This window comes from Ursus americanus, chromosome 3 (assembly GCF_024610735.1).
Source record: "Ursus americanus isolate L20-20 chromosome 3, mUrsAme1.1.p, whole genome shotgun sequence".
Classification (NCBI taxonomy): Eukaryota; Metazoa; Chordata; class Mammalia; order Carnivora; family Ursidae; genus Ursus; species Ursus americanus.
Genome location: NC_142129.1, coordinates 86244665 through 86470399, shown reverse-complemented (window position 1 = coordinate 86470399; position 225735 = coordinate 86244665). Strand labels below are relative to the sequence as shown.

The 225735-nt window shown below is 42.2% G+C and overlaps 2 protein-coding genes, 1 long non-coding RNA gene and 1 pseudogene across 11 annotated transcripts; 2 read left to right on the top strand and 2 right to left on the bottom strand.

Moving 5' to 3' along the window:
• Positions 1–268: 268 nt before the first annotated feature.
• PRKAR2B (protein kinase cAMP-dependent type II regulatory subunit beta) lies at positions 269–89496 on the bottom strand. 2 transcript variants are annotated; one of them, XM_045793455.2, is made up of 11 exons: positions 89010–89487; positions 65527–65562; positions 29835–29887; positions 22407–22490; positions 16190–16296; positions 13327–13480; positions 8865–8966; positions 7131–7205; positions 4769–4834; positions 4515–4653; positions 269–2266 (listed from the first exon to the last, which is right to left on the bottom strand). In XM_045793455.2, exons 1-11 carry the CDS (start codon positions 89311–89313, stop codon positions 2133–2135), a joined length of 1254 nt encoding a protein of 417 aa, XP_045649411.1. In that variant the 5' UTR covers positions 89314–89487; the 3' UTR covers positions 269–2132. The 2 variants fall into 2 exon arrangements, with proteins under 2 accessions (XP_045649411.1, XP_045649412.1); XM_045793456.2 differs by lacking the exon at positions 8865–8966 and having other exon boundaries at positions 89010–89496.
• Positions 89497–89690: 194 nt separating this feature from the next.
• On the top strand, positions 89691–220230 carry LOC148110422 (uncharacterized). 4 transcript variants are annotated; one of them, XR_015724057.1, is made up of 8 exons: positions 89691–89970; positions 100349–100483; positions 115791–116066; positions 198640–199026; positions 209614–209756; positions 210847–210994; positions 211920–212128; positions 217625–220230. It is a non-coding gene; the product is annotated as an uncharacterized LOC148110422 (long non-coding RNA). The 4 variants fall into 4 exon arrangements; XR_015724058.1 differs by lacking the exon at positions 198640–199026 and having other exon boundaries at positions 115794–116066; XR_015724056.1 differs by lacking the exon at positions 198640–199026 and having other exon boundaries at positions 211920–212006.
• LOC123788718 (actin, cytoplasmic 2-like) lies at positions 125577–127485 on the top strand (annotated as a pseudogene).
• PIK3CG (phosphatidylinositol-4,5-bisphosphate 3-kinase catalytic subunit gamma) lies at positions 191701–225342 on the bottom strand. Of its 5 annotated transcripts, none has more exons than XM_045793452.2 (11): positions 225210–225342; positions 221076–223082; positions 218059–218124; positions 217727–217952; positions 216202–216305; positions 212987–213133; positions 211340–211430; positions 210426–210556; positions 209318–209429; positions 207950–208107; positions 191701–195454 (listed from the first exon to the last, which is right to left on the bottom strand). In XM_045793452.2, the coding sequence occupies exons 2-11, from the start codon at positions 223068–223070 to the stop codon at positions 195176–195178; spliced, it is 3309 nt and encodes a 1102-aa protein (XP_045649408.1). In that variant the 5' UTR covers positions 223071–223082; positions 225210–225342; the 3' UTR covers positions 191701–195175. The 5 variants fall into 5 exon arrangements, with proteins under 5 accessions (XP_045649408.1, XP_045649410.1, XP_087717310.1 ...); XM_045793454.2 differs by lacking the exon at positions 225210–225342 and adding an exon at positions 225021–225167; XM_087861184.1 differs by lacking the exon at positions 225210–225342 and adding an exon at positions 225013–225156 and having other exon boundaries at positions 221076–223073.
• Positions 225343–225735: the final 393 nt, after the last annotated feature.

The window sequence follows — 225735 nt, the reverse complement described above, 5'->3', positions numbered from 1 at the left end:
CTACACAGCCAAGTTAGTCTGCGGCCTACTGCAATTGTTTAGACCACATATGACTAACAGTTAAAATCTGTAAATCCTATTGCCATAAAGAACTATACTCTCTTCTTGCATTAGGTCTGGGGGTGCGTGTGACTTTAACGTGAACCCCCTGTCTGTCCTGCTTCTCGCATAGTAAAATAAGCACCGTCCAAGTCCCAGGACAGAAACAAGAGAAACAAAACACAACACAAAACAAAATAAAAAACAAAACAACAAAAAAAACCCAAACTTCATTAAAAACATTTTATTATAAAAGTGTGCTTTATTATAAGGTAAATTTAAATATAACCAACAATACTGAAAATAATGTAACTGGCATTTACAGCCTTGGTCAGAGTTCTTTATTAAACAGGCATTTGTTTGCTATTCCATGAATAGTTAACAATCAGCTTATGCAACAAGGTATCTTCAAAAAGAGGATAAAGAATACAGAATGATGAACCAGGAATCTGGGGGTTCTTTGTGGTTTTTCTCTTGTTTAACAGACCTGGCATTTAAAATAAAATCTGAAATAGAAAACAAATCATCTTCATGTCGTAAGCTCTCTTCCTACAAGAAAGTTTGCAAAATTGTTTAACAGTGTTCTAAAATGTGGCTAAGTTATACTTTACATACTTTTTATATGTACATTATTTGATGAACACATTTTTAACCATATTTTCATTATATATGTAAGACCATAAACATTCCCTAATAACATCACACTTTAAGAGCCACGGAATATTTTTACCCGGGTATGTATTTCTTTAAAACCTGCTTCCCACAATGCAATTGCTCATTTAAAAGTGAACAACTGGTTAGAACTAACCTCTCCAGACACTGGGGTCACATGGGCCTAGAGATCATGTTAAGAATAATACTGCTTTGGTTGAATGTAATTCATCTTATGGGCAGAAAAATAAGCACATCATCAATGAAAATCTATTCAGTTATGTTTACCCTGCACTTTTGAGTCCACATTAATGCAAATGGTAAGGCCTAAGGTACATTTGGATGGGGCAGAAATTCCTTTTATCTTTATATGTGGTTTTGCTTATAAAAATTTCTACCACCTTAAAGGAAACCCATGGGAGCAGATGTCTGCAAAGGATCATATTATGTACCCCTAGTGAAGAACAGAGAAACATCCTGTGGGCCTAAGGACCCCAAAATATTTTTGGTATAGGAGAGGTCTTTTTTTTTCTTTTCTTTCTTTTTTCTTTTTCTTTCTTTCTCTCTCTTTCTTTTAAAGCATATATAAGATCTCTGGCTTCTAGAAAACAGGTTTAAATAGCATTTAAAAAAAACATTTGTGACATTAAATGTCAAACTCAAACTTTTAAAGAGTACAGAGGACTACAAAATGGAAAAAGGAAGCAGATATATGCTTTATGAGGAAACTGTGTTAATGATCTCTCATCTTAAAGAGACTCTTCCCTATTATCATAACGACTACATTGCCCGTCCTTCGAACCACTGGAGTACGGAGGTTACTGACATTATGCCAAAGAAGTCAAAATGTACTTTATTGCAAAAATATAAAAGGTTTGAAAATTGCATATGATGTGTTCTACCCTTTCACCGTAGTCCAAGGCCAGCACATAACTTATCAAGCCAGAAAAACTTGAGAAAACAAAAATGTTTAAAACTGTACTTACTATATATAGTGAGTTGTAAAAAGAATGATGCCATGCTGTCCAGCATGAGTCACTGCCAAGGTCCCTTTTCATGGGCACAGTCACTAACACAGCGATCCGGGGAAGTCCACACGAACACGTATCACCCACGGCAGCGTCTTTTAATTATCTTCTTACCCACAGATACTTTCAGTATATTACAATCATCTGAATAAACCTTTCACTCAAATCATAATTTTGTGGAGTACAAAGTCATTTCATCAGTATGTCAGTATTTTTTTGACCTACTCTTTAGAAAGTGATGGTAAAGCCTATTGAGTATTAAATCACTACTCTGTTTACGGATACATTGTAAATGTAAAAAAAGGAAAAAACTTGAAATCACAGAAAATGCTTGGCATCTACACAAACACATTCTCAGTGGACTAACCACTACTGTGTAATTTTGTCACTACGGGTCTTGTCCGTACTTTTGCTTCATGCAGTGGGTTCAACAATATCCATGTTAGTTCCGAACAGGGCGACTAATTGCTCTTCATAGGTGGCAATGTTCCTTTTCATAATTTCCATGCAAGGTCCCAAAAGCCTTTCAAATGCCTGCACATCCATGGCTAAGAAAAGGAGAGAACAAAAGAAAAATAAATTTAACGTTCTTTTTGCAAATCTGAAAAATTCGAAGTCATTTATGATGTGTATTCTGCAGGTGTCAATAATGCAGTGGTATTTCTAGATATAATTCAAATGCAAGAAAAGGACATAAGGGTAAAAAGGTTCCACTTCAGAAAGTAAACAGCCAGTGCTCCCTTGATAACCTGATTGTGCAATGCTAGGTCGGGTGGGAGGTTCCTGGTCTATGGTAAGAAAAAAATAAGTGGCTGTTACAGCAAGGCCTTGGAATTTAAAAAAATAAATTAGTTTTGATGTCACCACCTCAGTAATATGAACTCCTTCAAGGTGGTAAGGGATTTTTTTTTCCTCTACTGTTTTCCCCTCTCAGGGTTTAAATGTTATGCTGTAAAGACCCAGTGTTACCTTTTGTTAATGTCTACTCTTCCATCCTATTGTCTAATCAATTCAAAATGGTGGCCAAAATGCTTTTGTCCACTTCTAAGGATGTGTTCTATGTCACTTTGCCTGCCTCTCTCCTGCATTTTTTTTTTAAGATTTTATTTATTTATTTGACAGAGATAGAGACAGCCAGCGAGAGAGGGAACACAAGCAGGGGGAGTGGGAGAGTCTGAAGAAGCAGGCTCATAGCGGAGGAGCCTGATGTGGGGCTCGATCCCATAACGCTGGGATCACGCCCTGAGCCGAAGGCAGACGCTTAACTGCTGTGCCACCCAGGCGCCCCTCTCCTGCATTTTTAAAAACTCAATTTGTAATATACACATGGAAAATATGATCACACTCTCTACCATAGAAATACAAATTAAAAAAAAAACATTTTTTTTGTTTTTGCCTCTCAAATTTGCAAAGGTACAAAAGACAACGTTTGCAAGAATAGAGGAAGTGGACGTTCTTGTATTGCTGGTAGCATGTAAATTAGTACAGACCAAGAGAGCCGGCAGTATACCTCGAATGCCATAAAAAGAAAGCGTACTCTTAAGAACATTTCTAAGGAAAAATTCTATATATGGGAAAGTAGTCTGTGCACAACGACACAAAAACTCTCTCGCATGCCCAAAATATGGAGCCCAAACCCCCAAAATATTTGCCAGTGGGAAATGACTGAATAACTTAAAATGTGTATGCTTACCTCATACAACACTACAATTTGATCGAATGAGAAATAAAATGATCAAGTGCCTACTAAGCTACAGTGAAGGAAAACAAAGCAGTTGACAAAACCTGAAAACCAGGAAACCCATGCAAATAAAAAAAGAGGAGAAGAAATTATCACAGGATCACGGGGTGGTGGTGGTGGTATAGGTGACTCTCATTTTTCCCAGCCTTTTCTGTATTTCTCAGATTCTCTTTAACGTGAATAAATTTGTTAGAGAAAAAAATTAACAGGGTTTCACTCACGTCACCTTTACTCTTCCCTCCTGCCTGTACTCAGGAAAATTACCGGTCAGTTTCTACCTACCTTCTCTCTCATACAAGTGTTAACACTTGATTAATATTATACTTACTGAGAGCCTTTTAAAAAGTGTCTTTTCTAAGAAGTTAATTCTGAAGATGCCTGCAGAGCTGGGGAAGCTGAGTTTATTCTACTGAGCTGTGCGTGAGAACAGAGTGGCTGATTACTGTGCAATCAATTTTCTTACAGTGTCCTCGACATGGACCCCTCCTGCCTTCCGTTTCTCACTATTAAAGTAAGTTCTTTCTCCCAGGTCAGATCTCAGATGCAGATAGAGGTCTTCCAGCTGAAGGTGACATTTGTGATGCCGCGTCATTACGGCTGGACAACAAAGAAAACCATCCTGCCTTTGACAAACCCAAGCCTTCGTTTCCTAGGACTAGGATGAGCAGGTGTTCCCACAGACCTCCCAGCTTGGCCTGCAGACCTTGATGGACGCTGTAAGAATACTAGCTGGCTTTTTTTTTTTTTTTTGAGGAACACAAACTTTATTGGAAAGATGAGACCTAAAACTCCATACTCCCAATTCTTCACTAAAACAAGATGTTCTTTCACGCCTGTACGGAAGAACAAAATAGTATGGGACGATTTGTAAAGAAAAAACGAAGGGCTCCCACAAATGGGATTCCATAATGCGATGAATCTTGACCTTGTTCTCTCTTGTGGGGACCATAAAACTTGGGGACCCAGTGAGCTCATCGGTACAGTCACATGAGCCCATGGAATGCAGGTATCACAACCGCAGGCAGGAGAGGCACGCCCACCGCTGGGACTCCTACCTAAACATTTGACGGTCCCGATGGCGTGCGCGGAAGCTGCCCGAGGTTTGTTAGTGACCAGAGCCAGTTCTCCAAAGTACTGGCCCCGAGAACACCGCGCGATCTCCACGGCGCCGTTCTCTTCCACTTCTGATTTACCCTGACAAGGTAAGGAAGAGCGTGAAAACTCCGTTACTGACCCTCGGGCGAGCATCAGAAAGGAAACCTGTTGCTCTATCGCTAACATGCATTTCTTAGGACTTGCCAACACCCACCTTTCTTTTCATAGTGATTTTCACTTCGCCCGATTCTACGATGAAAAAAGAATCCGCCAAATCTCCCTGTAAGAAGGAAACAGAAACAGAGGGTGTAAGTGCAGCTTTTGTTGACAGCAATGCTGTTGCTTCTCGCAGCCCTGCGATCAGCCCAGCTCTGCTGTACAGATGATTGGCCCGGAGAGCGAAGGCCCGGGGGAACAAACTATCTCACTGTCTACACTGAGAGGCCGTGATCAACAATTCTAGACTAATGAGCTCATTTGTAAAATTATTTGAAATAACAAAGTCTCTCCCATGGCACTTCTTGCTAAAACTAGCCAAGAAAATATGGCAAGTACTGAGGTACGAATTTGGCCCCAACTCCAGTCTGGTGACAATGTCCACGGTCAGAGACAGCAGGACTGTGTCCCAGCAGCACCTGGTGCCCCACTGGCCAATCCCGTGCTCCCCAAGAAGCGCTCACATGCGCACCCTGTGTCATCCTCTGATAACGAGCATCGGCAAGGTGGCCCAAAGAGGAGAAACTCTCAAGGAGGAGAAAACAAGCAGACTTATCAGGAAGCAGTCCACGTGGGCCCTGACGTTTGTACTGATGCTCCACTCTACCTCGGGGCCTCAAAAAGGCTTCTGAAAGTTGCCATTTCTAACTACATCTCTGCTTTCCCTTCTTTTTGTTTTTGGGTGAACTCTGCCTTGATTTCCAATGATGCCTCCCGAGCTAAAGAGTATAGTACAGATGAGAGCAGAACCTGACTTTTCTGAGCCTCTCAAAGTGATTATAGAGACACTTGGGAATTTCAAAACTGTTTGGTACATACAATTCAAGAAACACAGTATCAGATTACATCACAAAAATGTGGAGTCTAGACTTATGTAACATAGATATTTATGTTTACAAATGCTTAAAAAACAACTAATACCTAAAAATATCTTTAATAAATCCTAGGCATAATATATACATACATAAAATCTCCAATCTCTTATCTTTATACCCTAAGAGCTTCCTGTTAAATTTTAACAGTGTTTAAAATCATAATAGGTCTGTTGACTGCTGTGTAATTGTTTTTCAGATTTTATTTTTAAATAATCTTTACAGCCAATGTGGGGCTCGAACTCACAACCCCGAGATCAAGAGTTACGTGTTCTACTGACCAAGTGAGCCAGGCACCCGATACTTCTGTTTTCAAAACGTACTCTAAATGCACGTAAGAGTGGCAACATAGGGCCCGTGGGCTGTGCCAGTGTCGGATCATAGGTGTGATGGTGTGAACCGCAGTGAAGCCAGAGGCACTGGGAGAAAGTAGGGGGGAGGGCATGGGACCTCTGTATAATCACTGCGACTTACCATGAATCTGCAATTATTTCAAAATAAAAGGCTAAAAAAAATCATGTCAAAAGTGCTTGTGTACTTGGTTGTTTTTCAACTTCCATAAGTAGAACTTCGGTCTTGTTCTCTAATTTGACTCCACCTCCTTCCAACCCGACTATAATCTGTGTGTGCACACATGTGTACAGGAGAGAGAGACCCATTTACTTGTGTATCTGCCTTCTAAAACAATGACTCACAGACCTTGAGTCTCGTTCCACATATATCAAAAGAAAAAATAATACTTTAGATAAAAATTATAACACAGCATAAATGTTGTGCTACAAAAATTAGAGAACCTTAAAATCTGCTTACATCATTCAGCCGGTGCTGAGAACTGTAACTAAGAAATGCTATCTATCATCTGCCTGCTTTATCTGCGAACTCCGAGGTCGTCATGAATCCTACTTCTTGTCAGCTCTGCCCTAACCAAGGCGTGTTTTCCTACCCGTTCCAACTGGGATCTCGGAGAAGCATTAGGGGTTAAATGGCATGTCAGCCCCCATTTCGTGCCAGGAAGCTGATACAGTACATGGTACAGTGTGTTCCCTTCTTGATTAATTTTATCAGGGAGCAGCCCCAGGAGGCTTCATCCTGAACCAATCATGCAAAACTCTGCAGGAGCTCCCGGTGTACCTTCTGGGTCCCTGTTATCTCAAGGAACGTGCTCGCCTGTGTTTTCTGATTGTCAACGACATCTTATTGTTGAAACATTTGAATTTCATGTCATGTACAAACAGAAAATTATCCAGAAATCCACTGGATGATTTAATACACATTCAGCAGGAGTTACTTATATAAATTAAAGTATTCCAATAGCTTAATGGCTGTAAATTAAACCACTTTCAAGAGGTCATTTGGTGGAAGTAATATTCCTTTAAGCCACCACTACATACTAATTATAGACACATATGAAAAATTTATCAAGATCGGCCTCGTGGAAGAAACTTTTGGAATATAACCCTAAGCTGAATGACCTAAGAAGTATTATACCTGAGCAATGATTTGTTCTCCATCGTTGTATACTTTGGTGCCTATTACATCCACCACCTTCAGGCGTTCAGAAACCTTCAAAGAAACAAAGATACGATTAAACAAACTAAATGGGTAATCTTCTCTATTTCAGAAGGTAAAACGTGGTAGCCTAGAGGCCAAATAAACAGCAGCGTGTGGGTTTGTGCGTTGTATTAACTGCCGGCACTTTAAAAGATTTCTCAGGAAAATCTGAATTCCCAGCTTCTCTTGAAAAATCAGGAGACTCAGCACCACCCAGCCCACGTTAACGGCGAACGGCAGCAATGGGTTGTGGGTTCGGCAACTGTTCTGGAGCTGGAGCCCGGGTCTGGCTGGTGTCCCGCCCTGGCTTCCTCTGCTCCTTTATGTTCCCTAACTCCGAAGGCATGTGGATTTCCAGCCCCTGATCGCCTTTCATTTTAAAAGAGATGCCGTTAGACACGATCGGCCGCCTCATACACATTCTGTAACGTTGCCACAACCTCCACCAGGCGTGTACCGACAACCCAACAGAGGGAAACTGCGGGAGATGAGTCAGTACTAATCCCAAGGCTTGTGGCCAAGACGCAGGACGGTGGGGAAGGCAGGGGAGGAGGAGATCTGGGATGCGCTAAGTTCAAGATGCCCATTGGACATGTGAGCGCAAATGTCAACTATGTGGTTGGACAAGTGCATCTGCCGATCGACGGAGGATCCGTGCCTGGTGATGGCCATTTTAGGAGACACCGATAGCTAAGCAGTGTTTAAAGCCAGGGCATTTGACAAGGTCACCAAGTGAATAAGCGTAGCCTGAAAACAGAGGAGACCCTGGAATGCCAATCTGAAGAGGAAAGGAGAAGAGGGGTAAACAGCAAAGTTGACTGGGAAGGAGAAGACACACCGTGTTTCCACAAGCTCTCCCTGTAAAGGTGTAACTAGGGCTGCTGCCCACATTTCTATCATTACGTCAAGTCTGCTTTTACTTCTGTTTTTATTTAAATCCCAGTCAGCTAACATATAGTATAATCGCAGTGTTCAGGTGTATGACATAGTGATTCAACACCTCCATACAACACCCAGTGCTCATCACAAGTGTGCTCCTTGATCCCCATCCCCTATTTCCCCGTCTCCCCATCTGACAACCCTCAGTCTGTTCTCTAGAGTTAAGAGTCTGTTTCCTGTTTCTAGTTTCCCTCTGCTCATCTGTTTTGTTTCTTCAATGACACATGAGTGAAATCAGATGGTATTTGTCTTTTCTGACTTATTTCGCTTAGCATTATACTCTCCAGCCCCGTCCATGTCGTAAATGGCAAGATTTCATTTTTTTTTTTGGTTGAGTAATATTCCATTGTATATATACGCCACCTCTTCTTCATCCATTCATCAGTCGATGGACTACGTGGGCTGTTTCCATAATTTGGTTGTTGGGGATAATGCTGCTATAAATATCGGGATGTGTGTATCCCTTTGAATTAGTATTTTTATATTCTCTGGGTAAATACCTATGAAGTCTGCTTTTAGATAAAGACCACATGTAAATCCTATTACTTGTAAAACAAAGCAAAACAAGACATCTGCAGCTACAGGTAGTAAAAGAAATACCGTGTTACACAAACACCATCATTTAATCTTTTCAAATAAAAATATTCAAAGAAACTTTCCTACAGAACTAAATGTTCGAAACAAAACAAACTTTTAAAGCAAAATAAAACATAAGCATAAACATATACTTACTTCCAACGATTTAAGGAATGGCAGTGACTCGATAAAGCTTTCATACATTTTTCTCTTTTTGGCATTATTTTTTACAATTATTCTCCTGAAGGTTACCCTGTCCTAAAGGCAGAATAGCAGATACAGAGACAGGTAAGAGGTAGATTTTATTAGGAAAAAAATTTGAAGAGATAGTTTCATTTTAGTCCCAATAACGAACAAACAATAACTGAAGATTTTGAAATAAAAGGTTAATGTTATTATACATTTTTCAGATTTTTTTATTTCTGCAGGCATAAAACATAAACCCATATAAAATATTACTTTCTCTTTTTTTTAAAAAAAGGAAACAGTTTACTTTTATTTAGAACAGTTCTGGCCAACATGTAATTGGGATAAAGCCACAAGGTGGTGCTATTGCACCATTAAAAGGTGGTGCTATTGCACCATTCAAAAAAAGGCCACTAGCCCTGTCTTCCTCTAGCTTTATTGACATATAACTGATCGATAACATTGCGTCAGTTTAAGGTATATAACGTGTTGCTTTGATACACTTATATATTGCAAAATGATTACCACAATAGGGTTAGTTAATACTGGTATCACCCCACAAAATTACCCTTTTTTGTCATGAGAACATCTAAGACTTACTCCCTTTGCAACATTAAAGTATACAATACAATGTTAAGGATAATTACCTTATGTTCATTCAATCCCCAGAACTCATTCACCTTGTACCTGGAAGTTTCCACCCTCTGACCACCATGTCCCCCATCTCCCTGACCCTCAGCCCCTGGAAGCCACCTCTGCACTCAGTGTCTCTGAGTTCGGACTAACACAAGTTCTTTTACTGTAGGTGACAGCCCTAGGATGTCCAAAATCATGTCAGGGGAACGTGACCAGGATTTTTTTAAACGGAAGTTTAAAAAACGAAGTTAAAAAATTTAACTTACAGTTATAATGGACCTATAATATTATATTAGTTTTGGGTGTACAGTATAATGATTTGGTATTCATATATATTGAGAAATGATCCCCACAGTAAGTCTGGTTAACATTCATCACCATATATAGTTACAGATTCTTTTTTTCTAGGGGTGAGAACTTTTAAGATCTACACTCTAAGCAACTTTCAAACATAGTATGCTGTAACCAGAGAGGCCGTGGTGGAGATGACATCTGCAGGTCTTATTTTATAACTGGAAGTTTATACCTTCTGACTCCTTTCACCCATGACCAGCATTTTTATAAAAAATAAAGACTAGAAAATCTCAGCATGCACACCTTTTAGTAAAGTGATGTTTAGTTATTTATTTCAGTTATACACAAAGACGCACATACATAAGTTAATATAGTAATATATTGGTGAATATACTGGTTGTGATATTTCCAAATGGAAATCTTAATGTGGGTTGCAGGAAAAAAAATGCACGAAAAACACTATTAGAATTTTTTAAATCATAAATTAATTATAATGAGATCTTGAAAAAATTATGTACACTAGGTTGTCACATCCGCATTGTCAGAGTTTTTCTTTTTTAAAAAATGTGTACAGAAGAACTACAACTTTCTTGAATATCAGTCAAATGCCAGTGTTTATCATTCTCAGGGTTCTCAAACGTTCCTCTGTTTATACTACTTAACCTCAAAGATACAAAACTCAATTAAGGAACTAGGGAAAATTTTAAAGATAACAAACAGCTCAAAAAATGGTTTTCTTACAAACTTTATTTTGAAACAATCCCTACAAAACTTTGTAATGGTTCTCAGTTAAGAACCCCTAAAATTATGTTGGTTTGTCATACACGGATAAACAATTACACCGTTTGAATATCCAATAAAACTGAAATATTTTCATGAATTATTAAATTACTGTGCCGACACAGTGAGGCTGAATTTAACGGAACTGGCGGGATGGGGGAAAATGCCAGCGTGGATGTAAGCCTCCAGGAAAGCAAACATCCTGTTCCCCAATTTAGTTTATTACAATTTGACAAGGGCTGTAATGTGGAGTTGTAATCCTATATAACTTTTTTAAAAGAGAAAAATGTGCAAGATAATTAGTAAAATTATTGAAATAATTTCCAAGCTTGGGTCTGCATCAGGGTCAGCTGTAGTATTAAAAAAAGGTTCTGAGACCCCTGACTTGAATGACTCGAACAACGTCCGTGTGTAGGGCTCACTAACCTACAGGTCATAAGAGTTCCCCAGGTGATTCTGATATATAATCAGGTTTGGGAAGCAGCTGCAACACCATTTTATGGAAAAAGTTTATTGCAGAACAGAGAAGACAAGAAATAGTTTAGTGATTAAAAATTAACCACAATGAGGTATTTGTCTCGGGGAATACTTCTGTTAGTGGTCCACCTCTTCACACCCACTCTGACATATAATTAAAATCCACAAAGTCCCATTTCAAATGTTTTCAGCCTAGTCATTTCAGTAATTGCCTTTCTGAATCATCGGCAGGGTCAACAAAGGGCTTTTCTCTTGGGATCTGCTTATCTTTCTACCTGCACTTACATGGCGGAGCTCCAATCTGCTGGCCTTAAAAGAAAAACATCTTTTCTACTTGACTTTCCCTGAAAAGGGGGATAGATAGTTCGGTAAGTGGCTCTTGAAAAACATATTTAAAGGATTAAGTGATAGGTTAATTCTAATTTTTAAAAAGTTCCTGCACTAGGCACATACCCCACGGTGATCATCACAAACTGTCCACTTGAATACCTTGCAGAGGGAAGTAAAAATCTCTGAGAAAGCTTAATCCTTCTTGATGGTTTAAGTATCACACACACTGGGAAATGCTGGGCCGTGGTACCCGGTGTAAGGTGTCTACCAGGGCTGCAGATTATGAGTACTCAAGGGGTCAACCTGCTGCACGTGTGGTCTTGTTCCAAGGACGTGCGGCAGGAGGCTTATGGACCGTGCACCCCTGGGGCTGGCAATCTCATCCGAATGATGGCACTTAAAGCAGATGCCTTCCTTACTGGGACAGGTCACGGCGGACTCTAGATGGAGCCAACCACTCTGCTAACCAGTAATCACGTCCAATGGACCTAGCCTGGTCTGGTTTGGGGTTTCTACTTGCTGGCTTTGGGTGTTCAAATCTTTAACAGTCCTTAAAACACACCAGACCACGAGATTCTTCTTGTGTGAAACAATTCCAAATTTCCTTGTACAGCTTAAAATGTGACTCACCACCATTTTTACTACGGCAACAGTAACTGCCTGATTTTAATAAGAAGAAACGTACAATATGTATGGTTTCTCTAAGAGATTTTTATCAGAATTAAATGGCTGAGTCGACACGGAGCAACACGTTACCTGTGTGAAGCTACATATGGTCCTTGGGACCCAGACTGCAAACAGACTTCCTATTCCCTCCACCTCTTCTCCTTCCACAAAAGGATTTTTGAGAGAACATGTTGAAACTAGAGAGTGGGCCGTTTTTAACAATTTAAGAAGGAAATACAAGTATTGCAAATATGCCCTAAAATCATAGTTGCTTAAAGTGTGCTCTGGGCACAGCAGCACTGGGGTCTCCTGGGAGCTTAAGGGAAATGCAAAATCACAGGCCTCATTCCAGATCCAGGGAACCAGGATCTTTAGTTTAACTATATTCCCAGGTGATCCATAAGCACATCGGAGTCTGAGAAGCACCAGCTTAAACACAGCCTTCCAGAACTGGCCACTCTGCACCCCGATACCATGTATGAAAACAATCTCCCTTCCCACCTCACCCAAGGATCTTTAAGTCTTGTAGAAATAGCACCATTAAATTCATTTTAAAAGCCCCAGGTCCCACTCCCGCAGAGTCTGATTAAATGAGTCTGTGATTGGGCCTTGGCAAGAGGATTTCTTTTTTAACGCCCTCCCCCCAACCTTCAAGTAATTCTGATGTGCGTCCAGGTGAGACACACAGGCATCCAGCTGTGTTTCCAGGCAAAGTTGTTAGCATCTTAGAGCACATCTTAGAAGCGGGGAGGCTTCCCAAATTCTAGCGCGCGCCCGAGTCGTGCGGTGGGTTTGCTCCAGCACAGGCCTCCGCGCCCCATCTCCAGAGCTACTGACTCGGTGGGCCCCAATCAGTAAGGGAGGCGGGAAGAATCTGCGTTTCTAGCAAGTGCCCAGGTCATACGGATGCTCCTGGTCAGGGGACCACACTTAGGGAAGCACAGATCATATCACAGAAAATAGCATGGGAGTCTTTGTTCATTGGTCTGAGTGGCTGGTTTTTAAGGGTGGGTAAAAGAGGAGCATTTCGGATCTGAGTCTTTTTCTCAGGACCAGTAGGTTAAGCTCCTGACTTCACTGGGAAAAAAACATGAAGATTTAACCCAGCGCCCAAAATTTCTGCATCCAGTAGTTGCTTAATCAGATTGCAAAGAAATCCACCTATTAGAACTAAAAGACTCTACCTGCCTGGCTTTGGTCATAACCGTTTTTACAAATAACACTCAGGTCAAATGAATCTTTCACTCACCAAACCCCACAGAGCACCGGGAGACGTAGCAGTGATTGTAGCCGCTCTGGGCGTGTTGTACATTAAGGCCAGTTCACCAAAACTCCCGCGGTTGTCGTAATTCCCCACACACCTTCCGACGCCATCGCACTTCACATAGATATCAAATGTTCCTCTGTCGGACAGATGAAGAAGAGGTCAAAGTAACTCCAGTCAAGTCTCATGACAAAAAGACATCATTTCAGAGAAGAGCCGTGTTCGACAAAATCTCCTTTCCACCTTCCCTTTCTCCTCCGATGACAAGTAATAAAAGGGCATCGATATGTGCCAGAGACAACATCTGTGCTAGACAAGCAGGTAGAGACCATCAGCTAGACTACGGTAAGGACCGGACATGTGCCTGCCAGGGGAAAATGGGACCAAGCAATAAAAGTTGAATGATAAAAAAGTTAGACCCCAACCAGACAGAATACCGCACAGACATCCTTCTGAAGCAGCGGACCGTGGTTATCTCTGAGCGCAAGAAGAGCGAAGGATGTTTTAGGAGTTTTTGTGTCTAAAGAGAACATGTATTACTTTTGAAATCAGAGGAAAATAACTTTTTAAAAAAGAATACAGCTCTGACAATGTGGTCAGCCCTACTCTGCAGCCCTACTCTGCAGGCTCTTGTACCATCTACGGGAGCGGCCAGCAAAGCAGGGCCCACGGACTGGCTGCCTGCTTTCCTGTGTTACCAAAACACAACACACGGGTCCGCCTGCGCCTTCTCGATGGCTGACTGTATGTAACCACAACAGCAGAGCTCAGTAGCTGTGACAGACACACAGCCTCGACGCCTAAAGACTCACTCAGGCTCCTGACCGCTTCTCGGGCTTTACTGCAGACTGACCCCCCCAAGCTAAAGCAAAAAGTGGTGGAAATTCAGACTAAATATCTGATTCTGGTCTTTCTGTGGGTCTTTTTATCCTGTGCTTATCTTTTATTTGGGCTCATGTTCTAGGCAAGCGTCTGTCTGGCACTGTCCTACGTATCTCACAGACCCCCTGTCTACAGAACTACACTCTTCCTCTGGACGACTGTCTTCCCATACACTGTGTTTTATCCGAGACCATGGCTTCAAGGCTTGCTGAAACACCTGAGAGGACAGAGCAGAAATTCTTTGGCTTTATTCTGTTGTCTAAATCCCTGACAAAGACAAAAAAAGGGAGAGCTTTTAAGATTAGGAAAGGACTGTGAATGGTAAAGATACAACAAAAGCCAAAAACACAAGATACGGCGCAAAGAGATTAATGAGTAAGAGAGTGACTGGCTGCATGTGCATGGGGAGAAGGGCTTTTCAAGGATCCTTCCAGAATCGGTTTCATGACTATTTTTCAAGCACAGACTAATTCTTCTATTAACACTATTTACACTTTGGCACCAAAACTGTTTTATACATTTTCTACTTTGAACAGAAGAAAGTACATGACAAATGTGCTGAGGAGATGTAAAACGAGCCCCCAGTCTAGCTGCCGGCACACAGTCTAAAGGCTGTACCACCTTCTCATACACATTTCTTCCCTGATAACATGAGGCGTCGGGCAGAGCGGAGCCACAGAAAAACCACAAACAGTGGTCAAGAGACCCGGATGCCACGCTGGCTGACCTTCGCCGACTCCCGTCGCTTCTGTGTGCCTGGGAGTTTTCACCTACCAAACGGGTGATTAGGCTCTAACTGACCAGGGAAACGTAAGGGAGCTTTTATCGTATTTGGGTTTGCCTTATCCCCCCACAGTTAAACAGTTTAACAGCTGAGTGAATTTCTGACGTGTTTCACTGATGAAAGCTGTTAAGGATCCTAAAATCAAGACTTTAATTTACATATGGAATAACTGGGTCTGTTCTAAAGTCAGAGAGCTCACCCCAGCCCTTGCCAGTGGCTCTACAGGTCGCCACGGCATTAGGATGAGGCAATGGAGGAACTGGTGAGAACCCTCCCCTCGGAGAGCGTGCAGGACTGCTGATGTAGGAGAGATGCCAACCCCAGAGCCAAGGCAAGAAACGACGCTGCGCAGACAGATGGGGTGTGATTTTCCGCAAGGCTCTGAGCTGAGCACAACTCTACCCAGAAAAGCAAATGCAACCCAATGAATCCGGCCGGGCTGGGAGATGACTGTGCGGCCCCCAAAACAGGAGGGGCCGGGGATGCCAACTGTCTCATGGGCACTTTAGCATCACTTTACCAAAGTGAAGAAATAAAGCCTCCGTTCAGACCGCTTCCCCAGTACAGTCCAGGGCTTTTACCTAATTATCGCTTAAAGCACGCTGTTCTCTGATGAAGTAAAGCACAACTGAACGTTTTCCGAAATTACATTTTCAGTCTGAATGCCCGCCTTCCTATTTAAATAAAAGAATCTCTCTACAGTGTTTTAAAATAACTTCTCTATAAGGTTTTTAATGCACAAGAATGCATAAACAGTTTCTGGAAAGCACATAAACTGCCCTCTCCGCCATGCGCGCGTTTCACTTTATCGTTAATAAAGACAGAACAGATTGAGTTATATGATTCAACACCCCAGATGCCGTGCTCTGCCTCCCTTCTAAGTGTAACAGGCGTCCTCTCAAGCCAAAGTTAATAAACGAGGCAGCTCACAGTGAATGACTGAGATTTAGGGCTCTCACTAATGAAAATCATCCGTTTTTCTATAAACGAGGCCTCTTTTCATGATCTGATGTGGCTGTACCACACGTATTCACAGCAGGCTTCCAGGGCCTATTATGGAGTAACAGGAATAAAGAGGTAACAGCAACTATTGAATATTAACTTGCCGGTCATTACAAGAACCGCGGAGACTTTATACGGAAGGTTCATTACATTCCCGCAGTGAGGTTACGCGGAACTTACCTATCAATCACATAGAAGTTGTCGCCATCATCGCCTTGATCAATTACATGCTCCCCTTCTTTGACCAGTTTTTCAAACATGGCATCTAACACTTGAGACATCTGCTCCTATTTTTTAAAAAGAAAAGACACAATCCTTATGTTTGTCTACAATATGTTCTCTTAACTAACCATCAACGGCTTTAGATTACTGTGAAGCAGCTCGAAGGAACAGAAATATCATCACTGTCGTTAAATCTTGCAAAAAAAAAAAAAATACACAGCACAGTTGTTCTTACCACCTAACAAATGAGATGATTATACATTTCCTTTCGTATTCAGTACCTGAAAGTAATAATAATTAGTTATTTTGGAGTATTTCAGCACAACGATCCCCACTTCCATATACTGAAAAATCAACCACCAGATACGTTATGCATGAAATAGAAGCAAGTAAAACGACCAGGATCGTAAAGTACGGCTGCAGATTATGTAGAGATTACCTAAATACTGAAGTGAATCCAAACTCTGGTTTCAGTCCTTTTAGGTTTTAGCACCAAAAACAAAACAACAGAACAGAAAAACAACATAAGCAAACCCCAAAATGACTGTGGCAAATTTGTTATCACTGTTCTTTATCACCATGGTTCTCTCCGAGAAGCAACCATGTACCTCCGTAGGACAGATTTATTAACACGGAAGCCAGAAATGCCAAACCTAACAACTACTTAAACTATAGAAAATTTTTATTCTGCTAAAGTGTGGTTGACAAGCTCATGGACAAACTTCAGCTAGTGAGAATAATCTAGAAGGTGAAGAAATCTTTCCTCAGAACAAATACAGGAACAACTCAAAGACCCTTGAACAGACAAAAGGGCTCTGTGTTTCCCAAACTGGGTTTCGTGGAACCCATTAATTTTGTGGAGGTGCCACAGTGATTGATTCTGTAAACTGCTGATTTAACAGCCTCTATAAAGTGTATCTGAGCCATTAAATATTAAAACTAATAGAAATCAAAACGCTGAGATGAATTATATATACACAATTGTTTCATGAGGTTAAATTTCTCATAAAATTAACCATGGTTAAGTGAACAAGTCAGTGGCCACAAAGTTGGGCAACTACCACTTCTTAGCTTCCATTGTCATCGCCCCAAAAAGAAGCCCTGTGCCCACTAAGCAGTCACTTCTCTCTTCTCCCCTAACTGGCCCCTGACAACACCTACCTGTTTTCTGTCTGTAGGATTCCCCTAATCTGGATGTTTCCTACAGTGCAATCATACAACGTGACCTCGTGCATCTGCCTTATTTCACGCAGCGTACGGTTTTCGAGGTTCATCCTTATTCTGGATAAATCCTACTTTATTCCTTTTTACAGATGAATAATATTCCACTGTAAATACACCATGATTTGTATATCCATTCATCCATCAATGGACACCTGGATTGTTTCCACCTTTTGGCTACTGTGAATAGTGGGGCCACAGAACATTCACATTCAAATACTGAATATGTCAATTCTTCTGAGTTATACTGAGGAGTGGAACTACCGAGTCATGGTAATTCTAGAACTTTTTGAGCAAATGCCAAGCTGTTTTCCACAGTGCCTAAACCATTTTCTTTCCCACAAGCAAAGTACTAGGGTTCCAACTTCTCCACATCCTCGCCAACACTTGTTATTTCCCCTTCTTAAAAAAAAAATTATACCCACCCTAGTGGTGCTGGGCTGGTATTTCATTGTGGTTTCGGGACTGGCATTTCCCTAGTGACTAGCCATGTTGAGAATCTTTTCATATGCTTATGGGTCATTTGAGTATCTTTTTTGGAGAAATGTCTATTCAAGTATATTGCCTAATTTTAAGTTGGGTTTTTATTTTGTTGTTGAGTTGTAAGAATTCTTTATATATTTTGAATACTAGGCCCTTATATATATGATTTGCAAATATTTTCTCTTGGTGGAATGTCTTTCACTTTTTTCAATAATGTCCTTTGATGCACAAATTTTTTTTTATTTTTTATGAAGTCCAATTTCTTTCTTTTCTTTTCATATTCCTGTTTTTGGAGTCCACCTAAGAATCCACTGCTAAATCCAAGGTCATGAAGACTTACCCTCGTGTCTTCGTCTAAGAGTTTTTATAGTTTGGGAGCTTACATTTAGGTCTTGGATCCATTTTGAGTTAAGTTTTGCGTACAGTGTAAAGGAGGGGTCCAACTTGGTTCCTTTGCGTGTGGACATCCAGTTGTCCCAGCACCATTTCTTGAAGGGACTATTCTTTCCCCATTGAATGGTCCTGGCATGCTCATCAAAAATCAAATGGACATCAAATCAAATGTATAAATCAAATGTATAGGTTTGTTTCTAGACTCTCAGTTCTATTCCACCATTCTATGTGTCTACCCAGGCCAGTAACACGTTGTTTTTATTCCTGGAGTTCTGTAGTACAGGGTTTGGTTTGTTTGGGTTTTTTTTCCTTAAAGGTTTATTTATTTATTTTAGAGAGAAAGGGGAGGAGAGGCAGAGGGAGAGAGAGAACCTCAAGCACACTCCCTGCTGAGTGTGGAGCCTGACACGGGGCTCGATCTCACAACCCCGAGATCGTGAGCTGACCTAAAACCAAGAGTCAGATGCTTAACCGACTGAGCCACCCACGTGCCCCTGTAGTAAAAGTTTTGAAATTGGCAAGTGTGAGTCCTCCAACTTTGCTCTTCTTTTGCAATATTATTTTGAAGACGTGGGCCCTGCTTGGCTATCTGTACAAATTGAATAAATGAGACAAGAGCAAAATGTTAATGCATTTTCCTGGTTTAGCTTTATAATACATAAATGCTATCAATTTAAACTTTCATAAAATCATACTGATACACTGTGGTGAGTTTGCTGCCACCAAAATATAAAAAAACAACATACTCCTCCGTGCAAAGCATAACCCTGTTGAAATACCCATGAGAATGCTCAAAGCATGTGGCTCCTGAGAAGCTGGGTTGTGAGGGAGATTTCCTGTCCCTGACTACTCTTCTGTTTTTTTGGATTTTTTTAAATTGCCTAGGCACACAGACTTAGAGCTTTTAATTAAAAACCCGAGCTCTCTATTTGAACAGAGAACATACTATTGCCTCTTCACGTGGGCTAAGCAAAGCCTTTGGAGGAACGGTGGGGTGGGTCCTGCAGGAAGGGGTTTTCATCCCCTCCCTGGCTCCCTGCGTGAGTTCTGACACCTCCTTGTGAAACAGGAGCCCCCGCAGAAGATGAAGCCAATGTGGCGAGAGGCAGTGCTGTCTGGATGTGCTGCTAATTGGCCCCACAGGGACCGTTTTATCCAAATGAGTTCATCAACCAGGCAGCATATGGTCACCTATCAAAATTATGAAGTTTGATTAAATGGTTTACTAATATTTTGTTTCGCTTACTATTTATATCCCAACTCCTTTAGGCCAAATGGAGAGAGAATATCAGCTTTATTGATTAGCTCTTTCCCTAAATGTCAAATGGGAGAAAAAAAATGAAATACATTGCTCTAGTAAATTTTTTTGTTGTCTTGGTATTTAGCTGCATTTTAAAACTTTATAAAGCTTAGGAATTTCACACATGGATATACAAAAAAGTAATTCCTGGTAAAATACAGAACAATCATTTCTTCTAGAACTTCTCACTGTGACAGGTGTCTGTTCTAATCAATCAAAATGCAATTTCCCCATAATTATGCACAGAGTGAAAAGAACTTAGGAAATATTTAATATGCAGAGGCTTATCCCAATGACTGACAACTACAGTAGGAAATCCACATCTTATTCTACAGAATGCAAATTCGAGACTGAGCTCGATGAAAGGTCTCTAACTTCAAAAATAACAATTTACTCTCCATTAATGAAGGAACCTATCATGGAGTATAGGGAAATTATTTCAGTTTGCCTCAAATTAGAAATATTTCAGAAGAAAAATGGCCTACTGAGTCGAGCATTAAAATATTCATGAAAAGGATATCTTCAAAGAGATTAATAATTATAAATGCTGTGCTCAACATATGAATATACAGCCCTCCCAGGAAAAATGTTCAGAGGCCTAAGAGGTGCCAGATTTCCAAGCTAAACAAGGACTTCAGGGAATTCAGATGAGATAGTAGGTAAAAGGTTAAGATCATTCTTCTTTTTAGTTAGTAATTACTGCTTCCCGTTCTGCCTCCAAATTTTCCCAATTCAGGAAAAAGGTACCAGCTCATGTTCATTCCAGAGAGACAGTGGGAGTCATCCTAGACCCTTTCCATCAGGTTACAAATCATTTGATCCCTAAAAAGTGCCAACTTCTGCTAATTCTGAATATTTTATGAAACCGTCCCCTTGTTCCCTTCCCTAAGCCCATTTCCCTCCTTTCTACCCTCTATCCTGCCACCGAAGTGACCTCAGACACATTTGATTGTTACTTTCTCTGCTTAAAATGTTTCAATGGTGACTTCCCACTGCGTACAGTATGTGGCCAACACTACAGGGTGGCACTCAAGAAGGGTCCTTGATGACACGGCACGTGCGTCTCTGAGCTCTCAGCGCCCGTGTCTGCTGACACAGGCTCCCGTGAGAACATGCCCGGCACTTTCCTTCCATGGGCAATCTCCTTCCTGCTCATTCTCTGAGGCTCAGCTCAGGGGGCTTCCCCAGCTTCCTGAATCCAGGTGGGGTTGAGAGACCCTCATTCTCACACAGCGTCCGGACTCCATCACAGCATTGATCAGAGGAGGGGCAGTCGGAGAGAGAGAGAAAGAATCTTAAGCAGGCTGCATGCCCAGTGTGGGTTCCAACGCAGGGCTCGATCTCACAACCCTGAGATCATGACCTGAGCTGAAATCAGGAGTGAGATACTTAACCGACTGAACCACCCAGGTGCCCCTTAATTTCATTTCTTAATCTTCCATTATTAGAGCAAACAAACAACAGCCCCATTCTTTATAGAGCTCACAGTTTTGCAAACTCATTAAGAATTCTAGAGGACCTGAGGCAAACTGGACAAAACTTATAACATGTGTTCCTAAAACAACATCTCCAAAGTCACAAAAGGTAATCCGTGTTCCTGAAGGACATGGTAGAAACATATGTGGTATTAGAAACAAAAGATCTTTAAAAAATGTTTCAGGGCACCCTGTGACCCAGTGTAGCGCACTCAGTATAATAATGTACCCACCTCATAAAAATGGCTTTAAGAAGACCTCATCTTAAAAAGAGGAGGTCTTAATTTAATGTCCTAGGGCATCTATCTGAAAACTACAAAATGCTGTGTTTGACCAAAAAAAAAGTTGAGGTAAAGGGTGCCTGGGTGGCTCAGTCGGTTAAGCGTCTGCCTTCAGCTCAGGTCATGATCCCAGGGTCCTGGGATGGAGTCCCACATGGGGCTCCCTGCTCAGTGTGGAGTCTGCTTCTCCCTCTCCCTCTGCCCCTCCCCCTGCTTGTGTGCTCGCTCACTCCTTCTAATACATACATAAAGTCTAAAAAAACCCAAAACATTATAAAAATAAAGGTGAGGTAAGCTACAAGAGTTGACTCAGTTTCCACATTTGGGTCATGGCAGCAGGATCCTGGCAACCCAAACAATCACAGAGCAATCAAGATGCACGATGTGAGATGAAGGAAGAGAACATTTAGGTCCGAGTACAGAGCAAAATGTGAACCACTTGCTCACTCATCCCAAGAGAGGGGTTTCTAAAAAAACAGCCAGAGCCAAAGACCAGAGATTTCAAACTCCTTACAAAGAAAAAAATCGCTCTATGTTTAAAGGAAAGTAAAATGTTACTTTTAAAATAAGTATAATACAAAAGTTGTACATAACCTATCATTAGGATCATTAGCTGGTGAGAGAGGCAATCCACTGTGGGCCCTGAGCCCCCTGCACGTTCCTGCTGGATGTACAAAGAAGGTGAGGTCCAACCCTCTCTCCATCGAGGCTGTTTCTCAGGGCTATGCTTGTAGCACATAACCTGGAGGGATGAGATAATGTCTTCCACGGACAAGGGGCAGGCAGGCCTGTGTGCTCCTGGCTTCAAGGACATTGCACCTCCCAAGCTTAGCATTGCTCTCCTAGAACACAAATCACCACACGGGCAGCCATGGGGCCGGGGGCGGGGGGGTGTACGTCATCCCGGGTGACCTTAGCTTGTCGAAAGGGTAAAACTCCAAGACCCTGCACCGTTCTTCCCTCTGATGGTGCTGGAAAAAAAAAAAAAAAAACACACTTCTGGTCACTGAGATGTAGCTTACCGGATCCAGGTTCTTAAACAGCAGGATGTCTTTGCAAGCCTCTTGCAACCGATTTCTTTGATCATCAGTTTTGGGATGTATAATCTAAAAGGACACCAAATTAACAAATTAGTCTACTCATCTTATGATAAGGGATAAATTAACCTCCCAGCAGGATGTTGGAGGGAAGAACTGTCAGTGCTGAGGTTCACTTTAGGTGACCGCACACGAGCTATGCCCCTAAGTAAGGGAAAGTAACACAGCTTGGTCTCGGGGAGGAAGTGCACACTCATCAACAGAGCCTTGAATGTTTTTCCAACGAGGGTTTCCCCAGGTTGGCAAGTTCATTTTGTAAAGGTCTGTGATTGGCTATTCACTAAAGACCCCAGAGCTCCCAGCCAGTGGGAACACGCAGAAGGACAGCAGGTATGACGGCTACGTTAAAGGTCTGGAGGCTGCCTTCATTCCGTCTAATACTCTCTCGGTTTCTCTAATACTGTTTCATACTCTACCACCGAGTGTGATAGTCTTTGAGGATGTAGATCTTTCCTTTGAAACGTGACAGTCTCTCGAAGCCACTAAATGCTTACACGCATGTTGTATTAGATGTTAAACCCATTTTTACACACCATGTATGTCCCTACCCCCACGGAGACCGGTTTTCCGGAGGGAGGGAGAAAACACGGTGAGGTACCAAGAGAGCGGATTTGTGGAAGGATGAAGCCAGGGTCCTGGTGAGCTCAATTTAGAATGAGCTCAAAGAAAACCAGGTAGCCTAGTCTTCCTAAAGTGCCATTCCAGGAGGGCGAAGACCAACAGAATGCCCTCTGTAAGTGTGCGTGTCAACACTCCAGAGTCCCCTCTGACTAGCGCAAGGCTCAACCACTCGCACCGAAAGGCCCGTTCTGTTGTGAACGTTGATAGTTTCTAACTATAAAATGAGTTGAGGCAAGAGACAGTCCTAAAAGCAGCAGGCATGGGGTCACCTCCCGGACCGCCTGTGCACTGATGTTCAGAGAGCAGCTGACGGGAGCTACCCCGTCACTGGCCCCACCGTCGGAGCAGCCGGAATCGGGCAGCGGGGAGGTCCGTGCCCAAGAATACACCAACACTCCCGATGGGAAATTAGAAGCAGCATTTCAAACCCATCTCCGGTGGCTAAAAATTACTGAAAATCATAGGCCCGAGACGAATAAAGGAAATTTACAGTATGTGCCTTGTTTTACTGACGTCACCTTACTGAGCCTCACAGATAAGATGCGTTTACAAACTGAAGGCACGTGGCAACGCTGCGCTGAGCGCCATTTTCCCAGCAGCATTTGCTCACTTCATCTCTCTGTGTTACATTTTGGTAATTCTTGCAATATTTCAAACCTTTCGACTGTATCGGTTCTGGTGATCTGTGATCAGTCATTAGGACTCGCTGAAAGCTCAGGTGCTGGTTAGCATTTTTTAGCAATAAAGTATATTTTTAATTAAGGTACGTACAATTTTTTTTTAGACATAATGCTACTGTACATTTAATAGGCTAAAACAGGACACACATAACTTTTATATGCGCGGGGAAAACAAAACAATCATTTGACCGGCTTTACTGCAGTATTTGCCTTATTTCGGTGGTCCATCTGCAAGGTATGCATGTATGTGTTCATTTATATACTACACAAAAGAGTATTAGCCCGTGGGAGAGGAAGTCATTGCATTTTTCCCCCTATATAGGTAAGATATATGCAAACTTTATTTACTATCTAATGAATATGCTCCTCAATCTAGATTTAAGGTGACATATGGATACAGAGAAAGCAGACCCTGGTGCCTACTAACTCACTGCTTACTATACAAGAAACTTTTTCAATCAGGGCACTGAAAAAATCATGCCAACCAAAATTCTAGTAGTATCTCCCTACTTCGAATAAGGAAGGCTAACACAACAAAACAAAACACAAAGTCACTTCTCACTCCCAACTACAACTTCAAATTGAAGCGATCATAAAATGTTTGCCGGCTGAGGGGTGCCCGGTGGTGCAGCTGGTTGAGCGGCCGAGTCTTGGTTTCGGCTCAGGTGGTGATCTCAGGGTCGTGGGGTCGAGCCGGGAGTCAGGCTCTGGGCTGAGTGCAGTCTGCATAGGACTCCTTCTCCCCTCGTTCTGCCCCTCCCCCCTCTTTCTCTCTCTCTGAAAAAAATAAATAAAATCTTTTAAAAAAAAGTTTGCCTGCTGAGAAGCCCTGTCCTCAGAGAGAAAAAGTTGGGGTATCACAGCACCCTTGTGGAAAAAATGTTCTAGGCCCAAGCTGGAGGTGCTCCAGCCCAGGGAGCAACGTCAGCCCACCACAATTTTTTTTTAATTTTTTTTTTTAAGATTTTATTTATTTATTTGACAGAGGGAAAGGCAGCGAGAGAGGGAACACCAGAGGGAGTGCGAGAGGAAGAAGCAGGCTCCCAGCAGAGCATGGAGCCCAAAGCGGGGCTCAATCCCAGGACCCTGGGATCACACCCTGAGCCGAAGGCAGACGCTTAATGACTGAGCCACCCAGGTGCCCCAGCCCACCAATTTAGATAGCCTTCGTGCCCACGTAAATGCTCTGGAAACGTGGCATAGCCCATTAGCCAAGCCCCAAAGCCAAGCCAGCTGTGGGCTCTATGCTTATTTGTCGTCCCTTACTCCTTATCCCACGAACGCTTCCTGTCTTCCACGGCGTCTCACAGTTCTCTGGACCCTTGGGAACCCGCTTCGGGAAGTGCTAGGGTTTGTCTGGATCACCCAAATTGTCTTCCTTAATCATTCTTGGTACCATCTTGCACCTGCTTTACTCCTGTGATCGATTTAAGTCTTTCTCCGCGACCATTCACTCTGTAGGAGCCCCTCACACAGCAGCTTTTTCCTCGTCTCTCTCCTACTACTTGCCTTCTTATGCATTAACTCTTTTCACTTCTGGTTCTCAATCCCGCCACCACTGCTGTGGTCTACAGCTCTCCCTGCTTTCCGTTCTCCCTCCGTCCCCTCTCCCCACCCTCACTCTCAGTACCCAGAGCCTGTTACAGACCTCGCATTAAAATCCTGCTCTGTGTTGTAGAAAGCAAACAGTGAGAAATCAGGTACTTCTTGGAGGCTTTGGAGCCCCTGCCCAGTAACCAACTGCTCAAAAGCTGCTCTTCCACTTCTAAAGACTCTCGTGCTTTTGTGTTTGGTTTGGTGGGATCCTACAGAGGAGATCTGCATCGGGATAACTAAGGGTGTAACTAAACAATACACCCAAATGTGATTTTCATTACACTAGAAGTCCCTTGGCTTTTTTACTGAATTTTATTTCTGATTTCAGGGTAAAAATCTCATTTGTTAAACAAATAATTATGTAGCATTTATTATGTGCCAGGCACTGGTTTAAGGGCTTTAAAAATATGAACTCATTTTATCCTAGTAACTGACCCCATGAAGCAGGTAATAATTTATGCTAAGTAAAATAAGTCAGACAGAAAGAAAAATACCGCATGAGCTCATATATTAAAATGAACTTGCCCGTGTCATTTCTTCATGTCAGCAAGTTCAGAGCTGCAGAGCTAGGATTCATCCCAGCCGGGCTGCTACAGAATTTATGCTCTAAACCATGGTCAGCAAACTGGCCCTTCTGAAGGCCAAATTTCTTTTTGCATGGCCCCTAGGCTAAGAATGACTGGGAGAAAAAAACAAAAGAATTAATACTTCTTGACATGTGAAAATTATATAAATTCAAATGCAAGTGTCCATAATAAAGTTGTGTTTTTTTTTTAAGTAAGTTCTACATGCATCATGGGGCTTGAACTCAGGACCCCAAGATCAAGAGTTGCACATGCCACCGACTGAGCCAGGCAGGCACCCCCAGAAATAAAGTTTGAACGGAACACAGCCACATTCATCCATTTACATATTATCCATGGCTGTTTTCAAGCTACAGCAGCAGAGCAAGTAGCTGTGACAGAAACGGTATGGCCCTCCAAGCCTGAAATATTTATTACCTGCAAAGAGTAAATTTTTCAGTTAAAAAAAAGGTTTACCAAAAAAGTTTGCCAGTTCCTGCTCTAAACCTCTGGTGTCTTTCATTTTAAAAAATTAGAACACCAATTAATAAATAAAATTTACAGAGACATTTTCTGTAAAGAAAACACTGCAAATCTATTCTGCTAAGCAATGGATATCTGTACAAGATCGTTTCCTATTTGCCTAGTCCATTGTCCACACAGAGCTGAAGGTAACCTTTAAAAAATTCAAATCAGAACACCTGGATGGATTCCATCGCATTTACCGAGCATTAAACGCCCGCCCTTCCTTGGCCGCCCTCACCTCTGCCACCAGCCCATAGCCACACCTGCCTGCTCTCAGGACCGCCAACTGCTCCCACGCGGAGACGCTGAGGTCAAGCCAAAACGGGCTCCTGGGCTTTGTGGCAAGACTCCCCTTCTTCACTCTCTGGTCCCACCTCAAGGAGACCTTCTGCAACCACTACATTTAACTAGGGACCCTGTTGATGTGGGGTTTGGTTTTGTTTCACCATATTTTGTAACTGTTCATTAATTTACTGGCTTGTTCTCTAATTCCACTATTAGCCGCTGAGCCCCAAGATGGCAGGGACTTACCTGCAGTGCTCACCACGGAACATCCTAGCACCCAGCCAGATATACAGAAGGCCCCTCCCCAAAATTTTGAAGAGTAACACAACAAAGGAATGACCCATTCTTAAAATTACCAGCTCTTCTCTACCAGAAGAGTTACATGTTAGATGTATATATAACTCTTCTATTTTCATTTATTTTTAAGATTTCTTTTTTTGAGTGATCTCTACACCCAACACAAGGCTGGAACTCACAACCCCGAGATGGAGCGTGGCATGCTCCACCGATTGACACAGCCAGGTGCCCTTATATTTTCATTTATTCAGGGTAAAATCTAATTTGTGATTTTTCCAAAATCCACCTTAAGTATTTAAGTTTTCTTCGAATTCATATCAAAGAATACTTATTTATACTAATCTGAGACTTAAGGATTTGATACATAGTCTGTGAAATACAAAACGTCCAAATGAAATGGCACTTTATCAAAATATATGTTTTCCTTACAGACATTTTCCAATATCTGCTTAGAGCCAATTAATTCTGAAATCTGTAGTAATCATTTCCAAGGGCTATGGTGCAACTTGCCTCGTAGTATCTACGACCAAAAAACAGTGCAGTTTTTAGTAACATGTTTAGAGAACAGTCAAACTAATGGAGAACCTGAAGCACTTTATAATTATAATTAATTACAAAAAAACTATTAAAAATAACATGGAGGGTGTTACAGGGGACAACTCCAGCAGTGAATGCCCAACTCACAAAGATTCTTCCTTCTCTAGGAATTGCCTTCATTTGAAAGTGGTGTCTGGTAGCCAAGGCTGCACGTCTTGTCCCTGGCCCCCTAGCCAAAGCTGGGTCCATGAGAAACCCTGTCGTGGAAACTGGGACTTGAAGCTGAGAGTCACAGCACTAAGAGCAACTGGCAGCCAAGTCTCTTTCTAAGACAATACTCTGTAAGTCCTGCACCACTGCTGTGGGAGGAGGACCCCAGACTGGGGGTCCTGCTCCTGCCTGTTTGGGGGTGTTTTACCCCCCATTCTTTCTGGAATTCTGTAAGATTTCCAAGCCTACATCCAATAATATTTTTCAATATTTTCTTTTTAAAATTTTTTCTAAAGAATTTTAAAAATAATTCTTTAAAATTCTTTTAAAATTTTTATCTCAATGTGATTGGATTCTTTGACATAGCCAAATGAATCTTGACTGGTTCCACCGCCCAAACACGACTGTTAAGAATTAATTGGAGTGACCCAGCCAATCACTTTACCTATCACTCGGATCAAATGGTAGCTAATAGTCTGAGTCTATGAGATACTGTGTATTGTTTTTAAACTGTACTTTTGAAAAGCCCTTCAATTTAGATTCTTACTAAATTAAACCAGCTCATCAAACATCTCAATTACTAAGTTTTATCCTGAATACCTTTATACGCAAATATAAAGAATGTGTGTACTCATCAAAGTCACTCATTATTGTTTCTGCTAGATACATAAATCAAGGACATGTTGGGGAAGGCCTGGTTTTTACCACTACATGAAGTACTAACAGCAAGTTACACATTAGTAACAATATCTTAATCCTAAGGAAACATAATTTCAGGCCAGAATTTACAGACATTATCAAATTAATTTATGTTCTGGTAGCAAATAGTGAGCTCCCCCCCCCCCCCCCCCCCGCTGCTGCTGGGAATCCCCATGGGTATGGGAATGAAATGAGATTTCCTTCAAGACCTTCAAGATAAGACTCCTGAACTTTCTACCACTGGATTTTACATATATTTCAGGAAGCTTAATGATGTAATGACTTAGGGACACAGTATTTGCTTTTCCATATTAAAACTGAATCCAGGGGCGCCTGGGTGGTGCAGTCGTTAAGCATTTGCCTTCGGCTCAGGGCATGATCCCGGAATCCCGGGATCGAGCCCCACCAGGCTCCTCTCCTGGGAGCCTCCTTCTTCCTCTCCCACTCCCCCTGCTTGTGTTCCCTCTCTCGCTGGCTGTCTCTCTCTGTCAAATAAATAAATAAAAAATCTTAAAAAAAAAAAAAAACCAACAAAACAAAACAAAAAAACAAAAAACTCAATCTTATTCAAGTATTTGTCAGAGCTACAGAAATAAATTTTTGTTTATTTTTTGAAGCCAAACAGAGAAGAGCTTTGCCAAGTCAGTACTCGGAAAAAAAAAAAAAAAAAGGCAACTTATTACTTTCCATTTCCAGACACAGTAATCTCTTATTTAGTTTACTTTTTACTAAATAAATAATAGGTGAAGGGAGGACATAGCTTAACTTAAAAACTGCTTCAAACAAAACTGGACAAATTCTTACAAAAACATTATGACCTTCAAGAAATCAGTTTCTGAGCAAACAGATTCATAGATATTAAAGAGTAAGAACTTTTATTCTGGCAATTTAGATGTAATTCTACTGTGATTTTTCTATTTGTTTCAGCATAAGCTTCTGTTGTTATAAATTGGTAGGAAAGAAGGCTTTCCCTAGTATTTTTCTTTACTTGATATACCTTCAGAAAAAATAGCATTAATGCTATGAGAACGATAGCTAAGAACGTTTTCCATCACCGGGCTGTATTTTTGCAAAAGAAATAAAACCACACTGCAGTGAGTTTTTATGCTCATCTTCCTTTTTATCCAAAGAATAAGACTCTTTCTCTTTGGAGCAAAGTAATTCTATAGAACTTGAAGTAGAAGTAAGCTATCAGAGAGAAGACTAGGAAAAGAAACAGTCAAAATAATTCCATTATGCTTCCTGTCAATCTACATGCCTGTTAACCTCTTTCTATTATTATATTTCTGATCCAAAACTGTAGTATAATTTAAAACTGATTTATTAAGTAAATTACATACCCTGGACTCTGCATCATCTTCTTCTTCATCAGGATTATAAGCTTCTGCACATACTATAAAAATAAAAATGGACATTTGAAAGATTCTTCCATCAAGAAATAAAATAAATATACCTTAAAAATTAATTAAAAAAAAACCATGGTATAAAACAACATTAACTGATTTCATCCAGGGCAAGCAGTCTACACTCAAAAGACAATTCCTTATTGAAATTTATGACAAATTTATTAAAATATAAAGCTGTACTTTAAGACAATGACAATTGCTTTCTGTTATTCAGAGAAACACAGCTTCACCTCTTCCACCTTTGTTTCTAAGCTACAGAAATGCATGAGATCTAAAAATTACTTAAAGAACAGACCCCCCCCCAAAAGCCTAAGTCTGCTATGAAATGATCAATTTAATCAGTTAGGAGTACCTTTCATAAATTATCCATAACCCAATCTTCCAAGAGCAAATATGATTAACGTGTTCATAGTCCTTTCTAGTCTTTATTCTGAGTGGAGTTCATGCTGCATATGCAATGTTAAAACTTGCTTTTTTCATTTAACCCTGTAAGAATTTCACATGCCATTAGAAACATTTTGCAAAAACTGTTTGAAGGACTGCTGATTGTTTCCTCCCCTAATGCTAGACACTTCGCTGGCTTCTATTAAAATAAGCTTGCAATAAAAATCTTCATGCATAAATATGTGTCTACATTTCAGATTGTGCTATAGGAATTATTCCCAAATGTTATTTTTGGGGGCTAACCGGTACGACAATTTTTAAGGCGCACTTCTTACCAAGCTTCCTTCTAGACGGAATATACCCAGCCACTGTGCTACAAAGAATGTCTAAGAAGATTCCTCTAAACTGTACAACAGAAATGGATGTTACTGCTTAAATCTTTGCCAATTTACATGAAAAAATTACTGACATTTTAAAAAATTATTTTGAATTTGAACTATATTAAGATGTTTATAAGCTGACTATATTTCTGCCTTTATGAGGAATCTCTATGCATTTGATTTTCTTTTTGGTTTACACCAGTTTCTTAACACCACTTTGTTAGATTTCTCATAATCATTTTATCCAGTTTGCCTTTTCACTATAATTACAAATTTGTCACAGGTTATGCATGTTTATTTTTAATGCAATGAGCTCAAGGAAGAAAAATCCTCCAAAACGATTTAAACTCAATAGTAAATAAACATCACAAAAACACCACTGGTTTAGAGCTAGGAAACTCCTTCTTCATTTGCAAATCTAAAGATTACTTCTCTTTCGGTTTTTTAAAAGTAGATTTTTTTTTTTACATTTACCCTTTAATTCATACGGATTTTACTCTGCCAGAGATGTAGAAATTTAAAGAACAGAGGCGACAAGCTGACAAATATCTTTGCAGAGGCCCCAGGGTGGCCTGAAGAGTCCTATCATCATTAGTACTGCTACTGCCATTATTATTATAAAACCTGACCTTAGCTTTCTTTCCTCCAGGCATTGCTCTATAGACACATTGGCCAGTGAGTGAGGGATTCTTAACCAGGGCCAATTTTGGCCCCCCAGAGGACAACTGGCAATGTCTGGGGACATTTTGACTGTCACAACTGTGGGGACTGACGGGGAAGCCACTGGTTACTGACGGAGGCCAAAGACACTGACAGACACCCTACGATGCCCAGGGCAGCTCCCCTTCCCCCCAAACTACAACTGCCTCGCTCAAAATGTCGACAGTGCTGAGAGTGAGAAACCCTGACCTAGTGTGTATTTTCTCATTCAGTCTTACAGCAACCCTAAGACAGGTTAAGTTTCCTATCACTACCTGACAGATGAAAGACTAGGGCAGAGAGAGGTTATGTATGTTGGCCCAGATCACACATTCTAGGACAACAGGACCAATACCTGATCCCAGCTTTGGCTGACCCCAAAGCCCTTGCTCTTAACTACTGTTCTGCACTTGACTCTGGTGAATTCACCAGCATCAAGCCTGGACTTCAGCCTTCTGTCTCAGAAACCAAACAGAAGGGGACCTGTCTCTCAGGGGCAGCCTCCCACTAAAGAACCTCACTGATGAATATCACCAGAATGCCAATTTAGTAACTAACTCCCTGAGTCAAGGATGGAGTCAGCATGACTAGCTCTCTCCCTGCAGGAAGACCATGGGAGCAGCCAAATCACAATCAAAGGGTTGTTTGCTGAGAAAGAACTAGGAGGAAGAGAGTTTGTCTAATATAATGAATGTTAGGTGGCATCAGTCTGGGATAGCTTGAGTCTTCCACACACACCGTACAGATGGTCCTGCTCATGGGGCCCAGACACTTCCATCGTGTTGGCTGCAACTTTCCAGAAAGCATGAGGACATCGACTTCTTTAAAGCTTGGCTCTGCGACTTTGCTTCCGTAGATGACCAACCTCACAGGCTGGACTGCTACGTAACTAGCAGGGCTCAGTGCAACATGAAAACACAGCCCCATTCTCAAAAATTCAGAATTTCAAGAGCGCACGGAGAGAACATTAGACCCAACTTGGGGCCCTTGTGAAGAGGGGGCCCAGGCCGTCAGCCCTGCTAACGGGATCAATATATTCAATGAGGTGGTACAGTAGGTGAGACACTTTAGTGTTGACCTTAAATTTTAATTCACAGAGGGAGACCTTCATGCTCTGGTTTCTAAGTTCCGAGCTCCTATACTCTGACTAAAAATCATAAGGAGTAAGACTCCATTGCTTTTCTAAATAACTTACCAATTGTCCCAGTATTATTTGTTACTTAAGACCCTTCTGATTTGTGGTGTCTACTTTATCACCTACTTGTTTCTTGGTTGCCCATCTCATTGAACTCTTTGCTGTGCCAATATTACCAGGACTTAGTTCGTGGCATGTGGATGCAATGTTTCACTACTTTCCAGCCCATCTCCCACCACCTCCGACAGCCACAGCAAAACACGGCCTGTGCAGGCGTGGACACTGCTATCTTCACTTACACCACTGCCTCGGGTTGGAACTCCCACCACATCCTCCTTTCCAAGCCATCCCTTCTTTTCAGACAAGAGCCCCACCTCCTAGGAAAACCCACTTCTGGGCTCCCCTTGCCCCGTCCCAGTACCGTGGGCAGAGCTCATTCTTGTCTCTTACCACACCGTGTTCTACCGGAGTGGTGACCCTGTGTTCACCCTGCAGGCTGCCACTCACGGTCCTTTGGGGACATGCGCTCCTGGTCCTCTCTCTCTTTCCCTAGCGCTGCCCTGGCTCGACGCACACTTTCCGAATGAATGACTGGTTAAGGAACAAACAGGCCTGCAAGGTCCTTGAGGACAGAGATGATATCTTGTTTAAATCGCTCCTGATACGCTACCTGCATGACAGACTCTCAATCACAAGCTGAATTAATAAAAAGTTGTCTAACACCATTTGTCCAAGAAACAGGAACGGAGCAAAATGAGAATCTTTTGTCTTGTTCACGGAGGAGCCTGGCACAGAGCCTGGAAGCTCGGTAACTGTCTGTCCGAGGAGCAAACAGATGAGAGGTTCTATGCCCGGAAGGACCCTCAAACCAAAGCCTCTAGAGAATATGAGCTGCTTTGTATTCTTCCTAAAATGTATTGACCCTATCCCTCCTGGGTAATATGAAATTGAGCCGGAAACTATACACTCCTTCTTGGTTTGGCAATTACACAGTAGTGAAGGGCAGAGCCTCATTCTCTGAGCGAACCCTGTATTGAGGTTTCCCTGTTATGTTTGCATATATCTATTTGACAATACATCAGTCATCTAGAATGGTCCAAAAATTTAAGTCGATTCCCACACCGTACTGCGATATGCATGCACTGTGCGGCCAGACACCTGTCACAGCTGGCAGGACAGAAGAGGGAAGTGAGAACTGTATTGACTCTGCATCTTCTGGGGCTTGGCCCTCGATCTTTTCGTACAATACACACGTGCGCGCGTGCACACACACACATACACACACACGGAGCTGCACACAACTGACCCCTGTACCCTTGTACAGTGTAGGAGCCGGGGTGCCAACCCCCTATGCAGTTGAAAATCCGCATATAACTTTTGACCCTCTGAAAACAACTACGAAGAGCCTACTGTTGATCGGAAGCCTTACTGATAAACAGTTGATTAATACATATTTTGTATGTTATGTGTGTTATATATTGTATTCCTGTAATAAAGGCTAGAGAAAAAAATGTTATTAAGAAAATCTTAAGGAAGAGAAAATACGTTTACAGTACAGTACGGTACTGTGCCTACTGGGAAAAAAAATCCACCTGTAAGTGGACCCATGCAGTTCAAACAGTGTAGCTCGAGGGTCAACTGCAGTGACCGACAAAGGGTAAGGGATTTTTTTCCCATCATGACACCAAATACATGTTGTTTTTTTCCAACAGCACTCCTCCGACCCTCTGACACCAAACGGGCTGTCTCACAGTTCGATGTAACTGACACTATCTACCTGAAGTTAGTGTCAGATCCCACAAGTCAAAGGGCTCAGTCTGGCAAGACTGCCTCCACTTCAGATGCTAATCTCGATTCCCAGGCCACCCACACGTCTGAACAACCAGCTATAAATTGAGGGTTCTCATGACCTCTTCCCTGGTTCCATAATTCACTAGAATGACTCACAGAACTCAGGAAAGTACCTTCCTTAATCTTACAGGTTTACTATAAAGGAAACGACTCAAGAAGAGCCAATGGAAGAGATGCACAGGGCAAGGCATGGGGGAGGGGCACAGAGCCTCCAAGTCCTCTCTGGGTGTGCCGCCCTCCCAGTACCCCCATGTGATCAGCAGTCTGGAAGCTCTCTTAATCCTGCCATCTAGAGTTTCATTACAGAGGCACAACTGATTAAATCATTGTCCAGTGGTGATTAGCCCAATCTCCAGCCTCCTTCCCCTTCCTGGGGTTGGGACCAGCAGGGGTAGGGGGGCAGATAGGGTTGAAAAGTTCCAAGCTTCTAATCAAAGTTTGGTCTTTCTGGCAAGCAGCCCCCATTCTGAAACTATCTAGAAGCCCCTCAGCCAAGAGTCACTGGGCACCAAAGAAATTCTCACTCAGGAGATTCTAAGGGTTTCAGGGGCTCCAGGGACCCAGGACAAAGGCCAAGTACCCTTGTTATTATACCACACAGGGGTTACAGCAACTCCCAGGGGCACTGTACTTGGCTGATAATGTATAAAAATGAGCTCAAACAGCTCTGCACTGGACCAGTTTACATAACCCGTGCTAGCTCTCTGCCTAACAAAGCCTAAAGGAACCAGCTTCAACTCCATGAGCCACTCCACTGGGCCTCAGCACCTGGCACAGAGCCTTGTGCACAGTACGCCTTCAATAAATATTTGTTGAAGGAGCAAAAAGCAAATGTGGCCTGTACAGAAAAACTGTGTGGTTTACAGGCTTTTAACCTAGGGGGGAAGAAAAACTGACTTCTGGAAAATATATAAAATTTACTTTTCCAATTTCTCAATACACTAAGATTTTAGCATACTTATTTAAATGATAATTAGCTTTAAAAGAAAGCTATGATAAAAGCACAGGTGTATTAGACAACAGAGCTCTGCTTCAATATGGTTAAACTTAGCTTATTGAAGTGGAAATGCCCTCCTACAAAGGGAAAAAAAATTTACCTTTACAAATACTAGTTTAAAGCATGCCTTCTCAAGCAAGATTAGTTGGGGGAGGAGGCAAAAAAACTTAGTCTTTTTTTTTTTTTTTGATAAAGCACATATATACACAGTATAGAAAGATACACAGTATATATGCGGCATTAAAATCTCATTGTGGGGGTGAGAAGGATGAGGGGAAACCACCTAAAAAGACTTGGGGGAAAGCCAATAACAAAAAGACTGAGAAGTGCTGGGATAAGATACAGTAGTTCCAGCGAAGTAAAGGGAAGAGACGACATAGTGACAGTCCAGAGGCTGTCCCCTCCCCCACCTCATCCACACGTCTGTCCAGGAAGTGTGCTGTACGTCTGCTCTGACACATGGGTGATGGTCCTAACTTCCAATTCACAGTGCAAAAGCATTTGGACCCGACCACAATAGAGAAGTTCACATTTTGATCCCAAATCACATTCAAGCAAAAGGACCCGTCGGAATTCTTATTTACCATTAAAAAAAAAAGTTTGTGGAGTTTGGGACATGATGCAGAGTGAAAGAATGCTGGAGAAGCACGGAGGAGAAAGCAGTGAGCAGCTGCTAAGGGGACAGAGAAGGCTTCGCAGAGACAGAAAACCGCAGGCCGCTAAGGAGCAATGGGAACAAGTCTGAGAAAAGAGGAGACTTTTGTCTGGTGCGTTATTGCTAGCGCTTGGAACTGTGACCGGCACACAGTAAATAGGGTAACAAAAATGGTTGAGAAAAGGAATAGTCATTGTAGTGGTGAGAAAAGTATGATTCCCTTTGATCTTAAGACCTAGGGAAACTGCATCTGTCTGGGTGGCCGGCTTATACTACAGTAACAAGCATCCCCAAATCTGAGGGTCTTCAAACAGAAGTGTGCTTCTTGCTCACGGGTATGTCCATCACGGGACAGTGGGTATCTTGCTCCACGTCGTCTTTGCAAAGGCTACAGGCCAACAGAGCCACCACCGTTTGGAACGTCACCAGTCCCCAAGGCAGAAGCAAACTGCTCACTGGCCCCTGATGGGTTCAAGATACAGCACCCCAAAACGCAGCACCTCATGTTGACCACTGACAAAACAGTAGAGGGAAGGTCACTCTGACCTCCCCCACCCCGCACTTTGCCCCAGCAATCTCCCATGTGAAAGGTACTGACCCCGTACCAGGAGGAAGGGGGACATCTTTATCACCACAGACAAGGAAGTTAGGGCCGAGAAGGCTGTATAAACAATACTTACCCATTTACTACCAGGAGCCCAAACCCCTTTGTCTTATCAATCCTTCACAGATTTATTGTTGCCCAAAAGATATAAAAGCTCCCTGCTCTAGTCACTTGTTTGGGTCTTCATTTTCTTGTGAAGGATACCATAAAAAACAGGTAACAATTCAATAAAATGTGTGTAAGTTTTTTGTTATTCTTATGTCAGTTTCTTAGGCCAAGCCAGAGACCCAAAGAGAGTGCAGGAGAATTTTTCCTCCCCTGCATCTCTAAAGCTTCTGCCTTCAAGTGATTCTTGTCCCCTCTGCCAAGAAGGAATATATAATCACAGTTCACAGGACAAGTGACGTGGCCATTCCTAACTTCAACGACACAACAGGGACGTGCATCTCTGCAGGTGCTCAGAGAGAAATCCAGAATATTGTGAAGAGTCCTAATGACCAACACAACCACCTGATGGCCCTAAGCTCAAGGATTCCTCTCTCGTCCTCTCCACCAGGGGCTTAGAAGGGGAATGGAGAGTATTGAAATCAACCATATGGTTTACTTAAAAATAGGGGGAAATGTTCTTAGCTTTAAAATCTACAGACTAAGGCTCATAAACTCTGAACAGAATCATTACAATTTCCTTAAAACTGCCTTCCAAATATTCATTGAATATTTAGTCACTGAACATGTCACTTAATATTTTACGATTTCCTGCATCAAAATATTAAAAGTTATTATAATCTACCATTACTGCCTACATTTCAGCTACAAAAAGAGCAATATAAACCTTTATTCAGGTAGGTTCTTGAATCATTCCCAACATATAACTACCAATCCTAAAAAATGGCTATAAATTTTTTCCTGTTACTTCTACTATAAAACAGCCTACTGTCACAAAAGCTTTTTAACTAAACCACACATTTTACTCAACTACCCTGATTCATTACAAACTCATTGTTTTTGTTGCCCTTTAACAAGAGAGATATTTAGGGGCACCTGGGTGGCTCAGTTGCTTAAGCCTTTGACTCTTGATTTCAGCTCAGGTCATGATCTCAGGGTCATGATCTCAAGGTTGTGAGATCGAGCCCCACATTAGGCTCTGTGCTCAGTGGGAAGTCTGGTTGAGATTCTCTCTTCCTCTCCCTCTGCCCCCCTCTCCCCAGTGCACGAGCACGCGCTCTCTCTCTCAAATAGAAAATAAATAAATCTTAAAAAAAAAAAAAAACCAAGAGAGATATTTAGAGTAAGACTTCATAACTTACCAATTCATTTCTATGTTTTTGTTTCTAAAAATGATTTCCCCCCATCTTTATACCACTCCTCTTTAAGTGACTGTAAACCAAGAACAATGAACACCTCACAAACCATCATGCACTGGACACCAGGGGAGCAGTGTCTCTGAGATACATAAATGAGCCACGAATAGAGAGCTTCAAACAAATGAGAATTTGTCCATCTTTTGTTATTTCCCTATTATTAAAGCTATGGAAACCAAAACATTCTTTTATCTGTTCCAAAAAATGTATGAATTTTTCTTCAAAAAATGCCTCCAAAGGAAAAACAAAGTCCCAACCATATCAGAACCCATATACATAGGGTAGGTGAATTTTTATTCTCGACTTGGGCGCCAAAGTATTTTAAAATTTTAGCTATAAAGTATGTGGATTCAATTGTGGATCCCACCCCAATCCATTGTCTTTCCACAACATGCTCTACACATATGTATTCAGTCCCTGAAACCATGACCTCTTTTATTATAAAATCAACTCATTTATAAGTATGGCACAATTAAGGGACAAAGCATTCAACAGGTTTATAAAAAGAAACATGTCAACATGGTATGTTTCTGAATATTCTACATAATACCACCGTTCATACCCTATGCATAGCCTGTGGGACTAGAGAATGGAGGAGAACCACGTGAGCCCCTACTCCCTCTCACGGGGAACAGTGGTCCCCCTGTAGCTACTAATGCTCCTTTCATTAGTTAAGGATGTAAGGACATTTAACAATGTGCAAGAGCAAGGAAATGGTGAATGCATGCAATCTAAGGACCCAAGATACGGGTATTTTCCAAATAATGGATTCCAAGTGAATTTTAAGAGAAAGAATAAAAACTTACAAATGACCAAGAGTAAGATAAAGATATACCATAAAAAGGGCCAGAAGAATAATTCTGAGGAAAATATATTCTGACAACCATTAATATTTTAAAGCCTGTGTATGTGTTTAATATTAATCAGTATAATTCCTCAATGATATTCTCCAGAACTATTGGGTAGCAGACGGTAAATAGATCCATTTGTTTTAGAGGACAGCACTATAATAGAAATTATATTTGTGCTTTGCTGGAACAGTCTAATGAGGATTTCTGAGCATTATATTTGATGGCTATTGTGAGTTTTCAGAAATTAATAGCCAAGGAGATATCAAAAAAGAATTCTCACGCTTTAATTAAAAGTCAACAAACGGCTTCCCAAGAGTCTGCACAAATGCCCAACTCTTGTATTTTATTTTGGTCCGGGACCTTGCATCACATTAAAGTAATGTGAATATAAATACTAGTTGATAGTGAATGATATGTCCACATATATCAAAACACAATTTTGCCTTTCAAATGCAGAGGAGCTGGGGCTACTTAAAGCTTCTGAATAATTTTATCTGTTTACTGTTTTTGAGACTAATGCTGCCTAACATGTACCTATGAAAACATGATAGGAACAGAAACACTAGGGATTCTTCTCATTATTAATAAATTTTCAGAACCAGTACCATTTGACCAGATGGTTCTAGGATATGAAGTTGGGACTAAATATAGCCAGAATTACGGAAAAACAGTTTGGTCAATTCCCAGCTTCCAGGTTTACTAGTAAAACTACCAATTGTGAGCATTACGGGAACATCCTTCCATCAAGCCTCTCCATGTTATCACCAGAAGTCTAATAAGAATTTCAATGCTATTTTAGAAAAACAGGACCAAATTGCAGCAAAACAATACATATCAATACCCAAAGACTTAAAATAGGTGATATACATTTACGAGTAAAAGCAATTGAGTCTAGCTTATTCATTATTTAAAGTCAAAAGTAAATCCTTATAAATAGCCTAATGGGACTTTCCTCTTGAAGAAAAGAAAAATTCCATTTCTATTTTTTTAAAGGAAACTTGAGGGCGCCTGGATGGCTCAGCAGTGAAGTATCTGCCTTCGCTCTGGTCATGATCCCGGGGACCTGGGATCGAGTCCCACATCAGCCTCCCTGCTCAGCAGGGAGTCTGCTTCTCCCTCTCCCGCTCTTCCTGCTCGTGTTCTTTCTCTCTCTGTGAAATTAATAAATACAATCTTTTTTCTTTTTTTTCTTTTTTTTTTTTTAAAGATTTTATTTATTTATTTGACAGAGACAGCCAGCGAGAGAGGGAACACAAGCAGGGAGAGTGGGAGAGGAAGAAGCAGGCTCATAGCGAGGAGCCTGATGTGGGGCTCGATCCCATAACGCCGGGATCACGCCCTGAGCCGAAGGCAGACGCTTAACCGCTGTGCCACCCAGGCGCCCCAATAAAATCTTTTTTAAAAAAATAAATAAATAAAGGAAACTTGAAAAACAATGTCAAGATTTGCGAGATGACAAATGACAATGAATTTAAATGAATTTTTAATTAAAAAGAAAAACAATGTAAAGGCAATAAGATGGGAAATATACAAATAAGGTAAAATAGCAATTAAACATTTAAAATCTACAATTTGCAAAATTACTCATTTTTAAAATAAAATCCAGTTTTAGAGAGGGTGCCTATTTTAGAATGAGCTCTGTCATATACCGCTGGTGAAACTCTAAACTGGGGGTGGGGTTGAAGATGGAAGAGGAAGAGTCAGTCTGAAAATGTTAAAAGCCTTGAAAATGCTCATGCCCAACATAGGGGAAGGCAAGGAAAAATAAAATAAGATAAAACCAGAGAGGGAGGTCTTAACTCTAGGAAACAAAGTGAGGGTTGCTGGAAAGGAGGTAGGTGGGGAGATGGGGTAACTGGGTGATGGGCATTAAGGAGGGCATGTGATGTAATGGGCACAGTGTTATATAAAACTGATGAATCACTAAATTCTACCCCTGTGACTAATACACTGTATGTTAACTAAAAATAAATAAATAAATTTCAAAACCATATTTCAGTATTGAAAAAAAATGCTCATGCCCAGTTCAGCAAGTGCCCTGCAAGTAATCTGAAGAGATGATGGTTCAAAATAGAAGAAATCTGAATTCCAACAATAAGCAATAGATTTATGATAGATATCCATATATACTATAGGTATACTACACAGCCATTTAAGAATTACATTTAAAAAACAAAATAAAAATTATTTTTTACAGGAATATCTAATGACTTAGAAAATGATCACTAAATCTTATTAGTTTGTTTTTGTTTTTTAGAGCAAGTTTTAAGACAGGTGCATGGTTTGAGCCCATAAAAAGTGTGCATCAATCTGGCAAGGCAGACATCGAAGTTTGTTGTTTCTTGGTGGTATGGTTGTGATGATTCTTATGTCCCTATTTGTGCTTTCCTGGGTTCTCTTCATTTTCAACACATAAAACACTGTATTTATAATCAGAAATAAAGGATTTTTTTTAAAGAGATGATCATAAAACAACCATTCACATCTCAAACATAAAAAGGGCTTAAAAACCTAGGAAAATCTATCCTGCTAATAATCAGTCTGTCTTTTAAATGCATCTGATCCCCTGTCAAAATTACTTTTATAATTTAATACCTCCTAAAAACATAAGCTTCTACAACTGGCAGAATCAACGGACTAAAACTTATTTGAAAGTAGTTATGAAAAATAATCTCATCAACACGACTGTTCTATCACTGAAAGCTTTCTTTCTAATAAATCTTTTCACATACAGTGAGAACACTGGCTTAATGTCTACCTCAGTCTTACAATGATATGACTTCCTCTAACCCCTGAATACTTAAAAAACCACCTCAGAAGTACAGCATGGGAGAGGGAAGAGTATGCAAATCCTCACCTCAAAAGCAATGATGAAACACGACAAAACTTCCACAAAAAACCCAGAATCATTTCAGGACTCTGGAGATCGGTTAAAGGCACACAACATATGGAGAGGCATTTATTCATACAAAACTACTGAACCTCAAGTTACAAGAGTGGAAGCACACAGGAAAAACACAGGCGTGTTCTTCATTTACTTACACTACCACCACACTCCAAACACATCTGACACCAAAAATGCGGGTTTATTTCCACAATGACTAATTCTCCAACACCAGCTGGGTGTCGTACAATTCAATTCAGTTCTGACACCATCTACCATCAGATTGCACAGGGCAAAGGTTCAGTCCCGCAAGACTGACCCCCACTGCAGACGCCAAGTGCAAGTAGTATGTATAAAGTTGACCCACTTGTCTGACTTGCCTACAGATTGCAGGTTGCCATGACTCCCTCCTTAGATTTCATCACAGAACTCAGGAAAACATGTTTACCAGTTTATTACATGATAAAGAATATAATAAGGAATACAGTTTAACAGCCAGGTGAGGAGGTGCATACGGCAAGGTCTGGAAGGGTCCTGAGCACACGAGCTTCTGTCCCCATTGAGGCAGAGTGTGCCACCCTTCCAGCATGTAGATGTGTTCACCAAACCCTGTACTTTAGCGATTTTTATTCATCAAATAGTCATGATTGTTCATGACTCAATCTCCAGCCCCTCTCCTCTTCCCAGAGGATGGAGGATGGAGTCAAAAGTCCTAAGCTTCTGATCATGGCTTGGTCATTCTGGTAACAAGCCCCCATCTTCAAACCACCCAGAAGCCCACCAAGAGTCACCTCACTAGAACAAAAGACACTCCTATCACCCAGGAAATTCCAAAGGATTTAGGAGTTCTGTGTCAGGAGCCAGAATCAAAGACCAAATATTAGCACAAAAGATGTTCCCAGTGCTCTTAACACTTAGGAAATTACAAGCGGCGTTAGGAGCTCTGTGTCAGGAACCAGGGACAGAGAGCTACATATAATTTCTATCCTTTCACAGGGGGTCCATAGCATTCTTGCTTGGAGCTGCTATCCCAGATCTCTTCCATCCCCAGCTCAGTCACCAGAGCAGCTCTACCAGCTCTGCTGCTGCAGGAGGCTAACCCGATCGAGGGCAGAGCACAAAAGAACCAATGTCCGGGAGCAAGGTTGGTAATGGTGGTCTTGGTGGTAGACAAACAGGAAGACTAGTAGCTTGCCTAGCCTAGGTCGTGGTTCTGGCTGCGGCAAGCAACAGATCAACAGACTAACCAGAAATTGAACCCAAAAAATGAAACGGCAATTCATAAGCTCTTCAAATGTCCTGCCTGACTGGAAGGCTGTGTGGGCACATAAGAGAAACTAGACAGGACCCAGGCCATCCACATATCCCTGGCTGTTTTAAAGATGCAGCACATGTAGAGAAGACCAAAATGGTAGTTAGAAGTCAGGGCACCCTTTAAAACTATCTGAAATTTGAATATGCTTTCCAACTCAAACACAGATTCATCAGCTCAAGGCATTTGAGTATAAACTCTGACCAATCACTGACAGAGCACTAAGCCATGCACACACAGGGGCTAAACCTGGAAAGCCAGAGTTAATTTTTTTAATTAAAAAAAAAGTAGGGACATTAAAAGCCACATACTCAGTGGCAACAGAGTTCATGCATTTATCGTAGGAAAGTTACTGAGCAAAGAACAGCAACAAACCTGAGACAGAAGAAATCAAAATTCAGAATTTCTACAAAATAGGATCTAAAATGCCAGTTCTTAGCAAACTTTTAAGAGTGGGAAAGAATAGCAAAGAAATAAGAAAGTGTGATCCATATTCAGGAAAAAATCAGTATCTCTTGACTAATGGATACTGTCTCTGAGTGGACCCAGCTGTTGGGCTTAGCAGACAAAGACCCCAAAGCAGCTACTATTCAAAGAACTAAAAGAAAGCAGGTTTAGGGGCGCCTAGGTGGCTCAGTCGTTAAGTGTCTGCCTTTGGCTCAGGGCGTGATCCCAGGGTCCTGGGATGGAGCCCCGCATCAGGCTCCCTGCTCCTCTGGGAGCCTGCTTCTTCCTCTCCCACTCCCCCTGCTTGTGTTCTCTCTCTCACTGGCTGTCTCTCTGTCAAATAAATAAATAAGTAAAATTAAAAAAAAATTTTTTTTAAATAAATAAAAGAAACCAGGTTTAAAGAATTAAATTATGATGACAATGACTCAACAAATACCTTTACCTCAATAAAGAGGGATACATTATGAAAAAGAACCAAATGGAATTCTGGAGTCGAACAGCCAACTAACTGAGACAGAAAATTCACTAGATCGGCTCACCAGGTTTGATCTGACAAGAGAAAGAATCAAGGAACTTGAAGGCAGCAACAGAAACTACTCAATCTGTGGAACAGACCAAAAAATGAATAAATAAAAATGAAGAGAGCCTCAGAGACCCATGGGATAACATCAAGCATGCTAACCTACAAAAAAATGGCAGTTCCAAAAAATAAAAGAGGAGGGTCAGAAAAAAAGAGGAAGAAATAATGGCCCCCCAACTCCCAAATTTTATGAAAAACATTAACAGTCCAAGAATCTCAATGAAACTTAGTCTAGAACAAACACACACACAAAAATCCACACCTAGACACATTTTAGTAAACTGTTTAAACATCAAAAACAAAGAAAATCTTCAAAACTACCAAAAAAATTATATACAAGGAAACAATAAAATATTTAATAGTTAATTTCTCACCAGAAACAATAAAGTTCAGAAGGCAGTGGTGCCATATTCAAACCGAGGAAAGAAATTGTTTCACAAAGAATTCTATACCCATCCAAACTATCCTTTAAAAAGGAAGATGACATGAATTCATTCTCAGTTAAGCAAAGACTGAGAAAATGTGTTGCTAGCAGATGTGCCCTACAAGAAATACTAAAGGAAGTCCTTCGGGTTAAAAGGACATGACATCAGATGCTAACTCAAATTGGCAGGAAGAAATGAAGAGCATTGGAAAAGGCAAACGTGAGTAAATATGCACGACTGTATAAACGTACTTTTGCTGTTTTTTTTTTATTTTTTACTTTAAAAGACAAGATTTCATAAAGTAATATTTACGACACGGCACTGCTGGGTTTATAACGTATACAACGCATATGTCGGTAACAGCACTATGGGCTGATGGTCTACCTCCCTCCCTCAGTTCCTCCTAGTTCATGCACCTTGGTAAGGCAGTCTGATGATTACATGTGGCTATCCCCAGGAAGACACCACCTCTTCTCAGTTTGTTCCTGAGTAATGATCAAGGTGAAAGAGGTGAGGAGGGGGGCACCTGGGTGGCACAGCAGTTAAGCGTCTGCCTTCGGCTCAGGGCGTGATCCCGGCGTTATGGGATTGAGCCCCACATCAGGCTCCTCCGCTAGGAGTCTGCTTCTTCCTCTCCCACTCCCCCTGCTTGTGTTCCCTCTCTCACTGGCTGTCTCTAACTCTGTCAAATAAATAAATAAAATCTGAAAAGAAAAGAAAAGAAAAGAAAAGAAAAGAAACAAAGAAAGAAAGAAAGAAAGAAAGAAAGAAAGAAAGAAAGAAAGAAAGAAAGAAAGAAAGAAAGAAAGGTGAGGAGGATAATATGGACCCATTCTGAAACTTCCAGATCCCAACCTGACCACTCCTCAGCATGATGTATCTCGGGCCCAAAATGTATAATGCTTCCCACAACATACAGAATAAAGCCCAAACTCTTATCAAAACCCATAAATTGCTAACCTTATTAGAATATTCACTATTACTTTTTTCACATGGTTTGCTCAACTAAAAATTCATTTCTTCCATTCCCACCTATCAAAAGCCTACTTTCCCCTCAAAACTCCACACAAATGCCACCTCTTCCCTGTCACTTTCCCTAAGCATACAAGTTAGGACTAAATACTCCCTTCTACGTAGGAAAATGGAATGCACCTTATTTGTGTCCTTTTTTCAGCAGAATCACACATTATGTGGGGGCTAAATTCTAAATATAAGAGGGAAACATCTCCGAAAGTCAATGTCATTGCTGAAAATCCCACAGGCAGCCATTGCTGAAGATGATCATATGGTCCCACAGTAAATCCACAACAGTGGGTTTTCCCTCCAGCATTAAAACTGACAGCTTTTTCTTCTGCTGAGCACTAGAAGTTATTGCTGGCTTACATTTAGAAGCTACACTGTATGAAAAATTGATACCTTTATACCCCAGAAATGCTCATACTCCAAGAGGCATGCAGGAACTGAGCAAGCCAGTGGGAGGGCAGATTTACGTCTCCCCCTCACCTGCTGAGGCCACGAACTCCCAGTGGAATGTCTAGCTGTTGCTTTGAGCTCATGCTCTCTGCAGAATGTGTAGAGTGAAATCAGAGTGGAATTCACCATGACCCGACTCTGCTGTGCTTGTCCTCCAACTAGCTCATACTGATGAAGGGCAGATGCAGAAAAATGTTCACCGTTAGCCCGGAAGGCTGACCTATAGTCTGCACAGTTCTGATAAGGATCAAATACGTACGGGTTGCTACATTCTTTATGGGTCTTTATGACTGCCTGTACAGCTCACCGATAGTTAACATGGAGCTGAATGGTAAGCACCAGAGAAATCGTGCCAAAGTAGTTTTACGAGTAGAAATTGAAAGAAACATTTATAATCTAATACTCCCTGTATGTCCCCCCTCTCCGATGTGAGCACCAAGCATATAAGCCCCAGCTTCACGCAGCAAAAGGGCAGCTCTTTCTGCCCATGGGAACCTGTTTCCATGGTATAAAAAAAGCACCTGTTTGCATGGAAAAGGTCTCAAGCATTCTTTCTTAAGTGTCTGGCTCCCAACCCCACATCAATGGGCTCAAGTTCATGGCTACCTGGTCAGCTCCTCCAGGGGGCTTGGACACAAAGCTAAATTTTACCTCTAGCAATCTCAGAGTGTGCAGAGAACACGGTCTTGCAAATAGTGAATGCTAAATGCTTCTTAATTTAAGCGAAGAGACAGCATAACCAACCAGCTATGAAGCCAATCTCTTCTGTAGTTACCAGAGTGTAAACATTTCAAAAACAAACATTTACGTACCAAAAAAAGCTGTGCCCTCACAAATTACAAGCCCTTGCAAGTCTAGGGGAAAAAACCCAATCTGATTTTAAAATGCAGTAATTTTGCATAATAAGAGGGAACCAGGTGGTTGGCTGTTCTACTGTTCTGAAGAAAAGAACATCAAAAAACAGTTTGTAAGAAGAAAATTACAGTGACCTTTAGCCTCCCACTTTATCTCTTTGAAAAATTGGTGGTATAAATGTAAAGTATGGTTTCTTCTTTGGGGCTTTTTTCCTTTAGTAGCTAGATGAACTGATATGCAAGATAATAGTTTCATTCTTTTAAAAAGAAGTGACATTTGTCTGGGTTGTTATTTACTGCCATGCTAGGTGTAAAGTATTATGCTCTCATACAACGGTAATGTTTCTCAACAGAAAAAAAGACATATCCAAATGGGTCACCTGCAGCCTTATAAGCAGGTGGTGAAACAAGTAACTTGAGCTTCCCTCACAGAGAGCTCAAGGCGTCGACTCTGACTTGTAAATGGGGGGAGTCCGCTGCAGATGTCCCCTGAGGCTGGAGAGGAAGCTCAGTGGGCCAATGGAGAACCTTCCCTGGACACAGAAAGATAGAAGGCTTCCTCAGGGCAGCCAATCCAACCTAATAATCTGCTAGCAGACATGATTCTGATAATCCAAAATGGGTCAGCTGAAATCTGTCCCTGGTGAGGTCAGGGTTTCCGAGCCCTCTGTCCTAGCGGACCCCGGAGGGGCAAATGAGACAGCTTCCAGATCAATCCGAGATGGGTGGGCTAATTAATCAGAACCCTTTCCTGGGATTTTGGGGGGCTTGAATCACAGAGAATACCAGGTCAGCCTCTGTCTGGTGGCCATTACTGTAAAGTGTGGAGCTGTGGTGTCCTATCCCTACCACATGGAGAAAGCAGCCTACAGCAAGAGAAAGTCAGAGGACAGAGATGGAGAGATTCTTCAGTGTTGGAAAGCCAGGTTCCAGTTCCTCCCGACGCCCAGCTACAGGCCTGCCCTCCCCGCAGCTTGATGATTTTTGGAGCACCCCACCCCCACCACTATTTCAATAAACTTCCCATTTTCACTTGATTGATTTCAATGTGTGTTTCAGTTACTGACAACCAAGGAAACATCAGAAATGAACCCTGGTTTAAAAAGATCGGGACAAGGAAAACAAGATAACAAAGGTGCAACCAACTGCCAAAAGTAAGAATAAAACCACAGGGCAGTTGTTGATAAGAAAGTGGTATTTACAAGATAACAAGTTCAAACTGAACGAAATTCTACCAAAAGTAGGTGACACCTAGGTCAGGGCCCATGTGTGGCTCTGACAGGAGTATCCATCCTCGCTGATCTGGGATATTACCCAGAGATTATAAATGATGAAGGTATTCTGCAAAACTGAAATCATTCTCTCCCACCAAATTTTGCTGTCGTGGCAGAACAAAGCTGGCCCTGGGTCTTCAACGTCGTTTTATGCTCCATGGATTTCAGAACCCCTGGCTGGTATTTTTTTTAAAACCGTTTTAGCGTTTTTATAAAAGTGATACATGCACCCTGCAAAAAACTCACTTCTGAACCATTAAACTTTTGTTTTGGGCGCCTGGGTGGCTCAGTTGGTTAAGCGTCTGCCTTCAGCTCAGGTCGTGACCCCGGGCTCCTGGGATCGAGTCCTGCACTGGGCTCTCTGCTCAGCAGGGAGTCTGCTTTTCCCTCTGCCCTCTCTCCCTACTCACAATCTCTCTCTCTCTCTCTCTCTCTCTCTCTCAAATAAATAAATAAAATCTTTTAAAAAACTAAAAATAAACTTTTGTTTTACCATATACAAAATGCCTCTAGCTTTAACAAAACACAGAAAACCACTCTTATTTACTGACTCTTCATTTGTAAACTGTGCCTGGTATTTATGATGATGGAAGCGCTAAATAGGGGCCCTGCCCTCTACCAGCTGGTTAGGGAGATTAATTCATCTGTTAAGGCAGGAATATAAATTATTATCTGTGATTAGACAGAAGTACTGATTTACAGTGTGGAGAAAGAGCACATGATTCAGACAGATCAAAGCACATCCCAGCTCTGCCGTTTTTTCCCTGCCACTTATTAACTGTGTGACCCCTATACATTACTAAGCATTATTAAATGCAATTTTCGTCATCTTTAAAATGTGTCTATTAAGACCTCCCTCACAGAATTGCTGTGATTAAATAAATAAATGCCACCTGTATAGCAATTCCATGAGAAGTAAACCTTGAAAAGTAGATGGATATATTTGGTTTTAAGCTATCAAAAAACATCAGGATGAAGCACAATAAACATTCAAACTGGCCAATGAAGGAGAATAAATTCCAGGCCTCTGTGTACAAATCCCTGCCAAAAGCTCCCCTCCAAACTCCCCACCCTGTTCTTCCTCGGTCTGTAACCCTATTTTCAACTAGCCCTCTCACAAACCTTCCCAGCCAAGGAAGGTGTGGCTGCCTACTGTCTTCTTAACATTCTCTGATTTGAAATATGTCCTGTAATCCTCCCATCAACTGTTTGTGTAAGGCACCGCTGTTATCCCCATTTTATAGACAAGGAAACTGAGGCCCAGAGAAGTTAAACAAGTGCTCCAAAGTCCCTAGCCCATCTGGAGTGCAAAGTTTGAGCCCAGCAAGTTTCCCTCTGACTCTGCACTTCTCAGCACACACTCTCTCAGGGGCTGACGCTCTGCTAGTGGGGTATCAACCTGATGGGGAATCTAGCAGGTGACTGGGTTCTTAAGTGAGTAGACACGTGACACCTGGTTACATAGGGGAGAATGCCTCTCCCAGGAGGTGACATGTCAGCCAAGACCTGGAAAGTACATCTAAGTCAGGATAAACACCTCTTGTTGGGATCAGCAGGTGCTCCAACCAATGATTCCTAAATAGATCACTCCTAGCTCTGATCCCTAATTATTCACCTAAATCAGAAAAGCACATTCAACAATGTTCTCTGAAATATACCTAGAATTCAGAGCTTGATTCTGTTACAAAATGTGTTTTGATTTGCACTAAAATAATAGTTGGTATGTTAATGACATTTCAAGAACAAGACTAATCATTAATGTTATGACCAAGCAGAGTTCATCCTAGGAATGTAAGAATAGCTCAATATTAGAAAATCTATTAACACAATACCATATCATTATGTTAAAAGACAAAAACCAAATGATTATATGAATGCTATGAAGGCATTTGGCAAATACCATTCTTAATTTTTAAAAGATCTCAGTAGTATTAGTAATGCTGCTTGCGAACATATATTCTTACTATACTTTTAGGAAATGTGTTAAGCATTTTACACTGATTAGCTCATTAATCACTTAACAATACCCTATGAGTTAAGTACACTTACCACCAATTTTACAGATAATGAACTTAAGTTCAAAGGAATGAAATCACCCTTTCAAGGTTAAACAACTAGTGAGTGCCAAAGACCAAATCTGAACACAAAGCCATCTGACCTCCGAGCTCAAACACTTACACATCATAAAGGTAAAATTGAACAGGCACTTCACTAAAAAAAAAAAATACCCATGGTCAACAGTAATGAAAAAATGCTAAGCCTCACTCATAAATTCTAAAAAATGCCAACTAAAGACATAATTGACTTATTAAATTGGTAAACATTTAAAAATTCGGTAATACTGAGTGTTTCACACTATGTTAAACATACGATGAGAGTATAAATTAGTATGCCATGTTAGGGGGCAATTCAACAATACCTGTACAAATTTCACATGCTCATACTGTTGACTAAGCAATCCCACTTACAGACTTACTGGCATGATTACACAAAACTACAGGTACCTGAAATTTTTAAACACCCTTGTTACATAAATTTTAATACATCCATATAATGGAATACCATTCAGTCATTAAAATAAGAATGAGACATCGCTAGACGCAAGGACATGAAAAGTAATCCAGGATATACCGTCGGGTGAAAAAGACAATGTGGAAAGTTGGATATCATTTAAATTCCAACTAAATATGCACGTGCATAAAAATATCCAGGAAAGTACTCCAGGAGCTGTTAACTGTGGTGATCTCCAGGGCTGGAATTGGGAACAGCGGGAGAAACAAGCCCTTTGAGTTTTCATTTGTACTATTTGACTTTTACCATGAGCATGTACCCATTTATCATTAAAAAAATCTTTAAATGAGGGGCACTGGGTTGCTCAGTCAGTTGAGCATCTGACTCTTGATTTCAGCTCAGGTCCTGATCTCAGGGTCCTGGGACTGAGCCCCTACCATGGGCTCCAAGCTCAGCAGGGAGTCTGCTTGAGGATTTCTCTCCCTCTCTCTCTGCCCCTCCCCCACCACTCGTGCGTGTTGAGTGTGCACACATGAGTGTTCTCTCTCTAAAAGAAATAAGTCTTTAAAAAAAAATCTTTAAATGATATAAAAGGTATGTGTACACACTGATCGCAGCTATAAAAAACATGGATACTGATTCACAAAGAGTCTGTTTTAGAAAAATTTTAGTAGTTGAACTTAATATATAGTGGGAAACATAACTTTATCGTTAAAAAAGCAAAAAGAAGATCCTGACTTCTTGTTGCTATAGTTACAGGAGAGCTGGAAATGATTTCCAGTTAAAATGGAGATAATGAGCAAAAACCAGCACCTCTTGCCCCAGCCCCTCTGTCCTCGCCCACCCTCTCCCTTCCAAATCACCACATCTCACCAATCGCGGGTCACACACTGCTTGGAGTGCTGGTCTCACTGGTTTCCAACGTACACAGATACACTAGATCAGAAATAACTAGATATATCTAGATCTTTTTACTGTTTATAGGATCCATAATCGCAAAGCAGAGTATTTAATAATACAATTCTGCACACCAATCACACATCACTCATTCATTCCTAACATCCTCCTTAGGGAAACCTGCATCATTCACCTTCTGTTAGATCTGCAGTCCTCTGAAAAGTATATAGATGGCAGTCACTACAGTATAAACTAAATGATTTTTCCCAATAGTAAAGGCTTTTCCCCCCCTCTCTCCAGGGAGAAACAAAGCAAAATAACAAACATGACTAAAATCACTTCTAGGAATGTAGTTAATTCCATATATAAACAAACAGTATTACGGCATACAATATTTCTGGGTACTTATCCATTAATCTGGGTGGCAACTTAGTATTTTCAGATTTCCCCTTGAAAAGGGAAGGGGAAAATACTTACATTTAGATCAGAATTAATCTGAATCAGGATGTCAAGGGGCAGAGGCAGAGCACAAGTCACACCAGAAACTGCTTATTGTACATTTTTGCACAAGGATCACTTTGAAAACAGTATATTTCCTGCAGTTGGTTTTAATAAATGGTAGGTAGTACCACATTACATGCCACCACCAGTTCAGGGTGAGAATTTTCTTTCTTTTTTAAAAAATTTATTTATTTTAGAGAGGGAGTGATTGCATGGGGGGAGGGCAGAGAGAGAGAGAGAATCCCAAGTAGACTCCCCGCTTCGTGTGGAGCCTGACCTGGGGGCTCACTCTCACAACCCTGCAATCCTGACCTGAGCCAAAACCCAGAGTCGGACACTCAACTGACGGAACCACCCAGGCACCCCAGGGTGAGAATTTTCTTTTTTTTTTAAATTTTATTTATTTATTTGACAGAGATAGAGACAGCCAGCGAGAGAGGGAACACAAGCAGGGGGAGTGGGAGAGGAAGAAGCAGGCTCACAGCAGAGGAGCCTGATGTGGGGCTCGATCCCATAACGCCGGGGTCACGCCCTGAGCCAAAGGCAGACGCTTAACCGCTGTGCCACCCAGGCGCCCCCGAGAATTTTCTAATAAGCCATTTCTGAGAAAGAAAGAAAGAAAGAAAGAAAGAAAGAAAGAAAGAAAGAAAGAAAGAAAGAAAGAAAGAAAGAAAGAAAGAGAGGGAGAGAAAACAATCTGAATCACTCAGGTTGACTGCTAAAAGCATTAGAATGCAAACCATTTTGCAATTTTGGGCACAGAAAATCTGAATGATGAACTGATTAAAATATAGGAATACTTAGGTTGTTATTAAACAACAATAATAATGTATATGTTTCATCTGTAAGAGTATGTGTAGAAAAACAAAGCTAGCACTAGAAATTACTCTAAACAATTGCTTTTTCTCTACTTTGTTGGAATTTAGTATATAAAATATTTAATGCAGTATCAAGATTCAGGATGAAAATCATACCAGGGAAACATAGCTAGAACTCCCATTTAGTAAATCAGTTAAAAACTAGTTGATTCCAGGGGCACCTAAGTGACTCAGTCAGTTAAGCATCTGCCTTCAGCTCAGGTCATGATCCGAGAGTCCCGGGATTGAGCCCCCCGCATCAGGCTTCTGGCTCAGCAGGAAGCCTGTTTCTCCCTCTGTCTCTCCCCTGCTTGTTCTCTCCCTCTCTCTCTCTTTCAAATAAATAAAATCTTAAACAACAACAACAACAACTAGTTGATTGCATTTTTCTTTTTTAAGTAGGCTCCATGCCCAGCATGGAGCCCAACGCAGGCCAGAATTTATGACCCTGAGATCAAGACCCAAGCAGAGAGACCAGAGTCAGACGCTTAAACGACTGAGCCACCCAGGTACCCCTAATTGATTCCATTTTAAACAATAAATTAGTAACATTAAAAAACTGAAAGAACATGAGCCTGGGCCTATGAAACTCTCTGTGGCTCAGTTTCCACACCTGTAAAATGGAGACAATAAGAAAACATCCCTTCAAAAACAGTAGTAGTGATTCTGATAGATTATCCCAGAGAAAGCAAAGGTGAGCAACAGCGCCAGGCACACAGCTGACTCTGTGTACGTTTTAACACCACCATCATCATTTACTTTTACAAATGAGACTCCTAAGGTTCATAACCAAAGTAACTGATCCTTATTCACACTTTTGAGCTACTTCCCTTGTTAGAGAAATTTATTCTTTGACAAAAGTGAGGGAAAAAAGCTCTGGGAATTACAACTTCATGAAAAACATTTGGGACTGTGAAAAACAAGACAAAAGGCCCAAAATGGAGTCACTTATGCTAAGCCCCATGTCACCAAACCGAGACTTTATGACCGTTCCAGCTGTCCCAGAGATGGAATCTTACGCCAGGCAACCAGGCACCCCCTAGTCAGCACCAGGAGGCAAACCCCTGCCATCCCCCCAAAGAAAGAAAGTGACCCTGTAGTAACCAACCCACTTTTGTAGGTTGTTTCTACTCCCTTCTGCCTACAAGTCTCTATTTTTTGTACAGCTCCTTGGAGCTCCTTTCTATCTGCTAGACTGAATGCTGCCCAATTTGAATAGATTTTTGCTCAAATAAACTCTCCAAATTTTTAATATGCCTCAGTTTAGCTTTAAATAGGTCTCATAGGCTGCCCTGAAAACATATAAGGACCTCTGCCTCAGAATTTCTGTCCAGGGTGGGACACGCAGTGTGACTCCATCCAGGGGTGGGACAGGCAGTGTGACTCCGTCCAGGGGTGGGACACGCAATGTGACTCTGTCCAGGGTGGGACACGCAGTGTGACTCCGTCCAGGGGCGGGACAGGCAGTGTGACTCCGTCCAGGGGTGGGACACGCAATGTGACTCTGTCCAGGGTGGGACACGCAGTGTGACTCCGTCCAGGGGCGGGACAGGCAGTGTGACTCCATCCAGGATTGGGACACACTGTGTGACTCCATCCAGGGGCGGGACAGGCAGTGTGACTCCGTCCAGGGGCGGGACACGCAGTGTGACTCCGTCCAGGGGCGGGACAGGCAGTGTGACTCCGTCCAGGGGCGGGACAGGCAGTGTGACTCCGTCCAGGGGTGGGACACGCAGTGTGACTCCGTCTAGGGGCGGGACACGCAGCGTGACTCCTTCCAGGGTTGGGACATGCAGCGTAACTCCGTCCAGGGTTGGGACATGCAGTGTGACTCCCCTACAGCTTGGACAACCATCTAGGAGACTTTGGTCCCACCAGCTCTCTAGTTTAACATCAAGAATCCCTTCTAAAAAGATGATTTTAGTAAAGAAAAATTATACTTTCATTTAACTTCAAATTTCATTGTCAATATGATATAACATAAATGTTTATTTTTTAATCTGTAAAAATATAATTCTGGTTTATAAGCATTCTCATTATTCTAATTCCAAGAACAGCTCTCAATCTAAAAAATATACTTAAATAAACTGTCCCCCTCATGTAAATGCACTGAAGAAAGAAAAGCAACACTAACAGGGCCAAAAGATCTGAAGGAAGTGAAAAGGCCAAATAAAAACGTAACGTAAAAGTAGCAGTTTATTTTTAATTTTTTTTTAATTTGTTTTTCTTAGTAATCTCTACACCCAATGTGAGGCTCGAACTCACCACCCTGAGATCAACAGTTGCATGCTCCTCCAAGTGAGACAGCCAGGAGCCCCAAAAGTAGCAGTTTATTTTTAGAAAGCCATCGGAGTACCTATGGTAAGTTTAAATCTTCAGTTTCTACTGCAAATACCACCCAGCCACCTGTGGAAACTCAGCTCTGAAAATGACCTCACAGTAGAAAGCCATGTACCTTTTCTGAAATACCATGTGTCTGCTACCCTGTTACTTTATGTTATGCAATGAGCATATTAAATTATCTACATCTGTTTTTAAATGGGAGCTACAACTTATAATTTTTTTTAAATACTTAAGGAGAGGGTGAGGTCTACCTTTTCTGATGGAGGTCAATAAAGATAATATTCATAATTCCTTGAAACAGGTCTAACAACACAATTATTTAAAGTATTTGGTCTTTCAAATGAAAGGCTCCTTTTTTCTACCATTCTGAAAACAATATACCATTAATCTATATTTAAATTTTTTAGCAGCTTAATTATATTGCCTTAGTAAAACTACAAAATCAACGTTCTCCAATTTTAGTAACCCAAGGCTGAAGACAGTAAAAGAAAGAGAAGATCCAGATTTACTTTTTGGTTTTCAGTTGTGTCATTAATTTTTTAAGTATCAGAAAACATGACCAAATGATTAGCTAGTATAAAATACACTGTTGGCTCTCAGAGACTAAGAACCCAGTAACAGGAACACTTCTAGCAATCAGCATCTAGAAGCAGCTGGTCCAATCTGATGGGGGGTGGGGAGCCTGCATTTATACACACACCTGATTAAAATTAAAGGTTAAATTTTAAAAGGCAGATCAATCTATTTTCAAAATAATACTCTAAGAATACAGCTTATAATCTAGGGGAGACGAAAGTTGTTCTGATTTTTATCTAAAAAGCTAAAGGATGTTACATCTGAGAGAACTCTTTCCCATCTCCCATAAATGCTGATACAATGTTATGTCAATCCAAGTTTGGGGTAGAAGAATTAGCTGTAGGAGAGACACAGAATTGTGTACTCCGTCCAATTAAAATAAAGTGGGGTAAACTATAGGAGAAAATTGGGGCGCCTGGGTGGCTCAGTCGTTAAGTGCTGCCTTCGGCTCAGGGCGTGATCCCGGTGTTCTGGGATCGAGCCCCACATCAGGCTCCTCTGCTGGGAGCCTGCTTCTTCCTCTCCCACTCCCCCTGCTTGTGTTCCCTCTCTCTCTGGCTGTCTCTCTCTCTGTCAAATAAGTAAATAAAATCTTAAAAAAAAAATTATAGGAGAAAATAGCAGAGATACTAATATTATGGTATTTTTGCTAGTGTAAAATTTAACAAATTGAGCCTAAGGATATATAAAAGTTTATTTAGCACTCGCTCTGTGCCAGCCATTGCGCTTAAAAAAAAAAAAAAAAAAAAAAGAGCTTTGCCTGCATTCACTCATGAATTACAACAACCCAATTCTAGAGAAGACAGTGAGCTAAGTTGCCCGAGGTCACACAGCTCCTAAGTGGTACAGTCCAAGGTCCTAAACAATGTCTGTCTGCCTCCACGCCAAACCCATCATAGGGCCTCGTTGAGTATTTGATCAAGAAATGACAGAACGACCTCAAAACCAAGCTCTTCACTTCTACACCACACTGTCCATTGTACTCCAGGTAATATCAGATAAAGTGCTCTCATTGGAAATCTAACAGAATTAGCTTTAAAGAAAGTTTAAGCAAGCATCCCTAGGGAATACATTATAACGTGGAGACCCTTGATCCAACCACGCCCGCTTTGCTCTGTCACCTCGGTCATCCACAAGATGCAAGACTCCGGACAACCACCTTCTCCCCAAGTTCATGTCCACATTCCTTCAGGCTTCCCCACTGGACTGCAGTATCTCAAGGTCAGGGAGCATCTGCTGCTGCCATTCCCAATGCAATGGTCCCTGTACGGTGCCTGGCAACGGTAACTGCTCAATTGAACTTCTGACCTACGGGTTCCTCCCATCCCTTCCCACCTTCCTTCCCAACACTTCGCCCACACCCTCAAGTGTTTTTACAAAGCACTCCCAACATATCCTCATCTTAGCTGAAACCTGGTTCTTCTCTGGGAACACCACCTCTCTTAGAAGGCCCCACTCCCTGCACCCAGCAGGACCCAAAAGACAGTGAGGGATTCTCCTGGCTCCCCACACGGGCATCCACACCCCTACCTGGTACCCCCGTGCCAATGCAGGGGTGTCTCTGAGATTCACAGGTTCAGGTGCCCCTCCTGACAGGTGTCTGTCTCTGTGCTCTTCACATTCCAGTTCTGCCATCATCACAGACAACTTCGGGGTCCAAGCCCATCCTCAAGTCTTCTTAGCCTCAGCCTCACCCATAACCACACACCTGCTGGTCCTTCCCTCAGGAATCTTAAACCCCACTGTGCACGTCTGGCCAAATCTCCCCATTCCGCTAGGACTCCCACTTTCTTACTTTGCGTCCTGCTTTTTCTTTCCCCTCAATTCATTAATTACAATGCTCACAGCTTAGGAGAGGGAACGAGATGTAGGAACAAACAGCCACCGTATTAAATGATCTGCAAACAGTACCAGCAGCCTGAGTACCTGCTCTACAGACAGGTGGCATCCAGAGGGAAAGAAAGGATGCTGAGGGCAGGGGACACGGTTGGGGGGGCGAACTGCAGGAAGGCCAGAGAAGCGAAGCCTCTGGAGTGCTCCCAATGTGAACGGGCAGGTGCCGGGCACAGGCAACATGTATCTCCCACCACTGTCCAGGGGGCACCGTTCACACTGCCATCCGTTCTAATAAAATGCCAAAGTAGTAAAATAAGGTTTTTGGTTTTGGTTTAATAATCGGTTATTTGGGGATGAATGTGTAATTTTCCTTTGGGAGATCATTTCGATCTCCTACAGAGCACACCGAAGTCATGGCCCCTTAATGCACAGCAGTCCCCAGTGAGAGAAGCAGAGAGTGAGGGTGATTAGGGGCTATGGCAGCAAGCTGGTACTGCAGCGGCCATATTATCCTATTGCATGAAAGTACTGGTCTGCAGTGGATTTCGGGGCAGGGAGGCTGATCCTTCACACAGAGAATTTGTGGAACAGAGACGTGAACTCTGATCATAATCAGAGAATGGGTGCGCCTTCTATCCTCTCATATCCACTCTACAGGGCAGTGTCCAGTAACCAGGACACACAAGGGCCCCAGTGGGCTACAGGGGCTTCCCAAGCCCTCAGCCAAGTCCCTCCACCACTGCAGGCGTGAAGGTCTGAGGACACCACCCTGGGAGCAGGAGACAGCCTGCCCTGCGCCCCACCCTGCCCTGAACTACTGATCATGTTTTTACTACCGCCTTCCTTTCCCCTTCCCTGGAGGGCTCAAAGACAACTTGAAGAAAATGCAATTAAGTTCAAGAGATAATTGAATTTCTCACTGGCCTTTCAAGAGCCTGTCAGCATTCCTGGGCCTAACAAAGAAGAACCAGAGACTCAAGACTGCCCACGGGCTGCACTGGGCTCTCTTTCCCACAGCGTGCTAAGGCGTGCAAGAACACGCCACGCTTGACAAATGCCAGGAAATCAGTACTGCCCAGTATGAAGGAGGGGAGGGAAGAGGGCTGGACGAGACAGGAGCAGCACTCCTTCTGCTCACTCGGGTTTATTTGCAGAGAACCACAGCGGAGGATTAGTCTGGGCACAGAGAGGTAACAGGTGCATCAAGGGGCCTGGAACCGCTTCCAGCCCACCGGAGGAAGAAGTTGCGGGCTGCACTCTGGCATCTCAGACAAGCTCTCCAGGTCCACTCTCCACACTCTCTTCCTGCTCCCCTTGCCCAGTGTCAGCCCCTCTGGGCTCATCCTGCTGCCTCAGCTAAACCGTCTCTACCTCCTGATTTCGGCCTCCCCCTGGCTGTCATCTTTCTAATGAATTCCCCACGTCAAGCTCTGCAGCTACTTCTGACCCACCTCTCCATCCAGTCCAGGCTCCTGGCGACCCTGTGTATGCAGGAGACAAACTGGACGACAGGCTCACACCGTGAAACCAAACTGGAGAGAATACTCTTTTGCCTTTTTCATGGATTATCTGCTGTCTGATCACTACAACAATCTTGTGAGATATGTATTATCCCCATTGTATACCTGGAGAAATTCGAGCCTTAGCAAGGTGACTAAGCTCCCTGGCCCCTCCCACACTTGTGAGTAGCAGGGCTGGTATTCCAACCTAGGTCTCTCTGAACCCAGAGCCTATTCTGCTTCCTCCGATAAGAAAGATGTTAAAGTTTTGAAGGAATGGTAAGTAAAGGGCAGAAGTAAATCCTGGCTTTAAGCCCCTGCTGTCCATGGCCATGGGCACCCATGTCACAGGTACTCCGGGCTGAGGCAAGGTGCAAGCAGCACCCGGGGAGCAAGGACTTCATGATAAATACAGCTAGCTTAGTGATAAGGCACAAATTACTTGCCTTGTTTTCCTGTCGAAACCCACATTATAAGCCGTAATGACCGGCACCCTTTCTGTGAGCCATGCCCTGCAAGAACTGTAAGTTTTCTCCTTTTCCCTTTGTGGGTATTACAGTATCCACCACACGGAGTCAGTCACAGCCAGCTTTCCTGCTACACTGAACTTCCTAAAGGCCCTATCTTACCCTCCGTGCATCCCTTGCACTGTATCTGGCGCATAGTAGGGGTGCACTAAATGTCTGCAGAATGAATTAGGAAGTTAATTAAAGGAATATTTTCCCCATATGCATTATCTAGTGTTGGTAATTACCAAGCTTGAAGCGAGCTTTCAAAATGAAGTTCATTTCAAAAATAAAATATAAATGTAAATATATTCACTCCAGCAAATTAGTCTGACAACGTGAGAATGACCTCTTGAAAAAAAAATAGGAGGGTTAAAAGCTCTCATCAAATCACTTTAAAGAAAAAACAATGAACACCAAGGCTACAAAATATTTCCACGACAAAACAAAAGGAAGCATATGTTCCCTGAATCAAGGAAGCATATGTTCCCTGAATTGGAGTCAATAAAAGATCTGAACTTCTGTTATTTCACTACTATCTTGGGGACTAATCATTTTCTGTTTTTGGTGATTTTACTGAGTTTTTTATATATCATTTTACATAGTGGGTGTGTGAAATTTAAAGACTTAATTTCACCTCTGAATTACTCCAAATGCCAGTGTAGGGAAAATTATCAAAATTTTAGCTCTGTTAAAAATATACTATAAAATTCAATGCTCACATTATGGCTAAAAACTGAAGTGTGGCTAATTATCTACATGAGAAAAGAAAATTACCAAATTCATAATTTGGAGTTCCATTTTCACTTCTATTATAAGAAATAATTACGCATTAGAGCAAGTAACACTCAACAGCAGTCCGGGAAAGCAGTACTAAATAAAGCAATGCTCGATGCAAAGGCTTTGCCGACACCAGTGGGGCACGGTGACCAGACAGTGGATGTGCCCATGCAACTGGTGATACAGGGAACTGTAGCATTGGGAGGGAGAACCTTCAGAACTTCAAGAAAAGCAGACTTCGAAAATTTTCGGGAGTCAGTTTATGAAAGATCAGAAAAATGGAGCCATGAAAATTAAATGCAATATAAAATCCTTGAGTCAGCTCAGATAAAGAGAGGAACAGCGGCTATACCAAGACAATGAAGGACACTGGACTCTATAGATAACAGCACTGTATCAAGGTTAAATTCCTTGAGTGTAATATTATGCAGAAGAATGACCTTGTTCTTAGGAGACACACACGAAGTATTCAGAATTCCTGAAAGATTCCGTAAAAAGAATACAAAAACATAGTGTGGGTATGAGTGTACGTACGGAAGGAAGGAGAAGGGCCTACGAACGGGGCAAAAGAAGAACACCTGGGAAATCCAGAGAAAAGTGATCATTGAACAATTCTTCAAACTGTTCTATAAGCTTGACTTTTTTCAAAATAAAATCCTGGGGTTAAAACAAAATCAGAGAGCAGTCTGACCTCATACTGCAAGGCACTGTCTCAAGAGTGACAAGAAATTTCTTTTTCTTTCTTTTTTTTTCCCCTCCAATTCAGAGACAAAACCACAGAGGAAAACCATTATAATCTTTCTAAAAACCATAACGTGCAAACAGTAAAAGGAGATGCCCCATATTAAAGGATGATATCAAAGAGTGTTACGACTCTCTAAGGCTTATTTATGACAGGCTAAGGCACAGCACTGAGGGTTTTATTGTTTTGTTTTGTTTTAAACTATGTTCAGAAGATGGTTGACCACTAACATTTCTGAGAGCCTAGCCACTGCGCTTTATAAAAACCATCTAGCTTAACCGTTACAACAAGCGTGACTACAGTTCTTATGATCCCAAACTGAAAGAAAGTGAAAATAAGAAAGTAAGACTCAATGTGGTAAATAACTTACGTGCAAACTCGCACAGTAAACGGGTAGATTGAACTCAAGTCTGTGAAACCCCACACTCTAGAGTCTTTCCCATATAATACACTAGACGAACAAAGAACAGGGCTGTTGTCCGCATAAAGTTTTACTCTTCAACGATTTATCGAACGACTATGTCTACCACTACCATTGTTTTTTAATAATAATTATAAGAATAAATGGTATATTTCCATTGTTCCACCAAGAAGAATAACCTTCTAAAATACTCCAAACTGTCAGTGTTAATTCTAATTCCATCAAAATTCTAAGAGATTATGTGGATTTTGTGTTAATTTTATGTATGTTATTTATAACCACATACTAGTTTATGTGATTAGAAAATAGATTATGTGTGACTTCTGTGTATTTAATAAAGACATACTGATAAGTGATTACTAAGAATAGAAATGGGTTTAAAAAAGAACAAAAGTAGTATTTCTTTGGGCACCTGGGTGGCGCAGTCGTTAAGTGTCTGCCTTTAGCTTAGGGCGTGATCCCGGCGTTCTGGGACCGAGCCCCACATCAGGCTCCTCCGCTGGGAGCCTGCTTCTTCCTCTCCCACTCCCCCTGCTTGTGTTCCCTCTCTCGCTGGCTGTCTCTCTCTCTGTCGAATGAATAAATAATCTTAAAAAAAAATAGTATTACTTTTATTCAAAAAAGGATTACGGGGTACTGTGTAAAAATAAGGCTGTGGGTAATCGTACTGTATTATATAAATATATGACATCAACACACTGTACACCTGAAACACACACAACGTGATATGTCAACTACAGCTCAATAAACAATAAAAATAAATAAATGATAAAATTAAGATTATGGGGTGCTGTCAGAAGGATACCAAAGATATATGTCATCTACATTTCAGAAGACACCTGACAGTTTCAATCATATTTTGTAGAACTTAACCAATCTAACGCCCACCTGTATTTGTTGCCATTAATCATCCCCTACTGTATGCTTTTCATTACCACACCTAGTGGAAAATGAGCTTAGGAAGCCCTGAAACCTCTATAGACTCTTAAGATTCTGGGAAATTTGTTTGAAAATGCTAAGTGACACTTCTACTTATAGAAAAAAAAAAAAACCTGACAGGTTTGTGGTCAGGCACTGAAAACACATGAAAAGAGCTTAGCCGAAACAGTGTGGTAGAGGTGCAAAAATGATCCTAAATAATGTCTTTGTTAAACACTTTCTTAATGTAAACATCCCCTCATCCTCCTGAACTATAATAAGAGAAAAAGGCATAAAAGGGAGAAAAGTTTTGTTTTAATTACTCCAGTTGAATTATTTATTTTTGCAAGATGCAGTCGGAATAGCAAAAGCCAAAACCTCGAAGATTTAGAAAACTCAGGCAGAAGTTTAGAAATATATTGTAACATATTCTTTTCCAGTTTCATTCTATCAACAGTGACTAAATACCCAGCATTACACATAGTATATTATTGTATATTATACAGCATTTATTGTTATAATTATTATTTAAAAAATAAATGAATAAGAAAGGAACTCTTGCATCACATAAACTTCTGGTTGATTTTACCTGGCTTATTTTTTTCCCCCTAAGTTATAGGTCTTACGTAAGTTTTACAGTTCATTTCTGAAAAGAAAAAATTATTTCTGAAATAAAATTCCATCAGAAAAAGATATGCTAAGAAATATTGTTAACTATCAAATATGAATTTCTACATTATAAGTAGACATAATTTATTAGTTTCAGGAAATGATACTTTAAAATAAATTGATATATATCTCTACTACTAAATTAAATTACTTTTAGCCACTAAGTTAACAAAGAAAACTACAGGATTTCCTCCTCAAGATGGTTTAAGACTGTTTCTATATTCTTCTTTGCCAGAAAAGTTTTAGATAAAATTTTACAAAAAATAAGAAAGTCAAGGGCCGCTTGCATGGCTCAGTCATTAAGCGTCTGCCTTTGGCTCAGGGCGTGATCCCGGCGTTCTGGGATCAAGCCCCATATCAGACTCCTCGGCTGGGAGCCTGCTTCTTCCTCTCCCACTCCCCCTGCTTGTGTTCCCTCTCTCACTGGCTGTCTCTCTGTCAAATAAATAAATAAAATCTTTAAAAAAAAAAAGTCAAATAAATTATAGACAGGCAGATGATTAATAGGGTCTCATTGCTTTTTTTCCTTCCTATACCACTGTTCTTTTTATCTAAGGTAGTAAATGTAAGTAAATATAAGATAGTAAAAATAAGTTTCTTTCCGTTGCCCCAAAGACCAAAGATGCACATAAAATAATCAATGTCAAGATTCATTCTCATAATGAATTCCAGTGTGTTATATTCCTAGGGTAACAATTCTACTCCTTTCAAGGCTTATTGCTAGGTGTAACTCAACTCCTGAACTTGATATCACCTTGTTTATTTTTCTTTAAATCAAATTGTTTCCTGTTGTTTTCACTGACATTTCCTATGCCTGTCATTCTAGAAATAAACACAACATCTGACTTACTGTGGGTTTCTTCGCTGGCATTCCATCTTCTCTACATTTCCAGCCAAGTCTTACTGAGATACACTGGACACACATTCAGTGGTGATGGAGATACTAAAATAATGATGCTTCAGAGCTAACCTACACGATAGAGCCCCTGACCCATCGACTAATGATAAGTTTACTGTACAACACACACTAATGCAACTTGCCCAGATATAAATGTCTGATGTCATACAGTTTGAGGCAGAAAGGGAGATGATCTATTCTAAGACTCCTACCTACATGTCTGCGGAAAGAATTTTAACCATGAAGACAAGATATCACACTATGGATTCTCTCTTATTGCTCCTCTCTTACTTCCGCCACTGCTCACAGAACCCCTACACTACAACACCGTCACGCTCGATGGCTCTACTTTGGGTATCATCTGATGCCTTGCTGACATAAACATGATTCCTCATGCCACAAAAGTCATTACAATCCACTCTTTGTTTGCAACATTTAAAATAATTGTCTTCAGATTACAAAAAGTTCAGGAGGATAAAGGAGACGCTATCCCAATAGAGCACATTTTCTTAATCCCGGTCTTTTTCCTCTTACGCCTGGTCACTATATAATGAGAATAAGTTGTACCAGTAACTGATGACAAGTTAAAAATAAAACTTAACCTTTAAACACCTTTAATAATACATCACAGATGGAAATGAGGTAATTTTATTAAATAAGTTACTCAATTGTATTACATAAACATCAGAAATGATCTGCTGGAAACGTTTATCTTGTGCTTTTCAACACAAAAAAATTCCAGTGTATTTAAAAGAAAGAGTAATTTTCTCACATCAAACATAGTAACACTTCATTTGTCCTCTGTCTTCAGAGAAGAAGGCATTCCACAAAAGTAAATCTTCCAAATAGTTTATCCACTTCAATGCCCAAACTCACTTTACTTAAACCATTTTGGACAGAAATGCTTTCAACTGTGGCCGGTATTCTCCACCAGTGCAGACAGTACAAAGTATTTGTGAATCTAATGCAAGCACCTGTTAGTAGCTAAGGTCTATCCCGGGGAATATGCATTAGGTTATGGTGGTATCTTTAAGAGAGCAAGAGCCTCAGGGCCATTAACAAAGGTAGAGCAATTCACGCCTCCTCCTCCAAAGCGCCCCACTGAGGACAAGTTCCTGTATCTCCATTTGCAGAGCTTTCCTGTCCCTTATCCTTGGTCCCTGTTCCTTGTCCCTTTTCCTATCGCTCATCCACCCACCATTTCTAGGATGTCCTTCACCCATCTTCTAAATCAAGAGCAGGAATAGACAAATTGGGGTGAGAGGCTCCATTTAAAAAGGTGCATCAGCCTCAGTGCACAGTGTGGGTTTATCCTCGCAGAGGTTATTTCCAATCATGTCCTTGTTCATTATTCTATCAGATGGTTGGTTTTCAGGGATAACCACCAACAAATAAATCATTACTCCACAGCAATTTTTCTCATCACACCTTCTGGTCCAATACCACTATCATTTATGAAATGTCACCATTAATAAGCAAAACCCATAATACGGTCTGACTTACCCGAGGCACGCCTTGTGAATCGGTTTATTACCGGAGCTAAAAGAAAAAAAGCAGAATAATATGATTACACATCGTTATACATATTACGTAAGTTAAATAGAGGAAAAATATGAATGAATAAGCAATGCAAGAGGAAATATCACCAAAAAAAGATTAAAAGCTTAAATTCACTAGTAGCCAAGAAGTAGAAATTAAAATCAATATTTCGCCTGGTAAATTAGTCACCCACAAAACATTTGAAATTAAAAAAAAAAAATCCCAACTTCTGTATGGTTGAAACTACTTAACTGGGGATCGATATGTAAATCTATATAATGTCTTTGGAAACAATGTGGCAATCACATCGAGGGCCATACAAGGTTCTTATGTCCTCTAATTAACTCTACTTTTAGAGATTTATCCTACAGAAATACTACTAGAGAAGGAAAAATCAATGTCTTGTAAAAGGGGATTTCAAAATGCAGCAAGCAACCCTAGCTAACAGAGTTTCTTAACATGGGATCGGGAGGCCATGAAGGAAGTGGAATTTATTCACATCCTCATTGGAAAAACCACAAACTTTTTTTTAAAAAACCCTTCAGCTAGCTGCCCACTCTCAGCTGGGACTTGACCTCCTTCTCCTCAAGATACCTGAATCAGCCTCACTCTTCACTTCAAAAGGCCCCAAAGCAGATTAACAAGCTTCAACCCCTCATTTGCATATTAACCCAACCAATCCCAGCTAACTTCTTTTCACTCCCTGGTTTGCACGGAAGACCTGAATGAGAACTACACCTTCAGCCCTTTGACTCTAAAACCCTGCCCTCTCTTTGGCTTCCTCGGATCCAAGAACCACCTCAGATTCAGGTTTCTACCCGAACTGCAATTCTAATTTAAAAAACAGGCCCGTCTGCTTAAATTTTCAGTGCATTCTTTCTTGGTCAACAATATACTTCTATCTGGCCGTGTCATTTTTACAATGAAAAAAATAGGGAACAAAGTGAAAAATGCTCATGTATACCGAAATCATTGTTAAGTGAGTATATCCTTGCTATTCTCAGATTTAACAGTTATAGTTTTGATCATTTCTATGCAACCTGGAGGTCAAGGCCTCCAAATCTGCATGCTGAAGCCTGCAGTTTCAAGGTGGGGTGGGGAAGTGCATCATCACTCGCCTGGGAAGCCTCCCATGGCCCCAGTGCCCGGACTCAACCAGGTCTGTTGTTTCCTCCTGGTTCTGCTCACAGTTATGTCAAGAAGGGAGGTTTTTAAAGACTTTATTTCTTGAGGTAAGCAGGTAAATTTAAGGTTCATATTATACACAGAAAGGACACCGTGTCCACAGTATATTTGGTGGCAGAATGTCATTATATATTATAATACTTTTTAATACTTTGATACTTTTAAAACAGTAATTATATAAATTGTTTACACTATGGAAACAGATTGAGTTCAAAAGGAAGACAAAGATTTTATCTGCACTGTGGTTATACTACATGAAAAATGTGGATGCAGAGGAACAAGTACTAGAAGAAAACTGTTAAATGTTTTACATTAATCCTTGCAACCACTGTATTAAATATCGGCATCACCATATTACTGATGAGGACATTTTTAACGGTAAAGCTCAGAGATCCTGATTTGCTCTAGATCGCGAAGCCACTCTGTGGCAGGGCTGGAGAATTTGAACCTGCACACATCTAGCACCAAAATGCTGCCTCACAGAGAACAGAAGGCAAAAAGACTGACTCCTGAAATCACACAATAATAGGTAAATATTTCCTTCCATATTGATTCCCACTGTTACTGAGGATTTGGTGAAATTATCACCAAATTATTAAATCCCCATTAAAAATCCCCAACTATTAAAATGCTATGGTTTATAGAAAATTATAGCTTTCAAGTTGATCAAGAGAGATAAAATTGTTATTATCTATATATCAGAATAATTGAGCCATATATTTGCAAAGTGACAAATTACTTACATAAAACCCTGAATCAGGTAAACTGTATGTTATGTATATTCACCACATAAAAGAAAAAAAAAAACAACTCCCATCAGTTTTCCTGAACACTTTCAAACTCTTTTTTTCACAACTCCTTCAGAACCTCGTCTGCAGAAAGCCTCCCCAGCAAGCTCCAAGGACAGGGAATGGAGAGGGTGCCAAACACTTCACCACAAGAATGCAGAGGAGATAGTGCCGGCTGACAAAGGCAGAGAAGACAGAAAACCTATCAGCCTTGGAGAAAAATTAGAGCAGACATTCTCCTCCTGCCCTCTCCAGCCTCTCCAGACAATGAAATCACAGTACAAGGAGCTTCTGATCTGAAATGTTGGGAAGTCTTTGTTCTCTTGGGATCCCTTAGGTTTCCAAGTCTTTCTGATGCGTGAAAGGCGGAGATTTTCAACCCAAGTCCCATCACCATCTCGAAAGCATATTCTGATTTTGTCGGGGGTGGGGGCAATCTTTTCGATTGTCACAATAATTCTGAGGACGTCCGTGACATCTGGGACGTCCTGAATCCCACTACTGTATCCTGCACTACTTTCAAATATCCCAATGGGCATCTGGACATTCAAGTTGGCAAAAAAGTTGGTTTATAACCATCAGATCCTAGATCCTAAGTGTGTTTATATATCAACACAGTTATTTTACACAGTTTTACATTAAATTTTCCACAGCACAGCTACAACATAAATTAAAGGAATTTTGTGGGGCTTTTTGTATTTTGTTTTGTTTTGGAATTTTACCAATAGATATTCATCATTTCAAAAAATCAGGTCATTGCTGCAAAGCCACTTAAGGTGTTTGAATCGCTAGTACAATACACTTGATCGGATGGCATTTGCAGCTTTTATATTCTTAGTGATTCCACATGTAAGTGGGAGAATCATAACTACATTATGCCTTCCGTGAACACACTGAAGTACACACCTGCTGGTATACTGATGTAAAGCAAATCAGGATCTCTGAGCCTTACTGTAAAAATGTCCTCACTTTACTGACTATAAATTACCTTCCTTTATGTCTCTTTTATATTTTTGCTAGAAATTGTCTCAATTTTTAAATTGTGAGTAGACCTGTCACATGACTATCGTTTCCACCTCCCAATAGTGAATGGGGTGTGGGATGGGGCAGTGAAAGAGCCGGGTGCACCAAGCAAGTGGTTTGCAGTAGTCAAGGTAAACACTGGGTTTTGCTTTGGTTTTTTTTTTTTTTTTTTAAGATGTTATTTATTTATTTGACAGAGAGGGACAGAGCACAAGCAGGGGGAGTGGCAGGCAGAGGGAGAAGCAGAATCCCCGCTGAGCAAGGAGCCCAATGCGGGACTCGATCCCAGGACCCTGAGACCATGACCTGAGCCAAAGGCAGACCCTTCACCGACTGAGCCACGCACGCGTCCCGGTGAACACCGGGTTTAGACAGCAACTACCAAGAACTCCATCCCTTACATCCACATCCCTCCGTACCCACTTGCACGGATGGAGCACAAGTGTTCCCTGCATAAACTTTTGGCAAGCTAACGGTAACCTCCACAATTTCTCTAGATTGTTTTAGTCTAGCTACCGAACACTGCGATTCAGGGGGGAAGCCTTGTTGCGAAGAAAGCCATGTATATCTGGCTCCGGTCCGCCTGCTACTCTGTCTCTCAGGAACCAACTACAGAGACGGGGAGCAGGAGCAAGGTGAGGAAGGACGGGCCGACATCTGTAGCCCTGACAGGCTGCCACACAGGCAGGGCCACCCACTGGAGTCAGTGGGCCTGGGAGGGATGGTGTCACAGTGACTTAAATTCTCAACTTTTAAAATATGAGGAGTAAGACCTGTCTGCCTCCTTTCAGGGGGGTTTAGGAAAGAATTTTAAAAGAACTTCAGAAAAGAAAAAAAAAAACCCATAAAAACCAAAAAAAAGAAAAAAATCTTTGAAAGTGCCTATAAGCTATAAATTCCTATTCAAATGTGAAAGATTGATGTTTATTTATTGTGAGCTAATATGATCAATTTTAATATTACCACTTTCAAAATATACTACATAAACAGCAGTATAAATTCACACACACAAAAAAAAGGTTAACAGATGATGTTTTCAAATGTGACAAGTCAAATTTAGTTTTCCCAGACTCTCGGTTTCCACCTTCAGATTTTCCTATCCTGTGGGTTATTCTGTGTGTATTTACTTACACACGCACGCACACACACACGCACACACACACACACACACACACACCACTGGAGACTAGGAAAATACAGAAGGAAAAAAATATGAAATGTATTATCTGCCTGAAAAAACAAGCACATATGATTCAAAAATATACTAAACTCCTAACATTTTTAAGAGCTATCACCTAAGATCTTCGTGAATCCTCAAGGAAGAATACAGCGATATTTATATAGGTTTGACTTTCTCCCAAATGCCATCCCAGGGGAATACTCAGAGTCCTGTGTTCCTCTGAATATCTACAGCTCGTCTAAACCAGGGATCCCCTCCATTCCCAAACTACATTCCACCAGATTAGTCTTAATTCCTCTGTTCCCAGGAGACCCAGAAGTATAACCGATTCAAGCTTTCTTTCATCTCAGAGCGTCCTTACAAGAGAAATGCTCCAGGAGTGACGTAACCTGAATGAGCCTCTCTATTCCTGGCAGTGAAAAGAGCTTCCCACACCTGGGACTCAAGCTCCCACTGGTACCAGCAGGACCTGCTTATCTTCTCACCTCTTTACGCCTGGCAGACAAGCGGCACTAAGTGAACCCCTGCAGCGTGGATCAATACACTGTGAAGTCAACAGAGCAAGTCTCCTCGTCCCAGTCATTTTACTTGCTTTCCTGAGTGTGGCTGTGGGGACCTGGACACGTAGGAGTCCTCGTCCCTGAAGAGCTTGACCAAGTCCAGCCGTATCTCCAAACACAATGACAGAAGGGCTTACACCATGCCAAGAAGCCTCCTAACCTAAAAATTCAGGTAAATCAGAAATTCCATAGAAAACTAAAACAACTTAAATTCTATAAAAATAAAAGCAATCAGGGCAACCCCCTCAGGTCCCCTCCCCCTTCAGGAGCTTTGTTTTGTTTTGTTTATAAAGATTTTTATTTATTTATTTATTTGAGGGAGAGAGACAGTGAGAGAGAGCACAAGCTGAGAGGAGAGGGAGAAGCGGGCTCCCCACTGAGCAGGGAGCCCCATGTGGGGTTTGATCGATCCCATAACCCCAGGATCATGACCTGAGCAGAAGGCAGTCACTTAACCAACTGGGCCACCCAGGTGTCCCTCTTCGGGAGTTTTGTACTATCCCTCAATAAACTCTGATTTGTTGCCCACCAAAAACATCCAAAAAACAAAAAAAAACCAAAAACCAAAAACAAAAGCAGTCAATAGAAAGCATGATCCAATGAGTTTGGTCTTCAAAAAAGCAAGCCAGGTTGATGGCAGGGCATATAGTTTGCATCTCTGAGCATAATACTAGGAAAGAAGCTCCAAGTTAAAGAAATAAGAGCCCTGAGTTGTGTCTTTGGTTAGTAAACACACACAGACACACACACACACACACACACACACACACACACACACAATCACCTTGTCTACACCAGAGTCACATCAATGAAATGGACCTTTTGCAGAAGTGCTCCTATACCCTGAAGTGAGCTGTTCACAACAATCTTGGAGTCGACCAAATAATCAGCATCCCTATTCTATCAGCTGCCTTTTCGAGCAGTAAACACTTTCTGAATCTGTTAACTGTCTAAATAAAAGATTCTAGAAATTATGTAAATTGAGACCATGTTAGCTAATTATTTTTGACACAGTAAACACTTAGCTCAGAATGAATTAAATTCTCTTATGCTTGTGTTTTGAAAATTAAAAGAGAAGTAAGCTTCACCCTTGAACCAAGGAAGAATTAACTTTTTTAAAAAGACTGACAGCAAAAAAAGCAAATAAACAACAAAACCTGAAATATTTTGCTCATTAATCTACCAAGCACCATTTCAAACTTTCTTATACATATTTAATTCCTGACACTGAAAAGGACCATTTATTTTCTATACTTTTTTGCTAAAGGATGATGAGCCTCGACCACCTTTGTAAGTAATCAGAGATACTCTAGTTTCTGCTGTCCTGTGAGCCTCTGAGTTTGTTTCCAGATGGATGCATGGTGCCCAAGAATCCACTGGGATTCGGTCCCTAGAGGGGTTGTGGGGGACTAGAACAGAACCACAGTTGGGGGGTGCTCTCCAGAGCTTCCCAGTCTTGGTCCCGAGGAGACACAGCTTATGAGCCGTGTACCCTCCAAGTACTTGTGATCAGACATGATGAGAACTGTTGGAGAGGCAGGCATTTGGGGAACCAGTTTCCTTCTTCTTTTTCTGGTTATGCAGCATGAGGTCAGGTGTCCGACCCACCTAGACATGGGGAGCATGGCTGGAGGCCAGGCAGAGTCGGATAAAATACAGACACTTGAGCTTTTAGAAAGTACCGGCTTGCAGGACCACTCAAAAGGTGCACATTTTCGTTCTTTCTATTCATAAACCAAACTCCTCAAAATATAAGTGGTATTTTAAAATACCAATAAAATATAATTATTACACTAGGAAAAAAACCACACCTACTTGCTTTTGCTTATGAATGACCGTGATTCTCAACTTTTTAATCGATGAGAACTTTACCCAAAATACCCTCTAAGGAAGAGAAAAAAATAGTTTCAGCTAGGAGAGTCCTGAGGTTGCTAAACTTATAGAACCACACAGAGAGTGGATGTAGTAACAATGCTGAGAGAAAGGATCCCGAGTACATTCAGGATTCTAAAATACGGGCTCAGGAAAGAAGTAAGATATAAGAAGGGCCACTTTCAAAACTACATAAATTCAATCTCTGCTTCTGTGCATATTGAAACGGTCTCCTCTAATAGCTTTTTTTTTTTTTTTTTTTTTTTTTGAGCAAGAGCGAGCATGTGTGAGATCAAGGCAAGGATGGGGAAGAGGAGGAAGAGGATTATAAACCCCAGCAGACTCCACACCCAGCCAACACCCTTACCTGGGTCTCGGATCTCACCATCCTGAGATCATGACCTGAGCTGCCATCAAGAGTGGGACGCTCAACCGACCGAGCCACCCAAGTGCCCCTGAAACTGTCTCTTCTAAACCTACGTGGTCAGAGATGCGCAAAGGGCATATTCGTGGAGGCAGACGGTCTGTTGGTAAGAGTGAACGATCCAGACTGGACTACTACTAACCTCAGGAAAGCCCAAAGCTACCAGAGTTCAAAGCGTCACACTCCATAAAGTCACAATGAAACAGACCCAGAAGAAGGTAATTAAGAAAAATATAAGGGCTTTGAAATGGAGACCAACCAAGAAAACAGTCTGGGGATATGATTAAGGTTGGTCTAATCCTAAAGGTACACTTATAGAAAATACCTACATTCAAGTCCTCTCCATAACTTCACACAAAGAAGATGTTCTTGCTACTCTTAGCTCAGCTCAGATGCCCCCTCTGAAGCCTCTCTGTGAATACCCAGTGGAAAGTAGTTCCCTCCAGTTCCCCTCAAGAGCTCCTCCAAGGGGTGCCTGGGTGGCTCAGTCAGTTAAGCGTCTGCCTACAGCTCAGGTCAGGATCCCAGGGTCCTGGGATGGAGCCCGGGGTGGCATCAGGCTCCCTGCTCAGCGGGGAGTGTGCTTCTCCCTCTCCCTCTGCTCTTCCTCACCCTCAACTTGTGCTCCCTTTCTCTCTCAAATAAGTAAATAAAATCCTTAAAAAAAAAAAAAAAAAAAGTGTTTCTCCCGGAGCTATAAGCGCTGTCTCGAGGGATTTAGGGTATTCTGTTTATTGTCAGCTTCCTCCCCCGCCCCACACCACCCCAGTGTGCAAGCTCTGTGAGACCAGGGTCCTTCCTTGTCTGTCTGCTTCAGTACTGTATCCCCAGTGTCTACAACACAGCTTGAAATATATTAGGTTCAACAAATACTGAATGAATAGTGCCAATGTAAATTAATATGACAGGGGTGCTTCCCGACAGCAATTTTATAGGCAAATGTAAGTGATACTCATACAAGTATTAAATCTATAAAACCTGTAAATTAAAATACAGTATCGGGTGAAAATATAAAATAGACTTAAAAACACCAGAGCTTAACTAACCTTTGGCTTTTTGTACAAGTAGCCAAAAGCAATCCCATTTATGCCTCATAATGATGAAAATGTAACCCAGATGTTAGTGTCCAACAGAAATAATGAAAAATGTCACAAGATAATCAGTATAGAAAACAATGGTACTTTTTACTTAAAACGTGGAAAAGAGGACTTCAAGAGATCCACGTTTCCACTTTTTTAAAAAATCAAGGTGACCTTGATGTACAATGAAATGTGCAATATGAAGGATTTTGACAAATGTGTATACATCTATGTAACCAACACTCCAATCAAGATATAAACATTTTGCCTGGCTGGCTCAGTCAGTAGAATGTGCAACTCTTAATCTCAGGGTTGTAAACTCAAGCCCCACGTTGGGTGTTGAGATTTTAAAAATAAAACCTTAAAAAAAAGGTATAAACGTTTCCAGCATCCTGAGAAGGTGCCATGAGCCCCCTCACACAGTCAATCCCTACTATCTCATAGGAAGCTACTGTTAGGATCTCTATCACCACAGTTTAGCTTTGCCTTTCTGTGAATTTCATGTAAACGTGAGATTCATTCTAGATGTTGAGAGGGTCAATAGTTTGTTCTTTTATTATTGCTGAGGGTATTCCATTGCATAAATATATCACAATTTGTTTACCCATTCTCTTGTTGATGGGCATTTGGGTTGTTTCCAGTTTGGGTTATTTTGAATAAAGTGTCTATAAATATTTATATACAAGCCTTTTTGTGAACATATGTGTTTATTTCTCTTGAGTAAATGCCTAGAGTGGAATTGCTGGGTCATAGGTGGGAAATGTTTAACTTCATAAAAACCCACAGTTTTCTAAGCGTTTGTACCATTTTACGCTCTCACAGGCAATATATGAGAGTTCTAGTTACTCCACATCTTTGACAACATAGGAAATGTCTTCTTATCTTAGCCCTTCTTGTGCATGCTGAATGGTGTCTCATTGCGGTTTTCACTTTCATATCCTTGATAACTACAAATACCGAGTACCATCCTATGTGCTTACTGGCCATTCTGATGTCTTTTTTCATTGAATAGTCAAGTCTTTTACTCAATTTGATTGGAGCTTTTCAGTATTGAGTCTTAACAGTTCCTTTTATATATTTTCAGTAATGACAGAATATATAACAGAAAAAAATCCTGGTTGTAAGAACAAAAATGATAAGTTACTTAGAAATAAAACTAAGAAAAGATAGGAAAAACCTTTATGGAGAAAATTAAAGGAAGACTGAATAAATGGAGATACATCATGTTAATCGATAGTTTAAGACTCAATATCATTAAAATGTCTTTTCTCTCCAAATTTGTTTTTAAATCAAGTACAATTCCAATAAAACTCCCAATAAAGTTTTCGCAAAATTTAAAAAGCTTATCCTAAAAGATCTATGGAATAATAAAAACCTATGAATAAACAATTCTGAAAAAAAAAAAATAAGGTGAGAGTTACCCTCCTTACCATATACCAAGACCATATGAAGTCATTTTAATCTTAATTAGTAAAGAGGTACTGATGAAGGATAGAAAAACCAACAGAACAGAATAGAGATGTTAAGTACATTCACAAAGTATATATGGAAAATTGATATTTAAAAATCAGTGGGGAAAAAAGTCAATAAATGATGCATATTTTAAAAAATAAAATGAAATTTCCATCTCAGAACATACACAGAAATATATTATCAATAGATCAAAACCTTAAGTATGAAACTCAACTTAAAATTTAGAAATTAAGAAACTTAAAATTAAGAAATTCTGTTCAACCAAAATTACCATAAACAAAATAAAAAGACAACCCAAGACTAGAAGAAGGCTTTTCCAATGCATGTTACCAACAAAGGATTAGTAACCAGAATATTAGTAAGAAGAAAGAAAAAGAAAGAAAGGAGGGAAGGAAAGAAAGAAGGAAAGAAACCCTCCTACAAATCGGTAAGAAAAACACCATCCGTTGGATAAGAATGGCACAAAACAAAACAATTTTCCACAGAAGAGAAACTACAAACATGGTCAACGAACCTAAAAAGATGCTCAGCGTTACTAGTGATCAGGAAAAAGCAAATTAAATTCACAATGAGATTCTATCTAACATCCATCCTATTGGCAAAGCTTGTTAAAATCTGATAATAATAAATGTTAGCTTGAATGTGGAGAAACAGGAACTTTTACACTCTGCTGAGAATGTGAACTGGTTTAACAACTTCACGGAGCAAAACGGCAGTATGAGTCGTAGTTACAGCTAGGCACCCCCTACAACCAGCCTTTCCATGCTTACGTATATATCCTAGAGCAGCAGTTCTCAAACTTTATGGTCTCAAAACCTCTGTCCACTCTTAAAAATAATTTGCTTTTATGGGTCGTATCCATTGATATGTATTGTATTAGAAATTAAAATTGTTAAATTTAAACAATATTTCATTTAAAACTACCGACGACAAAACAATTACATGGTTTTATAAATAACATATTTTTAGGGAAAATATATTTTCCAAAACAAGCAAAATTTAGTAAAAAGAATGACTTTGTTTTACATTTTTGCAAATCTAAAATAATGGAAGAAAATTAGGTTCTCATACCTGCTTCCACTTTCAGATGTGTTACAATATCATACATCATACACCCTCTGAAAAACTCTACCATACCCACTTACGACAGAATGAGAAGGGGGAAAAGGCAAAGAACATTGTTATTGTTATAGTTTTCAATCCCACAGACTCCCTGAAAAGGTCTAGGATTGGGAGCGGAATGATCCTTCAAGGGGTCCCCAGACTGCACTTTGAAAACCACCTTTAAAATTCTAATACATGTGCATAACACACACACACACACACACACACACACACACACACACACAGAGACAATGTTTGCTACAGCACTGTAATTTGTTTCCAACAAACTGGAAATACACAAAGTATTTATCGGAGAGTAGATAAAGCTTCTATTTATACAAAGGTATACTACATAGCAGTCTAAAATAAGTGAACTAAAGCTACATGAATCAAGGGAACATCATCTCAAAAACTACTCTCAAAAACAAAGTGGAAAATTATAATTTACATGAATGAAACTTTTATAAGTAACACAATTCCTAAAAATGTTAAAAATATGCAAAATAGAGGCGCCTGGGTGGCTCAGTCAGTTAAGCATCTGACTCTTGATTTCGGCTCAGGTCATGATTTCAGGTCTTGAGATCGAGCCCCAAGATGGGCTCCATGTCAGGTGTCGAGCCTGCTTGGGATTCTCTGTCTCCCTCTCCCTCTGCCTCTCCCCAACCCTTGCACATGTGTGAGTGTGCATTGTCTCTCATTCTCTCTCTCTCAAAAAGACTAAAATAAAACATTAAAAAAAAAAGAAAATACGCAAAATAGCACTGTCTCTAATCTGTGGGTAAATGCCTATGTAGTAACAGTACAAAAACATGCTCAGAAAAATATAAACACCAAATTTATCACAGTGCTGGTCATCTGTGGAAAAGACTGTCAAGAGAATGGGAGCAGAGAGGGGTACACAGGGACTCCTGAAGCGTATGTGATGTTTTCGTAAAAGAAAAAAACCTCACCTGTGAAACGTTAAAATCCGTAAAAGCTACGAGATGACGTACGTGAGTGTTCCTTACTTCGTCTCTGTCCCTCTCTGATTAGTGGAAGTATCTCACAATAAACAGAAGGAAAAAACGTTCTGCTCTACTTAGTGTTGGCAGATAAAAATCTCTCAAATATGTTCTGACACTATCAGATTGATTCACATTGTAGTTTTTTAACTTTATTATCTTTGACATATAAAAACTGTATATATTTAAGACGTACAACTTGATGTTTTAATATATATGTTTTGAAAAGATCACTCCAGTCAAGCTAAATAACTTTTCCATCACCTCTTCATAGTTACCCTTGTGTGTGTGTGTGTGTGTGTGTGTGTGTGTGTCAAGATTTAACACCTATCCTCTAAGCAAATTTCAGGTACATGACACGGTATTGGTAGCTACCATCAGGATCCTGCACAGATCTCCAGAACCCTTTCATTTTGCATTAACTGAAACTTTGTACCTTTTCATGCTAAACATACTCTTAAAATATTTTTCACAAAACGCTCTTTTTACAAATAAGTTTTTGTTAGAATTCAAACACTGAAATACCTTCTGGATTATTTTCAAGGGATTACAAGGAAATCATTTGAAAACTTATGAATCAAAAGTCCTAATATTGCCTTGTTGATAAATTGTCATTAGTGAGAGTCAAATAAGAAATCAGAACCCTGTGAACAACTCCATGGAGAAATAAAGGTATCCAAAAGGACAGTCTTTTTTTCCTTCTAAAAATATACACAGATAGCAATATGTAGTGGAGGAGGTAGAGAATTCTGGGTTTTCAGCATAAAACCACATTGTAATGTGAAACTTCTGGAGGTAGAAATCTGTCCCACCATGAGCTTACTTTCACAAATATTATGACATGAGGAAATGGCAACAAGCTGTCAATTTAATACAACTATTTTTTTCCAATTAATTTATATTTCAGGCACATATTCATTTTTTACTATAAGCATCTGCCTCATTTAAATAAAGTGACTATTTTCAAATCTCCTACCTATATTTTCCTAAGATGTTTTAAAATGACTTGTGAAAACTTAAATGAAACCATAAACATGGGAGCTTCTGTACACACGAATTTATTTATTCTGCCAGTTAAACGTGGATTCCCAAGGGAGGAGATGGAGTGAAAACAGAGCGAAGCTTTATGCCATTGCTTTTAAAAAATTTTTTTTTTAAGTCGGACTATTTACCTTGCATTTCAAATGGAATTCAAGAAGGGCTTGAGATTTAAAGGAGCATGGGCTTGTTAAAGTCTGAAACACTTAGCTGAAAGATCTAGACTTTACTTTCATACTTTTCATTAATAACTTTTTTTTAAAAAGGACCATCACGATACTGCCTTGAAAGCAATCTCTAGATTCATACATTTTCAATCAAACTTCATTTTTCAAAAGTGTCGTGTTCTCACTGACTTTTAAAGCTTGCCTGCTCTCTCTTTCTCTCTTTCCCCCTCACTTTAACAAACCTATATGTAATGCTTAGTATATGCCAAACACTGTTACCCCATGTAATTCTTACAAAAACCCTCCCTGGTAGGTATTATCATTATTCCCATTTCATGGAGGAGGAAACTGAGACAAAAAGGGCAACAGAACTTGCTCAAGCTGCCAAAAGTGATTAATGGCAGAGCCAGGATTCAAATCCAGAATCTGTGCCAAAGTCAGTCCTATTTTTAAGTTTCCATTGTTTCTGATTTTTCATGTCACTTCTTTAAATTTTCAGCAACTAAATGCAATCTATTTGTTTTCCATAAGCTACTGGGTTTAACAAATGTGAGGCAGAGCACAAGGGGCTCTACTGACCGTGTTTCTTACATTAGTGGAGGAAAAAAAAAAAAAAAGAGAATGACATGGTGGTACAGGACGGGACTGAGGCAGAAGATCACATTTTCAGTTTAGGACAAAATTATCTGGAGCGTGTTAGTGGAGACAGCTGGTAAGCAGGCCAACCAGGCAATCTGAATCTCAAAGACAGGGGAGGTATGTGCTGGGGTGGGAGGCAAAGTCAAAGGGCAAGTGAGCCTTGGAGGGTGGGCAGGATTCATGCAATAGCAGCGATAGGAATGATGACAAAAGGCGGAGAGATTAAAAAAAAAAATAAAAAGCAGGTTGAGGGCCACTGACAAGATTCGGATTTGGCATGGGGCTCATATAAAGCAGAAGCCGTGACTTAGAAGTTTGGGTGGGTCATAATGTGTCCTCGATGAGAAACATTCTATTAGAGGGGCACCTGGGTGGCTCAGTCGGTTAAGTGGCCACCTCTTGATTTCGGCTCAGGTCATGATCTCAGGGTCGTGAGATGGAGCCCTGAATCCGGCTCCCTGCTCAGCGGGGAGTCAGCTTGAGATTCTTTCCCTCCGCCTCTCCCCCAACCCTGCTCTTTCTCTTTCTCTCTCTCTAAAATAAAATAAATCTTTAAAAGAACAAGAAACATGCTATTAGAAATCTTTACCGGCAAGACAAGCTGCTGTGCCTGTGTTCTTTTGCATTTTGCAGAATGACCAAATATCGGGCCAATATATGATGAAGCCTCATTTTTAATATAATGAATGTAAATCTATGAAACTGAAGATAGGCTAAGGCATTTCCATTTCATGGAAACATTTTAAAATACATTAAAGTAATGGATGGTTAGGAGACTATTTTAAATGTTTCCATGCCTTCAGAAGGTTTCAATCACTTTAGAAATATACATTTATGGACATTTGCTATTATTACACATTTAGTACTCAACTGAGGTTAAGATACACTGGAGCCCCTACTGTGGGCAGGAAAGCTTTGGAGGCAAAGAGCATGTGCCTACATATCCCCACCTGCCTGTGTAGAGGACACCTCATGCCTGCAAAGCTTACACTGATGTATGGCACATTCATCCTGCCATACTGATAGCATTAATGCCAACCAGGGAATCTTGCGAAGAGTACTGGTAGGGTGAAATGTAAGTTAACCTCTGGAGGAAGAGTGCGGTTTGGCAGAAAGTTAAGGAGAGAGGACTGGTCACTAAGAACCAAGAAAATAACTCACACGAGAGTATTTGTGACAAATACATCTATTGTACACCTTATCGCGTGCCTCTAAAGGCTGTGTTTTATTTACTACTTAATGGATATTTATAAAAGACTTGCCTTTCTTTCATGCCTTTTTACAGTTAAAATTTATTTAATAGGTAATACAAGTATATCATAAACATTTTTTCAAAAGTCACCAAAAAGGTGATCTTGAGAAGTCTCCCTCCTGACCAACGACCATCTTCAGAGCTATCCCTCCCGAGACACTCTATGAAACTGCATTTCTTTAAATTGTTTAAACTTTGATTTTCTTCTAATTCTGATTGGCATTTCCACAATTTAGTGATTCTTAACTGAACACCTATAATATGATAGGATTCTCTTTGTCACATCCCCAAAATTTGCACCAAGGGCACAAGTACTCTACAATCTAGGCTGCACTTTGAGATGTGGATAGGAATACACGTTTAAAAGATCCAGGCTTGGATCTTACCTTATTTCCTCTTTATAAGATAGGATTTTCCTCTTCATTCTGCCAACTTCTGTTGAATCAAACAATTAACTTATCTAACGAATGTCTATTCACACACACACACACACACACACACATGACCCTACCTGCCTACAGGTCCTTTATAATCTAGGAACTTAAATCAGAAAAGCAAAGTTGATCATAGCTACCTTACATATTAAGAGACTATCAAGTTAAGTTGTGGTCTCCAAAATGGTTCATGTACCCAAAGCAGAGCATAAGGCAATCTTTGGCATACAGGAAAAAATTAGAACTTGTCTACAATTATTTTTTCCTTTTTCCTTTCAGAGTTTATATTGTGGGGTGCTTGCTTTATCATATACAAATTAAGCTAATACATATAATGGTCCATGTATGACATTTATAAAGACATACATTGGGAGTGCATACTCAAATACCTTCTGCTAGCAAGGGTACATAATTCAAAAAGTTCTGAGGATTAAACAGCTCAGTATATCAGGTGTTCATTTCTAAAAATAAATACTTTTTCAAGTTTCTAAAGCATAGAAGTGCTAATCTGAGTGAAACAAAGAAAACAAATTGTAAAATGGACAGATCAGTACTTGGCTAGACTGTAAATTTTTAGAGGCAAAAGTAGAGAGCTTACTTTTTGATATGCAGTTCTTTTGAACCATGTTCCTGCTGTAAGAGTTATTGAAAATGAAGTGTACCATAATTAAGGAGATGAGCTCTGAACTCCAGTTCAGGTTCAAATCCTGACTCCATCACTCACTTGGGAAGGGCAAAATGGTACATGTATAAATGGCCTTGTTCAGGGTCTGGCACTTAAGCCGCCCAAAATGTTAACAATTATTATTAAATAAAAGCAACATCATTTAACAAACATTAGCTTTCTATAGTAACTGAAAGGAAACAGCTGAGTCATGTTTTAATTCAGTTTCACCTTCTGGAAAGATGCTTTTTGGGTCCAACTGAAATGTATTTAAACACATGGAAGCTTTTTGCCTTCTTTTTTATATTAAAAAAAAAATCCCTCAATATCACTCCCATGAACTATTTTGTCTTGGAACAGCTAATGTAAATTAAACAATGTCAGGCCCTAGCCAAACGGATACGGGAATAACTGTATACAGTATATCTTCTTGGCTTCACTTTTATGTGGGACATGTGTTTATATTTTGACCTTTTGTCTTTTTTTTAAATGCAAAAACATTTTTAAACAGCAGCAACTGGAATGATTTTTTTTTTAAGTTTCCAAACATATTAAGTTACACATGGCAGTGCCTATTGCTGAAACATTTATAAATGTTACACCAACTGTGTTTATAGTTCTGATTTTTTTTAGATTGTTTTGTTTTCATATAAGCCATGACCTAAAAAATTTAGCTCAAATTCTTTCCACAAAATAATTACATAATGGAACAGTCTGAGTCATTTTGAATTTCCGAAACACAAAACTCGCTCCCATAAAATAAAGATAGTGATCAGCATCATAGTGAGATTTTTATACGGGGTTTTTAAACTATTTCAACCATACCTAAATGATATGGATGAAACTGAAAGGACCATAAGAATAGGACCAAGAACACAGTGATAATTCATCCAACTCAGAAAAATCCCTATACTCTGTTTTCTTTCCCGTTGTCTGTCCTTAAGCAATTGACATAAAAATAAAGTCTCTTATTAGATTTCACTGCAATGGAAAAAAAAAATCAAAGAACAAAAAATCGGTAATTCTGAAGGTAAGAGAACAAAAGTACTTTTCGTTAGCCTACGCTTTTAAACCTTAACTACCACCTTGATGGAAGACAGAAAGAATTTATATATGTGATAGTTCTGGGAACAAAGAAGACCCAAATCAACTAAATTGGGGCAAGGACTTCTCTGGCTCTCAGCTACCCCAACTGTTAAATGAAATAGATTACACATGCTATCTAGAAGACAGTATCTGACAAAAGGATTGTTTCTCAAGTCCAGAGATGGTAAACTTAAGGGAATAATTTCTTTTTTCTTTGAAAAAAGGAAAAAGAAAAAAAGGAAGGAGTTGGCACTCAATATTTCTGCAGTGAGTAAATGAGTGGGTGAAGGAGCACAGCATTCTACCTTCACCTTTCATATATTCCTTCTGCTAACAGGCCACCCCAGGTCCCAGCCCCTTGCTGGTATCCAGAGTGCAGACACTACTCTGGTAGACCCTGCGGTCAGTCAAACTCCTTCACTGAATCCCAGACTCCACCACAGGCTTTTCTCTAATTGCTACTACTCTCATTAAATGACTTCCTTAATGGGTCACAAATAAGCTTCTCACTGAGGAATTCAAAGGTCTCTTGTTGGTATTTACACAGTTGAAAAAGAAACACATTTGCTTTTCTTGAGACAGCTAGGAACAAAATCTTGACAGCTGGAAATTTACTGGAACCCATGGAATGGGGTTTGCAACAATAATAACCATTAAATATTTACTCCATCCCACCCAGACGCAGCACGTCACTGTACATGAAACCTCAAATGGAATCTTATAACTGTCTTACATTAAACAATGGCTGAATAGTTTGATTTTTAAGACAAGTAGACAAATTAAAGTATCCTTCACTTTTTGTTCAGGTGTTTTCATTCTATGCTCTCTCCAAAGTATAAATTAGTCGAAGAACCTTCCACAAGTCCCAACTGATGTTACTCCTCTCTTCCTCTCTCCCTCCCTCTTCTAAGCCTAAAGTTAACAGATGGGTAAGAGTTTGAGAAAGGGCACTATGTCAAGTCCTTCGATTTCCCTAAAGTATTCACTTACTACTACTATTAAAATGAATAATGTTCTTCACTGCTCTACTTTGAAAACCACAACTACCATCTAAATTGAAAATATTTTTAAAATCTTCTCTATTATTGCTTTATGCTCATAACTAAAATAATGGCTTCAATATTTTAGCCATTCTCTTGAATGATGTGATTCCCATTTCAGGAGGATTCAAAACTACCATATAAATTTAAAACTTACCATGTAAATTTCTAATAGCCAAAGACCATAAAGTCTCATTAATTATAAAATTCTGCAGCTCTTAGCTACAAATTATGAGCTGAAAGGATGTGGGTTTTATTACTGTGCAACATAACTTCACATTAAATCCTAAGTGGGAAATGCCAAGTAAGCTCATTTCCTACTTCGTTTCTCTAAAAAATGCAAACACTAGATTCATTTCCACAAAGCAACAATGAAATTGCTATTCTGCAAGAAGTTTACACTTCTGAAAGATTTCGTGTTAATGAGATCATTTGTCTTACACAGAAACAATGCTCGCTATGTGCACAGGTCCTGAGGTCCTTATAAATATTAATCCATTTATCCTCTAACAACCGTATGAGGTAAGGACTATTAGTACGATAAACGTCAATATGACCAGGAGAGCGCTTCACAGGTGAAGGAAAAAATGCTGTCTGGCTTTCCTGAACATTTTCAAACCAATGAAATGTACTGAAGAGCTCACAATTGGCTACTTTGTGTCTTGATCATCTCCAGTAGCCACAGAGAGAGAGCAGGTTATTAAGTAAGAACGCAGAGATAAAAAGGCAGCCTAATAAATCAGCCAAAGGAGCAATTCATTAAAGCTATAACTAATCTCTACAAGTTCCTGCTATCAGTTAGACCAAGAAGTCAATTGGGAAAAGTGTTTTGTACTCCCAGTTTGAGCACAGTGAAGAACATTTTCATAGCAGACTCTTAGGGAGCCAATATATCTATTGCCCTGATCCCTTCTGCCAACTCATTTCAGGAAGACCACATAAACCACTTCAGACAGATGCACGTCTGAGCTCTATTCTTCAAGTTACAATGAAGCTTAGTTCTTCTGATTCTGCAGCAGATACAGAGATAAATATTTGCTCATAATCCTCTAAGAAACTTCTTAGACACGTGACTATGCTTCCAAACGCTCCTTAAGCAACCAATTCTCATGAAATCAATCTGTCCTCTTAATCTCCCCCTGCCACCACCATGAGCTCCAAATTTCCAATATTTTGTGTGATTTTAAGGATCTCTCATAAATTCCCCATATTCCCTTTAAACTGTAAAAAATCATAGGTAGATACGAATCTCCAACAAAGGTTTGACATAGGTCAGAGTTAAGAGGATTAAGTCATACTTTGTACATGGTGAATTTCTATTTACATATCTTGACATGCTTGCTTTAGAAGATAGTCTAAATTTCTGACGTATCCACTTTGAACTCTAGATTCTTCTTCCACAACATGGAAAGTTAGTTCTTCTGTATTTTATACACAGTAGTTTATTTTTCTTCCAGTTTGATTGCTCTTTCATGTACCCAACTGTAATTTAATTTTTTTCTGACCACTTGTCAATTTACAGGGGTAAATTGGAATTTAATTTACTTCATTTTATAATTTCAGCAATTTCACTGAAGAAATTATTGAGCAACACAAGATCTCACAATGATGCCTGCACAAAATCATTAATTACCACAGATTCCACTCCACATTAGTACTGATCCAACTCTCTGGCCTGCTATTAACTGTTTTAATATATTCTAAGTCTGGGGACACTACCCTTTCAGAAACAATATGTCATGCTTTATTTGCTTTCCCTTGGATGGGGAAGAGGGAGGCAGTCTCCACTACAGTTTCTTTCAAAACTTCAAGAGTTCCCTCCAAGGGTTATTACCATATGCCATTATCATTCCAACACCTAAAGGCTCCCCTTTTAATCAGAATTGATGCAAACTGAAAGGAATAGAAGTAATAAAATTAAAAAACAGGACAGAAATGGGACAGCTACCAGCAGAGAAAGAGATTCTTTGGAAAGGCAGGAAGGAAGTAAAGACCACCTTCAGCCGTCTGACCACTTGGCCCAGTGCTATCAATGGTCATACTACCAGACCCTGGCTCACTTATTTGATTCCACCACCACACTGAGGTCAAGGTCACATGCTTGATCTCAAGTGAGTCAAATGAGTAGCAATCTCATGGTCAAAAATTGGTCCAACTTCTCATAAATACCAACACTTGTCTTAAAGGGATTCATAAGAGTGGGTACGAACCATACCATTCACATTCATCACCATTACTGGAAAAAAAACCAGGAAAACCTGATGTGAGTCAGTCTATTGGACAAGTTTCATTTAGGATGAACTCTCTGATGGTCTTGGGTCAGACAGATGTGAGTAGGAAACCAGGCTCTGCTACTTACTAGCCCTGTGTGTAATCCTGGACAAGTTCATTTTTCAGAGCCTCATAGATAAACACATCAAGGGTCTCACGAAGAGTCTGACACAAAAGGGATGCTCAAGTGATGCCGGCCCCAGCCCCTTCCAGAGATAAAACCTGGGAGTTAAGAGCAGAGGATGGAGCCAGGCCCACCTGTGTTTCAGTGCTGGTTTTGGAGCACACTAGCAGTGAAACACTGGACAAGTGACAGCCTCAGACCTCATACAACCGGGATAATGAATCAGAGCATTTAGATAATGCCTAGCACACAGCCAGCGTCAATAAACGGTGGCCACCTTTCTTAGATGTTGACGAGACAAAGACATTATAATCACTATCTGTTGATCAATGTTTCTCACAGTGTGGTCAGCGAACTATGAATGTCTGGGATGTCTGTTAAAAAAAAAAAAAGACCCATGTCCCACCTCCCCAACCTATTCAAAAAAGTTCTCTAAGAGCAGTGCCAGGTAATATTCATTTCTGAATCAAACTTTCTTGAGATGCACACTAAAATTTTAGAAATTAGTGACCAGTTGGTTTTGTGCTGGGTCACAGTAAATTAAGACACGCTGTCCACCTCTTAACTCTTTACTACGCTATGCTAAGAGAATCACCCAGTATGGGATGTTTTTATATTTTGGCCATTTTTGCACCTAAACATTAAACTGATAGGCTCACTTGTATTTTTTGTTTTTGTTTTTCCAACAGCACTATTTTGACTCCCCCCCCCCCCAGCCAGGGGCCAGCAAACTATGACCTTGGTCTGTGACCAATTCTGTACAACCCCAACTTCCAGAGGAAATATGTGTTTGGAATGTTAAAAAAAAGAATATTCGATGGAGACCATATGTTGCTCACAGAACCTAAAATATTTACTGCCTAGCCCTTTACAAAAATGTTTGTCAAGCCCTCGTAGCCTATATATCTTTTTAAACTGCAGGTCTCAACACAATTTACATACTTAAAAAACAGTCACAATAAGAGAGAATTAATTAAAATAGGAGATACTCTAGTAGATATTTTCTAATGCACCTAATAGAGGGAAGTACCACGGCCAAAGTTTCTGTTACACATATACACATATCTGTGCATCAGATAATGATCAAATTGCATTTGATTGTAGTTGGAAAGTTTTAAAGTCCTTGTGGGTAGGGGTGGGAAATAGTGCAACTGGTTAATGAGTATTCATTAAAACTCACACAGAGTAATTTTTACAATAAAGGTGCCTTAGAGAACATAAAACCATATAAAACGATCCTTGCTGTTCAGAAGTTAATGGCTTATTCATTACAAAATGGAAATAAAATCTGTTTTGCGTACAGTCTACATTGTTGTAAGGAGAAAACGGAATCATCAATGCAAAGTACTTCAAAAGCATTGTACTACAAAGAAAATACGTTAGTTATACTAGCAATAAATCATACCAAACATATATAGATTTTTTACCACCCCCCTTAGTTCCTAGTTTCCTCCAACCTGGGAAACGAGTCTTTTTTTCCTTTGTGTGCGTGCAAGTGCATGTATGTGTGTGTGCATACATGTGCCAGGAGCATAAAAGAAGGATTAGATGCTTCTGCCTTTTCTGTGTCATACATTATTGGCTTCTCCTTCCCCTCTATTCAAAATATACCTTCTTTTCCTTTTTCTTAGTTCTGACAAGGAAAGCATTTGATTACATTCTTGTGCAAAAAGAACAATTAAGACTATGATCATCTTATTCCTGGAAACACTAAAAAGTCCCAAATTAAGATTTTTAAAGTAACCATTTTCCTTTTTATCTTCATAGATCACTGATGTCCAGGGATTTTGTGATTGTTTCGGGCAAGCTAAAAATACATTAATTCTAAAACACATTTGGACAAATTTGCAAAGAAAACACCTTCCTAGGAACATACTTAAGGAAATGACACTTTAAAACGTTTTCATTATATGGAATGCACTGCAGACACACAAACCACAAGCAGTGTAAATAAATACAGACTGGTGCAATGCTGAATGCTTGTTTGTCTTCCGCCACAAAGAGAAAACACTTGCACACCGTGGTATTTTAGCTTGGGATGCCATAAACATGGGCTTTAGGCATGTCGTGTAAATACAGGAGGCTGTAACTGTGCGTGTGTGTCTGTGTGTGTTAGGGAAAGAGGGTTGTAAGCAAAAGGGGTGGGACTTGCCAGGAGCAGCTATTTGAGAAAATTCCTTTTTCTTTCCCATTCATTCTTTCTAGCTTGTGTCTGGCACAGTCCTTACAATTACTCACTGACTTTTCTTTCTAAAGACAACCAACAAGCTTTCAGAACTTCCTACAGTGTTTTTCTCATACTTAAAAAAAAAAAAAAAGGCACCAAATCGTTGAATATTTGTTTTAAATAAAAAGCTATCTATTAGTCCCTTTCCTCATTCCAAAGACCCCATGAGTTGCAGGCTAAACAGGATCCTTTGTTGTGTGTCCAAAAATAACACGACGCAGTATTGGTAAATTGGAAGATAATAGATTGCTCTGTTTCCAAGAATGTCGAAGTTATTACCATAAATTTTGTTCTGCCCCAGTGAGTCCATTTTATGCCCCTTCTAGTGAATATGCAGTCCTAATGACAGCAAAGCCAATCCAATTGAATACCCTTCGCCCTTTCTCTTTGGACACTCCATTAATAAATACAAGGGCTGCAAGAGGATGCCAAGTGGGCCAGCTTCCTTTACGCACAATGGTATCCGTCCAGCGAAATCTCTCCAACCACAGTGAAAGTTGTCTTTCAGATGCCCACCCCACACCGGCCGTCCTCTGCCCGCGAGCCCAGGACGAGAGGGGGCACCTGGACAGAGAGCCGTAACCTTTCAGCGCTCCACCTCCAGAGGAGGGGAAGAGGGGGAGGGCACGACACGAAAGCAGACTAGGAAGGTGGGCGAGTGGGAGAGACAGAAATGGATGCTGAGGGGGTGGGCGACATGGGAAGGTAGGGAAGGTGGCGAATGCGGGAAGAGGCGGGCGAGCAAAGCTGCGGGATTCTAGAGCAAAGGGGGAACCGCGCGGGCAGGCGGGGGCGCGCAGGGGGTCGGGTCCTCACCGTTGAACGCCCCGGCGTCCGCGGCCTCCTCCTCCTCCTCCCCGTTCTCGGAGTCGGTGTGCATGGGCTCCTCGGCGAAGTTGACCCCCTTACTGGGGGTGCCGCCCCCGGCGGCGGCGCCCGCGTCCCCCCAGGTCCTGCCCTCATGGCCGAAGCGCGCGGCGCCTTTGCGCTCGTTCTCCTGCTGCAGGCGCGTGAAGTGCTGCAGCGCGAACTCCAGCAGGTCCGCCGGCTGGTGCCTGAGCACCTCCACCGTGAAGCCCTGCAGCAGCTCCGTCAGTCCCGCGGGGATCTCGATGCTCATCCTGCCTGCCGGGCGGCAGGCGCCTGGGCGCCGCCCTCGCCGCCTCCCCGGACCGGCCTGCGGCCCCGCGGCCGCCGAGCAAGCGCGGACGGCGCTGGAGGCGCTACCCGCTGCGAGCGCGGCGCTCTGGGCCCCGGCGGCCCGGCTGGCCCGGCCCGCGGCTCCCGGCGCGCGGCTGCTCCGTGCGGCGGCGGTGGCTGAGCGAGCGCGGCCCCGGGAGGGCTGGCAGCATCTCCGGCTCCTCCCGCTCCCGCCGCGGCCGCTCCTCTCCCCCGCCCCCCGCCGCCCGAGCCGCCCCGCCCCCGCCCCGCCGCGCGGCGCGGCGCGGGAGGGGGTGTCGGAGCGCGCCCACGTGACCCCAGGAAACCATGGCAACCTCCGCCGGCGGGCGTCGCGCACAGCCGCGGGGAAGGTTGCGGTGCTGAAGACGCTGGCGGGCGGGCGGCGGCGGGCTGGCGGGGGACGCCGCTCCGCGCGCCCCGGGCACGGGCCCCACTCAGCATTGCCCCAGGTGGCCCCCAGGCGCGCCTCGCCGTCCACCTGTCAGCGCCCCGGAGCGGGCGGGCCGCTCGGCCGAATTCCACAAGTCAGTCAGCACGGCGAACGGCGCAGAGCTGCTGCCAAGCGATTTGCCCCGAAACTTCAGCCTCCACCTCGGTAGCGGCATTTTATTTTCCTTCGGGAATCTAGTTGCATTGATAAGTGTTGGCAGTGTCTTTTGTTTAAAGTCATCTGTGCTACTGGTTCTGTTTCGGCCAAGAAATAATACCCCATCCTTGTGACACCTTTCTTTCTCTTTCGCTGCGTTTTATCCAGCCTTTCTCCATGCATCCTGTTTATTCTGTTCTGCTGTACTGATACTAATGCATTGCCCACTTGATGCCCTTACTACTATGTATTAAGACAAATGCACCTTTTATTATGAGGTCCTTCAAACAGGATAGTGCAGCCATTTGAGTAAAATGTCAGAGTCAAGGCAGATGGTCCTACAGCAAAAAATGCTTTGCCTGATGAGGCTCCTATTATTTATTTTAAAACTTTCCCTTACACTGGAGTGATTTGAAGTATTATCTCCAAAATAGATTACTTCGTATAAAGAGAAATAGAACTAGAGACGTGTGCTTTTCAAGTAGAAGTCCTTGGCTTTAAAATGAGGCTTAGTCTGCAAATATTTACAATTTTGAATTAGAAAATTGCTTTTTACCAATTAAATGGTTTTTTAAAACACGTACTTCATTTTCTACAATGACCATCATATAGTAAATAAAATATTTAAAGGGCAAGCTCAGTTATTCTGATGTATCTTTCCACTCACAAAAAAGAATGCATACATGACTCAGGAAATTCAAAGCCTAGAAGTCGAGAGATAACATTTATAAAAATTCATCTTCATATTAATCCTTTGTTTATAATCCAGCTTGTAATTGCTCCATGAGTTAATGTATTTCTCAATTTCTGTTTCTTATCAACCTCATAATAGTATGTTGTTTTTACATATAGTAAAGTATTTCCAATTGTGCCAGGCATTGTAAGCAGTAAGCTTTTATAAAATACCATGATCCTCATAGAGGACCATATTAGTCCAGCTCTTAATCATGTAAGCATTATATAAACCATATAAGCATTATTATCTTTATACATCCAGTAATTAAGATGAATTTTCATTATCTGCCTTCATTTATGATGATGTTTTTATTAAGATTAGCATTGCTCACATGTGGCAGAAAATGCAAAATACAGTAGCTTAAGGAAGATAGAAGCTTATTTCTCTGTAATGTAAAGGTAAGCGGTTCAGGGCTGGTATATGGTGGTTCCATGACCCTCAGGTACCCAGGCTCCTTCTAGCTCCTTGCTCTGTAATCCTCAGTTTGTGGTCCAAAATTGCTGCTCTACCTTCAGTCATCTCATTCATATTTAAGCCAAGAGAAAAGTGGGAAAAAGAGGGATTCCACCCCCCCCCTTACCCCCATCTCCTATCCAAACACACACACACACACACACCTCAGAACACTTCCAGGAAGTTGAACACGCCAATTCCTCTTATACCCTCTTGGCCAGAATTTAGTCAAGACGGCCACATCCATGATGTGGTGGATTGCATTTTCCAAAGGTGACTCCAAAAATATCTCCTGTCCCTTGTGTTCTTCTACAGTGTGGCCTTGCCACTCCCCTTGTCAAGCGTTGGAATCTTAATTCCTCTCCTCTTGCATCCCGATGGGTTTGTGACTGCTTCGAAAGAAGTCATGCCAGGATAGCAGAAGTAACCAGCTCTGTGACACCCTGCCCCAAATCCTGACCCACAGGATCTGTGAGCATTGTACAAAGGTTGTTTTAAGCCTCAAAGTTTGGGGATAGTTTGTAACAAAGCAATAGGACTGAAACATGTAGCCATAAGAAGACCTTGGGCCTGTAAGCTTTATTTTGAGCAGTCATGTGCCAAGCAAACGTTTGGAAATTGAGAACCAGTTCTGGGGGCAATAATCAGGATCTGCCAAACGGTTAACACTCTTTCCCGCAGGAATGACAGAAAAAAGAAAAAAAAAAAGAGCTACTTTTCCAAACATTTACAAGAACCGTATTTCAAAGTGGCATATTTTGTGTTTCGGAGTAGTTTGTTGTCGTTGTTTTGTTTTTGTAGATTTACTGTATGAGGTATGGTGCGTGGCTCTGTCTCAATGGCAATGCCAGGGTCATGTGGCTGTCATTTCTTTAGGGGTATACAAGTGAGTCAGGCATGAAATGCATAATTGGATTAGATGACCTATATGGTCTCTCCCAACCTGGGATATTCTACAACAGTATAATATTAAAAGAAGACATGTGGGATTTAAAACAGCTTTGCAAACAGCTCTCTGATAACGATTTTTATTCGCATCAATTCTTAAATCAGTAACCATGACCTGAAAAATTAAAGCTTGATCCTGGTTGTCCTATTATGTTAATATTGTTCTCAGAACAAACGTTCACTTCTAAACTCCTAGTCTGGCTTTTGTTCACTACCCCATAACCATTTGGGTAATATGTTGTGATTTCCTTTGCTTTCATTTTCGGAATATTTCCTTCCAAACCTTGGAGTGTAGTGACAGTGGCCTCTGGGGGCTATTTATCTTTGGATTCTTTAAAAGAACATCACTGAAATTGATTCTTTGGTGGTTGATTTACAAAGCAATTTTCAGCAGTTTCTCAGAGAAGCAGGAGCAATTGCAAAAGAACTCCAAGAGCTCAGCATTGGAATGAAATAAGAATGCTACCAGATTTGTGTTCACACATGGAAAATTGAATAGATATTGGACGGAGACATCAATTTGTTTATATGCGACTGGCAACACAGGACGCCAGCATGGACAAGCCGTAGTTTAGGCAAGCTTTACCATGGATTACCATAACTGTGACCAATCGGTCAGACAGCATTTCTTGCCAATAGTTAATATGAATTCCGATCACGGTGCTTTGGTGCGAGGAATACATACCCACTCGAGACAGACAAATGGAAAGGGCATGGGGGTTGTTCTTACACAGAGCCCACTGTGGCCGTCTCTCTCAGTTTAAATACCTTTAGCAGTTCAGCACCAACTATGGTTTTGGTGTCTCTAGCTCATATCCGGAAGAGAGGGAATCCAGTGCATTTGGTCTTTACTATCCAGTGGATGGGCTGGCCTTGTGTGAGAGGTTCTCTCCTGATTGAGTCAGTGTGGCCAGTGGCGTGCAGGGTATGGAAGGCGTTGGGTAGCATAAAAAAGTACACAGCAAGACCTACCTCTTCAGCAAACAGAAAAGTCACAAACAAGGGCACTGTCGGTGGTATATGCACCTTCACGACTTATGAAGATGGCCACCTCATAGCCCAGAAATCTTGGAAACGTTTGGACTAAGATGAAATAAAATGATTCATGTCTAGATGCAGCTTTGAACCCTCAGCTTTTCAGACTCAGTAGGTCAGAAGGGGGGCCTGGGCATTTGCATTTCTGTCGAACTCCCAGGTGATGCTTCTGCTGCGGGTCTGGGGACCACACTTGGGGATCCACTACACTTGATTCATACTGAGAAGACAATCGCTTGCAGTAACTTTTCTGCTTATCATCAAAGCATAAGTTTCTCTCTGGCTAAATGAGGACTAAATGCAACTTCATTATACTGTTCTCCTTTAAGGAGTCTTGTACAGCAAAGGAGATTCTCAAAAGCAACTGAGAATATATCCTTAAATGCTACATTTCATAAATAAGAGATGGGTTTCCTCTTAAGGACAAGGTCGGGCTCACGAGTTTATCTCTGCTTCCTGAAGCTGCACTGAAACCATGGCTAAAGGAATGGGGAAAATAAAAATATATATATAAACTCATAAGGACAAAAGAACAAGAGACCTATAATAAAAAGTAAAAATGATAATAAAAAAATTTAAATTATTTAACCTTAAAAAGGAAGGGAATTCTGACATATACTACAATATGGATGAACCTTGAGGACATTATGCTAAGTGAAATAAGCCGCTCAAAAAAGACAAACACTGTATGAATCCACTTAAATGAGGCACTTAGGGCAGACAGATTCATAGAAACAGAAAGTAGAATGGTGGCTGTCGGGAGCTGAGGGGAGGGGGAAAGGGAGTTGTTTAATGGGTGAAGAATTTCAGTTTTGCAAGATGAAAAACTTCTGAGGTTGGTTGCAAAAGAATGTGAGTATACTTAACACTACTGAACTATAGACTAAAAAATGGTTAAGATGGTAAACTTTTTTTATGGGTAATTTACCACAATTTTAAAAAGTTGTAATTGTTTAATTTTTAGAAAAGGAACAGGAAGGAGCGCCTGGGTGGCTCAGTTGGTTAAACATCTGACTTCAGCTCAGGTCTGATCTTGGGGTCCTGGGATCGAGCCCCGTGTCAGGCTCCCTGCTGAGCTGGGAGTCTGCTTATCTCTCTGCCTCTGCCCCTCCCCTTGCTCATGCTGGCTCTCTCTCTCAAATAAATAAATAAAATGGAAAAAAAGAAAAAGGAACAGGAAAAGAGACAAGAGCAGATAAGAGTTGTCTACTAAAATTTTGGAACTAACTTAGCAAACTGGAGAATACTGGAACCTAGGCTTGGGTGAGGGCTCAGTGAGAGGAAACCAGTGAGAAGCAAGATCACATTTGTATCCCAGAGGGCAAAAGCACAGAACCCGGAGACACCGGGTGCCCCTGAAAAGCAATAAGGAGCGAGGATTAGTGAAATGTTTGTAGAAGGAGCTGATGACACTGTCCACCCTCTGGCCCTCCTCTGCCCTACATAGGCGAGCAACTGTGTTCCTTCATTCCCAGCAGGAGGGAGAGGGGTTGACTTGAGACTTGCGCAGCTGATTGTGGGGATAAGATGCGGCATTGAGGAGAAAGGGATTGATTCTAATTGGTGAACTACTGATCAGTGGCCTCTTTCCCCCACTGGACTGCCAAAATTCTGCGAACCAAATATACACTCTTCTAGGCAGGAAATCAGAGGATTCCTCTTTAGTTAACTTGGCCAGCTCTGGAGTCAAGACCTACAGATGTTGATATTTGAGGGCCCAATTCTTTGTCTTTTCATCCCATTTTGAAGTTCACCAGTCAATACCCACCACCACCCCCACACACCTCATAAACATGAATTCAGGTAGGAATCATCAATTTCCAAGAAAACTTTTAGTATGAAAGACTGGGACCAAAATAAATGAACTAAAAAAATTAGAGAAGTAAAGACTACAGTGAACAGAAGAAAAATTCTGAAAGCTCATTAATATCCTCAGATATACAATAACAATAACAATTGTTAACGCTTATTTATCAGATACTATTCTAAGCACTTTGTATCTGTTAACTCATTGAATGTTCACAAGAACCCTATGACATGTATATTACTACACTGCCCATGAATAAATGGAGACACAGAGAGATAAAGTAATTTTTCCAAGATCACACAGCTTGTAAATGGTACTGGGATGGGACCCCAGGCAGTCTGGCTCTATGGCCAATATTCTATAAATAAAAGGAATAAGAACTCCTAGAAATTAAAACTATGATAGTAAAAATGTAATCCATAAAATAGATAAAGATAAAGGTGAGGAAACTTATCACAAAATAGAACGGAAGAGAAAAACCTAGAAAGTGAAGGAGAAAAATAAGAAAATTAAAGAATTGGCTCAGAAAGCTCAACAACCAAAACAGGAGTTCAAGAAAGAAACAATGATAAATGGAGAAAATTGTTAAAGAAATCATACAGGAATTTTCCCCAGAATTGAAGGATATGAATTTCTAGACTGGAGGGGCCCGTGGACAGCCCCATAGGACAGTAAATAAAAACACCCTCACCAGTCTTATGACACAGAAATTTCAGTATTTCAGAACAGTTATAGATAAACAGAAGAGTATGATCAGACTATAATCAGACTTCTTAGCAACAGCATTGGAAGCTAGAAGACAATGGAACAATATCTTGAAAATGCTGAAGGAAAGTTATTTCCAACCCAGAATTCTGTATCCAGCAAATTAAAGGTAGAAATAAGGATATTTTCAGACATGTCAAGTTTTAGAGAATACAAACTCCTGTACCCTTTCTCAAGAATTGGAATAAGTTTTATGAAAACAAGGAAATTGCCCGAGGAATAGGAATATAGAGGATCCAGCAAGGGACGGGAACTAGCATCAGCACCCCCCCCCCCACATCAACCAGCCTCCTTGCGCCTGGACTCACATACTCTACCTTCTGCCTGATAACTCGGATGGCTATGCTCTGTCTACCTGTGCTCCATCCTGTTCCCTCTGACCGATGCAGGGAAATTGCTTCTGCGATGGCCACCTCTCTTCTGAGTCATCAGTGTTTCCCTTTCCACTGAACCTCTCAGTGGCAGACTCTAGGGGACCCCTGACCCTTGCCCCCTGTTATTCAAGCCCTGTAGCATCCTCTTCCCTGAGTGTGAGTGGACTTTGTTGCTTCCTTCTACCCGATAACATCTGGCAAGAGTGAAGGGATTTTGCAGATGAATTAAGGTCCCAAAGCAGTTGATTTTGAGTCAATCGAGAAGTTATCCAAGGCTCGATGTAATCAGCTGAAAACCCCGTAAAGAGGGACTGGGGCCTCCCTGATGGTCAGGGAGTTTCCTTGCTAGCTTGAGGAAGTAAGCAGCATGTGAAGTGCTTTCTTCACTTCGCCACTTTTTCTTGGTTCTCCTACCTCCCTGACCACATCTCATTCTTTTTTACTGGATATGCTATATCCTCCCTCCTGCCTCTAAATATTGATGCATTCCAGGTACCTTCTTTCTTCACATTCACTCCCTGGGTAACCACATCAGGTCCACTGGCTTTAAATACCATTTATATGTGCATGATTCTCAGATGTATGCCTCCAGCCCTAACCTCTCCCTGAACTCCATAATTCTATGTCCAACTGCCTTGAGTTGTTTAAAAGCTACCTCCAGTTCAACATGTCCAACACTGCTGTCTTTATTACTAGTTCTGCTCTATCCACAGCACCGAGAACAATGTCTGGAACATAGTGGGCACTCAATATTTATTGAGTAAAAAGAAGGAAGGAGGAGGAAAAGAAAGAAAGAAGTTGTGGGGGAGGGCAATGCATGCAGAAGAAAGACTAAGGGAATTCTTAGGATCGACATGAATAGCGACCTGGGGCAGCAGCTGTTAGCAGGTCTGGAGATCAGCCAGGTCCAAATGAAGTAGCAAATCAAAGACATGCAGAGGGAAATTGCCAAGGCAAAAGAAAGGCACTGGTCAGTTATCTAATGTGTTTGATTATATTGAGAAAAACAACACCTCTGGCAGAGAGTTTGGGAAATGAATAAATGATAGTTCCAGAGAAAACCAGTCAATTAAAGAAAACAGCAGCACAAACCACTCCAGGAAAAACAGAAGGTTGAATAGGCAAGGAAATAAAACCAAAGAAGACTAGGGGGCTCCACCATGAGCAGGATTTATGGAGCCATAACAATGGAAACAGTGAGGACCGATACAACTATAAAGTGTGGTCTGACCAAATTGGGCACAAAAAGAGAAAGAGAACCATGTGTGTCTGTGTGTCTCTGTTGTGGGAGCATGGAACGAGAGCACTAAATCCTGACATTCCATAACAGGAAGTCAACAGAAATGTCTAAATTGGAGAGTCCAGAAATAGTAACATATATATAAAATGTAGAAATATGTCACTAAATGGCAAAAGAAATAGCTTAAATAAGTGATAGTGCTTCTGGGAAATGAGAATGATATACACATATTTGTTAAAGACTATGAATTTCTATAGCAGGTATTAAGTTAAAGGAATCCCCATGTTTCGTGCAACTCTGTATTTCTGGGTTCAGGAGACCATGTGGCTAAGATTTTCTAGTCCCTATTTAGTGGTCTGTCTGTGGGAAATCCCAAGCCTGCATCTTCAAGTTCTATGAATTTTAGAAACCGGTTATGCTTAAGATAGGTGGCCATTTTTTACAAGAAGGACCGTAAAGGTATTCGCTAAATATCCTATTTATTATCCCACTTAGGTGAATATTTGTGAAACTTTCTTTTGTTTTATAATAATCTTGTTCTACTTCAGTTATTTTCCTTCTTTCTTTCTTTCTTTCTTTCTTTCTTTCTTTCTTTCTTTCTTTCTTTCTTTCTTTCTTTCTTTCTTTCTTTCTTCCTCCCTTCCTCCCTCCCTCCCTCCCTTCCTTCATTCCTTCCTTCCTTATCATCTATAAGTTAGTTACTCCATTGTCACTTGTGAAATGCAAGAACCAAGATTCCCAGGTGTAGAATTCTCTTGCTAATCAGCATCCCTATGGGATAGAATGTTCCATTTTTGCTTTCAGTTCTCTTAGAGCTAGTGTGTGCTTTATTTGAAGAACAGTTGACCCTTTACTCTGCTTCAGGGTCATAGTATCTTGTTTGTTGAACTGTATGGCCTCGTAAATTCTGTTTGGTCTTCTTGCCAACAGAAACAAATTACACATGTATCAAAGCAGAAGGGGTTACTTGGGGTGTTTAAACTACATTGTATTTACCAGTTCAAAGGTAGATCTTCTACATTCCCAACTCTCTTTTATAGCACAAGGTCTAGAATTTGTAAAAATCACATGTAAGCCAGGCCTAGGTAGCAAACAAGGAGATAGATATCATTCTTGGTAGACTTGGGATCATGTAGATCTTTTTGTGCATGAATGTTTTTGTTCACCCATGACCAGTCCTTGGTGGTATGCTTCTGCAGATGACTCCAAAATGAATCATATTTTTAGTTCAGTCATCTCTCTTAACCACCAAATCCATAGTTCTGTTTGCCTGCTGCTAGAAGAGTCTGCATGGTTATGTTGCCAATTCAATCACCAAACTCACCAGAAACAAAAATTAAGCTCTTCTCCCTCAGAATTGTTCTTCCCCCTCTGTTCTCTGAATCTGCAAATGGCAGCATAACACCTTCTAGTCACTGACTTAGACTCAGAGCCACTGTTGACCTTTGCCTCTCACATTCCCAAGTGGGTTCGTTGTCAAATCCTGTTGATTCTATTTCCATGGTGACTTGCTGACATTTGTCCTCTCCCTGCCATCCCTAATGTCACTGTCTGCCTTAGTCTGCTCAGGCCGCCATAACAAACGACCATGGACTGGGTGACTTGAACAATAGCAATTTGTTTTCTCACATTTCTGAAGGCTGGAAGTCAGATCAGGATGCAGGCACCATCAGGTTCTGGTGAGGACTCTCCTCCTGGCTTGTAGATAGCCCCCTTCTCACTGAGTCCCATGTAGCTTGGAAAGGGTAACTGCTCTCCTTTTTCTTGTAAGACCACAAGTCCGATGGGATTAGGACCCCACCCTTATGACCTCATTTAACCTCAGTAACCCTATCTCCACATTGGGGTTAGGGCTTCAACATACGAATTTTAGGGTGAGACATTTCCATCCCTAGCACTGTACCAGGCTGGATCTTCAACACTTCTTGCTGGACTGTTGTCTTCCAATTCACCTTCTTGTCTCCAGTCTTCCCCACTTTTAGTTACACATTTTTTTGAGAAATCTTTTATAGCTATGTTTCCGTTTATGTCATTTTCTGCTAAAAACAAAAACAAAATTAAAAAAATCCCATCTCCAATGACTTTTTGTTTCCTAGAGAATAAAGACAAACCTCATTACCTTGAAATTCAAGGACTCAGATAATATGATTCCAACCTAATTTCCCAGCTCTAACTCAGAGTCTCCATCATACCGTTAATACCACAACCAAACTGAAATACTGCGTTTCTCTTAACTTGTCTTTCAATTTCCTACCTCTAAACCTTCGGTTACTATGTTTGCCCCACTTGGAAACACTCATCTGCCCCGGGTCAAAAATCCTACATCTTGGTCAAATGCTGCCACCTTCTCATGAATATTTCTTTGATCCCCTGGCCAGAAGTAATCACTCCCTGTTTTGTGTACCATTTTGTACTTATAGTATAACTTTTTATTTTATTTGTGGGATTCTGTGGTCTCCTTCTGGAAAATCATCTGCTGGCAAAAATGGGTAATGGCCTGGCTTGCACAGAATACAGCAGAATCCTTGAACTTAATACCTGTAGACATTCAGTGACTACTTGTTGATATGAACCATGACTCTATTAATGGGAATTACAATATTTCATAGTCAAACTGACGTAAGATAGCATTTATATTAGTGATTTTCAAGCCATGTTAATTGAAGCCATATTCTGTTCTATACCTCAGGCTTTGACAAAATATTTTATTTGAAGAAAGGGTTTTGTTGCCAAATACTTTAAACCATTGATCTTATTCAAATCCTTCCTTCTGTAAATGAGAAAAACGAGGCCAGATGGATATAAAAATGACATTCCCAAGGTTTCCCAACTATTTAGTAGCAGACACAGAATCAGCAAGATATATATAAACTGTATCAATCGGAAAGACATATTTGTAGAGCAGTTTAGCGACCTCATCCTTTAAGACATTACCCTGTTGATGGGAAAATTAAGATAACATCTGAAATGAATCATAGTAACTCAGTGAGGGCACCTAAGGTTAAATCTTGTTAAATCATTTCTTCCAGGCACTGTCTGGTACTTCAAGACTATGAAAGATTTGTTTTCTCAGGAAATGCGTTGTTCACCATGGATCTAATAAGATAAGCTGGTTGTCTTAAAAGATTGGACACAAGCTACAAATCATATATACTCCACAAAATGTAAGTATTGAACAAATATTTAAGCATATAGTATTCCCCGTGATATCTCAAAGACTAGATCAAAGTAGATCCCGTAATCATTAGAATACCAAATACATTTACTGCTCACGTGTGCTGGTATGTCTGATGTTAACGTTATAATGTCATTTCTAGCTATTGCTTAGTACTTGATTTGTTTTTTTCATTGAAATTTCTTTTAAACCAGGCCCTTAAATTCACAAGGTTTCTGAAAAATGAGAAAGGATTAAAGCAACATGGAAAGCTACCAAAAGTATTGTTTCTACTGCAATGTGACTTTACAGTAGTAGTTCATGCTTTAAGAGCAGCTCAGCCTGACAAGCCTTATCTATGGATTTAAATAGAAGCTGCCACTTAAAGAACTAAGAGCTCTGTGAAGCATGCCTTTTTTGGCACGCAATAATCCAGGGAGGATGGGAAGCTATTGGCAGAGAGTTCATCATCAATAAGAATAATAATATGTTCAGGATGCTGCTTCCTGAGCCAATTTATGTGTTTAGATTTGATTTCCTATTTTTGGAGCACATCCCAATGAATCAAAAATATTAATGCTGAGAGTTGCAGTAAGCAAAATGAATAAGAAGAAGCCTTGAGAGATATGTGAAATGCAACCATTTCCCAGGATTAAAAAAATATGGAAAGTTACCTGTTTGACGGAGATTAAGGAACGTTTCCTTCAGTCGCTGGGGGTGGCTATCTGCGAGGGAATTCTTCCATGAAGTCTACATTATTTGTTAGCACCTCTCCTGTGCACAGGCTCGGGCGGGGAGATACAGTTACACAAAGGGACAATTAGGATAGAAGCAAAACGTTCCTGTCTTTATATTCCGGTTGGTGGGGGTGGGAGTGGGGGGGGGGACTGAAGTTAAATACATAGAAAACAGATTGCACAAATTATGCAGAAAGAGAGGAGGGTCTGAGAGAGTATAGACGAGGAGACCTAATTAATTTGGAGGTGAGCGTCCTCTGTTGATTGCTGGGTATGTAGGTTGGGTATAGACACGCCATCTTTTGCTACTGAAGACAGCCAGAGAATGTTAGCCGCTGGGCTGCCAGAGCGCGAGCAGCCGAGAGCATGATGCAGATCCCTGGCTCAGAGCCAAGCCTCCAGAGACAGCCGTTGGCAAAAGGTAGCCATCTTCCCTCAGACTACCTCCCTGAGAACCCGTCCTCCCGCAGTGAGCCGGGCTCCTGTGTGGTCCTCCCCAGCCCCCTTGACTGTATAATTGCAAGAGCCTCTGATTCTCCTGGGAAGTGGGACAGGCAAGTTAGTGCTAGTCAGGAAGAAAATACTTGACAGTCTATTTTTTTCTTTTCTTTCTTTCTTTCTTTCTTTCTTTTCTTTTTCTTTTTTTTTTTTTTAACTTTTCAGCTGCCACTGCTTTAGTCACGAAACTTCATAAATATTTCTAATTTAAAACGCTTTTTCTGGCTGATATAAACAGAGGAAACTTGAAACCCGCACAATCGTAATATTTATCGAGAGACGATCCTTTCTTCTTTCATTATTATTATTTATATCTTGATGAGTTTCTATTCATTTTTATGGTTCAGATTTATGCATTGTTAATATAACAGAAACCCGAATTTAAATATCCCCAACTCGTCATACATTTTTGTTGTGGTTGTACATTTTTATTTCTACTCATTTAGAGAGGATTTTCTTCCTAAGGCGTGGATGCACTTTTTCATGTCAAATAATTCCTTGAAAATCCAACCTGTTTCTGGGTCTTGTGTTCAGTGTCCTCTGTCACACATCTCCTAATTGCTCTACCCTCTTTCTACTTCCTATTTTGGATTTAAGTGATATTTCTCTGAACAGAAAAATCCCATTAACCTTCTGTTTTCCACTTATGACTTTCAGAACACTTTGCTATTTGGCTCTTCGTAAAAAATTATTTCTGATTAGCCATCTTTCTACCAACAGAGAACCCAAACACCTCGAACATCATCGTTTTCATCAGCCATCCATTTTCTACCCTCATTTTATCTATTCCCTCCCTTGATTCAAGACCAGTCTCACTGGGTTGGTTAGTCTCTCTTACTCATACTTTGTAAGTTTGAGTTCATTGACGTCCCTTGTGGCCCCCAACCCCCATTCTCTCCATTTCATTCCGGAAGCAATTTCTCTTTCTTTTAGTTCCTGGTTAGTTATCTAATCCTTTCCACTTTTGAAAATTTGAACATATCCCTTTAAAATATGTCTTTATCATGTCATGGCCTACCCTAATGAATGTTCTTAGTCTTTTTTGGAAGTTGTAAGAGGAAGACTGCAGTGCCCACAGGCAGCGTACACTACAGTCAAAGCAGGTAAAAGGAGCCCTGAATGCTGAATTCCTGTATAAAAATCCCAAGCTCTCTCTAACTAGTTTTTGGTCACTTTGCCTTTCTGGGTCTCCGTTTTTTCTATAAAATGAAGGAATTGATAATAGATAATCTCTAAGATTCTCTTTAAGTCTAGAGTTCTATGATTCCATGGATGTCTCAAAAGAAACACTTAACATGCTGTACAATGCACGTACATGTTAAAATTTTAAACTCTATAGGAAAACAATTCTGTTGCATATTCTTTTTATTTAATATCTCTTCCAAATATTGTCTTGTATCCTTTCACCTTTTAAAGAATCACTCTTAAAATTCTAATAAAGATATTTCTTCTTTTCTCATTCTTTTTATATGTTTTCCTCTTCTCTGTCTCAATCACTCTATAGTTGTTTACACTGAATCTAGACCTGCATATTTGTCACCAAAATGAAAACAGAATCCATCTGTTCTTGTCATCCTCATAATGATATATGGCCTTAAATCTGTATCACAATTTTTAAAAATGATACTTTAAATAGTAAGACATGAGATTATTTGAAAAACAAGAAAGCCTAAAGAAAAAATAATAGAATTTCCCATATTCCCAATATCCAGAGCCAGCAGCTGGTATTTTTTAAAAGAAATTTGGGATGATACTTTATATATTATTTTCTCTTGATCCTATGATACACAAAACAGATTGCCTCTACCGTTTCTAATTCTGTCCTCTTGATTTATATAGCTTCACTTTTCCCGAAACAGTAGATTTCCAATCTTTAATAACCCTCTACTTTCACTGATTATGCACAGAAATTTTTGCTTATTAATGTTTCATTAGCATTTTACCATGCAGTGTATTTTCAGTTTCTATTGTTATGCATATTGCAGAGGGGTGCATGAATATTCTTGCCTTATTTCAAGCTTTATCCATAATGTATTGGAATTCTAATCACATTTTCTTAGCATTTTTATATATTTCACACAGTTAGAAGGCAACCCATATGCTGGCTCTATTTTTAAAAGAGTTATGCCTCATTGTATTGACGACTGTCTCCTGAGACAAAGGCACTATTCAGACCCTTTTTGGTCACTGTGTTGTTGATTTGAACATGCTGGAAAGTCAAGTCTGTCACCTTCTTTTTGTAGCATAATTTCAGGTCAGAGCTATGATTCTGGTCACTTGCTACTACTAGCCTTTGCAATGAGATTTTGAAAAAAAAATTGTAATCTGTATCCCAAAAATGTTGAGTACCTCCAATTACTGCTATTTTTCTGCTAGCTTCCTTAAATGAGATAGTCCAAAGCATTGGTGTCATGGATTTTATTATTTCCCTTTTCTCCAGAATCAAACCAAATATATATGCCAAAGGCTGATTTTAACAGTAGGGGACTTATTTGCAAATGCAATGGTAAGCCAATCTGTTCCAGGAACTCTCTTTTCCCTCCTGAACTTTATTATGCTTTCCAGCTCTCAGACATTTGCCTGTGCCACTTAAAATCCAGTCTCCCATTAGGAAAATAAACCGTGCAACCCCAGAGCATCAGACAGAGTCCTGTTTTGCCCCCGAAGACTTGCATAATCAGAGGAGGTTCTCTTTTCAGAGCTGGACCACGTGGACGGTCATCCTCTAGGGGTCTCGCTGTCACTCACAAGGTATTACAGACTTCTCCTTTTTCTGGGGAAAACAAACAGCATGTAGTGAACTCTATTACCCTCTTTTCCTCTTTTCTTTTTACTGACACAAATTTACGTGCTTACTTATTTACTTTCTCACTTAGCTAGCAAGCTATGCAGCTGTCTATCAAACCTTGGACCATTTTCTCCTTTATCTGACTTTTGTCGGACAGGATGTCTCTCGATGTAACTTGCAGAAGTCAACACCCTCCTTCACCTTTCATAAACTTGCTTGCTCATGTCTTCTTTAATTTCAGTGATTTCTTTTTCTCCTTGATTGATTCCCACTCTGCTGGCTGCCTCCTTGGTGTCACACACAGATCCCCCCGCCCCAGCCTGCCTGCCTCCTCCTTGCCATTCTATATCATGACCTGAGGTCGCTCCCCAATCTCACATACGCTAGCTTCGGCATTTTACTCACCTGCTCTTCTGATCCAAGCATGAAGCACCACTACTCTCTTACACACATCCTTGCTTATATGGGAGCAAATTATTAGCTTTTATACAACACCATTCAAAAAAGTTCCACTTTCCTTTTTTTTGTTTTATTGAAGTATAGTTGACACACATTGCTACATTAGTTACAGGTGTACAGCATAGCGATTGGACAACTCAGCGTTACGCTCTGCTCACCACAAGTGTTTCAGCTTTACTTTTTATGATCTTTGTATGTCTTTATTTTTGTTTTCTTCCTTTAATGTTTGTCCGTTGTTCAGTCTGAGAAGACGAAAGCTAAATGGAAAAGGAATCAAGGGTTATAAAAGAAATAATCCACATTGAGGATGAATACCATCCACCAAATATCAGAATCAGCAATTAGGGGCCTTTCAGCAGAAAGTTTAGAGGACCACTCATCCTGTGTTAGATGTCACATAAAGCCACAGAAAGAGAGGTTCGTTTTTATGGAGCAAGAAGAGCTTGTATAGGGACACCTGCTGGCTCAGTCAGAAGAGCCTGTGACTCTAGATCTCAGGGTCCTGAGTCTGAGCTCCACACTGGGTGTAGAGATTACTAAAAAACAATGAAGTTAAAAAAAAAAAAAAGGAAAGAAAGAATGTGTGTCTTTTATGAAGGCCCAAACCATAGAATTGACAAGAGAAACAACTGATCTTCGAGGAGATTAAATCTTTTGTTGAGATGGCTAATGACTGTAACTTTGGGTATTTTACGGGGCCTTCCTAGTCTCCAATAGCCATTCCCTCCCCAGATATTATCATTGAATTAGCAGAGTTTCCTTTAGCCTCTGGGCTTCCAGATCTTCCAGCAAAGACTGTCACAAGAATTTTAGATGGAAGGATCAACTCTCAGAGCTTGGAGGCAGCTTTAGAGGAAAAAAAAAAAGAGGATAGAAAATAATATTGAAAAAAGGGTCTTTCTGTATACATACATATATTGACATTAGTTGGATAAATTATCGTGATTTCAGAGATTCGTGCCATACAGAGTACTCATATTCCCCCACAACATCTTGTTCTGCCATCATAAATAGAACATCAGGCTTATACAGACCATGATCTGACCAGAGTGGCACTTTGCAAGTTTTTAAATTATGAAACATTTTTTTTTTGTATTCATATAAAAACCATGACATTCTATGCTCCAAATATGTTGATTCGGCAACTCCCCAACTCATCAGCCTTCTGTTTTATGTAGTTGTTCTCTGAACAATTTTTGGCTGTGCTATGCAAGAGTATTTCACAAGCTGCATTTTTTTCTGACAACTCTTTCTCCCTTCTTTCTCTTTTCTGCCTTCCTTTGTCTTCTTTTCTTTACTCATCAACTATTGCTGTGTAACAAATTACCTTCAAGTTTAACAGCTTAAAACACCAAGCATTTATTGTTTCATAGTTTCTCTAGGTTAGGAATTCAGGAAAAGATTAGAAGGGTGGTTCTGGCTCTGGACTGAAGTCCAGGGGCTGTGATCATCTGAAGGCTGGACTGGGGCTGGAGAATCTGCTTCCAAGATGGTGTACTCAAAGGGCTATTGACGGTTGGTCTTACCTCCTCTCCAGAGAGTTACTGAAGTTGCCACACAACATGGCAGCCGCCTTTCCCCAGAGCAAGTGTCCAAGGGAGAGAGCAAGGAGGAGGAAGTCACATTTCCTTTTATGACCTAGTCTTGGAAATGATACACCATCTCTTCCACCATATTCTGTCAGTTAGAAGCAAGTCAGTACATACAGTCTAGACTCAAGAGGAGAGGAATCTAGCTCTACCACTTGAATGGAGAATTATCAAAGAAATTATGGGCATATTTTAAAATCACCACACCTACCTCCTTCTTCCCCCCTTTTTTAGAATTCTTGTTTGATAGAAGAGAATTGTAGGACACCCATGTTGCTTTCTTCTTCAAGGAATCAAAATAATATGCCAAGGGGAAGAGGAGTAGCAGAGGCCTAGGAACCAGAAAGCCCAGTTTACTCTCGATTCTGTAATTAAGGGACTTTGTGATTGCTGGTGAGCCACTGAGCCTTACCTGCCTCAATTTTATGCATTGCCTAGAAACTTGACACTCTTTAAGGTTCTTTTTTAACTCAATATTCTATTTTATTTCATTCATTTATTTTTCAGGAAAGTAATAATACATAACATTTGAGAGCCCCAAAGATTAAATTCCTAGTTCCCTGGGTATCTATCACTGTATAATTAGTTAGCTACATGTTTGTGCTCCAGCCTTTACCACCCATTGGTAATATATGGATTTAAAGTCAACACCAACCCATATCAGGGTCACAACAGGAAAAAGATGGCATGTCCGAAGGAGGAAATTAGGAAAGTTTAATAAAGAGATTGTTACAATGGTGTAGACAGGATTTAGGGAGACCAACAAGGTACAGTGAATTATGTTGGGACTAGCAATACTGGAGAATTGTTATCACCCCAAGGCCAAAGGGGGAAAGGATGAGAGCTATTACAAAAACTCAGAAACGGAGAGGACCCTTGCAATAAAAGCTGTGATCATTGGTCTGGAGAAGTAGCCTATTTGCAGTGACCCCATAAGAAGATAGCTGAGGGATCAAATACCCCTACCTCATTTTCCTCCTTCCCTCTGATCTCTGATGTCCCATTCATTGGCCAAACCCAACCTTAGCTGGCTAGAGAGTAGATCTAATACATGGAAAACAGGCAGTGCAAAATGAGATTAAATTACACTTTGAACAAGAAGATAGGAATAATTAAACATTATTGGTAAGATCAGACCTACATAGAGAGGACCCAACAGATTTTGAGTGCCCAAATAGAATTTGAGTAATTTGTAAATCACCTTAGCAGGGGCAAGACTGGATTGTGATTATAGAAAGATTAAAGAAAGATTAAAGAAAGATTACATTTAGTTAATTATATTGTACAATGTCTGGAGAATGAAGGTGTACATAAAAGTAGGGGAGTCTATAAAAGGGATATTGAGAAAGATAGAATATGACAGCTCCTCTAGCAGTGGCCAGAGGGATGGTGTTCTGACCCATGAACACCAGTATCTTCTGTGAGGCAGATAATGACTTAGAGGTGACACTGGGCATTAAGCTCATCCAGCTCATCCCGCCTTTGCTGTGGTCCATTCTCTTTGAGTAATCTTGGGCTGGTAATCTGATTCTCACTTTAATCTCTCTATCATGAAAGAATGTGTTCATCAGAAAATACAAATACCCAAATCGTTCATATTGATTTTTCTTACCCTAAGTCAGGAAATTGGCCTTTTGGTGGTTGTGCCTTTGTGAGCTTGGCTAGGGTGTGTCCATCCCCAAGAGAAGGATGTAGGCATGGAAGCAGATCATGCTTTTGTACCTACAAAGTCCACGGGCCAGCCCCTGAGCTGGGGAAACACCCTGCATGGGAATGAAGGCACCCCGTGAGGGCCTGACACATGCCCTTACCTATGTTGGCATCGATCACAGTTTATTTAGAATTGCTTGTTTCATTGTTTGTCTCCATTATTAGGCTCTAAGCAATGTGATTGACAGGTCGATTTATTGCCAGAAAACAAGATTAAGAACTATTTGTTGAAATGAATGAATGAATGAACAGATGAATGAATGAACTTGTCAAGAATGAATTTATATATATGGATCTTCCCCCAAAGTCACCTAACCTCACTCTGAAAGTTTTCTTTAAACTGCAGCACCTTACATCAGCATCCTGGGGATAGCTCATGTGGCACTCTGGCTCTCCCTCTGTGCTTGGTTTCCTCATGGAGCATCCTTCTGTTTTTGTTTTTCACGATTCCTCATTTGGAACAGAATCCGAATCCCTTTCTATCTCTGACAATATTTTTTACTTGTGTGTTAACCTTTGTCATTCAATTTCACTATAATGCTTTCACCCCAACCTGCTTTCAGCATATTTTCTTTTTTCTTTCCTTCCTTCTCCCCCCTTATTATTATTATTACTATTTTTTTTTTGGTAAGTGGGTATTCAGAGTTCCTGATTTTTATTAGTTTTTCCTTTTTGCTCCCATTTGTCTTTCCATTTCTATCCCTTTCCCCTTGCTATCACTGCCGTAAGTTGTCTTTCCCAGATTCCTGCCCCTTGCTTTGTTCCATTTACTCCTCCATCCATATCAAGTGAGGCACAATTTTCCTCTTTTGTCAAACAGTCTATAAATTCCTGATTATGGCTGCTGCCAAGTGCTCCTTCACCTAACTGCTCTTTTCTGGCTCTGAGAAATTAGGTCTCACATGCCATTTTCAAAAAGCTCTAGGGAGTTGGGGGGTAGGCAAAATGGGTGAAGGGAGTGGGAGGTACAGGCCTCCAATTATGAAATGAAAAAGTTGCAAGGATGAAAATTAAAGCACAGGGAATATAGTGAATGATATGGTAGTAGGGCCGTGTGGTGACAGAAGGTGTCCGCACTTGCTGGACCATAGCATAACAGCATAGCATAACATAACACACAGACTTGTTGAAGTGTTCTGTCGTATACCTGAAATTATGTAATGCTGTGTATCAACTATACTTCAGTAAAAGAAGATAAGTTGCATAAGGCAAATTTTCAAAGATACATAAAAGTAGGGAGAATAATGGAAAGAATCCCCATCCTCCAGCTTCAACAATTACTAACATTTGCCAGATTTGTTTCTAGATGTGACCTTCTAAGATTATATATTACTGAGTTCCACTTCCAGCATGAATGTATAAAACAGATCATATTTGAATGCCCTCTGGAGCCATAGAAGGTCCAGTGGAATTGGCTGCTCACTGCCCTGCTCCCTCACACACTCTGAGCAAATCTATGTCATTCTCATCACACTGTTCTGATCATTTATGTTCTTCTCTCTCTCCTCTTCTAGACTGTGAGCTCTTTAAGGCTGGGAGTTTTAACCTCTTTCTTATATCCCTGGTACCTTGTACATGGTGCCTAACACTTAATGGCCCTTAGCAAAAAGTTCTGGAATGCATGCATGAAAAAATATATTGCAATGACTTATCTATTTCAAGTAAAAAAATCAGGTATCCTGGTCACTTCTTTGCAGTGGTCTGTTCTCTCTTCTTCTTTCCCACTTTTTTCCTCTGAGGCAATGCAATTTTCCCCTCAGTTGATTTAGGCTACATGTTTTGATATCACCATTTATATAATATCTGCATTGCCTGTATCAGCCGTTTTGTTTCTAAATCCTGTGAACACCAATATTTATGTACACTTATGTGCAGGTTGCTGTACAAAGTTCTCTGCAAATGTTATCTCTATTAATCCTAAATCACAAAAGCCCATGAACTAGAAACTATTATCATCCTTATTTTCCAGATGAGGAAGCCTTGGTCCAAAGAGAATACATAACGTGTCGAGGTCATACCCCCCATGAGGGGAGGAGTCAATATTTAAACCTAGATCTATTTGATTCCAGAACTTGAGCATCTAACCGCTGGGCCACACTACCATGGATGTGTCTTTATCTTTGGTTGGCTTAGTTCTATTTGTGGCCAGTCAACACTCTAAATGTTTCTCTCTAGATAGTATGTCCAAAATAAATAAGAAATCGCTCTACTCCTGAGGCTTGAGTCTTGCTCTTTTCCACCCTCTCACCCTTGGCAACTGAACCACTTCAAAAATGTGTCTTGAAGTCTTCCCCAGTGACTTTATAATCTGCGTTCCCACACAACCTCCCCATGCAGACACTTGTTGATGACTTTTCATCTTATCCTGATGACAAATAGTCCTCTGGATGTCTTCACAATTGACCTGCTTTTCCTTCAGGGACTGAAGACATACTTTTTCCCCTGTGGAAATGCAGGTCCACACTAACAGGACACTTCTCTCTCCTTTTCTCTTTGCTTCCTTAGGCCTGAGTTCTACTTTTACCTTTTTCTTATGTCATTACTTCAGTCAGCCTGGTCTTCAAATCTCCCCATCTTGGGCTTGCTCGCCATGGTGATCATGGCTCTGATCTCTGGAGGGGGCATATGTTTTTCTGTGCTCAGTATTACTTTGGGACATCACCCATCACACCCATCCTTCTTGATCCATGTGTGCTGGTGGCACTGGCCTTCCTCCAGCCCTAGGGGTGGGTGCATGAACCAGGCCTGGCCAGTCATCATTCTGCATGACTCCAACCATAGTAATTGCACCAGGATGAGCACATGACTGATGGGCACAGATCCTTCAAGAGGTCTTGTGTTATTAACCAAGAGTCAGGCTCTCCCGAGATTGTAGATACTAGGGATGATAGAAGTCCAAAACTGCTGGTGGCCACATCTGTCCTGAGGAGAAAGAACTGCCTTGAGAATGGCGTCTTCACAGAGAACGCGGTATCATAAAACAGAGAGCCATCGTCGGAAGCTGGAGTCAGACCAGGCCCAAAGTCACCCCCATCTCCGCGCATGACAACCATCAGCAAGAACGCACTCTACAGAGTTTATCTCTATACCAGCATTAGGATAAAGGGAACAGGCACCATTCATCCATTGAAAATACTGTGTTTGATTGGGGCATTGAGGGAGGAGGCAGATAGAAGAGCAGGAAGTTTCAAACCGGGCCCTGAGCTGGCCTGAGGGGTTCTATAAAAGTTCCTTAGGGGACACCATGGAAACCAGAAAGCAGGGCTAAGAATAGCTCTGTATTTGTTTTCTATACTGGGCTTCAAAATAAGGTTTCTGAAGAAAGGCTCTGTTGCTAACAAAAGCAAAAACAAAAATCCTTTGAAAATTGACGCAACATTTATGTTAGTTCTCCTAGAAACCCAAGTTCTTCTGCTCTCTAGATCCTGCTTTGCACCCTACTTTGTCTGGACCTATACCCCAGTCTACATAATCATTTAACTGCATGTCATACTTTTTTCCTCCTCCCTCTCAGGTTAATCAAACAGTTCCTCTCCATACCCTTCTCTCCTTTCTCCTGAGTGTCAGCCAATTCAGATGTTCAACATAATTCAAATTCAGCAAATATTTATTGAGTGCAAGGTAGTGCTATGTGCTGTGTTTTGTAACATTCATGAATTCCTTCAACTTACTGAGAGATGGGTAGCTATTTATATTTGTGTCTAATGAATGAGGTGAAGTGATCATCTCAAAGGTCACAAGGCAAATGGTCAGCAGAGCTAGAAATACCACCAATACCATAGTCAGGGAGAGTAGAAGGAGCCTGAAGTTTGGATGGGACCATGCAGGCTTGGTTTTGAATCCTGGTTTGTTACATATTTATTTTTGGAGCTTGAACAAGTTATTCAGTCTCGCGGAGCTCCGTTCTCTACCCCTAAAATGTAATATCCTCTACCTTGTAATGACGTATGTGGATTATATGAAATAATGTGTTAAACGCATTAGCATAAAATTGGCTCAGGAACTGTTAGTTTCCTTCCACTCCATCAGGAAATACCTGTGTTCCTCCATCCAGGATGACTTGCACGTAAAAGAGGCCTCTGTTGCGTAACTCCCTTTCAATACCGTTTTTCCACTGAGATGCTCATACATGTAAGACATATTGTGCTATAAGTCATAATATTTAGTCATTTCATTCTTGATAATACTCATGTTGTCCAGGAGAGAGCAAAGGCTTATTACTGTGGGCTCTCAACACTAAGATTCCTAGTAGGAAAGAATCAGACTTTCAACAAGTTGCAACTTCTCTCCAGCCGTCAGAGCCCAGCCATCATTTTCTGAATCAGCAACCACATATTTAGGCCTAATGACCACTAGGCATTGTTTTAAGGGAGCTACAATGGGAACAGGACAGACTAAGTCTGTGGAAATGACGGAGGTAGATATGGATGGCCTGTCTGCTCTGCTGTCCTGCCCTTTATGGCCCTTAATGTTTGTTGCCAAAGCTTAGGGTGGGGACAGCAAATTATGTTTTCATACATCTGAGCTAAGAATGATTTTTACATTTTTAAAGAGATCCTGTCTAACCTGCAAAGTCTAAAATATTTATCATCTGGTCCTTCAAAGAAAATATTTGTTGACCCCGGGTTTTGAGTGACCTATAATTCTTTCACCAAGACCAGAGTAAAAAGTTTCATGGTGTGTTAGAGTCTTTTTTTAATTAATAATTTGTTATTTATGTAAAGCATCATTAAGTATTATTTATTATGATTGTTATACAGTATTAAAGGATGAAAAGCGATGGGTCGTGAGAGGGTAGATTTTTATGTCAATTTTGCAAGATAGTAATTCTCTTTTGTTAAGTCATATGACTGTAACTTTGTTTTCCTAGACTATCACCTCCACTTAAAATGAGGACCTTCCCATAGGTAGCTTTTCTGGGGTTTTTCAATGTTTTTTTCTTCCTTGTACCCAAAACAGAGGCTTAGAAGATGAGCTGGAGAAGGGTCATCATTCCCCGTGACAATGGAGACAGCAGGAGCAAAGTTACTCTGTTGTCACTCCAGCCCTGTGACAATTTAAAAAAAAAAAACCCTCTTAGCCTTTCCATCTAAATAAGCCCCTCATTTCTTCCCTGTGCCACATTTATTTAAAATGAAACAGCCTTCCTTTGACTTGTCTAAATGCTTCTTAGCACTTTCTCTTTCATGCACACATACAGTCCCTTCGCTTCCTGCTTGCCCTGTCTTCTCCTGCTTGCGCAAAGTAAGGGTCACAGGCAAGTGCACTCTTAGCCTTTGTCTGTTGACTTTCACCCCTACGGTTAATTCAGAGTCTTGGAGTGGCACCCTCTTCTTCCTCCTGTAAACTGCGTCCAGGTAACAAGACTGTTGGTGCCCACCCTAGGCTTCAGATGGGCTGTCCTGGTGTCACCCTAGTACAGGAGAGTCCATGGAAACCAAGGTCACGTGTACATGATGTGAAGGCTCCTAGCTCTAGCCACAAGTGTCCTGGGTGTCCTCTGACATGTGGTTGGATCCAGGCCAGCTACTTAGCTTTTGAATGCCTGAATTCTCACATCTGTAACATTAAGATAATGCCGACTTTCATTTCAGCTTCTGGGAATAGAATTAAACTGTATATGGACATTGATGTTCCCATAGTAACAGTCACGTAAGGGATCTAGCCTGCCACCAGAGGCAATACATTATTTATGATAAGTACTTGTAAAAACTCTTCACTGTCACTGTAATAAAAGATTCTTACAGGAAATCCTGGGGATACACTTTCACATTAATTTGCATTCATTATCTCAGGGAGAGTTCACCCAGCTCCCAACTACCTAATTCTAAATTCTCAGAATAAAATCAATTAGCACATGCTGGAGCTGCTGAATTCAAAAGCAGAACAGAGTGCTCCTGTGGTCCTTCTAAAGGGAAGGAAGGGACTGACTTCCTGGGGCTATTTATTAAAAGCAGGGAGGAGTCCATGGGTGTGGCTTGTCTGGGGAGAGATGGCTCCAGTTTGCCGACTGCATGAAGAAAACAGGAATGTTAGATAGCTCTACAAAAACAAATTTGTTGTCAGATTATTATTGTGGTTATTATTATTTGGGGGAAATTTTAAATATACAATAAAATACAAAAAATGTAATAATAATCACTCATCATCATTCAGAGATAAGCAATATTAACATTTTGGTTTGTAGCCTTCCTGTCTCTCTCATTCTCTCTCTCTCTCTCTCTTTTTAAGATTTATTTATTGGCACGCCTGGGTGGCTCAGTCAGTTAAGTGTCTGACTTCTGCACAGTCATGATCTTGGGGTCCTGGGATCAGCCCCTCATTCGGCTCCCTGCTCAATGGGGATTCTGCTTGTCCCTCTCCCTCTGCCCCTCCCCCTGCTGGTGCTCCATCTCCCTCCCCCCATCCCCCCCTCAAATAAATAAACTTATTTATTTGAGAGGGAGGGAGGGAGAGAATGGGGGAGGGGCAGAGGGTAAGAATCTTCAAGCAGACTCCCTGGGAGCCCCATATGGGGCTCAATCTAAGGACCCCAGAGATCACCACTTGAGCTGAAACCAAGATTCAGACACTTAACCGACTGAGCCACCTAGGTGCCCCTCTTTCCATACTTATATTTTTCTAAATATTGTTTTGTAACCTGCTCTTTATATTTGTGAACATTTTTCCAAGTTATTAAATGTTCTTTTCAGAACATAATTGGCTGAATATACCCCATAAGGATGTATCACTTTATTTAACCAACTCATAATTAGTAAACATTTAGCTTGTATCCTGACTTGTCTGTTAATTAACAGACATTGCTAACAACACTCGCTTCCTTCCCAGTGATTTTGCTATTAGCCCATAGTGCAAATACCCCAAGTTCCCCCTTCAAAAACAAATTGCTGTGAAAGTCTCAGGAGAGGGCGCTTGTCTGATTTTTGTTTTTCCATATTCTTTGGTCCTTGCATATGGTTCTTTTGCCTAAAGTATTATTTTTATCTTAATTTTATTGAAAATATCTTTTTTCTTTTTTAATTCTACAACAGTGAACTACAACAGTGATCTTCATTTTAATTTTAAATTCATCCTTGTTATCTTCTTTTGATAATATGATTTGACTTGTTTTTTTAAAGAAGCCGCTATTCTTTCACCCAAATCTCAAACTTTTTAGTACCTTTTTAAAATTCTTTTAAAAATTCATTGAGGGGCGCCTGGGTGGCTCAGTCATTAAGCATCTGCCTTTGGCTCAGAGCATCATCCCAGAGTCCTGGGATTGAGCCCTGTGTCGGGCTCCTTGCTCCACTGGGAGCCTGCTTCTTCCTCTCCCACTCCCGCTGCTTGTGTTCCCTCTCTCGCTGGCTGTCTCTCTCTCTCGGTCAAACAAATAAATAAAATATTTAAAAAAATTCATTGAGCTTTTGGTTATGTGAGTTATATCTATTGCTATTTGCCATATTAGAAACTAAAATTGAGAAATTTAAAAAATACTTAATATTTCAAAGTAACAATAGAAACCTATAACCTATTAACATAAATATATTTTTATAACAGCAGTATTTTGCAAAGGAAAAACACATTCAGCGGGAGAAACGGCATTGTTTTACATCTCGCCAACCTCTATGATGTCTGGCCTAACAAAAGGCAGTTGGATTCAACAATCTGCTTCTGCATTGACACATTGCAACGTGTTGTTTTGTTGAAGTACGTAGATGAAGAAGACCCTGCCTCACACGGATACGTGGTTGGAAAAGGAAGGACCTGGCATCACTCTCCAAAAGATCTCTGGGTCACAGCGATCCTCTGTCTACACTTTGAGAATCACTGACTGTAAGTGCTGGTCCTTCTTTTTATAATACAGTTTCCTTTTTGTAAACATATGGTGATAATAATAGTACTTCAGAGTATTCTGAAATTATAACATGAAAACTGCTACAGTGGCAGGCAGAAATCTACACCTGTTCATAAAATAGGAAAACTCTTTCTCTGGGCCATTTGGGAGACATGTAGCCATCCAAAGTAACATGGTTACTAAAGCAATAGATATTTCCAATAGATACGTAGGTTTCACATTTCTCCACTGCAAACAAAAACTAAGAATTTTCTAAAGAAAGTTTTGAAGTTTCTTATGTGGTTTTGGTAAAGAAACATCTTTTTTTCAGGAGTAAGATACGACTTCTGGCTCACTTTCAAAGTGGAGATATATTTCTCTGAAACCCATCGCATAGTTATCTTGGCATTCTTTGATCATAAAATGTACTCATGTGTCTCATTTTAGCTTAGGTCAAGGGTGGAACTAATCCCTATTGGACATTTTTAAAGGCAGAATGTAAGTTTCTCATGGCAGACCTCATAATGGGTTCTGTGCACTGCAACCAATCCAATATGAGCTAGAATGATGGTAATACATACACTGCAGTGAGCTTGATTGCATGTACTCTGTGCAGCTGAAATGTGGGGATAATTCACAGGGCCATTTTACAACAGGGTGCGTTCTGTTTAATTGGACGCAGTGACTCAGCCTGGGAAGGTGGGACCTGGGGCACAGGATGGCACAGAACCCTCTGTCCTTTATCTCCACCCCAGAGGTCAAGCGGATGGTCCACAACCCCCACCCTCTGGAGAGAACCACACTCGAGTCCCACGGTCGCTCTTGAGGGCCAGGCATGGGTAGGGCACAGATGTTTTCCTCTGATCTGCCGCAAATATGGATTGTATCTCAACATAGCATCTCATGGTGGTTGAGGAGTAGTTGCAGACTGGATTTCAGAGAACGTGAGTTGTGTCTGCATTTGGCAAATGGAGATAATGGGCTGGGTGAGGACAAAGTGAGAAAGGATAAGAAAGTGTTTTGAAAACACATTAGGTGCAAGAATTGTTATTATTGTTCTTAAACAAGTAAATAGTAAGCCTCGTAAACTGTCCTAGTGTGAGGAGCTGAGGTGAATAGGGACACACCAGGCCTGAGCGGGGTTCTTTGCTTTTTCTTCTAGCAGGTCAGGGAAAAGAACATGCTGGATCCTTCCCATATCTTCTTGTTTTGCTAATCCTCTCTGTAGAGCTCCTGAAGGGAATACTGGCTAAAAAGCCACTGTTGATCCCTGACCCCTCCCTTAAGTCACAAATGAAAGGGACAGTCTGGTACTGAATATTTTTATTTCCCTAAATAATGTGGTCACTTGTTCTGCTGTGCAAAACTGATCGGAGCCTTCATTATCAATTACTTTACTTTTCAAGTCTTTTCTACTTCTTTGACATCTGAAAGTAGATAAAATCATGGAATATACTCGTTGTGAGACTATATCAAATACTTAAGTGTGCTCGTGCAGTGTTTTAAAAATCCTCTATTATTTTTCTCAGTTTAAAGTAAGCAGAGCTTTGGCACTGAAATAATTTTGGAATTTAGATATTGGTTCTTGAATGAAACCTTAACTTCTTTGTGTTGAAGTAGACTTTAATTGCTCCACTTAAAAAAGGTCACCTAAATTTGGAAAAGACAACTGATTCTAATTGTGACAATCTCACGCTTGCTGAATTTTCTCGGAAAGGTTAAATTACTTTTTTCCATTTACTAAGGAACATTTCTGCATACTTCCACTACAACGGCACACCAAAAAATCCTGGGGTTCTAAAGAAATAAGGCAATCATATCTTAATGGATTAGGCTTTGATTCCTTGTGACAGCAGCGTTATCAGCTTGCCGTATGCAAATATTTTAGACTACATGCACCAAATTTACTTTGTTGCAATAATGGAACTCTGTGTCTCGTGGGTCTCTTAGAGGTGTTGTGGGTTGAACAGGAAAATGTCTACAAAACACTTAGAGTTTCTAGAAATAGCCGGGTCATAAATTGAAGTGACTATTTCTAGAGAGCCAGGGTAGGATAAACTGAGTGACTGAGGGAGAGGGTTCTATAGTTATCAAGGCGGAAAGAAAAGACAAATACCATATGATTTCACTCATGTGTGAAATTTTCTTTTGAAGATTTTATTTGTCAGAGAGAGAGAGAGAGCACAAGCAGGGAGAGCATCAGGCTCCCCGCTTGACTCAGGGCTCCATCCCAGGACCCTGGGATCATGACCTGAGCTGAAGGCAGACGCTTAACTGACTGAGCCACCCAGGTGCCCCTAGAGACTCTTAACGTCTGAGAATAAACTAAGGGTTGATGGGGGGAGTTGGGTGGGGGATGGGCTAGATGGGTGATGGGTATTAAGGTGGGGCACTTGTGATGAGCACTGGATATTGTATGTAAGTGATGAATCCCGAATTCTACTCCAGAAACCCATATTGCATTGTATGTTAACTAACTGGAATTTGAATAAAAATTTTTAAAAAATAGGAGTCAAGGTGGAGGAACTGGAAGGAAGGAGCTCCCAGGACCTGGCCCTGGGGGTGCAGAGGCTTCTTCAGCTGCCATGTTTCCTACGTCAGTAGGAAGCTACTAAGCTGCACTCAGATGTTCGGTTCCATGGAAAATGGAGGTCTGTTCTAAGGCTCATGGCTGAGCCTAGAAGGGAGCTCCAGTTTCCTGTGAACTATGTCAACTTAGCTTATATACAAATATTGAGCAAAATAAAAATATTTTAGCCAAAGAACATGTCCCATAAACCACTGTCCAAGCGTAAACTGGATTATTATTACTATTATTGTTTGCGCTCCTGACAATATATAAATAGCCAGGGATTTTTTGCTACTTTATTAAGATATAATTGCCATATGCTGTTATATGTTTAAGGTGTGTGACATGATGATTTGATATACGTATGAATTGCGAGATGATTACCATAGTAAAGTTGGTTAACATCTCCATCATCTCACATGTTACCTTTATTTCCCTCCAGTTTCATTGATATATAATTGATGTACATCACTGTATGAGTTTAAGATATATGACATATTGACTCAACACACATATATTGCGTAATGATCACCACAGTAAGTTTAGTTAACATTCATCTCTTCATATAGTGACAAAACAATTTTTTTTTCCTCGTGATGAGAACTTTCAGGATCTGCTCTCTTAGCAACTTTCTAATATACCATACAGCATTGTTAACCATAGTCATGATGTCGCACATTACCTGCTCTGTACTTAGTTCATCTTATAACTGAAACTTCGTACCTATTGACCACCTTCATCTATTCCCCCTGCCCACCTGACCATTTTGCGTGTGTGGTGAGAATGCTTAAGATCTGCTCTTTAGCAGCTTTGAAGTATACAGCACAGCATATATTATTTAATATGTGATATATGTATATGTGCATATATACTATACATTGTTAACAGATTTTTTAAAGCAGGTCTCGCTTACATTTTTGTGAACTTCCTCACATATCTGAGTGATAATTTCAAATACTATGAAATTATTGCAGTGCTTACAATGTGCTTTTGCATTACAGGAAAGTAATAGCCTGAGCTATCATGTTCTGGTAGGTGTCTCTGAAGGGAAAGGCGTGACCACGTTCAAGTTTAGAATTAGGGAAAGAGGGGCAAAGATAGGAAGGGCTCCCAGAGTTACCACCCCCATAGCTGCTGCTGCAGCCACTCTGATAAAGACAGAAGGAAACAAGGCAGCTGGAGATCTTGGACCTTGAAGCCCTTGATCTACCAGTGAAAGCGAAAAATAGCAGTGCTGAAGAATTTATCAGCGTATAGTTTCTTAAGAACAGTTGAGCAGGGCTCTGGAAGATGAAGGCTTCTGTTTTGCAGTGTTTCTAGCAAAAAAGGTTGCCCTCCTGTTTTAGATACAATGACCACACTCAGAATTTAGACTAGATACAATGACCACACTCAGAATTTAGACTATCTCATAGGCATATCTTTCCAAAGCCTCTAGGATATGAGTCATTGTATCAGAATCTTGAGCAAAAGACAACTTAGTTGTGGAGGACTTGCAGAAAAATGACATTTTATCTCCAAGTCTAGCTAACACACTAATTCCTTTAAAGGACTGGTTCTAGGATTCTTTACTGTTCCATTAATGGTGAGGACGTTCCCAGGACAGAGGGACCCAGAATTTCCCACATGGCCCAAGAAAAGCTGGCTAGAGATTTTTCCCTCTTCTGTTTTCTCCTTACCCCCTTACTCAGTAGCCCTATTCTCTATTACACTGCTTTCAAGAAACAATCTGATCAATTCCTTTCTCCAAAGAGTCAGAAAAGAAAATAAACCAAGGTTTGGTGTGTTTTCTTTCTCAGGAGTATCCTCATTAGGAAACTAAGGGATGAAACTCTGTAGAATTGCAAGCATCAGCTGGCCCAGTGGGAAGGAATTTTGGCGGGGGCGGGGGTAGCAGGGAGAATATTGTCTACCCTACCTAGTTGTCTCTCTGCCTTTAGCAAGGCAAGCCCCAGTGGATTCCCACTAACGTGGTAGATGGCCCATTTACGGCCCTTCAGAAATATTACTTGTCTATATGTATGTCAGGGAAAATGGCTGAGTGGAGGAGGCATTTCCTCCTGTCCTGTCTGGCACTGCCTCAAGAGTTGGGCCTGATGTGACTTTACAACAGTTATACAAGTTTCCAAGCTGAAGCCCATTTTGGTTAGGGTGGAGACATCATACCCAAAATAGGAGCCAGGCGCTGAGAAGGGTCACTGTCTTTTCTCAAGATTTTTATAAAGAAAGCAAGGGGAAATTTTTATTACACAGTTGCAATCGATTATGGTAAGAAGTACCAAAGCAACATTAGGTATGAAACTGTCCTTCTTCCTTTTATCCAGGAAACACAAATCTCTCTTAATTAGTAATGTTCCCTCCTTGTATGTCATGGACTTATTTGTCCCACTTTGTATATTTGTTAAGCTTGTGGATTAATGTCATAGGGAGCCTTCCCCAAACCAGGGAGCAATCTGCACAACTCTTTCTCTGTTTCCCTGAAAAGTCTACCCATCAGGGACACCTAATCTTTGTGTCGATATCAACCCCACTCTGTAAAGGACACTTTGGGTACTTCAGGTTGAAAAATTAAAAGTCACATTGTTTTTGATGAAATGTGGTCTACCGTAAGTGCCATTAGAGACATATCAACAGAGTTTTGGGGATAGAAATGAGGAAACAATCAATTCCAACCAGGAAGGAAATTACATTGGCAGGAGTAATGATAGTAGCAGCTATGTATTCAACTCTCTGGTTAGGACCCACATGTACACCAGTGCTTAATCCTGAGACATAAATGTTCTATTTCAAAGGGGGTGAAGTATAGGACATGTTAGTTCTGTGCCAGTGTCACCATTGATTAAATATCAGACTTTCATGAAGGCATTTACTAATCTTATTTGTCTCACCTTCTTCACCTGCATAATGAGGCTGTTGATACTTGCACATCACAAATTTCATAGGGGATACTTCAAAGGAGAACAAATGCATAGATGGACCACTCTATTTCCTGATGAACAGCCGTAAGCAGCAGTAAGGTGTTGCTCTGTGCTTCGACATTGCCATTATGTCTTGGCATTGATTGCGTATGTTGAAATACATTTCATAAGCAGTTCTGGAGGTGAATTTAGGCTTTCTGAAACACTGGCATATTTTTAGTAATTTCAAATGGAAAGGTTCAAGTAAGCTTAATTAAGTAGGCTCTGGTATGTTCAGCCATGTTCAGCATGCAGAAAACAACTTGCATTGGGAATGCCAGGCTAGAGGGAGGGGTACAAAGATGAAGTTGACCAGATCTCTGCCCCCAAGGCCCTTCCAACCTGGTAGGGGAGACAGTTGTTTAAGCAACATTCTAGCACCACGAGAGACTTAAGAATAAAAATATTGGATTGGCAAGGAGGGAATATAAATGTTAAGTGTAACAACTAAAGAAGGAAATCATAACCAACAGTCACAACAAGAACAATAATCATAGCTAATAATTGCTAAAGAGCCTTTTACATTCAAGATGCACTAAAAAAATATCACATTTACTTCCCTCCAAAAATATCTATGAAATAATTATTATCCTTATTTTATAGAAGTGGAAACTGAGGCTTAGGTAAAATGATTTGTGCAAGATGACATGCTGGAAGGGTGGAACCAAGATTGAGAGGTTAAAATCCATGTTCTTTCTGCTCCTCCACCACACATCTTGGTAACAATGTCATTCTACAAACATATTATAGTGACGCCCAAACAATTTTGAGTCTTTTTTTTTTTTAAAGATTTTATTTGTTTGTGGGGCGCTTGGGTGGCAGAGTGGTTAGGCGTCTGCCTTCGGCTCAGGGCGTGATCCCGGTGTTCTGGGATCGAGCCCCACATCAGGCTCCTCTGCTGTGAGCCTGCTTCTTCCTCTCCCACTCCCCCTGCTTGTGTTCCCTCTCTCGCTGGCTGTCTCTATCTCTGTCAAATAAATAAATAAAATCTTAAAAAAAAAAAAGATTTTATTTGTTTGAGAGAGAGAGTGAGTGAACATGCATGAACAGGGGGTAGGGGCAGAGGGAGAAGCAGGCTCCCCACTCATCGGGGAACCTGACTCAGGGCTTTATCCAGGGAGCCTGGGATCATGACCTGAGCTGAACTCAGATGCTTAATCGGCTGAGCCACCCAGGTGCCCCCAATTTTGAGTCTTTTAGGCAGTTTCCCTGATAGCAACCATGACTCTCTGATACCTACATGGCCATTCAAAGACCATGGAGGTGGAAAGATGGGAGCCCTGCACACCAGCAGGTGAGGGTCCCTGTAGAGAACTACTCCCTAGTCTTTGGGGCTTGTGTGGACCTGGTCACCTGATCTAGTAAGCAGAGAACAGGGATTTTTTTTCTTTTCTTTTGAAAGGATTTGGGAGTGGGGAAATAATCCCATCCAACCATTTGCAAGGGCAAGCCAGCTAACTAACACTTAAACACACACAAATGACTTGCATTTCATATTTTCCTTACTGGAACCTTTTCCTTCAACGTCTCTTAGAAAACTCTTCCTAGAAAATAAATAGGCACAGGAATCTTTATGCTATTTTAAATGACTATATTTTCTAAGATACATATTCTGAATGAAGGATCTTTCTTGATCACTGAATTTATTCTATAAAAATTCTTATGAAGGTATAAAAATTACAGGGTCACCTGGCTGGCTCAGTCGGTAGAACATTTGACTCTTGATCTCGGGATCATGAGTTCAAGCCCCACGTTGGGTGTAGAGTTCACTTAAAAAAAATTATATAACCATTTAGCTATGTTTCTTTCTTTCTTTTTTTTTTAATCAATGCTTTTACTGAATACGGGGAAAATTACATGACCACTGGAAGGGGTTTGGGTCTATGCTGCATTTATAGTATGCAAAGTGAACTGAAAATCTGATATGATAATTTCTTTGTTTTTTAATTTTTATTTATTTTATTTTATTGTTTAAACTCCATTAAAATTAATGTACAGAGTTATATTAGTTTCAGGTGTACAATATACTGAATCAACAATTCTATACGTTACTCAGTGCTCGTCGTCACTTTAAATGGACTCTTAATCTCCTTCACCTATTTCACCATCCTCCTACCCACCTCCCCTCTGGTATCCACCAGTTTGTTCTCTAATTTAAAAGTCTGTTTTTGGGGGGTACCTGGGTGGCTAAGTCGGTGAAGCGTCTGCCTTCAGCTCAGGTCATGATCCCGGGGTCCTGGGATGGAGCCTTGCATTGGGCTCCCTGCTCAGTGGGGAGCCTGCTTCTCCCTCTCCTTCTGCCTGCCACTCCTCCTGCTTGTGCTCGCTCTCTCTATCAAATAATTAAAAAAATAATCTTTTTTTTTAAAAAGTCTGTTTTTTGGTTTGTCTCTTTTTTTCTTTGTTTTGTTTCTTAAATTCCACATATGAATGCAATCATATGGTACATGACATGATAATTTTCACCTTTTTTTTTTTTTTAAGATTTTATCTATTTGAGAGAGAGAGAGAGAGCATGAGCAGGAGGAGGGGCAGAGCAGGCTCCCCACTGAGCAGGGAGCCCAACTGGGGGCTCAATCCCAGGACCCTGAGATCATGACCTGAGCCGAAGGCAGACACTTAATCAATTGAGCCACCAGGCTCCCTGATATTTTACATCCTTATGTGAAAAACCTTAAAGAACAGTATATTCTGATTATATTATTTTAGAATCTGATAGCAAGAAAAGTGACTGATCTGTGGAATGACATTTTAGAGACTTTAGCACAAATTTAACAAGAAGTTGTATCTAAGGTATGATCCTGCTGTGACCAGCACAATGCCTACATCTGTGTTGTCTGGATAGCTCACTGTTGGTCTGTTGAAACCCCCAAGTACAGAAGACGCAACCTCTGTCTTTCCCAGTGTGTCAGTAGCCTGAGCTCTTATTGAAGGCACGGTCACCAGAAGCGTTCCAAGATGGCAGCCATAGTTATGAAGAATGATAAATGATTCTACCGTGTTACCAATTTTTAAAGTTCTCTGTAGCCCTTGCAATGGAATTCAAAGTGTGCCAGTCATCTTTTATTAGTCAGTCCCATGGGATTTTTATTGTTATTTTGAACAAGATCTATTTTTGTTTAATTCTATGGGAACCACACATAGTTTGTGCTTTTGCCAGAAATTTATTTTCCAATGAGTACTACTCAATTCTAAAAAAGTACATTCTGCATTTTTATGCTGGGACATAGTAGGGGTGAGTTCAATCAGGAAGGCCATTTAAAATTGTACAATGCAGCCTGGACTTTTTTTGTGATTCTAATATTCTGGTAACTACAAGTGAATATGAGTTTTGTTTATTGTCTTTCAAAGTGAACCATTTTAAAGGAAAACATCTTTTAAAAAAAAGTCATTGACTTTTTTTTTATTTTACACCGGTATGGCTTATTTATTGACTTACAGCATTGATTTGTGTAACTGCTCAATGTGTTTATTCATGCACAGAGATAAACATTATATTAACTCTGATAACCAGAAAATTAATATCACATGTCTTTTCACAACGGAAAAAAGGAAACGATTTTCTTACCTAACTTTCGGTGCATGATATCTATGGAAATCTTGAGCTTATTTCCAGAAGTGGGAAGACAGTTTTGTTCTATGGCACTAAGTTTCAGAGTATGGATATTAAGACTATATCTCTTTGACCTGAGAATAGCAGAATATTTTCACTAGTAATAAAGCTTAACTCCCAGGACTACAAGAAGCAAAAAAGGCAATCTTATTACAACACAGGAACTTCAAGTGCCTTAGACCCTCAGGGATCTGTAGATGTTATATTCTATTCAGTGCAATAACACGATCTTTGAGGAAAACTATCTAAGCAAAATCTATAGGAAATGATAAATCCTGTACTAAGGCTTAAAGAAATAATAAAACTAACAAAGCTTCTACAAAGAGTGCTTTCAGGGCGTCAAGGAGAAAACTGAGGGGATTTTTAGTAAATGTCATTTATTCTCTTGTCAAAAAAGAGAATAAAGCCGTCTCACTCGGCCGGCGCTCCGCGTTCCCCCGCGGGGCCGCCTCCCCGTCCACCTCCACCCACCGCAGTGGAAGAGGAGATCGCCACTCTCGACATCGACCCTGGCTCCGGCGTGTGCAAGGCGGGCTTTGCTGGGGATGATGCCCCCCGGAGCCATGTTCCCGTCCATCATCGGGCAGCCCGGACACCTGGGTGTGCTGGTGGGCTTGGGCTAGTAGGACTCCTACGTGGGCGACGAGGACCAGAGCAAGTGGGGCATCCTGACCCTCAAGTACCCCATGGAGCATGGCATTGTCACCAGCTGGGACAACGTGGAGAAGATCTGGCACTGCACCTTCTACAAGGAGCTGTGCGTGGCCCCCAAGGAGCACTCCATGCTGCTGACCGAGGCCCCCCGAACCCCAAGGCCAACCATGAGATCACTCAGACCATGTTCGAGACCTTCAACACCCCAGCCATGTACGTTACCATCCAGGCTGTGTTGTCCCTGTATGCCTCTGGCCGCACCACTGCTATTGTCATGGACTCTGGGGACAGGGTCACCCACACTGCGCATCTACGAGGGGTACCCCCTGACCCCATGCCATCTTGCATCTGGACCTGGCTGGCCAGGATCTGACGGACTAGCTCATGAAGACCCTCACGGAGCATGGCTACAGCTTCACTAGCACCACTGAGCGGGAAATCACGCGTGACATCAAGGAGAAGCTCTGCTCGGTCGCCCTGGACTTTGAGTAGGAGATGGCTGCGTCCGCGTCCTCCGCCTCCCGGGAGAAGAGCTATGAGCTGCCGGACAAGCAGGTGATCACCATTGGCTGCGAGCAGTTCCATTGCCCGCAGGCGCTCTTCCAGCCTTCCTTCCTCAGGTATGGAGACCGCCTTCAATTCTATCAGGAAGTGTGACGTCGACATCTGGAGGGAACTCTATGCTCACACGGTGCTGTCTGGTGGGACCACCATGTACCCCGGCATCGCCGACAGGATGCAGAAGGAGATCACAGCTCTGGCATCCAGCATGATGAAGACCAAGATCATAGCTTCTGAACGCAAGTCCTCCGTGTGGATCGGGGGCTCCATCCCGGCCTCGCTATCCACCTTCCAGCAGATGTGGATTAGCCAGCAGGAGTATGGTGCGTCGGACCCCTCCAATGTCCACCGCAAATTCTTCCAAATGGACTGTGAGCAGATGTGCAGCATTTGCTGTGTGAGTGAATTCCCAAGTATAAATTTCCCCGGGTAAATATATACACCTCATGCTAGCCTCGAGAGACTGGAATAAGCCTTTGAAAAGAAATTTGTCCTTGAAGCTTGGATCTGGTATCAGCACTGGATTGTAGAACTTGTTGCTGATCTTGACTTTGTATCCAAGTTAACTGTTCCCTTGGTATATCTTTAATACCCTGTACATACCTTTGATTTAAACCCTTAGCACCTCCCACTCGGTCACTTCGTGGTTGAGGTTGAGAACATGTTTATGGAAGAGAAATCCATTGATTGGAGCATCTCCAAGACCATGAGGTTCTCGATCTGTGCAGGATATTAATGTGTAAGAGCTGCCTATCCCAGGGTTTCTCTAGAGGCTGGCAGGGGTCCTGAACCAGTTGCCATTTCTGTCTTGCTGGACCTTGGGAAGATCCGAGCCTTAGGACCCACTTTGCTTTCTTACCCAGTGTTTTCCTGCCAGAACACCTTGGGCTGTTAATTGCCTTGAATTGGAAAATGGTTTGCATTTACAACTGTAAATTTATTCATCCTTTTAATTTATGTGAGGTTTTTGCACACAGTTCTCAATTCTTCAAGAGATGACAACAAATTGTGCTTTTCTACTGTCATGTGAGAACATTAGACTCCAGCAACAGGTCATTGTGTGAGGGAAATAAAGTGCTGCAGTTAAAAGAGAAAGAAAGAAAAGAAAAGAAAAGAAAAAAGAAAAGAAAAGAAAAGAAAAGAAAAGAAAAGAAAAGAAAGCAAATTTGTTTGATTGATTGGGTTGTGGCTTGTTTTTTTTTGTAGACACAGAAACCATGGAAGACTATAGGACTTAAACTAGTCATGAAAGTAATTATTTGCCCAAATATCTAAGGCATGAAATTAAACTTTATGTCTTGTTTTGCCTTTCAAATGGATAGAGATTTTTAAAACATACTTCTGCATCTATAGAAAATGATAAAAGTAAAATTTAAATGACCTGTAATTCCATTGGCTAGATAATGCGGTTGACATTTAAAAATAATTTTAAAGTAATACAAGCACATGTTTTTAAAAATTCCGATAGTACTGAGAGGTTTAAATGAAACACAAATGTGTTCCTCCCCTCCCCAACTCCCAACCACTTGCCTATTTCCACCAAGCTGCAGTTGTTAACAATTGCTTGTGAATCTTTCCAGAAAAGGAAAAATATCTTTAGACACCAAGAGATTTTGGGGGTGCATGGGTGGCTCAGTCAGTTAAGCACCTGACTCTTGATTTCAGCTCAGCTCATGATCTCAGAGTCCTGAGATTGAGCCCCTCATTGGGCTCTGTGCTCAGTGTGGCGTCTGCTTGGGATTCTCTCCCTCTCCCTCTTCTGCTCCCTTTCCTCTCTCTTTCAGTAAAAAAAAATACATTTTTTTCACAAAAAGCTTATGTCATTCCATATGCATTGAATGTTCCATTTAATAATATATTTTAGCTCTTGTATCAGCACACATAGAACTCTCACATTATTTTAACAGTTGTGTAATAGTTCTTTATGGTGTACTATAAATATTTAACCAGTCCCCTGTTGATTCCGATTTAAGTTATATTTTATTTTTCTGAATATATATATGTAAAGCCTTGACAGTTGAATAGCTGATGAAGAGAGGTCTACATTTTTTTTTTGATAGATACTGTCTAATTTGTGGAATCAGTTTTCTCCTCCTCCAACACTTGAGAGTTAACTATTTCTCTAGCACCAGTAAATTTTTCACCCAATGAAACTCAGTTTATAGTATTTCACTTTTATTCTTTGTTAAATGGACAGACATTTTCCTAATGAAAAAACAGAATGTACTTGCTTTTAGAGTATACGGTGTCTTAGCCCAGTGATATATGTGGGCTTACAAAGGAGAAAGGAAATATTTAAATTTAATAAGATTGGATTGGCAAATGTGGCTAGCACCAAGTAAACTTCATAGACTGGGAAATTTTAGGAAAGTTTATAAAGAGTAGATTAAATTGATAACTCTCATGTTCAAAAGACGGTATGTAGCTGGGGAGATGGGAGAATGGCAAGTTGTGTAATGGGTAAGGTTTCAATTTTGCACAGTGAAAAGAATTCTGGATATGAGTTTCACAATGTGAGTGTACGTACCGCCATTGAATGGTACATTTCAAAATGGTTCCAATAAGATGAATGGATAAAGATGTATATATATACACAATGGAATATTACTCAGCCATCAAAAATTGAAACCTTGCCATTTGCAACGACGCGGATGGAACTAGAGGGTATTATGCTAAGCAAAATATGTCAATCAGAGAAGACAATTCTGTGATCTCACTCATGTGGAATTTAAGAAACAAAACAGGATCATAGGGGAAGAGAGGAAAAAATAAAACAAGATGAAATCAGAGAGAGGGAGACAAACTGTAAGAGACTCTTTATCATAGGAAACAAACTGAGGGGTGCTGGAGGAGAGGTGGGTGGGGGGATCGGGTAACTGGGTGATGGACATTAAGGAGGGCATGTGATGTAATGAGCACTGGGTAAATTATATAAGCCTGATGAATCACTGACCTCTACCTCTGAAACCAATAATACATTATATGTTAATTAACTGAATTTAAATTTAAAAATCATTACAATAGTGCCTTTTACATTGTGTGTATTTTACCACAATTAAAAAGAAAGATAACGAGCAAAATTGTGCTCTGTAGAGAAAGAGGCCAATTACCTAGAATGTAGTTTCAAGAGCGTAAGGGAAGAGCCAGTACCAGAAATTCAGTCGAATCCCTTCAGGGGCCAATTAATGTCATTACACAATCAGATAAGGTCCCAAGTGCAAAGATCCCTGGTATGGACTCAGATGTAATCCAAGGCACACATGACTAATATCAGTAGCATAATCACCCCTACTCTGCTGTGAAATGGTTGCCTGCTGTACCTGATGACTACCAGACATTTCTCCAACTGGGAAAGTACCTGTTCTCTGGGACCTGATCAAATGTACCTGCAAATGCACCTGCATTCATTGTCTCCAGTGCTAACGACCAGGTTTGGCACCTGGAGTCGAAGATAACACATGACCACAGAGAAGAGGAAGCCCACAGTGAACCCCAATGGCTCAGGTCCTTGTCGGACATACACCATTGTTTCAAAGCACTCTATAATATTTTTATTTGTCATTGCTCACAGTTAACCTTGTGAGAGAAACCAGAATCACAGGGAGAGTGAAGAACCGAAAGCCAGAGAAAATCATGACTTTTGTTCACAACGACTTGAAGTCCCAGGTTCTGATTACCAGAGCAGAGAAGTCACTGTTATAAAAATGAAATGCATTTATCTTGGAAAGGTGACTCACAGTGCATGTTAAGGAATTATCTAACTAGAGTGTTCCACAAACTTAATAAGCCCATTTCTCAACTATTCAATTGAAGTTGAACTGTTGCTAGCTGGCATTCATACCTTCTATCTTAGTACGGAGCCGAGGTTCTCAACTTTGGCAGCACTTTAAAATCACCTCGCAGGAGCTGACAAAAGTCTGGTGCCGTGGGGTCATCCAGACCAATTAATCAGAATTTCTGGAGTGGGTTTCTAGGTGATTTCAACCTGCAGCTAGGGCCGAGAATCACTGACACAAAGATTGTCAACTTCAGTGTGCATAAACCTGGGGGCGGCTCCCCCCTTCCCCAACAGAAATTTGGCTTAGTAGGTTTGGGATTTTCCCAACATCTGGATTTCTTTTTTTTTTTTTTTTAAAGATTTTATTTATTTATTTGACAGAGACAGCCAGTGAGAGAGGGAACACAAGCAGGGGGAGTGGGAGAGGAAGAAGTAGGCTCCCAGCAGAGGAGCCTGATGCGGGGCTCGATCCCAGAATGCCGAGATCACGCCCTGAGCGGAAGGCAGACGCTTAACGACTGAGCCACCCAGGTGCCCCCCAACATCTGGATTTCTTACATGCAATTCAGCTGATGCTAATACATATGGCTCTTTGAAAAATACTACCACACTGACTGAAATTCCTGGTTTTTTCATCCTAATCACAGATCTCTTCTGCTACACAACAAATCTGGTCCCCTGGGCTTTGTTAATAGGGCTCTTTATCCCAAGCTAATCATTTTTCTTGCTTTGACCTGAGACATGTCCAAGATCTTCACATATTACTTTCAGTGAGTGGCTCCAAAAATGGCCGCATAATCCAATGAAGTCCTGACCAAGGTTAAGCACAGTGGAAAGATTACATCATGGTTTCTCCATGCCATGCTTTTGGTAATAACTCCTGGAGGTGTGCTTTAAAAAGTAACAATACAATGTGGCACCTGGGTGGCTCAGTTGGTTAAGTGTCTGCCTTCAGCTCAGGTCATGATCCCAGGGTCGTGGGATTGAGCCCCACTTTTGGCTCCCTGCTCAGCAGGGAGCCTGCTTCTCCCTCTCCTGTTCCCCCTGCTTGTGCACTCTCTCTCTCTCTTCAAATAAATAAATAAAATCTTTAAAAAAATAGCAATATTCAACATGATCAATATCAAAATGTAACAGTAGGGTTGTTCTGCTGGGTCGCTATAAACCTGAGAGTGCAAAATTAGCCCCCTGAAGGGTGCATTTGTACTTTACCTTTTGAAGTTTTGTCCTTATTAAACTTTACCATGAAATTTTAAAATTTTTATTCTTTTAGAGAGCAAGCATGCATGCAGTGTGCAGTGGGGGAGGGGCAGAGGGAAACGAAGAGAGAGAATCTTAAGCAAGCTCCACACCCAGCATGGAGCCCAACGTGGGGCTTGCTCTCAGGACCCTGAGACCATGACCTGAGCTGAAATCAAGAATCAGATGTTTAACCGACTGATGTTTAACACCCCCCCCCCCGATTATTTTTGACTGTGGCTCTTACCTTAATGTCACTGGCAAATGATGGGCACTTGTCTGTTCTATTATTCACGTTGCTGAAAGAAATAAGAATTCTTTTTTTTTTTTTTAAAGATTTAATTTATTTATTTGACAGAGAGACAGCCAGCGAGAGAGGGAACACAAGCAGGGGGAGTAGGAGAGGAAGAAGCAGGCTCATAGCGGAGGAGCCTGATGTGGGGCTCGATCCCGTAACGCCGGGATCACGCCCTGAGCCGAAGGCAGACGCTTAACCGCCGTGCCACTCAGGCACCCCAGAAATAAGAATTATTCTGATGGTCAGGAGGTATCCTATACATTTGTACATTCTTTTTCCCCAGGTTCCCCTTGAACTCTGTATGCCTGTTTGAATCTTCATAGCCCAGAATGGGGCTGTCACAGTCAACATTGTGGAGTGGAAAGGGAACGAATGGGCTTTGGGATGAAATAAACCTAGTTCAGACTCCTAGCCCCACTTCTTACTAGCTGTGTGATCTTCAGCAATACCCTAATTTTATAGAGCCTCATTTTTTTTTCCCCGTCTGGGAACGTGCACTCCAATACTTCCCCCAAAGGGGTATTTTGGCAATGATGACATGAAACACACCAGTGTTTAACACATTGGTTGACAGATAGTCAGGTGCTCAAGATAAGTTTTTTTTTTTTTTTCATGTAATTTAGATAACATGAACAGCTAAGGGCATAAATATGGGTGTTCTTCTAACTTAATCCACTCGGAGAAATTATGGGAAAGGAAAAGTAATTGCAATGTGTTGGACTAACCCTCAGAAGGTCACTCAACCAAGGGTGACTGGGTTAACTCTAGCATCAGGCGAAGGTGGGCAGGAAGCAGTGGGTGCTGGGTGGGAGCTAAGGCCACGGCCCAGAAGGAGGCACGGGGTGAAGCCAAGGAGACGAAGCAGAGCCAAGGAGAGGCAAGGTCCAGTACTCGAAGGCAGCAGGGAGTCCACGCTGAGCGATAGCCGACCCTCAGAGAACCTGGAAGAAGCCTAAACGGTAAAGGTAAAGGGTCGGCCTCAAGGAAGACATCTAGAACCCAAAAGTCTGCATCAAGAGAGATGGCCTGGGTGGGCCTGGGCAAGGTGGGGCTCCAGAGCTGCAAGGCGCCAGGCTGGGGTCACCCAGCAAATAGCCTACAATCTCCTAACGCACTCTTATCTTTTCATATTAGCCTCCTTGTCAAAGTCTCTCCCTCTGTTAGGCTTTCTTGGGTGGGTATAAATGTATTCTTCTATAATTAGGCACTATACTAAGAAGAGCAGGCTAAATGATGTACCTCCAAAATCTTGGTGACTTAACACAATCTAAGTCCATTTTAGACTCCTCTCACAGCCCGAGCTGAGTCTGTGGGGGTGGGGAGGGAGGGGACCTGCTTCATGCTGTCATTCAGGGACCCAGGCTCCTTTGATCTGGTGGCGCTGCCATTCCCCAACAGGGATTCTTAACGTTGGTTCCTAAGATCCTTTTTTTACATTTTTAGCACCAGCTTGTTAAGGAAGTGCGAGCTACTCCCTACTCCCCTACCAGCTGCCTCCTTAAGTCTTTTGATTCCCTCCTTCCCGTCAACACGCTCATTAACAAATTCGGAAAATGTGGCTTTGACTGAGTAAATTGACAAACAGGTGCCAAACCTGGGCTGAATAGCAAACAAAAGTGGTGATGTTTCCTTAGGATTGGTTCTGAGCTCAGTACTCTTATTTCCTTTGGGAGTTTGTTTGTGTGAGCAAAAAGTGGCTCATTATATTTCTAAAACACATTTTCAGCATGAGAAGAGATAGGCCCTTACATTGGAATGGTTTTGATTTAGTTGGAGAAATGGCCAGAGACCGTCCATAGAAATGAAACTCATCCATGAAAGGAGAAAGAACCTCTTGGAATCTCAGTTTCCCTTTAGTGAAGGAAGTGGACTAGACAGTTCCCAGGGTTCCTTCTAGTCTTAGTCGTTAGGTCGAAGATGAAGAAAAACTTCGTGAATATTATAGTCAAAGCTGAAAAATATCTAGTAGTTTTTAGTGGTTTATATCTGACTATGTTATTAAAGTGAAGCAGTTGTGAAAGAAAAATTGTACTGATAAAAAATTTAGGGGCGCCTGGATGGCTCAGTCGGTTGAGCATCCGACTTTGGCTCAGGTCATGCTCTCAGGGTCTTGGAATCGATCCCTGCATCGGGCTGCATGCTCCCTGGGGAGTGTGCTTGTCTCTCTGCCCTTCCCCCCACTTGTGTGCACACCCGTGTGTTCTCTCTCTCTCATAATAGATTAGTAAAATCTTTAAAAAATGTAGTGGGTGTGTGGGTTAGCATTCTTAGTTGCAAGCAAGAGAAATTCTGACTGATTTAAGCAAAAAAGCAATTTACTGAAAGGGTCTTGGGGGTAAGTCACAGAAACTCCAGGAAGGCCAAGCTCTTAACCCTGGTGAGAATCAGAGCCCAAATCATACCAAGACACATGATTGGGACATGTCTGCTGTTCACACTAAGTGCTGGAGGTCCTGTGGGCCCCCTACAGTACTGATGAATTCTTGACCGGTCCCGCTTCTTTGCTCCACTCATTCCAGATTTAAAGCCTCAGGCAGGAGCATCTGATTGGCCATCATTCATTTACGTATCTGAGCCCAAACTTCCAGTGAAGGTGAAATCGAAGATCAGACTGGTTCACTCTGACCTGTGTAATGGGGGAAACTCCCCCAAACACTGGCAAGGGCTCCTTCCAATTCCATACAGATTTTCACTTCATCTAGCATAACGGAGGATCATCTTATCAGTCCAGAGGCAGGAAGAGAGAGGGGGATTGATTTTTTTTTTCTAGGACTCCTTGCATTCTTCTACAAGTGAGGAGGTAGACCGCTCTTTTTAGAGTTTTGCCTCCTAAAAAGTACAGAACTGAAGAACACAAGCTTCTTGATGCATTCAAAATGAGCAGTCCAAGAGGTATAGGGAGATTAGATTAAGTTCCTCAAGGATAGGTATCATGCATGTTTCTATTAGTTTTGGTAGCCCAGCTTCTGAACCTCCTTCCTACGTTGGGAAATTCTTCATTATGTGCTTTACTGTGATGGACAGATGGCTAGCACCTGACAAGTTGAAAATTCGAGATGCTTCCCCTTTCACTTTCCCTTGCGGCCAAGTCTTGGGCATGTGATGCAGGCACACCAGCAGATGTGCCTGCCCCAGACCTTGAACTGGGAATGGGAGACACAGAGGAGGGGATGGTGAAGAAGGCTCTCTGGCAGGGGGGGCAGTAGAGGCAATGATGCTGATGACACTGCAGGTGCCGAGGGCCAGTGGTGTTAACCCTACAGGTGTCCAGTGTTTGGTGCTGGCCAGGAGGTAACCTCTCCAGACCCGTTCTGTAGTGTGATGCAGGGTGGTAGTCCTGGATGCATAACCACGATCCTGGCTGTCCAGTCTTGGAGACTTTGTGATACTCAGTGTTTTCTTTACTAGTCTTTTTCTCTGAAATAAACTAGTGTAGGTTTCTGTTGCTAGCAGCTAAGAACTCTGATATATACCCAGTGCCTGGTATACAGTGGAAGCACTGTAAGTCTTTGTTACAGGTTGGCAAGAAGGAGGAAAGGAGGGAAAGAAGAAAGGATGGAAGAAGAGAGGGAAAGGAAGGTAAAAGAAGGGAAGGAGGGAGGGAAAAAGGAATAGAGTATATGATTTGGAAGCTAATCCTTTTATCATAATTTGTAACTTTCAGAGGTCTGGGGGTCACCCAAAGTGAAGAACAGAGGGTACCTGGAGAAAGTTTACGGGTAGGTCACAGGACAGGGGAAAATGGAGATTTATTTCGAGAAGGTCAAAGGAATGAGTGTGATTTGGCCTTAAGAAAAGATTCAGGAACAGAGAACAAGTGTTTTTATTGTTATATAGGTTCTGCGGCATTTATCAGAGACCCAAACTAACTGTAACTTAAACGAGGTAGAAATGTATTTCTCTCTCATGTTACAGTCAAGAAGTAGATAGTCCTGGGGCACCTGGGTCCACTCCTGGAGGCGTGCTTTAAAAAATAACAATATAGGGGCGCCTGGGTGGCACAGCGGTTAAGCGTCTGCCTTCGGCTCAGGGCGTGATCCCGGCGTTATGGGATCGAGCCCCACATCAGGCTCCTATGCTATGGGCCTGCTTCTTCCTCTCCCAGTCCCCCTACTTGTGTTCCCTCTCTCTCCGGCTGTCTCTATCTCTGTCGAATAAATAAATAAAAAATCTTAAAAAAAAAAAAAGGTTTAAAAAAAAATAACAATATAATGGGGCTCCCGGGTGGCTCAGTCGGTTAAACATCTGCCTTCAGCTCAGATCATGATCTGAGTTTCCTGGGATTGAGTCCTGCCTCGGGCTCCCTGCTCAGCATGGAGTCAGCTTGAGATTCTCTCTCTCCCTCTCCTTCTGCCTGTCCCACTCATGCTGTCTCTCTCTCTCTCTCTCAAATAAATAAATAAAATCTTAAAAAAAAAAAGAAGAAGTAGATGGTCCCAGAGATGGTATGGAGGTTTTGCTCCATGAAGTCATTCAGGGATCCAAGTTTCTTCCATCTTATTGTTCTGTGATACTTAGGATATTGCCCTTGTCCAAATGGTGAATATGGCGCACGATCACACGACACCCACAGTGCAGGCAGCAGGAGGAGCAATGATGGGCATGCACCTTCTGTTAAGACACATCCCAGAGCTGACCATATCATTTCCCGTGTTATGAAGTTGGTCAGCTCTTAGTAACATGGCCATACTGAGCCATAAGGGAAACTGACCAATGCAGGCTTTATATTCAAAGTCCATGTGAATGCCTGCCAGTCAAGCGTTCTATCATTATAGAGGAGGAGAAAAATATTAGACAACAACCAATACTGAAGTGATCTCTGCTTCAACAAATAGCAGGTTAAAACTTCAGCATATGGGATCAGATGAAAATCACAGAATTTTCGAGGGTTGCTGAACACAGTTAATTTCGCATGTGAGAAATGCCTGCAGATGTCTTAAAATGGGACAGTTGTCATTTGTAATGAAATAGGTCGAGAAAAGGGACAGCTCATGCTCAGCCCCAGCCCAATGTCTATATTCAGAAATGACAAAGGGTACAAAACAGCACTGACTGAAAGTTTAAAGGTCTTTCTCGGGGCAGATTGCTACAGCTGGAGTTGTAGGCTTGGCAGAATGCACCGTGCTGTCCAATCGCTCCTCTGGGTCATTGTAGAAAATGCAATGGCCCCTAAGGAGGTCAGAGAGGCCTCGGGCCTAGAGGGGACCCAGCAAATATCAACGGAAATGTACAGATGACAAATACAAGGGCAAATTGGGTGCAAGTTCAAAGCTGTGGAAATATCGTGGGGAGATAGAGGGCACATGTACGTCTGAGTTATCTTACAACACACTACTCGGGGCAAAGAGTAATGGGGCTCTAAGCCACTGGTGGCAAGGGCAGAGGGCAGCGTCCAGAGAATGACAGCTGGCTCCCAACCCCCTAGGGCCCCTGCTGCCCAGCTGGCAGGCTCCCACTGACCCTTCTGAAGCACACTTTCTACAGCAGTGCTTGGACTGTCTCCACTACTGTAAATGCCTCAAAAGCTCTTTATAGGCATTCTCTTTGAAAAGCTTTGAAAAGCTCAATGAAGTTCTTTGAGATACAGGCAGCCATCTCTCCTGTCTGCACAGAGGAGGCCCACCTGAGATGGGAGGTGATGCAGCCAACCCACAGAAGAAAGAACGGGGCTGGAGAGGAGAAGCAGAGATGAAGGCCTGGCAACTGGGAGCCTTGGGGGCTGGCAAGCCCTTACCTTCCCAGTTATGGAAGCCAAAAGAGCCTCTGTGTTTGCTTAGGGTGGTTTGAACTGAGTTGTCCTTGTAGCTGAAGGCTTATGGCTAAGATGGCCTTTATAGTGTGTTTGTCCTTCTTCCATTCCTTCCCTTCCTTTGACCCCTTTCTTTCCAGACCCTTGAGTGGATTGGCGCTGCCAGACTCCTATGCCGTGGGACCTACCTCTCTCTTCCTGGCTCGGGAGTTTTCCACCTCTAGCTAATTTTCCTAGTTTCCTTTGCCAGGTTCACCAACTGTGACCTAAAATTCTTATTTCTTCATTTCCTCCGGAGTCTCTCCTCATGGCCATTCCCCCACTTCTTTTTTTTTTAATCACCTCAGATAACTTCTCTGTTTTCCTTTGAGCAGATGTATCAAGCTCATTTTTTTCTCTTTTGCTTTTGTTCTGTGTCTTTGCTGCCGGTACCTTATGTCTTTCTTCTCTTCTGGCTTTAATCTTGGGACGTCGTATACATGTGTTCCTTTTTGACGCAGAGATCACATACCGACCATCCTGCACCCTGCCTGCCTGTTTTTGTTTTGTTTTGTTACCATATTAAACACTGCTTTGTTATGTTTCATACCCCGAACACTTCCAGACTACACATTTCACTCTGATGGTTTATTGATGCCTCATTTCTGGCTTCCCCCGTATCAAGCAAGAGTATTAGTCCTAAATGAAAACCACTGGCAAATATTTCATTCTTTTCACACCAGCAGGCCAGCAGTTCTGTTTCTCACTTATTCCTTTTTGGCTTTTTTTTTTTTTTTTTTAGATTTCATTTATTTATTTATTTGGGAGAGGGGGAGAAAGAGAGAAAGACACAGAGAGAGAGAGGGGGACAAGCAGATTCTGCACTGAGCACAGAGCCAGCCAGGAGATTCACTCTCATGACCTTGAGATCATGACTCGAGCCTGAATCAAGAGCCAGATGCTTAACCGACTGAGGCACCCAGGCGCCCCTCTCACTTATTCCTTTAATTCAAGCCTCAGACTAGCCCCTTTCTCCAGGGCTGTTAAACCTTTTTAAATCTTTTAAATAAATTTAAAGGCAAGTCACAAAGAGCTTGCTTAGATTACCAGTCCAACTGATAAATGTGGAAGGAATAAAGAACGTGACAAACACCACAGTAATAAGTGTTGCAGGTAAGAACCATCAATGGATGCTGAAAATCATGGGCAAAGTATAATGAGAAACAGGATAATTGCATAGTGTCAAAGAATCTCCCTATAAGAAATATATTGATTATGAGGGGGAAAATTATATGCAAATAATTAATCATGGAACACTACACCAAAACATAAAGATATACTGTATGGTGACTATCATAACATAATAAAAAATTTTATATAAAAAAATGAGGGGGAAAATTATAAATTTACACTAGAGAAAACTAGAAGACATCGCCTTCGCCAAGTGATCAAGGTTAGCGTCACCACCAATAAGACACAGCAACATCATATAACCATGTACGATGCATGAGATTTTTACAATATTCTTTCCAAGACGTTCTCGCCAAAAATGTATAACCTCAATGTAATCATGAGATACCAGAAAACCCAAATTGAGGAACATTCCATAAAATAACTAACCAATATTCCCAGAATCACATTCCCAAATAAATGATTTACTTACAATTCCAAGTGTCAAGGTCACGATAAGGAAAAACTGAGGAAATGTTACAGATTAGAGGAGACTAATGACACCAGACAACTGAATGCACTTGACCCTGACTTGGATCCTGGTCAAGAAAAGGACAGTAGAGGGCAAATGGTGAAATTTGAGTAATCTGCAGATTAAGTAATGTTATTGTTGATGATAGTTTTCTTTTTCCTAACTGTGTGTGTTTTTTTTAAATGAGCTATAATTGACATATAACATTATGTTAGTTTCAGGTGTATAACAATGATTCAATAACGTATATGTCACAAAACGATCACTGCAATAAATCTATTTAACATCCATCACTGCACATACTTAAAATTTTTTCTTGTGATGAGAACTTTTAAGATCTCTCTCAGCAACTTTGAAATACGCAATACAACTATAGTCACTATGTTAATTTTCTAATTTAGGTAATTTAGATTTACCATCTGGGTTATAGCCTAGGCATCAGGGTTTTAAAGTTGCTCGAGGGGCACCTGGGTGGCTCAGTCAGTTAGGCATCTGCCTTCGGCTCAGGTCATGATCTCAGGGTTGGTCTGCTTCTCTTTCTCCCTCTGCCCTCCCCCCCAGCTTTCTCTCTCTTGCTCTCTCTCTGTCTCAAATAAATAAATAAAAATCTTTAAAAAAATAAAAAATAAGAAGTTGCTCAAATGTTTCTAATGTGCAAAATTTGAGAACCACTGGTCTAACTATATCATAAGGACGGAAGTCTTCCATATTAGTAACGCTTTGGGGACAAGCTGCAGCTTATCCCACTAGCCCTTGTGTATAAGTCCTTGCAAAGATTGCAACCAGCCATGACCATGACTGGGACTCTGAAGGATTGGACTTCTGACAGGTGGGACACCTGTGGATCAGAGAAGATCCAGGTGTGGACCGTGGCCCACATCCCCATTCCCCGGGCCCACCTCCTACTCCAGCCACTGCTGCATTGACCAGTTTCCTGTGGGCTTTGATGGGACTTGTACAGATGCACTTGAGCCTGTGCTGTGAACCTCTCACTTTTGGCCTGAGGTGTTGCTGATGCTGAGGTAGGGGACACCTACCTATAGGACGCCACCCTGGGCTTATTCATGTACAGCCCAGAAAAGTGAGTAAGTTAATGACAGTTCCCCATGTTATCCCCTCAGTAGACAGTTCGGGGGTGCCTTTCATTAGCTCTTCTGGAGATCCTGGCAGGATGGACCCCAGCTGCCCTTAGCAGCGGCTGGCTCAGTTTCACATCCGTATACTGTTTCTCCCGCCTTCCCTGTTCCCTTTACCTGTCTTGCCCTGTTGCTCCAGGAATCACATTCAAAAATAACTTACAAATTCCAAAAGGTCTATTTTGCAGAGAACTGAGGCTAAGATAATCTTTGATGAAAACAATAAAATGACTCAAAATTGAGAACAACATGGAAAACCCAGGATGTCTGATTTGGGGATGAGATTCTCTTCTGTTCTTTGTGCTCTCTGACCCTCTCCTCTTCTTCTTTTTTATGGAAGGCAAAGTAGCTAGTCCAGCATCAGCTTGCTTTCTTTTTTGACCCGTCCGTCCTAGCTCTACAACTTCCTTCTGCTACCTCTGTCCTCGTGTTTCCATTTGAGGCTCATAGCTCACCCTCACAAGCCCCTTGGCTGAAGCCAGAAGAAAACAGGGCTGCTTACACCATTTTCCTGCTCGGCTTACACAAATTCGCCCCTTGTCAGGCTGCTGCCGCCGGAGCCCTTGCAGCCAACTCTCCTTTCCTCCTCCAGCATGTGCGTACCTCCTGTCACAGTGAGCCCAGGCTCTGCCTCGCCTTCTGGCCAGTGCACCTGCCACCCGAGTGCCCTATCCACATGGCCGCACCACACACCTTTCCTCCTGCGCATCATCACTGATGAAGTCATCAGCGCCTTCCACACGGGCTGCTCAGGATCTTATCACCTGGGCAGCAATGCAGCGAGGCGAGTAGGGAAAGAATCAATGAAGAAGTAGTCCCTAAGTGTTGTTTTGACTTCTTCAAGACTATAAGCATTTATTTATTCGTTTGGTAGATATTTATTGAGTGCCTAATATGTGCTCCACGTCGTTCTAGGTGCTGGGTATGGATGGCCGTGAATAAGACCTGCCTGCATACAGCTTACCTTCCAGTGAATAGCAAACTAGCGCTGGAACTGTGACCTAACTACTACCCTCCCTTGTCTTCTGAAATAGTTCTTTCCTCGCTGTATTCTTCTTTTCACTCTACCCGTTTCCTGAATGGCGGCGGGCATAGCACTCATTCTTACACACCTCACGGCTCAGCTTTCTTTGAGTCTCTGGCTTCAGATTAAAGTTGCTCTTTGACCCACGACTCCCCCCAACTCCCCAGCTGGCTGGGGTTCCTCTCCTTCTCTGTGGAGGGAACACTTGGCCACCTGAGTGGTCTTCAGCTGTAAACCACTCTGGGACCTTGGACCTACTTCCCCTGTCTTAGCTGGGATCACACCACCTGGGGGGCAGAAGGTGGTGCCTGGAGTAGGTTCGCCCCCAGATTTTCACCCTGAGCTACAGCTCTTGTCCATTGCTCATTCTCTTCATGCTTTTGCAAACACTGCCACGTTCTCAATCTATAACTTAATGTTTATTACAACAACAACAACAACTCTTCCTTATGCAACAGCCCATGACTGTCAGTTGAGGTACAATTAGTGAACAAGTCCACTGATGTCTGTGGGGTGCTCATAGATGAGCAAGTGGATTCCTAAAGAGGCCAAGCGATGTCCAGGTTTTCTCATTTCCCCTCATCCCCCCTCCCCCGGCAAAGGTCATGGACAATGACTGAGTGCCTTTTCAGGTAGGGGTGCACTCTCTTTGGGAATTTACCATTGTTGTTTTTGAAGGTAAAGGAACGTGTCCTGTTGTTACGAGTATGCTACGAAGGTACACACACGAGTTGTGTTTCCATAACGTTGGCTTCGTTCAATCCCAAAGCAAGGCTAACAGTTGTAAAGCAGGGTTGGGAGTCCAAACTCCATGACATTTCATTACGCATTTAACTTGGCCCCATACACACGGCACACAAAGCAAAGCACGATACAAAGTCACAACACAAACAAGATACAATAAAGGGTAAGAAGCTAAGGGAGCAAACATGAGGTCAGTCCGTGAGGGCACGGTTGAGACGAGGCCCCAGTCTGGTCTGGGTCAGCTCTAAGCACGTGCTGCTTGCTGTGGAGACGGTCTGTTGTGCTCAGAGATCCATCTAGCAGAGCCTTCGGTGGCAGTTGCCTTTTCGATGTGGTGAGACATGAAAGGGCCAGTCTCCGGAGAGTCTGACAGTTTGCTGCAAAAATCCCCCCTTTTCAAAGAAGTTGAATCGGTCTTGCTCTTTGCAGACCTCCTCTGGTTCTGCTGGGTATCAGTTCTGGGTATCATCAGCCTGTACTGGTTTGGGCATTATCTGGTCTCTGCTGCAACGCCCCGGGCTGCTTATGTCTCTGCCTGACATGAGTGACTCTATCTTGCTCTCTACAACCATAAGCTGCAGGTAGAAAGCTATCCTACTTTTCTGTTTACAAGCATAAGTTTGGGAAAAGGCATCTCCATTTATTTTTTTTTAAGATTTTATTTATTTATTTGAGAGAGAGAGAATGAGCAGGGGAGAGGCAGAGGGAGAAAGACAAGAAGACTCCCTGCTGATCTGGGAGCCAGACATGGGGCTCGATCCCAGGACCTTGAGATCAGGACCTGAGATGAAGCCAGATGCTTAACCGACTGAGCCACCTAGGCACCCGAAGGTATCTGCATTTCTTGATGGAGAACAGTTCACTCACCAGCTGACCTGTCTTTACAAGATCTCCATACGAGCTTCTTCTTCCCGCTCTCCATGGCTCACATTTCTGACTACCCAAGATGATTAGAGGGATATAAGATCACCTTCCTTTGAGGGGCACCTGGGTGGCTCAGTTGTTGGGCATCTGCCTTCGGCTCGGGGTCCTGGGATCAAGCCCCACATCGGGCTCCCTGCTGGGAGCCTGCTTCTTCCTCTCCCACTCCCCCTGCTTGTGTTTCCTCTCTCGCTGGCTTCTCTCTCTGTGTCAAATAAATAAATAAAATCTTTAAAAAAAAATGATCACCTTCCTTTGAGAGATAACATTCCTTGGAAATTTATCTTTAGAGATCAATTATTTTGGAGTAAGTGTTACCTTTCTTAACATCTACAATGTAAATAATTTCTGGAAAGAGGCATAGGGGAAGAAAAATAATTGTTCCTCTACCTTTCTAGGTTTTTGAGTGAAAAACAAATTTAATTACATACATATGTGGTGGGAGCCCCACTGATATGAGACTCAAAGAAGTAACCAAAGCAGGGAGATTTTATGCCTTTTAGACAAACAATAAATTTGTGAAGAATTGATAAGACAAAGAGGTTTGGACTTGGTCTGGTAAAATGGTGAAGAAGTAACAAGGTTTGTTTATATAGTATTCTTGGCCTTAAATTCCCTATCTCTGGTGATAAGGGTGCCTTTTACCCTCTTGGTATAGGGAGGGTGTTTTCATGTGAGAGACTTATTTCCTGCTTTCAGGGGTGCAGAGAGGGTCAGAATGTCCTGGTACTGGCCATTTCTCAAGTCCTTTAATTCAAAATAATCAATATACCAGAGTGGGGTGTTTTGGGATTACATACTCTGGGCCCTCACAGAGATAACACATTACTTTCTTTACACAGTAAGGAGTTGATCGCATCAATCTCCACTGCGTGAAAGAACTGGGCAGAATGAGCTCTGAATATTTATCTTTCGGAGAGGGAGGCAGAGAGCCTTGAAAGATATGCGGGATAGGCACTGAAAGGGGATATGAGAGTCCCAAAAACCAGTAAAGGGCTGGGTGGCCCCATGTGATTACCAGAATGTCATTAAGGGTGAGGCTGGGAGAGAAGGAGAGGCCCCCAAGGGTTCTTTTCTGTCCTAAAGACTCTGATGACTCTACTTCCTCTGTGGACTTTTGGTACTAGTGCTGCTTCCGGAAGCGAGCCCCCCGTGGACCTACTGCCCAGGGTAAGCAGTGTCTCTCAGCCTTTCCCCCCACCCTGGGTTGGGTCAGACCACGGAATCTCCCTTGGGTTTGTAGATAGGCAATAAGGACAATTTGGTGTAGGCATGACCGATTTTCCTTTGGTTTTCCTCAGAAGCAATGAGAAAGGGCATCACACAGTCTATAAACAAGGTTAAGTTTGCTGGAGCATGGAACAGCTCCCCATTGTCTCCCTTGGTCTTCTAGAGACCTTTCTAGAGTTTGGTGGTCTGGCCGGCCTGCAAACATGCTTTTTATGCTCCAAATCAGAAAAGATTTTCACTAGCACACCAGGCAATGATTTTACTGCGTGAGAAGCTCCACCTCTCAGACCTTCTGTCTGAGTTCACAGCTTTAAAAGACTTGTTGCATCAGCCCTGGGAAAAATCTCACCTTATCTGTGCTTATGCTTCTGGGCTGAGTTTTCCATTTATGTCCACTAGGGATGATGGTGACTACGCGTGCTCAATCTTCCGGGGTGGGACACACTGCTGTGACCAGCGGGAACTTAGCTAGCCAGAGAAGAGAGGAGTAGCTATTGGCTTTTCTGCAGCAGGGAAATTTCTAATGCATTGCACGAGAGAGAGAGAGTTCCAGGCCGTGTTTCCTTTCAAATATGCAATTTAATGTTAATGGGAAATGACAAACTTACAACATAGATTGCTTTATGAAGCTTTAACTCGTTTTCAATTGCTGTGATGCGTACTGAGGGTGGTAGTAAGGACGTCTGTAGTCTCTTTAATTTCATTGCATCCTGATTTCAAATGCTTGATTTTGCAATGCTTAAGGAATATAGACTGCTTTTAAACTTGTGATTTTTATAGCTGTTTTGTTTTTCTTGTTGATAAACTTTTAAAAATACTTTTAGCAATCTAAGAAATTAGCTTCTGTGCTTGGAGGGTAAGGATGTAATGACATTTTGTCTTTTTTATAACTCCTCCTATCTTTTTGGAACAGGTTGTGATCGTGGGCGGATTATTCTGATACTATTGCTTTGGCTGTGTGCAGTATTTTGCAACTTAAAAGCAAACGTTTTCTCTATTATTATTGAACATGCGTCCTTGCTAAGCATACAATGGTAGTTCTGTAGATATAAATGAGTTCTTTAAAATCTGTTATTTCGGTTTAGTGGCTCTCATATTTTAGCATGTATTAACATCACCTGGGAAGATTTCTAAAATGCACGAACTGGAGTGTTACTCACAGAGCTTACGATGGAGTTGTCTGGGTTAGTGTCCAAGGTTCTGCATTTCTTTCTATTGGTTCACGTCTATTTTATGGTTTTTTAAAAAATTTAATTCTGGTATAATTAACAGACAGTGTTATATTAGTTTCAGGTGCACGATAGCGTGATTCAACAATTCTACACATGACTCAGTGCCCACCATGATAAGTGTACTCTTTAATCCCCATCACACATTTCACCCATCCCCCACTTGTTTGTTCTCTATATTTAACAGTCTGTTTTTCGGTTTGTCTCTTTTTTTCCTTTGTTCTTTTGTTTTGTTTCTTCAGTTCCACATATGAGTGAAATCATATGATAGTTGTCTTTCTCTGACTGACTTATTTCACTGAGCATAATACCCTCTAGACCCATCCGTGTTGTGACAATTGGCAAGATTTCATTCATTTTTATGGCCGAGTAATATCCCATTGTGTATCTATATATATGGATATAGATATATGCTGGAAGAGGTATGTCTACCTCTTCTTTATCCATTGTCTAACAATAGACACTTGAGCTGCCTCCATATCTTGGCTATTGTAAATAATGCTTCAATAAACATCACGGTGCATGTATCCCTTTGAATTAGTGTTTTCATATTCTTTGAGTAAATATCCAGCAGTGGAATTGCCAAATCATATGGTAATTCTGCTTTTAACTTTTTGGGGAGCCTCCAAATTGTTTTCCACAGTGGCCGCACAAGTTTGTGTTCCTGCCAGTGTAAGAGGGTTCCTTTTTCTCCACATCCTCGCCAACACTCGCTGTTTCGTGTGTTTTTGATTTTAGCCAATCTGACAGATGTGAGGCGATATCTCATTGTGGTTTTGATTTGCATTTCCCTGATGATGGGTGATGATGAGCATCTTTTCATGTGTCTGTTGGCCATCTGGATGTCTTCTTTGGAGAAATGTCAGTTTGTGTCTTCTGCCCGTTTTAAAAATTGTATTATTTGGTTTTGGTGTCGAGTTGTATAAGATCTTTATATATATTGGATACTAAACCTTTATCGGCTATGTCATTTGCAAATATCTTCTCCCCTTCAGTACGTTGTCTTTTAGTTTTGTTGATTGTTTCCCTTTGCTGTGCAGCAGCTTTTTATTCTGCTGTAGTCCCAATGGTTTATTTTGCTTTTGTTTCCCTTGCCTCAGGGGACATATCTAGAAAGATGTGTTACAGCCGATGTCAGAGAAATTACTGCCTGTGCTCTTTTGTAGGGTTTTTATGGTTTCTGGTGTCACATTTAGATTCTTAATCCATTTTGAGTTTATCTTTGTGTATGGTGTAAGAAAGTGGGCCAGTTTCATTCTTTTGCATGTTGCTGTCCAGTTATTTCCAACATAACACCATTTGTTGAAGAGATTGTCATTTTCCCATTGTGTATTCTTGCCTCTTTCATCATAGGTTAATTGACCATACAAGTGGGGGCTTATTTCTGGGCTCTCTATCCTGTTCCATCAATCTATGTGTCTATTTTTCTGTCAGTACCATACTGTTTTGATTACTACAGCTTTGCAGTATAGCTTGAAATCTGGGATTGTGATACCTCCAGCTTTGTTCTTTTTCAAGACTGCTTTGGCTATTTGGGTTTCTTTTTTGGCTTCACACAAATTTTAAGATTGTTTGTTCTGGCTCTGTAAAAAAGTGCTGTTGGTATTTTGATAGGGATTACATTGAAACTGTAGATTCCTTTGGGTAGTGTGGGCATTTTAACAATATTTGTACTTCCAACCCATGAGCGTGGAGTGTCTTCCCATTTGTTTGTATCATCTTCAATTTCTTTCATCAGTATTTTATAGTTTTCAGAGCATAGGTCTTTCCCTTCAAGACCTGCATTTGAAGCTGTGGACTGAGAATCACATTCTGAGGGTAAATCATTGCCTTAGGGCAGGTTTCTCAGCCTCAGCACTGTTGCTGTTTTGGCTGGATGAGTATTTGTTGTGGGTTATTCTCTCTGTTGTAGGATGGTTAGCAGCATCCCTCTTCCCATGAGTTGACAGTAGCATTCCCACTCTCCTCTCAGTTATGACAACCAAAAATGTCTCCGGACATGGCCGAGTGTCCCCTGGAGTAGTGAATTTGTGAAACACTCCATTAGAAATTTTGTTCTTCCTAATTCAGACAGCCTAGCCACTCATTCTTGTGAATGATGCATTTATTTGTGGGACTCTAGTTTTCTTAGGACTCTGTTTGATAAAAGAAGTCTTTTGTCATGTAGGGCTCAAACTAAAGACCCATGACCATTTCTAGCCCCCAGGCTATTTTCATTGGACCAGAAAATATTTTTTTTAATTATTAAAATTAGTTGCTAACACATGCAATTTGGGATATACTCATTTCTGACTGTGCTTGACAATTCAGAAGATTTGACCCCATTAGCCCATATTCCTATGAGGTAAGAACCAGCTGGAATAGGGGAACAGCTGCAACAAAGATCTGGATGTGCTTTCCAGCTGCTTGAGGCCACAGTTGGCACATCTCACTTATCCACAGTCCTTATCTGGCTCCTAGAGGCATTGGATTTGTAATTCTTGGGTTAATGCTCCACAACCACTAGATGAAAATGGAGTATTCCATATGGAATAATTCTGCTAGGGTTGGCAACTTTGATGCCAACTCTTGAATATATTCACAGATTAAGGAGATTGTAAGGCAATGGACCAAATGTTTTAATCTCCTGTGATTAATATGTCTTCTCATTTTGTAATACATTTGTGTGGAGTTTTAGGTATTTGCCCTTTCTAAAGGAGAAAATTTCTAAAATGTGCGTCCTAGGAACTCAGACTCTTCACCAGGTTATCAGATTCCACAAATATTTATTGTTGTTGACCAGTGCAACTCTGCGTTGTCTGCTCAGAATTCTGTTTCTCAAGTGCCAGCTCTTGATGGGCAAATGAAACATTTCCAGGGAACGGAAGAACAAGGGAGAAATGAGTGTGTGATGAACTCCCATCTAAATTACTCTCACTTCACCTGAACCTATGTCATTGTGGTAATAGCAATTTTATATGGGGTAGCTAGAAACTGGGTCTATGACTGATCTCAGAAGAAAGATAGAGGAAGATGTCATGGGGTGGGGCTGGATTCGTGAGCATATGGCTGTACAGTTGCCCAAGGCCCTATGTGTAGAAGGGCCCTGCCCTTCTTTTATTTATTTATTTATTTTTTAAGATTTTATTTATTTATTTGACAGAGCTAGAGACAGCCAGCGAGAGAGGGAACACAAGCAGGGGGAGTGGGAGAGGAAGAAGCAGGCTCATAGCGGAGGAGCCTGATGTGGGGCTCGATCCCATAACGCCGGGATCACGCCCTGAGCCGAAGGCAGACGCTTAACCGCTGTGCCACCCAGGCGCCCCCCTGCCCTTCTTTTAATACTCTACTGTTGCTATCTTGAAATTCTTCTCCTTGTCCACCTCTTCCTCCTCCTCCTTCTTAATTCATTGTAACTCTACAGTAGTAGTAAAAGACTGGAAACATCAGCAGGAACTGGTTGAATAAGCCACACAATGGAGGACACTGAGGCTGCAAAAGGAACAAAGAATATCTCAACATAGTACTGGGGACAGATCAACAGGGTGGGTTGTTCCATGAATAATGCAAGGTGGGTGTCTAGAATGGGCAAATGTTTACCAGTTTATTATAAGAGTTTAACTGAGGAATATCCAGATGGAAGAGATGCACAGGGCAAGGTATGTGGGAAGGAGCAGAGCTCAGAGCTGCCATGCTCTGGGTGCGCCACTCTCCCTGACCCTCCATGTGTTCACCAACCCAGGAGCTCTTGAAATTCTTAATAACTTTTGACTGAGAGGCCCTGCAATTTCATTTTGCACTAAGCTCCACAAATTATGTAGATACATCTCTGGAGGAGCTTTTAAGTTTATTTTATTTTATGTTATTTTATTTGATTATCGTGGGAGGTGGGAATGTTCAAGAACATCGAGTTTAGGAATTTCATTATTGTAAAGAGAAACAGTGTCCTTTTCCCTTAATGAGATTAGAATGCATTTATTCAGGAAACTAACACCCTCTCAAAGCCAGCTATGTGTGGGGAACTGCCAGGAGGCAAAGAAACACAGATGACGAGGAAGGCAGTATTATGGTGATGTGGAGCCAGGTGGAAATGGGTTCTAATGAATTTAGGCAAACCATATAATTTCTCCAAAACTTAGTTTCTTTATTTATAAAATTGAGGCTAATAGTTCTGACCTTGAGAAATTGAAAGGACTAAATGAGATCGTGTTGTATCTCTTACATTGACTGGCACTCAGTAAGCCCTCAGTATATGGCAGTTATGTGAATATGGGCCTTTGCTTTCAAGGAGTCTTAGATTCTAAAAGGGGAGACAGATATGTATCAAATCACTGGTAGAACATGGTGTACTAGTCATCTTGGGCTGCTATGACAAAATACCATCGACTGGGTAGCTTAAACAATACAAATTTGTTTTTTCACAGAGTTCTGTAAGTTGAGGTCTGTACCAACATGGTGAGGTTCTGGTGAGAGCTGTCTTCCTGACTTTCAGACAGCCGCCTTTCAGCTGTGTCCTCACATGGTTGAGAGAGCTCTGGTGCATCTTCCTCTTCTCATAAGGACACTAATTCTGTTAGATCAGCATTCTACTGTTAAGACTTCATTTAATCTTAATTACCTCCCTAAAGGCCCTATGTCTAAATACAGTCACATGGATGGTTAGGGCCACCCATGTGCATTTGAGGGACACAATCCAGGCCATAACACCTGGTATAAGTACAACTAGGGCATACATGAAAGTGTCTGACTCTACTGGTGGGGAGAGGTCAGAGAAGGCTTCACGTAGGAGGTGATTCCTGAAATGCATCTAAAATATTTAATTAGGTAGTCTTCCCACCTCTTTCCAGCCTCAGGAGTCAATGCTATGGATTGAATATTTATGTCCCCCCCAAATCCATATGTTGAAACCCTAATTTCCAATGTTATGGTGTCAGAAAGTGGAGCCTTTAGGGAGGTAATGAGGTCATAAGTGGGCTCTCGTGATGGGATTAGTGCCCTTATAAGATGAAGAGACACAAAAGAACTTTCTCTCTCTCTCTCTCCTCACCTCTTTCCATCCCTTCCTCCCTTGCTCTTTCCATCTCCATCATGAGGATACAACAAGAATATGGCCCTCTATAAACCAGGAGGAATACCCTGTCTAGATATTGAACCTCCCAGTGCCTTGATCTTGCATCTCCCAGCCTCCAAAACCATGAGAAATAAATTTCTGTCGTTTAAGCTCCCCAATGCACGGAGTCTGTTATAGAGGCTCAAACTCACGAAGACAGTCAACGTTTGGATATCTAGCTTGTATTTTTTTTTCCATTGGTTTCTTTTATAACTGAAGGTAATTTACCTGTACCTCTGTTTCTTGTGTCACCAACTCTTAGCATTTTTCTATTGCTTCCCAGCTTAATAAAACATATTGGTGCCCCATTCTTTTCTCTGGCTCTCCCCCCTCAACTATCTTTTTACATTATCACGATTACCAATTTGCATTCTGTTCTGCTACCACAGTCAAGTCTTCCTTGCAAGCCAAAAAAGCAGTTTCTGTGTTAGTCGGCCTGTGCAAATGCTGGCCCAACTTATGTGCCTGAAATACTTTCAGTTCTGTACTGGGCCAAATGACAGAAACTCAGGATCAGTAGGAGGATTTCTTTTCCTCAAAGTCAAATGGATTTTCTTTTCTTACAATTTAAAATTTTCTTAAAACCATTATGCATTTGAGTTTGCTGTATATTTAGATATCTTTTTCTTGTGGAGTTTTATTTTTAAGTTTCTAAATGCCCTTCCCCCACCCTCTCGCTCTCCTTAAAGCACTCACTTTGGCTGATCCTTTGCATTATACCATCTATCCCATCATACCATCTGTCTTGTCAGTCGAGGCTGCTGTAACAGCACACCATAGGCAGGGTGGCTTAAACAACAGAAACGTATTTCCCACAGTGCTGGAGGCTGGGAGTCCAAGATCAAGGTGCCAGTATGGTTGGGTTCTGGTGAGGACCCTGTCCCGGGTTGCAGACAGCACCTTTTTGTTGTGTCCTCACATGGTGGAGAGTAGAGAGGAGGAAGCAAGCTCTCGTGACTCTCATAAGGGCACCAACCCTATTCATGAGGGCTTCACACTCATGACCAAAGGCTCCAACTCCTAATATCATCACATTGGGGAATGGGTTTTCAACATATGAATTTTCAGGGGGACACAAACATTCAGTCCATCCACCACCTTTTTCATCAAGATCACCTTTTAACAGAGACCACCCTCCCAAAGACCTCCCTCTATTCCAGAGAGCTCCATCCGTCAGCTCCTTTAAGACTGGCTTATTTTCCAGGCATCTGGATGGCTCAGTTGGTTAAGCATTGACTCTTGGTGTCAACTCAGATCATGATCTCAGGGTTTTGAGATTGAGCCCTGCGTTGGGCTCTGTGCTCAGTGTGGAGTCTGCTTAAGATTCTTTCTCTCCCTCTCCCTCTGCCCCTCCACCCCCATGCTCACTCTCTCTCTCTCAAATAATAATTAAATAAATAAATACATACATACATCCTAAAAAAATAAAGTAAAAAAATGGCTTATTTTCTAGGCCTGCATGGCAGCTATCACTCTGGAATACTGGAACTTTCCTTCACTGCCATTTTCTATGGCATCTACTATTTCCTGAATACCATATCTTCCTCTTTCTCAGTTCCCTCCCAATGTTGCTAAAAGAGATCAAGTAGTTTCCTAACAATGGTGTTAAAGTGAGATATGAAATGTCTCAAAATATCTCAGTTTTGTCAGCACATTTGATAGTTTGGTTGGGTATAGTATTCAAGTGTAACTGGAATAGGGCAATTTTCACCTGGTTTTGAACAGCCTTGTCTTGATCAGAGGAAAATGCTTTTTATTCACTCCACCGAAACCCCACAAAATGTCTTAGTGTACCCTGTTAGACAGTGGATAGTCCACGTGTGCTATGAGTGTCCCATCCCCAACTGGACACTCAGTAGGCGATGACCAGCCATTAGACTAGAAGGGCAGTGTTCCTCACCAGAGACTGTGACTGGTGTGGACGTTCAGCACCAAGTCAGTTTCCAGGCAACCAACTGGTACCTGTGATGAGAGGCTTTCCCACATCCTATCAATTCCCCTCTTAAATTTGGAGTTTTCTTCATTCCTTTGTGAGACAGTCCCTCTGCCTTTTTCTTCCCTTCTACAGTGAATATTTTACCTAGTCTTGGGAGTGGAAAAGCTAGCTCTGCAAGCATGCTGATATATCTTTCTGTCCAAGCCTTTGTCTGAAGGCTTTCTCCTTTTAATTTTATACTCTTTGTTGCTGCTTCCAAAGTGGGTGACTCATGCCTCTCTGAGTAGGACTGAGTGGAAGCAAAAAAGGCCCTAGGGGTTCAAATAAGTAAAGAGGGAAAGAAACACACAGGAAACATACAGATGAATACTTCAAGATATCATCTTACCGCAATAGGTCAAGAATTATTTTCCCTTCGACATTTGAAAGCATAAGGCCATTGCTTTCCAGCACCGGCTGTTACTAAGGAGAGATCAGATGCTAGTCTGGCTTGTTCCTTTGTGGCTCACTTGGTTTTACTTTCTGGAAGATTTAAGATGGTCGCTTTATGTTTGGTGTTCTAAAATTTCATAGTACTGTGTTTAGAAACAGATATTTTTAAATTCTTGAACTGAGGCTCCTTTCAACTTGTAGATTTGTGACCTCTTGGCTTAAAAAGATTTTCATTATTTCTTCGCTAAGTTTTCTCTTCTGCATGAGCTCTGTTTTCTCTTGAAACTTGATATGTTGCATGCTGGGCTTGCTGAATTAGTCTTGTCTCATCTTTTTTTTTTTTTTTTAATTGTGGTAAAATACATAAAAATGAAATTGTCTCTTGAATTTCAGTTTTTCTGTATCTCTGTGTCTTTTTGTTCTAAGGTCTGAGAGATTTTCTTAACTTTTCCATTCTTCTATTGCATTTTTTTTAATCAGCAACTGATGATTTCTAATGGTTCTTTCTGTCCTCTGTTTTCTCCTTATTTATAGTACCTGAACCTTGACTTATGAATAGCTAATCGCTCTGAGGATTTTCATTGCTTTGTTTCCTGAATTATTTCTGTTTTTCCAATTATTTATCTTTGTCTCTCTTTCTTATTGCTGGTTTTCGTCCTACGCCTGGCAATCCTAAATTGTCTTTTCATATGTAAGAGGGAAAGACTGAGTAGCTAGTGTAGCTTTCTTCTGCTGTGTTCATATATATGTATATATAAATATATAACTTGGGTAGTTCCAACGGTTCTGCTTAAAAAAGAAATAAAACGCTGGTACATCCAAATGATAAAAATTTCCCAGTCTCTGCGTTTTACCTTACCTTCTCCTTCATCCCCACCTAGAAGTTTAGTAATGGTTCAGAAAATAACTATTAGTTCAGTTCTTTTTAACACGCATTGTAGGAATCCTGAAGCCAATGCAACATCACCGTGTTTCTAGAGGGCAGACTTTAAGATTCTAGGGTCTTTATGTTTTGCGGCCTACAGTTGGTAAATTCTCCTTTTGCTTATCTGGGATGCCTGTCCTTAACCTAGGCTTTAACTTCAGTAGACCCTGCGGCATAGCACATCTTCTCTTTCTCTGGTTTACTCTGGAGCTGGAGGAGAGGTCCCACCAGCTCTGTAGGGGTCCCTGGGGTCATGTCCTCACTCAGCAGCCCACACCAGCACAGCTCTCAATACAGAGAATGGATCAGGGTCACCAACCCCAGACCTTTTCAGAAGAATCTTAAGACTCCTTTGTTCTCCTCATTCAGGTTGGATCCCCAATTTTCTGGAATTGACACCAGCCCAGGCTAGAATTCTTCATGCCTTTAGATTGCTACAGTGCCCCACCAATACCGCCTAGACGGGGCAAAGGCCACTCCAGGGTCCTCTGTCTCTCTAAGGTGAATGCTAAACGCTGTGTTCACACTTTCCATACAGAAACCCTAATGGTGCCCTTGCAGCCAAGACTAGTGGGCTCTGCTCCACAGTGTGAGACCCACATGCTTCAAGTAAAGGATCAAAAGGGCATGGGAGGGTAGAGCCTGGACCCCTCAAATAGGTTCCCATCCCTTAATGTCCCCACCCCACCCATCTCTTTGAAATCTATGGATTGTGCAGCACTGTTTGTCAGTTTGTTTGTCTTTTACATTCCATTTGTTGCCCTGACCAGATCCTTCATTTTTGAGTGATAGCTTCATTTCAGGCTAACACTTTCAGAAGAACTTGAGTCCCTAGCTCCTCTCCCCCAATAAGCTAAAAAGAGCAAATGGCCCGTAGGGTTTACAGAAAGTGTTTTTCCCCTTTCTTTTTGCTTACTAGAATTTACCTGAACATGAGTAAGTTATGTGCAGAATCACTTACATTTATGCAATGGCTCTGCAGTCCAACAGATTAAAACAAAAATCAATAGAACAAATTGAATTTAAAAAATTCTTTACTGAACCCCCCCCTAGAGGGGCCCCAGGGGACCTATGTCCCCATCTGCACTCCCTCTGCTTTATCCTACCCACCCCCGATGACCCCATCTGCCCTCAGCCCTTTCAGTTTAAGACGCAAGCATTCACCAGGGTGCCTGGGTGGCTTAGTCAGTTAAGCATCTGACTCTTGGTTTCAGCTCAGGTCATGATCTCAGGGTCTTGAGATTGGGCTCCACACTGGGCATGGAGCCTGCTTAAGATTCTCTCTCCCTCTCGTCTCTGTCTGCTTACCTGCCTCCCACCACTTGTGCGCTCTCTCTAAAAAGAAGAAGAAGAAGAAGAAGAAGAAGAAGAAGAAGAAGAAGAGGAGGAGGAGGAGGAGGAGGAGGAAGAGGAGGAGGAGGAGGAGGAGGAAGGAGACACAAGCATTCGCCAAATGGGTAACTGTGTTGGACAAACAGTGACCGGGGAGAATGCAAACCAGTGCAATAAGGAAGGGAGCATCTCTAAACAACCATTGATGTCCCCACATTGGCGTTCAGAGGTGGCTCAGCCCTGCTCACTGCCTGAACCAAATCCATGCCAAGGAAGAGATGAATTGTGACTTTATTACTGTCTTCTTAAATGCAAGCTGGAGTCACTTGCAATTCAGAAGAAATAGACCGTTGTACTTGGAAATGTTGCCCACGTATCTGGAGCTTCAGAGAGGTTGCCCTCCAGAAATCGAACTACAGTAGTTGGCACAGAGTTCAACTGTGACATCAACACAACAGGGTACAGAATACAGAACACCGTGTATACATTTAAAAGCCGTTTCAAAGGCACTTGCCCCCCAGCCTGCAAGACAGGAACCCGACGGAGGTTAATCAGAGCTGAAGAAATAATGTGACCATCAGGAGCTTGAAGTGTAGAAAATTGAGTCACTGGGGCCAGTTGGCAGGGTTCTTCCAAGCACTGTCCAGGGGAAAGAGACTCTCCCGTTCTATTGGCTGGGCCAGTCCTATCATGTAGGTGGAAGCATCAGGCTATCCTAGGCTGATGCCATTAAGCATTGGGTTTATCTGAACAACTCTTTGTTCTACTTCCTGCTCTTCAGGCAATCTCTGATTATTATCTGACTTCCTCTATAGTGCTGCCTACGGAAACGGATCGGCTACAGGGCTTTTAGTATTCCATTCCGTAGAGTGGTTTAAAAATTTTTGTTTTCTGATTATAAACGAACAAAGTGGCATTCTGACCAGTGTGTTACTTGGCTTCCCCCGTAGGTTGGCAACTGGGGGAGAAAGGACTGGTTATGTAATACACGTGTTCCTGTTCCTGTGAGATATTTCGCATTGCTAATGAACAAGCCGGCCTTCAGTTTTGGGGGCTTAGTGGCTTTGAGTCTGTCCCTGAGGAGGTCAACACACTCAGAGAGCACTTGGGTTTCTGAGCCTGGAAGGGGGAAGGCCCTCCTGACTCTGGAATGTGGAAAGTTCCCCTTGGTAAAGGACACAGCCACCGAGCCTTGTTTCCTATGTGATAAGCACATATGCTTCTAGCGGCTGTGATTTTACCATTTTTAGGCAAAGATAGAACGCTTGATTTGTAATGTAAGATATAGTGCTTACCGTGCACGGCCCGGTCAGCGCTAACATTTAGGCTCCTGGAACAAAAATGTGGTGTTGTTTCCTTCATACACATCCTCTTAAAAGTTCTCCACTCATCACAAAATAAACAATGTTTTAAAATTTTAACCTAATTAAAATCCCAGTGTGGATGCATTTATCAGGCCCACAAACTAAGAAGGAAAGGGAGGAAGGCAAATGAATTATCGCTAGCCCCACACTCAGCCCCTCCTATTCCCCTCCAAGCAAGAGGCAAGATGAGATGGGTGCCAAGAGATGAGAAGAATTTCCATCCTGTTTGGATTACGCAGAGATGCTTTTGGAGGACTCTTACCGAGAAAACAGAGCGGTAGAAAAAGCACAATTGCCTCTGTGCTTCTGTTTTGGATACACATTTATGAACCCTCAGAGCCATGTCCCAGGAAGGCAGGATTTCCAGTCTGAAGCAAGCAGAGACAGGGTCTTTTACAACGGACCGGTGGGGATGTTGTCTAGTGATAATGGCTGCAGTTTCCATGGCAATGGCAAGCGCAACTCCGATTCACCTGCACACCCTGTCTCTCTGCTCCTTTTGTGCGGAGCAGACTAGCAGTACGCAGCCGACGGCACTGTTAGCAAGGCAGAGGCATTTCAGTGAACTGGATGCCACCAGCCTGGGCTCCATGTACAGCTCTTTTGTTCTGTAGCGAATCTGCCACATCCCAGGTGCCTTGTTGTTAGCCTTACAAGGAGGAAGCTTGAAAAAAAGTACTGGTCTAAAAATGCTGGTGATCTCACCTGAGCCAGATTTTTCTGAGAAAGAGTCTGAGTCTTGAATTCCCAAATCTAGTGAGTCCCAAACCCTAGTATGCCCCAGACTCCCTAAAATGTGCAAAATGCAAATCCCAGGTCCCGCCCTTGGGGAATCTGATTTAGTAGGTCTGAGAGTGGGCCCAGGACTGGGGATTTTTAATAGGTACCCTAACTGATTCAGATACAGATAGTCCCGAGACCCTGTTTTGGATATTGGAGGACACTCTCCCCTTCGTGGAAGATCAAGATTTTAAAGAGAAGGGTTGACTCTCAGAGGATTTCCTCCACAAGGAATCTACTTTGGATATATTCAAGCCATCTGGCTTTTGGTCAGGTGGTGGAATGGTTTTAGAATAGGCCTGGACTTTAGAGGGCTTGCTCTGGGGTCTTGGTTTTTTATAATTCCATTGCAGGGCTCCCTCAGAGTGGCGTCCAGCCCCTGCCTGCTGTGTCATCTCCAGAGAAGACCCAGAATCCCTCTCCTGCAGCACCTGGTGGGGTTTCCGAGAACAGGCAGGGGGAGCTGTTACTTCCAAGTTCAAGGCAAAGACACCAGGTTCAAATCACCTTCTGCCTTTCTCTGAAGGGTCAGTGTGGGCTTCAGCATCAGGGAGGGAGAAGCGTCCCTTTGATTTCCTGTTCTTGCCAATGCGAGGCCCCCACACCTTGGAGATGTCTTGTCGTAGCCTCTTCCATCAACCAGTTTTCCCAGCCTCTAGGTTTCAGATGTGCTAAGTTAGTCTCTCCCTGCCCCCTTTTTCCTTCCATTTCTGGTTTGCTCTAGATGCTTCTTTTAACCATATTCTGTTTGTGAAATAGATACAGAATCCCCACAAGCACCTGCTTCCAACGGCCTTGGAGAAGAGTTTGGCACATCCCAGAAAGCTTCCCACAGAGCCAGTGCTTAAGGTAGACGGGAGTCACACACAGGGCTCAAGCTGAAATTCAGAACATCCTAAGGGGAACTTTGCAGGAGGCCGCTCCCCCTGCCCCAACACCATAGCCCTCTGGTGCAGAAGTAACTTCAGTGTGCATGGGCCAAACTGCCACAGGTGGTACTTCTGCTTCTATTCAAATGCAGTTTTTCTTTGAAGGAGAACAAAGTAGATCTAAATAAAAGCCCTGTTTTTGGAAAGGAGAAGTAAATGATGCACCGGGAGACGTCACAACGTGAAAACTCTTTCCTAAGGCCTCTTCCTCATCGACTTCACTTTCCCTGCAGCAGGTGGCTCAGGAGGGGCCCACACCACACAGGGGAGCTGGTGACCAGAGCTGACACTCTGTGGCTTTTCCTGTTTTCACAGAAGGAGAAGAAAGGGACAACTTTCCAACGGGATGAAAATTAAAAATAAAGTAACGTATGGGCAATTGTCGAAATAGCCTTTTCCTTTTTTTAAAAATCTCTACTCGCTGTTGCAAGCTGGAAGCTCCCTTGCACAGACCGCAGGGCCGGCTTTATAAACAAGCCACAGTTCGGGTCTGAGCACAGACCCTGGGATATTATCCTTGTCAATGCAACTACAGGGAGTTCTTTTATGAAGAAAGTAGCAGGGGAGGGAATCCATAAAACGCAGCAGTTCAGCCTGTAAGCTTTGGAACCGGGCTGCCCGAGGGCTAATCCACACTCCCCACGTACACGATAGGCTCCTCGCCTGTAAAATGGGAACAGTGAACGCCAGGTCACATGGTTATGGTGAGACTGAAACTGGGAGTGCACAGTAAGCCTGAAGTGGAGGGCTGGCGCTCAGTACAAGTTCCCGATTCTAAATGTGGAGAAAAGGCTGCTTCATTTGCTATCACGCCACGGACTAGCCGGGCTTTATCTGGAAGATCAGGGAAACAATGTGATCACCCTTTGGGTTGGAAGAGACAGCTCTCTGGCTGCCGTCTTGGGTCCACAGGGTGGACACTGGTTCACCACCATGAATCCCTTCATCAAGTCAAGTGAGAGAGAGCATGCTTGGATTTGCCTCTAGCCATTCCTGTTTCCTGCTGACCAGGAACCCCTCTTTCCTCCACACCGAGGTTCCATTACAGAGCCTCTTCAGCAGATCTTTTACCTGGCCCTCTTACCATCGAGAACTCCTTGATGCCTCCCGTCTCCCCCCTTCTTCACCTCGTTCTCCCTTCCTCAGACATTGACTGCATGCATGCTAAGTGCTAGTGATGTGGTAGTGAAGGAAACAGACCTGGTTCCTGTCGTGGTGGAGCTTATATTCTAGAGGGAGAAAGTCCACAAACAGGCAAACGACAAGGCAATAATTTCATGTTATAACAGGTGCTTCGAAGAAAAGAAAGAAGGGACTGAAGGAAAACAGTGGAACAGAGTCAGGGTACTCCTTTAGAAGGAGCCACAAAGAAAAGCTCACTTCTTGGTAAGGGTACAGCAGGGGAGGTCATATTCTCAGGTGATGTTCTCAGCAAAGACACAGGCTTGGGTTGAGATGAACAGGTAGAAAAGACTTTGAAAAACTCTGACATTATGGTCCCGGTGCTGAGCGCAGAGCAGGTGTCCCACGGTGCTCAAGGAAGTATGTGTAAGTGGTGGGTCCCTGGGTGTCTGGTAGATCAGGGACATACAGAACCAAATGCAAATCTATTAATTCTAGTCTGTTAATTTTTCTGTCCATCTGCATGTGTTTTGGAGCATTACAACATGTCAGGCACTGATCCGGGCCATTGGGCTCCATCAGCAAACCAAACAAAGATGTCCACTTGGTGGAGTTTATGTTCTAGCTGGGAGAAATGGAAAATCAACGACAAAAGTCATACTCCAGTAAATATGTCCAGGGTAGGTAGAAAAGGATGAGCTGGGAGTGAGGAGTAGGCAGACAGAGGCAAGTGTGCGCATGCGTGTGTACGTATGTGCGTGTGTGCATGTGATTTGAAATAGAGTGGTCAGCATAGGCTTCATTCCGAGGTAAGGTTCAAGGTGGTGAGGGATTGAGTTGTACTGCGGAAGAGGGGCCCAGGCAGACTGAACAGCCAGGATGAAGGCCTAAAAGTGGGAGCAGGGCCTCTGGGTAATAAGTGTCTGGGCAGCTGGACCTCTGGAGATGACTGAGGCTAGATGGTGTCTGAGGGGAGGGCAGGGCTCCGGTTCCTGAGGCACATTGCTCTGCTGTTCACTGGCAGCTGCCATTCACAGAGGCCTGACCCAGGGTCGCAGCGTGTATGAGCTGGGGCTCAGGAGGCGTGGGTGGCACACTGGGCCAAGTACTGGGATCACGCAAAGGCCCTGTCCTGCCTCTCTCCCCAGGCCTCTCAGTTTCCCGAAGCCCTCCAGGGCACCAGCCCCCACCCTGGCCCCGGCTCCCCCAACCACCCACAGGGCTTCTTGAATCCACATTGCCAATATACTCTTCCAGTCTGATCTCGTGCTTACCCCAGCCCCGACTCCTCAGGGCAGAAGACCCACATGAGATGTCAGGAGGGCAGGAACTAGCAATCTGCACCAACAGGCCCGCTGATGTGTTAAGGGACTGGCTGAACCTGACATTGGGTGGAAGAGAACCAGGCTCTTCAGCGCCAGGCAGGTTTTGACTTACATTTTGCCTTTGCCCCTTACTCGTTGAAGGACCTTGCGAAAGTTATTCTAGGAACTTCAGGGAATCCTGGGAAGCTTCCAGATTTTAAAGACCTTCACGCTTGCATTTTTTTCTTCTTTTTGCCATACCATAAAAAGTGTACAATTCAGTAGTTTTTGGTATAACAATAACGACTAACTCGTTCCAGAACATTTTTCTCACCCGGAAAGAGACCCATACCCATTCACAGTTACTCAGCATTCACCCCTGGCCTCAGCCCCAGCAACCAGAAATCTACATTCTGTTTCTATGGATTTGCCTGCCCCAGATCGTTTGGATAAATGGAATCATACACTATGTGGCCTTCGCTTAACCTCGTGTTTTCGAGGGTCATGCACGTTCTTGTGAGGATCAGGAATTCCCGCCCCCCTTGCATGTAGAGCACCAGGCATCAGGGGTTTCTCTAGCACCTACTTCTCTGCACAGCTTTGCCGCTGCTGAGCAGTCGACACCCCCCAGCCCCCAAGCTTGAGGCCTGCATACAAATGCTTTTGCATTTGTTGCCTCCTACGTCCTGTCCTGGGTATGTGTCCTTCTTGGGCTTCTACTGAGCTGTAAAGCAGACGAGAATCATTATCTCACAAGTGATTGTGAAGACTACTGAAACAGTTATAAAAGCATCTCCCCTCTCCCTTTGTACCATCTATGCTTGGAGAGAACCCTGCATATTTCTGCATTGAGTACCTTGCCACCCCTCCATGCAGGAAGACCACTGTAGTCCTTGCTCCTGCCCTGTGGTCTGGGCGTGGGGCTCTCTGGGGTGGTAAGAGTTATGAGTAAGCTGCATCCTAGGTTCTGGGGCTGCTTCTGACTATGGTGCTGGATAAAGGGGCTACTTGCCTTAGCCTCAGGGAGGCAGGAAGCAGTGGGGGGGGGGGTTCCTGACAGAAGCTTGGCTCTGAGAGTTTGTTAGATAGATAAATGCCTGAAAGGAAAGCTAATGGCTGTAACGGACGCGGAGTGCCTTGCTCTCCAGCTTAAAGTGCTGAGCTGTGGCCAGTGTCCCGGTACAGATGGTTCCTCATATCACAGCCTCGGTTCTCTGGCCTGGCCACTCCTCTCCATCAGCGAGGGACCCTTTGGAATAGGAGAAGCGCCTTTAGAGTAGCCTGGGGCAAGCTGCCGGCTCTGCGGTTCCTTCTGAGCTGGAGGCATGGTGGGGGTGGGAGGGTGTGCACTTCTTGGGCACTGAGACTCTGGGCAGGGCAGTGGGTCTGTAGGAAGTTAGCGCCTTAAACAAACCAGCACTCCTGTCTTGTGACATTTAGAGACACCCCAGCAGGACCCAGAAAGTCAAGAGCAGGGGAACGGATGTTTTGAGGAGAGTAAAGAAGAGGATGACAGGACGCTGGCTCGAATTTGGGGTACCCCCATTCTGTGATGCCCCCTTCTTCTCAACCCAGGTCTGTGTCATTTGAGAACCTAGAACAGCAGCTCTAAGTCATGCTGAGCAGCAGAACCATGTGGGGGAAATGTAAAAAGCCACAGACGCCAAGGCCCCTCGCTCAGCCACATCTGATCCAATTGCTCTAGGGGCATCCGGGCAATCAGTATTTTTAATAAGCTCTCGGGGCAGCTCCGGTGTGCACAAAGTTGAGAGCTTAGTTGGAGTCACCTCTCACTTACCTGGGATGAAACTTCCCGTAGGCTGCCCTCTGAGGACTGGCAAGATGCAGTCTTTGGCACATTTGGGGCACAGCCAACTCTAGGAGTAGGGAGATCTCTCCTCCCTCAGGTGTTTGTCCTGAGCCTCATTCTCACTCTAAGCGTCCTTCCTACTGCCCACTTGGCTTTGGGGTCACAGGCAGGCAGCCACGCCTGGAGCAAGAGGGGCCTGCATCCCCAGAGCCATTCACAGGGCTCAAGACTACTGGGGCCCATGGGAGGCCAGGGACTGGGGAGAGCCTTTGCAGGGTAGGGCCAGGCGGCAATGTGGTGGCAGGGGGGCTGCAAGTTGAGTGGGTGGGGAGGAAATGCCAGCCAGCGCTACAACCTCCTCTGTGACCCTACAGAACATCCCAGCTGCCTCTGTGCCCCTCAGGGAGCTCCTAGAGGGCCCTGACAGTTCCCTGTGGGCCTGAGGCACTCCTCTAGACCGGCACAGGACGATCCCCAGTGCTCACCCTGCCCCTTCCCGGCGAAGACAAGCACATGCCCCCCCACTGGCAGGAGACAGGGGCATCGTTCTGTCGCACTCAAAGGTAGGGGGGTTGGAGCGGGTCCCCTGCAGCTGCCAGGTTTCCAGGAGCACTGCCATTTATGGGGAAGCTGGGAGATGGGGAATTTGAGCAGGAGGAAGTAGGTGGGGAGAGCAGGAGTCTAGACGTTCTGTATTTCACTGTTGCTGGGCAGGGCTCTGAGACAAGAGAGGAAGAAGAGAAAAGGGCACCTCAGGGTGGCCTTCCTGCCACCACCATGGCCGCCTCAGGGCCTGGGCCCAAGCTCGCCAGGAAGGAGGCCAGGTGCTCCTGAGAGAAGGCTGGGCTGAGACCCCCAGGGGGAGGAGCTCTGACCTGAGTTCAAGTGTGCTTCCCTTGGGGGGGATGTGGGCTTGTAGAAATACCTGTACTGAATACCATTTAGGTGTATGATTCATTCCCTTTTAGGAAATATTCTCTCTTAGAACTCTTTTGATTCTCCCAATAAACCCGGAGGGCAAGCTGAGCCAGTTTTATCAACCCCTTTTTATAGAGGAGGAAACCGGGGTCCCCAGAGGTGAAGCGAAGTGTTGGAGAGTCTGACTTGTAAGCCGTGGAGCTGAGGGAGGAGCACGTGTGTGCTGACTTTTACTTTCTATTTGCTCATGCTTCTCTCCCCACTCCCTGGCCTCCGTGGGCCCCAGCGCCCTAACCTGTGCCCCTCCTGGCTTCGCCTTCTCCAGCACCCAGTCTGCCTTGTCGCCAGGCCCTCCGCCCCCCGGGCCGGTGCAGGATGGGAGCGCTGTTGGGTCTTGGCTTCTCCGGTGAGAGACTGGAGTTTTGGCCTATGTGTGAACTTGAGCTCCTGCCTCTGCTGTATGCTTTGTGTGCATTTAATCATGTTTGACAGAATTTACTTTAGCCCAAATTTAGGCCGTTAACCTTCTTCCTCTCATTGTTGCTTTCACTTTTACTCATAGTCGCTGCAAGCGATTGGTCTTACCTACAGTTCAAACGCCCAGGTTCCCTCCTCTCGCCAACCCCCACAGCCGCAGAAGATACTATCCTCTGAAAACCCTTCTCTCTTCCCCTTGGAACAGGCATTTGCTTATGGGACAGACTGTTGCCTGGGGAAGAGAAGCCAGAGTTCTTGCAGCTTTTTGGCTCTTTTTTCTTCTTTAAGCTGCACGTTTGTTTTACTCTTCCTTCCCCTGTCTCAGTTGTTCCAAGTTTCGCTCCTCCATTGACTTGAGACTTACCCTGCATTAGCTGCCTGAAATTTTCCTGCTGCTTCTGAAAGCTTCTCCGTTTAATTATTCGGAAGGAATTATAATAACCTTTTGTTCTGGTTAAGAAAGAAATCTAGGACCCAATATTCCTACTGTGCGGCTCCCTTCTGGGCAGGAAGGTACGCAGGTCTGATGCTGGGATCCTTGCGTGTCCTGGCATGTGGGGCTTTACAGAGTGCTCTCGTGTGCTCGGTTATCACAGCAATGATGTGAGGGGGGCAGAGCAGGGATTGTCATTCCCATTTTACTGAAGAGGCTGAAACAGGATCACAGAGGGTAGTTCATTGAGGGTCACCTGACTTCAAGTTTTGGCCTTAAACGACCAATTTTGCATAGGAAAACCCTTTATTTCAGTATAGAAAAGTTCAAATATAGAGCCCAAGTTGATATCCGGTGTTGTCTCAGTCTGCTTGGGCTACCATAACAAAATACCACAGATTGGGTGCTTTAAATAAGAGAAATCTATTTCTCACAGTTCTGGAGGCTGGGAAGTCCAAGTTCAAGGTTTGCCAGCTGATCTGCTTCCTGGCAGAAGCTCTCTTCCTGTCTTGCAGACAGCTGCCTTCCCTCTGTGGCCTCTCCCTGTGTCTCACATGAGAGCTCTCTCTCCCTTTTCCTCTTCTTTTAAGGCTACAGTTCTATTGGATTAGGACCTGCCATGACCTCATTTAACCTTAATTAGCTCCTAAAGATTCTGTTTCCAGGGGCACCTGGGTGGCTCAGTTGGTTAAGCGTCTGCCTTCAGCTCAGGTCATGATCCCGGGGTCCTGGGATCGAGTCCTGCATTGGGCTCCCTGCTCAATGTAGAGTCTGCTGTTCCCCCTGCTTGTGTGTTCTCTCTCTGTCCATCAAATAAATAAAATCCAAAAAAAAAATTTTTTTAAAGGATACTATTTCCAGATATAGTCAGAAATATATGTTGGGTTTAGAAAGCCAACATACGAATTTGGGGGGCTCACAATTCAGTCCATAGCAGATGTGTCAAGGAGAGATGAGCCTGGCTTCTACCAGCTGTTACATCTTAGTGACTTCACTTTGGTCCAAGGACCTTGGGTTGTCAAGTTCTCAGAACTGAGGGCTCCCCAAGCTCAGCCCGCCCGTGGTCCAGACGTTGGTTGCTGACATGCCTGACCCCAGCTCCAAAGTTACATGTTTCTTAAGGTAAACCAATTGTATTACAGCCAAATTTTTGCAGGCCGAAGAGGTAGCAACTTTATCTCCAATCTCTTCCATTAGGTGTTAGTTTATATATACTCTCAGAGAGCGAACTTATTTCTGTTTCTTACGGAATACCTCACTGTCACTTCTACGCACCAGCGCTATGGAACAAGAGAGTCCCTTTACTCTCAGTTAAGCTTAATCTCTCCTTTCTTGGCTCCGATTGTCCTACTAGTTTTGAGAATCTCATTCATACCCACGGACCCTTCATTTCTCGCATCAGAGAAGACGGACGCCATCCCTCACCTTGTGCACTGTGGGAATGTAGGGTTCTTGCTCATTGTTTCCATTGAAAGTCAGACTCAGCAAATGGTTGTTTTCATGTTAATTTAATAACATGAAAACACTTTTTTGGGAGACCTAATCCTGGAGGCAGAGGGAGCCTAACACGGTGAGTGGTACCTTTCTTATCTCAAGAAACCTATCCCCAAACTCTGCCTGCAATTCTCACTTTCCTTCCCTCTTCTATTGCCTGTAAATCCGCTGATTTCAGATTCCACTTTGAAAAATGTGAAACTAGTTGGATCCATTAATTTGTTCATTCATTCAGCAAACATTTGAAGAGCACTCTCAATGTGCCGGATACTGGGCTGTGTATGTTTGGGGCATGCTGAGGCAAGGAGAGTCTCTGTCCTCCGAAAATGTAGAAGCCAGCCGGGGAAACGAGCTGCTACACTGGTGTGTGAAAAGCGCTATGATAAGCGTTATACAGAGTAACAGGATCACTTGAGGATATAGGTGGGCATTCTAACCTCTTGGTAGTAGCTTCGCCTCTCAACAACTACACTTCCAAAGGGTTGATCCTCTGCCCAGAGCCTTCAGCTCTCCCTGGGCTCTGATGCCGCCGTTTCCTCCCCTTGCCTTGATTTCAGCCGCAGTCTGGTAATGGCTTCCCACCATGGCTAGTCTGTAGGTGTTCCATCTTCCTTTCCCGGTTCACGTCACCCTCCCTACACCTCTGAAAGTGGTTCTTTCATTCGAGACTCTTCATCGGAACCATCCCAGGTGTGTTCTATTTCTGCCGGGATCATCTTTCCTGAAGTGGGCAGCAGAACGTGAGGGAGTTTGGCACCTGCAGGGAGTAGGACCCAGGAATCGGGTGTGAGGGGGGCAGAGGGGGAGAGGAATGGTCAGGGATGGGGCCAAGAGGAGCCAATTCATGAGTGCCAAGGATTTAGGGATTTTATTCTGAAACATCTGATGAGCAAGTGACGGATTTTTAGAATGAGGGACTTGATCGGATTTCTGTTGTAGGTTTACTGACGCAGGGCGTCAAGGCGACGTGGGAGGGGTTATGACGGGCGGTTAGTCAGGAGGTGCAGAGACGCACGATGATTGGAGCTGCATCAGCTAATGGTACACCTTACGAGGTTCCCTACGTCTGTGAGCCGTTGGTTCCTATCCTTCCAAAGTTCTAGTTAGTTGGTTTTCCTTCCATTTAGGGAAACTACCCAGTATCTTTCTGATATATATAATCCCTCATCCCAAATTAGCCAGAGCTAGGTTCCGTTGCTTGCAACTAAATCATCCTGACGCCAGATTCAAGTAGGAAATGAATAGGGTTCATATAATACGGAATGGGTGGATTCCGCAGACACCTGGGAATAAGTACGACCGACTGATTTGTGATTGAAAGAACGCATGTGGCTAAGGGAGAGAGAGAAGTCCAGAATGACTTGACTTTTAGATTTGAGAGACTAGGTCCATGATATACCATTCACTGAGATGAGAATCAGTTTTTCCACCCCATCTGTGGGGGAGGGATGATTAGCTCAGTTTTGACTAAGTGAGTTTACAAGTGCTAATGGAACTATTCTGTAGACCTTCAGGTATGTGCCTCCTCCTGAATTTAGGAAAAATATCTGGCTGGAGAGAGAGATTTGGGAAGCATCGGCTTGTAAGTAGCACTTAAAACTGTGGGAGTAGATGAGGTCACTCAGGAAGGGTAGGTAACCTGAAAATTGAAGAAGGAAGAGCTGGGGGAAGGTAAGTAGCCCACATAGGTGAGGCAATAGAGATAGTAGGTCAAGGGGTAAGAGAGTGAAGGGACTGAGCATGGAATCGGGGGGGGGGGGCAGAAAAGAGTGAAGGGAGCACAAAAGGGGTTTGACAGGATGGAGAGAGTGGGTGGGATACTGAACTTGAGGTGCCAGTCTGGTTGAGTGGCAGCTATATTGTGATGATCTGGGAGAACAGGACGCGGTCAGGGGGTGGGTATTTGAGTCTAAGATTTCAGAGATGGAGCAATTCTAGGGGGCAATTAAACTTCAGTGTTGTCTTGAAAGGTCAAGGTACTAGGAGACTCAGGTGGTGTATGGATGGCCTTTTGCATGGAGATGGAAGTCGTCTGGAAGGGAGCCAGGCCACAAGCGCCCGAGCTGGAGGCGAATATGTAGTGAGGTCAGAGGTGAGAATGACAGGGGCCGTGGGAAGTGTTACTGACCTGGAAGTGCAAATGGGAGATTTCTGCATAGAAGCAGAGCTTGAAAATACAGAACAGCTTCTATTCCAGATAAGTGTGGAAAAGTGGTCGTCTCTGGGACAGCAGAACTTCCCTCTGTGCAAGAAGAGTAGATGATATGAAAGGCAGGGAACCTTTCTGACTAGGCTGAGAATAATGAAGATGTGGTTTTATTTATTTTTTTGTTTGTTTGTTTTACCATCAACTGGGGCATGACAGGTTAGCAGTAAGTCCTAAGAAGGAGGAGAATGCTGGGAAATCGGATCTGAGGAGCGAAACAGAGAAGGGGCTAGATGATTGGAGGGGTCTGCCATGTTGATGACGTCCAGAGAGGCTGCTGGATTGCTAGAAGTGGAAGGGAGCCTGGATTCACATTGGTTCCTCAGGCTGGGTCATCACCCCGCCACGGCAGCCTCCCCCATTCTTTGGCCTTCCGTGGGCAAAAGTCACCTGGGATGCAGGAGACTCTGGGACTTGTTTCCTCCCAAAGGAGTCATTTCCCATTCTATGCTAAAGAAGCAACTCTCTCTCTAGCAGGAATACCCACCAAGAGGTAGTGCTAATCAGAAATGAATATTTTATTTTATTTTATTTTTTTTAATTTTTTTTTTTAAGATTTTATTTATTTATTCAACAGAGATAGAGACAGCCAGCGAGAGAGGGAACACAAGCAGGGGGAATGGGAGAGGAAGAAGCAGGCTCATAGCTGAAGAGCCTGATGTGGGGCTCGATCCCATAACGCCAGGATCACGCCCTGAGCCGAAGGCAGACGCTTAACCGCTGTGCCACCCAGGCGCCCCGAGAAATGAATATTTTAAACATGAAGCGCTTCTCAACTGTTTGCGTTTGCCACGCTTTGTGACTGATGTCACATACAAATGTACTTCTGTGAAGACGGTTTTCTGAAGTTTTTATCAATCATAATTTCATTTTATTTATTTTATATTTTAAAAGATTTTATTTATTATTTTATTTTAGAGAGAGGGAGAGTGAATGGGGGTGGAGATGGGAGGGGCAGAGGGAGAGAATCTCATGTAGACTCCATGTGGAACATGGAACCCAATGTGGGGCTTGATCTCATGACCCTGAGATCATGACCTGAGCCAAAACCAAGAGTCAGACCCTTAACTGACTGAGCCACCCAGGTGCCCCCTCAATTATAATTTAAAAAAATATATTAAAAACATTTTTTTCTAAGAAGGTACTTTTAGTGGTCTCATAACAAGGAGTAAGAATTCTGTCAGTGTGAACATAGGGTCTATTTGGTCCAAGTTGGCATATCAGCAAAGAATGTTCTTCATTGCTAAAGGATTAGGAAAGACTAAAATAGTTACCAAATTGTCAAGTCAGGAACATTTTTGTGCAATATACAAAAGGTTCGTTAGCCTACCCGCAATGGTTTTGACATGTGTTCTTTCTTTGTCATCTGGACCTACTCCTATATCACCAGGTGAAGAGAAGTCAAAAATCCTCTGGAGAAAACCCCACTTCTCTCACAATAGGTAAGAGGTTACTCTCCAGAGGAATAGAGCTGAGGGTTCTTGAGTGAATAACTAAGCCTGAGGCTTCTTCTAGTTTGTGAATTCTGACCCCTGGGGGTTGCTTTCTGCAAATGCACCTGTGAGCTGGGGCAGGGCACACAGAACTCTGGCTTGCACTGCCTTTAAAAAGAGCTGTCATTGAACTAGAGCAAGAATGTGGAGCCACCTACTACCAAACGGAAGAGAAAGGGGGTATTACAAGGCATCTGAATGCAAAAGTGAACTCATTAAAAAATAAAACAAAACAAAGGACTTGGGAACTTACCGGCAATTCTAATTACCCAAAAAGAATTTACAAAAATGATTTACCAAATCATGAAAATGTCATTATGTGTCAGTTTTCTTCACAAAGGCAAAATGACTGGCAAACAGCAGTACTTCCTTAAAGATTTATTAAGCATTGAATGTGTGCCTTGTATATTTAAAAATATTGTCAAATGGCCCATGTCACACGGGGAAGAAGGATGGTGCTGTTAGCTCTGGAGAAGATCATATTGGTAATTGGTAGAATTAGTCAATGTCAAAATCTTAATTTCTAATTTTTTTTTTTTAACAAGGCAAGATAAGTGGGAATGAAAAACAGATTCAGAATATGGGCCTAAGCTTCAAAAAATTCAGTGTTTTTCTCATTTCTCTGAAAACCTGATGATGGAATGTAAGGCCTCAGAAGCTATTTCTTTACACTCCATCTTAGCCAAAAGGCCGAGGAGAAGCTAAGTCTTTAGCTCTGTGGAAGAATGGGAGTTGAATTGCTACAAATGCCATGTCCCCCAAATACAACTTAAAACCTCATTTTGTTATTGGAAGTTAACGAAATTAATTTGAAATCGTCTTCAGCAATCAGCGCAAATGCAGAGCGTGTGAAGGAGGGTCCTGGCTCAGGAGCATGGTCTCCGACTCTTCAGAGCGTTTGCCTGTTATTTTTGTGTATATTCAGCCACTGGTTGAGAGAACCATCGCTGCCATAGCAGAGAACTCTTCGTAAGCAGTGGCATTTGATGACTGGGGTCTCGTTTGTGCAAAGAGATTGGTAGGAGGGAAGCTTTCCAGTCTGCATTCAACTGTGGGAAGTAGAAGCCTCCTAGTATCGCTACCAGGGAATTTTCTATTTTCTGGCTTGAGCCCCATAATTCATGGACAACCCAGTAGACTGTGATCGAAACTGTGAAGCAGAGTTTATCTGTGGCTCATTCAGCAACAATCTTTTAATTTTTTTTTTCATTGAGTACCTATTATGTGCAGATAAAGATTTGAAGGATACGTGGCCCTAACCCTCATGACCTCATAGTCTAAAGAGGGAGTCAAATACATGACTACAAATTTTCATGAACATGATGAAGTAAACAAGTAAGGGGGAGAGAAAAATGGGAAACATTGAAGCTGAGGTCTATAGATGAAAAGAAGCTTCAGTTTGGAAAGATCTTACTGGGTCCAAGAATCTGAGAAAGGCCAGTGAGGCCAGAGCTTTTCAAGCTAGAGGCAGAGAAAGTTAGATGAGTCTAGAAAGAGACAGAAGTGGTATCCTTCTACCAATGATTTTCATTCCTCCCCCGGCCTCCCATGACCCGAAGCAAAGGTCATTGTGATTCATTTATTTATTCATCTAACATATAGGTCCTATTCCAGGTGCTCAGAAGATGGCAGGGAACCAAACAGACAAAATTCCTGGTTGTGTGGCTTTCACATTCTAGTGAACACCAAGACGTTGATCTGATTATTCTTTTACAGTATATGATGCAAAAGTTCACTAGGTGGCTGGAAAGAGATAAATGTGGGATGGGAATTGGGAAAAGGGAAAGCATTGATACAGGGTGGTCAGAAAAGGCTCTATGATTAGATGACTACTTCTCAGCCTTTCAAAGTAGGAAAAAAAGATAAGATAACCCAATGCCAATCAGGTGTCAGTTGATGGGCCTAAGATGTGCTGGTCCCTAGGGTGTTTTATTCAATACTTGACACAAAGTGCATTGGGATCCCCATTTGCTGTCTAGATGAGATTGGAATGTAGACTGGGGGCGGATATAGGTGAGGATAAAAGGGTTGCTCCTGGAGAAGCCAGGCTTTGGGCTGAGCCTTAGACCGGAAGACAAGGGGATGACCTCCCAGGCAGAGCGAGTTACTCAATTGAACACCCAGAGGCACTGAAGTACTTACTGTGTTTATTGCAGCAAGGTAGGGCAGACTGTGTTGGGATTTTATTACAGCGGGAAGAGGGCGTAGTGCATCATTCACTGCCTAGCCAGAAAACACGCAACCCTTTAGGTATTTCAAAGGTGATGGAAGAGCTAAGAAGTTCCAACAGAGGTGGTGAGGCAGCTGAGAGTTGAGCATTGGCAGGAAACCGCTTCATCCCCTGGTGCTGGAGGGACAGAGCGCTGTTACCAGAGCCTGGGACCTGGGACCATCTTGTGGGAGGAGGAATCACAACAGGTCCATGAAAGAACACATCCCATGGCAACTGGGGACACACTCAGTGTTAGAGACGGTGATCTGAAGCAGAGAGAGGAGAAATACTCTGGCTTCTTTCCAACTCCTGTCTTCCATATCCTGCCAAGGGCAAGGGAGCTTGGGAAATGTAGTTTGCTGTGATACAGAGCAAAGGGAGAAGGGCAGGGAGTGGATCTAAGAGCAGACAGATGGATTACCAATGAGGGTATGAAGGGGGCAAGAGGAAGGCAAGGCAATTCATTATAGAAGATGAGGCTGAAAACAAAGTTATGTTAGAAATAAATCATGGCGGGGCGCCTGGGTAGCGCAGTCGTTAAGCCTCTGCCTTTGGCTCAGGGCGTGATCTCAGGGTCCTGGGATTGAGCCCCACATCAGGCTCCTCCGCTGGGAGCCTGCTTCTTCCTCTCCCACTCCCCCTGCTTGTGTTCCCTCTCTGGCTGGCTGTCTCTCCATCCAATAAATAAATAAATCTTAAAAAAAAAAAAAAAGAAAAAGAAAAATAAATCATGGCAGGGCCACCTGGGTGGTTCAGGTCATGATCCTGGGGTCCTGGGATTGAGCCCCACATCGGGCTGCAGACTGTTTCCCCCTCCCCCTCTGCCCCTCCCCACGGCCCTCCACTCTGCTCACGTGTGCTCGTGCTCTCTCTCTCAAATGAATAAATAAAATCTTAAAAAAAAAACTCATGGCAGCCTTTGGTGTGCTAAGGAGTTTGAGCTTTTTTTTTTTTTTGGCCACAGGAAGCCATGGCTGGAATTTTTTAAAAATTATTTATTTATTTTATTTTATTTTTTTAAAGATTTTTATTTATTTATTTATTTGACAGAGATAGAGACAGCCAGCGAGAGAGGGAACACAAGCAGGGGGAGTGGGAGAGGAAGAAGCAGGCTCCTAGCAGAGGAGCCCGATGTGGGGCTCGATCCCAGAACACTGGGATCATGCCCGGAGCCGAAGGCAGGCGCTTAACGACTGTGCCACCCAGGCGCCCCCTATTTATTTTATTTTTTAAAAGATTTTATTTATTTGTTGGATAGAGAAACAGAGAGAGTGCACAAGCAGGGGTGGGCGGTGCAGCAGGCAGAGGGAGAAGCAGTCTCTCCGCTGAGCAGGGAGCCCAATGCAGGACTTGATCCCAGGACTCTGAGATCATGACCTGAGCTGAAGGTAGACGCTTAACCAACTGAGCTACCCAGGCATCCCTGGATTTTTTTTTTTTTTTTTAAGGAATTAATTTCAGGGAACCTGGGTGGCTCGGTCGGTTAAGCATCTGCCTTTGGCTCAGGTCATGATCTCAGAAATTCACTTCTGTGAGTTTTTAAAATTATAAAGTAATATACACATTATAAAAATATTTTAACAGCACAGAAGCATGTAATATAAGAACAAAAAGTAAAGATTCTCTATTTCCTCCCTGATCGTCTTCCTTCCCATCCCATTCCCCAGATGTTACCAGTTTGGGGTGACAGATACTCTCTGAAGGTATACAAACAGCACCACCACCACACACACATATGCACACGACTACTTATAGACATATGCATAATATAACTAATCTATTATTTATATACGCACAGCATGCCCCACTTATGTATTTTAATATATATATTTATGTACATATGAATACATAAATGGGGCATATTTTTTATATTTATATTGATATTAAAACATATAAATGGATTCATATTAAACATTATTTTCTCTCATTTTCTTTTTCCCATTAAAAATACATCATGGACATTTTCTATGACATTGCATGCAATATAGACATCTACCCTTGGTTTTATTAATGGTTATATAGGATTCTAGTGTACAGGATTTATTGAACTAAATAGGCATTTAGTTTCTAGTATTTTGTTGTTATGAACGATACTGCAATAACATCTTTATACATACTTTTGCATTTCTGTCCAAGTATCTAGAAGTAGAATTGCTGAGTAAAAAGGAATGTACATTACTAATTGAAAATATCTTATCAATTGCCTTTAAAACCCCTGTACCAATCTATGCTCCACTAGCAGTAAATCAAATTGTTTCTTCCACATCCTCAACATCACTGATGGGTATAAATGAAGTAGGTAATCTGATAGTTGTATTGATATTTAATTGTTGTTTCAGAGATACATTTATTTAATTATAAAGAAATTGAATATTTTCCTATATTTATTAATTATTTGCATGATTAATAAAATGTTTATTTTTCTCTTGAAAGTTTAGCTCTTTTACTGATTTTTAAGAGCTCTTTGTATTTTATGGACATTAGTCCTTAGACTTTCACTTGTGTTGTAGATATTTCTATTTGCCGTTTGTCTTTCGGTTTCATGATTTTGGACCCCCACCAAACATTTGCTTTCAACTTTCCCCCTAAACATTTGCTTTTAATTATAGTTAGCAATTTTTAATGCCTTCGGAATCTTTTTTTTAATCCTAGAAAAACATCCCCTAATATTATAAAAATTCTCACACATACTTTTCTACTGTTTCTTTCATTTTTTAGATTTAAATCTTTGACCTACCTCGAATTTATTTTGATACAAGAAGCAATTTAGAGGTTTTATTTTTCCAAATAAATAGCTACCTTGTGCCAGAAATACTTACTAATAATTTAATAACATATATTTTCTTCACTAATTTGAAATGCCACCTTTATCATACACTAAATTCCCATATATATTTGGGTCAATTTTAGGAACGATTTCTATCTGCCTCTTTCTGCATGAATCCCTTATCTTTTTAAAGTGGCTTTATTTTTATTTTCATATCTGGTAAGGCTAATCATCCCTCATTACTTTCATTTTTCAGCTTATTACATGTATATTATTTTGTGCGCATTCTCATGGAAGGTTCTTTTTTTTTTTTTTAAGATTTTATTTATTTATTTGATAGAGATAGAGACAGCCAGCGAGAGAGGGAACACAAGCAGGGGGAGTGGGAGAGGAAGAAGCAGGCTCATAGCAGAGGAGCCTGATGTGGGGCTCGATTCCATAACGCCAGGATCACGCCCTGAGCCGAAGGCAGACGCTTAACCGCTGTGCCACCCAGGCGCCCCTCTCATGGAAGGTTCTTGAATAGAAGACAACTACTCAAAATGATGATAATGACGATGGTGATGATGCATTTATGGCATGCTTATTAAGTGCCAGATCCTACTCTAAGTGCTTTAATATTACTGATTAATTTCTGCTGTGTTGTAAGGCTTTTATTACCATTCCCATTATGGACACGAGAAACTGCAAGAGTGAGGTGCTTATTCTCTTATTGTCTCAATATTTCTTAGTTTAACTTTTCAAGAGAAAGACTCATCAACTTTCTGTACCAGGACCCATCACAGGTCACTAGCCAAGCTATGGATAGGCTATATTCAACTATAGTCCCGTGAGGTCACAGTCCTTTGGAACAAAGCAGAGCTGCCTAGGCTGGACTGTGGTGGGACAGGCACTGCAGCTGATACATTTGCTACATCCTCTGAATGATATCACGTGTGTAGTGCTTTCTCGGTTTCCTCTGATGTTTGCTCCTGGACAAGAAACCCATGTCTACTTTGGGGTTCTGAGTACAAACCATCTTTTCTCCCATCCCCCACTTACCCATCTCCTAAAAGGAAATGTTTTCCTGTAACTCTGCCAGGGAGAAACCTCACTGTTTGTTTTAGGAGAGCACTCCATTAATTCTGCGGTGTAGAAAGGGAGTTGGAGTTTTGCATTTGTCTGTGAATGTCTCAAATATTTATGCATAACACAGGCGAATTTTAAGGTGTTAGTGTTACTTGTGTTTTTGTGAGAGCTGTCTGCAGGAACATTCAACTGTTGAGGGAATCTAAAAACACCTGGATCTTTTAAGATCATAAAGAATGAGGTAGTTTTCCTCCAGAGTCTCTCCGGCTTACTTTTGAAAGCTTTCTCTGCTTTTCAGGCTTACCATTGTCCTTTTCTTTGCAGGATGCAAAGAGATCTAAATGCTAGAGCATTGGAAGACCTGAGTGTTGTCTTTACCAGGAAATCAAACTGGAGGAAAATGATATATGACTGTGAACAGAAGAGCTCATATTTAGATGATTGTTTATCATTTGCATTTTATCCGAATTCTTAGGAGCTCTTGGGAATAAACACAGGAGGAAAGCTTTGGGAAACCACCAACTAAATACCAATGCCGATGGATGACGCTTGTCCTGCTCTGTTTTGTATCCGAGTTATTTGTGCCCTTTTTCAACTCATTAGACTCTAAGATCCTTGAGAGTTGTGTCTAAGTTGAGTTCTGAACCCCCATGGTGCTTCATATAGTATTTAGTAATCACTGTGCTGAAACAGACTTTCATTTAAAGACAAAAATTTCCTCTCTTGGAAAAATTAGGATCCTATCAGCAAAGGGCTCTGAAAGAAGCACATAGTAAACAATGTAATCGGGGCAAAAGGCTCTCTCAGTGTGACAAGCTCTTACAGCATTAAAATAATATATATTAAAATAATATATAATTATTCCATTATTGAACTTCTGAGATGAAGGATAGCTCAGCCAGAACTCTCTAGAACAGCTTCGGAGACGACCTATAGAGAGTATAACCTGAGGGCAGCCTACTGTCTAAATATGTTAGGTAGAAGAGAGAAAAACTGGCAGAGCTCCAAATTAAAACCTCGTTCCTTTTTACCTCCACCCTTCACTTCCTCCTTCCTGTCTTCTTGGAGAGCTCTTTGTCGTTGTCCTTGCAGCTCTTCTCCGCACACTCTCCAGCTGCTGGTTTCAGATTTTCATAAGGTTGTGGTAAATGTAAAAATCTGCTGATACTAACGTACTTAAGGCATCAGGCAAAGAGAAGGTAAGAACCTTAAATTAAGGCCCTTGAAAGCATGGCTGGGAAAAGAAAAAGGACCTTTTGGTTTGGGAAAACTGTAAAACCATAACTGATATCTTATCATTTTAAAAAATGATACTATTGTTATTGGGTCATACTTTTCCTTTTGTATATGAGCTCAGTTATCACACAGGAGCCCATGAAATTTATGGGCTCAAATAACCTCATTTTAGAAATAGTAACAGAGAGACATGAAAGCAGGGAGAAAGTAACACATTTGTACAGTATCTCTCTTATCCTAAATTAAAATGGGAGACTTCCACTCAGTCTGTGCAGTAAGGAAGCAAGCCTCAAATGGAACCAGTAGAGCAAAGGCGTAATACATTAGTACAAGGGTCTTGTTTCTAGACTAGAAAGAGAAACACCCAGAAAAATAGGAAACACAGTAATTACTGTATTAATCTTTTCTCCTCAAGGGAGATTAATCTTAGCCTAAAATCTAACATGCGGTTGGTCTTAGAAAAGACTCTTGTTTGTTGATTCCTGGAGTTGTTGTCACAACTGGAATGGTTTATTGAAGTGCCCGACGGATACCCCTTTACTTTAGGGCCTAAAAACAACAGATTTTCATCGAATGTTATTACACAGAGGTTGTACCTAAAAGCAAGGTAGATAAGTTGACTTAGTAAATTCTGGTTGGGGCCCCTGGGGGGCTCACTTGGTTAAGCGTCTGACTCTTGATTTCAGCTCAGGTCATGATCTCAGGGTCATGGGATTGGCTCCGTGCCGGGCGTGAAGTCTGCTTGAGATTCTCTCCCTCTCCCTCTGCCCCTCCGCGCTCGTGCCCTCTCTCTAAAATAACCAAATAAATTAAATATATAAATAAGTAATTCTTGTTGACTCTTCTGGTCTTCTGGACCATTGATGTTTCCTGGTATTGTCTCTGGCTTTTCTTTTTTCTTTACCTTTTTTAATATAAATGTTTTACTGATATATAAAATCCCCCCATTTAAAGTGTACAATTGTAGAATGTTCAAGAGTTATGTAACCGTTATCACAATCAATTTTAGTTAATTTTCTTCACCTCAAAAAGAAATCCCATGACCATTAACAGTCACCCCCTGTTTCGCCCCCAACCACTCCTCCCCCACCCTTGCTAACCACTAATCTACTTTCTGTCTCTATAGATGTGCCAAATCTGGACATTTAATATAAATGAAATCATACAATATGTGGGCTTTGTGACCGGCTTCTTTCACATAAACTTAGTGTACTGTTCGCAATGTTCATCCCTTTTGTAGCATGTATCAATATGACACTCTTTTTTGTTGCTGAATAATATTCCATTGGACATTTAAATTCATTCATCAATTTGTGAATCTTGGGTTGTTTCTAATTTCTGGCTATTATGAATAATGCTGCTATGAACATTTTGTACTAGTTTTTATGTGGATATAGGTTTTCATTTCTCTAACCTAAGAGTTGAATTGCTGAGTCATATGGTAAGTCAATGTTTGGTCTTTTGAGAAAGTGCCAGACTGTTTTCCAAAGTGGTTGTGCCATTTTCCCTTCCCACCAGCAGTGTATGAGGGTTCCAATTTCTCCACCTCCTCACCAACCTCATTATTCTCTTTTTGATTATTGCCATCCTAGTGGGTAGGAAGTGGTATTTCATTGTGGGTTTAGGGTAATGATATTGAGCATCTTTTCATGTGCCTATTGACTATTTAATATTTTCTTTGGAGAAAAGTCTATTCAGATCCTTTGTCCATTTTCAAATTGGGTTCTTGATTCTAGTCCATTGATCGATATGTTTATCCTTCTCCCAGTACCACATGGTCTTTATTACTGTACATTTGTAGTCAGTTTAGAAATTGGGAAATGTGGGTCCTCCCACCTTGTTCTTCCTTTTTGCAATTGTTTTATTTATTCTGGGTTCCTTGCATGTCCATAATAGGATCAGCTTGTCAATTTCTACAACAAAGCCAGCTGGGATTTTGATGAAGTCTGGGTTGATTCTGTGATCAATGTGGGGAGTATTGCCATCCGAACAATATCGTCTTCTGATCCATGAATATGGATGCTTCTACATTTATTTAGATCTCCTTTAATTTCTTTCAACAATGTTTTATAGTTTTCAGAGTCTAAGTTTAGCATTTCATTATTAAATTTATACCTAGGTATTTTCTTCTTTCATGTGTTATTGTAAATGGATTTTTTTTCTTTATTTCATTTTCAGATTGTTCCTTGAAAATGTATAGAAATACAGTTGAATTTTGTACATTTGATTCACTTTTGCTCTAAGGTACCACTTATTCTGGTAACAGAAAACACCTACAAAAAGTACGGTTTATTCTAAATAGATTGTGCTAATGAAATAACACATTATAGCCAAGCAGTGGCTCTGTTTCATCCTGAGGACTGAAATATCTCATCAAAAAGCAGATGCATAATGCAAAGGCATTTAAACATGTCATATCCCTCCCATAGAGGGCTTTTGATACTTAAGTATCTCCCGGAACAGGTAAATAGCATTGTCTATTTCTATTTGTACTTAATTTTCTCCAGCAACAGCTAATACTTAACTAAGTACTGGCTCCCTAATTCTCTTCCTTCTAATTCTGACTTAGATGTCATTTCTCAGAAGGTCTTTCCTGACCTATCTATATACAGTTGTCCTCCTACGTTTACTTGCATTGCCAAATTTATTGCCTTAATCACACCTATTACAATTTGTAATTATCTCATTTGTTTACCGTCTGTACTACACAGTGTGAATCCATGAGAACAGAGATTTTTTGTGTATTTGCTCACTACAGAATTTCTAATGACTAACACTAATTTTTGGTGCACTAGGGAATAAATGGATTTTCCAACTGCAAAAGCATAGCACTGATAACTACTAACCATGCAAATGGCATTGATATTGCACTTGTGAACGCTTTTATTTACACCCCGAAGAACTGTAGAGATATGAATAAGATGGGTTAGAAGACTCACTTATTAGCTAAGGGCCTCAACTCCTCACATGAGCCTCAAAGCTTGGGTTCACAGTTGGCTTCCTACGAAAAATGATCAGTTGTACATACCACAGACCTTCAGAGTTGCCCTACAATAGTTGAACTCTTGGATGTTAGATTTGCAAGTGTCCGTGATATATTTTGTGGCTGTCTGGAGAAAGTCCATGAGAGGATTTTCGTTTAATTTGAGTACATTTAGATTCTAGCAATTCTAGTTGTCACAATATTATTCATTTGATTATTTAGTCTAGTTAGACATCCTGAAATCTCTCATTCTATTCTGCAGTTTCTATATCCATCCAGATTTGTGTAGCTTCAAAATATTCTAAAGTCAATTGACATGCTTGGTGAAGACAAAATATTACAAGAATTCAAAATATGCCTTACACATTTCACTAAGATAAATATAACATTTTAAGAGAGCTCCAGGAAATTTGAGGAAAAGGAAACGCAGTTTTAGTTATCAATCAACAGCATATTTCATGTTATTTGCAGAAACAGAGGGTTGAATTTAGAGGGCAGGGCCCCTTACAGAATGATGAGCCTTTATTGAGCTGTGCAGGTGAACTGATGGTAGTTCTTGCTTACACAAATCTTATGTTAATTTGGATTTCTGACTGCATTTTCCTTTTAAGAAAAGCAAAGGCCGGGAAGAATAAGAATCATTCATCAGTGATAAACATTTAAAGAACTTGAGCTCTTATGTTTTAGGGAATTTAGAAAGCCAGTTGATTCAAGAAAGTTTTTCCTAGCTAATATTTTATCCAGATTAATTAGGGAACATGATTTTTCCCTAAACATGAACTAGAAAAAATACAGGGAGGAGACTTAATGACTCTTTCTCTGAAGGAATTGTGTGTTCTTAATTCTGAATTCCAAAGATTTCACATGGTATCTGGCATATAAATGTTTGATAATCATATTGAAAGAGAAAGGACATTATCTTAAAAGTAGATTGGGTACTTTCAGTCTTGACCTCTTGGCATCTCAAGTGTTGAGGATGACTTCAAATGGAAATGGGGACACTGTTTTGGAGGCCTTGCTTATTAAGGGAGTCTGGAGTGAGTGCTATTCTGGCTAACATTTCTTTCTCTTGCCTATACAAGACTAGTCAATATTATAATTGTACTGCCTGTCCTGGTCTATTAAAAGGAATTTTGCAGTCTCTTCTGTATCTTAGAATGATACCCCTTTCCCGATGTGATTTGCTGGATTTTCATCTGCTCTGTTGATGTTGAACATGGTGGAAGATCTTGAAACCAAGATATTGAACTGATGCCTTAAAATGTGAAGAGTTCCCAAGGAAGAAATAAAGTAAACCTCCCAAGTTAAGCATTCCTAAATTAGAGACAAAGTCAAAGAGGCAGGCTGATTTCTTTCTGATACCAACCCTGGTTGTTATGGAGATGGGAGGGGGAGGAAACAGGAGGATTGTGAAATGTGCAGTGGAAGAAGGAGTTACTTATATAAGCTGGTGGCTCATAATATATCCCTTTAGGCTGGGTAGGAATCATTCTCAACCTGGCTCCGATGGCACTTTGGGAATCAAGGTACCAATAATATCCAGAAAATTCTGCAGACCTGAGAGTTCCTTTTTTGGTGCCTTCCCCCAGAACTCTAAAAGACCACAGCTACTGAAAAAGGCCCTGATACTGATCTCCACTGCTCTTTCCCAGGTCATTTTTATTCTAATCTGAACATGACTGCATTGAGAATTCAGATTCAAATCACTTATAGTAAATAGGGAGCTATCCCCTCTTGTTCCCTGAGAAATCTCCATCACCCATTCTGATATACACTATGGGACTTCCTCCACTTCCCTTGGATAAGCCAGTACTTGCAAATGCTTTTAAAGATGCCAAAAGCCGCCAGGGCTTATTTTTCTCATAGAACCAGGTAGTAAAGAGACACTTGATATTAAATAACTCTAAGCTCAACCATTGCTCCTGGAGCTACAGCCAGCAGAGGCTTGGCCTTGACCCTGTAATGAATGGCCCCGGAGTGGGAAAGAATCCTCAGGCAGCAGCACCTGCTTCTGGAGAAGGTGCTTGTGCTAGTTTCTTCAGAAAAAGGTTTCCAGGGAAACCATATAACTTCTATTCTTTTTTCTTTAATGTATTAAGCACAAAACGTGCCAGCTAGTGCTTGGAGTTCTCATTTGAAGTCAGGAGCTTCTGAAGAAGAATGTTTGCATGAAACACACCTACATAGCCAGAAATCGTTTTTATGCTTCCTTCACTAAAATGTCAGCTGCATACTCAGCTGGGGAGAATTAAGTGACCTGGGTTCATCTGTGGGGTGAAAGATAGGGAAGATTACCTCCAGTTACTTGAATTGCTTTTCTTCCCTGTTAGTATGATGGATACTAAGAAGTGATAGTCATGTTCGAATTGAGCAGCTGTGTCTTAACAGTTAGATCCTCTGTACATTAGACTATGTAGACAATAGAATGTCTTTCTGTATATTGTTTAATATGTAAAGAAATATTTAAGCAAGAAAAAATCACAGAAAACTTGGCCAAAGTGTTTCTACACCTACATAATCCCTTGCATGGCCAACGACCTTCAGAAACCTGGTGTGTTACCCTGTCCAGGTTTCCAGGGTAGTAAGTGTAGGTCTTGGCAGCCATGTTTCCACCACGTGGCCCCGCCTCCCCGATCGTAACTGATTGGCCTAGATGTGGACAAGCTGAGCCAATCATAACCTTCAGTGAGGTTTAATTGGAACCTGAAGATGCTGGAGGTTTAAATTAGATGTTCCAACCAGAGGAGGGCTGAGATGTGGCCATGCTTAGCGACTTGCTCAACCAAGGAGGGGAGAGGCTCTGGGTCCGCAGGAAGAAAGGGAGATTCAAGCACACAGAGGAGAAAGGTAAGGCCGAGGGAGGGAGGGAGATTGGAAAGACTTTTTGATGCTTTTTAGTTCCCATTTCTTTGGGAAGCTTGGATGTACTTCTTGATCCAAGGTTTTATGAGACAGATTTATATCCTTAAAATAAATCCCACTTTGTTCTTAAGTTAGAGTGGTTTTCTGTTACTTCCAATTAAAAGGCCTCTCATAAAACACCCAGCTTTGCTAGAATCAGCTTTTACCACATGTCTTTCCATGGTCTGGGTTTGCGGGTTTGGGGTCTTGTCATTTCTGACTGCCTGGGTGCTGTGGTAAGTGTCCTTTTTGTGGTACTGCAAGGACGCTGACCTCCTCCACTGGCCATTTGAGAGGTGGGTGTGTGGCCTTAGTCATGCGCTTCACACTGGGTGTGGTTGGATCATCTGCACAGAAATGCTTCACACTCATGTGACAGCTTCTGGTGGAAGTGTCAATGAGGCTTTTTATAGAACTGCCACCCCGCAGGCTGACCAGAAAAGGACTAGCATTGAGGAGATTCAGAATTGTCCCTGGGAGGCAGACTTCTGGGTTTAGGGGGACTTTTTGGTTCAAAAACACAGAATTGTAGATGGAGAAGGAACCTTAGGCAGAGTCCAGCTCTACCTCTTCTTTGTCCAGATGAGAATCCTGACCCCCCAGGGGGGCTGATTGGTTTGCCCTGAGGTGGAGCCAGGACCCCCCACCTCCAGCAGGATGTTCTTTCCCCAACCCCATTCTGCCTTGAGCACTTTCTTCATGAAAAGAATATTTAGATTCCTGTGTAGGGAAGGAAAAAAATTCTCTTGCCCTTTGAGTGTCTCCAGCTGGGCCTAGGAATTATAATGACATAAGACAGATTAACAGGTGAAAAGCATCCAAGTTTTATTAAATTTTTACCTGTACGTGGAGCACTTCACAAGAGAATGAGGACCCAAAGAAGTGACCAGAACAGAAAGCCTTTAGATCTTTTAGATAAGGAAATGGTACATTTGGGAAGAAATGGCAAGGCAAAGGGGTTTGGATTAGGGGTAGTATATTGTGGGGAGTTTACTAAGAGATATATCAGTGAGGGAAGTTAGTGGAAGAGGAGAGTTATTTTCGTGTATTTGTACAGATGCATTTCAGTGGTGATTCCAAGTCTTGGGTGATTAGGATGTGCTTTTCTTCCTAATACAGGGAGGGCGGACACCTCTCTCGTGGAAGCTTTTACAGAAAAGCGGAGCCCAGAGCATTCTTGCATCTGCTGTTTCTTAAGTGCTTTCAGTTAAAAATAATCCATATGCCAAAGTGGCATATTTTGGGGTGCTGCGTTCTGAACTCTTTCACCTGAGATCTTGCCTTCTGCACTGTTTTTGAAATATACCTAATAAAGTACTTATACCCCAGATATGGCTAGGGATCTTTATGGTGCTTGTAATGAAATTAGATATTTAATTTTTAAAGCAAATTGAAGAAAAATGAGTCCGTAGGTAAAGTGAATGAGTAATTGTTCCCCCCCCAGTAGACTTGGATGTATTGTTTGTCTAATTTCAAACTAAGTTATCTTAGCCCGTGTTTGTTCTGACAGCAAATAAGCCATGATAACCTGAACTTACTTCACGTGGGTAGAAACATAATAAAACCTGTTTCATCTTTGTACCACAGGACCCCTTAAATCACATTGATTGCACACATGATTTCCAAATTTACTTAAAACGTTTCTCTCTTGACCCTTCAGTACTCTGTGTGAGGTAATGAGCCACTGTTTTGTCCCTGTCATGCCTGTACTGTGTGTCTGGTTCACACCATTGTCTTGCCTGGTCTGTTGCAGAGGCTTTTGGGCCTCTGGGGGAACCTATGTACTGCATTTGTTCCAAAAGACTGTCTACTAGAATTCCTCTTTTATTTTGCAATGGACAGGGTATTGGTTTTTGGGTTGTTGTTGTTTTATTTTTTGTCAGCTTTTCACCCATTTCTCACTCTTTTGAAAACAGCCCTTGGATTTTCCTTTGAGGACCCCTTCAGTGAGTGGGGTTTGGGTAGGGCAGACTCTCCCTCCCACCCCCATTCTGTCTCCAAAGATGGGCACTGCATTCCCCTGGCCATAGCATTTACGTTGGTAATGGGTGATCTTGATTATCCAGAAAGAGTCAGCTACCAGACCTTTGATGGAACTATTGGGGAAGAAGCACTCTCTTCGCACGGGGGAGCCCAAGCCACTGGGATTAAGTCTTAAGCTGTTGATGGCCATCTTTGCCACAGTGCGGACAGGACCCCCATGAGAAAGAAGTCAAGAAGGGGAAAGTAGTCCTGAGAGATGATATCACTTATTCTGTGGCACCAGCTGAGCCCACCTCCAGACACACCTCTTCACTTTCCAGTCGAGTGAACTAATACATTCTTTTTTGCTTGAGCCGATTTGAATTGGGTTTCAGTCACTGGCCACCTAAAGCGTACTGGCTATTGCATGGCCAAATTGCTATTGTCCTTAAGAGGTATTCACGCTTTTCTATTACATGCAGAATAAATCCAGCCTCTTTTCGGCTTCAAGGCTTTTTATGATCTTCCCCATTTTAGCCTTTGCTTCCCACTCTTTGCCATACAGCTGACGCTTCTGTGGCGGTGCTCTTGTTAGCGTTTCTTGACGTACCGCGCGTTTTTCCATCGCACTGCCTTTGTCTGTGCCACTCCTACCCTCACCCCGTCTGGAATGCTTTTACCCACATGGTGAGAGCCTATGTATTCCTCAAAACCACACTCACATGTTACCTTCAATAGGAAGCCTTTCCTGGGCCCTGAGTCAGAACGAACTTTTGGCATCTTTGTATTTTCTTGACTCTTTTTTTTTATACCTCTTTACAACACGTCATAACCTGTCTTCGCTCTCTAGTCAAGGGTCAGCGTTACGGCCCCGCCCCTACTCCCAAGCCTGCAACAGAGCAGGCGCATTAGATGATGATGCCCCCCCTCCCCCGCGGTGTTCCCGGGCAGTCAGGTGTGACTGTGCCTGTTCCGTCCACCAGATGGCGCTTTACTTATTTTTGTTTCCCGAGATCCCCAAGGAGGGCTGAATGCCGGGCGCAGAGTGAACACTGCCGAAAGGTCTGTGAAATAGAGTGGACTTGGTCTCACGTTGAAATGCTCTCACACTTTTCACAGTGATTTTCATAATATAGATTTGAGCTTCCCGTTTTGGTGAAGGGCTGCGATGGCTGTTGGAGTGGCAGCTTCGGGCCTGGACTGACTTCCCCGTAGGTGGTTCTTAGAGTTTGCATTTGGCTTGATGATGGCTGTTGAACTTGCATCTTCAAATCCACTAGAAGTTAGGAGGGAGAGAATGAGAAGAAAAAGTGGGAATGCCACTTGACCAACCATGGTTCCGTGGGTGCTCCCCTTCTCTCCCCCTCCTCTTCCTCTTCTAGAGTGAAATGCGGCTCTAGGTCTCTTTCTAGATCCTCTGATGACTTCAGGTGTTCCTGTGCCCCCCCCCCCTTTCTCTCTTCCTCCTCCTCCCTGCTGGGGTATGTGAGGATGGCCCTAAGATCCATGAAACAACAAGCTCACGTTTCAGAAGTGGGATATCTGCATAAATATGTAAAACACGTGTGGCATGAGTTATGTCTTTGTATTTATAGGGACACGTCAAACTTTTTGGTCTGCAGGTCCCCTGACAAGGCTGAAAGTGGCAGATTTTATACACATGGATTATTCTTAGATTAGTGGCTGCAGCTGCTGTTTACAGATCCTGGCGATGTTTATGACTCTGCTGTTTTTAGATTCGACTAACATTGCCAAGCAGGCGCTCTGTGTCAGGCACTGTCCTAAGTTCCTTCACATACGTTAATTGCTTTGTCTTTTTTAATCTTCGAAACAACTCTGAGATGTATTAGTTATCTATTGCCACATGATAAATTACACAAACTTTTTGGCTTAAACGTAAAATTTATTATCTCACGGTGTCTGCAGATCAGGAACACAGGTGTGGTTTAGCGGGGTCCTCTGGCTCTGGGTCTCTCACAGGCTTGACTTGAAAAGACCCCTTTCCCAGCTCACTTATGTGGTTGCTGGCAGAATTCACTCCATCTCTCACTGTGGACCAGAGGCCTCCCACATAGACCTCTCTAGAGAGTGGCTCATGACATGGCAGGTGGCTTCATCGAGCTGAACAGGTGGGAAAGAGTGAGCTAGAGAATGCTAGAAAGATGAAACTCACAGGCTTTTGCCACCTCATCTTGGAAGTGATGTCGCATCATCTTTGCCCTATTCTATTTGTTAGAGGCAAGTTGCTAGGCCCAGTTCATACTCAAGGGAGGGAACCACACAACGGTGTGACACCAGGAGTCAGAGATCACTGGGGACCATACCGGAGGTCTGCCTACCACGGAGATAGTTTAATGCCCATTTTACAGATGAGAAAATTGAGATGCTGGTAGAAAAAACAGAGATGAATGATGATGTATATGTATGTATTGATGAAAATTCATGTGTCTGAGCCATATTTCTCAAGTGTAGAGTTAGTACATGTTTTCAAAAGCTTTGACTGTCCCTACCAACCCACAGGAGCTGCTTCTGTGTCCTCTAGAATGTTGCTCTGCAAAGTGTGGTTCGGGGACCAGCAGCACTGGCTTTGCCCGGGAGCTTGTTGGAAATGCAGAACGTCCAGCCTTTTCCCAGACCTATGGAGTCAGAATCTGCATGCCTGCTGATGTGCGTGCACATTGAAGTCAGAGAAAGGCTGCCCTAGAAGGTCCCTTTTCCAGATTCTCTGATGACCACAGGTGTTCCCACGCTCCTCTGTCTGCTGGCGTGGCTCGTTGCTTGCCCTTCAGCACTAGTGGGGAGTATTATCTGTCTCTGCACTAATTTGAAAACCAGAGGAACTGAAGTCCCTGAAATAAAAGCTTCTTGTCACCTACCGTCTTGTATAACCAACAACGGTCTCTCTCTGTAATCTAAGGTAGAATGGGAACCACTGGCACACGTTGTCACAGATGGTGGACAAGCATGAAAGCTGGTGTTCGGCTCTGGAGTGAACTAGAGCAAATCTGTCCAGCAAGTGAGCCTTCCTAAATTATTTTATTTAGGCAACCTAGATGAATCTCCAAAGCATTATACAATGTCAGGGTAGCCTGGCACAAAAGACCACATATGGCATGGTTCCATTTCTATGCAATTCTGCAAAAGGCAAAACTAGAGTGACCAAAAGCATTTCAGTGGAGACAAGGGCAGAAACTTACTACACGGAGGCCTGAGGCAACTTTCTGGTGATGGGACCGGACTGCATCTTGACTGTGGTGGCAGATACATGGGTGTATACATTTGTCAGACTCATCACATTGTACATTTAAATGGCTGAATTTTATTTTATATAAATTAACTTTCCGTAAAGTTGATGGGGGAAAAAGTTAAGTAGGAGTTAGTAGCCTTCAGGTCATGGTCCCAGGGTCCTGGGATCGAGCCCTGCATTGGGCTCCCGGCTCCGTGGGGAGCTTGCAGCTCCCTCTCTCTCTGCCTGCCATTCCCCCCGCTTGTGCTCTCTCTCTGTCAGATAAATAAATAAAATCTCTAAAAATAAAAAAACAAGACTTTGCTTGAAAGAAACAAACAAAGAGTTAGTAGCCTTGTCAATTGGTTCTGTGTCCTCTAACTTAGGTCCAGAACCCATGGATCATGTGCACTGATTAGACTACTCGTCAGAGAAGGATGTTATTTAAAAGATATCCTTGGTATCTGACATTGACCTAGAGTGGAAATTATTTCTCCTTTGAAGTCCTACTGGGAAGACGTCATATTTAGAAAGTTGTTCAGATCTCCATCAGTTAAAGAACTCCGAGAAGTCACATTCCAAGGTTCGTGCCTTAGAACTTTTTGTTTTGATTTCTGGAGCTTCTTCAGCCTTCCTTGAGAAGGAGCACGGAAATGATGGCTTTCATTTATTGAGCAATGACTCCAGACATTCCGACTTCACTTTCATTATTTAGTTTAATCTGCACAGCAATTCTGTGAATGAGGTACTGGGTGTGTTCCCAGTTTACAGAGGAGAGAGCTAAAGCTTAGAGAGATTGGAAAGTCTTTCAGATGGGCAGTTTGCATGGAGTTTGGAATGATCCAATGCCAGAGCCATTTAACTACTGTTTTTACTGCCTCACCTACTCTAAGCTGCTCCCACAGCATCTGACTTAGACCCTGACGTCGCTTACCTCCAGATTGCCGGCTTCCGGTCCACTGGGTATCCGCAGCCACACGCCCGCACACTTACCCTGCATTTCCATCAGGCTATCTCAAGTCTCAGACTTCTTTCAATCTCCATAGACTAAAGGAGTCCAACTTCTTCGCTATTGGAAAACCTGCGGAATGTGCTTTGTCATGATGAACAATTATTAAGCAAGGAGTTGCTTCAAAAGAGGAATTCTCTCTTGTGGTTTCCAGAACCGTGGACTGGGGAGAGCAGAGCCAGGGAGAGGTCAGGGATTTGGCAGTGTCTTGTGGCCATGGGATTTTCCCAGTGGAAATCCTGGCTAGTTTATAGAACAGGTGTTTGGTGACGATACAAAAAAAAAAAAAAAAAAAAAAGACACGGGGGGGGGGGGCGGGGACCTGAGTGGCTTTGGCCACCATACAGATCTGGTAGTGGGATGTGCTGTTCAGCCACAACCCTGCACGTGGCTGGAAGTGGTGGGGGTAATGGGGGGCATCTCTGAAGAGAGTAGGGACCCGTTTCAACACTGAAGGGTAATCAAAAGAATTCTGAGGTTGAGTCTCTGAGTATAAAACTTCGTAGAGGACCGTCCTTCTGCTCTGAGGTCAGAGAAATGTTGCTGAGGGTCTGCAGATGGATTCCATATTCCTTGCTGTGCCCCTGTCCCCATTATAGCCTCCCAATCCGATGACTGGTGCATTATGAACCCAGACCCAGAGGCCGGCTCCCGGAAGGAAAACGTCCTGCCAAAGCAGCAGGCAGGGAGATTTGATTTGTACTAATGTGTGCATGTATAGAAAAAATCTGACACTCCTGAGAAGTGAAAATGGGGCGGTTTGCGCCTCCAAGGGGGACCTCATGTGTGAACTAGAGAGTTCAGTGTGGACACGGGCTGTAGAAGATTTGTAGAGCTAAGAGCTGGACCCGGCAAGGCATCCCTTACTGACTAAACAGCATCCCCGGAGGCCCCGCTTCTCTAAAAGCACTGTCATTTTGGGGGACAGATCAGGCCTGCCTTAGTGCACAAAAGATCACAGTCAGGTAAGGTTGGGTAGGGCAAGAAACCTTGACATAGTCATTTAAATGCCAGAAATTTCTGACAATCTCTTGGATGTCACCACTTGATTATTGACTTTGCATGATTTTTTTTTTCCCTTTGAGAAAATTTTCTGAGCTTTTAGTGAGGCTTGATATAAGCGGAAGGATAGGATTATCATGCAGATTGCATTGTTTTTCCAAAATTAAAAGACTATTGTTTGCCTTTTTAAAAAATTCAAATAATATAAGGTCATGTTTCTGAAGGCTCAGGAGAAAAAACAAAAACGCAAGGTCAAAAAAAATCATGATTGACTGTTGGGTGTGAATATATTCTCCCAGCCTTTTAATGTTGCTACAAACCTACGTTTTTACCTGAATAGGACTGTACCATAATACTGGCCTGTAACCACCTTGTTTCACTCAATAAGTCATAGAGCTACATGGAAGCCAATACATTTTCATCTCTCTTATCTCTTCAGGGGCTTCACTGTAGCCATATGATTGTGATTTAATTAACCAATCCCCTATTGAGGGATTTTAGGCTGTTTCCAATTTGGGGTTGTATTACCGAGAATGCTGGTAACTGTTCTGCCGTTAAGTCTTTTCTCAGTTGTCCAATAATTTCTAAAGGATAAATTCTTGGACTTGATGGGTCAGAGAATAGATAACCTTCTTAATTTTGATAAAATCTGACAAAACACCATGCATAAATTTATTGCTCTGCTTTCAACAGTGCGATAGAGCGTTTTTCCTCCCAAATTATCACCTCCTCTGGGCTTTGCCGATCTTTGCTAATCTGATGGTGAAAGGAAACTTAAGTTATCTTAATTTGCATTTGTTTAATCAGCAGTGATTTGGGGTCCACTGTCATATGCTTATCGGCCACATGTATTTTTTTGGTGAATTTGTTATTTTTCTGGTAAGGTGTTTATTTTTTACTTATTGAATTATTAGAGCTTTTTATATATGAAGTATATTAGCACTTTGTCACATATTTTGCATGTAATTAAATCTTTTTGGTATCAGCAGAAAATATCAAACAGGTTTACTTACATAAACTCTGTCCCCCCCAAAAAAAAACCCCCCCACAAAACTGATGATTGTTGACACTCTATGTCATAACAAAATATCACCAACTGGGTGACTCCAAACAGTAGAAATTTATTCTCTCATAGTTCTAGAGGCTAGAAATCTGAAGTCAAGGGGTTGGCAGGGCCGTGCTCCCTCAGGAGCTTCTAGGGGAGGACCCTTCCCTTCCCTTCCTCGTCTCTTCCAGCTTCTGGTAGCCTCAGGTGTTCCTTGGTTTCAGACATTATAATCTTTACCTCTGTTACATTCTCTCTTGAGTACCCATCCTATTGGGTCAGGGCCCACCATCATGACCTCATCATAACTTTATTACATCTGTAGAACCTATTTCCAAATAAAATTGCATTCACAGATACCAGGAGTTAGGACTTCGTATCTTTTTGGGGGACACATTTCAACCCATGAGAGACACCCATTATGAAGTGTCTGCTATTGCCAGCAAAGTATAAACTCTGTAAAGACTGAGGCTGGGTCAGTTTTGTTCTATATTCTAATCCCCAGTACTCAGCACCGAGTCTAGTAAGTTGTAGGAACTCCATAGATTTCTTAAAGAATTTGACTTTCAGGAATCTCTGGCCTTTCAGAAATTTAAAAGATGTATACAGAGAACACAAGATGTTGATTCTTTCATTTGAATGTACATTTAACAGTTAAGATGCAAGTACAATTGGGGAGACCTAGACTATCCAGAAGAGGGAATGTCTGAACTTTCTGAATGAGTATGCTTGCCAAGGAGCGTGCTTTAAGTTCCCCCAGCACCTGTCCTAAAAATGAGTCTTTGCAAACATGCAGATGAGTACACAGACTAGAACCACATTTATTGAACAGGATTATTATGTTGGGTTAAACAGAAATAAGGCAGCAGAACCCTTAAAAATCCCCCCATTTTTTTCTTTGTATCATGAAACACAATTGACAATTTATTTCACAGCCATGGCAAATAGAGCCTAGTTTACCAAATGCCAGAATTTGCTTTAGAAACTTACTTTCTAAACTATTTTTTTGGCTCATTTCCAAAAATAATTTCCATTTACAGAGGACTTGCAGCTTCCAAATTATCCTGAATTCCTTTATCTAACCTTTCTTTAAAAAATAATTCATCTCCTGTAAAATATATACTTAATAAAGTTACTTTTTGTTTTTTTAAGTCAAGCGTTTTCTCCAGGGATTTTTATATTTTATCTGTAATGTCTCCACTCCCTCACACTTTCACCAGAGCTCGTCAAATACAGTCATTTGGGGCTAGGGCTCGAACCCCTGCTTTGCTCTACTTTAGCAGCCTCGGTTCCAGTCCAAAAACAATGGACCAGTGTTTTAAGTCCTAAGGTACAGCCACAGAGGTGAAGTATTTTAATCAGAACAGAAATAACATTTTGATCTGGGCGCTTTATCTGAACTCATGCATAGTCCAAATGTAAAATTGAGCACCAAAGCCATTGTTCAAATACATGCAGTTCCAGCCTCATGGGTCTGTGACCCGTGTCGTCCTGTGCTTGGTTTCATGCTGTGCAGTTGCCATCTCGAGTTTCCGAACAATTTTTGAATGGCAGGCCCCACATTTTCATTTTGCAATGAGCTCTGCAAATTATGTAGCTAGTCCCGGACATGCACAGAAGCTGCTTTGACCTGAATCATCTGACTTACAATCTCTGTTTTCTTTCTTTCTTTTCTTTTCTTTTTTCTTTCTTTCTTTCTTTCTTTCTTTCTTTCTTTCTTTCTTTCTTTCTTTCTTTCTTTCTTTCTTTCTTTCTTTCTTTCTTTCCTTCCTTCCTTCCTTCCTTCCTTCCTTCCTTCCTTTCCTTTTCTTTCTTTCTTTCTTTCTTTCTTTCTTTCTTTCTTTCTTTCTTTCTTTCTTTTTCTTTCTTTTCTTTCTTTTCTTTCTTTCTTTCTTTTCTTTCTTTTCTTTCTTTTCTTTCTTTTCTTTCTTTCTTTCTTTTTCTTTCTTTCTAAGATTTTTAATTTATTTATTCGACAGAGATAGAGACATCCAGCGAGAGAGGGAACACAAGCAGGGGGAGTGGGAAAGGAAGAAGCAGGCTCCCAGCGGAGGAGCCTGATGTGGGGCTCGATCCCACAACGCCGGGATCATGCCCTGAGCCGAAGGCAGACGCTTAACCGCTGTGCCACCCAGGCGCCCCTACAATCTCTGTTTTCATCTGGCAGTGAAGACGGAGTTGTGGGTAGTTCCCCGAAATCTCCTCCCAGGAAGAGATGACCCTAGTTCTAGAACGTTTTCAAAGATCTAAAAGTTGTGGGTCATGGGATTCCCTGAGAGTCATGAAGGAAGGAGACACGCAAAGCTGATTTTTATCTGCAAGTCTGAAGAGTTAAAGTCCTACCTTCCGTGAAATATGGAGGAATCGAGCCCAATGGGATATATACCAGTGTTTAAGGACCTGCTGGTTTGAAGAGAAAATAGGTATGCCCGTGGGCCAGTAAGCTAAATATAAATACATCTCTCTGTAATTCTTCTATCAAAGATGATTATTCCAGCAATTCAAATAAAAAACAGAATATGTACAAGGCCAAGCTTGGCTGCTCTTTATAAGAATAATGAATACATCCTCTTCTGAATTAGAAAGCATCATTCTTCCTATTCTTCCTCAAAAGAACAGTGAGGGAATAGCTGTTATAAAAATACCATAAAACATCTACCTTCCATTAAGACAGAGGATTAAACATTTCATTACAGGGCATTGTCCTCTGTACAGGAGGATAGAGTGTGATTTTAAAAGGACAAGTTGTCAAGGAAGAGTTCTTTCTAGACCCCTTATGAGCCAGGGGAAAGGCTCAGCAAGCGAGCAAGGATGCAGTATTGCCTATTCCTTCAAAGGGCTTTTGAATATACAAAAAGAAAGGTTTGAGTTACACCGAAGTCAAACAGGTATCTATTTAGAAAAATTTTAAATATCTATTTATATCTGATCGTGTTTAAATGTAGACACTGTTAACAGAGTTATTTCTAGGTAAGGTATTAACTATACATAATTTTAAAATATTTTATAAATAATTTAACGATCTTTCTCTAAGGTTAAACAACGCTTCCAATAAATAGCAGAATATTGAGGAAATGAAAATAGTTTTTAAAGACGACATTTCAATTGCTAGGAAATCTGAAGAATTTGTCAGAGTTTCAAAGTCCTTTCAACTGAGAGATGGCCAGGGCACGTAGTGTTCTTCCTAACTTGAAGTACTGTTTAGATCTCAAAGACCTTCTTCCATTGAAAAAGAAAGAAAAATCTGGTTAGACTAAAATTTAAAATTAAGCATTTGGAAATGAATCCTTATTTCCTAGAATGTCCTCTTTAATAATATACTTAAAAAAAAAAAACTCCACCAAACATTTTTACAAATAAGTACCTAAAATCCCAGTAACCCTAGAGGAGAAATTGTTTTTCAACTGCTCTTTGAATTCCAGGGTAGATGCGTTCTTGAGGATTTCACAACTTGGGTAAAAAGTTGTGGAAGGGTTAGCCATTAAGGACCAAGGGAGGCAGGGAGGAAGATAAAAAGGTTTAAGAAAAAAAATGAGTCCCTTGAGTTTCCTCCTGTTTCTATGCTAGTGAAGGCTGGAGTAACCGTACTTGACAATTTCCTCTTGGTCTCATCTCTGTTATTGCTCTTTGTAACCCTGCAGCCAGACCAGCAGGGAAGGGCCAGGGCACAAAGGTTCAGGTTTTCCATTGTGTGTGTGTGTGTCTCAGTTGTATACTGTAAAAGGCTCTCATTACAAAAGTCACTGAAAAGGCTAACTCGCCTTCCTTTGCTTTTAGCAAATTGCTAACCTCCACGGATGTGGAGGGGGACGTTTGGAAGTGTTCTTTGGGGAATGAGAGAAAGGCTAGGGTGATGACATCTTTTTCTCTCAAGGGTTTGAGGAGCCCAAGAATAACCAAAATTGAGAGTAAACCCAGACGAAAATAGATGTCACCAATTATTCTCAAGAAGCACTCAATAATAAGATAGATCAGCAGGCACGATGAGGAAGTAATTAGTTTGTTTAAACTAAGAATGTTCTCCGACATCACGGAGGCAAATGAGAAAAAAAACCAACCTGCACCTAAGCCTAAAGCCGAACGTGACTCAAACAAACAATGTGACACGCCGGTATTTTCCTCCAGTGAAGACTTCCGCGAGGAATGGGGCTGTCTTTCTGAGGTGCCCGCCTTCGCGATGTCCTGTTACATTTTAGATCCAAGTTCGAAGACAGACATGCTGACTTAAAGCTTTAGGGCACGAACTTGTTCTGAACTCTAGCCTGGAGAATTAGGCTGAATGTTTCTCTCCTTGTTTGATGCCCAGAACAAGGTGCAGGAACCAGTTAAACTGCACGGTCCATCCTTTGTCCCTGCAAACTTCGATCTGATCAAGAAAATACTTCTTAGCTTCCTCCTCGTTCTTCCCCACTGTGAGGGCATCCCGAATATATTCGATGTCTTCTTTGCTTGTTAACTGGGGCATTCCCGTCATCAGCATCATGGAGAACAGGATGATGAGCAGATTTGTGTGGTGACGAAGGGCTAGGTAAGCCTTGACGCAGACGTCCTGCATGAAGGAAAAGAAGCTGTTAACGTTGTTGCGGTAACTGAGTGGACTGAAGACCACGGGGCTGCCCTGGAATTTACATGGTGTTAGCCTGTCCTCTGGATGGAAACCGTCACGAACAGGGCAGGTCCCCCCTTCAGATGGAAGCCTTGATGAGAATGTAAGACCGTGTTTACACTCTCTGAAACACGTTAGTGTCATTGCCCATGTCCAGGGTGTGCCCAAGGAAGACTAATTGATACGGTATGTTCCATCTCTTTTCTTACTCTGCCTTTTCTGGCCATTTCTTTCCTAGGAAATGCAGGGTGGAAATTTCTGTAGTCTCTGAAAAGGGATGAGTCAGTTTTTGAACACCATACTGGAAGCAATAAACTTTATGTAAGCGTAAATGTTTGCCAAGGGCTAATGGAACCCAGAGATACAATGGAAATGTGGTGTTGGAGATTTTGTTTTCATCTTTATTTAACTATTTGTCCTATTCTAAGAAAACAGATGTATTAGCGCTTTGCTGACGCTCAAAACTGTTGAATAAACTTGGGAATTTTAATACAAATTCTGAATGCTGAGTGAGAGAGAGGACTTTAAACAAATGCTTTGGCTGGTGCCTCCTTCAAAAGCCCTTGAGCAGATGATACAGGTGAGTTACGTCCACTTATGAATCGAGGCATGCTTACACCAATCAAATGGTCCCAAAGTATAGAAGAAATCACAAGGTTCTCAATTTTACAGCATGAGAACAACCCAACCCTAGTATTGTAACTTGGCAAAGATAGCATGTTAAAGAAAACTGAAGTTAATGATTACAGATATAGGGGCGCCTGGGTGGCTCAGTTGGTTAAGCGTTTGCCTTCAGCTCAGGTCATGATCCTGGGGTCCTGGGATCGAGCCCCACATCAGGATCCCTGCTCAGCAGGGAGCCCGCTTCTCCCTCTTCCTCTACTGCTCGCCCCACTTATGCTGTCTTGCTCTCTCTGTCAAATAAATAAATGAAATCTTTAAAAAAAAATGATTACAGATGTAAATATTTCAAATAAAATGTGGAGTAAAATGCTAAAGAAAAAAATACATTATCACCAAAGAGAGTTTATTCCAAAATTACAAGGATAGATCATCTTAAGGTACTGTATTAAAACCCACTTCTGATTTTTTTTTTAAGATTTTATTTTTAAGTAATCCCTACACCCGACATGGGGCTCCAACTCACAACTCCAAGATCGAGAATTACATGCTCTACCAACTGAGCCAGCCAAGCGCCTCCACTTCTGATTTCTTAAAATTAACATGTCACTTAATATGTAACTAAAATGTAATGTAAAATGTAAAATTGTTAGCATTTACAAGTAACTTCACTGTCTCCTGGGAACAATGAGGGGAAAAAATGAAAACAGTAAGTAGTTTTTATTAAACTAGCTTTTTATAAAGTTAATACATAGAATGCTATAAATAGGGGCCACCAGTTAGAAAGTATAGTGAAAAGACAGTTGCTGTGAATAATGGCAACAAACCCCCCATGATTCCTGGGATAAATACATGCACAAAACCTGCACAGCCCGTTTTTTTAAACGTGCAAAAATTTACTGAGAGACGTAAATGAAAACTTTAACACGTGGAGTGATGTAGCATGATCCTGGGAGAGAAGACTGCTTATTATAAAGATCCAAATTCTTCTCAAGTTCATCTATGATGAAATGTCATCAAAAATTCCTATTGGACGTTTAAACTCAGGTATGGTTTTAAGTTTGTCTGGAATCATTAGGACCTGGGAGAACATTTTGAACAAAGACAGTAATGAAAAACCGTGCTTGGCATGCCAGATACTAAGACATTATAAAACTACAGTATTTAAGACTGTGGGAAACAGCATCTATTCTTTTCCAAATAAATAAATAAGACATTTTGTAGACGAGGATGGAAAGTTCACATGGACCTGAGTACATGCCACATGTATAACAAAGGTGACTTCTCCAATTAGGAAAAGATCTATTATTGGATAAATGGGGCTGGTACAATTGGCTATCATTTGGGGGACAAATAAAGCTTACCCTGTGTGACATGTGAAAATAAATTACCGATGCATTAAAGATTAAATACGCTACCTTTCATCTTTTTTCCTACTCTACCTTTTATGTCAATTTCTTTCCTAGGAAATTGACAACATTTAATAATCATAGAGTGGGAAAGGCCTTTATGAAGATCACTTTCCAAGGTACAGTCTATAAGGCAAAGGTGGAGAGATTATGGAAACGTTACTGAGGGGGAAAAAAAAAGCTATAAACAACAATACAAGAGATAAACATCAAGAGAAAACATTTGCAACACGACAAATCATTTCTTCCCCAATAGCTCTTACAAATCAGTAAGAAAGCGTGGATAAATAGTTGGCTAGTCATATAAGCCAAGGATATAAACGTGAGTTCACACTGTAAGACATAAAAACAGAGAATAAACATGAAAAAATATACTACCTCATTAGTAAACAAACGTAACGAAACAAGATGGAAACATTCACCTACCAAATTGGAAAATCTTAAATTTTTTTTTTTTAAAGAATAATATCCAATGCTCACCTTTCACGGGCTGACAGAAAGTGGGAATAGGAATAATTTAACTAGTGGAAAATTTGATAACGTGCATCTAAAGCTTTAAATTACTAATAAGTGTTACAGAACCGCATTTCGGTGGTGGTTACATGCCCGATGCCATTCATCAAAATTCAAAGAAGTGCACACATAAAAAGGCCCAGTTCTGCTGTCGGTGAATTATGCCTCAATAAACTGGACTTTATAAACGTCTATATCCTTTTGCCCGGCAATTTCCATGCTAGAAATTTACCTTTAAACAAAAATTGGATCATTTTGGCAGTGCTCAGTCTACAAGAATACTCAGCAGAACATCGTTTAAAAATGCAGGACCTTGAAGGTAACCTGGATATCCTACAAGTGGGGGTTGATAAAAAGGACTGATCAGAGTCCCTCTAGCCCCATGCTCTGTAACTGCTGGAGTGAGACTGGACAGGAATATGGAATGACCGTGTAACAGCGTCTGAGTTAAAAAGCGGGCATCAAACAACACATGTAGTAGTAAGCCCATGTCGGTAAATGGACACAAGATATTTATAGAGGAAAAAAGACTGTAAGGTTCACAGGCCAAAATGTTGAGGTAGTGAGTTTCCTTTTTGCTTTTAGATGATCTCGTCTGTGGGCGGCTGAGAGCCGCGGTGATGGTGGCCATGCCCGTGTCATTCTGTACGGCAAGGCTGGACCATGGACGCCTCACCCCGTCCAAGTAGAAGAGCCCATGGATGATTCTGGCATTAAACAGGACAATATATATAAAATGCCTGGCATGGGGGCCGGCAGACAGCGTTCGTTCTGTCTCCTTTCCCGGTCTGGATCGGAGCTCGCCCTGTATCTTCTCTCCGCCTACTTGCCCAGGAGCTGGAGACTCCCAGACCCAGAAGTCTGAACTGTTCCAGCTGTGGCCCCAGTGCCTGAGTGCTCCTGCATCCTCAGTGACTCCACTTATGGCTGGAAATCATCCAGAGGACCCACCAAAGTCGCTCTCATTTCTTGGTAATTACACAGGTGAAGGGCAGACTTCACCCTGGGCAAATGGCTCGTTAATTTGTCAGCTCACACGATTTTCACAAGGGCATAGATGGGGATGTCTTTGGATTTTTGAATTAGAGTACGTTCTGATTTTTAATTATTTTCTATCCTTCTGTACGCTGGGGGCTCCAGGCACACCCCTTGCTGTCTGAGCTCACTGTGTGGTCAAACTCTTTAATAGAAAATTTTTGAGAAGGAAAATGAATCTGGGGCCAAGGTATTTTAACACCAATCCATAGGTACTCAGTGTATATTTCTAAGTGGCAACCCATGGATTCACTCGCACACAGACACATGTTAAAGGAAAAGAACTGTCCTGCGTTTCTCTCTCAGGCCATCTCCTCTACCTAAGGCATTTCTGCTGGCCTGACTTGACTCAGTGCTGATTTTCACTGTGTGTGAGGGGTCATGTCTGTGAGGAAGAAATTTCATCCCCAAATTGCGTGCCCCGTACTGGGCAGACACGATGTGTAAGTTGGGACTGGCAGTGCAGACTTCGAGCCTTCGTGACAGATTTAATTCTCTTTGGCTTAGCGATAGTAAGGACTGGGGGTTAGAAGTGCAGAGTCATGCTTCGCTGCCTGGATTCAACTCTTGGCTTTATTACAGACACACTGTCATCGGAGAAATCACTTAACCTCTCTGGAGCTCAGTTTCCTCATCTGTAGAATAAGAAGAATAATAACAAGACCCGTCATGGGGTTGTGGTGCGATTCAAGGACTGTGCGAGTGGTTGGCAATTATTATTAATAGTATGCGAGGTTGCATTATTGAACACACACTTCCCGAGGCGGAGGTGGGGAGCGAGCTGGAAGCAGATAGTGGCCGGGCTGCACCTGCCGGTGGTTCTCTTGCTGGAGGGGCACAGCTGGGTGCTGGCTCCGCCCCCTCAAGCCCCAGAAGTTTCATTTCTGCCCTTTGTACTGAGCCACAGGGTGTGTGTGAGAGCACCCTGGGTATGCAGCCTTGGGCCGGAGGCCTGCGGTTTGAGGGACTGAGGATGTGGCCTGGGGAGCTCAGGGGGGAAACACAGAACACAGAAGTGACTGGCTGGAACAGCAGAATTTTCCCTTCTGCCATGGCTGCCTGGCACTGACCTCAGACATCCTCATTCTCTCCTTCTCTGCTGCCTGGGGAAGACTGAGAAGAAGGGGTAAAGGAAGAGTCTGATTTCAGGAACCTGGTGTGATGGACTTAGTTAATGAGCGTGAACGTGGGGAATGCTGAAATATTGTTACTGTTAGCCAGAACGCTATCCACGAGTAGTTAAGAAATAGATTGAGCCTACACAGCACATCAGCTCTTAATTTCATAGTTGATTCAAAAGCCTTAAGTATAGCATCTAGTACCAAACGAAAGGCTTGTTTTTACAAAGCTACCTCTCCTGTAAGTCTTGTGAACAAAGGAGTTCATTACTATTTCAGGGTCAAAACTTGGAGTTGTTTTGTTAATTGGGCCCAAAGTAGTTCACTAAACTGAAAGCTTTCTACATACAGTCTACTAATTTCTTTCTTTTTCTTTTTTTTAAGATTTTATGTATTTATTTGAGAGAGAGGGGAGAGAACGAGAGAGCGAGCACGAGCAGGGGGGAGGAGCAGAGGGAGAGAGAGAAGCAGGCTCCCCACTAAGCAGGGAGCCTGAGGAGATGCAAGACTTCACCCAGGACCCCAGGATCATGACCTGAGCCGAAGGCAGACTCAACCGACTGAGCCACCCAGGTGCCCCAGTCTACTAATTTCTTAACCACCAATGAGCTCTGGCTGCTTCAGACTGTCCAAGTTCATATGGAATAAGCCTACTTTTTCTTAAGACAAATTCCTCCATTCTCATCTAGAAACAAAGTGGAAGTGAAATATTATTGCACACATATTGACAAGAATGAGGAAGTTACCCCAGGACTACAAACAGGAACTCCAGGGTCGAGAGGAGAGAGAGGAGAAAAACTCACAAAGATACATCAATGAAAAGCAACGTCCTTCACCCACTGACTTTTTCTAAATAGTAAGGCTGCTTCTGTCTGCTAGAGGAAGGAGACAGTGGAGAGAAATAATACTTCTGTCAAAAAAGGATTTTGTTTTGTATAAAAAAAATATCAATTAATTGGCCAGGTGATGCCTTTAGAAGTTATTTTGGCAAAAGAGAGACACTGGTTAGCAGATGTAATAACGCAGAAGGAAGCATTTTCTGGTAAATCTGAAGGAAGAGTGTGTCTGATGCTTGGCTGTGCATTTGTTGAGTTTGAATTAGGAATCTTCTCTCTAAGGACCTCTTAAAAATGATTCTCAGGGGCGCCTGGGTGGCACAGCAGTTAAGCGTCTGCCTTCGGCTCAGGGCATGATCCCAGCGTTACGGGATCGAGCCCCACATCAGGCTCCTCCGCTGTGAGCCTGCTTCTTCCTCTCCCACTCCCCCTGCTTGTGTTCCCTCTCTCGCTGGCTGTCTCTATCTCTGTCGAATGAATAAATAAAATCTTTAAAAAAAAAAAAAAACACAAAAAACGATTCTCAGACCAGCTCTGTCTACCATGGGAAGGGCTCTATTGCCACGTTCTCAAATACTTAGAGGCCTGTTAGAAACCTGCAGGTTACAATTACACTGTCCTGCATTAGTCAGATATTCTAAATGGACTATATGTAGGGGTGTGTGTGTGTGTGTGTGTGTGTGTGTGTGTGTGTGTTCTAGCCTGTTCCAAAAAGGATTGAAGGTGGATTATCTGGATACACAGAAATCAAAATAATATTAATTTGAACCGGGCAGAAAAAGGAAAGGAAGGACAAAGGAAATGATCCCAGTGGGTTTGGGACAAAGACCAGTTCAACGCTATATATCACAAACACTATATACTTGCTATGGGCGATCTTCAAATATATCTGTAGCCAGAAGGAAAATCAAACCCATTACTTCATCCAATGTTCAGAAGATTTTAAGAAACTATTTGTTTAGGAAAAACACAGCCCTTCTGGAGACTATGACCTGATAGAGATTTTGCAAGAGGGTCTCTATAAAGAGTACACATTTTGTAATACAGGCAATAATACCCTCAATAATACTCTTTGGGTAGACAAAACAATTCTCTAAAAGAAACTAAACACTGGGAGAAGATGCCAGTTGGAAGGCTATTCTTGCTAGATGTTTAAAAGTCACAGGGGTCCGGTATCTCAGGCACCGAGTGACCCTGCGTGCTGGCGGATTAACACATCAGTCCAACTCAAGGCCATCCTTCGAGGCTGCGTCTGCAGCAGAGTCCACACCTGTGGATTCCGACGCCTACAAGCGACTGATGCTGGACCCTTCTCTGAGGCTATCTTCCAGCGGATAGTACAGTACTGACCATCCGATTCAGGCCTGGGGAGAGGAGGCTGAGCTTGACCTTGTTAGTGGTCCAGGGTGCAGATCCCAAGACGGAATCCTTTCTCAACTCAGTGTATTCTGGGCAATTGGACTCATAAATTGGTCATCTCCCTGTTGACCTTTAATAGGCCTCTATTACAGTAACTTGTGGTTGATCAGTTGAGCTCCAAATGACTCCTTTGCTTTGCTGTCACCCCCCCCCCCAATACAGCCCTTACATTGCTTCAATCTGGACGCAAATTTCCTTCCTTGACCCAAATTTCACCACATTCCCATCTCTACCTGTGTTCCATCCATACCAGACAACTGTACTTTTTGTTCCTAAATACTGATACTAAATACCAACTTCACGCCCTGGCTAATGTTATTCTTTTTGCCTGGATGTTCCTTCCCTCCCTGTATCTGCCTAGCAAAATGGAACTGACCTTATCCATCAAGGCCCGATAAAAACCCTTCATTCACAGTCCCTTTCTATTCCCCAGGGCAGGATTCAATGCTCCCTCTGCAAACCACTTTTGAAGTCCTTTGAACAAAGCTGTGTGTGTGTGTGTGTGTGTGTGTGTGTGTGTGTGTGTGTGTCTTCTGCTGTGTGCTGGGGCTGTGCCTCTGCTCCTTGTCACCTGGGCCCAGCAGAGTCTGGCACACATAGGTAGTCTGCAAACACATGATGAATCAATGCTGAATGCACAGCAGCCAAGTTCAATTTTGGCAAGAGTCATTGCTTTAAGATGACGGCGGATTAGGGAGCAATCATACCGGAAGGGGATTCAACTGTAAAGTCATCTTGCCTTGCTAGCACAGGACCTGAGCCCTCTACGGGCCTGGCACGGTGCCTGAAATATACGGATAGTACGTGTGTATTGAACTAGTGTGCTGCTATGGTGGATACGGAAAAGCAGGGCCTGGTGACTACAAGAGGATGGAACAGGAGGCTGAGAAAGCCCAGCCTGGCAGGTTGTAAGTACAGATCTCAGTGTAGACAAACACAGGGCTACCACACGAGGAAGGACAGTCAGAGAGCAGGAATGGAGAATACTGGGGAGGTGGCCGTAGTCCTCAGAAGTGTCAGACGCTAAGGTCCCTGTGGCAGGGGTTAGGACAGTACTTGAGTTTCCAGCAAGGCAAATGGCAGAAAGGAACAGGGCCCCAGTCCTAGAGGCAGGTTAACAAGCAGGGCCCTGCTGGAGAAACTGAGGCAGAAGCTGTTAAAAGAACCTGGGATCCAAGATGAAAGCAAGATGACAGCAGAGATGGTTCTTAACCCAAGTCAGGACTCTGCATGGAGACTGGGCGCGGGGCTGAGCTTGGAGGGTTGAGGGGCCTGGGTACGCCCCGGTGTGGGGACAGCACAGCCAGTGGTGGACACCACGCAGGGCCTGATGAAGCTGGCACCCGAGATTAAAATAACACAGTAAATAGGTTCCAGAACTCTGTCCTACAAAACACTTCTTAAGAGTGACATCTAGGGGTAAATGCCATTCAGGTATGCTCATCCAGCTGCCTGCTTGCCATCAATGTGCCCCGGAAGGTGTTGTTTGACTCCCCTGGTTTCTTTAGCTTTATCTAACATATATTTGCTCAGCGCCTACTATGTACCAAGGACAGGCAGGAACTGCCTCTCTACCCTCTCTCCTTTACTCCGCAAATACCTACTGAGTGCTCACTATGTCTCAGGCACCACAGGAGGGATTCAGGTCAGACGTGGCCCGGCTGCCACAGACTCGCACAGACAGTGATATGCTGTCCCAGGAGCTGGGAAGGCACCGTGCAGGGAGGGGGCAAAGGATAACGCCAGGGCCCCCACAGAGGAGACTGCTCTGAGCAATGACACTGCAGCTGAGACCTGAAGGGGTTCCAGGGAGAGGGCCGCCGTGACCTTGACCAAGTGAGAGAGTGTGGGGAGAGTGCCATGGGGTCTGGTTGGAGAGGGCTTGTAGGGCAAGCGTAGATAGATTTGATTCAAATTGAGGTGAGAAGCGGCGGAAGTTTCTAGGGAGTAATACTGTGTCTATTGCTTCAGTTCAGTTTTTAACCAAATTCTGATTAATTTGCCACCTTCTCAAAGATAATAGAATGAAGGAAAAACACTCACATGTTGACAGTGTTATTTTTGGAAGGTGGGTTTTTAGTACCTTCCTGATATTTTAAATATTTTACTGGCTTAAAAAAAACCCATTTACTACCATTAAAATTAGGCAAAAACCCCCACGTTCTTATAGTAAAAAATGGGGGAGCCAAATTTCACTTGCTAATGATATAAATGTATTTGTATGTCATGAAGTTTCTAAAACCATTTAGGGAAACTTAAAGCACAGTGGTTCTAAAATCGTCACTGGGTAAAACATGATTTTGTCTTTTCACTCTTTGGTACGGGAAAGATTTTTCAAAGGAGAATTTATTTCTCAAAATCGTCATCACCGAAATGCTTCTGTTTAGCAGCCGGTGTCTGGGATGCTGCTCTGAAGGCTAACGGGTGCTCTTGGGATCAAAGAGTAAGCGTGCCTTGGTTTTGTGCCTTTTTGTCTGATTATAGCTTGCTCCTGAAGTCGGCCCTACTCTAGAAATAGTTTATTAAGATGGTCCTGGGCTCAACAAATATTTTGGATAAAAGGAAGGGGGGGATAAAGCAATGCCTTCCCCTTTCAGTTTCCGGCCTTCAAGCCTTCGGCCACGAGCCAGGTATGTTTTCGCATCTTTGTGGCGAAGGCTCACCTCACCCTTAATGAAAAGTGGGTCAGCTTTTCTCCACTCTCCCTAACAGGTTATTCAAATGTGCTGCGTGCGTTAATTGACCTTACCATTCCAAATTAGCGGTTTGCTGGAAATGAGGACACCTTTGATTCAAAATGTAAATATATACAACATTTCCCGGCCTGCCTAAAAATGGCAGCTTTATTATACAAGAGCTTGGGGCGCTATTTAGAGAGTTCAGAGACGTGCTCCCAGAGCTTGAAGGACTTCGTCTCAAAAAGGGAACATAAAACTAAGAAACAGAAAAACTTCCGGAAGGCTTAGTAGTATGTTAAAAAAAAAAAAAATTGTCACAAGGTCTGAGTCAAATGATGAAAAATCTGCTGTTCATCTTTGTCAAGCTGGAAACTTTAGGAAGCCTGTATGTGTCTAATTGTACACACACATGTGTTTGTGGCCAGCTCTTTTCCTGTTGTGAGTGAGGAGCGTGGGGGATAGCAGGTGGGGGGCAGACAGGGGGGCAGGTGGGGGGGGGCAGGCAGGCTTGGACCCCCCCTTGCTCTTTCACCAGAACAAGGCCACTTTCTTGTGTTTTGTATACTGCTGTTGTGCTTGAGGTCTCATTTCTAAGAGGGCTTCTCAACGTAAAAGTTTTCAGTTAGAAGACCCATTGTGATATAGGTAACACGGGGGGCTGCTGTGTACTGGATTTCGGTTGTGGTCTAGGCCCTGGGATGAACAGTCTACCTATTCCGTTCAGGCAATTCCACTTTTACGGAAGAGGAATCCAAGGTTCTGAACAGGTGAGCACTTGTATCGCAGGCAGAGATATTAAGGAGCGGGCCAGGATTCAGGCTCACCTGTCTGCTCCAAAGCCCATGCTCCCACTGCCGTGCTGTTCTGGATCAGGGTTTAAGGCCTAAAGTACCTCTATTCACAGGCACTTCCATGCAGGCCAGTCCTCCAGAACACGACACGTAAGTACAGTAACATTTAGGAAGCTGTGTTTTTAGTGGTGCATGCTGCCTAGATGTCACTTTGGAGAAGGAGGTCTAGAGGCTTGGGAAAGAAGCTTTGGTCCCAGAGGACGGAGAAATGGTCCCAGACCCAGAGAACAGTGCAAAGTCTCCCTGCAGAGGTTTGTTGCTTTGGGTGGAAGGCGCCCGGCACGGGGAGCGAACTCTCCTTGGCCTCCCACGTCCCATGTCTTTTCATTAAAGAATATTTTGAAGTGTAACAATGAAGAAGAGTAAAGGGGGAAGTACTGCTGGGATTTTAGGGGTGGCATGGGGCCTGTGGGGTCCATAGGAATGGGAGAGACAGACAGTCATTCTGGGGAAGACCACTGACAGCGAACACGCACGGAGACAGCAGGGAAGCCTGTCTGTGGGGCGGACTCCCGCGTGTCAGACTAAATGGCGTGATTGCTGCTGTGCGTGAGACTCAGATGAACCCCCTCCCCTGGGAGGGGAGAACTGAGGGTCCCCCTCTTCTTTAAATGGTAAAGTTCTTCCAGGTTTTTTTTTTTAACCATTTTTCTCTTCCAGGAAGTTGTCAAAATATGTCATTTTTTAACTTTAAAGAAAAACAGGACTGAAATATGTCAGATCCCTGGAAATAGTCTGAAACCCAGTTGAGTTTACATAGAACACACACACACACACACACACACACACACACACACACACACACACACACACCAAAAATCCTAAGACCATCTGGCCCCTGAGCTCTCAGTTTCTCTGATGACACTCCTGGAACCGTGGGAGGACGAAGTCCTATAATCAAATCGAAATCAGCCAGGAGAACAAACAAGAACAGACGGCTTTCAAAACAATACGTATCTCCCAGTTCCTGTTCCATGGAATTTACAGGGCCCAGGCCGCCTCCCAAGGATCACAGGGACTCAAGAAGAGAGCCTGGAAAAAAGACTGGTTCCTGAAATGCTCATTGCAAACCAAACTGTGTTGAAGAGGCCCTAAGGCTGGGGGACGGGGTGAGGGGGCTCTTTAAAGGGGACCCAAGGCACAGGTGCAGATTAAGTAATCACTCTTCACCTCTACTGATCTGTTTTGTGTTTGTAGGGGGTACCATGTAGGTATTTTATGTAGCAATTAGGTAATAATTTTCACTTCTATTCATTCGCAGTTATTAAATTTGCAAGTGTGAAAATTTTGCTCTTTGGGGGTTTGAGATATTTGGTAGTCAAAAGTGGATGGAGACCAGGAAGGAATGAAAAAGAAAGGAGGATGTGAACACCCCTAGGGAGATGGGTTGACCCGTGTCAGGGCTCGTTGGCCAGTAAGCAGGCCATGCCAGAGCTGGGTGTACCACCTGTAGACACACTGACAGGATTTCAAAGGAAAGAATGTTCTGTCCTTCACCAAGAGTCCAGTGGCGTGGCCCCTATGCCCTCTGTCAGTAATTTGATAAAGACACACCTGTAGCAAACATCAAGAGAAGCTCAACCTGTTTGAGAGTCCTGAAAGGAATAGGTAAAATTTGGATTTTCTAAGCCCTGCCTTGAACAGAGAAAGAACTGTTCGGAGGCGCTCCTCCATCAAGCCCCTCTTCAATACATAGGCCTTCCTGGTGTTCTGTACCTGCCTGGCCCACTGATGACAGAACGCTTTTGCTTGCTGTTTGGTTTGAGGTGGGAGGTGACGGAGGAGTGGCATTTTGTACTTGGGGATGGAACGGAGGACACAGGGAGGAGGGGGGGATGGTCCTGCCAGAGAGGGTGGGCAGAAAAGCCTTAGTGGAGCCGAGGAGGGAAGGGCTGCTGTGCCTGGTAAGTACCCTCTGGTGGGTGTTCCCGGAGGCTGTGAAGGAGGAGGCCAGTTACCTGAAATTTCTGGAAGTGTAGGCTTGTCTTCTTTCCAGAAGTTCCCATCACAAACAGGAAGTCTGGGGTTAGCACAAACGGCACTCTTTCTTTATTAATGCCCAGGAAACTTTTGTAATTCCCAAGAATGTGTCCAAAGTCAATATGAAATAGGTTTCCTTCAGAGAAGAAAATGTCTGACATCATTACACTGGCACAATCGCTCGTAACAACACTCTGGTTTGTTTATTTCCTGAAATATTTTTTTAAGTTGCCTGAAAATGAGCTATCTTGGGTGAGAGAGCTATTTTTACCCTGTTTTATCAGCTTGTGATATTTTTCGGCTTAGCAGGTGTGTAGTAGTAACCACAAAGCACTCTTTGAACCAAGTGTGTTTTTGATATCCTTCTGGTGTTCTTTAAATGACAGCCAAGTGCCATTAAAAAAAAAAATTCTCGACTCGTCTCAGAATTATTCTTAGAAATGTAAGCCCAAACTCTCTGGCTAGTCTGTCATCATTATGCCTGGGACTCTCTTATGCCCTTTATGTGACTCAGGAGAGACGGATGGTTCGTGCTGCTTCAGGGAAGGACATTCACCTTTTGCTTTTGAGTAGCACCATAGAAATAAACCATTTCAAATCTCTTTTGAGTCCATTTCTACCACTGTCACTTTTACCACCACGATTACCATCATCTCTTCTCGTTAGATAGCCCGTATCACATGTTCATATCACAGTCCATAAATACATTCTGTCTTTTGCATCTCACAGAGAGTAAGCGATTTACCCCAATCTGGTGCTTTTTCCAGGCTCCACTCTTGAATTGGTCCAGATTTCTTAGAGAACCCTTTCCTGGCACGGTGGCCAGTACTGACCACTGTCAGGGCCATCAGCGAACCAGTGACAAGGGGTAGGTTAGGAAGGCAGAGCGTTTCAGATGTAAGGACATCTGGGAGTTCTTGTCATCACTTCTCTGCCACGTCGGACACTAGGGATCACACCCGCCTTCACCAGCTTCTGGGATATGCCCTGACCCCAGCTCTCTAGCGACTCTCTGGCTTTTCCTTCTGAAGTCTCATTTCTGGCATCTTCTTCCCTTACTCCCTGGGGTGGTCCTAGCATAGTGCACGGTCATGACTTCTAGATGTGTGCTCCCACCTTGACCCCCGTTTAGATATTACTGGGTGCTGCGGGAAGGTGAAAAGCGGGAGTTAGTTCAGTGGGGACGGTGTTTCAGTTGGGGAAGGTGAGAAAGTTCTGGGCATGGTGGTGATGGCAGCACAGCAATGTGAATGTATTTAATGCCATGTAAGTATACACTTAAAACTGGTTAAAATGGTAAATTCTCTTCTATATATTTTACCACAATAAAAAAGTAATAAACTCACCTGTCTCTGTGATCATAATATTGTCGTTGTGCCTGTCGCCTATTCCAAGAACAAAGGTAGCCACACAGTAGCCAGCACAGGAATAAACAAATCTCTCCACTGCTGCCTGAAACTAAGTCAAAGGCATTCGAATATTAGCCGTGTTCTAACTGCAAAGAGCGCGTGAGTCAATTACAGAGGACTTCCGAAAAGGCACCCTTCTGGGAACCATTTTCAGAGCAAGAGCATTGCGCCTGATTTCGTTAACATCTTATCTACTAAGTGCCGACTTTCTCTTTGCTCTCCTTATGTTTTAGGGGAAGATTCAGTGAAGCGCAAGAGCAGGAGGAGGAAACAAGAGTCAAAGAGGAGCAGTTGATCAAAGGGTTCATTTCCGCTCCATGCATCGCTTGCCAACAACTCCACAGAACCCGTAATCATTTCTCCTTCGTCGGTGCACGTATGTTTTGCTTGTGACCACTTCAAGTATGCACGGGTTCACAAATCCACATGTATAACAGCCTAATAAAGGCCGCTAGTTATATTTCCTCCCCAAAAGGCCGCTAACCATGCAAATGAGTAGTACTAATCCTGTGCAGAACTTGAAACGACAGCCAGACGGCCCAGCCACGCAGCTTGTCAAGGATGCAGCATATGTCCCTCAGAAGGAGGGTGCTGGCACTGACGCTTCCCGCATCCATAATTCACCGTTTAGATTGGCAGGCGGGGGTGGGGGGGGGGACATTCCAAGTTCGCTTATAGGATACGTGCATTTCCCAGGTAGGAAGGGCTTTATACATGGTGACTAAATTTTTCTGAACAACAAAAACAGACTGTCCCAAAAAGGGCCAACACATTATTTCATAGAACCAAATTTCATGCAAAGCGTGCCTGATAACCAAAGGAGAAGCAAATGCTCGCGGCATTCTGAACGTAGCACCCGCGTTCTACACAGATTGCCGTGTCCCATGGGAAGGCACTTAAAACCCCTCGGCCTTGCAAGGAAGGGCTCTCGCCCAACATCGGGAGGCATGACACTGGTAGATCCTTTGAAAACGTGAACCCACTATGGCTACATACATGACAAGCTTGCAAGGAGCCTTCCGCGCTGCGAAACGCAGGAGCTCACCTTTTCTTCAATAGGGCATTTTTCTTTGAGCCAGTGATTCAGGACTTCATCTTTGAACGCGCCCGTGTTGCCCACTGTGCTTTGCTGAATTTTGGCAATTGTTGTGGCATCTTTCACGATCTCGATCATTCCTGTGGGAGGAGGCACAGAATCTGATGTAAATTGGGGCCTGGTGCCTGAACCAGAGGGTGAAAGGCTGGGTCTCTGCTGACCGGAGGGCAGAGGGCTTTTCAACCAGGGGGCTATTTTCCAGGATTGTGCTGGTGGTTTTCTTAAGAGGGACAGAAAGGGAAGGAGGAGGATGTGGAAGTTCTGTGGGACATGCTTTCAGTGTCCCTGGATGAAAAGGGAGAGGTTGGTTTTGAAAGGTGATAAGCGCTGGTGCTTGGCAAACAGCGCCTTTTCCTTTTTTGAATCACAGGGTCAAATGGAAGTGGTTTTATACAGTTCTCGGATCAGAAGCTTGAATAAAACGACGTGTGGCTGAAACAAAAATGTTAAATGTCTATAAAAGTACCTACGAGTCGAGTATGTAATCACTTCAATAATGTGAATTCTAAGATATTGAAGTAAGTGACAGGTCTTTCTGTCTATTTTTAAAAGTTATTTGTGAGAGAGAAGTTTAATGTGCAGTGAAACGAGTTACAGTTGAGATGTGGAGAAGCAGAGAGGAGGGAACAAGTTCTTACTAAAATCACTGCCATGTATAGTCACAGGATTGGAATCCCACATTTCTGTATTTTCAACAGATCCACATTAAATCAAGAGTAACGTGCACCAGCCTTGGAACATCGCCTTCCTTTTTATATGGATTATGTTTGTGATTTTTCAGGTATTAAATGCCTACCCTAAAGGACTTAGGATCCTTTACGGCGAGCTGAGCGGTACATTCAGCTCCCGAGGCGACCACATACCTATTTTGTCCCCAGTTGAAATGCAACCATATGGCAGGAGGCACAGATCCAAAGATTCAGTCTCCCAAATGGATTCCATGATTCGCAGAATCTAGACATCGAACACAAAAAACGTTTCCATTAGAAATACATATTTTAATGTATTTTTTTTCCTCTTAAAAAAAACCCGACAGTCTTATCTGGAAACACGAAATATATACATTAATGTATACCCTATAAGTAACGCTATTCTTTAGTTATCAGTGGGGTGCCCTGAAGTTCTCCTTCCTTGGGAGCCTCTTAAGTTTGGGCCTGGAGATGTTCTCTGGGAAAGAGGATGAATGGATTTGGTGTGGGGAGAGGTGGCAACCACGTTTCAGCTGCTCAGGGGTTCCACTCCAGTTATGTGTATTTTATCACCACGGCAAAAACTGTTCTGCTCTGATGTTCTTACGAGTTTTTACCCATAAGGCACTCTTGGGCAAACCCAAGGCAACACTAACAGGGATGAGAATGCTGGCTCATTTACCGAGCACTGTTTCATGTCTATCCATTGTGTTTACCCTATCACGTGAGTGTGATTATCATTCCCATTCTGCAGGTGGAGAGACAAAGGCTTCACGAGCTTTCGTACCTTGCCCTCGCCTGCCAAGCAGTGTGTCTCAGCATCAAAACAAGGACATAAAAGGCAAGTGCAAACCTCCCTGCAAAGTGAGAGGAATGACACAGTGATGCCCCGTGTTTCTGAAGCGCTTTGAATAATTTAAAGGAGTCTACAGATTTATGGGAAGTGCAACAAACCTCCAAAAGGTTTGAAGGATTTATTTTTCTTTCTTTCTTTTTAATACTTCTGGGACAATACACATAGGATTCTTGAAAAGAGAGCAAAAGGTATTATTGTTTCCATATTAGAAATAAGTGCAAGCAGAAACAGAGAATGGAAAACACGACCAGTTTTTAAATAGGCCACATTTCAATCAATGGGGTTTGCCTATTTTAAATAATCTTTAAAAACATTAGAAATGGTATTTCTACAATGGTGAGCTAGAATATGGAGAACATTACCGGTTTGCAAAGCTGAAAGTGACCCAGAAATGTTAGGAAATACGGAAGATGGTTACCGTCGATTACCATGCACCTTCTGCTCTAGTAAGCCGTTCACTCTCGCTACTTAACTGGACGATTTCTGAAATCACCTGCCTGTTCATCTTCTCTTGCTCTCCTTCCTGTCAAATCACTCACTTGAGTCTGTGTGTGGATGTATATCAAGGTGATGTGTCTAAGGAGGGCACCTGTGGGGACACAGCCCCGTCTATAAATACACACAAGGTGGATGCCAGGGGGCGAACAGGTCTGTATTTTATGTTACCATACGAGGAACGGGGTGTGTACAAGAGGGGTTAGGGGAGGGGCACCTATCTGGCTATGGGGGAAGGCTGGCTGTGCCTCTTCTCAGGGACGGCCAGAACTGGGATGCTCACTAATTGCACATCTAAGAGTCCACAGCCATGTTTCCCCCGTGAAAACTCTCTGTTACTCAATCTTTGATCACCGCGTGTGGACGGAATAGGAGAATGGGAGGAGAATCAGTAGGAGGCATTTTTGTAGATCTAACATGGAATTCTTTTTTTGGGTAATTGAAGGAAAAATTCCTGAACGGTAACGTACCTGTAAAATGAGCATGTCTTGGCGCAGATCATCACCGTGTTTAAAGATAATTCCGATCGTTTCATTGGATAGGGCTGTAGGGTCAGCACATTTAAACTCAAGCCACAGGGGCTTTTTCTTGGAGGCCATCACTTTACATTTTTCAATCTGTAAGGAAACAGTCACATGTTTCCTACACATAATGAATACATAATGTGGAGACATACATCCTCTTGCCCAGCAGGACGATAAACAACCAGTATTACAAAGCCCTAGCTGGAAAACGATGTTTAATGATTTGGGTGAAAATACAGAAAGCGTTTGCTACCAAATCTGGAAATGCTCTATGAGAGCAGGTTGCAACACCTAAAAGCAAGGATTCTCAAACTGTGTTCCAAGGAACCCTAAGAGTCTGTGGAGGTACCCAAGATGCAAGGGCAGATCCAAACCTCCGTGCACCCCCCTCCTACAGGGCCCTGGTACTCCCATGGGCCCGTTAATACAGAGCAACTCTGCCGTTTATCCAAGCTCAACATACCCTAGTAGACAAAACATAAAGAAAACCATACCAAGGCCCATCATAATCAAATTGCTAGAAACCACGGTGCTAAAAAGAAAATCTTAAAAGCAGCCTAGGGAAAAAAAGACATGTACAGAAATCAAAGATAAGAATGACAGGAGACTTATCATCAGAAAATATGCAAACCAGAAAAAAATGCTGCTGAAAGGGAGAAAACAAAAATCACCCTAGAATTCGATATCCAGGGGAAACATCTTTCAAAAATGAAGGTGGAATAAAGAGGTTTCTCAGACAAACAAAAGCTGAAAGAATTTCTAGCCAGAATACTTGCACTATAAGAAGTACTTAAGGCTGAAGGAAAATGATGCCAGATGGACACACGAGCCTATACAAAGAAATAAAGAGTCCCAAATGTGGCAGATGTGTGGGTAAATATAAAAAATGTTTCATCTCTTAAATCTGCTAAATCTATTCTTAACTGTTTAAAGCAATAATAATAACTATTATTATTATTGGGTTTATAACATATGTGGGAGTTAAAGGCATGACAAAAATAGTACAAAGGATAGGAGGAGTGTAATGGAAGTACCCTGTTGTAAGATTCCTATGCAAACATGAACTGGCTTATCATCTGAATGTAACCCAGAGCATGTGGTATTGATGTAAGGGTATCTATTTATTTATTTATTTAAAAGGTTTATTTATTTATTTTAGAACAAGTGGGAAGAGGGACAGAGGAGAGAGAGAATCCCAGACTCCCCGCTGAGTGTGGGGTCTGATGCAGGGCTTGATCTCATGACCCTGAGATCATAATCTGAGCTGAAATCAAGAGTCGGAAGCTCAACCAATCGAGCCACCCAGGCACCCCAAGGATAGATATTTAGATCAATGCAGTGGACTGGAGAATCTAGATATAGACCCACTTATGTATGGTCAGCTGATACCTGACAAAAGTGCCAAGGTATTTCAACAGGAAAACGTTAGTCTTCCCAACAGATGGTACCAGAAAAGTTGGATATTCGATTCTGAAAAATCCACACCTGATCCTTACTTCCCACTGTACACAAAAATTAACTCAAAATGGATCAAAGACTTACATATAAGAGTGAAATCCATGAAACTTCTAGGAAAAGTATTTGTCACGTTGAATTAGTATTTCTCAACTTTGGCACTGTTGCCGTTTTGGGCTAGATCATTTATCGTTGTTGGGGGGCTGGTCTGTGCATTGTACGATATTTAGCAGCATCCCTAGTCTCCACCCACTAGATGCCAGAATTGTCCCAGTTGTGACAATGAAAAAGAGCTGCAGACATTAACACGTGCACGCATGTGTGTGTGTGTGTATTGGGGGGGGGTGTCACCCCTAGTTGAGAATTACTGGATTAAACAAATATTTCTTAGGACACAAAAAAACAAACTACAAAAAAAAGTGGTAAGTTGGGCTTAATCAAAATTAAACCCTCTGCTCTTTGAAATACACTACTAAGAAAATGAAAACGCAAGCCATGGACTGGTATTTGTAAAATGTATACCTGATAAAGGATAAAGGATTTGTGGGGCGCCTGGGTGGGTCAGTTAAGGTTAAGCAACTGCCTTCAGCTCAGGTCATGATCCCAGGGTCCTGGGATCGAGTCCCGCATCGGGCTCCCTGCTCAGTGGAGAGCCTGCTTCTCCCTCTCCCGCTCCCCTGCTTGTGCTCTCTCTGACAAATAAATAAATACAATCTTAAAAAAAAAAAAGGTAAAGGATTTGTGTCTAGAATATATAAATAACCTCAAAAATAAGAAGGCAACCCACATTAAAAATGAATGAGAGATGAGAACAGAAACTTCTCAAAAAAAAAAAAAGCCCATAAAAGATACTCAACATCATCAGAGATATGCAAATAAAAGCAACATGAGATACCACTTCACCACTGGATAGCTAAAATTAAAGACTGGCGTTGATGAGGATGTGGGACAATTGGAACTCACATACATTGCTAGAATATAAAAGGTACAGTCACTTTGGAAAAACAGTTTGGCAGCGTCTCATAAAATTAAACCTACACGTACCATGAGTCCACTCTCTCGCTGTTAATTATTTACTCAAAAGGTGAATGGAAAACAAATGGTCGTATATCCACATAGGGGAATACCACTCAGTCGTAAAAAAAAAAAAAGGAACAGGCTGCTGACACACACAGCGACGTGGATGGAGCTCGAAAGCACTATGCAAAGGAAAAGAATCCAGATACAAAAACCACATATTGTATGATTCCACTTCATGAAATTCTAGGAAAAGTAAAATGACGTGACAGAGGCAGATCTGTTGTCTAAGGATGGGGGATGGAAGGAGGGAAGCACAAATTGCAAAGGCACATGAGAGAACCTTTCCTGCGGCGTCTCCTTGGGAATGTTCTCTATCCTGATTGTGGTGGTGCCTGTATGATTTGTCAAAACTCATTACACTATACACACTTACAATGAACACATTTCATTGTACATGAATGATTCCTTAAGAGAGCTGATTTAAAACCAAGTGGATGGGAGATTATCTGGTGTGGAGGCTTCTAGTAGCTAGTGCTTCGAGAAGGCCTTGACAGGAGCCCTCTTGGGGACTTTCCAGCTTCTCTGTCTCTACGTACACGTCAGCTCTGACCCACTGGGCCCCGTAAAGCGCGCACAGACAGTTTCAAGACGCAAAGACCACTTGCAGACGTCAGGGTGATACCTACCACTAGCGCTCCTGCCTTCAGTCCAGGATCGTACGGCACTCTAAAGCTCTTTGGGAGATTTGAATTCTGCAGGTTTTCGAGCTTTTGCTTAAGTTGTGAAATAACTGGAATGGTCAAAAGTGCACAAAAGTTACGTGAGTTCAAGAAGTCCACCGATATTATCTAGAACATTCCCTGAGGCCACATCTCTTTATAACATTCTATCCATATGGTCTGATGTGGAGCAGGAGCCCAGGGTGTAGGTTTCTGTCTTTGAGGAACTAACCATAGAGGTGGCAGGCTAAGTCAGGCTTACTGGGAGCAATACGACCATGACGTGTGACACAGCAGAGGACAGAAGCGTGGGAGCGAAATCTGTGGAATCTCAAGCCAGTCACGTAGGGGATGGTATTTTGAGGGTAATGCTGAGGAATGAATACTGTAGTTTTCATTCCAACGTGAAACTCTGAACTGCCATGTGGTTTGGGGAACAGACATTTGAAGACCGTATTAAATGCCATTTGGTTAGGCTTCTGTAAATTCTTTTCAAAAGGGGAAGTTAGGTTATGTGGAGACAACATGATAGCCTGAAAATTAAAGCGTTCTTCAGAATTCTAAATTCTAAGGCAAAAAATGTAGGTTAAAAATTACTTCCTGGATACCATACTGGAGGCCAGGACATGTGTTTCCCTTTCTCACTTATAATACAAATAAAAGTAAGATGATTATTACCATGATTATTTTTTAGGAGAGAGCACTATTGGTGTATTGGAAAAGAATTAAAGGGAAAAAGTGGAAATTCAGAATATTCAAAAGTTTAAGGTACTGGCTGAGTATGTTAGAGTGTGTCTATTAGGGGTCCATAAGTGCTGGGACTAGGTATACAAAAATGAATAAAAAATATCCCCTAGTTGCAAGCTCATGCAGTTTACCAGACCAGAAAGACTTGTTAATGACTATAATTTAATACAGTATCAATCCAAAGCTATGGGAATACAGAGAAAGAGTGATTGATTTTCCTAGGGGCAGAGGCAGGATTTCTTAGGGATAAGAGGATCATATTGGAAATGACTTCAGAGAGGAGGTGTTTAAGTACATTGACATATATAAATATGTATATACAAATTTTTAATTAGTTTCTCAATGATTCATTTCTTTAAAAGACTGAAAATTTGAAAATTATACACATATATTGAAAGGGAAGAAAAAGGTAAATATTTGCAAATAACTAATCTTTGCGTGCGTGCGATTGTTCTTAATACATCTTACATCAGCATAATGCTTTTCAAATTTTTCAAAGAGTTTAATATCTATTATCATAAATTCATCGTTAGCATGTATACGTGTATAGTTCAAAAAATATGAATGTGTAAAAGGAAGAGTTTTAAATTTGCTTATTCCACGGAGACAGAGGATTAAAAAATGGGTCCCTGGTTCCCTTTAGGAAGGTGTGACTTGCCTCCCTGAGGCAGAAGAATCACAGGGATGATGGCATTTGGAGATGAAGGCCTTTGGAAAGGGAAGCACGAAAACACAGCCACGGTACCTTGGGAACTGACGTCATACTTTTCCGCAGAGAGCGATTTAATATCAATGGTGACCTTCTGCAGCATCTCGATCACGTGAACTTGTTGGGAGAAGTCGTGCAGCATGGCCGTGCCGCAGCCCCTCAGATAGGCCTCCAGGAGCACGGCGAACCTCTGCTGATAGTGTCTGGACTGGGCTATCTCACTTCTCAAGAACCAAAACAAGAAATGGCCAATTCTTTTGTTCTGAGGGTGGGAACGAGAAGGGTGAAATGACTGTGACTCGTGCTCCGTCAGTCAATTCTTGCTAACTTTTGAAATGTCCCACTATGACCAAAGTGGAAGGACTTACCCTTAAGCCTCGTTTCAGCAGAAATCGGGCCAGGGCGCTGTCATGATATGGCTCGAATTTCACGGCCTGAAGGAGGAACACATGGGCACTGGTACGACCGCATTCTGTGCTGGTTAATCAGGAAAAAGGGAATGCAGGGGACACGGCCTGCCTTCCCGGGTCTCTCTGGGCTAGGCTGATGAGAATCTTACCAGTCACTCAAGTCCACCCTTTCTTTTCGAGGACACTTTGGGTCCGAGTGAACCACTTGCTTAGGGCCTGGGATTAGAAGCCAGAACTCTCTACTCACCGTTACATGCTTTTGATAACTTCAAAGGTGAAGTGGTAAGGGCTTCCCAAGTAAGCTCCCATTAAGGGCTTACTTGATTTACTGGAAGGACAGAGGGGACGTAGGGGGATGGCTGTAACAAGTCTGCAAAAGTGGAATGTGAAAGAGGTTGTTGGAAAGAAAATGGACAGTGGAGATAATAGTGCAGGTAAGGAGAAAAACATTTGTTCGATGTGAAGATCTTAAAAACCTATCACTCCCCTTTTGCTCAAGATGTGTGTTTGGCCTCGCACTGACAAGCCACCGAGCTGCCTTGCGGGCCCTTCCTGCAAGGAAACAGCAGGCCTGGACCGTCCACACAGAGTGATCACTACCCCCTGCCATGTGGCAGTGTAGACAGAGCTTTTTGTCTGGAAAGTCTCTGATGGTAGATGCTCCTTCGGGGTTAGTAGCTTTCATATCCCTTGGCTGTCACAGGGTCACTGACTCGGGTGGCAGACAGCTCTATGACTGAAGGAAAAGCCCCAATAAAATGGAAAAAATAACTAGGGATGGTGGGTGTGTATATTTGTTATGTCATTCTCTGTATTTACAGTAAGTCTGCAGAAGCTCATCATTTCAGCAGCCGTAAGACAAGCAAAGAAGATGTGTCCAAAAAGTTAGAGGGTGGATATCACCTGTAGGCACAGAGGCTTAAAATGAAATTAGAAATACTCTTAGTATTTCACTTACAAATAGAAATGGCCTTTTTTTCCCCCAAGGAGCCAAAGAAATTCCCATTCCACTTTATGTTTTCAGGCCTGGGGGGTTCTTGGTACAATTTCCAGTCCGTACTCTGGTTTTCCAGTTTGGAAATGACCGAGACTGACGTGATAATCTCTTATCCCCATGCTGTCAAAGGCGCTTCTCATGGTTGTGGGCCAGTAGGGGTCTGTAGCTGCCCTGAAGGTCTGAATTCTGAGAATGTGGTTATTTAGCCACGGTCCTGACTTCAGAATCAGTTGTAAGTTTCTAGCTCGAACGTGAGTCTTTTCGCCCTTATTCGTGTTTCACTTCTGTAAACACAATGCAGATCTCAACCAGCAGACCATTTTCATCAGGAATGAGTCATTCCGCCATATCTGAAAATGTCTCAAGTAGTTTTACAAATGACGACTCTTTCTCAGATTTACGACCACAAATTCAATGTTAGTATTACTTATTGACCTCTTTTCATTTAAAACAGTTCCAAGAAGAATGCCATTCATTTTTCAATTCCGCAAAATTGACTTGTGAAAATGACAATGAAAAATAATTCATCGGTGAATTAAATTTCCTTAATTTTCATTTGTGTTATGTCAGTATCTGAACCAGTTGGCAGAGAACAGTATTAGGTACATTTAATAGATGAAGGCAAAGGTCGAGTGTCATGTTTCAAGTATCTGCCTAATGAGAAGGTGAAGCTTCAGAGTTAAGACTGAGGATATCCAAAATGCCCATCAGAAAACTCCAGGGCCTTCCTCTAATGATAGCTAATGATTTGACAGTTTAGTGTCTAACACTTAGCCTGGCTAATCCTAAAGATCTCAGGTCAAACATCACTTACTCAGAACTGTCCCTGGTTTCCTCCAGCTAAATCGAGTAGCCCCAGGACCCCTGCCTATTTTCTCATAATACTCTGCAGTTTTCCCCCAAAGCATGTGCACAATTTGTTATGAAATATCTGTTTGTATGTGTATACATTTACTGTCGATATTCTCCATGGCACCACGAGCTATAGGGGGCGGGGGAGGGAGAGGCAGAGACGGGCTCTGTTGTGATCACCGCTCTATATCTAGCATCCAGAACGGGGGAAACACTCGGTACGTGTTGTTGAATTAATGAAGGGACATGTCTGCACTCTAAAATAAACATTTCTCTTCCAATTCCTTTACTTCCTCTTCCATGTTAAGCAGCACAATACCATCTGGGAACTGCTGTGTGCAGAACCGTGTCTCTTTTCTTTCAACTTCCTAGGTAAACCGTAGTCAAATCGCTTAGCCCCTCTGGACTACAAGGAAAGGTGTGAGAACCGGAGTGGAAACCCTGGACCAGACCTGTCTAACGAGAGGGGCTTTTGAGGTGCCACTCAGAGAGGAGATGTTATTCTATGCATGGTGAGGAGTGTGATCAGAGAGGCTGACCTTTTCTTTCCAGGACACACCATCCTGACACGGGGTTGATGCAGGATGTTGGAGGCAGTGAAAAGAGCAGGGTCTGGAATCAGACCTCCTGGGCTTGATTTCTGGTCTGATTCTTTCCAAGTATGTGACCTGGAGCACATTACTTAGACTCTCCACGCTTCTGCGTCCTTATACATAAAATGCAAATGTTAATTTGACCTCTATCATAGTTGGTGGGAGAATTCAATGCAAGAATACAGGAAAAGATGCAAATCACTTGGAGCCTCAGAGTCTGGGCACAAGGGAGCCTTCAATAAATTGGCTCTGTCACTCATACAGTGAATGAGAACAAAGTACTCCTGTAGGGCTAGTTTTCCTAAAAAGCAAAATTACTTATGTTTTCAAAATGCTTATTGGCAACCCCTCCAAGAGAGTAAAAAGGTAAATGGGACAGTTGACTGCTTTCTGACGTGGCTTCATCAGATCTACTGTGACTGACTGTGACACTGTGGACAAAGGGCATTTGAGGACAACTGCATGGGAAGCCCGCGGACATGCAAATAACCCGTTTGAGAAGAGTGCTCCGTGGAGCACAGAAGCATCCCTACCTGGACCAGCTGTAGCAGGTAATGCAGGACATCATCGTCCTCCAAGCTCTCCAGCTTCTGAACTGCGATGGCTCTTACGTTTTCGTCTGAAAAGTTGCAGTCCAGAAGTTGCATCGTTAACCCAACATCCAAAGCACTTTGGTCCCAGACCTCCCGTCTGGCTAACAGTTGGTATGTTTTGGCTACAATTTCTTGCTGTCCCCATTTTACGGAGCTAAACAGCTTAGGATAGGCCTTTGGGTGCTTAAGACTTTCATATCTAAAATGCCAGAGCAATTCTTTGTCCTCTGCCGTGAGGGGGTTAAGTGGATCCGTGGCTATGATCGCCTCCAGTTGCTTCCGAAGCTGATTGGGCATCTCTGCTCGCACCCGGTCCCCTTCGGGGTCAGGGGTGGGCCGATGCTTGGGCAAGGCGATTGGGTGACAGTAATTGTCCAGAAGAATGGAGATGGACATGGAGTTCTCCTTGTCTGGGTTGGTCGCCGACGTGAGCTTGTCGGCATTGAAGCTCCCCTGGTCTTCTCCCTTTCCCGAGATCTGCCACATGTGGAGCACGTACTCCCCGTGGCGCAGCAGGAAGCGGTGGTCGATCAGCAGCAGGTTCACGTAATAGAGCAGCTGAGCTTTGCCTTTGCCCTCCGAGCCCGGAGTGTCTGCGGAGCCCTTGCCGGTTGGCGCCGGAGCTTTGCTGCAGTAGATCTGGAGGTTCAGCAGAGCCCCCCTGGGTAAGTCTTTGATTTGGATACTGAACTCAAGCCACACGTTCCAGAGCACCTCCTCCGTGAAGGGTTTGGGGCTGGTTCTCCTTTGGCACAGGACCTGCTGCCCGTGCTGGATGTTGGCCTCCACAAAAACTGTGAGGTCAGCATTCCGGGGCAGCACAGGGATATCAATGCCTCTGATTTTGACCCTGAACTTCCGGTCGCAGTCCCACAGGGACACGGTGAACACACTCTCGTGGTCCTTCCCGTGGATGGTCAGCTGCTCGTGGTAGCCGGTGACTCCCGTGCAGTCATCCACCAGCGGCCACTCTTCTTTCCTCACCTCGTCCAGGGCCGGGTCTGGAGGCGAGTCCAGCACCAGGTGAATCTCTTCTCCGTTCTTGAGGCAATGCCTCACCCACTGGAAGTTCTTGATGGGCGTTTCGCCTACCAGGTACTCGTCCCGGCCGCAGACGCGCAGCACAAAATCCTGTTCGTTTTGGCTCTCGGGGATATCCAGCAGAGACTTCTTCTTGGCCATCTTGGTGAAGAAGCTCTGGAGGATGGTGCCCGGGGTGTCGTCGGCCGAGACCTTGATGGTCTGGCTGGTGGTGCTGCGGTGAATGACGATGAAGATGCAGTTGTTGGTAATCTTCTTCAGCAGGTACTCCGGGAGGGGCTTGGAGGTCACCCATGGGTGCATGGCGTAGAGCTTGGGGTCGCGGCCGGCCACCTCGACCATGCGCGGAGTGACCAGGCGGCGGCGCGTGAACTCGAGCTCGTTGTCGTGCACGTTGCTGACGTCGGTGACGTCGTAGCCAATCAGGGCGGTGAGCTGGCGCTGGAAGGCCAGCGTCTCGTCCGACGGTGCGCGCCGCTGCACCACGTGGATCTGGCCCGGGCTCCGGTGCAGCACCTGCCAGTAGCGCAGGCAGTCCAGGGTCTGTACCACCTGGTGCTTGTCGTAGATCTCGTACCACTGGCCCTTCTTCTGGTAGAGCAGGAGGAAGTGGTCCGGGCCGAGCCGGTGGTAGAAGTCTGCCGCCACGCTCGTCTCCAGCGCGCGCAGCCACACTTGGGCCTTCATCTGCTCCACGTTGCCGTGGCCGGCCACGTGCAGCAGCGCCGTCTCGGGGGTCTTGCTGTGGCGCTGGCTGGTGGGCAGCACGAACTCGATGGGGATGAGCTCCATGGAGGACAGGCTGGCCGCGGAGCTGCGCGGCTTCATCCTCCGGCGCCGGCGGCGGTTGTCCTCTCTCAGAACCACGGGCTGCTCATAGTTCTCCAGCTCCATGCCCTACGCGACCTGGGAGCAGAGACACAGAGGGCTCTGTCACAGGGAAGGCACTTTCTGTTTGCGTTTTTCGACGAGGTGGCAGAAGGAAAAGGGCGAAGAATGGCAATGATGCGCGCAAGAGGATGGGGGGTGGGGTTGGATTCGGGGCCCATGAATCATGATTTCGCCACTTAGTATCCGGCTTCCTTGGGGCTAGTTCAATAATCTCTGAGCCTGTTTCCCACCTGTCATTTGGGGTTAGGACTACCTCGGAGGGTGAGGTAAGGATTAAATAAGGTAATATCTTTGTTCAGTATGGGCAATGGGTATATGGGGGTTCATTAATCATGTACTTTCATTATGTCTGAAATTTTAATTAAAAAGAGCGAGGGAGATGGAAAGCACTCATTTCGCACGGTCCCTGACATGTTACAATGGCTCCAGGTGGTAATTGTTGTTCTTAAGTTACTGAAATGGATAGAGGAGTAAAAGCCAGTTAAAGGGCCGAGTTCTAATTTACAAGGTGCAGTGTGAGATGCTGAAACCCCCCACTTCGAAAACAGGCCTTCAACTTGTTTCCTCTTTGTTCAGTCTTACACTTCTCCTTGGGACCCAGACACCCCACCCAACCACCCTGCACATTCTTGATTTTCAAACTGTCTGGATTAGGTATCTACTCCCTAGCCAACTTCCTGTCTATTTCTTTTCATTTTTTTTCCTTTCTAGTTAGGAAAGGTGGTAATTTCATTGATGATATTCAAAACCATCAGAATGGGTGAAGTTGCAAAGTAAGAACATTTGCAGGTATTTAAGTTTCTGAATTGGGAAACGTGTACACATCCCGGCTGTCACGGCAACATTAAGGCAGTATCTTGGGGGAGTCACCCAAGGCTGTACGCGTCTAGTAGGAATTTTCAGATGTTTGTAATTTTGCACCAATTCATTCCATCTGCTCTGCCTTCCATAGTGGAGAAGCCACAGGATGGAAGGAAGGATTTCTGGATTCCACTGACCTGCTGTTTGGACCCCAGTAGATAATTTAACTTCTTTTTTGCCCTCATATTTTCATTTCTGTAATGAGAATTCACCAATTTATTCTCATCAGTTCACGCTTTCCTAAATCTTTAATAAGTACCTACCCTTTCCAAAGCACTTCAGTATAAATGTGACAGAATGCAATAGGAAATACTTCAAATACAAAAAAATATTAAAATTGGAATACAAACGAGGGGTTTTGATTTTAATATTTAGTATCACTGCATTGTAAGATATATTCCAAATAAGAATCAAATATTGAAACAAAAATGAATGTTTCAGAAAATACCATTTATTCTCTTAAATGACTAATGTTAGTGAGATTCATAACTACTTATTTCCTCAAGAAATAGCGGGCCATTTGATATATACCAAAAAGGAGAGTTTGATTAAAAGATAAGAAAGACAAGTTTCATTTGTTCCAAACTTCTATTCAAATCTTGACCTAAACTTACTTTTAAAGTCAATATTCCCTCTCTTCAAATACAATGAAGTTATATTTAGTGAAGACACAAAATCAGTTGTCCCAAAGGACTATCTCTTGCAGCTTTGAATTCACTGTCTGGGCTGTTGCTACATTATAGATTAACTGCCAAAGACAAGAACCTAAGATATATTTATATTGACACCAAGTCCAAGTTGAGGCAAAAGACAAATACACAGCCATCCCTTCTGCCTCAGTGATACCAAACAATCTTACAAGATACAAGATGCAGAAGAAAACCGGCTGGCTAAATACTCACGGCTTTCCTTCATGGCTGAGGCTACGGAGCTTTCTGCTCTTAAGAGAAGGCGTCAGAAACACCGTTAGGCACAGCAGGCACTAAGCATGCACTTGTAAGAACTTGGAGCCCGGCTGGCACGAGCTCCAGTGCCCTCCCCCTTCCTCCCAAACAAAAACAAAACAAAACAAAACAAAAAGTACAGATGCACCTGCAAAAGCTTTTGCCGGAACCTTGTGGATATCCACACGTCTAGGTTGGACTAGACAATGAAATGGAGACATTCAGCGGTGTCGCAAGAACCGACAACCGTTCCAGATAACAATATTCTAGCTGAGACGGAAGTGTCACTATTCTGAGTCAGACCCAACAAAGGGCAAAAAATAGAAGGAAGTAATACCTGATAAAGCAGCGGAGGTGATGATGCTGAAGGATCATTTGTTTAATTTTTGAAAACAAAACAAATTCTAATCTACCCAGTGCTCCTCTAAACTCTTCTGCTTTTCTGGGTCTCCCTTCGTATCCAGATGCAGAGGAAGTGTTGCAGTTACCAGGAAGGAAGTTTTAACCGAGTTGATTATACGTGTGATTGCTCATTTTAAAAGTGTCAGAAATGCATTTCCTGTTATAGCACAGAGTGAAGCACGAGAGTGAACAATGTTTACCATATATATATATTCTCCTCTTTGAACGAACTTTTTAGAAGGAGAGAGACTGAAACAAATTAAAATACACATTCATAAGACATATACACATGAGACAGAAATACTCTTTCTAGATACTTTGGAGAAGAAAAGGCCTAACAGCCACAGTATTAGAGAAACAGCCTGGTAAGAAGACTTTTAAGAGCCAAATTAAACCCATTAGTCCTGCAAAGCTCATTGAATTAATTTTTTTTTCATGGGAATTCAAATGAACCCTTGTTT

Bases quoted from the DNA above. Each gene is read 5' to 3' on its own strand.
- PRKAR2B (XM_045793455.2), bottom strand. From the start codon at position 89,313: ATGAGCATCGAGATCCCCGCGGGACTGACGGAGCTGCTGCAGGGCTTC. The intron at 65,563-89,009 runs GTGAGGACCCGA...TTTTTCTTTTAG, and splicing joins GGACGCCGGGGCGTTCAACG to CTCCGGTAATAAACCGATTC. The intron at 7,206-8,864 runs GTAAGTATATGT...GTTTCTTTGAAG, and splicing joins CATTCCTTAAATCGTTGGAA to GTTTCTGAACGCCTGAAGGT.
- PIK3CG (XM_087861184.1), bottom strand. From the start codon at position 225,093: ATGTCTCCATTTCATTGTCTAGTCCAACCTAGACGTGTGGATATCCAC. The intron at 218,125-221,075 runs GTAGGGATGCTT...TTCCTCCTTCAG, and splicing joins ACCTGCTACAGCTGGTCCAG to GCCGTGAAATTCGAGCCATA. The intron at 216,306-217,726 runs GTACCGTGGCTG...TGACCATTCCAG, and splicing joins GTATGACGTCAGTTCCCAAG to TTATTTCACAACTTAAGCAA.